The 250,638-nt window shown below is 38.1% G+C and overlaps 1 protein-coding gene across 11 annotated transcripts; it reads left to right on the forward strand.

The window, feature by feature from the left end:
- The first annotated feature begins 16,083 nt into the window (after positions 1 to 16,083).
- Lclat1 (lysocardiolipin acyltransferase 1) lies at positions 16,084 to 198,241 on the forward strand. Of its 11 annotated transcripts, none has more exons than XM_058578444.1 (10): positions 16,084 to 16,241; positions 38,466 to 38,632; positions 59,048 to 59,104; positions 66,941 to 67,035; positions 86,694 to 86,776; positions 103,016 to 103,184; positions 114,525 to 114,723; positions 128,948 to 129,094; positions 134,472 to 134,588; positions 196,777 to 198,241. In XM_058578444.1, exons 6-10 carry the CDS (start codon positions 103,020 to 103,022, stop codon positions 197,277 to 197,279), a joined length of 1,131 nt encoding a protein of 376 aa, XP_058434427.1. In that variant the 5' UTR covers positions 16,084 to 16,241; positions 38,466 to 38,632; positions 59,048 to 59,104; positions 66,941 to 67,035; positions 86,694 to 86,776; positions 103,016 to 103,019; the 3' UTR covers positions 197,280 to 198,241. The 11 variants fall into 11 exon arrangements, with proteins under 11 accessions (XP_058434427.1, XP_046297526.1, XP_046297531.1 ...); XM_046441571.2 differs by lacking the exons at positions 16,084 to 16,241; positions 86,694 to 86,776 and adding exons at positions 19,352 to 19,413; positions 19,533 to 19,661; XM_046441570.2 differs by lacking the exon at positions 86,694 to 86,776.
- The last annotated feature ends 52,397 nt before the right edge of the window (positions 198,242 to 250,638 follow it).

Below are 250,638 nucleotides of genomic sequence, written 5' to 3' on the forward strand. Positions count from 1 at the left end.
GGAAAGCCCAACATAAAAAAAAAGACCAACAAAACAAATGGAATTAAAATGTCTCAGAAGAAAAAGAGTTCAAAGAACAGAGAGGGAAAACTCTGAAAAGAGATAGGAAGACATTATATCTTTAAAACAAGAACAGTATGTAATTTATGAGAACACCCACAGAACAAGAAACATCTCTTAGAAATTCAAACCAGGTAGAAAAAACTTAATAAAAATCTGGAAAATAAAGTTAATAAAATCTTCCAGAAAATTGAAAAAGAATGGATAAGAAAACAATGAAATGTGATAGGAAAAAAAATTAGAGCCTAGTAGGTTCAATACCTATTAACAAGAATTTTAGTAAATAGGTTGATCATATTTAGTAAACAAGAACACAGAACACCCACTTAAATTTGAATTTCAGAATTTTGGATAAAAAAATTAAAAATTATTTAAATGTGCCCCAAATATTACATAGAACATATTCACACCAAAAAATATTGCAAGGATCTTGGCCATAATAAAAATTATTTTATGATTATCTGAAATTGAAACATTACTGGACTTCCTGTATTTTATTTGGCAATCCTACCAGTAAAAGAAAAGCAAGTAAATTAAAAGGAAAAAGGTTATTAACCAAATAATTCAAAAATTTCCCAGAACTGAAGAATATAAATGCCGGATTTAAAAGGTCCCATTGAGTATACAGAAAAACGAATTTTAAAGAATTCCCAGGATGGTATTGGAATTCTCAACAGCAACTGAGGAAATTAGAATATAACTGGTAAATTTTATAAAATTTGGTGAGAAAAATAAAGACATATTCAGAAAAGTATGGGGCAGATTAGCAGTTCCCTTTGGTGGGAAAAATCAAATGACTAATGCTTATCATTATGGACCTTTTGGTTCTATTAAGCAACGTATAGGTATTCTTTGCTTTCTGTAAATAGTGGAAAAGAACATTCTAATGGTTTTTATTTTCTGTTCTGGGGTTCGAATGCAGATATCATATAATTAGAAAGGTTATTTAAAATAACCTGGGGTGGCCTTCTGGTGAATGAGTCATATAGATATATCAGGAACAGGGGAGCCCAACTTAGAGGCTCTGCCATCATGGTAGTGAGAAGGATGAATGGAGACCACATCTGCATGCAGTTTCTCCTTGAATGACCTGCAAGCCCCACCTCTCTCAGTCTGAATTTTGTTACCCTCCCTGCAAGTCCCCACTCCCCCTCTCCAGTGGCCATCGCAATCCTCCATTCTGAGACTTAGCATCAACAGGAATCCCTGTTGGCCCTGGATGTTGATATTTGGGCACTTGCCCAAGAAGCACTGCAAGACAATCCTCAAGGCAGAGCTGCGGGGCTACCTGGGATGCTGTTAGCCAGATATGATACTGCCACAACTATACTAACTTTATTTTCTCTGCAAGCATGCATTACATACCTATGACCTTACTCTTTTCGAGGAAGGCAAATGTCTGTACTCTGATTTGTGGACCGCAATTCTGGAAGCAGGTAATGTTCGTAGCATTTTGCCAGTTACCCCATAGTCTCTGTTAATCAAATTCTTCCCTTCCTTTGAATTTCTACATTCCTTTCTTGCCTGTGCTGTTGACATTGGCTGTGGCAGTGGAATTTTCCAGTTTCATAGAAACTGTAGCTGTTTTAAGGGTATGGCTGCTTCATAAACTCTTTGTTTCTGTTACAGCCTGAGCCCTGGAGCTCTTGATGAAACAAACATTTTATAAAATGTAGGGTTTGTTTCTGAGCAGACACCACTGGTCAAAGGACAGATTCCCACTGCACCAGTGAGCTGGAAAAGTCCTTCACATTGCTAATTGATTTAGTCTGTTGTAATTTATATTGCTCAATTTGTAAAAACAGTAAGGAATTAATGGCAGCCGAAGTGGACACATGGAGTGGAGATAAATAATAGTGCAAATAATAGTACAAGATGACCATTTAAGGCAGTGAGACATGGGTTAAGTGAAAAAGCAGGTTACAAATCACTAAGTAGAGTTTGACCTGTTTTTCTAAAGATGTGTGTGTGTGTGTGTGTGTGTGTGTGTTACTAGGAACATTAAACGGTGATTTTCTTAAGAGTGAGGGATTTTTGAACGATTTGTACTTCATTTTTTGCTTGCCTGGCTTTTCCAAATTTTTTCAAACATGTGCTGTTTTGTAATAATAAGAAAAACAAGTTATTTAAAAACATAAATAAAAACAGCAAGATGCTGGGCAAACACCATATGTTTTGTCTGAATTCCACATATCCCTTCATGAAGGGCCAAGGACTGGTCTGGCTAGTGGGGGAGGGTTGTATTTCTGGGGATGGAGTGGGGAGCATCTCACAGGTGGCCATAGGGTACATACAGGCTGAGGAGCCAGGAGATACACTTCCTGTGTTAGAAACTATATCAAAGTCATCAGATGGGCGGCCCAGAGAGTTGCCAAACAAAAAAGACAGAGGCACATCAGAAAGCTTTTGGAACCAGAAATCCAGTGCATAATCCCACTGAGCACCTACTTTGGGCCAGCACTGTGCTGAAAAGCAGGCAGATGGGAGCAATGGCAACCAGGAGGGGCCCTGGTAGCAGCTGCTATTCAAGGCTTTCTGGCAGAGCAGGGGATGCTGCTTGGTCTGCATGACTTCAGGATCCCAGCTTTAATCCATTGGAGCTGCTCTAACAGGATACTAGAGACCATGCAGCCTCTAAACAATAAACTTCTTGCTCACAGTCTTGGAGCCTGGGGAGCACATAATCAAAGTACTGGCATAGTCAGCGTACGGTGAGGGCTTTCTTCCTGGCTCATAGATGGTGGCTTCTGCTGTGACTTCCCAGGATGGAAGGGAGTAGGGATCTCTTTTATAAAGGCTTAATATCATTCATGAGGTCTCTACCCTCATGATCTAATTACCTCCTCCCAAACCCCACCTCCAAACACTATCACATTGGAGACTATGTTTCAACTTGTGAATTTTGAGGAGACATAAATTCTCACTCTATGGCTATCTCCAAGAAGAGTAGTCTTGCTGGGCTAAAACTAGAACAGGAACAAAACAACTGCAGTGGGGAGTCTGCCTCCCCCCAGGTCTCTTCATCTAGTCTCCATGCATCAGTTCTGCATCAGTGCATATTTTTCCAGGTTTTCTAGCAAAACCAGTTGGCTCAGATGACTGTTACGTTTTATTTTTAACAATTTCTTAAAATTACAGAATATGCAAATATGCAAAGCATTTTATTCTTTTCTTTTTTCTTTTTAGAACCCAGTGCCTTACCCATGCTAAGCAAGCAGCTAATCACTGAATTATATCCCCAGCCCTACTAAGTAAAGTATTTTACCATGCACTATGTTCACAATAATTTGGAGAGTAGGATAAAGCAAGTAATATTATCCCCCATTCACAGGAGAGTACATTGAGGCTTAGAGAAAACAATTGCTAGTATTTACATAGTAATTGGGCTAGGACTAGGAATATGGTTTTCTGATCTTTTATCCAATAATCTTTCTATCATACTATCTCATATTTATTTGTTCTTTCCTTCATTTTTATTCCTCTAATATTTGACATCCAGGGGATTCAAGAAATCAGGTGTGCGCCCTTGTAATTACACATTAGAATCTGGCCTAGATCAATGATTCTCAATTTTGAATGCACTTAAAATTGCCTGGGGAACTTTTAAAAAATACCATTGCCCAGACCCCATCCCAAACCAATACAATCATGAACTCTGCTGTTTTGAAAGTTCCCTGGGTGATTCTAATGTGTAGCTAAAGTTTAAAATCATAGTTCTAGAGAGTAAACACAAAGCATGACTATTGTAACTCTCCTTTGGGAAGCAGCAGAAGCTGCAAATATCCGGGAATTGACTGAATCTAGCAGGACTGCTGTGATCTTGAACTCCCTGCTTTCCTAGGGGTAGAATTGAGTTGAGTGTCATGGATGATGACTTTGTAATAGGAAGATCCAGTATATCTATCTGGGCAGCAGCCAGAGGCCTTGATCCATGCTGTGATCTCATGCTGTAAAGAAGAACTTGCTCTATGTATAAGTGCTTGGCTTAGCTCTCCACTGTCATTACCATATTCTGAGTTTTTATTATGCAAATAGCAAGATATGGGTAGAAAAGAAGAGAACTAGATGGAGCTCAAAGAGGATATAGGATCCAAGTGCATGTTGTAACTAGCTAGGAAATTAAATCTCAGAGAGGGGAAATGACTTGAAACAATTAGAGAACAATGCAAAACAGGACATGATTCAGTGCCAAAATATGGCTACAGGCCACAACTGCCTACTCTCTTAGTATTTTTGAAGACTAATATTTCTTCATGGATCATAGTGTCCAAGCACTTTGCAGGTTGATTGACATTCATATTTTCATTTCCCCTGAGGCAGTTTAACTGGAGCAAATTCATAAGCCCAATTAGATAGAGATGGACAAGGAAAGGGGTGAAAGGAAGAGACGGCAGCTTCCATCTGCTAAGCATCTAAACACTTCCAATAGCTAGTACCTCGTAATAGCTCTCTTTGCAGAAACTATTTGTTCATTTTTCAGATGAGAAAACTGAGGCTTGAGGAAGTGAAAGAAATTTGCATTGATCATAGAGCTGGTAAGTGGAATTGCAACTCCATCACATCTGGCTCTGTCTATTTTACTTACCATTTATAAAACCATGATTGTAAATCATAAATCCACTTTATATGGGTAGCTTGCCTGCAGGTCTATGAGCTGGAGAGTTTCATGGGGGTGCAAACAGAGGATTGAGACATCTGCTATTTTTTCTTTTCTTTCTCATCATACCCTAGAGTTATTTATTCCTATATCCCTAACCGAATTGATGTGACCTATGTAAGCTGCATATGATCATCTGGCATGCATGGCCTTGGACAGACCCATAGGTCAAGAAATAGGGAATGAATCCAAGGTGAATTCAACAAATTGAATCAGAAACCTAGGGCAGCCCCAATGAGCATAGGACAGTCATGGTATATAAGATCCCGTGGAGAATTCCAAGGGGAAACTGGAAACAAGGACCTTTTCCCCAGACATTTTCAACTGATCCAGGAATAGAAGATACTGCCATCTAAATGCATGAACAAACAAATAACAAATGATAGAAACACATAAATGACTTCTTTTTCTTCTTCTCTTTCTCCTGATACTGGGGATTGAAACTTAGGGTCATTTTTACCACTGAGATACATCCCCAGACCTTTTTAAATTTTATTTTGAGACAGGGTCTCACTACATTGCCCAGACCGGCCTTGAGCTTGTGATCTTCCTGCCTTAGCCTTGCCATTAGCTGGGATTATGGGTAAGTGCCACTGTATCTGGTGATATTTTCTTCTTTTGAGTAAACCCTTCCAATAGCTAGTACCTCGTAATAGCTCTCTTTGCAGAAACTATTTGTTCATTTTTCAGTTTCTTTTTTTTTTAGAGAGAGAGAGAGAGAGAGAGAGAGAGAGAGAGAGAGAGAGAGAGAGAACTTTTTAGTGTTTATTTTTTAGTTTTCCGCGGACACAACATCTTTGTTTGTACGTGGTGGTGAGGATTGAACCTGGGCCGCACGCATGACAGGCAAGCGCACTACCGCTTGAGCCACATCCCCAGCCCATTTTTCAGTTTCTTGATCAGTTGGGAGTGCCATTCTGTTTTGTTTTACCACCATGGGTCCAAACATGGCACTTCAGTCCACAGGGCTTTGTGACCTTGGGTACAACAATCATTGTCCATCTCCTAGTTTGTAACTCTGGGGCAGCTCCCACATGCTTACCTCCTCTTATTTGTTCTTAGGAATCACCTCTCATCACTAGGCAACAAAATGAACCAAGCTAGATTTCTGAAAATAACACATTTATCTCTGATGCTGTATGTTGCTCTGTACTTTAGAGCAAGGGACCTTTAGATCAGAGAATCCCTGAAAGCAAAGTCTTTTGATTACTTTGTTGATTCCACTTGGTATTTTTCTCAGATACAACCCCCCCTTTTTCTTCCTGTCCCTCTCCTTCTCCGTCTCCCTCTCCCTTTCTCTCAGAAAGCAGTGATTCTCAGTTTTTGTAAGACAGAATAAGCTCTGGGAGTCTCAGAAATGCTGATGCGTCACCAGTCCTCAGAATGGAAAAGGAAGGAAATTACCATTTATTCAGTATGTACCATGTACTCAAAGCACTAAGAGGAAAGTATTAGCTTGATTTTACAGAAGAGAGGCTAAAGGGCAGGACACTCCATCCCAGGAACAGACTTCAATATCAGAAGACAGGCCTGAGTACACATCTTGGCTATACCACTACCTAGTTCTATGACTTGACTGAAGTTTCTGGGCTTCAGGATTCTTCCCTGCAACCCCCTATAGTTTTTTTTTTTTTTTTTTTTTTTAACAATTTTATGGAGGTATAGTGGACATACAACACACTGTACATATTTGTAGTGTACAATTTAAGTTTTGACAATGTTAAAATATGAAATCCATGAAGCCCTCATCCAATCACAATAGTCACAACACCCCAAATTTTATTCTGCTCCTTTTAGGTCTCTCTGTCTACTCCTGCTACCCTTGTCCCCAGTAAACCCTGAACTGCCTTCTGTCTGGGAGTGGCAGGTAAACACAACGCGCCCCCACCCAATGTCCATGTCCTTCATCTTCCCTGCTTGTCAATATGTTATAGAGCAAAAGTGACCTTTTGGATGAGATTTTCCTGGATTATTTTGGGCACCACTAGAGAGGGGAAAGGGGGAGGCAGTAGGATCAGAGTTGGACAAGAGCTGTAATGATGGAGGTGAGGGTTGGAGTTTTCAGTGTGAAATCTGAAGTGTAACTGCTGACTTTGAAGATGTAGGCAGGAGCCACAAGGAACTTAGGTGACATAGAGAAGCTGGAAAATGAGGAAAAGGAATTTTCCCTGGACCCTCTAAAAGGAATGCAGCCCTGCAGTCATCTTGATTGGCCCTCAAAAATATCCAGGTCCTAATTTCTACAACTTATGAATGTTGCCTTAAGTCACAAAAAGACTTTTGCAATCACAATTAAATTAAGAATTTTGAGATGAGAAGATTATCCTGAATTGTCCAGTGAGGCTTGATTTAATCACAAGTATCCTTATAAGGGGGAAGCAGAGGGACATTTGAAGGGGGTGTGACATTAAAAGCAGAGATTGCAGAGATGTACATTAAGGATAGAGGAACAAAACAAATTATGGAGAGAACCACTAGGAACTGAAAAAGGGAAGGAAATGAATTCTCAGAACATCCAGAAGGGACCAGAGCAGCCCCCATCATGCTGTCAGCCCAATAAAACTGATTTGGGGCTTCTGATCTCAGGAGCTGTAAGATGATGATGAATCAATGTAGTTAGAATTCACTAATTTATGGTAAATTTGTTACAGTAGCAAAAGGAAACTAATACATTGAGCCTCAATTTTATAGCTGTAAAATGAAGATAAGATATTATTTCTGGGGCTATAATTAAATTAGTTTGTAGCAGATGCAGTTCTTTTCCTATGATCCCCCTTATTTCCTTCTCAGTCCTGCATGGAGGTGATCTTTAGCATAACTTAACTTACACTTCTGGAGGTGGCCCATGTTACCAGGGAAATATTTGTTTTCTAGATGGTCTGGTGGGAAGATGACTGATATGACTTTATTCTATGGAAGGAGGGTAAGATACAGCCAACTGTAGGCCAGGACCTTGGTAGAGAACTCACACAGTAGAAACCAGCCATGGAAAGCAGATTATGGAGAAGGGTCTTGTTTTAAATTCTTATTCAGGCATGCTAAGGCCAACAGATCAGAAAACAGCTGCCTTGGGAGAGTAGTTTGTTATTCACAGTTGCCAAGAGGGAAGAGGCCAGCATGATGTATGGGACCCACAGGAGGAAACACCAAGGTTGGTCTAGAGGCCGAAGCAGCAGAAGGAAAAAATGGGCAAAAATGTTTACTGTGGTTTCCCCTGGGAAAGAATGGGCAAGACAGAGCAAACAGGTTTAGGATTGCCTAGTTTGGGTAATTCCTGAAGATTCTGAGGTGTAGAGCCTCTTCTGAATTGTCTGCTTCTTGGCCCTGGGTGGTTTGGGCAAGAAATTTTTGGCCTGATTGTTTAAGACCCAGATTGGGAGTGGGGTCTGGATCAACTGATTTGCTTATGAAAGGCACACTCCTGGGAGAGTTGCTTGCTATCTCTAGGATTTAATTAACCCTACCCTTCCTCAGTCAGCCAAACCCCAGAGGCCAGAGCATCAAGAATCCAGAACATAAGAAAGGATTTCTAGATGGCCAGGTTTCTAGATGGCCATCCTAGACAGATCACAAGGTCATCAGAGATGATTCAATGAGGGTTGCAAATACATGTTGAAGAGACTGGAATAGGGCTTTAAAAGTCATTACTATTTAGAGAAACAACAAGGCAAAGGTAACAGACATTTCCAGTGGGAGACAGCATAAGGAATTCACAGAGAGCAAAAATTGGGTTGATACCCTTGGCATTGGATGGGACAGACACTGTTGGATGACTACTCAATTGTTATTCCCACCCACCCCCCTTTTCTGCTATCTCCCACTAGAGTCTAGAAAGGCAGATGCTTGTTTGCCCACACTCTTTCAGATAAAGGCAGAACAGAAGGATAGAAAGACATGTCATTCTTGAGTTACAGAACCAATTCTGAGACTGAAAAACCAGCCTCTACCTCAGAGCAAAGCCTGTCCAAGGAAGGGGGCGTGACCCTTGTCCTTGGAAAGACCCACAGAGCACCCTAAGGCACATAGCCACCCTGCTGAGTTGTTTATCTACAAATAACTGGAGAGGTGTCCCTGATTCAGTCAGGCTAGGTGGGGATCCATAACAACCCCCTAGAAGCCACCAATCAGCATGAGACAGGGAAAATACCTGGGATGCCAGATGACCCTCCCAGTAGTTTATGGTGGTTGATTACGTGTTGGGAAACCGAGTAGTTCAGCTCGTACTCCCCTCGTGGTTTAAACCAATCAGTTCAAATGAATCCCCCTTACCCAACTTCTTCCAGCCAGTGAATGTGCTAATCAATGTTAAACAGTTGTTGTTTGATTTTTCCCAATTTGCTAAGAGATGCTATGATGTATGTGAAGTCCCTGCCTTCCCAAAAGAGTGTATAAAACTGCTCTCAGTGTCATCAGTTGCTGTGTGTACGCAGAGGAGGGAGCTAGCTCGCAATAAACACCTCTTTGCTGCTTACATGGATCTTGGTCTCTGGTGGTCTTTTGGGGGTCCCGAATTCCAGCATAACAAGACTGCCTATTTGTATACTTTGAGTTAAGTAACTATAACTGTCCTTGTAGTTTAAGCCAATGTTAGTAGAGTTTGACGTTATTTGTCTTTTGAGGCATTCCTTATTGATACAGAGGTTTGCACGGAGCGACAGTAGGAGAAATGTTTATGTGTGTCTGTCTGGCTGAGTGGCTTGTCACCAGGGTTCTAAATTTACTTTCTGGCATTTTTTTATCTTTTAAGCCTAAGTGAAATTTTGGTTCATCAATATATCAATCAAGAAACAAACAGTACCTTTGTCACGGAAAGAATAATCGAAAATAATTGAAGGGAACTTTGAAAGGTACAATCAGTTTGATCCCCAGTAACACAAAAAGAAGACAGGGTTGGGGGACAGGGAGCAGGAAGATACAGACAGCTACAGTCAGATTTAAAGGAAATTAATGGAGAATGCTGAAGCACCCTCAGGCCTTGCCTGAGGGACAAGGGGGAATGGGTTCCAGAATTCAGTGAAAGCAGAGCAGTAGATAAGGGGCTACCTTATCAGGTAGAGTATAAAGCCACTGTCACCCTGCAGTCCGGTAGGGAGAGAGCCCTGCAAATGATCACCTTGACCTCTGTCCCCTCTCACCCTGCAGATTCCTGCCAGTGCCTCCCCATGGCTGAGCCCTGCCACAGATACAGGACCTGGGTGAGTCAGCATAAAGCAAGGAGTGGAAGCGGGTGGTAGAGCAAAGAGATTACAATCAAAATTAGATTCCACCACTGATTGTGTTAGCATAAATTTGTCACTTCTTCCAAGACATTCATCCTGTCCCTGAGACTCCTGAACTACCAGAGGCAAGGCTTACTTCTCAGGAAATCAAAAACCTGTGATTTCAAAGCCCAGTTTGAATCCCAAATCTCACTGAGAATTAATTAACCACTGATATAGTTAATGCTACATCTTAGTCACAGAGACTAACCGAGGAACTGGGGGCTAGGAGAAATGGGTAGTTCTAGGCCTCAGGTTAAGCATCTGTGGCCTCTGTCACCATGGGGCTGCTATTCTTCCACTCATTAGAACCAGAAAGAGTGGTTTCAATTTTGTTAGCAGCAGCTTTCCTGGCTCTTCTCCAAGGTTCTTTATTGAGCAAATATCTTACCTTATTACTATCACATTTTGAAGCAAAGGAAGCAATTACGTGGGCATATAGTGTACCCGAATAACAACAAAAGTACAAGAACCAGGATTTGGGTTTTCCTGCTTGTTGCAGAGTCTCCTTGAGCCTTGCAGAGAGTGTCCTGTTATTAAATCAATGGCCCATTAGGTTGAGCAGTTCATTGGTTGTGATATTCTGTTGTAGGAGTCAGGAAGTATTCAGAAACTGGAAGGAAATTATCCTCTAGGCAGTACAGTAGATTAATATCATCTCTTAAGCTTATAGGTACATAAAAGGGGCTTTTAATTTTTCTTCCTCAAAATGAAGAAGGTAATGCATACACCTGGCCAAAATTCCAGGAGTATGAAATGGAATATAGCCATGTGCCAATTTACTGGTATCTAATACATCCACCCAGAAGCTACCATGGCAATGGTCTCTGTTGAAGTCTTTTCAGAGGTTCTGGGCGCATGCAATCACATGTGGATTCTTTCAAAGAGCTTAGCATCCACTATCCCAGCACCATCCTTTGGCTGCCGAATGAGCTTTGGCTGCTAAATGGCTCACAGATATCCCTTTTTTTCTGGAGGATTCTGCTCAACCAAGTGTGGGTTGCCTCACTCAACTGTTGTGCACACCCCCTACCCCCCAGGTAGCCTATAGTTGATATCTGATGGATGCTGAAATGTGATAGAAGAAAATCAACCCCCTGCCTCAAGGTTGAGCCACCCTGTGGGGTAATTCGTGTTCCAGTGCTCCAGTGCTCCAAAGCTCCTCATGGAGTTGGGTTGAAGTCTCCAGCTGAGATCATCGCCACACTTAACTTTTCTCACTCACCCCCACATTCTGCTTTTTTCACTGCCCCTTCCTTTCTCTTGAGAGCACTGTTTAAAAAAACAATCATCACACAAGGATGCCAGCTTCAGTCTCCATTTTTGGAAACCCCATCTTCCATCCCTCAGGAAGTTGGTCCTGTGAAGCAGACTGTAAGGATGGTGGGATTCTGAAGATGGATCACTGGGTGGCAGGATGGCAGAACCCACCCCATTGCTAGTTACTGGAGCATTGCTAGTCACTGCTAGGCTATGGCACATAACCTTTGTCAAACCAGGGAATGCTGCAAGTGAAAGTGAGACAGGTGGGTTCTTGTGGAGAGACTAAATGAAGATAAGTAGATGGAGATTCAGATTAATAAGCATGAACAGCCATGCCTGTCCTTTTATTAGATGAACAACACCTTCAGCATATGCTTGTACCAGATCAACTGGAACAAAAACACAATTAATTTAAATGTCACCAGATTCCAAGACTTATACCCACATGTGATTTATGACTAGACTATTCGACCAAAGAGAAACATTCTAAACCCCAGATATAGAATGATTGTCATGGGACTTGATTTAAAAAGAAGTTTGCCTGAGAACCTGCACATTTTTCCCCTGGAAAAATCATATATATGATTAGAAATTTCAACCCTGAGCATATCACTGTCTTCTTCTCTCTGAGAAGTGAGGGACACCCATACACTACTTTTGGGTGTATAAACCTTGCTGTCCTTAAATAAATCTTTGCTTGTGCCTTGCCTCTGACACATCCTGAAATTCTCAAGAACCCACCCTGGCTGAGTGGGTTCTCCTCTGGATTTCCTTCTAGAAACAAAATGGGGTGCCCTCGCTGGTATAGTCTTTGGTGACTGAGAGGTTTGGAGAAATTGCCTGCTGTAAGGTCTGTGGAGATAAGTGGCTATTGCTAAGTAAGCAACACAGGAGGGTCCAAAGGGCTCTTGAGCAGCATTTAAAGAGAGTCTCTGTTAAGGTCTGTAAACAAGTCTGGATGGCGCCTGGCATTTTGCCAGAGGGAGTGGTTTGTGAAGAGGGAGTGGTTTGTGAAGTAACACCAGTGAGCCATTAAGTGTGGAGATTCCTTATTGGTTGACTGCTGTATAGAGTTTATGTTAATTAGATAAGCTGTGTGGAATGTATAAATACCTCTGTTGTACTACAATAAACGGCTCCTACTCCTGCTGTATCAATGTACACAAGTTGTTCGTCACTCCCCGGTTATTTTGCTGCAGCCGGACTGCGGCAAGTCTCATCACTTGCAGTCAGCTGACAACTAGGAAAAGGTCTTAGCTAGAAGAGAGGCAGAATTTCAGAGCAGGCTGACTATTGATGTCAAAGTTAAGACCTTGACAGGGAAGGAGGAGAATCTTGAGACAGGTTGGGCTATCAGGATAGACTTGAGAACCTTGAACCCTCAGATCCAAGAGGGCCTCTCTGTTGGAAGACAGAGAGCACCCTTACATGGAAAGTACATAGGGGCCTATTGTGAGCCAAATCTCATCTCTACCTAACTGGGAGATTTCTGTGACTATTAAGGGAGCAAAAGTATTGTCAGCCAGAGACACTACAGGACCTTGCTTACAGCTGAGGGGTGATGCCTGGGTGTGCATCCTGAGGGTGCTGGATTAAGGAGGAGCTGAATATAAAGAGGTTTAGGGAAATTTAACCAGTCAGAGGCACACTTCCATGGCATAGTACTTAATACATGACGAGAGCTCTGAGAGCCAATTCTAACATGCTTCTGGGATGGTTCTGAGAAGCTGGGCAGAACAAATGGCCACATATATAGAGATGTCAAACTCTCCTGATAGAATGTGGATGTAGGGATTAAAAAAATTAGAGAAGTAAGCATGCTAATATATTAACTAAGCATGCTAACCAAATAAGACTAGAAGATGTTCTTGTATGCTACTCAGAAGGGCTCTGATAGACATCACTGTTTCTCAGATGCAAATAAAGTCTCTGCCAAGGAACCAGCACCCTTGAGAAGCTTGTTGGTGTTTGTCCTCTGTAGGCCAGAACTGAGGGTAGAAGATGCTCTTATAGAACAGGAACCCTTGGTAGATGCAGGGATGACAGGATCCCAGAATATTAGAGATAACTGTGAGACCAACAGGCAACCTAATTACCATAATGGATAGCAATGTCAAAGTGGCAGCCAGAGGGCCTGACCTGACCTTATGGGAATGACTGATAGAATGTGGTATTTCTAGGGACAAGATATATGGGCAGATAGAAAGGGTTTTGCTTAATATATAATCTAAAGAGGTCAAGGAATGAGTAGCAGGCTGAGGTCAGACATCACTTCAATGGAAAATCATAATCCATTATCCAATTTTAAAACCTGAGCCTGTTCTCAGATGGACAATACACAGACTGAAGGAGAAACTGGTATCCATGAGAAAGATCCCAGAATATCATAGCAAGTACACACAAATTTCTTCAGTCCTTCTCCTAAGCAATTTATGGTTATTTCTTTGGAAAATCATAAGAAAGAGCAATATCCTGATCTTTTGAGAGATGTTGGATATATAAGGTGATGGGGTTATTCAGGGGTCCTAAGAAGCATCCTACTTCCTCCCCATTTCTTAAACTGTTCCTTCCCCTATTCCCAATTAGAGTATGGTGATATTGGATTCAGACAATAAATGGAATCTTCACCCAGGTCTGTCTCAGTGGATCTACAGGGTCTTGTTATCAACCTACTGGTCATTTCTCCAGTTCCTGAATGTATAATTGGAATGGAATACTTAGCTGTTGACAGAACCCTTATATTAGTCCTTAACTTGTAGAGTAAGAGCTATTTTATTAGAAAAGGCCAAGTGGAAGTCCCTATAACCACCTTCCTTTCTCACCAGCTCCTAATTAAGACAGTAAACAAAAACAATATCACATGCAGGGGAAACTAATATTCACCTGGGACACACAACATTCTACTTTTATAGCCTTGCTGCAGGGCTATGTTCTTTTTCCTGTTTTCTGTCATAATATATTCTGAAGATACCTGGACCATCTGCCATCACATTGTTCTACCATATTGAAATCTCATGCTGGTCAGATTTGATGAACAAAAAATGCAAGTACTCTGGGTGCCCTGATGAGACATATTTCAGACGGTAGGTACACCTCACAAAATTTAAGAGTTTGCTACATGGATGACATGTTTTAACTAACAATTATTGTTTTTAAAAAACTGAAACAAATTTAGACTTAGGAGAGACACAGAAGGATTCCAGAGATTTTTTTTTGGTGTACATTTTATCCCTGTTAACATTTTGTATAAGCATAGAATACACATCAAAACAAAATCATCTTGGTATAATGCTATTATCTAAAGTACAAGACCTTATTTGGGTGGTAAAGTGGACAGTAGTCTAGGGCATGTCAGGACATTTTCTACAAAAATATCAAGTTACTGCACCTTATACCTCTAACCACTAAGAACGAAGCATAATACTTGGGAGATGTCTTCAGGTTTAAGAGTAAGCATATTTTGAGCTTGGCAATACTGTTCCTACTCACTTAGCTGTTGATATGCCCAGTGGCTAGTTTCGAGTAGGTCTCAGATCAAGAAAGAGCTCAGTAGCACTGCCTCTTCAGCCATGTTGTTTGCCACACCTCGCCTAGCACATCTCACCAGCTCAGAGGTATCTGCAGTAGAGGAGAGGCTAAGTGGAAGATCTGGCAAGTGCTAGGAAGGGCCATAAAACAAGAACAAACAAAAACAAACAAACAGAAGAGTCCAAGTGCAGCCCTCTAATGTTCTGCAGCAAGACTGTGCCAAATTAAATTAAAAAAAAAAGAAGAAGAAGAAATCAAAACAAAGAAAACCAAAACAAAACCTTAAAGATCTTTTATTCCAGCAATCTTATTTCAAAGGTAAAAATGAGGCCCAATGTCCTAAAAGCGTTGGCTTTTGTAGTGGTGTTTCTTCTTCTTTTTTTTATTTTCTAACACAATTTTATCATATATTAAATATTTAAATGTTTTGAACAAAATTAGGAAAGATATGAAGCTGAATTAGGAAACACAGGAAACCTAGATTCACAGGGTGTTTGGGGGGAATATTAGCTACACTGAAGCTATGTACCCCCAAACTGGATGTTTATTACTATTACACTAGTGAATTCTGAGAGGGAAGGGACCTTGTACTTTTAAAAATATTCACTGTTCTCTGTGCCTTGTTGAATAAACTAATAAAACGTATAAACATACATGAATGGCTGGCGAATGGCTGCGTGTGTGTAACGTATGTGGCCATGTTTATTTTTAAGTTTTTAATTCAGGAAGCCTGTGCAGTGGAGGCACAAAAGAGGTTTACCCAGTCCCTACCATTCAGGAGCTGAGTGCAGTAGGTGTGGGGACACACATAACACAGTAGAAAGGGATAAAGACCTTTTAAGAGTGGTGTGCTGTAAGCCGAGGGTCCTCTGAGGAGGGAAAGTGGAGCTAGGGATGGGCAAATGTGCATGTCAGCAAGAGTCTTGCACCATCAAGAACATGGATTCTGAAACTTGGTTCATCTACTGATTTACCTTTTGACTTCAGGGAAAAAAAAAGATACAGCTTGTAATTTAATCTGCCAGATGTGTTTTCCATTCTGCAACTCCCGGGTTTGGAGGAGCCATTAGGTTCCCTTGGGCAGAGACCTCCGCTGAATTTCCAATTTGGTTTCTCGCCTCTGCACCCAAGGTTCTCTGGACCCCCTTGGCGCAGCAGGTCAGAGCAGGAAATACGTGAGGCCACTTTAAAGGAACCCCCAGGGACACACGCCCAGGGTGCTCCCCGGCCGCGGGGCAGGGGCGGGGCGCCGGAGACCCGGGCTTCCCACGCAGCCGGGGACGCCGTTGCGTCAGGGCTCCCGCAGCCAATCAGGATGGATCCTGGCAGGACGCATTACTAGGGCGACGGCCGGGTACCTCCTCGCTTCGGGATGAATTAGCGGCGGGTTCTGCCCCGAGGTTTGACCCCTCAGGAATCTCCGGGCTGTCCACGTGCCCCCTGCGGCGTGGCACGGCATTCCCTGCCCGTCACAGGTGGGCGGCCTGAATTGCCGGGGGTGGGGGATAGGATGCGGGTAAAATGGCGGCTACCCGGGGATCTCCGAGTTGCGGGAGGGGGAGGCGCAACCACGGCTCCTCCTCGCAAGCTGCGGGCCTACCCCGGGCTGCGGCCCAGGTGATGGTCACTCCCCCGGGAATTGGGGTTCCAGCTTGCGGGGAGGTTTCACCCTCTCAGGTTTGAGGAGACGCGGGCGAGCGTTTCGCAGAAGGTGGTGGAGGCCTTGGCAGCCGAGGGGCCGCGCGAGTCAGGGCGGCGAGGGCGAGGTGGCCGTGGGGCGGGCAGGGTTGGGTGCCCTGTTGGTACTCTGGACAGAGCGTGGGACCTTCCCGCCCAGACCTTGGGGATTCTGGGAGCTGCACTGTCCTGACCACACCCCGAGCATGCCCCTGTTAAAATCTCCTGAGCCAAAATGTCGCAAGTGGCAGCCACGTGCCAGACTTGAGCGGGAGCTGTCGAGGGCAGGGGCTGCAGCTGTTTTGCATAAAGAGGTGTGAGTCGTAGCTGCCAGCTTGGCAGTGCCGCGAAGGTAAAGGTAGGCTTTGCTGGAGGCTGATGCCAAAGCCTGATCTTTACGAGGCTTCTTCGCATTTAACTGCCTGTTTGAAGAGACAGAAAGATAAGGCTCTTACTTGTAGTTGTAGAGCCATTCTGCTTTGTGGTGGGTCCCTGGGTTTGGGGTGCGTTTCCTTGCAGCATTGCATCTGCCTTTGAAGTTCATACAGGCACTGAATTGCTTTATATGGGTAAGATTGGGGAGTGAATTTCAGTTTAAACTCAAAGTACTTAAGTATTGTTTAAAATATTGCTAAGATGAAACATTATTCATATTCCTCACTTATTTGGGCAAAGAAATGTGTCATGAAGTATAACTAGTTGGGTTTTAAAAACTGTTTTGATCAAAGTCCTTTATGAAAAATTGTATATTTTCGAGTTAGTGAAAGAAAATTGCTTTTTTTTTTTTTTCCCAATTTTTATGTTGTACTTTGATGTGACAGATAGACAGATTAAGCATAATTTTTTTTAAGTGATTTTTCGTGTTTGGTGACAGGTTTGATTTTTGTGGAGTTCATTGTTCTGTAATTGAGGAAGCACGTAGCACTTTGTGTGAGTCAGGCACTGTGAAAGTGAGGCTGTTTCTGCCTTTCAACTTGAGCCAATTGTGGGAATCATCTATCCCTACAGGTCTGAAAGCAGTTGCTGCTGACCACCAGAAGGAAATAATGGGGAAATCTCCCAAAGACTCTTCCAAATGGATCTTTGGAGATTTGGTCAGTTTGTTTTGGGGTTGAAATTATGTGTGATTATGTTCAAACTATGCCTTGAAGTATTTTAGGGCAATTTTGTAACTACTCTGTTGGATGCCCTATCTCTGAAATGGAGATAGCATTTTTTGCCTAGATAATTTCATTGTGTTGTTGTGAAGGAGGAAAAAGAGAGTGTATGTAAAAGGATTTTTAAAAAAGTTAAAAAGTACAGTGCTTAGGGTTGATATTTATTATTATGCACTTACTGGCCATGCACTGTGTCGAGGGCCTTATTACATGCTCTCAGCTAGCAGCATTATGAAGTTATCATCTTTGTTTTACAGACAAGAAAAGTGAGACACATTGAAATTCAGTAATTTTGTACCAAAGTGTATAACTACTATTGTCATTATGTTTAAGCTTATGTTTGTAAACTGTATGCCTGTTGTCTGTTTATATACAGATTTATGTGTTAAAGGGAAATATGTGAACAGATTTGTACTGTAATTGATTTCAAGGGAATCATTGTTTGTGATCTTTTAGTTGTTAAATAATAACTGATTCATTCTGTTGGTATCTAGTAGTGATCTGTGATGACTACAGTTACTTACTTTGCTTAAGTGGTATATTCATCCTACTTTTGATGTTATTAGTTTAAAAGGTAGTTTAAAACAAAGAGTTGTGACTATTTCTACTAGGAAACACATGTCAATAATTAATATTTGAATTTTGATGAAATTCTTTGAAAGAGCTAGACATGATGGCTTGCACTTATTATCCTGGCTACTCTGGAGGGTAAGGCAGGAGGATCACAGGTTCTAGGCCTGTCTGGGTAACTTGACAACAAAGTCTGAAAATAAAATAAAAAGGACTGGGGTTGTAACTAAATGGTAGAGCATTTGCCTAGCATGCATGAGGCCCTAGGTTCAATTCCTAGTACTGGAAAAAGAAAATTCTTTGAAAGAAAAACTTGCTGGGTACTTTTAAAAATTGTTTTAGGATGGTTCATTGTTAATTTTTCTAATCTTTATAGGAAAAAAAATCACAAATAAAAGTGACTTAGGGCCATTCATTCTTTCTTTGAACCTTTCTATCGTAATCTTGCCAAGACTTTGGGATTTAAAGATTAATTCCTGATCTTATTTTGAAGAGTTCAAGGAGAAACCGAAGTCCAGAAATTTGAAGACTAGTGAATGAGATGAACAAATAAATGATTAACTAATACATTGTGCTGAAAACTCAAATATAGCTGTGGTGGGTACACATAAAAGGGAACGGTTGCTTCTGCTGGGATGGACCTGGCCAAGAGAGGAAGGGAACTGACTGGAGGATACAGAAGAAAGGGCTCTGGTAGTTGGAGGAAGCAATGTGAAGCCAGCATGAATGAGAGGTCCTATGAGGGTCACATGACAGTGTTGTAGGTATTGCTGGGAGAGAAGCTAGGTTGGAATTCTCAGCTAAGAGAAACTTTAAGAGACTTTATCCTGTGTGCAGTAAGGACTGAAGAAGGATTTTATTAGATGAGTGCCATGATCAAAATTATATTTTTGAGAGGTGATTTATGACAGGATGAAAGACAGAATGTAAGAAAGAGACCAGTTAAGGCCAATTTCATACTCCAGATGAGTTGATGAGGGAGTGAACCAGGTCATCAGCTGTGGCAGAGCAGAGTTCAAATTCCATGTGTTTTGAAAGCAGAATGTAAAATGGATTAGGTGGGAAGAGGCCCAGGGTGGAGGAGGCGGAACACCTGCTGGGTCAGTAGAGGCAAGAGTAAAGTAAGTTTGTTTTGTAACTATATGGTTGGAAATTGGAAATTTGTTTTTCATTAATTTAAGGAAAAGGATGCAGCAGGGCTTCTTCATGATTGGGTTCAAAGGGAAAGGAAGAATTATTTAAGGTATGTTTGGGGAAAAAAGCTGTAATAATGGGCTTTAGAATTTTAAAATTTACATTAGGTTCTTAATATTTGTACAGAAGTGATTTTAATATGGAAGTAATCACTGATGAATTCTCTAGTTTATAAAGTGGATCACCCAACATTTATAATGATAGTTATCCAGCACCTAACAACATAATATGAATGCACTGCAAATCGACAGCAAGATGAAAACACAAGCCTTTCAAAGATGCAGTATTTCATGAATTGTGAGTATGGTGGAGAACTTCTTAAACCATAAGCGTAAATCAAGGAATAAGTGAGTAGAGTAGATAGACATTTTTGAAAGGACTCAGAAAGCAGTGACTGTAAAAATGAATGATAAATTTGTCTTGACATTTCATTAAAACTGATAACTTCCCTCCATCTAAAAATTTCTGTTAAGAGAATGAAGAACAAAATATAGACTGGAAGAAGAAATTTGCAATTCATATATCTGACCAAGGCCTTATACTCAGAATATGTATGTTTATTTATTGGTAAAATCAGTAAGAAAAAGTATTTAATTAGAAAATGAAACTTGAAGGGTACTTTCTATATGGCCAGCATGCATATAAAAAGATACTCAACATTATTAGTCAACAGGGAAATATAAATTAAACAATAATAAGATATTCATATGCCTTCCAGATTAGCTAAAATTAAAAGATGGTCAGTGCTAATGTTGGCATGGATGTAGATTGACTGGATCACATAGATAGTGTTGGTTGGAGTGTAAAATGGTACAGTCACTTTGAAAATCTGTAGCTGTGTCCACTCTTACCCATAATCCAGTCATTCTATTTCTAGGTATATCCAGGAGAAATATATGCATGTGTTTAGAAAAAGTGCATGAAAGAATGTTCATATGTCTTTATTCAGAATAACCCCAAATTGGATACAATCTGAATGCTCATCAGCAGAATGGATTAATAAATTGTGATATAAAAGGAATCATTAAAAAGCAATCAAAAGAGAATAAACTACAAAAACACACATCAACATGGTGAGATCTCATAGTCTAAGGCAGACATAAGATTGCATAGTGCATGATTCCGTTAAATGAAGTTCAGAAACAACAACTACTTCCTGATGATGTAAGTCAGAATAATGGTTACTTCAGGGTAGTGGAGAATGACTGGGAAGGGGCAGGAGGAAATCTTCTAGGACATTGGAAAATATTCTGTGTCTTGGAATAGGCATATGATTGTAAAATTTTTTTTTTTTTTAAAGAGAGAGCACTCGCGAGAAAGAGAGAGAGAGAGAATTTTATTAATTATTCTTTAGTTTTCGGCAGACACAGCATCTTTATTTGTATGTGGTGCTGAGGATCGAACCCAGGCCGCACACATGCCAGGCGAGCGCGCTACCACTTGAGCCACATCCCCAGCCCCAATTGTAAAAATTTAAGTTATACATTCTACTATTTGTGTACCTTACCATAAATACATTGTACTTTAATAGTAATAATCATAATAATCATAATAAAGAGATGTAAGTAAGAATATGGCAGTGCTAGATGCTAGACTAGTTTACTTGATGAGGAAAACCAGCAGGGATAATGTTGAGAGATATGCTTTAAATTCTTTTAAAAGTAGTTTGAGAAGATCTAGGAGAGAAAATTATGAAATATAAATTTTTTTTGTTCTGAAATGACTTTTATATAATTGTCTTTCAAAAAGCAAATGTGAAATCAAAGCTGTCATATCATGCTGTTATATAGATTTGTTACAAAGTTATGCTCCAAGCCCTCCATCAATTTATTTATTCCTTGTCATAGGAACTATTACATAATTGCAAGTATAACCTAAATTTTATCAATATAATACATGGTACATTATGAAAAGTTGATTTTTTTTGTTTCCTTTTTTTTTGAGAAATTCTCATTAACTCTTTTTTTGTCACTCTGATGGTCCTTATTTAAGAGGAATTGCTGCGTGGCCTTTTCCCCTGCTCTGCTGATTGTCCTTAGATAACAAGGACAGGCTGTACTTCCTTTGGCTGCAAGGTTTTGAATGCCATAATGGAGCTAAGAAGAGCCTTTGGTGAGACCCTGTACTGTTGAGGGTAAGATAATAACCCAAAAGGCCTTCACTCAGACCTCTCCCTAGAGAGGCAACAGGCCTCTGGGGTCTTATGGTGGTAACAGGGAGGCAAATGAAAAGGATATCTGAGGGTGACCTCCAGTGAAAGCTAACAGTAGATGATTTACCATTCTATCCACAGTCTTTCACAGTTGAGTTTTCTGAAAGCTTGTTTACTTCCTCAGAGGAGTAGATCACTGTTCTAGGGATGCAGATGAAGGGAATGCTTACATTTCCCTTAGTTTTCCATCTCAAGAATTCACATACATGTTATGTTTGTACAAAGGAACGGTAAATTCCCTTGGGAGAACTCATGAATAGCATTTTGGTGAGCTGGTATCTGGTAGTGCTGTTACAAAGAACAGAAATGCTGGATGAAAGATGGGAATGAGAGAATGATGGAAGAGAAAGGAGTGGTAGCAGTAGTCCTTAGGGCTGGGTGGAGTGAAAGGGTTGTTTCTAACTCTGCTGGAGGAAACTTGTCTTGGGAAAGGCATCTTTGGATATGGCTCTTTCTGCTGTTCTGTAAATAATATAATTACTTTCTTGTAATGATTTCGTTCTTATATTCTGTGGCTTTTAAATAAAAATTTACCTTTGTGGGGTTGGGGAGAAAATGATGAAAACTAGTAGCTTGAGTACCAAAATGTTTCTTTACTTGAACATTTTTGGATACCTACCATAAGCTTGGTAATGGGAACAGAGTTGGGTAAGATCTAGGTAGTAATGATAACCTCTTTTATAATAGGTAGTAGCTAACATGATGGGCATGGTGGTGAATTCCAGTAATCCTGGCTACTTGGGAGGTTGAGGTAGGAGGATTGTAAATTCAAGGCCAGCCTGGGCAACTTAACAAGAATATATTAGTCAGGGTTCTCTAGAGGAACAGAACTAACAGAATATATTCATATTCTTTAGTTTTCTCAGTCATGTAAGCCAATCTAAAATATCACATTTTTAATATTTATATGGTGATACATTAGGTTGGCTTACATCACTGAACTCTTGATAATCTGCAGGCCACCTGCAGGCTGGAGAGTTGAAGGAATAGGTAGCTATTCCAAGTTGGAGCCTCAGAATAAGAGGAATCAATGATGTATCCCCAGAGGCCTGGAAACTTCCTGGAGAGTTGCTGGTTAGAGACCACTTTGGAAGAATGAAGGAACTAGAACTGATATCTTCAAGCGATCCTAGCAGAAGTCAAAGCATCAGCTCAAGAATTGAGTTTGGGTCTACTTCCTTGTTCTTCTAACTTTTTGTTCCATTTGGGCCTCAACCTATTGGACTGTGCTGCCCATACTTAGGGTGGATCTCTCCCTCAGTTTGCTGTTTCACATGCCAGTCATTCTTAGAAACACCCTCATTGACACACCCTGCAGCCTCCTAATTTCAGGAATATCTTAATCCAATCAAGATGACAGTTCAGATGAGTCCTTACAGATAACTTGTCTCAAAGTAAAACAGAAAAAGGGCCAAGGATGTAGCTTAATGGTAGAGTGGCCTGGGTTCAGTCCCCAGTATTTGGGGCAAAGGGATAATAGCTAATATTTACCAAATGCTTATTATTTATCAGATTCCATTGTAAGTGCTTTAACACCTTCTATCCTTATAACTTCCATTTTGAGATAAATACTAGTATTATCCTCATTTTTCCTTTTTGAAGAATCTGAGACCCAAAGAGATTAAATGACATAAATTCAAACCTAAATGTTCTAGTTTCAGAGGCTGTGCTCTTAACTGATATGCTTTCATGCTTGTTTTAAAGCAATATAAATTTAAAATATACTGTACTTAAGGATTCTTTGAATAAGAGTGTATCTTTTGAATTTTTGAATATTCTTGCTGGACATTAACTTTGTGGTTGATTTGCTGATTCTGTCAATGACGTGGTAGGAGTTTTTTGTTGTTTTAAGAAGAAAACTTAAAAATTTTTTTTTTTTTTAGTTGTAGATGGACATGATACCTTTATTCATTATTTATTTATTTATTTATTAATTATGAGGTGCTGAGGCTCAAACCCAGTGCCTCACATGTGCTAGGCAGGTGCTCTACCACTGAGCTAGAACCCCAGTCCCATGTGGTAATTTTAAATGAGACATCCTTTTTTGCTGTTTCCCCTTTCATGTGTTGTCATATGTGTTTTTACACTTTTTTTTTTAATACTCTTGCATTCTCCATTATGTCACTGTGGAATTCAGTAAAAATATATTACCAGGTTTATAAGAAGAAACATAATGATATTTTATGATGTATTCCTCAGACTGGAGAGCGTGAATTACTGGTATAATATACTTGTAACTACAACAATAGTTAATATAATGTAACTACAGATTTAAGTTAAATTTAAACTTAAGTTGTATTTTATTTTTAATTTTTATTTATTTTTAATATATATAATTTTATTTATTTGTTCTAATAAATGTTAGTGTGTTTGTTATATATGACAACAGAATGCTCTTCGATTCATCATACACAAATGGAGCACAAGTTTTGACCTCTCTGGTTGTACCCAAAGTAGGGTCACACCATTCATGCAGTCATACATGTACCTAGGGTAATGATGTCCGTCTCCTTTCACCACCTTACCTACCCCCATGTCCCTCCCTCCTCTTTGCCGTATCCAAACTTCCTTCACTCATACCATGCCCCGCACATCCCATTAAGGATTAGCATCCACTTATCAGAGAAAACTTTTGGCCTCTGGGTTTTTGGTATTGGCTTACTCAGCATTATATTCTCCAACTCCATCCATTTACATGCAAATGCCATAATTTTATTGTCTTTTATTGCTGAGTAATATTCCATTGTGTGTATATTTACCACAGTTTCTTTATCCATTCATTTATTTATTGATAGGCATCTAGGTTGATTACACAGTTTGGCTAATGTGAATTATGCTGCTATGAACATTGATGTGGCTACATCACTATAGTATGCTGTTTTTGAGTCCTTTGGGTATAGACCGAGGAGTGGGATAGCTGGGTCAAATGGTGGTTCCATTCCAAGTTTTCTAAGGAATCTCCATACTGCTTTCCAGATTGGCTGCACCAATTTGCAGTTCCACCAGCAGTGTATGAGTGTGCTTTTCCCCCACATCCTTGCCAACACTTATTGTTGTTTGTATTCTTGATAACTGCTATTCTGACTGGAGTGAGATGAAATCTTAGAGTAGTTTTGATTTATACTTCTTTAATTGCTAGGGTTGTTGAACATTTTTTCATATATTTGTTAATCGATTGTATATCATCTTCTGAGAAGTGTCTGTTCAGCTCCTTAGCCCCTTTATTGATTGGTTTGTTTGTTTTTTTTGGTGTTAAGTTTTTTGAGTTCTTTATATGTCCGTGAGATTAGTGCTGTATCTGATGTGTGTTCTGTGGCAAAAATTTGCTCCCCAAATGTAAGCTCTCTCTTCACCTTATTGATTGTTCCTTTTGCTGAGAAGAAGCTTTTTTTAGTTTGAATCGATCCCATTTATTGATTCTTGATTTTATTTCTTGTGTTATAGTATGAGTTTTGTTAAGGAAGTCAGACCCTAAGCCAACATGGTAAAGATTTGGGCCTACTTTTTCTTCTTTTAGGCGCAGGGTCTCTGGTCTAATTCGTAGGTCCTTGATCCACTTTGAGTTGAGTTTTGTGCATGGTGAGAGGAGTTTAGCTTCATTTTGTATCATATGGATTTCCATATTTCCCAGCACCATTTGTTGAAGAGGCTATCTTTTCTCCAATGTGTGTTTTTGGCACCTTTGTCTCATATGAGATAACTTTATGTGGGTTTGTGTCTATTCTGTATCATTGGTCTATGTGTCTGTTTTGGTGCCAATACTATGCCATTTTTGTTACTATAGCTTTGTAGTATAGTTTAAGGTCTGGTATAGTGATGCCACCTGCTTCACTCTTCTTGCTAAGGATTGCTTGGCTATTCTGGGTCTCTTATTTTTTTCAAATAAATTTCATGATTGTTTTTTATATATCAATAAGGAATGATGTTGGGATTTTAATTGGAATTGCATTGAATCTGATAAGCACTTTGGGTTGTGTGGCCATTTTGACAATATTAATCCTGCCTGTCTCAGAAGAGGGGAGATCTTTCCATCTTCTAAGGTCTTCTTCAGTTTTTTTTTTTTTTAGTATTCTGTAGTTTTCATTGTAGGGGTCTTTTACCTGTTTTGTTAAATTGATTCTGAAATATTTTATTTTTTTTCGAGACTATTGTGAATGGGATAGTTTTCCTAATTTCTCTTTTAGAGGATTCATCACTTGATGTATAGAAATGCATTTGATTTATGGATATTCATCTTATATCCTGCTACTTTGCTGAATTCATTTTTTAATTCTAGAAGTTTTCTCGTGGAATTTTTTTGGATTCTCTAAGTATAGAATCATGTCTTCAGCAAATAGTGGTAGTTTAGGTTCTTTTCCTATTCATATCCCTTTAATTTCTTTCATCTAATTGCTTTGGCTGGACTTTCAGGGACTATGCTGAATAGAAGTGGCGGAAGAAGGCATCCCTGGCTTGTTCCAGTTTTTAGAGGGAATGTTTCCAGTTTTTCTCCATTTAGAATGATGTTGGCCTTGGGTTTAGCATAGATATCTTTTATAATGTTGAGGTGTGTTCCTACTATCCCTTGTTTTTCTGGTGTTTTGAACATAAAAGGTGTATTTTGTCAAATGCTTTCTGTGCATCAATTGATATAATCATATGATTCTTATCTTTAGGTCTTTTGATGTGATGAATTACATTTATTGATTTCTGTATGTTGAACCATCCTTGCATCCCTGGGATGAACACCACTTGATCATGTTTCACTATTTTTTAACTATGTTTTTGTATGCAACTTGCTAGAGTTTTATTGAGAATTTTTCCATCTATGTTCATCAGGGATATTGGTCTGAAATTTTTTTTCCTTGATTTGTATCTGTCTGGTTTTAGTATCAGGATGATACTAGCCTCATAGAATAAGTTTGGAAGGTTTTCCTCCTTTTCTATTTCATGGAATAATTTGAGGAGTATTGGTATTAATTATTCTTTGCAGGTCTTGTATATCTGGGCTGAGAATTCGTCTGGTCCTGAGCTTTTCTTAGTTGGTAGGCTTTTGATGGCATCCTCTATTTCCTTGTTGAAATTGATCTGTTTCAATTGCATATGTCCTCTTGGTTCAGTTTGGGTAGATCAGTTGCCTTTAGAAATTTATTGGTGTCTTCAAGGCTATTTTACTGGAGTATAAATTTTCAAAATAGTTTCTAATTGTCTTCTGTATTTCAGTAGTGTCTGTTGTGATATTTCCTTTCTCATCATGAATTTTAGTAATTTGAGTTTTCTTTCTCCCTCTTTTTATTAGGGTAGCTGAGGGTTTGTCAGTTTTATTTATTTTTTCAAAGAACTAGCTTTTTGTTTTGTCAATGTTTTGAATTCTTTTGATTCAATCTTATTGATTTCAGCCCTGATTTAATTATTTCCTGTCTTCTACTATTGGTGTTGGTTTGTTCTTACTTTCCTTGGGCTTTTTGATGTAATGTTAAGTCATTTATTTGTTGACTTTTTCTTCTTTTAATGAGTTTAATGCAATAAACTTTCCTCTTAGCACTGCCTTCATAGTATCCCAGAGATTTTGATACATAGTATCAGAGTTTTCATTTACCTCTAAGAATTTTTTTTATCTCCTCCCTGATGAGTAGCATATTATTTAGTTTCCAGGTATTGGAGTAGCTTTTATTTTTTGTTTTATCATTCATATCTAATTTCATTTGATTATGGTCAGATAGAATGCAGGGTAATATCTCTGTTTTTTTGTATTTGCTAAGACTTGCTTTGTGACATAACGTGGTCTTTTTTGGAGAAGGATCCATATGCTGCTGAGAAAAAAATGTATTTGCTTGTTGATGGGTGGAATATTCTATGTACATCTGTTAAGTCTAAATAATTGTTTTATTGAGTTCTGTAGTTTGTTTAGTTTTTGTTTGGAAGATCTATTCAGTGGTGAGAGAGGTATGCTGAAGTCACCCAGTATTATTGTGTTGTGGTCTATTTGATTATTGCAGTTGAGAAGGGTTGGTTTGATATACATAGATGCTTCATTGTTTGGGGCATAGATATTTATATCTTGTTGAGGTATGATTCCCTTGAGTAGTATGAAATGTCCTTCTTTATCCCTTTTCACTAACTTTGGTTTGAAGTCTCTTTATCTGATATGAGGATGGAAACCCCTGCTGGTTTATGGGATCCATGTGAGTGATAAGTTTTTTTCCCATCCTTTCACCTTCAGTCTGTGGATGTTTTTCCTGTGAGATGAGTCTCTTGAAGGATGCGTATTGTTGGGTCTTTTTTTTTTTTAAATCCAATCTGGCAGTCTATGTTTTTTAATTGATGAGTTTAGGCCATTATTGAAATATGTTTTGCATTCCCAGTAATTCTGGTTTATTTTTGGTTTTTAACTTGACTTGATTGGCTTTTCCTTTAGTGTAGTTCCCTCCTTTTGCAGATCTTCATTATTCTTTTTCATTTCCTCCTTATGGAATATTTGCTAAGAATGTTCTGTAGTGCAGGCTTTCTTGCTGTAAATTCTTTAACTTTTGTTTTATCTTGGAAGGTTTTTTATTTCGTCATTAACTCTGAAGTTTAATTTTGCTGGATATAAGATTCTTGATTGGCATCCATTTTCTTTTAGCTCTTGGTATATGTTGTTCCAGGATCTCCTTTCCTTAAGGGACTGGGTTGAAAAATCTGCTGATATCTGAATTGGTCTCCCCTATACATAATCTGATTCTTCTCTCTTGTGGCCTTTAAAATTTTATACTTATTCTGTATGCTAGTCATTTTCATTATAATGTGCCTTGGTGTAGATCTGTTGTAATTTTGTACATTTGTAAGCTTCTTGTATTTGATTTTCCAATTCATTCTTTATGTTTGGGAAATTTTCTGATATTATTTCATTGAAGAGATTGTGCATTCCTTTGATTTGAAACTCTGTTCCTTCCTCTATCCCAATAAATCTTAGATTTGGTCTTTTGATGTTATCCCATAATTCTTGGATGTTCTATTCATGGTTTCTTACCATTTTCACTGTGTGGTCAACTTTATTTTTAAGATTGTATATTTTGTCTTCGTTGTCTGAGGTTCTGTCTTCCAAGTAATTTAGTCTGTTGGTGATGCTTTCTATTTTTTTTGTTTTTAATTTGGTTTATTGTTTCCTTCATTTCAAGGATTTCTATTTGGATTATTTTTCAAAATCTCTATCCCTTTCTTGAATTAATCTTTGCTGCCTGTATTTGCTGTCTTATGTCTTTGTTGGAGTGGTCAGTTTTTGCCTGTATTTGCTCTCTTAGCTCATTCTTTAATCCCCAGATCATTTTAATTATGTACATTCTGAACACCTTCTCTGTTATTTCATCTACTGAGCTGTCAATGGATTCTATTATTAAAGTATCTTGGTTTGTTTGGGGCATTTTCCTCTGTTATATTTTCATGTTGTCTATGTGCCTTCCTGTCTTGCAGGGTGGATCTGAGGTATTGTAGTTTTTACCCTATAATGTTGTAGTGACCCTGCAGGTTACGAATACCTCACCTTTAAGGGGGACATCAATGTTTATAGCACCCAGTGCAACTAATACGCAGCCATAAATCAATTAGCTTCTATTTAGATACTGACAGTTTTGCCATTACAAGACGAGTACGATTATCTTCTACCATATAGCCAGTAGGTTTGCATAAGGGTTTACAATTTCTAGTGGTGGTCGGAGAGAGAAGGGGTGGGGTAGGATGTGATGTTGATGAGGTAGGATGTGAGAATATAGAGGTATTAGATTATAGGATAAGTGAAAGGGGAATCAAAAGAAGTTGGTTGTTAGTAGGAGAAGATAAAAGAAAAAAAAAGAGGCAACCTCATGCAAGGCTCCCTGTCCCCTTCACAACGGGATTGTGACTGTCAGCACATCTAGTAGGGATACCTCTGGTGCAAATGGGCCCACAGGGACCTTGGTGATGGTCTTCCAGGCCCTGGTTGTTGCCCGTAGATGGAAGCGGCCACAGCCCTAGTTGGTGGTGGCAGTAGCATCAAGACTGTAGGTAGCTTGCTGTTGGGCTTCCTGGTCTCAGTCAGTGTCCCAAGATGGAGTCTGCCCCAACTAAAGGTGGTGGAGGTGGCAGTGGAGGTGTTCCAAGATGGAGGTAACTGCTTTCAGAGATGTGGCTGGAAAGATGGGCTGTTTGATGGCGTTGGGTGGCCTATTCAGTGATGGCATACTGTGGTGTGTGGTGCTCCAGTGGGCAGCTGCCTCTGGCCCTGTCCGTTGTCCCATGGTGGAGATTACACGTGACAAGGGCTGTGGCTATGGCTGCAGTGTCCCAAGATGGAGGTGGTTTGGGTGTAGCCACAGGTTGGTGGATAGGGACCCACAGTGTGGTGTTCCTGTCCTTCCAGGTGCCGTGTTCTTCTCTGTGCAGGCGCTGTGGTTCCTGGCTCCCAAGGAGGTGGGGCGCAGCGGTTCCTGTCCAGCCTCTGGTCAGAGGTGGTGGGCTTAAGTTGTATTTTAAATGTGGTTGTTCATTAAAACTGATTGATTAAAGTAAAGGAAGAATTATGTTTGCTTTGTTTTGTAAGAATGAGTGTGAAGAAAAGGAGAATTGAAATAATCTAGAGTAGTCCAGGCAGTGCCAGAATGACCTCATTTTGTTAAATTTATGGTAGGCATGAAACCAGTTTAATTGAGCTTCTCTTTCCTTCAGAGAAGAAATATATTAGAAGTCAGAGTTAATCAAGTTGACTCTTATTTTTTGCTACAGTGATAACTAGTTCTTGTCTGTTGAGTGGCTGATCTTCAGAGAACTGAGTTTACATTAGGTATAAGTATTCCCAAAGAAATATATATATATATATATATATATATATATATATATATATATATATATTATAATCTAGAATTTTTTAGCTGTTAAAAAATTTGAGCTGTTGTATTCTTATTTTAAATTAATGACTCCAAAATTGTGTCTGATTTTCTCAATTGTACTGTAGACTCCTCAGGGGCCTTTTCCATACATACTTATTTACTTTTCCCAGCATTTCTAGGAGATGGGTAGATATTTATATTAGTTTCCTATGGCTGCTATAATAAATTACCACAAACCTAGTGGCTTAAAACAACAGAAATTTATTTAGTCAGAGTTCTGGAGATAAGAAATTTTGAAATTAGTATCAATCAACTGAGATTGAAGTATAGGAGGGCCTTGCCTCCTCCAGAGGCTCTAGGGGAGAATCACTCCTGACCTCTTCTAAGCTCTGGTGACAACTGGCATTCCTTGGTTTATGGCTGCATCAATGCAGCCTCTGCCTCTATGGTGGCATTCCCTTTCTCCCCTCTGTCTGCAGTCAAGTCTCCCTTTGCCTTCCTCTTAAAAGGATATACTTTATGTGAATTGTATTTAGGGCCCACCCTGATAATTTCAAAATAATCCCCCATTGCAAAAATAGTTATTACTTATATACAAGTTTCTCCCCCCATACATAAGTAACATTTATGTTTTTCAGGGATTGGGGTGTGGATATATTTTGAGTTATTCAGCCTATCACTGAATTGGGTATTAATTTGTGCTTTACAGATAAAGAAACTTGATAATTTCCTAAAATCACAGTGTTTGAAAATCTCACCTCTTCTGTTTTTCCTTGTCCTCCTATACCCTTTCCTTCTCCCCTCCTCCTCTCTCTTTTCCCCTTTTCTCTTCCTCCTACCCATCTCCTTTTAGAAAATAGTAATAAATCAGATCTTGGTGCAGTGGCCTTAGCCTATAGTCCCAGCGCTTGGGAGGCTGAGGCAGGAAGATAGTTTAGCACCATGAGTTGGAGACCAACCTTGGCATAGCAAGACCCCATCTCAAATAAAAAATAAAATAAAATAAAAGAAGAAGAAGAAAAAAAAGAAATAGTAATGTTCTGTTTACCTGGATTTGTCAAACTATAGAGTTTAGGGATTTTCTCTCTCTCTCCACCCCCCCTCCTTTTCTAAGACTTATTTTGAGATCATTGTAGAGTCCCATGCAGTTGTAAGAAATAGTACAAAGATATGCCATGACCCCTTTGCCCAGTTTTTCTCAGTGGTAATTACAACCAGGACACTGACATTGATACAGCTAAGATACAGAAGAAGTTTGTCACAGAATTTTTTATTGTGCCCTTTTTTTAGTTACAACCTTCTTTTCCCTGACCTGGTAAACATGAATCTATAATTGTAGATTAAAATAGTCTAATCTACATTTTTGTCATTAGAAGAATGTTATATAAATGGAGTTATACAGCATACAATTCTTGGGAATTGGTGTTTTTCACTTAACATAATTTCCTGGAATTAAAGTTATTACATGAATCAATAGTTTGTTCTTTTTTTTCGTCCTTAGTATTCCTCAGTATCCTTAATATTCCTTCATATGGAAATACCCATTGAAGGACATCTGAATTATTTCTAGTGTTTGGCTGTTAGGAATAAATATGCTGTGAACATTTGGGTACAGGTCTTTGTGTGACTGTGTACTACTTCTCTGAGGTAAATATCCAGGTGTGCAACTGTTGAACCATGTGGTGTTTGCATAAAGACTCATGGATATATTTCTGAAATCTCATTTCTATTCCATTGATGCATCTATCCTTATGACAATACCAACTATCTTTTTTATTTTAAATTTTTTTTTTTTTTTTAGTTGTAGGTGGACATAATACCTTTATTTTATTTATTTATATGTGGTGCTGAGGATCCAACTGAGGGCCTCAAACATGCTAGGCGACTGCTCTACCGCTGAGCCACAACTCCAGCCCAATACCAACTATCTTGATTGCCATTGTTTGGTAGGAAGTTTTGAAAACAGAAAGTACCTGTCCTACTTTGTTCTTCATTTTCAACATTATCTTGTATATTCTGAGTTCTTGCAAATCCACAGAAATTTTAGAATCAGTTTGTCAATTTCTATAAGGCAGCCATTTGGAGATCTGTCATTGATTTTAGTATATTCATTGAGTTATATAATTATCAAAATCAATTTTAAAACATTTTTATTATCCCGCAAACCCTCACATTCATTAGATTGTGATTCTTAGTCCTCCCTCCTCCAGACTCTCCTTTGCCCTAGGCAACCCCAGTCTGCTCCAACTCTCTGTGTGTACCTATTCTGACATTTCTTCTAAGTGGAATCATATAATATGTGGTGTCTTCTCCACTGTGTCTTTTACTTAGCATGGTGTTTTCAGGGTTGTTCTATGTGGTATCATGTGTAACAGTACTTAATTCTTTTTTGTGACCAAATAATTTATTATATAGATAGGGCACATTTTATTTATTGGGAGGCTGAGGCAGGAAGATGGTTTGGCACTATGAGTTGATGGACATTTGAGTTGTTTCCACTTATTGGCTGTTAAGGATAATGCTTCCATTGGGCTGGGATTCTGGCTCAGCGGTAGAGCGCTTGCCTAGCACAGGCGGTACCTGGGTTCGATTCTCAGCACCACATTAAAAAAAAAGGCATTGTGTTGTGTCCATCTACAAAAAAGATTCTCTCTCTCTCTTTCTCTGTCTCTAAAAAAAAAAAAATTATAAAAAAAAGAATAATGCTTCCATGAACATTCATGTATAAGTTTTATATAATTGTAAGTTTTCATTCTTGTGTATATATCTAGGAGTGGGTTGTTGGGTCATTGGGTAACTATGTTTAACCTTTTGAGGAACTACCAGAGTGTTCTCCAGAGTGGCTGTAAAATTTTACTATCCTAGCAGCATTGCCTAAAGGTTCTCCCCAAACACTTGTTATTGTCTGTCTTTTTGATCAGAGCCATTCTGGAGAAGTTATATCATCCTGGTGGATGTATGGTGATACCTCTTTGTGGTTTTGATTTGCCTGATGGTAAATTATGTCAAGCATGTTTTCATGTGCTTGTTTACATTTTTACCTTTTCTTTGTAGATATGTTATTCAAATTCCTTACCCATTTTTAATTGGATTATTTGCCTTTTTATTATTGAGTTATAGGAGTTCTCCATATACAGTGTTCTAGATATAAGTCCATTACCATAGATAGGATTTGCAAAATTTTTCTCCCACTCTAGGTTTTTTTTTCCATGTGAAATAAAGTTGATTTTTTTTAGTGTTTATCTTGTACCTGTAACCTTGCTGAACTAACTTAGTTCCAGGAGATTTTCAGGGTAAATTTCTTTAGTATGTCTGTGTGAACCATCATGTCATCTGCAGACAGGGACCCTTCATTTATGTATGACTTACTTCTTTTTCTTGCCTTCTTGCATTGGCTAGAACTTCTAATACTATGTTGAATTAGAGTGGTAAGAATGAACTTGTTTACCTTATTCCTGGTAGTGTGTGTGTGGGTGCATTATGCATTTGGTCTTTTATCACTGAGTGTAATAATGTTTGCTGTAGGTTGTAAATGCTCATTATCTACTTGAGAAAGTTCCTCGTTATTTCAGTATTTTCTGAGAGTTGTTCTCATGAGTAAGTAATGACTTTTTAAAAATCATTTTTTCTGTGTCAACTGGTATAATTATGTGATTTTTTTTCCCTTGGGTGGATTAGATTGATGTTTGAATGAACCAGCTTTGCATCCCTGATTAAATTCAGTTTTTAATATACTGTTGAATTCTTTTAATACTTCGTTGAGTATTTTTGTGTCTATCTTCAGGTAATGGTCTGTAGATATTTTTCTTTTGCATAGTCTTTTTCTGGTTTTTGTATCAGGATAATACAAACTTCATAAAATGGATAGAGGAGTGCTTCCAATTCAGCTTTTGTTTCCTAAGAGAGATTACGTAGAGTTGGCTTTAATTCTTCTTTAAACATTTGATAAAATTCTCTGATGAAGTGATCTGGGCCAGATTTTTTTTTTGAAACTTTTAAATTATAAGTTCAGTTTCCTTAATAGTTAATGGCTATTCAAATTATCTATTTAATTTTGGGTAATTTGTGTTATGTTGTGCTTTTGAGGAGTTGGTCCACTAACAAAAAGCAGGACTTCTTGGTGGTAGGGGTGGGATTTTCAGCTCCTCTTCAGGCCTCCACTGATTCAACCTTGTCTCATTACTGTCCTGTACGTGGCCTTTGCTGACACCACTGGGAGGGGATGACCTTGTTACCCCTGGGCAGGGGTGAAAGCTTAGGCCTCCTCTGAACCACTCCAGTGGGATGGATAGAAATACAGACCCTGCAGGTGGTTTCCACAGTCACTTTATGGCAGGGGCAGGGATTGGAGAAAATTGGAAGCTAAGTTAGGGCACCTTATAGCCTGGCGTGTGTGGCCACAGATTTTTCTTTAACTTTTTTCTTGGACTGGAATTCAGTTTATTACTTGAAAGTTTTCTGTCTTGCTGTGTTGCTCTTTTCTTAGTCCTTTGACTTAAGAGAACCAAAGTGGTCTTTTGTCTTCCCCCATTTACCTTTCTGCATTCCTTGCTTCTTCAGCTCTTTGTGGTATATGATGTAAAAAGAAAACCAGGGAACCCACTGAAGTGTTGTTCCATGGGTCCCAAGTCCCTGGCTGGTCTGCCTTCTCTCTCCTTCAGTCTTCTCATGTTTGTTTTATGTGTGATTGCCGCCACTCTTTTCCATTGTAGTTACCTAGAGCAGTAGGAAAAGGTCCATCTGCTTGATCTTGTTGAAAGTGGAAATTGCCTTTTTATTGAAGAAACCATAGGGTAGAAGTTGAGACGCTTAATTGATTAGAAAGACACCAAGTTGTTTTGGGTTGTTTATTTTAAAATAACAATTTAACTGTTTCATTCTTCAGACAGCAGTTCTGTTTCTCAAATCATTGTTCATTAAAATCAAACCCTCTTTAGTTTTTGATCTCTTAAGAGGCTTGACCATCCTGTGACCTAATTTATTTCTGCATGTAGATATAAATTCACAATAAATTAAATTTCTGGCTTAGTATGTGTTTGTGAAAGATGAGTTTTATGGAGAGACGTAACTATTTTTTTTCTAGTGCTTGTCAGAGATCTTTTTTGTTTTGTTTTGTTTTGGAGTACTGGGAATCAAACTCAGGACCTCAAAATTTTTGTGCTCTACCGCTGATCTATGAGTACCTCAGCCTCTTGTCAGCCTCTTGAAGCTGTGGATCTTTATCTAAAAGAAGAGAAAAGACATTATGCAGAGTGTTTAAGATCTGTATAAGGAAAACTTGAGAAAGTCTGAAATGAACCAAAAGGATTCCTAAGTACCTCCAGCAGAAACCTAAGTGCTACTTAGAACTGTTTTCCTGGTTCTCAGATTCTCTGGGATCTGTAGCTTTCATTGCTTTGGATTTATTTCACAGTTTTTTAAGTTGTAAAATATGGATGGCAATGTAAATTGTTCTTGTCCTTAGATGTGCAAAGGAATCTCATTGGTTAGAAGTACAGTTGGTTTCTTTTCCTCTTATTTGGAAGAAGCCAGTTTTGTATGTTTTAAGCTAATTTATTTCAGTATTCTCCACTGGCTATGTATGCGTTTGCTCTTCTGATTCTTTTTTGAACCAGTTGGAAAATCTTATTTGTTCCCCAGTTACTTAATAAATTAATTGAAGCCATTTATTTTTATGTTTGTATGAGAAACACATTATTTTGTTTGTTTTAGTTATCCTTTAACAGCTTGAACTCTGAATATGGTCTGACTGGGCTTGAATCGCAGCTGTGTCACTTACTAGTCTTGTAGTGGGAGCCAGAAATTTTATTTTTTTTTAACTTAAGTGTATTTACTCACTATAAAAAGGGATTACAGTTCTATTTTCTTTCCATATTTTTGCAAGGATTAAAATAGATTTTGAAAGTAACATACTTCTTACAGAACCTCATACATCCTAAGAACTTTTAAAAAATTGTTATGAAAAGGATGTGGGCAACTACTTTTACCTTCCTGAAACTTAGCTTCTTAATCTTAATAGAGAGAGGGGGGGAGAGAGAGAGAGAGAGTGTTTGTGTGTGTATGAGGTTTTCACTTGTTTGTAGTTCATAAGGTTTATTGACAGTAATCGGAAAGAATGAAGTAATTGACAATAGTTGCCTTAGGAGGGGAGGGCATTTTTATTATGTAGTAACCTTGCTACTCCGAGAAAAGACAGTGTTGGGTTTGAAGTGGTAAACAGTTGGAACAGCAGTCTAGTAATTCAGTTCAGTAAATATGAATGAGAAGACCCTGCTCTCCTGGCTTTGCACTGGGAAGAAGCATGAGGCTGGAAATGTGGCTTAAGAGAATTACTACTATCTTTTGGCTTTAAAAGTATGAAGAGAGGGTCTTAAAAGATGGAAGGCTTTAGAACTGCTGAGTACTTGGATAGATTTGGCATGCTCCTCAGGGAGTAGGAATCAGAAAGGGCTGAATTTTGTTCAACCTAGGAATAACTTCTTGAGAAATTCAAGGGCAGTTTTGGGTGAGCAGGGACTTGGGGTGCCTAAAAAAGAGGGAGGAATTGGAAAGGTAACTCAAAGATGCCTTGAATTGTCCTTTCCCTCTGACCCTCACTAATTAAAGATATTTTACTTGGAGTGTTTGAGGGGGAAGGAGAGGGTAATGGTGTGTAGGAGTGGAATAGAACTGGTGAATTGGGGGCTGAGGATGTAGCTCAGTGGTAGAGTGCTTGACTAGCATGTGCAAGGCCCTTGGTTCAATCTCCAACACTATTGAAAAAAAAAAGTGTTGAATTGGTTGTGTTAGAAGAGGAAATTCTTAGAGCATGAGGAAGTTAGCAGTGATCCAAGGGAAGAGGTTTGCCTGCTGTGAATCTATGTGAATGGGGGTGGTTCAAGCTAAGGGATTAACTACTACAATGCTAGAATTTTGAAAATAAGCCTTAATGTAAAATCTACTCTGTAAATCCTAAGGAGTTCACCAAAGATACATACCTTTCAGAAACATGCATATTGATACAAAGAAATTAGTACTACTGTAGGTAAAACCAACAGTCTGTCCACTAAAATTGTTAAGTTTTATGCAGAATAAAATGATCCTTATAATTTGGTGTTACAATCAGGATGTAGGAAGTGGGGAGAGTGTCTTTTATGCCTGTGTCTTTCTTTAGAAAATTCTTTGGATCCCTCTTGTCATCTTTGAAACTTAAAGAACCCTGTGTTCAGCTAGACTTAGGCATCTCTGATGTAAAAGGATTTGTTCATCCATTACAGATGTTAGCCAGAAAAAGGACCAGGTCCTGGGATAAGTTCCAGTAATTGCCAGTAGCAGGGCTAGATAGCAGTTGGAAATATGTCCAACTAGAACAAAGAACTTTTTTTAATAAAGAAAAATTGGAGAAGGACAGCATAAATTGTTTACATTGAAACTACCTTGGCTATAGATAAAGAGGAGTGTGATTATGCAAGATGGTGAAGCTTTAGGATAGGAGGGTAGTCCATAGGAGAAGGACTTCTGGATAGGTTAGGGATGACAGTCATTGAGTTTGTATGTAATGTGATTAAGTTAAGGTTCTAACATATGAAATGAAAATATTAAATAGCCTTTTTCTCTTCCTGTCTCCATCCTCCAGCCTTCATAATTAAATTTAGGGCATCTCAGAATTTTTCTTTTATCTCCTTTATGAGTTAAGAAGAGTGTAGGGAAGGAAACTTCCCTTATCCATTTCTTCTCTGGTTGGAGTCTAGGTTCAGATTTTGCCTTACTGTTCTTCTTTCTAGGGGTGTTGCTGGCACAGAGAAGCACTTCAATGAGTTAGCCAAAAATATTTTGGTTCCCTCCCTGGAGCCTATAAAGGTGGGACACATATTGAACTCTCACTTCACTTTTCTGGCATTCCCATCCTGAACGCTAGGGACCAGCATTGTACCCTATCTTCCTGGGTTACCGGTTCATTGGTTCAGTCTATAGTACTTGAGTGTTTCAGTTCTATGGATCCATTTATAACCCACATACCATGAACCATCTGACTGGCTTAGTGCACTGACTATGCTTTCTGTTTTCTCCCATTTATTATGTTTATAGCTTCTGAAAAACCAAGTTGGGAGTCCCAGAAGCTGGCAACAAAAGGATGAAATTATTTGCACATTTCAGAGAAAAATAAGCTATGATGCTTCTGAACCTATGAACTCTTAGCAAGGCAGATTCTACCTTCCAAACATTTTCTAAAAGCAGGACTGTAAAAGCTTGGGGTAAGTCTGACATGGTTTCCATACTTGAAGTTTTTATTTTGCTTCATGTATCTGGACGCAAAGCTTTTTGAATTGACCATAGCTGATCCTGTTTATGTTGTATTCTATGCTTGCTCCATATCCATAACCTTTTCATTGAAAAGTAAATATTTATCTGTTAGATGTATGGTAAGTTCCTATTAATAGAAAATAAAATAGCATATTTCTATCCTACAACAAAACCCAGCATTTCTGTTTGGCCCTTGATCATGTGATTCCTTTTGAGTCTTTAAGAATTAGATACCATTGGGCATGGTGGTACGCACCTATAATCCCAGTAATTTGGGAGGCGAAGGCAGGAGGATCACAAGTTCAAGGTTAGCCTCAGCAACTTAGTCCCTAAGCACCTTAGAACTTGTCTTAAAATAAAGACTAAGACTGCTGGGGATGTGGCTCAGTGGTTAGGTACTCCTGGGTTCAATCTCTGGTACCAGAGAGAGAGAGAGAGAGAGAAATCAATTTGTTTAAAATTCAAAATATTAAATGGAAAATGTTCTCAGTTCAGCCCTTACATTTTCTGCTGCATGTATTTACGTGCTTTTATTGGATTGTTACAGGGCATGTACCAACTTAAGTGATACCATTAGGTGGTATCCTCCTCTTTAGAGTTTTTTGGAGGAGGAGATGGGGATCTAATCTATATGGAGACTTATTCTGATCCTGTCCTCTCACATCTCCAGGCTCATCATTCCATCTGCCCAATATCCATCTGAAATTGCTGACTGTCAACCTTCAGCCTCAATGTGGCTAAAACTAAATTCATTGTTAATTTCATATTCAGTGTCCTGCCAGGGTATGATTGTTTCTATTTAGTTGTCCAGGCTGAACCTTCATAGATAATTTTGACGCCTGTCCCCCAGCCTAGTTTTCTGTTGCTGTTGCTTCTGCAGTGTTTTACCCCCTTATCTTCGTACTCACATTATTTCAGTAATCTGCTAGTTGGTTTCTAAAATAATAGCTTCCATTTATTGTGTATGTGATTATCATAAAGAATATATCTGATCTTTGACCCTGGTCCCCAATAGTGAGTTTCAGAAACCCTTGGAATTTTCCGAGTACATTATTAGTCTATTTTAACCACACATGCATTTATGCTAATGAGGTGATTCTGAGCGGGCTTTTAAAGATAGTTTTCATGGACAGAGTGTCCATATCAGAAAGATCAAATTAGAGCTTTCAACCCTACTTCCTAATCTCTGAGGAGGGTGGAGGGACTGGATCTTGAGTCCTGTCATGTGGCCAGTGATGATACCAATCATGTTTAAGTTATGAAACCCAACATAAACAGCCTGCAACAGTGGTGAACTTATTAATCTGCTAGGCAGTTGATACCTGGAACATGGAAGTTTTTGTCCCTCCTCCTCTCCCATACACCTTTGCCCCAATGGTTGTTGCTAAGTTGTATCCTTTATAATAAAACTGTGTCTAAGTATAGTGCTTTTACTGGTTTCTATCAGTTAATATAGCAAATTATTGAACCCGAAGAAAGATTTTTGGGAAACCTGAATTGCAGCCAAGGCAGACATAAGTATAGAGAGTGTGGAAACATCTGAATTAAGGGCAGTTTTGATAGGGACCTTGCTCTTTAACTTGTGGAATTTGATGCTATTTCTAGGTGAGTATCAGAATTAAAAATTGAATTGTAGGACACCTAGTTGGTATTGAGAATTGGTGTCAGAGTGCAATGTGTTTACTCTCTTCCAGGCATTGTAGATAGTGCTGCATTCGTTATTTCACATAATACCACAGTGAAGTAAGGTCTGGTTTTACCAATCTTAATGTATAGTTAGGGAAAATTGGCCCAGGATTACAGAACTAGGAAGTGTTGCAGAACTCTTTGTATTCTGATGTTGAAGCCCTTTTCTTAACCCTTTATGCTGAGCCAGCTACCTTTTTTGCTGTAGATGTTACTACCCTTCTCTAATCTGGCAATTGTAGCCTACCTACTTTTTCTAAATTAAACTTTTATTTCACCCCTTTTGTGCTTAGGAATTTTCAGTTTTTCTCTCTCATTGTAGAATAAAACTCAAACTACTTAGATCACATTCAAGGCCCACCAAAGTCCTGTAGGCCTAAACTAGTCTTTTGGATAATTTTCATATGAGAAATTATATCCCATCTGATTCAAATGTATGATATGCATTTGAATAACTGCTCTAGTCTTTTGGATAATTTTCTTTATTTGTATTTCCAGGAAATTATGGTGGAGATGAACATGTGTGTTCCAATTCCTTGTAAAGTATCAGAATATAGGAAAAGAATGTCACTATACAAATAGAATATGCAAATAAAGTGAGTAATTCAGTTATTTAAATGTCTATAGAGTTCAAAAGAGGAACATCTTCATGTAGCAGATTTCAGGTATATTTGAGGTTGGCCTTCAAAGAAATGGTAGTGTCACCTAAGAAGAGATGTTAATGGAAGAGGATTCGAGGAGTTCCTGGAGAAGGGGAATCTCCACTTAGGACAAATGTGCCCCTTGGCATATGTGATGGGACAGAATTTTAGCATGCACTAGTAGAGGCAGAGATTTATTTAGGAAAGCAAGGAATACACATTCAAGGGGGATTGTGTGCCATCTCACTTGGAGTTTTCAGGCTCTTTTGAGGAAACTTGATGAAGGATGGTCATGGAGAAGTATATGAAAATGTTATTGTTTTCAGAAACCTCAGGTTGACATGATCTCCAGTATCTGATCAGTAGATAATATTGGAAAGTTCTTTAAATTATAGCTTTCTTAAAAATGTCATATCTCTCTTGATCTATTTATTGGTGGGCTAATTAACAGTGCAGAGGTAATTTTTATAAATGGTGCATTTAGGGTAATACTTAAGAATTACAGATTTCCCAGAAATTTGGCAGTGACATACCTGGGAAAGAGACTGGCTTGGGGTATGACAGGCCTGGAGAAGTATGCAGAACTTAAAGTTATATTTCTCTGTCCTTCTTTTGTGTCTTATTTCTACCTATCTCTTTATTTCTTCTATTTTATCTCTAGGATTTTGAGAATTGTAGTCAGGGGGAGAATCCTTATGGTCAGGAAGAGCATGAATGAAAAGGAATGGAGAGGATTATTCGCCATGTACTCAAAAGGTAGTGTCCATGGCACTGAATATCAGGAAGGACTCTTTCCTGGAGCTAGGGTCTAGTCTACTCCCTCCCTCCAGACGGTTTTAAAAAGCTGTTACATATGGTTTTCACTTATTGAATTTATGCTAACTCTTCGTTTGAAATGAACGAACAGCTATTTTCAGGCCAATGTAGGTGGTCACGTTGGTTAATTCACATTTTACTTAAAAGTAAGCTGCAAATATGATTGATTCATGTTTTTATGTATTGCATAAGCTGACCAAAGAAAATTTTAAATTGTAAAAGTTCAAAAATAATTTTAGTTTTTTTTTTTCTGCTGCATTCATGGGAGATTTTATTTTATTTATTTTTATTTTTAATTTAAAATTTTTTAAATTTGTTTTAATTAGTTACACATGACAGTACAATGATCTTGACATCATACATTTGAATCAGATGGGATATAATTTCTCATTTTTCTGAGTATACAGGTTGCATATCATATTGGTCATGCAGTCACATATATACACACAGTAATAATAATGTCTGTTTCATTCTACTGTCCTTCCTATCTCTTCATTCCCTTCCTTCCCCTCTCCTTCCATCACTTCTTTCTATCTAATCTAAGGTAACACTGTTCTTTTTTTTTCTTTTTAAAACTCACATCTTACATGTATTTTATATATATAAATGTATTTTGTATAGCGATGAGGGTCTCTTTCCACCATCCATGCAAAAATTTTAAATTATAAAAGTTCAAAAATATTTTTAGTTTTTTTTTAAAGTCTTCCTGTACATGAACTCATATCATTGTTCTGTATCCATTTTCTTGGCATTTTGTAGGGTTAGAGTCTCTTCTTGACTCTCAAAAGTAAAATAATTTGTTGGTCTTTTGGGCCTATGTTTTTTTTTAAAATAACAAAAACCTTTTTTTTTAAAATATTGATTTGATATATAGCAACATTTGTATGTTTTAGAAAAGAAATATCTAAAAACAGATCAACAATCACAGTACTCAGAGATAATTGATATCCTTTATTTATATATAATTTTAAATTACATAGACAATTTTATAATCTACTTCTTTCACTTACTATTTATTATGTTAGGATTTTCCATTATAATAAGATGGCTTTTGAAAACTTGGTTTCTGTTAATACATAAACATAGAGAACTTTTGATATTTTCTTCTGTAAGCAAAACCAGAATCATTTACTTACTAATTGTAATTTGTTTTTTTTTTTTCACTTCATGTATCATGGGTAGCTTTCTAAATGATAGCTTATATACTTCACTTTTCAATTGAACATAAAATATTTCTTTATGTTATAGCATAGTTTAGCAATTTCTCTATTGTTGGACATTTGTACTATTTCTGATTTTATATACAAATAGTGTTTCAATGAGCTTTTAAATTTTTTATTTTTGGGCTGGGGATGTGGCTCAAGCGGTAGCGTGCTCTCCTGGCATGCGTGCGGCCTGGGTTCGATCCTCAGCACCACATACAAACAAAGATATTGTGTCCGCCGAAAACTAAAAAATAAATATTAAAAAATTCTCTCTCTCTCTCTCTCTCTAAAAAAAAAAAATTTATTTTTTATTTTTTTATTAATTTTTTAAAATTTATATATGACAGCAGAATGCATTACAATTTATTACACATAAAGAGCACAGTTTTTCATATCTCTGTATATAAAGCATATTCACACGAATTCATGTCTCATACATGTACTTTGGATAATCACATTCCACCATCATTTCTAACACCATGCTCCCTCCCTTCCCCTCCCATCTCTCTGCAAAACAAACAAAATAGAGTTTGTCTATTACCCCCATGCTCTCCCTCCTTACTCCACTATGAATCATCCTCCTTACATCAAAGAAAACATTCGGCATTTGATTTTTTAGGATTGGCTAACTTCACTTAGCATTATATTCTCCAACTCCATCCATTTTCCTGTAAATGCCATGATTTTATTCTCTTTTTTTGCTGAGTAATATTCCATTGTGTATATATGCCACTTTTTTTTAATCCTTTCATCCACTGAAGAACATCTAGGTTGGTTCCACAGTTTAGCTATTGTGAATTGTGCTGTTATAAACATTGATGTGGCTGTGTCCCTGTAGTAAATGCTGTTTTTAAGTCCTTTGAGTATAGCCCGAGGAGAGGGATAGCTGGATCAAATGTTGGTTCCATTCCTGGTTTTCCAAGGAATCCCCATACTGCTTTCCAGATTAGCTGCACCAATTTGCAGTTCCACCAGCAATGTATGAGCGTTGCCAACATCCTTGCCAACACTTATTGTTGTTTGTATTCATAATAGCTGCCATTCTGACTGGAGTGAGATGAAATCTGAAGAGTAGTTTTACTTGCCATGTTGCAGATGGAACCCCGGGGCTTTTTACATGTGCTAGGCAAGTGCTCTACCACTGTGCTATATCCCCAGACTTTGTTTTTACACATTTAATTTATACACATATTTTTCTTAATTTTATGAGTGCTTCTGTAGAATAAAATATTAAAATGACTTATTGAATTATGAATAAAAATATATATGCATTTTAAAATTTACCAGCTTTGCCAATTTCCCTTCTGAAAGACCTCTGTACGTTCATGCTCTTACTAACAATATGCTTGAGTTCTCGTTTCTCTATATTCTCACTTTTTCTAGATACTATCATGGTCAGATACAGAAAAGTAGTAGTTGAAAATATATTGCCTTTATTTTTTTTTGTGTGTGTGTGTACTTTTACATATGTGACTGTTGTAATACTTTGCCAAATTTTCCTATTATTATATTTTATTCTAACTTAGTGTTTTCATATATTACATGTGACTCTAATTCATCTGAAATTTATTTTGATTTCATAGAGTGAAAACTGCTTGATTCTGGAGAAGATTCAAGGGCTTGTGGGCCTTGAAATTATCTGGAAAAATTTAGAGGATAAAAATAAAATTTTCTGCTTGAGGAAAATAATTTGATTCTAATTTCTTTAGAAACATAGTTTAGTATTACTTAACTCTATAAAGTATGTTGATGGTAAGAAATCTTGCCAACAACAACAACAAAAAACCACTCCTTACTACTATTAAAGAGAGAAAAAACTCTTGAATATGATTATCGTCTGTATACCTGTGGATAGTTCAGGAGAAACTTCAAAATTTGAGCCCAATTTCACTCCTTTTATTTACTAAAACAGACAAATCTCTTGTAAATTCTTGAGAGAAAATTGATTTACATAGCATGAGATTTATTTCACAGGGATTTGTTTAGAGTGCCCAGGGAAGAATGCTTATTAACATGATTATCATAAAATCTGGAGACTGAAATTGTCTAGTTCTTGACCAAAATGTTTGGCCTATTTGGCTTTTAAGGAGACACCCAGTGTTGCTGGAAAATAGCCCTACAGAAGAGCTCCAAGTTCTATTCTTTAGAACCTGTGAAATGTTACCTTACATAATAAAAAAGAATCGGAAGTGGAGAGTTTCTTCTGGATTGTGTGAGTGGTCCCCTGAAATCAGTTATATAACTCCTTAAAGGGGAAGACAGGGAGATTGTACACAAACAGAGGAGGAAGCAAGTATGACCATGAAGCAGATGTTGAATTGATATTGTCACACATTAAAGAATTTTGGCAACTGGAAGAGGCAAGAGACACATTTGTCCCTGGAACATTTTGAAGTAGTATAGCCTCTCCTGACACTTTGATTTAGGTCCAGTAATACGGATTTCAGACTTCTAGCTTCTAACACTGTCAAGACAAGCCACCAAGAAATTTGTTATTATAGCCATAGGGTACACCCTAAGGGGAAGTGAAGATTAGCTGACTCCCCTTTATTTACCCTTATATCGGTTATCATTAATAACACTTGACTCTTAGCTACTCTTTTTGGCTACTCTTCGGTTTGATCTATTGATCATCACTTACTAGCTCTCATGCTGAATAACAGTTTAAACATGATGTTAAAATAAATTTAAAATAAAAATGAGAAGTTAATATCAATAGTATTTGTAAAGTTGGTGAAGAAATATTTTGACTATTTTTTTAAAACCTGAAAAGTTAATAATTTAGAATCACTTATATTCTTTGAGATTAATTTTTCTTTTTAAATTTTGTTTTTGCCATGCAGGGGAATAAACTCAGGGCCTCATGCATGCTAGGCAAGTGCTATACCACTGAGCTACATCCCCAGCTGAGATTTACTTTTGAATTGAAGATAATAAAGTCTGTTTATTTCTTTTGGTAATGAAGGTGTGTGATAGAATTTTTTAAAAAAGTCAATGCAAAGGATTTTAAATATATAGCATATTGTTAAAGCTTTCTCCATGCTTTATAAATTTTACATTTTTTCAACAGTATTAGATGATAATGAATGGTATGTTAACTATCTGTTACTACAATAAAATGTCTTAGATAATCAACTTAAAAAGTGGAAAGGTTTATTTTAGTTTGCAAATTTGGAAGTTTTAGTCTATGACTGATTGACCTCAATACTTTTGGTGTGTGGCAGGACAGCACATCATGGGAAATGCTTCATCTTACACCTGGGGCAAAGGAACAAGTCAGGATCCCTGCAGTCCACTTTGGTGACACATTCCCAGTGACCTAAAATCTCCCACTAGGCCTTACTTCTTCAACTTTCCCTCACCTTTCAACAGTGTCAACTTTAGGACCAAGCTTTTAGCACATGAGCTTTTGGGGGACGTTCTAGATTTAAAATATAGCAAAATGGTACAATTGAAAAATTTTGAATTTTTTATTGTTATATAACTTCTTGTATTTTTAATGAAGCAATCATGTATATACCCCTGTAGTTATTTAGAAAAGTTGTATTTTTGCAGTTTGCTGGCAAATTTATTAATTTTATTGTCTTTTTAAAAATATAAATCATGATGAGTCTGCTCTCCCAATTCTACATTTTCTATTTGAGAATTAATTTGTTAGAATTTTTAGGACTTTGTGAATTTCTACAAAGAACCAAACTCGGGATTCATTCAAGATGGTAGATTAGAGGAAGGCTGTTTTTGCAGTTTCTCTGTGCCTCAGGATTCAGTCTTTGGGAGTTCTGCTTCTCAGTGACGTGGGTGAGAAAGGGAATTCATTGAAATTCAGCACCAGACAGCCAGAATCTCTTAGAGTCTCATAATCAGGTGTGTTGAACAAAGAACAAAAAAGAGTACATTGGAGTCCAGCCGGTGTGACAGTGGCTGCAGCACTTTTATCACAGAGGAGAGGGATAATACAGAGAGAAACAATGAATAAATTTGGCATGGGATAACCTGTAGGTCAGAAAGCAGCTTGAAGTTAGCTGATACAGAGACTGCACAGTGAAGTGGTGTTGGAAAAGTGCTCTGTTTCTCAGCTGGCAAGCAGAGAGCTGAGGCAGGAGCCATGTTGGGGAGGCCATGCTACAGCTTGCTGCTGTGGGACCGGGGAGATTGAAGCAAACATTGTCATGCTATTCCAGCAAGTACCTACCATGTACCCTATGGTATACCTAGCAGAATCTGAATGAAACAGGAAGGAAGAAGATTGTAATCAGGGGGATTCAAGTCAGGAATATGGAGAGGAGTTTAACTTGCTTTCCCTTTGAGTCATGTGACCAGCTGGAGAGTATCGGGAGCTAGCAGCTGAGTATTAAAACACTTAGGACTAAGCTTGGGAAGCAGAGTGTGTGAGACCTGGAAGATTTGTTCCCCTGCTCAATCAGTGGGATTCTTATAAGTCTCTTGAGATCTAGACTCCCAGTAGAAATCAGCATCTATACCTGGCCTTAGGGGTGTGTTGATACCACCCAACAAGTTCTCTAAGGCCTGATTAGACCTTAACCCCAACCACTGGAACTTCCCTTATGGAACTCTGCAGTAGTCCCTCCCTGGGAATGCATGGATCTGGTCTGTCTGTATAAAACTTCAATTGATAGTACTTACCATCCTGTCCTACCTTACACTGGTGAGAAGGAAAACTGAGAGCTATTTTAACCAGATTTAGTTTTAGGCTACTATAGCTATAGCTGAGTGAGCAACAAAAAAGGGGAAAGTGATTAACAAATAACAAACTTCTTCCCACCTGCTGACAGCCTTAGTGGTACATAGCCTGGGAAAAAATGGAAAGAAAGACAGTTGGGTATTGGCAGTGACCATCATCCTTGTTGACAGTTTTGATTACCTCAGTGGTGATTATTCTTTCATTTTTCATTAAGAATCAGGTTTTTTCCTGTGTGTGTGTGTGTTTGTGTGTGTGTATTCTTGCTGTGCTGACTGGTTTGTGTATATGTATATATACATACTTGTTTTGTTTTACTCTCACTTTTAGCATTTTTTGATTATAGTTATTTTTCCTTGTCTTTTGAGGTTGGGGTTGTTTTTATTTGTTTTGCTTTGGTTTTGTTTGTTTCTCTTTCCCTCCTTTCTTCTGTTAACAGCCATAATTTATTGTTTTCTCTTTTTTTCCCTTTTTTTTTCTACTTTTGGTCCACTTGTTTTATAGTCTTCACTTGCTGTCTCTTTTCTGTACCCTCTGTTCACATTTTGAACATTCTAAATTGTCTTTTACTGTTCTGTCACATTTTCTTTTCTCTTAATGAACTGTATTTTTACCATCTTGTAGAACTATTTGGTTCATATAACTCCTGCCCCACTGTTCATGTTGTTGGCAATTATTAGTATTGTGGGTGACATAATTAACACCTGCTGTTTGTTTAATGCCAGATCTAGGTCATAGCTATTTATTGTTTTGCTTTTGGCAATTGCTGACCCCACAGTTCCTATTTGTGTGATAATTAGTGTTGTAGATATCATAGGAGGCACTGGGTATTTATTTTAATGTTGTATGTTTTTTGCTTCAGTTGTGCTATTTCCTCCATTTCTGTGAGGTGCTGGGAATCTACAGGGACGCTGCATGTTCACAGAGTGGAGACACTGCACTGAACTAAACCCAGAAAAGTGACAGTTCATTTTGGTCCACATATAAATTAACCACACTCAAACCTTAGCAATACTTTAATATTAAAAACAGAAGAGAAAAAAAAAAACCCAAACTAATGAACAAGCACCACTTGTAGACATCCATCCCTTCAGCAAAAACAGAGAGAATTAACAGAAAGCCTGTGAATAACACACCTACAAGGGGTTTCAATCTAGATTACTTTAATGACACTTTGGTAAGAGAAGGTTGTGCCCTAAAAAGGCCTACACAGAAGAGTGGAAGAGAAATCCATCCCAGCAGATGCATAAAAACCCAACCCAGGAATACAAGAAATATGAAAAGATAAGGTAACACTAGGCCTTCCAAAGTTTGTAATTAGCCATCAACCTATTCCAAAGATATTGCAGTGAATGAAATATCAGATAAAGAATTCAAAAGAATGATTATAAAAATGATCAAGGAATTCCAAGAGAACATGGAAAAACAATTGAATGAATTAATGAGGTCAGTATAAGATGAGAATGAGAAGATCAATAAGGAGATAGAGATATTGAAAATGAACCAAACAGATATTTTGGAAATGAAAGACACAGTACATCAAATAAAATGTTCAGTTGCAAGTCTCTTTAATAGAGCAGACCATGCTAAAGGCAGATCTCAGAGCTGGAAGACAAGAGGGCTAGCCTTGAACATTCAGACAGTATGAAAGAAAAGAAAATAACCATGATGAACTCTGAGATAACATTAAAATAACAAATTTAAAAATTACTGGATTTGAAGAGGGTTATGAGACACAGGCTAATGGCATGTCTAACATCTTTAGGGAAATAATAACAGAAAAGTTTTCAGATCTTGAGAATGATATGAGCATTGAGGTTCAGGATACATTCAGAACCCCAAATAGGATCAAGAGAAGCTCTCTACAAACATATTATAATTAAAATGCCTAATATACAGAACAAGGATAGGCTTATAAAAGCCTCCCGAGAAAAACATCAGCTCACATTTAGAAGCAAACCAATCAGAATGACTTGTAATTTCTTAGCACAAACTCTAAAATCCAGGTGGACTTAGAATGTTGTGTTCCAGGCTCTGAAAGAAAATAACTATCAACCAAGTTTGCCATATACAGCAAAGCTAGCCTTCAAAATTGGATAAGAAATAAAACCTTCCAAGATAAAGCAGAAATGAAATAAATTCAGGCCTACTAAGCCAATACTAATGCTTAAATACTTAACACAGAAGAAATAAAAAACAAACCCCAGAGCTCACAAATGGACAAATCCTATTTGAAAGGTAGCTAAACTGAAGAGAAACAGTACCTAGTTAAACATTAGAAATAAATCAAAACGGCAGGGATTAATAAACATCTCTCTGTAATAATGTTGAATGTAACTGGTCTCAAATCTCCAATTAAAAGCCATTGATTGGCTGAATGGATTAAAAACAAGAACCCAACCATATGTTGTTTGCAGGAGGCTCACTTTACAGGCAAAGACAGATACTGGCTGAAAGTGAAAGGATGAAATTGATGTACCATGCAAATGGAGCCTGACAACAGCAATAGTAGCTACTCTCATATTTGATAAAACAGACTTCAAGCCAAAATTGATCAGAAGAGATAAAGAACGTTGTTTCAAATGGGTAAAGGGAAAAACACAACAAGAAGATATGATACTAAATGTTTATACTCTAATAACATAAAGAAGACACTACTCAAAGCCTCAGATAGACCCTCAGTACAATAATACTGGGTGATTTCAACATACCTCTCTTGCCACATGGAGATTGAACAGTACACTTTTGAATGATTTGAATGGTAAATGGGTGGTAGAAGAAATCAGGGGAGAAATTGAAAAATTCTTAGAATCAAAGAAGAATAGTGATACAATGTATCAGAAACCTCTGAGACACTTTGAAGGCTGTTCTAATAGGAAAGTTTATAGTTATGAGTGACTACATAAGAAAAAAACAAACAGCCCAATGATGCATCTCAAGACCCTTAAAAAACAAGAATAACCCAATTCCAAAACCAGTAGAATGAATGAAATAATTAAAATCAGAGCTGAAATCAGAGAAATTGAGAATTTAAAAATGCAGAAGATCAGTGAAATGAAGAATTGAGTCTTTGAAAAGATAAGCAAGATTGATATAAGCCCTTAGATAAATTAACCAGGAAATTAAGAAATAAGACCCAAATTAATAAAATCAGAGATGAAAAATCAGACTTTGTAGACATCCAGAGGATCAATAGGAACTATTAAAAAATTTATACTGCAATATACTGGAAAACCTAGAAGAAATGGGTACATTTCTTGACAACATTTGTTCTGCCCAAATTGAATCAAGAGGATGTAGAGAACCTAAAGAGACCACTAATTAGCAATGAGATAGAAACAGTAATAAAAACAAACAAACAAACAAACAAAACTTCCAACCAAGAAAAGCCCAGGACCAGAGGAATTCTCACCAGAATTCTACCTGATATTTAAAGAGGAACCAGTGCCTGTGCTCTTCAAATTATCCCATGAAATAAAAGGCAATGGAACACTTTTAATTTTATTCTAAGAAGCCCATATCACCCTCAGATAAAATCAGATAAGGACATATCAGAGAAAGAAAACTGTATGTCAGCAGCTCTGATGAGATTAAATGCAAAAACCCCTTAATAAAATAGTAGCAAATCATAGTCATATTAAGACTTTTAAGATTTTAAGTTTTTTCATCTGTTTATTTCTGTGTTGATTCGAGGTTAGTGTTTATAAGCATTGACAAGTTTTTCTGGCTTACATTGAATGAAAGGATCATGGTTACTAGCTAGTAGCATTAGCAATTGCTTAGAAAAATAGAAACTTTAGGAAGTGTCCCCTAGAGTCAGAATGCACATTGTTCTTGCACTTGGTAAACTGTCCCATTACTTGATTTTTTTGGTGATATTTTAATGACATTTAAATAGGTTTTATGCAAAGTATCTCTGATAGGCTATGTCTTAGAATTTTTCTTTCTTCCATTTTTCTATTTCTTTTTTTTTTCTTTTTGGGAGGAAGATGAGATTACCTTTAATATTCATTTTAGGGATTTTCAGTTTTCCTAAATATTTATTTATTTGTTTATTCATGATGCTGAGAATCAAACATAGGGCCTCACATATGCTATTCAGTACTCTGTCACTTGGGCTATATCCCCAACCCCTCCTAAATATTTTTAGAAAAAAAGCCTTGAGTTCTATGAGAAAAATTTCCCTTATTTTACATCTTCCTAGTCTTCCTTATGCCCAAATTTGTAATGAAATCTTTGTGCCATATTTAGCAAGTACAAGAAATAAGACTTTTATTTAAAGTCATAGAGATAAGGAAAAGATTAGGTATGTATTATTGTTTTGTTTGGAATTATTTTTGTATTTAAAAAATCATAAGTATGCCTTTCTCCATCCTCTCTGGCATTAAAAAAAAATTGAATGATTTATTGCCTTAGAACATAGTTGATATTTGTGTACAGTATATTCATTCATGACCTCACTTGTCAGTGCAAATCAGGTTTCCATCTTGGAAAATAATTTTATTGAACTGGGTATTTTTGATTATTCATTATGTATATATGTAGATAGTTATATATGGCTTGTAGACAGATATGCTATATATATCTTTAGTAGGAGAGATGTCCTTATATCTATATGCGTTTGCATATATATTTATATATGTTTCACGAGATAGTTCTGAACAAGGAGGGCAGGTTGTGTACCACTTGTAAGTGAAAGGAATTTAAGTCAATTATGATTTTTCTTTTAGGTTAGTCTTTGGGATAAAGAATTCAGATAGAAGACATCTTGATGGGTTTAGATATCATGTAGTTCTTCTGTTTTGGGTCATCAGCATCCAGAACATCCTCTTTGACTCTGTTATCAACACATTTCTTGATCACTTTACTTCAATTTATTCATATTTATGCTCTTATTACTTTATGAAACTAGACAAAGATTTTTGTGTTGGGTGGAGTAAAAATGTACCTATTTTTGTGGATGGATAGGTGAACACTGAAAGAATAGGAAAATTTAAGAACTTTACCAAACTTATGTTTTTGTCTTCTGAAGTGATTGTGCTATTGGATTGTTTTCCTCAGTTGGTTTAACTGTTAAAGAGAATCTTAAATGTACAGTGAAGATGTGGGCAGTGAATTCATTGTATTCACCATTATCTGCAATTTGAAAATCAACTTTGCAGGTTTTGAAATGATTTCTTCACTTCATTCATTCCTCAGGTCTTAATTCACACCAACCAAGGGATTGGTTTGGGTTTTTTTGCTCCTCAAAAGCCAAAGGCCTGTTTATTAATTTACATTGGAAGATGGATGGACCTTTCCAGTTCAATTCACATTCACTCTTCGGAGAATCGTTTTGTGTTTGTGTCCAGTTACCAAACTGTCTTACAAATAGAAAGTTCTCTAGTGTGTTAAATATAACAACTTAGGCAGTTATCAGCGTATGTTAAAGATTTATTTTACTCAATCAGGGAATTAGACAAATGGTATAACTAGGTCAGAGAAAAAGTAAGATAACCCACGAATTTATGGGGAGTGAAAGAATGTTGAAATGGATTGCGCACGGAGACCAAACTATTTTGGGGGAAGGAAGAGTGGGGAGAGGCTGGGAAGTCAATTCAGTCTTCTACCTTACAGGTTAGAATGTGTTACCTGCAATGCTGGGAGTTAAATATCTCTTGAAGAATGGAATCTGATAAAGTAGATGAGTAGACTATAAATGGTGCCTGGTTTTCTGTCATATTTTTCTCTGTTACTGTGAATTGCAATGAGTGGAAGTTAGAGGTTATTTGAGTACAGTTCTACTGATCTGTCTTGAAACCTGATGAACTTTTGTAGTTGTACCATTACCTTCTTTATGAGTGAACATTTTTAAATAATTTAAGTAATTGATTACACATAGCTCCAGGTTTGGATTTTCCTTGCTAGTCTTATAGAAACTGATAATTTTTTCTTTGTAACGGTGTCTGTTTTTTGTTTTGTTTTTGCTAGCTGGTGTTGGCTTGGAATCTGGTTGCAAGGAATCTTGCTTTGTATGTTTTTCTTTTACAGAAATGTTAAAATTGCATAACATTATTGGGAAGCTATGTGGTGGGTTTGGAAAGAACCCAAATTTTATGATAATTTGTATTACTTACCTGTACACCAGGTCACTTAAGTAGAGTATTGGTATTTTATGACCTAACTTGTTGGAATCTTCATTTTAATTCTTCCCAAACATTTTAATATATGTTAAATTGAATAATTTTAAGTTAACATACATTTTATACAACTAGGCACAATATTTCTAAGTTAGAAAAAATGTTGAATTATTCTTTCCTTTTAATATTTATTTCTGATGATTGCTCCTGATACATGATGCCATCTAGTGAATTTAGCCTTTCAGAAGCACTTTTTAAGAGGCAGTAATTGTCTTCAAAAAGAATATTTTAGTAATTTAGAATCATTCTTTGTTGAGATGGCAATTTTTTTGGCCATGGGCATGTTTAAGCAAAGATTTGATAATCCCCGATGAGTCTTATTGTTGAATTAAGTGAAACTGTTCCAGATGACTACTAAAATCTCTTTTTGCTTCAAGATTCTAGATCCCATATAGATCATTAGTCCTCAGCCAATAAATATTGAGCATTTACCTGGTATTCAGCACTGTCCTAGGAGTTGTGAAGGTTTAAGAGGTAGTGTAAATCATGGATGTGTCGTCAAGTAACCTATGCATCGGTGTGGAGAAAATAGTCACTAATCTTTATTGAACACTTACTCTGTTCCTGAAGCTGCCTTGTTATGTTAACTCTTGTAGTAATTCTTAAGTAGGTATTTTTTTTTTTAAGTCCTGTTTTATTAGTGCAGAATTGAGACCCAGAGAGGTTAAATGCTTTTGCTTACATTTACACAGTAAATGGTAGAACCAGAATCAACTTATGTAAAATAATCAAGGGTGGGTATTATAGATTGGATCTGGAGTACCCACCAAAGGCTCATGTTGAAGGTTTGGTCTCCAGCTGGTAGCACTGTTGGGAGATGGTGAGTTATTTAGGAGGTGGGAACTATTTGGAGGAAGTAGGTCACTGGGGGTGGGAGCATGTCCTTGGAAGATATAACTTGCCCCTGGTCTCTTTTCCATATCTTCCCTGTCATGATGTTCTGCCTCATCACAGGTCTAAAAGCAATGGAGTTAGTTGACCATGGACTGAAACCAAAATAAATCTTTTTTTAAAAAAAATTTTATTTGTTTTAATTAGTTAATACATGACAGTAGAATGCATTTATGCACTTTGATATATCATACATAGATGGGATATAATTTCTCATTTTTCTGAGTGTACATGTTACAGAATCATATTGGTCATGTAGTCACATATGTATATACAGTAATAATGTCTGTTTCATCATTCCTATCCCCACATACCCTCCTCTTCCCTCCCCTCCCATCACTTCCCTCTAGCTTATCTAAGGTAACACTGTTCTTCCCTAGTGCCCTCACCTTATTGTGAATTAGCATCTGCATATTAGAGAAAGCATTTGGCCTTTGTTTTGTAGGATTGGCTTATTTCGTTTATCATGATATTCTTCAACTCCAACCATTTACTGGCAAATGCCATAATTTCACTCTTCTTTAAAGCTGGGTAATATTCCATTGAATATATATACCACATTTTCTTTATCCATTCATTTATTGAAGGACACCTAAGTAGGTTCCATAGTGTAACTATTGTGAATTGAGTTGCTATAAACATTGATGTGGCTGCTTCACTATAGTATGCTGATTTTAAGTCTTTGGGTATAAACCAGGGAGTGGGATAGCTGGGTCAAATGGTGGTTCCATTCCCAATTTTCTGAGGAATCTCCATACTGCTTTCCAGAGTGGTTGTACCAATCTGCAGTCCCACCAGCAATATATGAGTTTATCTTTTCACCACATCCTCACCAACATTTATTGTTGCCTGTATTCTTGATTATTGCCATTCTAACAGGAATGAGATGAAATCTTAGTAGTTTTGATGTGCATTTCGCTAATTGCTAGAGATGTTGAACACTTTTTCGTATATTTGTTGATCAGTTGTATTTCTTCTTTTGTGAAGTGTCTGTTCAATTTCTTAGCCCATTTATTGATGGGGTTATTTATTTTTTTTTGTTAAGTTTTTTGAGTTCTTTATATATCTTAGAGATTAATGCTTTATTGGAGGTGCATGTGGCAAAGATTTCCTTCCAGTCTGTAGGCTCTTTCCTCACATTATTATTTCTTTTGCTGAGAAGAAGCTTTTTAATTTTAATCCATCCCATTTATTGCTTCTTGATTTTACTTCTTGCACTTTAGGAGTCTTGTTAAGGAAGTCAGATCCTAGGCCGACATGGTGAAGATTTGGGCCTATTTTTTCTTCTATTAGGTGCAGGATCTCTGTTCTAGTGCCTAAGTCTTCCATCCACTGAGTTGATTTTTGAGCAGGGTGAGAGATAGAGGTTTAATTTCATTTTACTACATGTGGATTTCCAGTTTTGCCAACACCTTTTGTTGAATAGGCTATCTTTTCTCCAGTGAATGTTTTTGGCATCCTTGTCTAGTATGAGATAACTGTATTTATGTGGTCTCTGTCCTCTATTCTGTACCATTGGTCTACAAGTCTATTTTGGTGCCAGTACCATGCCATTTTTATTGTCATAGCTCTGTTAAAGTAGTTTATGTTTATGTCAGGTATTTTGTCAGAGCCACTGAAACCTGAGTAACATAGTAGGTAAAGCATTTGTATTGTTTACAAGTTGATAGCTCTTTGGTGGTTTAGTTATCTGTCAAGTTAGTGCAAATAACTTTTGTATATATTGTTTTAATATTGCTACACTTAATTTTGGGGTTTCTTGTAAATGAGAAGTAGTGGTTTAATAATTTATATCTAAATATTGCAGTTCATTTTAATTCTCAGCCTGTACTTTTTAAGAATTACTTAACAAGGGCTGGGGATATGGCTCAAGTGGTAGCGCGCTTGCCTGGCATGCGTGGGTGCTGGGTTTGATCCTCAGCACCACAAAAAAATACAATAAAGATGTTGTGTCCACCGAAAACTAAAACATAAATATTAAAAAATTCTCTCTCAAAAAAAATTACTTAACAAAAGGACGATCTTACTTTCTTACATTACTTCGTTTAAAATATGCATTCTATGAGATCTAGAGGAACAATGGGTCATTCCTCTGCCCAAGAATTCTTTGAAGGCATTTGTGACTACACTCCCTCCACATCCCCCCCCCCCCATTTGACCCTGTGTACCTTTTGGTGAAAACAGAGCAACTTTTAAACATTTGTTGTGATTTTATGATTATTCTCCCTCTCTTTGTTTTTCTTATTTCTGTATCTTCTCTCCCAGATGTCAAGGGATTATTTAATGGACAGGAATTAAGGAATAAGTTGTTGTCAGAAATCTTTGGTCAGGATCTGGGAACATAAAGTGAAGTGTTTAGAAAGGATTAAAACAAAACAAAACAAAAAAAACATAAACCAGTCAAAGAAGCATTTGAAAGAAAAGAGAAAAGACAGGGAGATATGAAGGTGCCTTCTATAGTTTGTGAGAATTAATACAAGATTATGGTGTTAGGAGATAGTTTTGTAAACACAATTCCAAGGTAGGTTTTTATTTATAGTGGTTAAAAACTATGGTATTAGCACTATTTTCAGGTACATTTGAGGAAAGCTGGCCTTTGTAGCCTGATTACTATGTGTCATTTAGTTTCTATGAGAAAATGCATCCTGAATTCCAAACAGTTGGCTTAAATTACAAAGTTTTGGAATATTACCTGCTCATGTTGTTTCTGTATTTTGATAGAATACCAACTCTGGCATTCTAGTTTTTAATCTGGGAATCAGTTTTATTTGACTATAAATTAGGCAAGTATTCATAGAATCATATTATAAAAAAATATTTCTAAGCATCAGAGTCTCACTGAATAGTACAAGTTAGGGGAAATTTGATTTATTTTAAAAGTTTTTAATTAAGTAACTTTGGTAGCCAAAAACCAAATTGTACCCAAAGGCTCAATGATATCATTATTATTTGGCATAGTATTTGTAATTTGACTTAATATTTGATTTTATATTATGCAAGAATTTTTAAAACCTTTATGTTAAGACTCAGACTTTCTGAGACTTGTTTTATATAATAAAGAAGAAATCGGGAGTTCTTGAGATCTAGGTGGATTGTTCAGTTGCTGAATTTCTTTAAGTCATTTTTCCCTTTCTGGTCCTACGTTTCTCCCTTTGAAAATCAAGAATGTTCATAATGGCATTATTGTTATAGAGTATAATAAAATTCATTTAGATAAGATTCGAAACAGGTTAAGACCGATGGTGGTCATAGAAGTCAGAATTGTGATTTCCATGGGGGATAGTCATGATTGGAAAGGGCACTCTTGAAGGAGGCTCCCATGTTGTAGGTAGTGCTCTAACTTGATCTGGGTATATTTACTTTGTAAAAATTCATCAAGCTACATATCTAGGATTTGTATATTTCACTGTGTAATTCAGTTTCAAAAACACTAAAAGTGTGCACCAAACACACAAAAATAAAAGAAATAAAAAAAGACTGACTGGTTTGGAAACCAGAACTAAGTGTGAACCTCAGCAATACCACTAAAAATCTGTGGTTTTAAGCAACTCCTCCACCTCTGAACCTTAGCGATGGTATCTGTAAAATAGAAGTAAAATGAGTTGAGGTAAAAATTTAAAAGCACATTGGAAGCTATAGAAAATACTCTTTGAATGTTAGATGACATTATTTTTGTTATACTTTTATATTTGTTGTATTGTTTACTCTCACATAGAAAAGACACCATGTAAATTTAGAAGTAGTAAAGGGTCTGATAAATGAAAGACATTTTAAACAACCACATTTGTTTATGTATGCTTTCAAATTCTTTTTTTTTAATCTGACCATTCCTCCCCTTTTTACAGTAAGCCTTTCAACAAGTAGAAATAGAGCTTTTTCCAAGTGTTCTGAGTCTTATGCTAAGGATGTGATAGCAAAGAATATCAGTAAAGCTATTGTGAAAAAAATAAAGGAAAATTTCAATGAAAGTAGTATTGAAAGAGCTTTTCACAGTGGATTTGTTAGACCATTAGGAGGCAGGACTTAGGCAAGTCTCCAACTGCTGCCTAGAATGTGAATTTTAGTTGCCTGTAGAATAACTTCAAAGTTACATTGTACCCCAAGGCTCAAAATTCATATCAAGAGGTTATTATTTGTGGACTTTTCCATTCTGTCTATTCATTTATCATCTTTTATTGGTCATATAGCCCCTGTTCCTTCTTAACATTCAATATCCTGTGTAAACTCCCACTTTTCCTTCCTTCCTCAGAATACCAATTTGGAGCTGTCTGAACCTGTCTCCTGGATTGCAATTCCAAAACTCCAGGTAAAGTCTTTTTTACTTTTGCCCTTTCTGAGTTTGGATTGATTGATACCCTTACAATCATAGAACTGCAGATCTATAATTCTAGAGGGGGTAATAGGTAGAAAACAAAAGCCAGACAAATGAATAAAACAGCTGCAAGGTATAATAAAACTGTAAACAAAGAAGTCAGGATTGAGGCCAGGAGTAACTAATGAGGGGAATTTCCTGTAAGTAGTGGTCAGCCTTAGTAAAGTCTTCTTTAGGCAGTTGGCATTAAGCTGATGCCTGAAAAGGAGCAAATTTCTGAGAAGACCTTTTCAGGTATCCTTGACAATTTGCATACATCCTTGAGGGAGCACGTGACCTGCTGGAGAACAGGTGCAAGGTAGACTGTGCACTTGGACAAGAGGTGGGCAACAACTCATGCAAGATCTGGAGATTTTGGTGGGAATATGAGTTTTTCCCTGGGTACAGGGAAAAGCCTTTGAAGACTTCTGAACTATGAAATGATAGAATCAGATTGACATTTTAAGATTCTTTCTCCATAATGTGGGGAAAGAACTGAGAGTGTGGTTTGGCCAAGAATGAAAGAGAGGAAATCAGAAGTAGTACAGGCAAAAGATGATTGTTTTGACAAAGTTGGTGACATTGGGTAACATTGGACTTAGGATCTATATTGGCAATATAGTTGACAAGCCCCTTGCAGATTTTCTTGAGTTTTGGGAATGAGGGAAGGGGAAGAATGAAAGTTGACTCTAGGTTTCTTGGTAGAGCATCTAGGTGAATGTTGCTATCATATCCTGAGATGGAGAAAAAATGGCGACAATGGAACCTGGAGGGGGGAATAATCAAGGACATTTATCGTGGATGTGTTAGGTTTGATATAACTATTATTCATTCATTACTGAAGTGTTCAGGAAGCAGATGAATCTGTCAAGTCTGGAGGTCAGAGAACAATATTGTGTTGGCTGTCATTGGAAGGATCCTTGAGAAGATAGCATAGAGGAAGGAAGGAGAAGGAAAGTGATAGAAGACCACCAAAGTCTGAGTGGTAGGAAGCCTCAGCATTTTGAGGTCCTTTGGAGGAAGAAGAGCCAACCACGTGAACCAGAAGAAGAGGGGAGAAACCTGGAGAGAGTGTGTCATAATATTTCAAGAGAGGCTATCCTTTCAAAGAGAAAGTGGCCACGTGTGTACAATACTGCCAAGTGGTAGAGTAAGATGAGGACAGAGCAGTGGCCACTGGACATGGCAACATGAAAATGGATTTTTTATGACAGTGTTTTAAGTGGAATGGCAGAAACAAAAATTGGACTGTAGTGAAGACGAAATGGGAATTGAGGAAGTAGAGACTGTAGTTGCAATGTGTTTCTCAGGGCAGTCATTTTAGATAGATAACTTTGCTATATTGACTTATGTGAGGAATCTAAAACCCATTCAGTAAGCCTAGTGGTTTCCATTATCCATAAATGGCTGTAGGAAGTTGCATTGACCTTTGACTCCTGATAATTTTTCTTTGGTTAGAGTCTGTTAACTTAAGAGCTTTCGAATTTATAGCTGGCTTCTATTTTAGAGTAAAGTTGAATGTTCAACCTATATTAACTTTTAGAGTTAGTAATATAATGAATTAAAACCTGGAGTATTTACCTTTCCAGGAAAGTAATTATAAGCCTTGAAAATTATGCACAGACTGTTTCATCTTGAAACACTCAGAAATTCATTTTGGTTTTTTTGTAATTACAGTGTTTCAGTACAACATCTAAATAGGGATCACATTTGGCAGTTATGTACATGTTCTTGTTCTAAACTAAGCACTGTTTCTGTGGTTTAGATTTTTCCTTTATAAATAGAATTTTAATCAGTGTAGGTTAGACTTTTTTCCAAGCATATTATAATTCACACTGGCTACAACTTAATCCTAAAATGTGTATAATAAATCTAATAATATTTTATAAGCATTTTTGCCATTAAATGAAAGCAAACAGGAATTATTTGAATTTACTCTGAAAAACTGTTCTAGTTTAATGTGTTTCCATAACTGTGGAAAGGATGTATTGCTATTTAAAAATAAATTAATCCATAGCTTGCTTGATCCCATCCCTGGGAATGATTTTACTTTTATTTAGAAGTCACATATTTTGGAGTCACATGGTGTTAAATACCATGGCAGTTCATTCACATATCCTTTTAAATATACTGTGTAAAATTACTGGAAAAGTACTGCTTGTAGGATCGTCTTTCTAGGTGTTTACGTCTGCCAGTTCAGCTCACTGAACTGAGCAACACATAAACCTTTTCAAAATTCAAGGACAAGCGGTTTGGGTTGCAGGAAGTTATTTAGGACTGTGATTAAGAAGTACCCGCTCTAGAGTGAGACACATGTAAGGTTAAGTCTCAGCTTTTCAGTTTCTCAGGTCATCAAAAACAAGGAAAGTCTTAAAACTCATAGCTAAGAGAACCCTAAAGGGAGACATGATGATGTAAATATAATGTGGTATTCTGATGGGCCCTGCCACAGAAGGGCCTTAGAGGGAAATGAAGGAAATGTAAGTAAAACACAGAGTTTAGTTAATAAAAATGTATTAATATTGTTCATAATGGTAGTTGCGACAAACATACTAATGTTGAAATGTTAATAAAAGTGAAGCTGGTTATGTGTTTTATGGGAATTCTGTATTATCACATTTGTTTTGGAAATCTAAAACTGTTTCAAAACAAAAACATTTTTTAAGAAAAAGAATGTGAAACAGGAGATGTTTTATTATCATCTTTGGAAAATGTAACCTGCCACATTTTGTGACTCTGGTTATTTAATCTTACTGGATCTCAGTTTGTCTTTAAAATTGGGATATAGCATACCTACCTCCAAAGGGCTGCTGTGAGGATTTAATGAGGTAATGCAAGCTAAAGTGCTTTAGTAAAGTGTCTGGCATAGTAAATGCTCAATAAATTCTATCAAACAGTGATAGTGATAGCTTTTTTTCAGGCAGCTTTGTATCACTATAATGAAAAACCCAAGATAGGCTACTTATAAAGGAAAGGGAAGCTTGTTTTGATTCATGGTTCTAAGATTGGGTGGTCCCATTTGTTTGGACCTCTGGTGATGCTAGAATATCCTGGTGGGATACGGTGGAACAAAATACTTAACATCTTGAGCCAAGAACAGTTTGAGACCAAGAACCTGGGATCCCATGATCTTCTTTCAAGGGCACGGCCTCAGTGACCTAAGGATCTCCCACAAGGCCACCCTTAACCTCTTAAAGGTCTAGAGTACCTCCTAGTGCTGTCACCTTGGGAACTAAGCTTTTACTTATACACCTTTGGAGGACAGTCATTTAAATCATAGTGCAGCATTAGTTTTTAAAAGAAGATTGCATATCTGTGTATATCCTAGAGATTAATGCTGTATTTGAGGTGCAGGTGGTAAAGATTATCTCCTCATTCTGTAGGTTCTCTTTTCACATTCTTGATTGTTTCCATTGCTGTGAAGAAGTTTGATACCGTCCTTTTTATTGATTCTTGATTTTACTTCTTGCCATCTAATCAATAAATGGGCAAAGGAACCAAATAGGCACTTCATAGAAAAAGAAATATGAATGGTCCACAAATATGTGAAAAAATATTCAACATCTCTAGCAGAGAAATGCAAGTTAAAACTACACTGATATTTCATCTCACTCCAGTCAGAACAGCAATTATCAAGAATACAGGTAACAATAAGTGTTGGCGAGAATGTGGGGAAAAGGACACACTCTTACATTGCTGTTGGGACTGCAAATTGCTGCAACCACTCTGGAAAGCAGTATGGAGTTTCCTCAGAAAACTTGGAATAGAATCACCATTTGACCCAGTTATCCCACTCCTCAGCATATACCCAGAGGATTTAAAACAGTACCCTACAATGACACAGCCACATTAATGTTTATAGCAGCTCAATTCACAATAGCTAAGCTATGGAACCAACCTAGAATGGATTTAAAAAAATGAAAGGTATGTTATATATACATAATAGAATATTACTCAACCATAAAGAAGAAGGAAATTATGGCATTTGCCAGTAAATGAATGGAATTGGAGACTATCATGCTAAGTGAAATAAGCCAATCCCAAAGAACCAAAGACCAAAATGTACTCTGTGATATGTGGATGCTAACACACAATAAGGAGCGGAGGTGGGGGGAGTGGGGAGAATAGAAGTTCATTGTATTAGACAAAGGGGGGTGAAGGGAAGGAATGGGGGATGGGAATAGGAAAGGCAGTAGAATGAATCAGACATAATTTCCTATGTTAAAATACGAATACATGACCAGTGAACCTCCATATCATGTACAACCACAAGAAGGGGATCCTAATTAGGGTATTGTATTCCATATATATATAATGTCAAAATACACTGTATTGTCATGTATATCTAAAAAGAACAAATAAAGACTGCATAAGAAAAGCCAAAATAAAACCCCCATCTCCATACATATTGATTGTGCCATTAACCAGCATTATTCTAATATAATTTTAAGAAAATAGCACTAGAAAAGCATTATAAGAACTGTTGTCTAGAATAAAATCCCTAATTCAGTTCTGATTTTTAAGTTTAGGAGAAAGCTAAAGTTTGGTTGTCCATTCTGTAAGTCTTAGCCATTAAATTTTAATACGAATAGAACTGGTATGATAAAAGTGCATAACTATGTGCACATTTTTAGGAGAATATAGTATTTAGTATCATATTGGCCAGACATTCTTTTAAAAAAGTAATTTCATTTTCAAATAACTGAATTGAACTATTTATCAAATATGATTTCATTTTTCCAAATGTGTGGTTAATTTTCAGTGCCCTGAAATTCTTTATTTGTAGAAATAACTTTTCAAATATTTTATTGTGGTAGTGGTGTGTGTGTGTGTGTATGTGTATGTATGTAATTTTTAAAAAACAATAACTCTAACTTAAGCAAAAAGTTTAGAACCTGAGTAATTAAATTATCCAGATATTAGCAGATTGCTATGTGGTAGTAGTGGTATTTGATAATAATTCCACTTAGCTTCAGTCTGATCTTTCACCAATGAATACTTGAAGTTGTTCCATGGAAAGCATTATGATAAGAGATATATACTACTATTGGAAACCATTAACTGTAGAAATTATCAGCAGATGTTTTCCATGCATGGTTGGCTTCATTTGGTTTGGTCTCCCATAGCTGAATAATTCTAAACTGACTGGAAAGATGTATGGCTAACATTTACACAATTGTTTGGAACTTATTGAAGCAATACACTACAGAAATGAAGTTTGAGCTGTTTTAATTTTTCTGACAGCTTTCTTTCTCTCCACTGGTAAGGAGGTGTGCTGTGCAATGCCATCTTTTTCAAAAGTTTTTGCCATTATTGGTTCATAGGGAGAAAGATGGAAGAATTGATTTTCTTATAGAGCTATGTTTTAACTAGAGCAAGGAATTAGCTTTCTGACTTTAATAAACTCATATTTCCCTTGACCAATGAATACTTCCTGTTCAGTTTTTTTAGTGTTCAAATTTAACACTTCTATATTGCAAATAAAATTCTTATTTTTAATCTCATCTTTTTGGAAGATGACATTGAATTTCTCTAGTAAAAATCTTTTCTTCATTGCTTTTTAAATCGCAGTTAGACTTTTCCCCCTCCAACCAATAGCAAGTAATTAGAAAAATAGAGTATTGTGCCATTTTTAGGTTACAGTATTTTAGAAAAGGAACTTTTGAATTACTGCCAGAGCAGATTGTTTTTAAGCTTGTTAACTGCCTCCTTAAACTCCCCTTTTTGGTTTTGTTATATATGCTACATGTTTTTTTTTTTTTTTTTAATATATACTGTGAAGATTTCTTATATCTTACTACCTCGGATTTTTTTTTTTTTTAATATTTATTATTTTAGTTTTTGGCGGACACAACATCTTTGTTTGTATGTGGTGCTGAGGATCGAACCCGGGCCGCACGCATGCCAGGCGAGCGCGCTACCGCTTGAGCCACATTCCCAGCCCCTATGTTACATGTTTATATAAGGGCTTGATTTTAGATTCATTTAATTTCTTTAGTTTTTTAAGCATATATATATTGAATATAGTTTATATGCACGGGCTAGTAAGCCTTCTTGTCCACTCTTCAAGGTATTTTGTTTGTTTGTTTTTGGTGCAGGGGATTGAACCCAGGGGGCACTTAACCACTTAGTCACATTCCCAGCCCTTTTAATATTTTATTTAGAGACAGGGTCTCACTATGTTGTTGAGGCTGGCTTTGAAATTGCTTTCCTCCTACCTCAGCCTCCCGAGCCACTGGGATTACAGGCACGTGCCATCGTGCCTGGCCTCAAGCAACTTTTGTTATATTTAAATCCTTATGATTATTTAGGAATGTCTTTTCTAATTTCTAAAGCAATGCAGCCTTGTTACAAAATATTAAGGCATTAAAAACACATAATAAATTTGAGAGTAAAAATAAATTCCTATTGCCTATGGGATAAATACTGAATTCATTAGTATTCAGGAAAGGACATTATCTTAGAAAAAATGGCTAACAGCCTTAACTGACACATTTAAAAATATTTTTTATGATGTTACATGTAAATAATAGAAGAATTGGATTATAAATACATAATATAATAATTTAGCATTATTAACAAGTTAAAACTTGTATTTATTTTTCTCATTTCATTGTGGACTAGTAAAAATTTTGATACAAGTTGGGAAATGATCTTCAGCTTAGTATTTGGAAACCATTGACCTAACCAACTTTATCTTCTCTTAGTATTTCCCAAAATGTAGCCAGACTTAACAACAGTATTCCATAAAAGTGAGACGTCACTTTTATGGAATACTGTTGTTAAGTTTTGACTTATTTTAATCATATGTTGAAGGTCAGAGGGTGGAGAGTTGTCCTGTGAACCTATGCCATCCTCACCACCCTATGAATATCAACATATGCAAAAAGTAAAGTAGTGTGTTAGCCATTATCTTAGTTACGCTTACTTGAGTTAACATAGTTTCTTCTAGCAGGTAGTTTACTATTCTCCTTTTTTAGATTATCATTTTTTAACAATTATATGATATGACATAGTATTTGCTATTCACTTTTTAAAAAACTAAAATGGCAGAAATAAAAGACGGTATGCATGTAGCTTGCCTTTCTCACATAGACAGTGGGCCTTTGAATGATGGAACAAAACTAAAACACTGTGGAGATAGAAGGAATGAAAAATTGGAAACAAATCTTTAAAGCATAGATGTCTGCAGTGGTTCAAACTTGGTTAACTTCATTTGTTTTAATTTTTCTGATTTGGCTTTCTTATATAAAGATGAAAAGTTATAGAAACTTCATAATTTAAAAGGTAAATTGAAGATAGTGTCCTTTGTAATAGTGAAGCCATCTTTTTCTCTCCTTCCTCCTTTCTCCTTTCCACAGATACTAAGCTTTTACAAGAGTGATGTGATTGGCCTGAGGGGGTGGGGGGGGAGTGGTATAGTATTGAATAAAACAGACAAAAAGCTTTGCCTCTTAGGAGTTTATAGAAAATAAATAAAGCATTTGGAATGTTGAATGTGATCACTGTCTGGAGAAATAAGGTGGGGTGATGGGTGGAAGGGCAACAGGCCATGTGGTTGGTGCTTGAAGTGTGTGATACAGGTTGGTGTTACCATTTTTACATCACAATCAGGGAATGCTTTTAACATTTTTTATTTTTATATATTTTTTTGTGATACTTTGGATTGGAGCATAGGGGTGTTCTGCCACTGAGCTACATCCCTAACCATTTTTTAAAAATTTTATATTTTAAGACAGTCTCTCCCCAGTTATCCATGCTGTTCTCAAACTCATAATTCTTCTGCCTTAGCCTCCTGAGTAACTGGGATTACAGGAGTATACCACCGCACCTGGCCAGGGAAGACCTTTCTGAGAAAGTGACTTTTGGGCCAAGACCTAAACCAGGTGAGTAAAAAACCTTGTGGCTGCCTAGAGAAAGAACTTCTGAGGTAGAGTGACTACAAGCATTCCCACACTAAGGTGAAGGATGCGAGTGCTCTAAATCGACTTTGGGATGTTTGTACTACTCTGAATGTAACAAAAATCATACCATTGAATTAGACACTTTAAATGAATAGGTTTTATGGTCTTTGAATCATATATCAGTAAACCTGTTTAAAAGAAAACCATCAAGGCTTTAGAGGTCTTCAGCATCACCTTCATGGAAAACACTTTTTTCTTATTGCTCTCATTAGAATTGTAGTACTACAGAATTGTAGTACTACAGAAAAATCACATAAATTATGTCCCAGTTAGGCCTGGAGATTGTGAAACGCATTAGTCATTATGAATATTAGTAAATGTATATCAGAGTACTTGGTAAATTTTTATATTCTCCACTGTTAAAATCTGGTCAAGTATGTGTAGTCTGTAGCTTGCTGCTAAACTAACCCTGGATTCTTATCCATTTGTAACTTGGGGGAAAAGATAATGTTGGCTTCATGCTCAGTAATGATTAATTTGGGACTGAGATTTTGCTGACTCTGCAGCATATCCCTCACTAACATGCAGTTGCCTGATAGCATTGACCTTGGAATTATGCTTGCTTTCTGTTTTCTTTTTTAATGATTATATTCAAAACAACTTGGCTGTTTTAAGATATCTCTATGGATCCTGCCTTTTCAGATTCTGACTCCTAGATATTATCTTTTTTTCCTTTGGTAGTAGTGATTTTTAGCATCCCTTAAGTCTTTTGTATCTAGATCCCGCCCACTTTGGCTATGTGAGTTTAGATTCCTTTATCTAGATACCAAGAATTTTAGAGCTAGAAAGGGTCTTAGGGTCCAGAGTTATGTAGCATTCAGTGCAAGGATTATATTAGGTTCTCAGCAATCTTGAATTCTGTCTTCTATCTTCTTCTAGTACCATTACCGTTTTTTCCTTAAGGAATTAACAAATGAAGCTCATTAAAGGCAATTTCTCCTTGACCCTAAGCAATTCTTTAGAACCTGTTACTCTGTTTAAGATTATTGACACTAAATTTATATTGTATTGAGTAAAAATCAAATTGGTTTTTCTCCATCTGTAATCAAATTTGTCACTGGACCAGTCTTGTACTGATGGTATGTTATCAAATGATCTCACCCTACTGTGGAGTCCAGAACACTTAGACTATAAATTTAGTTCTATCTCTGCTACTACCTTACTCTGTGACTTTGGCAAGTGTCTTAATCTGGTTAAAAACAGATTTTTTCATTATTTTATTCTTGTTTGTCTGTCTGTCTGTCTGTCTATCTATCTATCTATCTATGGTATGAACTCAGACCACTGAGCCACATCCCAGGCCAATTTTTTTTTTTGTATTTTCTAATTAGAGACAGGGTCTCACTGAGTTGCTTAGTGCCCATGCTTTTTACTGAGGCTGGCTTTGAACTCGAGATCCCCCTGTCTCAGCCTCCCCAGCTGCTGAGATTACAGGAGTGCACCACCACTCCTGATTAGATTTTTATTTTAGAGGTGGTTCTGGTAGCCATTTTCTCCCTTTTGCAGAGAATACAACTCCCATGGTCTGAGTAAAACAAAAGCAAATTTAGTTTTATCTTCTTTATCTTCCTAGACCTAATGAGGAAGAAAGGGACAAATTTCCATTTCAAGTAGAAGTAGTGCTGTTTCACAACTTCTTAACACATAGACAAGATGCAGTGGCTTCAGCCTGGCCTGAAGAGAGCCAGTCAGAACTCGGGCTGCTTGTACACAAACAATCCACATTGTTTTTGAAAACATATTGCAAAAAGCTGGATGTAATCTTACATATAAAATGAAGTATTTGTGTCTAAATCCAAACAGATGCATCTTAATATAGCTGTATCAGTCTGCTTTTAATAACTAATAATCACCAATATTTATAAAATATGTGTACAAGGCACCAATTGCTGTTCCAAATGCTTTATATATATCAACTCATCAGACTTCACAACACCCCCTTGATTTGTAGGTAATGCTATTATCACTCCTATTTTTCCAACTGAAAAGGAAACAGTTTGGAAGCTTCAGTTATTAAGTGGTTGAACTGGGATTCAGTCCTGAACAGTCTGACCACAGGCTCAGCTAATGTCGGGGCTGTCTTGATGTTGAAGACGAATAAATTTCATCATAGGAGGGCCTTGGATTCAAAACAGAGAGTCTCCCAGAACCCCTACTGATGATAAGTTTAGGTTACCTCTCTGGGGTTCTTTATGAAATAAAGAGCTTCAAGAAACTAGGCCCTAAAAGTACTTTCTGTTGGAGAAATCTAAGATTTTAAAATCATAAATTATAATGAACTTATTCTTGATACTTCTTGTGAACAAAAGTATTTTAACACAGTATGAAGATTTTATAGGTTTAAACATGTAGTTTAAACAGTAAGCATTTATGATGTGGCTAGTACAAATTGAGATATGTTGTAAGTGTAAAATATACACCAAATTTTGAAAACTTAATATGAAAACAGTGTAATCCTGTTAATTATTATTTTTATCATTTTACATTTTGAAATTATAATATTTTACATATATTGGGTTAAGTATATTCTTTATTCTTTTTAAATGTGGCTATTAGATTTGAAATCATGTTATATTTCCCCTAGATAGTACTGTTGTAGAGAGTCCTAAATGAGAGAGAGAAGGCGTGGTTCTTATGGGCAAGGAACTAATCTAATAAAATAGGAAACATAGTGTATATCTAATAAAGCTAAGTATATCTGTAAACATAGTACCTCCTATTTGACTATGGATGAAGTATATATTTGATTAATTAATTGAAAACAATAACTTTATTTGTGCTGTGTGCAGTAATATAGTTATTCAGTATTTACCATATGTGAAACATTCTTTTAAGCCCTTTACATATGTTAGTTTTCTTAATACTAATAATAACCTTTAAGGTAAATGCTGTTATTACTGATGGAGCCATAGTGAGGTTAAGTTACTTGCTTTTAACGTAATATAGTTAGTAATGGAGTTAGTTCAAGACTATTTAGTTTGGCTGTAGAGCCTGTGCTGCTAACCACTGTGTTGTATTGCTTCGTTAAACTAGGTGATCTCATGATTTTATCTATTTTTTAAATCTTAATGATTATGCACAGTAGTAGTGTGTGCATGGATAACCTATTGGACTTTTGTTGTTTTAGCTTAGGAGATGGCCTTAGTACTAGCTTATATTTATATTTATAGATGTATTCTTCATTTTCTCAGTGTGAATACTTTTTGTTTATGGTGAGTGCTTATTGGTTAGGCCATCTATGCCTCAATTTCAGCTTGTTAATTGCATTGTGGTGGTATTCAGCAAATTTTGAATGTTGTAGAAGGTATGCCTAGACTTTCAGGGAGAAATGTATATGGCCAAATATTAACAAATAAACTTTTTGTAATTTAAATGAGAGGTAGCAAAAGGAAATAGAGGAATGTGCCATTGGATTTTCTGTGCCTATAAACTATCATTTAGGCTTTAATTTTTAAAAAATGGGGGTGGGGAGGTTGGGACTAATGCTGTGCCTGGATTGAGCATGTATTTGATATTTATATTATATATATATATCATATTCATATGTTTAAGTATCATCTTAAAGTAATTTGTAACATAAAACTTAAATACATATGTTTATATATGTATATATATGTATATATATGTGTGTGTGTATATATATATTTTGTGTGTGTGTGTGTATATATATATATATATATATATAAGTATGTTGTAAGTGTAAAATGCACACCAAAATTTAAAAACAATGTTACCTTGTTAATTATTTTCATCTATGGGCATGTGTAAAAATATATATAAATGTGTATACACACACACATATTTTTATTTATTTTCTGGCTATCCATTAGGTGTGAAATGCTGTGGTTGATACAGTAGATGACACAGGTTCTTGTCCTAAAAAAAATAAGACACAGGAAAAAACAGTGGGTTAGATATCAACTCAATACAATAACGATGAATGGAAAATAAGTCTTACAGGAGTTCCAGGGAAAGAAGGAAACTGATCTGAACTAGTACTGTGGGAAGGGTTACAGTAGAGGCTGAGAATCAAGCTGGTCTTGTAGGGTGCCTTGACTTTCCTTAGGTGGAGTGGAGTGGAGTGGGTATATGAGCAAATGCTTAGACAGGAGGAGATATCAGTTGAACTTGGACACAGGAAGACTTCAGTTGTTAGGAAGCTGAGTAGGTGGGAAATTCCACCTACTCAAGACCCTGAAACACCTTGAGTTCTAGGAGTAGGAATTTGGATTCCTTAAGAAATTTAAAGTTACAGAGAGATACCGGTATCAGAAAATCTGTTTTTTCCCCCCCTCTGTTTTCACACTACAACTCTCAACAGAAGACTTCTGTGACCCCAAAAGGTATGGGAATTTCTCTCCACCAGCAAGCAAGCAAGCAAGCAATCTGGTAGCAGGCACCAACTGGATGTCTTCTAATCTACAGTTGTAACACTCTGTATCTGGAGATAGCATCAGATCCTACAGGTTGAGGACTCAGTCTTTAAGATTTAATGTAAACCCAACAGCATCAGATCCCACAGGTTGAGGGCTCAGTCTTTAGGACTTAATGTAAACCCAACACCCCCACTTCAAATGCCAGGTGCAAGCTCTGAGTTGTTTTACCTGTGCTTATGACCAAGCATCTACAAATTGGGATTCCCACAACTCTCTCCTTGGATTCAGTTAACTTGTTTTATTATAATGGGTATCAAAAAGGATACAGATGCAGAGGTGTATAGGGTGAGGTATGTGGAAGTTCTATGGAGTTTTCATGCTCTCTTAGGATGTACCATCCTTCAGGAACCTCCAGTTATTCAGGTGTCCAGAAGCTCTTTGAACCCTGTCTTTTGGAATTTTTGTGCAGACTTAGTTTCATAGACATGATTATTAATAGTCTGGATAGGGAAACCCAGCAAGTCTTAATTCAGATTCATGTCTTCTTGCTGCAGTGTTCTTTCTTCCTTTGAAAATAGGAGGCTCCTATGACCTACTGTGGAGAATGGTAGGTCAGAGAATTTCTTTATGGCCAGTTCCAAGGCAGTAGGTTGGGGCACAATTAGACTTCTGAGACTTGATTTGAGGAAGAGAGATACTAGTTTCTATGGCTTGCATTCAGGAGGGAGTTAGTTATGAGCCAGGAACCATGGGTAAAACCTAAAAAATATATACCATAATATCACAGATACTTTACCCTTGAATTACTGCTTATTAGGTGAACATCACTAATAAGTTATGTTATTGGCTTAAAATCCTAGATGTTTTCAGTTCTTGGTAGTATGAAATACTGAAGAGCTTACTTTCTTCATTGCTGGTTAAGTCTAGTTCATGAAACTGGTTTGCTAGCATTATCTTAGACTTCCTGGTTAGAAGCATTTTATATCACCTACCTAATACTTGATACTGGTCTGTTTGTAGAAATGAAAAATCAGTGTTTTTGCATTGACTTTGTTAATTTCATTTAAAATTTTAACATGTTGTGAATTTATATATTTTTATTTTCTGGGCACACAATAACTCTCTCTTATTTTAAATGTCTGGCTTTCTTGGTTTCACTACTTTATTCCAGCACCAGTGGGCTACTTGTTTAACTTGCTGAACTCTGTGTTTTTTTCTTTGTAAAATTGGAAAGATACCTTCTTTCTGGGCATGGTAAATTGCTTAATGAAATAAGACAGTTTAAAAAGAACACAGTAATATCTAGCGTATTATGGAGATCAATACTTAGTGAATTTTCTGTTTACTTACTGAGTGGAGACTTAATAAATTACTTAATGTAGACTTTCATGTTGTGGCTCTTATAAACAAATCTGGAATGTAGTAACTTTCATAGATTTTTCCAACTTTGTTATAGTAACTTTTTTTTTTAATATTAATATACCAACATAGCCTATTAATATATTTAAAAAGATAATTTACAACGTTTCATTGGAATCTGTATTAAAAACTGAAGTAGCAAAGGACATGATGTTCTCCCAAGGTCATTTTATTTTATGAATTGAAAGTATACTCTCTCTCATTGAATGAAAATAAAGTCCGGGAGAAATATTCTTTTTCAGACATGTTTAAATCATGCTATTCAGGAATGCAGCTGACTTGTCTTTTGGTGTATACCTGTGAATGTGCGGATATGTATGGATTTTTGTAACCCATAGTCACCATATGGAACAGTTCCTTCACTCCAGAAAATTCCCTTGCGCTGTCCTTTTATAGATGCATCTTCTTCCTGTTCCTCAGCAACCACTGGTCTGTTTTCCATTTCTTCCTTCATAGACTGGATTAATGGGGACTGTCAAATCAGATGAATATCTTAAAGTATTTGTCAAATAAGATAAAATATGGGAAATATCAGTAGGATAATGTTGGAAGTGCTTAGCATTTAGAGGAAACAGGTAGTTAAAAAACAGTTTCATATATAATATTATGTTGGTAGGTAAATCTTCGCTGGATTCTTTTGGCAGGTGAATCTTAGTTGGTCTCTTTTAGAGTCAAGTTTACATAATCTTTGACAATTCTATTTTCCCCTAACTCAGGTTTTTAGGCTACTTTTTAAAGACTTTGTTCCACATGGTTCTGATCTCTGGAAATCCTTATTACTTAATGTTTTAAAAACCTCATGTTCCTCATAAGTGGACATCTATCTTGAAGGATTTTGTGAAAATTAAATTTTTTGATATACACTCATGTATATATGTGTTAGTCTTTATAAATACATACTCACACATATATACACACACACATCAAATATGTATCTTTAGGGACCTGGCCTACAGTAAGCATTTAATCAATTTTTAAAAAGTATTATAAATAATATTGTCTGTAGTAATTTTTGGAATGGCTTGGTAAAGGAATATCATGTCCTCTTGATATCTGGAACCCTATTCCACACTTCTCCATGAGAAGGTTGATCCTCAGCATCACCTTTCTGTTTTAATAGTTTTTGATAATTTCTTTTGGAAATATGTCATCGATTTCTGTTTTGAGGTAGAGAGGCCTACACTAAATCTAGTTCATTTTATCTTGGTGTTTATTTCATATTATGACCATTTCATAAATGTCATTTTGGGATTTGATGATTGGGGGTGACTCTTTGCCGACTCCAGGGCTTCCTTTTGAACTTAAAAGCCCTTACTGTAAGATTGGTTTTCTTTTTGATATTTTGATCCTTTTCTTAAAAATAAACCACACAATGTTCTGATATATAGCATCTGAAACAGTAGAATATAATTGCTTTTCTACAAATTTAATTATTTAATCAAGTGCAGAAACAGATTTTTAATTTTTTCTTCTTGCCCACAAATTCTCATGTAGACCGTCTTTAGCAGTATTCTTTGTCTCAATATTAGTGTTCAGAATATTCATAGAATTAGTTAAAAAAATTGGAAGGAAGCTTTGAAATCATCTATTCTGTTCTTAATTCTGTGTAACCCAAAGTCCCCCTTTTATAATAAATATTTCCAATGTTCTCCTGAAGAATCCTGAAATGAAATTCCTAATTAATGAAATTTTTTGCCCCATAATTAAAATGAGTCAATATTTTCTAACTTAGTGTAGACTTTCTAACTGAAATATGGAGAAATAAAAGGAAAATAATTAAAAAATACAATGCAGGGTATGATTATGCTAAAAGGAAAAAAGATGAAGAAGAAAAAGCCATAATATGTTTCCAGTGGGTATGCTGTCCCTTTGAGAGCCGCTGATTTAGACCAAACCTTTTCATTTCTTTGGTAAAGAAAGTTAAGGTGGCTGTGAAAGGGTAGAGGAGGCATATGGAATGGCTTGGGATTCTGTTCTTGGCATCACACACCCATGGTTATTGGCAGAGCTTGAATCCTAGAGAACTACTCTGAGCAGTCAGTAGGCATAAAACTTTTGTGTCATGGTTTTTCTAAAATTTATATGAAAACGATTTTCTTTTAAAAGAGGCAGTTATACCTTGTCTCTAGCTGTAGATTAGATGTTGGGGCCACTCTGATGAATATGAGGGCCAAGGGAAGTCTTCAAGGTGGTACCAGCACCTGTGCCCTCATCCTGACTGCCCTGGCACACAGACTCTCAGTTCATGCAGTTTCTTAGGGTCTTTTTTAGGGTAGTGGTGGTTGATGGATGTGCAGAGACTTGTGTGGTAACCCTGGAGGATGTCCTGTACCTTCACATGTTAACTCTGGAACTCTTACTTTCTGGCTTTGTGACCTTGTGTGCAGACTCATTTTTTCACTGTAAAGTTCCCATCTTTCTGTGATATTTTTACCTTTAGGTTGCTGCAAGAGTCAAAGGAGAGTGATTTATACATTGTATGTAATGTGTGATATGCAAATACAGTGGACTAGGGTTAACTAAAAAACCTAGTATCCTCCCTCTACAGGGCTATAGAGAGAATATGTTCTTATTGTAACACTCTGCAGTTGGTATATTATAATAAAAACTCTAATCTGGATCTTATTTCAATTCCTTGGACCTAACAAAGACCTGCCCACCTCAGGGACAGGAGATATCACACATACTGTCCTCTGTCCAGTTCTCATCTCTCCCTGCTCAGCCCTGAGGAATCACTCAAATAAAAGCCAAATCAAAAACAAAACTTTTCATTTTTTTTCTCTAAAACTGGCAATTAAATCCAGGCATGCTTTACTACTCTGAGTTTAATTTCACTTTGTTACATGCAAATTTCCAATTTTCCCAGCACCATTTGTTGAATAGGCTGTCCTTTCTCCAGTGAATGGTTTTGGCCCTTTTTTAGTATCAGATAACTGTATTTATGTGGGTTTGTCTTCCTGTCTTCTATTCTATACCATTGGTCTACATGTCTGTTTTGATGGCATTACTATGCCATTTTTGTTACTATGGCTCTGTATATGTTTTAAGGTCTGGTATTGTGATGCCTCCTGCTTCACTCTTCTTGCTAAGAATTGTTTTGTCTATTCTGGGTTTCTTATTTTTCCAAATGAATTTATGATTGCTTTTTTCTAGTTCTATGAAGAATGTCATTTTGGACTTTAATAGGAATTGTATTAATGTATCTGTATAATGCTTTTTGGTTGTATGGTATTTTGACAATATTAATTCTGTCTGTCCAAGAGCATGGGAGGTCTTTCCATCTTCTAAGGTCTTCATCAAAAATTTTCTTTAGTGGTCTGTAGTTTTCATTGTAGAGGTGTTTCACCTCTTTTGTTAGATTGATTCCCCAATATTTTTTTTTCTTCTGAGGGTATTGTGAATGGACTAGTTTTCCTAATTTCTCTTTCAGTTGATTCATCACTGATATATAGGAATGGAATTGATTTATGGTGGTTAATTTTATATCCTGCTATTTTGCTGAATTCATTGATGAGTTCTTGGGTCTTCTAAATATTGAATCATGTCATTGGTAAATAGAGATAGTTTGAGTTCTTCTTTTCCTATTTGAATCCCTTTAATTTTTTTATTCTAATTGTTCTTGCTAGAGTTTCCAGGACTGTGTTGAGTAGAAATGGTGAAAAATGGCATCCCTGTCTTGTTCCAGTTTTTCTCCATTTAGAATCATGTTGGCCTGGGGTTTAGCATATACAGTTTTTACAATGTTGAGGTATGTTCCTACTGACCCTAGTTTTTTTTGTGTGTTTTGAGCATAAATGGATGCTAAGACAGTGTTAAGAGGAAAGGTCATTCCATTGAGTTCATTCCTTAAAAGAATAGTAAGTCAATAAATAAATAACCCAACATTACATCTCAAAATCCTGGAAATAGAAGAATAAATCAACACCAAAAGCAGTAGAAGACAGGAAATAATTTAAAATCAAAGTTGAAATTGAAACAAAAGAATCCAAGAAATTGAGAACAAAAAAAGTTAATAAAATTGATAAATCCCTTAGCCAAACTAATGAAGAGAGGGAGAAAACTTTGAAGTACTAAAATTCGAATTAAAAAAGGAAATATCACAATGAATACTGCTGAAATATAGACAGTAATTAAAAACAATTTTGAATAAAATAGAAAATCTAGTCAAATACGAAGTCTTCTTTTTTTTAGTTTTATTGATTTTACTTTTTTAAATACACGACAGTGGAATGCATACAATTCTTACTACACATATAGAATACAATTTTTCATATCTTCATATATAGAATATGTTCACGCCAATTCATGCCTTTATACATGTACTTTGTTTTTTGTTTTTTTTTTGTACTTTGTTTTTTTTACATTACAATTCTTATTATACATATATACCATATTTTTTCATATCTCAGTTTATATAAAGTATGTTGACACCCACTTCAAGTCTTCATACATGTACTTTGGATAATGATGTCCATGTAGACATTCACAAATTTTGAAAGACATATGACCTACCCAAATTGAATCAGAAAATTTAAACAGATCAGTTTCAAGTAATTTGAAATTGAAGATGCCATCAAAAGCCTCCAAGAAAGAACAGCCCAGGACCAGGCATATTCTCATCAGAGTTCTATCAGACCTTCACAGAATTATCACCAATCCTCCTCAAGTTATTCCATGAAATAGAAAAGGAGGGAACCCTTCCAAACTCTTTCTATGAAGCTAGTATCACCTTTATACCAAAACCAAACAAAGACATATCAAGGAAAGAAAATTTCAGACCAATATCCCTGATGAACATAGATGCAAAAATTCTTAACCTAGATACTAGCAAATTGCATACAAAAACATTAAAAAGATAGTGCACAACGATAAAGTGGGATTCATACCAGGAATGCAAGATTGATTCAACATACTGGAAATTAATAAACGCAATTTATTACATCAGTAGACTTAAAGGCAAGAATCACATGATTATCTCAATAGATGCAGAAAAAGCCTTTGTGACCAACTTTAAATGGAGATTCTATAAGTAAACAAACTATCAAGAGATTGTCTTAATAAAAAGGAAAGGAAAAGAAACTATTAGCAGGGAATCCAGGATCTCTATTAACTCATCTAGAATGCCAAGACTTTGTCTGGGCTGCTAGTTTTAAATGATGTTAACACCCCCTAATGAGGAGAGGTCGGGCAGATATGAGGAGTAAGGTCTAGTGTAAAGGGGCAGTTCTGAATTAAATCTGATGTTTTTATTTGTTTTATGAGTCTTCATGGTGGAATTATTGAAGAAAGGATTCCATGGCCCAAAAGATTTTCAAACCACTATCTCTAATGCCTCTTTGAACTATGAATTTCTATGATAGATGATTTTATAGGCAGTGTGCTTTTTAAATTGAATTTTCAGAGATGTCTCTCATAATATTTTAATGGTTACATCCTACTATTCTGAAAACTGCCTTCTTTGCTTCATCAAATAACATACTTAGGTTCGTAGATCTTATAAAGAATTTTAAAAAAATCTTATGAATATCAGCTGCCTTTTTATTAAGGCATCATGAGCTTTTGTTACCAAACGAATTATTTTTATTGACATTCATGTTAATTTCTCCATTTATGTTTTTATTTTTTAATGGTAAGAACATGCTACATGAAATATTTTAAAATACATGAAGAGAGTTCTAGGGTCAGTCTCCATCTGTTATTTATTTTGATTTTTGCTAGTCTGTGGAAAAAATGGATCACAGAAGTAATGTTTTAATAGCAAAGCAGATGTTTCAGATATTAACCCTGTTATTTGAACAAAATACACTTTTGTACAAGAAGTGAAACCCAATCACAATCTTTCAGAATAAGCCAGAAAAAAAGTGTTTTGAATTAAAAATTGTTTGATTTCCTTTATGAGGTATTAAATAATAATTATGAAATCTCAGATAAAACACAATGTAATAATGTATTCTGTAATTATTTTAAGTAACAGATCACTTATTTCTACCTTTTCTTCATTATGTTTTGGGTTTTTAACTTTATAACTTATAGTTATTATCTAGAATGGTGACTGTATATTATTTGTCTTTGGTTCTACCTCATTAAGTTGATACTTATTAATTATTAAGTTGATAAATCGGTTTCATGAATAAAAATTACACAGTAGTTTCATGAGAGTTTTAAAAATGACTCCAGAAGACTATTTTAGGCTGATGTTGAATTGTTTTTCTAAAGCAATAGTTTCTGTATCTCCCACCCCTGTCCTGCACTGAGCTACATCCCCAGCACACCCCTCTTCATTTAATTCTGAGACAGGGTCTCACTAAGTTAAGTTGACTTAAATTTAGGCTCCAGTGGTCTTAAATTTAGGCTCTCTCCTGTCTCAGCCTTCTGAGTAGCTGGGATTAGAGGTGTGTGCTGTCATGCCTGGTAGAAACAGTATATTAACTCTTGAGTTATAGACCCCTCTGATAAAAGGCCTTCTTTTTTCAGGAAAGTAGATGTACATAACTTAACATTACAGTTAATTCTAGGGGACCAAACCCTCAAATACATCTATGGGTTATCTACCTTGTGCCATGTTAAGAATAGATTTTAATAATGATCATCATTGCCGCAGTCTGGCTGGGCACAATTCAGGAGCCACTTGTCAAAAGAAAGGAACTTTATTTTTAGAACACACACACCACTCCACACAGCTCCTCAGAACACACACACCACTCCACACAGCTCCTCAGAAAAACCCTCAGAGCCTAACTGCCACCACCGGCTTCCCACAAGCCTCTCAACCTCCCCCATTCCTCCTGCTCTTGAGGCCAATTGGCTGGGTCGCGTGGGCAGAGCCAAAAAAAGTCCCCCAATGAGCAGCTCCATGGTCTGAAAGGGCGGGGAAACAGCCCAATGAGCATCACCGCAGAGGAGCCAATCAGTTGGCAGCTAGAAGTTTGCTGGGGCCGTTGTGAGCCAATCATCAGCTGGCAGCTGGAGGTTTGCTGGCAGCTGGAGGTTTGCTGGCAGCTGGAAGTTTGATGGGGCCCCTTCGGCTATGGCTCTCAACACATGGTATTTCACCGTAATTAATAACCCCATGCCCAGTCCCTTCCCCTCCAATCCCTCTGCCCTATCTAGAGTTCGTCTATTCCTCCCATGCTCCTGCTCCCTATCCCACTATGAATCAGCCTCCTTATATCAAAGAAAACATTCTGCATTTGGTTTTTTTGGGATTGGCTAACTTCACTTAGCATTATCTTCTCTAACTCCCTCCATATACCTGCAAATTCCATGATTTTTTTCTCTTTTATTGCTGCATATATGCCACTTTTTTTTTTTATCCATTCATCTATTGATGGGCATCTAGGTTGGTTCCACAGTTTAGCTATTGTGAGTTGTGTTGAGAGCCACAGCCGAAGGGGCCCCAGCAAACTTCCAGCTGCCAGCAAACTTCCAGCTGCCGGCTGATGATTGGCTCCTCGGCCCCAGCAACATCTAGCTGATTGGCTCCTCTGCGGAAACACACAAACAGACCCCCGACTCCAGACAATTACTGGGTCAGGACCTTTCCATTGTCCTGTTAGAATATCCTTCCAAAGTACCTTGGGCTTATGTACATTTTTTGGACACATATGCCTTTCCGCAGCACTAAGTCCTGAGGAATCCAAATTTAAAAAGTTTAGAGTAAAAAGGGTTATTTTAAGTTTATCTTTGGGGAATATATACCCCTTCCCAATTCCTTCTTTTTGCTTTAATAAGTACATTTTAATAGTTTGATGAGCTCTTTCAACTATGCCTTGTCCCTGTGGATTGTATGGGATTCCTGTTATATGAGTAATGCCAAATGATGAGCAAAATTGTTTAAAAGAGGTAGAAGTATAACCAGGGGCATTATCTGTTTTTAACTGTTTTGGAACACCCACAGTGGCAAAATTTTGTAAGCAATGAGCTATAACATCTTTAGTTTTTTCTCCGGCATGAAGGGAGCCCATCAAAAATCCAGAAGAAGTATCAACTGTAACATGCAAATATTTTAATTTTCCAAATTCTGGCAAGTGTGTGACGTCCATCTGCCAAATATGGTTAGGTATCAATCCTCTAGGATTGACTCCAAGATTAACTTGTGGTAAAAAGGTCACACAATTTTGACATTGTTTTATTATTTGTCTAGCTTGTTTCTTAGTTATTTTAAAACGCTTTTGTAAAGTATTAGCATTGACATGGAACTTTTTATGAAAATTTATAGCTTCTTCTAGTGTAGAGAAAATATGTATGTCATGTGTAGTCTTATCTGCTAAATCATTACCCAAACTAAGGGCTCCAGGCAATCCTGTATGTGCCCTGATATGTCCTATAAAGAATGGATCTTTTCTGTCCCAGATTAGACTTTGTATAGTGGAAAGCAAAGAGAAAACAGTAGAAGAAGGGGAAATCCTACCAGCATCTTCAAGAGATACTATAGCATTAACTACATACTGACTATCAGAAAATAAATCAAATACAGAATCTTTAAACATCACAAAAGCTTGTAAAACTGCATTAAGCTCTACCTTTTGAGCTGATTGTTTGGGTACTAAAAATGTAAAAGTTTGATCAGGGGTAATACTGCTGCTGTACCATTATTTGACCCATCAGTGAATATATTTGGAGCATTCATGATAGGTGTTTTTCTTGTCATTTTTGGAAAAATTACAGGATGCGATGACCAAAAAGACAATAAAGGATTAGATGCTAAGTGGTTATCAAATGAAACATTAGATTTGCACATGATTATTGCCCAAGTATTTAACTCATTAGCTAACTCATCAATTTGATTCATAGTATATGGAGTAATAATTTTATTGGGAGAAATTCCAAACACTCCCTTTGCTGCTTTTATTCCTTTGAGTATTAATTGTCCTACAGCCTCAGGATACCTAGTAAGAATAGTGTTAGGAGAATAAGATAAATGTATCCATAATAATGGACCTTCTTGCCAAAATACTCCTGTAGGAATATTTTTTGTTGGTAGTACAATAAATAATAAAGGCAAACTTATATCAATTCTATCCAAATGCATATTTTCCATATATGTTTCAATGATTTTTAATGCCTTTCTTGCTTCAGGCGTTAACATTCGGGGTGAATTTGGATCTGATGGACCTTTTAGGATATCAAATAAAGGTCCCAACTCTCCTGTTGGTATACCTAAATAAGGCCTTATCCAATTTATGTCTCCTAATAACTTTTGAAAGTCATTAAGTGATTTGAGTTGATCTACTCGTATTTGAATTTTTGGTGGACGGACCATGGTTGAGGATAATAGAACTCCTAAATAATTAATTGGAAAATTTAATTGTACTTTATCTATTGCTATCTCTAGATTATAATTTTTTAATAAGTTTGTAAGTGTGGCATAACATTCTAGCAATGTGTTTTTATCTTTGTGTGCTAATAATACATCATCCATATAGTGAAATATTTGTAGTTCAGGATTTTGATTTCTAAGTGGCTGGATTACTTTGTTAACATAAATTTGACACATAGTTGGGCTGTTAGCCATCCCTTGAGGGAGTACTTTCCATTCATATCTCTGATCAGGACCTTCATGATTCAGTGCAGGGATAGTAAATGCAAAACGTGGACTATCCTCAGGATGAATTGGAATTGAAAAAAAACAATCTTTAATATCTATAACTAAAACATACCAGGTTTTTGGCAAAGCAGACAACTGAGGAATCCCTGATTGAGCAGGTCCCATAATAACCATCTCATTATTAATGGCTCTTAAATCTTGCAATAATCTCCATTTACCAGATTTCTTTTTGATGACAAAAATGGGAGTATTATGGGGAGATACAGAAGGTTGTATATGTCCTTCTGCTAATTGTTGTTTGACCAGGTCATGGGCTGCTTGTATCTTTTCTTTAGTCAGGGGCCACTGAGGAACCCATACTGGTCTTTCTGATTTCCAAGTAATTTTTATTGTCTCAGTGGCCCTTTCTGAAAATCCAACCCATGTCTGTCTGTTCCTTGATCTATTTGTATTGGTGCTGCTATACCTTGTTCTTGTTTTTCTAATCTTTTTCCTTTCCTAAAACCTTGTCTAGTCATAATAGTGGGTGCATTTTGGTTGATGTTATTTGTTAATGTCAAACCTAATTGATCTAGGACATCTCGTCCCCATAAATTTACAGGAAGATGATCCAATACATATGGCTGTATAGTTCCTTCACATCCTTCAGGATCCTTCCAATCTAATACCATTGCACTTCTATGGGGATTAGTTGCCACTCCTAGGCCTCTAAGCGTTTGAGTGGCTTGTTGTAATGGCCAATGTTTTGGCCATTCTTGACGAGAGATGATGCTAAGGTCTGCACCTGTATCCAGTAGCCCATTAAATTCATGTCCTTGAATATTTAGTTTTAGCATGGGGCGAGAATCTAAATTTAAAGAAAGCATACCCCAATCTACACCTATGGAGCCTAATCCCTTGGAACCTCTTTCTACAGTATGACTGGAAAATTTATCATGTAGGCTGGGTATTATTAGTAACTGTGCTATTCTATCTCCTGGTGAAATTACTGATATACCCTTTGGAGAACTGGCTATAATTTTTATTTCACCTTCATAATCGGGATCAATTACCCCAGGACTTATCATAAGTCCTTTTAGAGTAGAAGAGCTGCGTCCCAATAATAAGCCTACTGTTCCTTTGGGAAGAGGTCCTTTCACCCCTGTGGGAATGATTTGAACTCCCATCTCTGGAGTTAGTACTGCTCTGGCGGAGGCACAGATGTCCAACCCTGCGCTCCCTCTGGTTTGTCTGATGAGGGATCTGATGGACAATGGGTACTGGGCACTACCCTGATGGGGTTGCTGGGTTCCTCCAGTGCTCCGTATATTTGTGGTTTTGGGCCCCGGAGCATTGGGCCCCCCTGTCCATTTTTTTGCAATGGAGCCCGATGCCTTTCTCCACGATATCGTGGATAAACACCTGGTCCTTGTTCGTTTTTTGATAATGGAGTACCCTCTATGGTGGTTTGAGAACGGCATTCATTAGCCCAATGTCTCCCTCTACGACATCGTGGGCAAATACCTGGTATTCTACTCCTTTGATACCTAGTTTTGTTAAACCCTCCTCCAATGGGGCAATTCCTTTTAAAATGTCCTGTTTGTTCACAATTGTAGCATGTTCTTGGCCTGGCATCTAAAGCCTGTTTTACTGCAGCTGCCACAATTTGCCCTTGTTCATTAATGTCTCTGGCATCTAAAGCCTGTTTTACTGCAGCTGCCACGACTTGCTCTTGTTCATTAATGTCTCTACATAATTTAATATATGTGTTTAAATCTTCATGTTTCCATGGTCTAATGATATCTCTGCACCAACGATTCGCTTGCTCATAAGCCAGGTGTTTTAGTAATGGCATTGCTTGTTCTGTATTCCCAAAACTCTGGTAGCTGTTTGAATAAGCCTATCTACAAATTCAGCATAAGGTTCATTAGCTCCTTGTATTACCTTAGATAATTGACCTTGTAAACCTCCATGTCCTTGTAAAGTCTTCCATGCCTTAATTGCATCTGCAGCAATTTGTGCGTATACGCCAGGATCATATGCAATTTGTTGCTGCTGATCCTCATAAGGTCCCTTTCCTAACAACATATCTAGATTTCTCTGAGGATAACCAGCTGCTGCATTTCGCCTAGCCGTCTCCTTGCAAAATTCCTCATTGGCAACCTTCCATAACAGGTATTGTCCTCCATTTAGCACAGCTTTACACATATTAGCCCAATCTGCTGGCATCATGTTCAAGTTGTTAATGGATTCGACCATGCTTACAGTGAAGGGTGCTTGAGGACCATAGGTTGTTACAGCCTCTTTTAGCTGCTTCACTGTTTTGAAATTTAAAACTTGGTAAAATCGCTGCCCTCCTGCCTCAAATACAGGGCATCTTAATATTTGAGATCTTGTCTCAGGATCCCAACTATCAACTGCGGGGGTTGGGGACCTCCCAGCATATGGAGGTGGCCTTGTTAGTTGGACACTTACGTCCTCTGGTGATAGAAAGGTGTTAGTAGCAGTCTCCTGTTGTAACTTTCCCCCTGATGGCTTTTTCTGTTTTACACTTTCTTTCTCTGTCTGACTAGCTTGAGAGGCCTTCTCTTTTACTTGAATCTTTTCCTCTGTCTGACTAACTTGAGAGACCTTCTCTTTTACTTGAATCAATATGTCTATGTCTTCTTCTTCCTCTACCATTGTCTGAACTGAAGGCTTTGGACTAAGCAAACAAGATATGAACGTCCACAATGGCAATGTGCCAACTGGCAGAGTCCCTGGGCTTTTCTTTTCTATTCTTTTTAAATCTTCACCATGATGGTTCCATTGTGATATATTTAACAACTCCTCCTTAAAAAGCCATGGGCTACATTTTTGTATTGTGTCAACGTATGCCCTGATTGTTCTTGATTTTACTGAGATGCCTCCTTCCTCTAACAATTTACTTAACACTCTTTCAGTTTGTTTTTTACTAATTTCTGATCCCGTATTTCTACTATAATACAACCCAATAAGATAACGCCTAACAAAACTGAAACAGAGTGAAACAAAATTGGAACAACACAAAATCATTATAATAGCCTCCTGAAATGTCCATCCGTCCTTTCTCCCTATCTGTTCCTCAGATGTGAGCGGTTTTTCTTCCATCTTACACATCTCCAGGGACAGGCAACTTAAAACAAAAGTGAAACAAAATAACAAAAGAGGAATCTTAAAATGGCTACCCATCCTCTCGCCCTGCCCTCAGGGGTGAGCAGTTCACTTACCCTCAGTCGCTCCCTGTGCGAGCCACCAAATGCCGCAGTCTGGCTGGGCACAATCAGGAGCCACTTGTCAAAAGAAACTAACTTTATTTTTAGAACCACACACGCCAAACAAAACAGCCTCTCAGGAAAAACCCTCAGAGCCTCAACTGCCACCACCGGCTTTCCACAAGCCTCTCTCTCCCACACCAGCTTCTCCCCACCTCCCACAATCCTCCTGCTCTTGAGGCCGATTGGCTGGGTCACGTGGGCGGAGCCAAAAAAGTCCCCCAATGAGCATCTCCGTGGTCTGAAAGGGCAGGGAAACAGCCCAATGAGCATCACCGCAGAGGAGCCAATCAGCTAGATGTTGCTGGGGCCGAGGAGCCAATCATCAGCCAGCAGCTGGAAGTTTGCTGGCAGCTGGAAGTTTGATGGGGCCCCTTCGGCTGTGGCTCTCAACAGAGTTGTGCTGCTATAAACATTGATGTGGCTGTGTCCCAGAAGTATGCTGTTTTTAAGTCTTTTGGGTACAGACTGAGGAGAGGGATAGCTGGGTCAAATGGTGGTTTCATTCCCAATTTTCCAAGAAATCTCCATACTGCTTTCTGTATTGGCTGCACCAATTTGCAGTCCCACCAGCAGTGTATGAGTGTACCTTTTTCCCCACATCCTCACCAACACTTATTGTTGTGTATATGCATAATGCTGCCATTCTATCTGGAATGAGATGAAATCTTAGGGTGGTTTTGATTTACATTTCTCTAATTGCTAGTGATGATGAACATTTTATTCATGTATTTGTTGGGTCCTTGGCCCATTTATTGATAGGGTTGTTTGTTTTTTTGGTGTTTAGCTTTTTGAGTTCTTTATATATCCTTGAGATTAGTGTTCTATCTGTGTGAGGGGTAAAGATTTACTCCTGAGATGTAGGCTCTCTATTCACCTCACAGATTGTTTCTTTTGCTGAGAAGAAACTTTTTAGTTTGAGTCCATCCCATTTATTGATTCTTAATTTTAATTCTTGTGCCACAGGAGAATTATTAAAGGAAGTTGGGGCCTAATCCCACATGATGGAGATTAGGGGAATGTGATGATCATTATTATCCAAAGTACAGGTATGAAGATACTAATTGGTATGAATATACTTTGTATACAACCAGAGATATGAAAAATTGTACTCTATATGTGAATTAAGATTTGTAATGCATTCTGCTGTCATATATAAATAAAACACAATAGATTTGAAGAAACCGATTTAAGTATTTTCTTCATTTTGCTTATATCTATTAAAAGAATAAGTACTGTGAACGATAATTGTCTTTGTTTTACTTGATAAAATGTTGGTATGTTCATTCAGTTTATATTAATCTGTAACAAAAAAGTGTTTCATTAACTGTAATAACATACCTATGGATCTTAGAAATAATGTGGGAAGTTTGTGTTGTTTTGAAGATTTATAATATGAAATATTTTAATTTCATGAAGGAAAGCATTCTGCTGCTAGACTAGCCTCATCACTTGTTAGATGCTCCCTGGAAACAGTGATGTTTTATATATTCCAGTCAAATGCCAGTAATTTTATTTTGGAAAAAAAAAGATTGATATTTGAATATCAATCCTTATTTATGAAAAACATTGGGTCAGTGTCCTTAATATTATATAATTCAAATTTTATACTTCTCATTAGTGATTAAACCTACTCTTAATAATATACGTTAGTGATGGGCTCTATCTACCCTCTTAATATAAGAAATACTGGCTTCTAACATTTCCTATTAAAATAAATATTGTTGGGATTTTGTTGTTATATAAAAAAAAGTACTCTTTTCATACAATTTGAAAAATAAAGGGAAGGTAGAGGGGGGAAAAAGTCAACCATAGTCACTACACAGGGACAGCTATTGGTAATCTCAATGAATGTCTAACTAGCCTTTTATTTCTTAGGTGATTTCCTTCTATTTAGTTTCTGGCTCTCCTTCGTTCTCTGGCTTTCCTTGCATATTTTCTTATTCTCAATTTCTGAGGTGGTAGTTATTGCTGTAATTCTCTTTCCTTCAGCATTCATGACTTCTGGGTAAAATCAGTTATTCATGTGTTAGTAACCTTCTGGCTAATGAATTTTTTGTTTTAATATATAATTTATACAGTTTGTACAGTTGTAAAGTATATAGGTCACTGGGTTTTAGACTATTCACAGAATTGTTCAGCTATCACTACTGCCTAATTTTAGAAAAATTTTTAAACCCTCTCAACAAAACTTTGTGCTCATTGGTAGTGGTGTCTCATTCCCCGCATGCCCCTTCCCCCAGCCTTAGGGAACCACTGATCTGCTATTGTTTTCTGTTTCTTAGCCTGTCCTGTTCTGGACATTTCATATGAATAAAATCCTATAATATGTGAACATTTTTGACTGACTTCTTTTCACTTATCATTGTTTTTTCAAAATCCATCGATGTTGTAGCATGTATCAGTACTTCATTCCTTTTCTTGTTCTGTAATATCTATGGGTAGCTATACAACTTTTGTTTATCTATTTAATAAATGAAACATATTTGGGTTTTTCCACATTTTGACTATTATTAATAGTGCTGCTATGAGCATTCATTTACATACTTTTATGTGAACATGTTTTTATTTCATTTGGGTATATTCTATCTAGGATTTTAGTAACATTTTGAGGACTGTAATCCTTGGAAAAGGAAGGTAGTCACTTAAATAACATCTAGGAGGTATTAACTGTTATCCCTAATCTGCCTTCCTGAAATGGTTTCATATGGTACTGTTCTTAGGTTAAGTGTATTTGGTTTTAACTGTAATGTCTTATAGGGAAATGTTCTTTAGTAACAGGAAATTATTGAAATGTAGTGTTCTTGCTATTTATGCAGAAAAATATTGGTGACATTTCATTAAAAAATCTTGCTATTTATAATTCATATTGTTTGAAATAATTTGGAGATTGATAAAACCTAATAAAGACCCTTGGACTTTGGAAAAACTTACTGACTAACCAGTCACCTTACAGTGGGTAGCTTAAAAAATACTGTCATGAGGTCTGCTTCTTCATGCCTTCTGTCTTAGCTGAACTGAGCACTTTCCTTCCTCTAGGCACAGGCCTTGTTTGTGTCTTAATTCCTTCTCAGTGGCTTAGCCTTCTGGGATTCTTAGAGGTCACAGGAGATGCTGTAGCAATTGGCTATGCCAGTGTGAACACAAACTAGGTCGCTCAACCTTTTCTTTCCTCAGTTTCTTCACTGATGGACTGAGAGAATTACATGTTGAGACCAAAAAATGTTTAAAATGTACTGATTTTATTCTAGCTCTAAACTTCTAAGATTTCACAAACTATCACATTTTCTAATTTTTTCATGAATTTGGCCTATAGTGTGTGCTTTCCTGTCTTTCTTCCTTTCTCCCTTACTGCCACCTTTAAGTTTGTTCTTCTCTTCCTCACCTAGATGTGCCATAGGAGGGCACAGACACCCTGTATTGTTTTGTCTGGTATCTTGCCTAAAGATGGTTATTATTTGATGGTTCAAGTATGAGTTTTTAATGATTGGGAAACAAGGATGTAATAAGAAATGCCCATTCTATCTTGTGCAACTTCTTAAACAACTGTTGTCTGCTAGTTTTATTTATCCATAAAAGACCTTTATTTATATATTCATGGGGCAATATTTTGTATGGATGGATTTAGTTTCAGGATACTCCTTGATTGCTTTGACAGCCTTTATGTCTACATCAATCACTTAGTTATTTAATTATACATTTGACTGGCTAGCTTCATGTCTCATGAAGGGAAAAACAAACCAGTTTCAACTTCAAGTGAATGGAGATAAATGCTTTTAGGTAAATTGGGTTTTGAGTGACTTTTGTTAGACCCAGGATCATTGGAGTGTCAGTATAGTTTTAATGATAAAATGAAGAGAGACTCTATCATTCCTGTTTCCGTTAATGTCGTTAGTGGTTTTTACTTTGTAAAAATTCGAGCTTGGAGTATGGTGAACAATCATTTGGCTAAGAGGTACAAGTTATTTCTATCTTAATGTAGTGTAGCAAAAATTTTATTATTTTTGCTTTGACTACAGGATCATGGAAACATAGGGATTACTGAAAATGACTTATTTTGGCTGTGCTTATACTTTTCCCTGTAACTTCTTTTCTTTTTACTGTAAAAGTAAAAAAAAAAAAAAATAGAAAAAAATATTTTAATTGGGGGGAAGGTTCTATTCCCTTGAACCACCATCCCCAATTATATCCTGCCCTGTCCCATAGAGGTGACCATACTTACTGCAGGCAGTGATCCTTGTAGACAGATTTCTGGACATTTATATTTGTTTTTAGAGACAGAGTCTCATTTTGTTGCCTAGGCCATCTTAGAACTCCAGTGTTCAAGGGATCCTCCTCCTCAGCCCCCCCAAGTAGCTGGGACTATAGGTGTGTACTACCATGCTCATCTATGTCTGTTTATTTATATTAACCACACAGTTTCAAGAGTTTGGGGGAGCATGGTTCCTTCCTTCCAAAAGTGGTATCATATTCTTTTTCTGTGAGCAATACTTGTAGAGCTTCCATTTTAGAAAATACATGTTGATCCCATCCTGCCCAGCTGCTACGTAGTGTTCCTTAGTGTTGGATTCACCACAGTTTACTTAATTATTCCCCTATAGCATTGATGGTTCTAATTTTTCTGTTGGACAGTGCTATAATGAAACATTTTTTCATGTGTAGTTGAGTATTTCTCTGGGCTAGATACAAAGAAAGAATTTGTGATGGTAGGTATATTCAAAATTATAAAAGCTTCTTATATTAGTTTGCCCTCTGAAGTGGCTAAATCACTTTATACTCCTTCCAGCTGTGAAAGCAAGGACATCAACAATTCCCAGAACATCAAAGGCAGAATAAGCCACTTTTGCCAGTCTTCTGAGATTGGGGAGGTGATTTGTTGTTTTAATTTACATTGGCTTAAAATGTTTTTCTTTTTAGGTTTATTGACCATTTATATTTTCTTTTTGTAAGTTACATATACTTAATTGGATTATTTATAAAATATTTAACTGCCAGGTGAGGTGACACATAACTATAATCCTAGCTACTCTGGAAGCCAATGCAGGAAGTTTATAAGTTCAAAGCTAGCTTGGAAAACTTAGTGAGACCCTGTCTCAAAATAAAAGGAAAAGATCGGGGATATAGTTCAGTGGTTGAATTCCCATGGGTTCAATTCCCAGGACCATAAAAACAAACAAACCCCAAACATTTATGTGTGTGTATGTATATATGTATATATATATGACTATTTTTATAAATATCATTAAATATATGTACATACATAATGACTTTTTGATTATTTTTGAAATATACATGTAAGTACACAAATTACAAGTGTACAATTCAAAGAATTTTCATAAAGTGAATACCCTCAGTGTAACCAACAGCAGATCAAGAAACAGGGCATTACTAAAATCTTAGAAGGCTCCTTGTGCCTAGTTTCTATACCTGCTCCATAACTCCCCAGGATAACATTATTTGTGCTTCTAACATTATGAAGATATTTATCTGATTTTGGATCCTTCCTTCCTTCCTTCCTTCCTTCCTTCCTTCTTTCTTTCTTTCTTTCTTTCGAGAATTTTAATATTTATTTTTTAGTTTTTTCAGCACATACAACATCTTTGTTTGTATGTGGTGCTGAGGATCAAACCCGGTCCGCACGCATGCCAGGCGAGCGCGCTACGGCTTGAGCCACATCCCCAGCCCTGTTTTGAAACTTTAGATAAATAGAATTATACAGTACATACTTTCTCCTTTCTATGTACTAACTTTTGAATACATTTTAAGTAAAAGAATTACATCAGAGTTTAGAGAACAATAAATATTTATATAGATATAATATTTGTGTATACCATGAATGTAGATAAATCTCACATAGTTGTATATGATTTCTTCTCTCGCCAAATATCAATAAATAGATAATAAGAGATACACAATGTAATTTTGACATAACTTGAGCCACCATTATCTAGATCAGACCTCTCAGTGGCCTTCCTCCCAGGGAGTTAAAGGCTTGTTGACTAAAATCCATTAATAGGCAAAAGTCCTTTGCTTCATTTTGGGTACATGTAACTGAAGTTTGGCCCCATTCTGCTCTTAATTGTCCTGTTATGTTTTACGAGACTTTGTAAATTGTGATTTGATTTCTTCTCAGACCTCTCTAAAATGCATGCTATTCTCGTACCTTATTTTTGTACTTGGGAAAATAGTATTTTCTTGGGCTGCTTTAGGAAGAAAGTAATGATATAGCATTTGTCCCTTTCCTGTTATATTGTCTCTGAATTTTTTCCAAACAGGAAAAGATGCCATAATAAATTATATTAGCCTTTCATCTTCCTCTGCCCACCTTATGAATGCTTTTTTTTAAAAAAAGAGAGAATTTTTTAATATTTATTTTTTAGTTTTTTTTTCAGTGGACACAACATCTTTATTTTATTTTTTATGTGGTGCTGAGGATCGAACCCAGCACCCCGCACATGCCAGGCGAGCGCGCTACCGCTTGAGCCACATCCCTAGCCCAATGCTTAATTGATACAGAAAAGTGTTTTAAGTTCTTTTTTACTATTTTTTTTACTTGTTTTTTCTAATGTTTTTCTCATAAAAGGAGTAACTTTTTTTGTCTTCAGAATATTTTTGACATAAAAATTTTTGGAAGGTACTGGTAATTGAACACAGGTGTGCTTTACCACTGAGCTACATTGCTAGTCCATTTATCTATCTATCTATCTTAAAATTTTGAGACAGGGGTTTTACTAAGTGGCTGAAAATGCCCTTGAACTTGAGCTTCTCCAGCTTCCAAACTCCAGAGTCACTGGAATTACGGGCCACCATGCTGAGCTTAACATACATTTTTAAATAAAAATTTCTAGTGTTTTTCCAATATCATACTTTAATAGAGGCTTGATTTTTTAAAATTAATAATTAAAGATAAATAAGATAATAATGGTGACATTCTATATAATTTATTTTAAATTAATAGTTTGGTTCCTAAAGGAATTTAAAGAGACCTATAATAAAAGGCATATGTGATAATAAAAGATTGTAAGAGGAAAAAGAGATAATAACCTTACTCTTTGTTTCTAGAATCAAAAGTTAAATTTAGCTATGAGCCTTTTGTCCTTAGAGACTTGAGAGGAAAACAAATATTGTTCTCACTGGAGGGACAAAGAAACATACCATTTCATCCGGCAAGACAGATGTGTTTCTGTTACCAAGTTCTGGAAAAAATTATACAGATCCTTGTGGGATGTATAGACAGGCTTCTATAAGCTCTTAAATAGCAGTTATAAAGAAAATATAGATGTGTTCATCAGAATGGCGTTGTGCAAATTAGCATACATATGTGGATTGGAAAGAAATTAATCAGCTCATAAATATCTCACTTATGTTTGTGAAAAAACTAAATGTGATTTGTCTGTGTGTTAAGCTTACAAGAAAAGTAGCACATAAAGAGCATCTGTCTTCAACTATTTAAATGAACACAGATTATAGGAAAATCTCCATAATCAGGCCATGAATGTTTTAACTGTTAAAAACATTTTAATTTTTATTGCTAAGAGATCATTTTGCAATAATGACTGTTATTATACATGCATATATGTAGTAATTGACATTAGTATTCACAATTTTTATTTTATATATTTGATTTTGTCATTAAAATCAAGATAAGCATGTTGCTTATTTATTTTAGAGTCATCTTCGAAAAACTAAAAACTTGTCCAATGTATTTTTTTTAATAGGCTCCTAAGGATTGCTTTTGGTAATAGAGTACTTGATTAGAGATTGTAACAAATAAATAATCTTATCATAGTTTAATTGATGTTCTTAAAATTTTTATAATTAAAATGTTTTTAGTCACAAAATACATGTTTATTCTTAAAAGTAGAGTAATGTATAGAAGAACTTGAATGAAAAAAGTGAGAGCTCTGATCCTTATTTTTGCCAAGGGTAGTGAAAACTAAAAACATTCTTTGTTCTTATTAAAGTAACATATAATTAGAAGAGAGTATGGTATATTGTGTGTGTGCAAATTGGCTATTGGTAGTCTAAGAATCATTGTTGTTGAACACACATGTAACCACCATCCTTAAGAAATAGAACACTGCCAGTACCTTACAGGCTCGCTTTATGCCCCTATGACAATTAACCTTTTATGCTAATCATTACATTGTTTTCCTTTTAAAATTTTATCACCCAAGCCAGGTGTGGTGGTGTACACCTGTAATCCCCGTGATTCCAGAAGCTGAGGCAGGAGGATCACAAATTTAAGGCCAACCTCAGCAATTTAGCAAGATCCTTAGCAACTTAGTGAATCCCTGCCTCAACTCAAAATAAAAAATTGGGAAAAAAGAAAGGTGGCGGGGGCGAAGATGTAGACATAAGCATACTCTGACAGCTTGACACTGCCACCATTAGTGGAAGGCCCCCAGAGGTGCAGAGTCTCAGGGTGATCATCTGCCTTCACTATTCAAAGTAGACTGGATCCTCTGCTTGGGGAAGGTAGTGTGCAAGTTCATGCGAGAGTGAGTCCTGGAAAACAGGCCTCACTACAGTCAGGACTCTGCAGGTATTGGCTGTCCAGGAAGAGTAGGCTTTTTGCTTCTGAATTTACCATGCCCTCCATCTATCCCTCAGGGGTAGGTCAAGGCAGAGTACTTATGACAGATAAAATGAGTATCATCAGCTCCTCTGGAAGTCCAACAGTTAAAGGCAGTTTAATTTTTGGTTCATTGCCTGTCAGCTATTTTTACCTCTAGCAGTTTCATGGAAGATAAAAAAGTTGCCCCTGTTGTCTGCATAGTACTGTGCCTTGAGTGTGTCTACTCTCATCCATTGTCCCACTTTCAGTAGGCTTGTTAATGTGGAATACCATTTTCTCCAGTTCTGGGGGATTTCCTTCTCTCCAGTTTCTCACTACTCTCTTTTTAGACCTGGTATTATTGGTGAAGGGGAGCTCCTATCTTGGCCTCATAAATTCTTTCTACTTTCTGCTTGACATTTTATAGGGTAGTTTCTCAGCTTTATTTTCTAGCACTTACAAAGTTTTAACATTTTGGTAAACATTTTTGCCTATTTTAAACTTCCAGTTGCTCTTTTGTTTCTGAATATTTCCTTTCTTTGTTTTATTTACTTTTCTCATAAGAAAGGCTATTCTTGTTTCCTGGATGGAGTATTTCTTCCTAAAAATGTTAAAGATAGTTTTCTTTGAAGCTTTTTTTTTTTTTTTTTTTTTTTGTCACTGAGTAGTTTGTTTCTTTTAAGTCTCCCATTTTCTGTTTATCTTATTTATTTAAGTGTTTCCTCAGATGCCTTTTTATCTGCTCCTGATAAAATATGGGTGCCTTAACAAGCCAACCAGAAACTTGGATATAGGGGAGACTTATGGATTTTGGCCTCTCTGTGGAGTGATTTAAGTAGACTGTTTATTAGAGAATCTCCCAGTGTTTTTATATTTTCATCTTTCCTCATAGTCTGGTCAGATCCCCCAGATAAGTGTGTTCATTTTCTGCCTAGAGCTGAGTGTTCAGTACAGGTAGCCACTATCCATGTGTGGCTATTTCAGTTTAAGTAAAATTAATTTAGAACTTCAGTTCCTCATTTGTACTAAGCACATTTTGAATTACTTAACAGCTACATGTAAATAGTGGTTAGTATCATGGACAACAGAGCTATTGAACATTTCTTTTATTGCAGAAAATTCTATTGGTGCTAACTAGGACTAAAATATTCTCCTTACCAGGCATCTGAAGTGTCTGCATTCAGGATTCAGTATGGTTATGGTCACTTACTCCCTCTGAGAGTCTGTAGTAATGCCTTCAAGTGTGCAAGACACCCCTTCTACCTTCTGTAGGGAATAAACTTCCAGGTTTATTCTGGGGTCAGGGAAAGAAAGGGATCTAGGAATCCATGTGCTTCTCAGTTTTCACCTCATCCCTCTCATTTTGTTAAACCCACATCCCCATTTGTGTTCAGATGTACCTGATGCTGCCAGCTTGTGTTTTCAGCTTTTTCTTCTGTGGTCTTACATATGCCTTTTCAGGTCTACCAAGTGGTCAACACTTGGCTTCCTGCTTTCCAGCTTTTAAAACATTCCTATTGTCTTTTTTTTTTTTTTTTTTTTGGCAGTACTGAACCCAGGGGTTCATTACCACTGATTTACATTCTCTTTTTTATTTTATTTTTGAAATAGTGTCACTAAGTTGCTGAGGCTGACCTTGGATTTGCAATCATCCAGCCTCATCCTCCTGAGTTGCTGGGATTAAAGGCATGTGTCAGTGTGCCTGTTTATCTTATTTACATTCACTTTATATGTATTTCTTGTCAAGAAATACATTTAAGCAAAAATATCTAAAAATAAACTGTAATGTAACATTATAACCCAGCTATACCCTCTTCAATGTGCATGTATATAAAAATAGTAATGATATTATAGGTAGTGTTTTGTTACCTTATTTTGGTTAACTCTGTATTTGGTTAACTCTGTTCCTGTTTGCCCTCTGGATCTGCTATTTGTCCCAGGAATCTGACCAGTGGCAGCGCTGGTCTCTGATTTTCAGTTGGACAGATCCAAAGGGGAGCCCTTGAAGGAGATAAAAAGATAGAAGGAGATTGAAGAAAGGATTTTATTTCTAGGCATCCTCTTTATAGAGTAATCTTGGGTTTATATATCCCCCTATTAAAATCAAACTTTTAAAAAAAATTTACCTAGAAACACAGGTACTCACATATACAAATATACAAATGTATACATTTTTTAAAGACCTTGGGTTAATAAGGCAAAAATAAGATCATGTATCCATATTAGTTTCTGATTGGTTTTATTTATTTATTGAATAACATATCAGAGACATTCTTCCATACCAGACCATAGGAGTTACCTTATTCTTGTGAATGATTGGGTATTCCATAATATAAAAGTACCATAAAAAAGAACAATCAATTTTCCTTATTGGTAGGCTTTTTTATTTCTCACTGTTCAGTATTACAAATTATACTTCAGTGAATAACCACGTCTTTTATGCACTTCTGTGAGTGTTTCTGCATGGTAGAGATCTTGAAACATAATTGTTAATTAAATTTGTCATTTGTGTTTTGACAAATTCTACCTCATAACTTATCTAAAAGCTGGCACTAAGGTACAATTTTAATAACAGACTAGAAAAAGACCTTTGTACTATAGCCTTGGTAATGTTAAATGTTATAAGTATTTTTATTTTTTGTAATCAAATAGCAGGAAAATTGTACCTCATTTTAATTTTATGTATCACTGATTACTGGTGAGCATATCATACAAAAGATGATTTAGGGTGTTTTAGGAGAAAATTTGTTGAATCTAACCTGAGTTTATATTTATATTAATATTTAATAATCACAACTATATTAAATGTACAATAATCTATTTAACTATACTTATATTTAAGTTATATACACATATAATTGAGCAAAGTTAATTTTAATTTTCCTACAAGAAATGTAACTTGCATAATGTGTTTGGTTTTGTGGGTACTTTATTGAGCCCTCATTTCAAATGAACTTTCAGTCACTTAAACAATATTTTAAATTCATCATATACTTTTTACTCATTATTTTCTGTTGGACCTTTAAATCTGTTACTGTTCCTAGTTCTGACCTTTCTCCCCCACATTTTCTGGGAATGTTCTTTATTTGACGGATCATTATAAATAGCATTGAGGACTTGGAGTTAAGAGGACCAAATACCCCATAACCACCATTGATATAATCAATACTTAGGTTTGAGGCTTTTGTTTGGATTAAAGGAGAATTTTAGAACATACTTGACTTTAAGAAATATAGCAGGGTCCTTTTGAAACCACAAATTTATAAGCCTACTATAGCACTTTACTTTCCCCAAGGAATGGTGGCCAAGTAGATAGAATACAATAAAGGCCCCTTAAGATTAGAATGCTGGACAGTTGGCCAGAGTCATTACTACTAAAATGATTTTTTTTTGACATGGGCCTTGCAATATTCATAATTCAGCTTTGAATTTCAGCAAAATTACAGATTTCTTCCATGTCGTGGACCTTTTGGTTATTCATAAATAGTTGAATGTGTAAATGCCAAGATCCATCTATAAAATGCAAGGGAAATATTAGGTGCCCAAAAGGTAACCGATACTCAGAATTTTTGTTTCTGTTTCTGTTGGTAACATTAGTAGAGGCCTTAGAATTTTTTCCCGGTATCCCTCTTTACTTTACAGATGAGGTGTCCAGGTTTAGTAGTGTGGTCCTGATCATCTTGCATTTGAATGTTAGAGCTTCTGTTGAGGTCTGGGTATGTCCTGGCTCACAGACCTCTTTGATACCAAAATCTCTCAGTCCAGCATTTTTGTCAACAGATCATTCTGTGTCTGTTTCAAAGTCCAGAGAAGACTTTTAAAACTAATCTGTATACCAGTCCATGCTTATGTACATGATGTCACTTTTAACAGCTTATCTTAAAACATGAGGCATATGCCTTAGTTTTTTCCTTACCTCTACTAACATACTAAATGTGTTATTCTTGGCAATACTGAACAGGTTGTGTACAACTTTATCCCAAAGGCCCATGCCCCAGTGGTTTCTTGTAGCTCATGAATGTGTTCCATATACCTCTAGACCTCAATAATATCTAATGAGCAGTTCCGTATGTAAGCTTACTGTTTCATTTCTGTGATCCTACCTTTTTTGTTTGTTTTTGTCTTTATACTGTGGAATATTTTTTCTATTCCCCCTCCTCTCTCTCATCCTCCAAGGGTGTAGGCCTTCTTGAATCCCTTCCCTTTCCCTTAACCCCAGTTGCATAACTTGTTCTGCCTCTATTACAACATATATCATATTAAATTGCTTTCGTTCATTTGTGCACTTAGTTTCCCTAGCACACTGAGAGTAAAACTAGTTGTTAACACTTGACTTGTTACATGAATAAAGTAAGGAGTCTATGAAGTAAAATATGGCTCCTACCTGAGCAGAGACGTCTACGTATCCTAGTGGATTCTATTAGGCTCTGCCAGGGAGTATCCTCCCATACTGTCGTACTCCAATTATAACATATGCAACTGAGTAAGAAGCCTAAGTGGGCCATGTCTTGATTCATATGCTGTTTTTGCCTTTTATCTGGTGTGGCAACTGTTTGAACTACAGATGGTTTGATACCATGGGCAATCAGATTCACATTGTGAGTTAGTGGAATAGGCTGAAGCAGGAGGATTGCAAATTTGAGGCCAGCCTCATCAACGCAGTGAGACCCTGTTTCAAAATAAAAAATAATAATAATAAAAAGGGACTGGTACAGTACTTCTAGGTTCAGTCCCCATTACCCCTCCCCAAAAGGTATTATGAATTCGTGAGGTAAGTGAACGTTGCGTTAACTCTCTAAAGGAAAAGTGGTTATTTGGAGAAAGGTTGTTGGCTTTAACTTGAAGTAGGCATAGTTTTTCAACATGTTTCCTTTGTATCTGTTTTTGGCAGTAAAATGCATATGTCATTCTAAAACTGTGTTTATTTTTTTCCAGGGGTTTTTCAAAAAAGAGTATATCAGTTTTATACAAAGAATGAGTAGAAAATGATGTTAAATGGCATTGTTGCAATTATTTTTCAGTGGTATGGCCTTTATCTTTTATTTTAAAAGGGTTTAAAAGATCACACATTGTATTACTAGTTATTTAGCCATACTTTTCATCATCAGAAACTGAAAACCCCATTTCTACTGCTCCTCCCTTAAGTTTTTGTATGTTGTATGTTATATTCTAGGGAGACATTATGCTTCCATACCAAATTCCTGTGAGTTTCTAAAATTCAGAATAATTTTTGCATAGGAAATAAAATTTGGGAGAATTTTAACATCTTTATCATGTTATTTTTTTAAATGTGAGTTTAATTACAAAAGCAATATATTCTTGAGAAAGAAACAGTGTAGCTGATTGAGTGGGGTCTTCTCACATCAAATTACTTGGAGTCAGATTCCAGTCTTGCCATTTACTAGCTGTGTGACTCTGAGCAAGTTACTTAACATCTTTGTGTCTTGGTGTCCTTATATATATTGTGACTGTTAAATCTATGAATATCAAATATATAAACTAGTGCCAGAATATTTTGAAAGCTAGATATATTTTAGAGTATTGTAATTGAAGTAATCCAGAAGTATAGAATTCCTCAGTCATAAGAGCATAAAGTTCTACATAATTATTTATAGCAGCATTAGTCATAATTTACTTTAAAATGTATAGATGGATTGGGAGTGTAACTTAGTGGCAGACAATGTACTTAGCATGCACGAGGCCCCCAGTTCAACCCCAGCACCAAAACAAAAAGTACTTTGTTGAATTTTCCACCAGTATCTAGTCTTATAACCACTGCTGCAATCAGGAAACCCAGCAGCTTCCTTAATTCCCCAGACTCCCCTTGTGTTGTCCCTTAATAGTCAAACTGTCTTTCCAACCCTAACCTTTACCAACCACTGATCTATTTCCCTCCCCTGTGGGTTTCTTTGTCCAGATTGTCCAGTAAAAGAATTATTTTTTGAATCTGGCTGCTTTTACTCAGTACATTGCATTTGAGATTAACTTAAAATGCTGCCTGTATGGGAATTTTATCTTTACTGCTGAGTAATATTTCATTATATGGATTTCCTAGTTTGTTTATTCACTTACCTCTGGCTGATGGTTGGGTTATTTCCAGTTTCTGGCAATTATGACTAATGCTTCTATAAATAATTATGTAGAACTTTCTGCAAATAATTTTTAATTTTTCCTGGTTATTCAGTAGTGGATTTTCTGGCTTTTGTGGTAAATACAGATTCAACATTTAAAAAAACTGCCAAACTGTTTTCCAGGATAACTATACCATTTCATATTCCCACCAGCAATGTATGTGAATTCTGGTTGCTTCACATCCCTGACAGCATTTGGCATTTTCAATTGTTTTTGTTTTTTTAAAATTTCAGCTATTCCAAATATTTGCAGCTAATTCTTAACCCAGTTAACCCATCAACCCTTGAGACTTGGAAGAAGATACAGAAAAGAGCTAGATTAAATGCAGAGCCAGGGAGTAGCTCATAAGCCGGGGTGGGAGCTCAAGCATTAGATTTGTGAACGCTGTGGCAATATTTCTCGTATTCATTGTTCCATCCCCAAGTTACTAGCACAGTGCCTGGCGCACAGTATGGATCTCTGTATGTTTACTGATCTTTGAAAATGAACAAATAATTGAAATCTTGGGAAAGAAATAGGAGAAGGATAGAGAAATAATTTTAGATTAGATTTGGTTTGAATAATCCCAGTATATTCATATGACACATCCCTTTACATCTTTTAAACCTACATTTAAATACATGCTTATGGTGGTTGCAGTGGTGAACACCTGTAATCCCAGTGGCTCAGGAAGCTGAGGCAGGAGGATCCAGAGAGTTCAAAGCCAGCCTTAGCAAAAGCAAGGTGCTAAGCAACTCGGTGAGACCTTGTCTCTAAATAAAATACAAAATAAGACTGGGGATGTGGCTCAGTGGTTGAGTGTCCCTGAGTTCAAGTCCCAGTAACCCCCCCCCCCAAAAAAAAAAAAATACATGCTGAAAGATTAACATGGATCTCGGAATTTTGGCTTCTTAGGAGGTAGCATGATGTAATGGAAGAAGCAGTAGGCAGAAAAGATTGGTTGTTATTAACTGTGTGGATTTAGGAAAGCCATATTTTCTTGGGCTGCAGCTTTATCATTATACAATGAAAAGATTTCAGTAGATAGCTAAACTCCTTTGATTTTTATTTTTTTTTTTTAATCACATCAAATCAAATTGGTAAGTGAGGAAGACTCAGACCAGAGCCTTTCTTTGATACAGAAACAGTCTTGTATGGACACAGTGTGAAGTGTTGCTGCAGGGAGGGGAGGAGCCAGTGTTAGACAGAAAGCTTGCTGTTGGCTGATTGGCAGGAAAAAACCAGCAGATAGAAAAAGATAGGGATTTTTCAAATAATAGAAGTATTGCAGGAATATGATTATGGTTGTTGTTAGGGGAAGACAGGTGTTGAAAATACTAAATTTAAAAGTTTTTGTTTTTTCTTTCCCATACAAAGGGATTAAGTTAAATTGAAGATTGGGGAGGAGCTGTTTATGGTTTCTCTTAGTGCCAGGAAAAGGACCTGAGACTCAGAAAACATGAAGTGTAGGATGTACTAGAACATAGACCCTTCAAGCCCTGGGTGAGCTGGAGTTGTTCGGCCCCATTTCCCAGCAATCTTTTTCTTCACCATTACTCCCTCACCTCACTTCTGAAAAGTTCAGATATGAAGGTTATAAAAGCAATTCTTAGTAGATATTTATTCTGTTTGTACTTTGAAGGATTTTGTATACACACTGTCAGGTATTGGTAGAGATTTAAAAATACGCTTGGAACCCAGATAAACTTGATTCTCTCTTGGTAACGGGTATTTGACCTGTTTTGTTATTTGACATTTTTAAAAAGCACCATGACATTTGAAATTTTATTTGTTTCCTGCTGTGATTCTTTTTAAAAATTTCAGGGGTCTTGATACCTTTTTAAACACATGAATTTTGAGGCCATTGTTGTTTCCATAACTCTAATATTTCTGACACTTTTGTTATCCTTTAGCAAAAAATATTTTTGCTCTAATGTAGTTTAGATTATGAAATCAAAAGTGTTTGATTTTTCATTTTAAATAGTGTTTCTAACCATTTGTTTTATAATATCCACATTATGTTCTAGTTATGAGGATCCCTTAAAGTAATCCTTTGGTAAATAGTTTATTGAAGAATCTTGACTTCTCCTTACTCCTGCAGCTCATAAAGATCCAGTTTAATACCTAGTGTCCAAAGGTGTTATTTTATAATCTAATGTAAGAAAGATAATTCCTAGATTAAAAAAAATTAAAAAATTATTGCTTTTAGGTTTCCTGACCTTAGGAAGCTATTCTGCACTTCTTTGTTCAGTATTTCTACTTCTGGGTAACCAAAAACTCTGGAATATTTTAAGATTTTGTGTTAGATAATATCCCAGAGAAGAAAGCATACCACTTTACACCCAGTACTAATCGATAAAAAAGGCTCCTTAACTAGACAATTTTGTTCTGGAAATCAGGCATATACTATTAAGTGTATCAATTCCTAATGTACTTGTGGTTGTTAGACATGTAGAATGTATTGGAGGGTCACCTCTATGAAATTCAGGCTCTTATATCCTTTATCAGAACCTCTCAATAGCCCTGTAATTAAAAATTATTATATGCATCATGCTGATATAGAATTTGAGTAGTTAAATGTATAGTAACAAAATGTCTTTTTTTTTTTAATGTTTTTCAGAATCATGGTGTCATGGAAAGGGATTTACTTTATACTTCTTCTGTTTTGGGGAAGTTTTTTTGGAAGCATTTTCATGCTGGGTCCCTTTTTACCCTTGATGTTTGTAAACCCATCCTGGTATCGCTGGATCAGCAACCGCCTTGTGGCCACCTGGCTCACGCTACCTGTGGTAAGTTACTCCACAGAAAGAGGCTATCCACTTAGACCAGTGGGGCCAACCCATTGATTTAATTTTCATTAGAGTCAGCATTGAATTGTAGAAGAAGCATAGTCCTTCATATTATATGAGAAGTGCTAAACTTTAAAAAAGGGAAAATATAAAAACTGGAGCGAATAAAATTAATTCATGTCCTTAAAATAAAACACCTAATTAAGAACCATATTAAAAATTAAGAGCTTTTTTCCATATTCTTTATTAATTTAATATTTTATTTTCCATCTTTGAAGTGTATTTTACATATAATAGAATGCACAAGTCTTAAAAAGTATGGATGGAGAATTTCTATGCTTATTTTGCGTGCTACTTTGTACTCTATAAAATGACAAAAATTAAGATTCGTATACCACACTTTTTCTCGAAAACTTGTGATATTGATCTGATTGATTCACTTCTTCCCAGTAATAGCAGAATTAGGAACACAAAATTTAGGAGTAAGGTGATTTCTTATCTATCATACTGGGTTAACAGCATTTGTAAGGTCACTGTGCATACAAATGGGCAGTAGAGTCTCAGAACACACAGGTATTCTGAGTACGGTCACACACACTGCTGTGAGCACAGCTCCCTCTGATCCAGAGCTGATGACTTTCTGTGGGATTTCAGTTCACACTTTTGCTTCTCTGGGACTGGGAAATAGCTTCAGTCCTTTCTGTTACTTCTAATTAGCAGAACCTTTTCTCCAAATTGAGGGAGGTATGGGTTGCTGCCTTTCCCTTTAATATTCAGAGTGTTCTGTTCCTTGTTTTTCCTGAGCAACAGCTGGAACTTAATGTTGCTGAGTTAATTGATCTGTCATGGTAGAAAGGCGATGGGTATAACACCTGGAAAAGAAAACAAGAAGGGGAATGATCTTTTTTACTTTTTTTTCTTTTAATTTAGTTGCCTATTTCCCCCCAGGATGCAGGCAGACTGTCTGCCCATGTGATGTTTGTAGAAAGGAAAGTTATACTAATGATATAGACCCCTCAGGTGGAGGTTGATTGGGAAATATTTCCAGAAACAGCGGTTGGTATGATTTCCTACCTTGATGGAGTAAGTAAAAAAGTTTCCTGTAAATTGAATGTTAATAAATCATTTACAGTGTACTCTTCATGTTTTAAAGATTAATCCTGTGGTGAATAATGTTATAAAGTACACTCATCCCTTGTTACAAGTTATTTATCTTTTTATTCATATATTTAAAATATATATATATAAATTTTTATTTACATATGTTTTATGAATTGTGATTCTGCTAAACTATAAGCAGCCCTGTCCCTCCTTCCTCTTCCCTCTTTTCCTGTTTTCTATACTTAAATTTGTCCTACAGGCACAAAGATAGGAATGCTAATATGCTGGTAGATAATAAATAACCATAGTATGGTTGTATATTTAACTCAAATATAAAGAAAAGTATTAGAGGGTTTTGTTAAAAGGAAAAAAAAAAGTAAAAATCCAGGGGTGATTATGATAACAGCTGTTGACATGCCAGGTGCTTAAAGAGGATGGCCTTGTTTCAGGTGCTACCGTTACCCCCATTTTACAGAAAAGGAATTAGGAACTTTGAGGAATTAAGTTATTTGCCCAAGGTCACGTGTATAAGCAAATTATTTAAGTAGAGCTGGGATTAAATCCAGTTTTCTAATTTTAGGGCTTTATGTGATAGAAAATCTTCAAGAACCTGTAAGAATCACATGGAGCCTTAGCAATCTGTAGTTTTAAAGGAGTTCATGGTGCCTCATGAAGGTTTCCAGAAGAAGAAAGTTTTAAGTTCTTTCAAGCTAGGGAATACCTGATTTGAGGAAAAAAATATCTGAGAAACTGATAAACTAGTAAATTAGTGTAAGTAATTGAGTGGTTCACTTATAATGGAAGAGAGAAATTTGCAAGAAATAGTCACAGAAAAATTTCTCTTGCTAAAGAAGCCAAAGACAGGTTGCTTAATTACCTGGAACATGGTACATATTAATAGTATTTGTTAGATGAATGGATAAACATAAAGTTTCAAGTTGGTATGAAAATTTATGCTGATTTCATTATATGAGCTGTGCAGTGTTTAGTCTTTCTGTTTTTGAAAGTGTGTAAATTATTTTCTTTTCACCCTTATGTCTCATTGGATTACTGGCTAACTGATTTTCTTTGTAGAAAGAATTTTGATAATGAATTTACTATCCTTAGTAGATGTTGGCCTAATCAGATCTTCTCTTTCTTGTTTCATAAATTTTGGTGAGACAAGTAGGAAATTGTTCATTTTAGTTAGTTCCTTTTAATATCTGTAGGTTGTATAGTTATATCCCCTTATTTATTTCAGGTATTGGTAATTCCTTCTGTTTACTTAGTCATACTTACAGAAATTTGTCAGAAGTTAATTTCTCAAAGAACCAACTTTGGCTTTATTTTTCTGTTGTTTTTTTGTGTTATTTCATTGATTTCCTTTCTTTAGTTTAACTTGCTTTTTAATTTATTTTTAGCTTATTAAAATGGAAGATTAATATAATTGTTTTTCTTTTCTAGTGTCAGCATTAAAGATATATATTTTCTCTCTAAGCAGTGTATCAGCTGCATCTCACAGATTTCCATGCTGTATTTTCTTTATTGTTTGGTCTTCCTTGCATCCTTTCTTCCTTGCCAGCTTTCTTGCCTGCTTGCTTTCATGCTAAGGACCAAACCCAGGACATTATACATTTGAGGCAGTCATTCTACCACTGAGCCACATCTGCAGCCCCTAAGATATTTCCTAATTACATTTGTAATTTTTTCTTTTGTTAGCATAGGTAGATAGCTATAAATGAGCAAGGTTGGGAGAAGAAAAGGTGAAATGGAACCAATGTTACGTTGTAAGGAGGCAAACCATTTAAGGACATAAATCCACCCTCCCTCGTGTGGGTGGGCTGTGGAAAAAATTCATCCTGGGAATGTGGGTGGCTTACCCAGAACCAGCAAAGGGTACTCCCAGTCCCCTCCTCACATTCCAGAAGAGGGTCCACCACCTTCCTGTGTAAATTAACAGGGACATATCATGTCTCCAATGCTGTGCATGTGTTCATGAGCTGCTCTAAGGATCATTTAGCTGCTATGTGAGCTTCCTCTAGTAGTGCCAGGCCAAAAAGGGCAGAATGACCTGAATGATTAAACAGGTCTTCAGTTTCCATGGGTGCATGTATGTGCCCTTTCACAAGAGGGCAGCAGTTGTACAGGCAAGGCTCCAAAAGGTGTGGCTACTTGCCCTAGCAGAGTTTTCAATTTTGAAAGCAGTACACATTCAGTAGAAACCTACAGCAAATTTTGAATTTTGATCTTTTGCTGAGATAGTGATATAAAGTATGATACTCTTGGTGATTCTAGGCAGCAGCAGTGAACCATGGTTTGCAGTTAGCTATGTGATACCAAGAGTAAACAAACTGATACTCTGTAGTGAATTGTGCCTCTAAGCTGTGAGAGTCAGTAGTTTTGGTGAATTAAGTGCATTTTCAACGTATGATGGGTTTATGAGGACATGGCCCTCTGATAAATCAGGTATTGTCTGTATATTTTTGCTTCCTTTATATAATGTCATTTTTCTCTGGCCACTTTTAACAAATCTTTTTCTTTTTGGTTTTCAGCAATTTAATCGTGATGTGTCCACCTGTAATTTTACTTAAATTGCTGTATATGTTTCATTGGTCTTAGATTTCTCTATGTTGTTGGTTGGTTGTCTTACTCTAAATCGAGAAATTTTGGATCATTATTTCTTCACATATTTTTCTACTCCATGTCTTCTCTGTCCTCCCCTTCTTGGGTGATAATTACATGTTTGTTAGATTGTTTATATTGTCACACATGTCACCAAGACTCATGTTTTCCCTTTTCTTTTCTTCACATCTATCTAGTTTTCAGTGAGTCTTTATTTATTTATATGTAGTGCTGCGAATCAAACCCAGTGCCTTATACATGCTAGGCAAGTGCTCTACTATGACTGGGCTATGACTCCAGTGCCTCATATCTATTTTTTATATTTAATCTATTGATCTGGTTTCAAGTTCAGTGATTCTTCTGTCACCTCAAGTTGGTTGTTTTGTTCATCTACTAGATTTTTATTTAAAATACTATGCTTTTAAGTTTTGGAATTTATATTGGGTCCTTTATTGGTTCTGTTACTTTCTTGAGATTCCTCACCTAATTATTCATTTTGACCATATTTTCCTCTAATCACCTGGATGATACGTGTAGTGCCTTTACTCTGTCAGGGCTGGAAGCAGAAGCCATCCTCCTTATTTTTGCAGAATTCCCCCCCCCCCCCTTCTTAATAGAATGATCTTTTGTGTTTTAACTTTTGTGGATTGCAAAAGTAGTTGGTGGGATTTCTGAATATTCATCCACTGTTTTTTTTTTTTTAAGAGAGAAAGAGAGAGAGAATTTTTTAATATTTATTTTTCAGTTTTTCGGCAGACACATCTTTGTTGGTATGTGGTGCTGAGGATCGAACCCGGGACGCACGCATGCCAGGCGAGCGAGATACCGCTTGAGCCACATCCCCAGCCCCCACTGTTTCTTAAGTAGATTTAAATTCTGGCTTTCATTTAACTGAAAGACCTTCTTCTTCTTCTTCTTCTTCTTCTTCTTCTTCTTCTTCTTCTTCTTCTTCTTCTTCTTCTTTCTTCTTTCTTCTTCTTCTTCCTCCTCCCTCCTCCCTCCTCCCTTCTTCCTTCTTCCTTCTTCTTCTTCCTCTCTTAAGACTTTTATCTTTATTAGAAACAAAAGTTGACTTTCCAGGACATGAATTTTAAGTTGCATTTAAAAATCTACTTTAAGGACATGAAGTCTAGTCTTTTATTCCAGCTCTCAAATATACCATTTGATTATAAGATACTCATTTTATTCTATTACTTTAGCTTATTTCAACTCCTTGACCTGAAGATGGATTTCAAAGCAAGTGCATGACACCAGTGGTTTGTCCTATTGATATTTTCTATTTTGATTTTATGGATTGGATGATATTAAGGCCACTTTGGCAATGAATGACTAGAGAGCATCATGACTCTTCTTACAACCCACACCAATTGCCATGGAACTGAGGCCCTTCTAGATCATGTTTTTCCATATTATATTTATTATTAAGTAAAATAAGCACATTAATAATTATCTTTATAGTTATTATAAAACCAGAGACATGTCATATTGGATAATTTGATTCTTCATTTACTTAACTTTTTAGTTTTTGTTTCAAAATCTATAAAATAAGAAATTGGAATAGATTATCTCGGAGATCTATTCCCCATTAGTGCTATATAGACAATTCTAAAGCATTTAGAGGCAGTCCTGTATTACTACTATACTTCATTTTTCTAATGTCATCAGTTTTACACAGTATATAATCATTTGATTATGAATAGCATTTTTTTTTGTCCCAATCTTTTTGTAAAAATTTTGAGAGTTTTGAGAAATTTTTGTAGTTACCACATTCTACCACATGGTAGAATTGATTACAATTATAATGCTTTGGAGTGTCCTATCAGTCTGACTTTTTAAGGGAACATGTATTTGCTAGCATCTTCTAATCATTTGAACTTGACTTTTATCACCTTTTATTTCATACTTTTACAAGGTGCTAAAGGAGTTTTTTTTTCTGAGTTTCTATTTCATTTCTTTAAAAAGGGATATTAATACTGTCTACCTCAGAGTTTTTTGTGATGACTGAGATAGTAAATATGTAGCCTTTTAAATATAATGCCTGGCATCTGATAAGTATACAGTAAATATTTGCTACTCTGTTATGTTTTAGAGATTAACCTAAACCTCTGTTTCAAAGAATATTTAATATAATAGATTATTAAAAAAAAAGTTGGATTATATTCATGGGTAACTCCAGGTCAGAAGAGTCTGCTCCCTGACATTGTCCAAGGATTCAGATTCTTTCTTTCTTGGTATTTCACCTATTCTGGCCTTCAGCCTGATATGATTTCTCTTCTACATGTTCGAGCTTAGGTCACTGCCACTTCTTTGCCCCACTCTGTAGGAAGTAGGGAATGGAAGAACCCAAGAGCCAGCTACCATCCTTCTAGACGAGTGAATAACATACCTTTTACATAGCAAGTTGTACATATCTCCTTTGATTAACTGCATTAGTGAGAGCAGCTAAAAGCTTTACTACAATCTGGGAGATGTCTTTTTTCCTGGACAGTGCTATACATAATTAAAACATTTAAATGCTGGTTTTTTTTAATAGAAAAAAATTACTGGACAAATTTTATGATAGCTGCTTCTCCTATTACTTTTTATAGCATTATTATCAGAGCAGAATTGCATCATATGTGCATATAACTATAGTTAAATGCACTAAGATGGTTAAAGGAAAAGCAAACAAGAAGAGAGGGAACATTCCCTATTTCAAGGGAGATGACATGGGACATATGAGTAGTTGTCGGCTGACTATTATTCTTATGTTTAAAGATAGATTTGTTATTATGAAGAAGATGATGATGATGTATTGGGGATTGAACTCAAGGTCACTGCCATTGAGCTATATCCGTGGTTGCCTTTATTTTTTAACTTTGAGATCTTCCTCCCTCAGTCCCCCAAGTTTCTGGAATTATAGGAATGATCCACCATGCCCAGCTAAAGGTAGACATATTTATAGCAGCCTGCAAATCATCACTTCATCTGATGCTCAGCTGGAGAAATAGTAGACTGGTTCAACTGGGAAGATAATAGCTGAGCTGGACTGAACTATATAGTATGCTGAGTTCTTATGAGGCACCTTTCTAAAGAGATTTTTGATGATATATTGAGCTATTCCTGACTTTTATCAGCTGAGTTGAGAACTTAACACATAGGTAGCATTCACTATCACTATACTATTACACTGGTACTTATTTTGCTGGGCGCGGTGGTACATGCCTCTAATCCCAGTGAGTACGGACCCTGAGTCAGGGGAATCACAGTTTGAGGCCAGCCTCAGCAATTTAGCGAGGCCTGACACAATTAAGACCCTGTCTCAAAATAAAAAATAAAAAGGGCTGGGGATATGACTCAGTGGTAAAGTGACCGTGGGTTCAATCCCTAGTACTAGGGGGAAACATTGGTATGTATTTGAAAAACTTACATTACCCAACTTTTTACTTGACTAGTCATGGCATATCAGGCAGAGAGAATCTTTTAGTTAAGAAATTTATGGAAGTCAAATCCCTTAGAGCTATGGTACAGACTAATTGATGTCCCAGTTTAAAATTAGTGAACATCTCTTGAAAAAATGGAGAAAACCTGACAACTGTGTCTTTTATCACCTTTCATTTCCTACTTTTACAAGGTGCTAAAGGAGTTTTTATTTTAAGCACATTTTTTAACTCAGAATGAATTTAACCTAAAATCTAGTTTTTTTCTCCCACACAGGTATATTTTCTTAAAACAATTCCAAACATTTAAAAATAATTTTCCATTAAAAATAAAATAAATGTACTTATTGCTTCACAGAAAAAATTCCAAAATGATCTTCTCTTTCGTAAGCTTCCATTATATGTTAAAATAATTTTGTTGGTAAGATTTTTCCTTTCTGTTTCTAAGGAACACATTTTCTGTATTAAATGAGGTATAACAATAAAACCCTCTAGAGTCTTAGAGTTAGATGATTTAGAGGTCATCTAGTATAACCTACCTTTGTCTATTAGAGTCCCCTCTAGGTCAGTCTACATAGTGAATATTCAGTCTTTCTTTGAACATTTCTATAATGGAGAATACATGTCTTTGCTTATTTCATTTTTGAACAATTCTACTTAACATACTCAATATTATGAGGGTCAAATTCTGCTTGTTCCCAGAGAATTTTTTACTTCTGAAAATTCTGTGTCTTAACAACAGTTTGATTGTTAGGTTATTATGAGGACTATGAAAATCACTTGGGGTTCATTCAGTTTCTTTACCATAAATCATGAATAAGGAATTTAGAGGTCATTTCCTAATTTTCTGCAGGGCACAGGTCTCTTCACAGCCTGCTGATAGAATTCCACTGCTAGAAAGAACAAATGTTCAATAAAAACAGGTTGTTGAATATGATTTATGTCTACACTGTTAAGAAAGTGGCTACTTCACATTTGGGATTCCAAGACCTTAAATAGCTAGGGATTCAGCTAGCTGGGCCTTAGCTGAGTCTGAAAAGTCAAAGCAGACTTGGAGAGAAGAAGTGTAGCCCTGTGGAATGGTTCTTATCTCAACTAAAGATCCATTGGAATGATAAATGACAGCAAGGATCATAATGGCAAAACGTATTCTTTTGATTATGAGAGGTACTTGCATCTTTGTGTTTACATACATTTGGAGGTAGTAAGTAGTGCTACATAAAAGGTCCTCAGAAATTGCTTCTATATATGTAATGCTAGGAGAAGTCTTGCAATCAATTAGGCAAAAGTTATGAGACTTGTTATTCCTAAGAAATAAAACATAAAAATTTGAAAGATTGATACTAGTTTCTTACTGCTGAAATTGTTTTCTTCTTCCTCATTAGAAATAAAACAACCACGAGAAAGTTTGAGGTTACTGTTTTCTTTTCCAGTCTTTTAATCTGGATTGTTTGAATTCTGGAGTTCTTTACAAACATTACAACTTTAATTCTGTGTAGTATATTTGTTTTCTGCTTTTGCAGGAGCTGTAAATAATACTGACTAGATATGTCTTGTCTAGTAATAAAAATGATTAATGTGAGCTTGAGAGCCAAGCTTCATAAAAGGCTATATATAACTTTCAGTCATATTCTGATAGAGTGCTGTGTGTCGAGTAAGAGAATGCCATATGAGACACTCCTGTATAAATAAATAGTCTTGGGTTTTTTATTTTGACATTTTTCATAATGAAAGGAAGATTGTTTGGGATTCATGAGAGGCTTATGTTAGAAATTGTGCATAAGGGGTTAGAGTTGAATTTGGGGTGTATAGGCTTAAGATATTTAGTTCTTTTCAATAGTGCAACACAGAATTTATACTTCCTCTTTCTATTAATTAAGTAAAGTACCTTTTGCATTTCAGTTCTTTGGAAAGACTGAAAAGTATATCAAATTTGGGAAGTAGAGTAGAATTAGGCCAAATTAACCTTGCATAGTGACTTCACACAAAACAGTGTGGGCCAAGACCTGCAGTTCAGTGATGTGCTATAGAAGTTGATGGCCCTTTGCACTCACAAGTAGAAAAAAAAAATTTCTTGCTGTGGGCTCAAGCCTGGTGGACCCTGCCACGTTCTTCTCCATCATGAAGTCTTCCATATAGTGACTTAACTTCCTGGAGACTTTCTGGAGTAAAGGTGATAATTATTTGAGCCATTATAGATACTAGGAGTTTGATGAAAATAGCAGGCATTCAAATAGCAAGGTACCTGTGTACATGCTCACATATCTTTGTACGCAACTTCAAGAAGGTTGTGTGTGTATTGACCTGTTGGAGGCTGCCCTTCTAGGAAATGATAGGTGCCAATTTAAATATCTGTGCCCCAGAGTGAATCTCAGCCCTGGGAAAGTATCTTAACCAGGCTCCTGTAGGATATCCAGAGTTAGGTTTAAACCAAATGACCTTGTTTTCCTCTGTCATGATGTTGACATTCTGACTCTTAGAACCATAGGGATGTAAAACATTTCTAACTTCTTATTTTTTTAAGCTAATATTATTTTTACCCCCCCCCCACCCTTGATCCTGTTCCTTCTCTTTTGGAGTCTTATTTTGTTGTATCACAAAGTATTTTTTATTGTGGAATATTACAAACATCCTGGAAAGTTAATAAAACACAATTGCACATGTTAATGTTAAATAATTTTAATTGTAACTATAAACCAGGTCAAGTATTAGAGAACGTTGCCTTCCTACCAGCAGGTTACCTGGGCTCCTAGTTAAAATGCCCTTCTTTTTGGGTAGAAATAGCCACTAAAATGACTTTTGAAATAGTTGTTTCCTTATTGTTCTTTGTAATTTTTATTGTCTGTATTTCCCTCTAAAATATCCTACTTTTTAAGGAAGTCTTATATATAGATATTTATTATATATGATTTTTTTGTTTGTTTTGCTTCCTTCAACATATTTGTGTCTTCCAGGTTTATTGTCTTTCTTTTTTTTTCTTTCTAGGCAAGGTCTCTACCCCTGAACGGCATTCCTAGCCTGGTTTTATTTTGTTTAATTTTAATGAGACAGAGTTTTGCTAAGTTACCCAGGCTGGCCTGAACTTATGATTTTTCTGCCTCTGCCTCACAAGTAGCTAGGATTACAGGTGATCACCAATGCATCCATCTTCATTTATTTTTGTTATTAAATTGTTTTCCATTGCTTAACTATACCATAGTTTGCTTACTTGGTGTACTTTAAAAAGGTCATTGTGATATTTGCCTATGTGAACTTTTGATTTTACCTTTAATCTGCTTTGGAAAAACTTTCTCAGATTTCTAACATTATTTACATTTGTAACATATAAATAATTCGAAATTTTAATAAGAGATTGAGCTGGACATGGTGGCACACATCAGTACTCCTAGCTACCGGGGAGGCTAGGGTGGCAGGATCACTTGAGCCCAGGATTTAGAGATGAACCTAGACAACATAGTGAGACCCCATCTCAAAAAAGCGAAAAAAAAAAGATTAAAATCAATAATAATTTTCCTTATTATCTGTTATTTACTTGAAATAACTCATCTGTAATATGCTTTTATTTTAAATATTTCATATGTATTTTATTTATGACCATTTAAAAAGTGAATTGAACAATTTTAGCAAATATTTGAATGTCTACTGTATGCCAGGAACTATTGCAGGTACTAGGGCTATAGCATTTTTTAGACATAATTACTTTATTCTTTATGTATTGTGAAAATTAAACAGATGTATTTCTGATTAAGAAAAGGTCATTGTGCAGAAAAGTATAAAATGAAAAGTTTAATTTTCTGTTTCTTCAGCTCTGTATCCAGTGTTAAGATTTGTTGACTGTCCTTCCTAGGAAGAAATATGTAATAATTTTATATATCCTTAAGAAATTACACAATGGAATCTGTTATTTTTTGGATTCTTTTTTTTTTTTTTTAGCTTAATCTATGTCTTGAAGATTTCAAGGACAGTTACCTTTTTTAAAAAAAAACTAGGAAACTGCTAGAAATTTAAATGCGTAGCACTTAGAAATAGGACTTTATATTTTCATTCTTCTAAATTTAAACCCTACCCTCAGTTCTGTCTCCATCTATTTATTATAGAATAAAAAATCATGGAAAACACTTTAATAAGAAATCATAAGATATATTGGACATGATAAAACTTATCTATGGAAAAATTACAATTTTAAATTGGTATACATATCAGTATTTGTTTTTTTTAGGCATTGTTGGAGACCATGTTTGGTGTAAAAGTGGTTATAACAGGTGATGCATTTGTACCTGGAGAAAGAAGTGTTATTATCATGAACCACCGGACGAGAATGGACTGGATGTTCCTGTGGAATTGTTTGATTAGATACAGCTACCTCCGATTGGAGAAAATTTGTCTCAAAGCCAGTCTCAAAAGTGTTCCTGGATTTGGTAGGTTATTCACACATTATTTTAAGTGGTACACTCATTGTACATGTGTATACTCACTGTAAATCTATAACTTAGTAAGATAAACTCACTATTAAAGCCATTTGTGTTTTTTTGCTCACCAGGACAAAAATAACCCCAGTTTCCCTTTTCCCTAATAGAGTTGTTATGCCAGGTGACTCTATTCACTTTTTGAAATATCTTATTCTTTTTTTACTTCAGTTGTTTGGGTTTATTTGCAATATTTTATTTATCCATTTATTTATTATTTTTAGTTATACATGATAGTGGAGTACATTTTGGTATAATTAAGTAAGCATGGAATGTATCTTATTCTAGTTAGGACCCCATTCTTGTGGATGTACATGATAGTAGGATTCACTGATGTTTTCATACATGTACATAGGAAAATGATGTCTCATTCATTCTGCTTTCCTTTTCCTCTCTCCACTCCCTACCCTTCATTCTCCATTGGCTAATCTATAGAACTTCTGTTCTTCTCCTCCCCAACCCCCTTATTGTGGGTTAGCATCCACTTATTAGAGAAAACATTCGAACTTTGGCTTTGGGGGACTGCTTTAATTGCGCTTAGCATGATTGTCTCTAGATCCATCCATTTATTGCAGTTGTCATAGTCATTCGTATTTATGCTGAGCAATACTCCATTGTGTATATATACCACATTTTCTTTATCCATTCATCTGTTGAAGGGTACCTAGGTTGGCTCCAAAGCTTAGCTATTGTGAATTGATCTGCTATAAATGTTGACGTGGCTGTCACTACAGTACACTGATTTTAAATCCTTTGGATATATAGTGAGGAGTGAGATAACTGGGTCAAATGGTTCCATTCCTAGTTTTTTGAGGAAACTCCATATTGCTTTCCAGAGTGATCTCACCAATTTGCAGTCCCACCTGCAATGTATGAGCATACCTTTTCTCCACATCCTCGCAAACATTTATTGTTATTTGTATTCTTGAAAATTGCCGTTTTGACTGGAATGAGATGAAATCTCAGTGTATTTTTAATTTGTATTTCTCTAATTGCTAGAGGCGTTAAACAATTTTCATATATTTTTGACTATTTGTATTTCTTTTTCTGTAAAGCACTTGTTCAGTTCCTTTGCCCATTTATTGATTGGGTTTGAAATATTTTACTCTGAAAGAGGAAATAAACTATTTTCAAGGGAGTGAATGTAGTTTTTGAGGACCAACATTTGGAAGGATATAAATAATAGTTGGGTATCTTTTTACTGTGTGTCATGCTTATGACTTAGGCCAGAAACTGGTCTATGCTGATAAGATATTTGAAATCAACTGATTCATGTACATTCATCTAATAAATATTAATTGAATAATTAATATCTATTGGTTCCAAGCATTATTGTAGGTGCTGGTATTTTCTGAATTGTCCTAGTCCCTAATTCATAGTTTTTTATTTTGTTTCTTTCTTTTTGGTCTTCTTATTGTGTTTGTATATTATAACATTCAGGCTCCTAGAGATGTTTACTTTAAATGGGTAGGAATATAATATGTTTCTTGTGCATTGCAGAAATAGGAATATTTTAGCATTGTATTGCCCCCTTTCTTAATGTGAAGTTGGGGTAGGAAACAGACTATAAACATATCACTCAAAGCAGTTATTGACACATGGGTATATGAAGTGTTCACTATACAGCCTCATCTATTATATGTATATTTCTGTGTTTTCCTTGTGTAATATTTCTTACTTGAACTATTCACCCTTTAAACCATCTGTCTATCAGTATTTTGAAATGACGTATAATTGCCAACGTCAAAGGGGAGGCATTGACCTCAGGATAAACCAGTAAGAGGGTTTGTGATTGATGTAATAAGTGTATTTGTGTTTTAATTGCCTTCATGCTTGTAATTTAGTGTTTCTCTTTGCCATTTTTCCAAGATAATAATCTCAGGGTAAGCAGGTTTCTTACTTGGCAATTGGCTTCTCTTTGTATAATAGCAATCCTAGAGAACCAGTAGAAAGCTGTAAGACTTTTTATGACCTAGCCTTAGAATTCACAGAGTGTCACATTGATAGCCCTCAAAGAGTCTAGAGAGGGAGTGTAGTCATCACCTTTTGATGGAAAATGTATATCAAGAATCTCAGTATTTTAAAAACTGGCATATTTCTGAAAAGACAGATCAAGAAAGAAAAGAGGAGGCACATATTGCCAGCAACTAGAACGATGATGTCTTATGTACCACTCTTAATTCTACATGAAATATAGTAGCAGGATATTAAGAATAACATCATGCCAGTATGTATGAAGTTACCAAATCAGACAGAAAAACACAACTATCAAAATCTGAGAGTATTGACTATAAATGAAAAAGTTTTTACAGTTGTGTGTCCAACAAAAAGAGACTACGTAAAAAGTCTTTTTATAAAAGTTTTTTTGGCAATTCATGGCAGCTACTTGATTTTCTTCACTTTCAAAACCAGTCATCAAGTCACCAAGCAGGAGAAATAAACCATATACTACTCATCTATTTCACATATCTGGGAGTCAGAGAAAAATAAGTTTAAAATAGGAAAAATAAGTTCCTAATTGTTGTAAGTAGAGAAATAAATCCCACAAGATTTCCTTCCATCCTCCCACTATGGGTACTAAGGGTGAAGAGAGAAGGCTTAAGAGTAGAGAGGCATGAACTACTCAGAAACATAAGCTAGTCATCTCTAGAAAGAGAGAGCCTAATACTAAATACCAAAATACTAAACACAAGTCCGACAAAGAAGTTCACAGCACAAAATAAAGGAAAATAATTTGAAAGACAGTGGGACCTAAAGTGGCAGCCTCCAAGACACATTGCTTCTGAGGGACAATCAGATTTGTTGAAGAAGAGGCAGCTCCCCTTAAAAGAAGGGCAGTGGAGGAAAACAAGGAGTGAAATAAATTAAGGATCCTGCAAGATGTAAGAGAACCAAGGAGTAACTTCCCCTTCACTTCTCCACTGCAAAAGTAAACCCACAAAAGAAGCAATAAACAAAAGACTTTCGTATCCATATATGAAACTTCTAAATAGAGAACAGAACTGGAAAAAAAATAATACTGCAGCACAGTACTCTCCGCTGAATTAAATATTATTAAGCATGCATTTGAGATTAGGGATAAAAACACTTTGAGAAACGCAAAGAATAGTAATGGGATGAGAAACAAGATATATAATGAGAGTTGAGTTGAAAAAATAGAACAAAAAGAAAATCATATTAGAAATGAAGAGTAAAATTTTATGAGGTACCCAAGAAGAGGTAGAATAAAATAAAATTTAATACTTTATTGCTGGAAAGCAAGAAAAAGAGAGAATAAATTTATCAGGGAGAAGTAATTGAAATGGAAGATGGTTAAAGATCTAATATATGTCAGGTTGAGCATTCCTAATCTGAAATTTGAAATTCTTCAAAGTCTAAAACTTTTTTGGTACTAGGGTTTGAACCCAGGGGCACTTAACCACTGAGCCACATCCCAGTCCTTTTTATTTTTTATTTTGAGACAGGATCTCACTAAATTACTGAGCCTGACTTTGAACTTGTGGTCTTCCTGCCTCAGCCTCCCTAGCCACTAGAATTGTAGATATGTACCACCATGCCCAACCAAAGTCTAAAACTCTTTGAGCTTCAACACACCACAAGGAGAAAATTCCATCCCTGATCTCTTGTGATGGGTCACTGTCAGATATACGAAATTATTTTAAAATAGTGCCTAAAATTACTGTCAGGCTATGTGTATAAGATATATATGAAATAAAAAGAATTGCATGCTTCCAGCATTATAGTAGGAGAAGCTTCAGAGACTGCTCTCTAGTGAAATTCTGTTATATCAGTCATTCTCTAGAAATTGTCTGAAATATAAATAGCAAATGTAGACACATGTCTTTGGAAAATTTACTAAGATTTGTTAGGAGCAATGAGATTCCATGGCATTTAAATAAGACCTCACTCCCAGCTCAAGCAGGCGGAGTTGCCACTCCGGACTGGTACAGCTGAGATCACAGGGCTGTCTCTGGCTTTTGCTCCCACAAATCCTCACTACCTTCTCTTGAAAACTTTGTATTTATATTATACAGGGTCTGGGCTGTTTGGGTTCTAAGAAAGCAAATTAGACTAGAGGTCATTTGGTAAAATGAAATTATAAAATCTGCGTATGAAAGATCAGTGAATTTTGGATGGAAATAACATGATCTCATTATCATAAAATGTCAAAGGTTCAAAAGTTTCATCAACATTTAACAGTATATTTAAAATCCATATTCTCAGATAAGTATCAATTTGATTCAAATTTAAATATAGAAAATTTATCTCCTATTCTAAAATTAGCTTTATCAAACATGTTTAGGCAGAGTCTGGGAACCATTAAATGTTCTCTTTCAGTTTCATATATGCTATTTTAATAGGCTTGTCTAGTCTACATTTAATTTATTTAGGATCATATATTATAAAACCACATAAACAAACAAACAAAAAACCTGTAGATTCCCATGGGGTCATGCTAAAGTGAACTATCCACTAGAAGTTTTAAAACTTCTTCTCTTTATGAATGAATAGTTTATACTCCTTTGTCTTGGTCTATCTCAGAGTTTAGAAAATGAGGCAATGCAAAGGAAGAAAAGTGAAGAAGAGTCTAATAATTTATTACATGGGACTCTGCCAAATACTATGCCAGGAACTTTAGGTGCCTTATCTTATTGAAAAATCACAACTGCATGTTATAGCATAGTATCATTGTTAAAGAAAATGCAATTGGAGAAAATTGAATAACTTGCCTGTTGCACATACTATAGGATGGAAATAATTTTGAAATCAGGTGTGTCTGGTTCCAGAATCAAAGACATGGGAAAGATTTAATTTTAAATAGTATGCTTAACTTTAAAAGTTTTAATTTGTGTGTATTGCACATAATAGGTACATAGTACATAGTATAAAGTGAATTTCTTGGTAATCCCTACCTTGTAGTCACTCCGTTTCCTTCTCCAAAGCAGTTGTTTACCAGTTGTTTTCAGAGATACTCCACACATATGTAAGCAGATTCTTTTGCTATACCCAACTTTGTTTTTTTTTTTTAAATGAACGAAACAAAATATATACATTGGTATTCACCTTTTATTTATTTTAATATTTAGTAATATATCTTGGAGATTATTCTATGTCAGTACATCTCTAATTGACTTGTCTTTAAATGGCTGCTTAAAGTTTCTTTGAGATACACAGTGTTTTAACTTGTACTCATTATAAGACTTTTATTATGCTCTCACCAACATAGTGCTGTGAAATCCATGGTCTTATCCAAGTTATACTTTATATCCAAGTTATACTTGGATAGAAAAGGTATTTCAATGTGGATTTATACTGATTTATTTTATTATAAGTGAGGTTGGTTGGACATTTTTCTTTGGGAATCTTGGTCTTTATTCTGTTGGATTATACAAGTTCTGAGTAAAAATAATAGCTTTTTGTCTCTGGCATGTTGCAAATAATCTTTTTCTACCTGTTGTCCATTTTCTTTGTTTAGGGTAGTCATTTTTATTATTGCAAACTTTTCCTCCTTCAAGATTAGAGAAAAATTCTTCATTTCCTGTTTAAGCATTTCATTCTTAACTTTCCCATTTGCCTACTTAGTTTTCCCATATGAGTTATAAAGTCCTTAGAGTATCTTACACATTGTGAGTTCTTAACTATTTGTAGACTTGATAGGATTTCATGAAAATGGAAACTATTAATGAGAACAGATGTTGGATTAGAGAAAAAAGGATTTTAGAACCTCTAAACCAAGCAAACACAAATTAAATGAAGAAAGACATAAGTGTAGGCAGCAAACAAAATTTGCATGATGCAAATGAGAGTTAAGGAGAAAATTGAATAACTTGCCTGAAGAAAAAAAATGTTGAAGAAAAGGAAAACTGGGTGCATTTTAGTGGTTGGCTGTATCCTGCTTGAGGCTGTGTGAGACTTAGGCCATTGACAATTTGGTGTGATTTTATCCTGCTTCACACTCTAAGAGACCTTGCCTACTGACAGTTTGATTTTAGTGAGTACTTAAGATTGTTATTCATAATTGTTTTTCAAGTACATGTTTGTTTGCCAAATGTCTAGAATATAGTTATTTGGTCTAATTAGTTAATTTACAAATGGAAATAATATTACATCTGTAGTGCCAGGCTGGAGAATAGGTAAATAAGTGAAAAAATTTGAAAAATAATAAGAAATTTAAAAGTTCTTCTCCTTAGGAATCAAAATAACAGATTTACATAATAAGCAAGGAAAGAAATCATTGTATTTAGATTCTAGGTCAAATTATAAGGAATTTTTGATAAATTACTATTTAGACTTTGTTAAGATTTATAAAATTAGAAAAAAATGTCCTGTAGACGTAGAGGTAGATCTGGCTTCCTTAATGATTTTGTGAACCTTGCAGCTTTAACTAGAGTTCAGCTTCTGAGGGTGTTGAATAAGGCTGTTTAGATGGTTGGGGAAGCTCAGATTTTGCATATGAATGCTTTGGGGATTTTTCTTTATCAGAACAACTAGCAACAAAGCAGTCCATGAGTGACAAGTTCTCCAAGATCTATGCTAAATTAAGAACAAGAGCCCTGGGCAACCCCCAAACCTATTCTGAGCAAGCACCCTGTTAAGGGAGGAGCAGGCAACTCAGCCTGAAAAAACTGTTGGTTGGGATTCTGAGGGGGGAGAGGGTAGCTCAGTGCAGCAAATGTTTCTTGGGAGGAAGAAGCCCGATTCATTGTCATCTGCTTGACCATGTAGCTTGTATTCCCTTTGTACCTATTCCTTTCTATGGCTTTCAACTTCAGCCATTTTGACCTTTTCCTGGCCAGATATCCTCTTGGGCCCAAACAATCATTGTATCATAGTCTTCTAGAACACAGACTTGCTTCCTGCTGTGTAATTGCTAACATTAACATTAGATATTTTGCTGTAGCTTAACCTTCCTTAGCCTACTTCCACCTTGGTGGTGGGTTTTAGGTGGTATCCTAGTGCCTTTTAATTTAAGTTTAAATTTTGTATCTTTCTTCCTGGAATCTGTTTGGCCTCTCCAATGACCTGACATTTCTGTTAAAAGTTTGATATTAATTGTCTCTTGTAGAAGAAATTAATAAAGTGTCTGTGTGTGTGATTTAAAAAAAAAGAAGAAAAAAGAAAAATGTCCTGTAGAGGGCCTAGGGTTGTAGCTCAGTGGTAGAGTGCTTGCCTAGCATGTGTGAGGCATGGGTTCTATTCTCAGCACCATGTATAAATAAAATATAGTAAAGGTTCATCAAAACTAAAAAAATATTTTTTAAAAATTGTCCTGTTGCTAATGGAGTGCAAATAGATTGTTGTTTCCAGCTAACTTTATGGCCACTTAATAATAACTCGTGAAATCAAGTATTAAACTTAAAAGTGTCATTAAAGTCCATTTTTTTGGTGATTTTGTACCAAGAAATGAGTGTGCTTTTTGTGCCCATTCAACTCTTGGCTTCTTGGTTTCTCTGGATCATTAATTAATCACACTTGAGTGGCAGAACAGTCGAAGGCTTTTAGAAAGCATAAAAATAAGAGTAAATATACAGAGATAAAAACTGAAGATTTAAAAACTGAATAAGTCATGTACTAAACTAAACATTTTACTGATCTGACCTCATGATTTCAAATTAAATTCTGGGATTCTAAAGCTGAATATAATGTTGAAATCTAGGAATATCATAGATTGTAATGTATCTAGATGGTTCTGAATGAAACCAGAGAGAAGTCTGCAGAAATAGCTTGGCCATTCTGATGAATGAGTGCTTTTTATCCACTCTCACTTTTTAGGATGTGCAAAGGCTACGAGTGGAACAGGAGTTCCTGTGGTGGTCTGCTTTCACAGAGTAATCAAAACTGGGTAGGAGGCAGTTCATAAATTCACCATCCCAAAATATAACCTATCTGCCAAAATGGTAAATGATTTTTTTTTGGTCAAAATTACTTTAAAAAATGACAAGAATTTATTTTAAGTGCCTTTGGTAATTTTATATGCATTTTTCTTTGTAAAGATGATGAATAAGAACAACTCAGTTAAAATCTGTTGTATATCTGATCAACACATTGTAGAAACATGAGTACAATGCATAGTGCTATTAAACCTGACAGTGCTGCAGGGCAGGGGTTGTATGTGGATAGGAAAGCAATGATTTAAGTGTTCATATTTTCAGTTTTATCTAAATTTCATGAATTCATTTACAAATGTTAGTAAAGTACACTCATGTATTGCTTAATGATGAGAATATGTTCTGATAAATGTGCCATTAGCTGATTTTGTTGGTGTGTAAACATGGCACAAAATTATACAAACTAAGATGGCTACAAAGTCACTAGGCAATATGATTTATAAAACCCAACATTATATATGTGGTGTATTGTTGACCCAAACATTACTATATGAGACACAACTGTATAAATTTATGTTAAGATGTCATTGCTCACATATAGTTTTAAGAATAACTAAACTTACGAAAGTCATCTTGATTTTACTATTATATATTAAACACAAAGGATGGATGTTTTTCTGTTTAAGATGTTTATAATGCCAAATTTTATCCCCTTTAAAAAGAAAAACACTCCCTTTCCCACCTAGCTTCTTCCTATTTGAAGTGGACTTTCACTAAAATTGCAACAAAGCCATGACTGTCTTTGACTTCATCTAGTTTGGTGGACACTCCTTTTAGTTTAACAAAATTTCCTGCTATTCCCCTGCCTTATAACTCAGAAGAATAAGATGAATATGTTTGTAAATTGGAAAAGACTTGCCACAAGACTCAGTACCAGGAACACTTCACTGTTGCAAGCTTCATCACCTGGAGAAGATACATGTGCCTCCTCACCCAAAGTAACTCGGCCCTCCTGGAAGCACTTACTGCCAGTATACTAGAAGCTCCATCTGTGACTCTTCCAGTTGAAGATTCCTGGCTACTTATTCTATACGATAGTAAAAACTTAAGTTGTTACTTTCACAGCAAACTTTCTGTTGGCCTTCCCTTCTTTAGTGAATTGATGAATTATGACTTCTGTTGTATCTAAGTCACAGAGTTTCATGGCCAGCCGTCTTCTCTGTGTTGTTCCATTTATTTTTAAACAACTAAAGACCAAAGATGATGTTTGACTCATTTCAACAACAAACCTTTCTGGTGTGCACATCCTATCACAGAGGATGAAGGTACTAATACTGGCTATCCTAGCCTCTTGTTAGCAGGGATGATTGTTTGAGCCAGTCTCATCAAAGGGACAGAGGGAGGCTTTTGGGAGGCTCTGGGAAAGATCTTCCTCCTCAATAAGAGAGAAGAGTTTGATGGGATTGTGCTGTCCTGTTCTGCATTTATATTATTATGAGAGCTGTGATACTTGGAGCTTCTGTAACCTGTGGATCTGGAAGAGAGGGCCTCAGAAGGGTGGCAGGTAAAAAATGAGGTACTGAGTACTGAATCAACACTGGGGCCAGACTTTGTATGTGAGAAATTTAAACCCAGATTATTTAAATCTAGACTTTTAGGTTGCTGTTCTGTTATTTATAGCCACAAGCATTCTGTGTCACTTGCTTTCCCTTGTTTCACCAAATTGTGAAGAAAAATACTCATTGACTGGTTGACTCATGGAATGAATTTTATTAAATGCTTATCATGAATCAAGATTTTTATGAAAACTATCAAGTGAAGTATAATAGACAGAGCTTATTAGATACATTCTAGTTCTGTTGCCTAGAAGATGTACACACATCTTTGCTTATATTTGGACACATAACAGATCATTTCATTTTAGAATTTGTACTGGTAATTGAAAAATAAGTTTTTGTAATTGTTAATTTTTTTAGTTTCATTTGCCAGAGTTGTTTGGCTGAGATGGGTTTTGATCTTTGAGAGTAGGGTTGTAGCAAGAAGATTCATGAAAAGAAAGGTTAAATTCAGTTAATTTAGTAACTTATGTGCCAGATGGTATACTAGGATTCTTTCTAGGATCACACTGAGAATTAACTAATTTAGGGAGATGGTGTTGAGATCTTAGTAACTGAATTGAAGCTTTTGCTTTGAATATGTTAGCTTTTGAACACAGTATAAGCCCTGAGCTACATGGAAATTGACATTTTCCTTGATGGGAGAAATAACTCTAGGCTTTAAGGTTATCCATTCAGTCATTGCTGAAGTTAATACAATTGGCTACCTAAATTGACTATCCTGTTGATATGTGTCATTGTTAACATCCCAGTGAGATACACATTCCTCCAGGCTGCAAGGCATCCCAAGAATGAGCTAGGAGGCCTATAGGACTTTTATTGTCCTCAGTTCTGCTGAAAATTAAGGAATTCTTTTCCTTGAATTAGTAGTTACATTCTGAAATTTTCTAAAAGATATGCTTTTGTAACAGGGTAATTTTAGGAGAAAGCAGTAAAATAATTTGGTATGAACTTTAGAGTTTTTATACCTGCTTTGTATTTAATGGAAATGCACAAATAAAATGAGTCTTATCAGTTCTGGAGTCAGAATTCTATTTTGGGTTCTGTTGGGCTAAATGGAACCAGGCATTGGCAAGCCTGGTTCCTTTCTGTAGGCCCTGGTAGGGTCTGTTTTCTTGCCTCTTCTAGCTTCCATAGCCCTTGGGATCCTTGGTTTTTTAGCCCCTTCCACCATTTTCAAAGACAACAAGAGTTGGTTGAGTCCTTGTCACACATTCTGTCACTCAAATATTGAGTCTTCTTGGGTCTCTCTCTTCCACTTTAAAAAAGAAAATATATTTATTTATTTATGGTGGTACTGGGAATTGAACCCAGGGTCTCACCTATACTAGTCAAGCACTCTACCACTCAGCTACATACCTGGCCCTTTTTAAAATTTTTTACTTTTGAGAGAGGATCTCACTAAGTTGCCCAGGCTGGCCTCAAACTTGTGATCCTCTTGCCTCAGATCCTGAGTATCTATGTTTACTGGTATGTACCACCATACACTGGCTCTCTTCCACTTTTAAGTACCCTTGTGATTACTTTGAGTCACTAGAATAATCTAGGATAATCTCCCTATCCTAAATTCAGTTGATTGACAACCTCAATTCCTTTTTGCCATGTAATCTAATATTCACAGTTCAAGGAATTAGGGTATGGACATCTTGAGGAGGCATAGTTATTTCTGCCTAACACATGATAGTTGCTACAGGGATGTCTCTAATCATAGGTCCTTTTGGTGTTGATAATCTTTCTTTGTGGAGTGTAGTGAAATTTGCAGTGTTTTCATCCATTTTTCTCCATTTTGTGGTTTTTAAAATTTGAAATTATGTTTAGAATTAAGTTTGCTTTGAATAGTATTTAATTGCTTTATCATATTTTGATTTCTATCTTGTATTATCAGCACAGGCACATTTGAGACCTAATAATACAGGTATACTACAATAGGATTATTATAGGACAAGGTCATAAAGTTAATTGTTCACTTTTACTCAATGTTTTTAAGAGCCAGACCTTTATGGAAATTATTCATTTTAGAAGAAGTATATAGAGAGCCTTACCTAATTTGTAATGTGAGTTAAGGGACAATACAGCTTCTCTAACTTTGTCTAAATAGCATATGATAACCTGATAGAAATTGCAGATTTGAGAACTTTACTCATTAATTAATTTCTGGGTTTGTTTGTATAACTGCTTTTGGTTACATATTAGTACACACTCAGTAAATGAAGTGTTTTCTCATGATCTTTGTGATATAATATTTTCACATAAAATTTGCATCTGTTCATAGTACTTTTAATTCTCATTTATTACAGGCAGTATTTCCTTGATCATACCCCTATCCATTCAGAATTGAAAATACTTTTGAAGGGAATAACTATCTCTTCCACAGGACTTTTTGCCTCCTGTGTCATATTCATAATCCCACAATAGATAATAGCCCATACCATACATTATGAATATGTAAACAGTGGTGATAAATTAGCACCTATCTTTGAGATTTAGTATTTAGAGCACTAGGAGAGTAGTGATGTTTTTGTGATTCCCTTAACTGTTTTAGGGAGAAAAAAAGGTGAATAGACTTACTTTTTATTGAGAAAGAATGAATAAGTAATACACATTCAAGTAAATAGATCTTTGTAGCCAACTTTAAAGTCTGGTAAAAGGGAATAAGTCAAATAAATTTTGGTTCTAAAATTATGGACTAGGTTTGGACAATGGAAAATGCTCAGGGGTTACTCACATCTGCTGTGGGAATGCAGTGCTGATACTATAAATGGGATTTCAGAAAGATGGTGGCCATAGAGCTATGCCAGTATCCACAGATTCTCTTTATAAATTTGCCAGGTGCCCAACCCTTGCCTGGAGAAATTCAGCATAAAGACAGTATGTCCTACAGTGAGAAAAGTATTAAAAAGACAAGTTATATAGCCGAATTCTAAATTTTATAACTTGCATTGTCATTAATTAGCTCATAAAAGTATGAAATAAACATCATAAATTTTGAGGATCTCAACAGGTTAAAAAATTTGAGTATCTGTTGCTTTAAACATGGATAAAATATGCACTCGTGACAGTGAAAGGGGAGGGAAAAAACTTACAAGATGTTCCTGTGACTTTTATGGAAAAAAAAGGAGAGAAAAACATTTAAGCTAAAGGAAGTAAAAAAAGATTCAAAAACATCAGTGATATGTAAATGAACATAAGAAAGCACAGGCTCCATGGGGAAGAATCTCAACTCTTCAGAGGAGAGATTCAAGAGGTTGAATTTAGCCATTTTATATCTATGCTGGAATTCCAGGACCATACAGAATATGAGAAAAGTGTTACAGCAAAACCTCAGGGATACTGCTACCATTCTCTTTCCCTAAGGGGGACTTTTTCTTACATGAAAGGGAGAACTGCATTCCACCTGTCAGCTCAGCATAGGACATCCTTCATAAATATGAAAACAGAACCAAATTGGTAGACATTTGAGATGAATAAAAGGTTTTAAAGAGAATGAGTTTTGTACTAAAAAAAAATGAAAAAGTCTAATTTCTGAGTAATAAAAGATTTTCTAAGAATAATTTAAATTGTGTGTAATTAATATCTTTAGAGGAATCTAGGTATATATTGCACAGAGACTGTTTAGTATATAGTCTATAATTATTTAAAACTTTAGCTGTGGGGCCAGACAGCCTGTGTTTGAAACCTGGTTTTACCACTAACTAGTTGTTTGGGTCTCATTGTGCCTCAGTTTCCTCACCCAAAATAGGGATAATAATTTACCTAATTTACAAACTAATTTTGAAAATTAATACATAGAATAGCACCAGGCACACAGTAAACATTACTTTTATTATAATCACGTGAACTCAGAAAAATTGGCTAATATGAAAAAGAAATAATTGTAAATCTTGAGAATAAGAAATATGATTGTTGAAATGAACTCAATTCCCTGTGGTCCTAGGTGAAATTTCTGACAGAAAGAACATTGGGTTGACCTAGGTAATTATTGTGTGTGGCCCAAGTTTTCCATGTGGGCTATTACCCAGATTATAGATAGGTCACCTTGAGCCTGGCATCTCCCATAGTAGTTCCAGTCTCCATGGCAAGGGAGAGCTAGGTGGTCATCTGAAATAAGGCTGATCTAGGGCTGCCTTTTCATCAGCAAGGCTCATTTGCCCTGGAGAAAGGCAGTGTGACCACAGTATATGCTCCAGCCAACATGTTCCTAGTCATTGCACAATTCCCCTTTTCTTTTAAATAAAGTGACTACCATTGAAAATAGCAATTGCATTTAGAGATTGAGTAATACAAGAAAGTAAATATTCAAGAGAATACAATAAATGACCTGACAACAGTTCTTTTTTTACTGCTTTGTAAACCTTATAACACATTCTTTTATCTTTTGTAGATAGCTTGGTTAAAATGTCTGTTTTGTTAGGATTCTTAAAACCTTGGATGAGTTAGTGATAAATATCAGGGAAATTTATTGCCTTGATATTTTAATAGCTAGTTTGGGCTTGAAAAGAGATTTTTGAGAATTTTGCAAATTCCAAGATAACCTTTAAACCCTCTTAAAAATATATTCTGGTTTATCTTTTATTATGTAACCCAAAATTAGTGCTGAATTTATGGCATATCAGGGTTGGTTATTATGATAGTAAATAATTTATACTAAAATTAAAAACTTGAAAAGTTATACATAATAATATGTAGATATTGGTAATGAAACTGCGCAAATGTTCGTTAAATTTATTCCAGGTTGGGCCATGCAGGCTGCTGCCTATATCTTTATTCATAGGAAGTGGAAGGATGATAAGAACCATTTTGAAGACATGATTGATTATTTTTGTGATATCCATGAACCACTTCAGCTCCTCATATTCCCAGAAGGGACTGATCTCACAGGTAAGACAGCCTGGGTTTATATCACAGAATTTTAAAGCATCTAGTTAAAACTTCTTATTCCTTGGATGAAGTAACTGAATACCAACAAGATTACTAGATCACCCCCAAGGTCATTCATGTAATCAATAGGATGTCAGGCCCAAGACACTATTTAATTTATAGGACCCAGGATTCCAGCCCATGGAATTTATTATAGGCAAGCCCAAGTGATTGTTGTTATTCACAACTGCTATCCTAGAACTTTACATTTTAGCCCCAGAATATTTTAATATTTCAACCCTTTATCTTTATGTAAGCCAGTTTTTAATCATATTTTTGGTGAAGTTTGTCCCGCCTTCTGTTCTATATATTCTCTTGTCTGCTTTCAAGGTATTTATTTATCCTTTAAACTCTTTTTGCTTTCAGTGTCTTCCTTACAGAAAAGAATCTGATAGTAACTAATTTCAATTATTGTTGATTTAAGTTAACTTAATTACCTTTCTTTTGATATTTAAACCTTATTCCTCTTATAGGCAGGAAAGACATTATCTCTTCCTTAAAAACAAAACAAAACAAAAAAAACAAACAAAAAACAGCCATCATTGAGGTATAGAGGGAAAACAGGAGGACATGTTTAGAACTTTCTATCATCCCAGATATCAAAAATATTAAAAACAAAATATTGTATACTCTGGCCATGCACAATGGTGCACACCTGTAATCCCAGTGGCTCAGGAGCTGAAACAAGAGAATCACAAGTTCAGATCCAACCTCAGCAACTTAGTGAGACCCTAAGCAAATTATCAAGGCCCTAAGCAATTTAGCAAGACCCTGTCTCAAAATTAAATAAATAGGCTGGAGATATAGCTCAGTGGTAAAGCACCCCTGGGTTCAATCCCCAGTACCAAAAAACAAAACAAAACTTTACAGTCTATCATAGTTACTAACTTAGTGTTTTCTACCACACTTATTTAAACCCCAGGTCATTTTTACAGATCAAACCTTCTTTTGCAGTCCAGAATGTAAGATGGATAAAAGTGGAACTATCCTGGTTGAATACTGGGAGGAATGATGCAAACAGGGCATAGCTTCCATAGGAAGCAATTCTAGAGAATCCTTGGACTTGAAAGAGCAGAATTTAACTTTAATACCTTAAAGGTATCTTTCAGGAAAGATACAGCAGCACATTTAAAGGATCCAGTGGATGAATGTGTGCCGCATGAGGAAAAACAGACAAAAGCAGAGTAGATGGAAGTCTAAAAATCACAAATAGTATGGAAAGGAAAAACATGTACTAAACAAAGAAGGGCAACCCTTAGAGCTTAAAAAAGAGAACAAGTCAAGTAAATATTAATTTAAAACATGGACATAATTTATGGAACAAATTACCCAAAAAGAGTTCATAATAAAAAATAAAATTTATAGAAACATTTAAGTAAGTGAGGATTGACTGAGCCACAACTGAGGTTGATAAGGAGAACTAAGGTATTTTGGGGAAACAGTTACCAAAGATAGCAACAAAGAGATCTTTGACTTATCTATTACAGATGGAGCTGAGCTAAATGAACCATGGAAATACTTATTACTTGGGCAGTCTCTAAAATACATGCTTATTGTGTAACACCTGTTTGATTTTATGGTTAAAATTTTAAAATCAGGATCAAAGGGGATAATATGAAGGCTAATATTGGCTACCTGTTGTTTAAGCTTGAAAATAGATCCATTGTAGGTTTCAAGTTAATTGATTTCCAGTGCCAAACTACCTTTAGAAATTAAACTGGAAAGATAGCCAATTTAAATTTTATAAGACTTAGAATGTATAAAGCCTAACCTTGGATATTGAAATGTCAGTTTCGTTTGATGGAGTATAGAAAACAATTGACTGAATTGCATCCTGATTTATTTTTGTGAATGACAAAATGTACACTAAAGAATGTCAATTTTGGAACTTTATAATAACAATAAAAATAATATAATAATGATAAATAAACGCTAATGGGAAAAAGTTCATATGTTGCTGCTCCTCTGGTACATTAGTGTTAACATGTTCCGTATATTAGTGTTAACATATTCCATATATTAGACCTTTAGAATCTATAAAATATATTCAAAATGTTTTTCATTTTATATTTTTTCTCAGGTTTCTTTTATAGGTGATGAACTTTACATCTAGTCGCAGGCGTTTGGAGTCCAGTGTGTTTCCTATTTCCTATTTTTAAAAAGTTTTTTATTTTAGTTGTAGATGGACACAGTATCTTTATTTTGTTATTTTTATGTGGTGCTGAGGATTGATTGCTGTGCCTCATGCATGCAAGGCAAGAGCTTTACCACTGAGCCACAACCCCAGCTCCTAAGTTAAAATGGCATTTACATCTTAAGGCCAAATTACAAAAGCCAGACTGTTTGCCCTAATGAAATAAAAAGTGGGGTCTGGTGCTTTGTTTTGTTTTGTTGCAGAATTATATGAGTTAGAAAAAAATGATTTGAAAAGGGCTAAGAAAATATTTTCAATTTGGAAAATTGAAAAAAAGTGTTTTTGGTTACCAGTTAACTTTCAATTTGAATTTTTAATGATAAAGCGAACATTTTATAGTTTTCTTTAAATTTTGAATTCAGTTTGCTTGTACATTTCCAAATTAGTGCATTTAAATATGACCTTGCACACATTCTATCTCCATGTATTATTGTTTAACTTTTTTCTAATACTATGTATTAGAAATACATAATATATGTTAGTTTTGGAAAGTTCAGAAACATAGAAGGATTCACAAAAATTCTTATAATTTCACAGCTCATACATAGTAAACACTATTCTAATTTGGTCCATTTCTTTTGGGTCATTTGGTTACAGATACACACATACATAGGTGTCAATGTGTATATGTATATACATACATATATAATCTTAAACAAAATTGAAAAACTAAGATCATACTTCGTTCTTTTTTCCTTCATGTTATATTGTAATATTCACATCATTATATATTCTTTGATAAAGGTTGAGTAGTTTTATATTATATTGACATATTGGTATTCGCCAGAGAAATAGAAACAGTATACCAATAGGGAGAAAGAGATTAAGGTTTATTTTAAGGAAGTGGCTTTTGCATTGATGAAGGCTTGGCCCATCCTCAGGTTGGAGCCCCAGGGAAGAGTTTCAGATTGAATCCAAAGGCTGCCTGGAGGCAGAAGTCCTTCTTCCTTGTGGAGAAGGGGAGGGCACACTATCTTTTCCTGTTAAGGCTTTCAGTTAATTTAGATGAGACCTTCCCACATGGTAGAAGATAGTCTGCTTTACTCAGTCTACAGATTTAGATATTAATGTATCTTAAAAAAAAATATAATAAGTACTTTCACGTATACATCTGGAATAATGTTTGACCAAGTACCTGGGTACAGTGGCTTAGTCAAGTTGACACATAAAATTAAACATCACAATTGGAATATTGTACTTTAGAGTTCCAGTTCCCTAATTTGGAAAGGAAAGCTTCCAGACTTTAACAGTTACAATGTTATATACAATTTAACACCCTTGTATATAAAACATTTTCATTTAATAGATATATATGTTTCTGGATCTTTATGTACAAAACAGAGTTCCTTCTTTCATGAAGTTAATATGAGGGAAGAGATAAGTAAGTTACAAAAAGTAGGTCTGGTTGTCATAGGTGCTGTTCAGAAAAATAAGGCCAGATAAGGAGAGAACAACAGAAGAAGGCAGGATGCCATTGGATATAAGGTATTTAGGGCAGGCATCTCTACTCTTTCTGTGTAGGGACTAAATTTGAAAACCATGCATCTGTATGGTAGGTGGGAAAGGGGAAGAAAAGCTGCATAGACCTGAGGTGGGGACATGCCTGGCTGATTTGAGGAGAGAGTGGCCTGCAGTCCTGTGGGTGGAAGGAGTGCTGTAGTGGAGGAGTTTCAGGGAGTGAGTTGATAGGAGGTTGTGGTCAGAAAGTAGGATGTTAGTGTAATTACTAATAAGAACAGAGTCTGGGGATGGGTAGGTAAAGTAGGGTCAAGAGGAAAATCTGCATCTAATCTCTCTCTCTCTCTGTTTCTACTTTCCCGTGCTGTGACTGTACATTTTAGAACTATTTGTACTTGTATGCACATGTATATGAGAATTCAGTTTTGTCTTCAGAATCCCCAGTTTTTGACAAATTGGAAGAGCAAACTAACAAGTAGTTACTGTTCATATTTATGTTGTCTCTGGGATTCCTGATTCCATATAAGGTCTGCCAGCTACTTGCAACAGAAATACTGTTTGTAGCCCCATGCCCACAGCATTCAAAAACTAATGTAAACAGCTTTTTACTTTACATATTTAGGACCTTTCCTTTTTATTTGCTTAAAATATGTGGGTATTGGATTCCATTTTTTTTTATTGTACCATGATGTAATATCTCCTATAAGAGTATTCTTTGAATATTTTAGTGTTATAGAATGCATCTGTGGTTTCTGGAGGTTTGGAGGGCTTAGTAAATTTACTCCTAGGAAAAGTTGTATTTATGTAAATGCGAAATTTGTAGAGTGTAGCTGAGGATTGCTGATTGCTGAGGATTGCTGATCTGCTGTCATCAGAAGGTATTTTGTGATTGCTCCCAAAAGTCGAGGCCAAATTTCTGAATACTTTACTTTTACCAAATGTATTTGCTGAATAATGGGTTTGGTTCTTCTTGGAACTTGCAAGTTACCTCATGGAATGGAAAAAGAAGGTTTCACCAACAATTGGAACATACACTCTACTCTGTTAACTGTATTCAGCCAAACCATCTTCAGATGTTTGTACATGATGTGCTAATCATGTGCCCATTCTGTTACGGAGTGGTTTTGGTTAGTAATATTAGCCTGTCCTTTGCCTGAGCAAGGCAGATATTTTACTTTGCATTGAAGGCCTAAATTATTGGGTTAAAAAAAATGTTAATCTGATATATATGATTGCTAGTTGTTTCTTTTAGATAGCTAGATCCTTATATTTTGTTAGTTTTTAAGTCTTATTAGCATTTTTTTTAATTTTAGTACTTGTTTTAATTACATAAGGATTATTTTATTAAAGTTTTCATTTATTAGTATTTTATTTCAGTTTTCATTGCATATTGGCTTTTATGAAGTCTTCTAAAGCATTTAAAAGATTTGAATATAGATTTCAGGAAACTTTCATGTAAAAAATCTATTGATACCGTGTTATAAAAAGTTTTTAAAAATCCATTAAATTAGTCAAGAATCTTTGTAATGGCCTATCTAAAATGTTTGTATCTTCTTGGTATTCTGTATTCAGTTATTACAGAATAATACTTGCCATTTTTATTAAGGAAATTCTGCACTTCTTTCCTTACCTCACTATTTGTTACCCTTTATTTGATGGTTTCTAATGGTCCGTTGTTTTGTTTAGAAAACAGCAAAGCTCGAAGTAATGATTTTGCTGAAAAAAATGGACTTCAGAAATATGAATATGTCTTACATCCCAGAACTACCGGCTTTACTTTTGTGGTAGAGCGTCTAAGAGAAGGTAAGCACTCATCTCTTTTTTTTTTCAATAAAGTGGCAAAATTGCTAAACTTTATATGCTTTACATTGTATAATGTTGACATCTGTGACACATAGTCAGCTTCACCTGGTAATTGCTACACTGCCTGTGCCTAATATGGAAAGTCTTTAATTATTATATAAGTAAAATTACAAAGTTCTTACTTCTTTCCCTTTGTTCCTTTAGTGTCTAATGTGCTTTAAGATACGAACTATAACCTGTTCAGTTGAAGCTTTTCAACAACTAAGCACTCATGATTTTAAAGAAATTTACACATACTGCCAGTCCAAAATCACATGGAAATGGTACATCAAGAGTGTTGTCCCTGTTAATTTGGCTTGTTTTTAAATTGTGTGTTTACACACATGTGGCATGGACATGTGAGCTTGGTATCACATTATCTGTGAATAGTGAGCCCATCAACCCATTGAAGGTCATGAAGGATATAATTCATCATCCCTGTGGAATAGGCAAAATGGTACCCAGACCCTACTCTGGTGATACTTCTTTCCTTCCTTTCTCTCTCTCTTTTCCCTCTTTTCCTGTGTGGTATCATTTACTGTAGAGTCTAATTTGGACTCATTCTTTTTGGTCACCAGTATTTTTTTTTTTTTTTTTTTTTTTTTAAAAAAGGTAATTCTGACATCATATAACACATTCATCTACTAGATGGCTCTGTTAACAATGTTTGACTTTGGAACACATCTTTTTGCTAAAAAAGATCTTCCTAAATGTAGGCAGGATATATTAATAATAATGAGAAATTATTTTATAGTGGATAAGAATATATTCATAAAGCCCTTTGTTCTGAAACCTTGGAAATGTTTTAAAAGCAAACTGATTCATAACTTTGCTACACACTTAGGAAATGTGTATTGCTTAGTCATTACTCAAAGCACTAACTAATAACCACAATTAGTAATTTTTCCTGTCAGAACTAGTTCTAATCCTCACCCTTACCCACCCAGCATATATTAGTAGAGAGAGAGAGAGAGAGAGATACAGATGATCCCTTTTGCTTCAGCAAGAAAACAAGATGGCAATTTAGATGACTCCATTTATTTCAGCTAGAAATGCAAAAATAAATATTGATTATTGTTAAAATAGTAATTGTAGCTAACGTTATTTTAGCATTTAATAAATACCAGGCATTATGGTAGGTGTTTTTTACATCTAAATTCAATTAATTCTCATAACAACCCTACATTATAGTTGTCACTTGTAATACAAAACCAAAGCAGAAATTGAGGTGAAGAATCTCATCAAAGTTATTAGAATATAGGTCCTAACTGAGTAACACTTATACTTTCTATTATAACTTATTGGTTCTTGTATTTATAGTGTTTTTAGTTAATCAGATCTCCAAATCATAAAGCACCTTTTTAACAATAGTGAGCTAGATGATTTTCTTCAAGAAACAATTAAAAGAAAGAAAAAAAAAATAGGCCAGATCATGAAGGGATGGTGGTCGTAAGGTAGGTGGTTATGATGTTGTCTGAAATAGAGGAGGAGCAGGTACATACTAAGGAGGCATGATTTAGGACATTGTGGATAGCTCTGATGTCTAGAGGTGTGGTAGGGGTTTCAGGTGAACAGAGACAATAAGTTTCATCAAGGATCAGAGGTGAAGAGGATTTTAGATCTCATCTACTCTAGAGTACTAGAAAGGAAATCTTTTAGAAAAGAAATCTAAGAACCAGAAGGCAAGTGCAGCATAGTTTTTAGGTCTTTAGGCTTGTGAGATCTGTTTTTAACTACAAACTACATGAAAAAGAAGCTTTCTTTAAAACCATTATAATCAATCTTCCAGTGATATCCTGGAGACTACATAGTAAATTACCATAAAGTAACATCTTTACTGTTCACACTTGTAACTGAACTCAGGGCTGCTGCCATCTATTGAGCAGTTGTTAGCATAGATGGCTAAATGAGAAGTTCAGAACATTAAGAAGTTAAGTATAGCAGAAAGTATTGAATAAGAGGTAATGTGAAACAAGAAAAGTTAGTTTCTGTAGAGAAACTAACCAAGATAGAGAATACTTGGAAAGCATACTTATCTTAAATATAGCACCAGTTAGGTAAAATCACACAAATATGTTGTTTCGATAATAATAATTGCAGCAAGTTTACCTTTTGTACCTTTATTTCCACCATTTGTGTACTTGCTTTATAGTCCCTTATGTGTAGGACCTTCTGTGGAAGGTCCTACACATAAGGGACTCAGTCAATATTATTTGTATGTAATAATTTAAAAATTTTATCTGAAAAGTAAGACAATATAATATCCTAGCATGCTCTTTGCAGAGCATTTTGTATATACTGATAGGCATCTGTTATGGATGATTTATTTCACGTGTACCTAATCACAGAGTCTTTCAGTATGTGATCGTGTAATTTTTTTCTCACTGCTGGAATAAACCAAACTCAAAAGTAAGATGCTGACTTAGAGGAAAGGGTTCATCTGAAGAAGATTTTTTTTTTTTTTCTGCCTGTATAACAAATTTATAATGTAGTTGTCATAACACCAAAAATTATTTACATTTGTCATCATCTCTGATGCTTTATCATGTTTAACAATAATATCTTAAATATTTTATTTCAAATAAGTAATCATTTGGCCCACTCATTATTTGATTTTGTTGTACATTTTGTAAGCCAATTACTGAGTTGTAATCATGCAATAATTACTTTCACCATTGGGCGGCACAAGTGTGTGCATTTGAAACAACTTGAAATTAGGCTAGAGTAGCTATGAAATGGGGATAAAACACTTGCCATTTGTTTCATAGTATGTCTTATTTGAGATAACTTTGTCTTTAAGATATTACAGCATTCATGGGTAGAAAAGAATTATATTATTTTTAGATGCCCCCATGTATATCACATGGTTTAGTTAAATGCTATATTTTGTGTATAGTACATAGATATTATGCCAAATAATTATAAGAGTATTTACTAAAGAGAGATTGTGTACTACTGAAATGTTCAGGTAAGGCTTCTGAAAGATGCTGAACTTCCCTTGGACATTAGAGAGTACATGTGATTTGGACAGGCCGAGAAAACAAGGATGGCTAAGAAAGAGTACAAGAAAGGGCACAGAGTCAGGACCTGTATGGACCTGAGCAGTCACCTAGGAAGAAAATCAACCCAGTAGAGCTAAAGACCACTTGTAAAGCAAGAGACAATATTTAAGAAGGTTGTTTGGAGTCATTAATATAAAAAAATTTAATACCCCAAACAGTCACAATTTTAGTTTGTGTGTCTCCAGATGAAGTCATTTTGTTCTACACTTGTTCTCATTTGCACTGAGAAAACTGGAAGCAAAAGCAGTAGACCAGTCATAGATAGCCAGTGTTCATCAGCATTGTCATATCATTTTAACTTCTTGGACTTTTTGCTTAGTTCACAGCTATCTGCTGACAATCCAGTCTGTTCGTTGTCTGTAGTGACTTTGTCTAGGAGGCCAGCCGAGGCCATCACTGTGTGGCTCACATTCCATTTGTTTCAATCTGTGAGCCTGTCTCAGGACTGTAAGTCAGTTACCCTTCCTAATAGCCAGCCTGTGGTAGAGGGCAAGGAAGAAAGGCAGACTGACAAACTACTAAAATATGGGGTGCCTTGTATACCATGTACTCTGACCTTTTCATGTGGCTTTTTATTGCTGGAAACCATTTATGAAATACAAGAAGAATTTTCCCTTATATTTAAAAAAAATGTTATTGTACAATAGACCTTTGACATTTGCTAGAATATTTTTCTGAGACCTTTTCCAGTTCCTGAAATTTGCAAATATCTTTGTAGATTAGCAGTTGACTTTCTTTTGAGGTCATTGTACAAGGAACAAAACTTCTGTCTATTGATGGTGATAAATAAAGTACAACAAAATACTGACTAGTGGGTAAGTACATAGGTCACCCAAGTGACTTGGAGATACATACATGAAGCAGAAATTATTCAAATTTGCCTCAGCAGAATTATATATGACCATATGTTAGAAATCTTTGGGGTCTCTCCATGTCATGTCTTCAGGTGCCATAATTTATGAGTGGCAATTCTTTTGTTTTCTCTTTTCATTTTATCCTCCCCCACCTCTAGTAGCAAAAAATCTGAGCTGTTCATTTAGGACAGATCTTGTCATTGTGTTTAATGAAAAGAAGCATGACCACCTTTAAAAAAAAAAAAAAAAACACACCATCTAACCTTTATCAAGTACCTACCATGTGCTAAGGATTGAATCGTACCCATGTTCTTTTTACCTTGCCCATGCAGTAGAATCAACCATGGAGGCTTGCAAAAATATCCAGGCTCAGACCTGCTGAATCATCCTGAGTGTTGCATCCTAAGCTCATAACTACTCTCTGCTTACCAGCCACTCTCATCCATATCACTTAATTCTCCCAACCAAGCCAGGCAGTAGCTTGCCCTATGCTACACCTGATCAAACTAGCTCCCTTTAGCAGCTTGCCCTGGGCCTTACAGCTACTGAATAAGGGTACCATAAATTAAAGTCAGGTCTGTTTGATGCTAAGGCCCATATTCTTTGCACTATAATTAATAAGTTTATAGTTTTTCTGTTCCAAATATTACAAAAACATCTTCTTTGTAGGTTTTTCCCTCCTTTTCCAAAATTTCTCTGTGATCTCCTTGGCTGTATGTGAGTTTTGTTTAAGTGGAAAAATACATAAAGGATTTCCTTTATTGTACCTTTTAGTTTTTTTGATTCCTACATTTACCAATTACTTATCCATTTCCCTCATCCTTAGAGAACACTTGGAAAACACACTTATCTTCAAATATAATATCAATTATGCAAATAGGTTGTTTCTATAATAGCAATTGTGGAATGTTTAAGTACTCTGACTTTTCTTGTTCTTGACTTGCTTTATATTTCTACTAGAGTATAAACAACAACAAAAATGACAACATTGTGTTTCAAGTTGTGGTTTCCCTTTTTTATTTTCTTTTAGTTATTAAGTCTCAAAACTAGATTTGTGATTTGATTTTCTGAACACTGACTCACTTTCTGTGAAAAAGAGATAGTATTATTTTTATTATAAAAACTTTTTTTAAAAAAGGCAAATTATTCAATTATAAAGAAGAAAATAAAGACATGATTTTAACCAGTTACTTATCAGAAATATTGTGCCCATTCTTTTACACAGTCTTCCTGTTTTTTTCATATGTAGCAAAATTAGAGTCAAATCATATATCTTGTTTCATAAAGTTTTTTTTTTTAACTTAGTACATTGTGAACATTTTCTCCGTCTTCACTTAATTTTTTCAGTATATTTACGTATGTGTGGTACTCTATCACATTACTGTTTAACTAGGCTCTGTTGTTCAAAATTAAAATTAAAATTCCAATTGTCTACTCTTATAAATAATACCAAAGTATGCAAAAATCTGAATGTTTTCTTAGGATGAATTTCCAAGTAAAGTTACTGAGTTAAAAAATATTTATTTTCTCACTTTGAGTTGGGCATGGTGGCACATAGTGTCCAACTCGGGAGGCTGATGCAAGAGTATGGCAAGTTTGAGGCTAACTCAACTTAGGGAACACTCTGTTGCAAAATAAAAAAATACCAAAAGGACTAGGGCTGTAGCTCAGTGGTGAATGCCCCTGGGTTTAATCCTCAGTACCACCAACCAGAAAAAGTAAAAAAATATATATATATTATTTTTATTTTATTATTTTTTTCAACCTCCAAATTCTATCATGATTGCCTTAGAGCCATCTCTTGTAGACATCCCACTTTCCTATACTCCCTTCCTGGCCCCAAGCCTTCCTGTCTAATTGGTCTCTGGTTTCTTCTTTACTAATCCATTTTAGACACTGATAATAGCCAACCTTCATAAAATACCATTCCAGTGTAATCATGTATACATTTGTTTAGAAATTGTTCTTTGAGAATTGTAGGGTTTAGAAAACATAATTGTAATGCTGTGTCCTAAGAAATGAAAGTAGAAAGTATTTTGAGGACATGAAAAAAGAGAGCCTATCTTTACCTGAAGAGGTGACACTTAAAAGGTGGCATATGAGCTGAAACTTTAAGAATAGGGAGGCACTTATAAGAACATGAAAAAAGTGATTAAGACAAATGCACAAACTATGATGAGAACAGGAAGGAACTCCAATAACTTAGAGATCAGGACACTGAAGCGGTAAAGGCCTGGACTGTTTGAAACCTGAACAACCTTATGACAAACAGAGACATTCAATGAAGAAATGGATAAAAAGAACCTGCAAAGGAATCTGAGACCAGAGAAGTAGGAGAAAGTATGAAGAGCCAAAGGGAAGAGCATTTATCAAGAAGAATCAACAATGCCAAATGCTGCTAAGAGGGTAAAGAAAATAAAAGAGAAAAAGTGTTCATTAGATTTAGAAATAAAATATTTGCCCTTAAAGATCTAGGTGAGATGGCCTTTGCTGTTCTTTTGGAAGGTGAAGTAAAATGTAGTAACACAGTTATTAATAAAGGTCTACTGTGCTGAGTCCTATTAGAGAGGAAAAGGGAAACTGGGAATGAACTTTTAGAAGATCCTTATATTTGGAGGGCAAAGCACCGCAGGTTTTAATCTGGACAGACATAACCTGAGGCAAATGTAAAAAGCATAAGGCACAGTCAGAAATGGTCAGTTAATTCAAATAGATTGGTTCACACTGCATGAAAGAGCATTCTGAGTGGTAAAATTTAAATATCTTAAGATATCATATCTTATTTAATTTTTATATCTGAGTCCCTAATGTGGTGACAAGATTGTCATAGGCACTTACTAAACTTACAATTTTTTGTGCAAATTTTCATGGAAGATCATTTCAGTGTATCTCAAACATACATGTAATTAGCAGTGTCCCTACCCACTTCATTCCAGAAATCAGATATTTGGCAGATGTTAATTTCTGTGCAGCTTCTTGATTGCAACAGAAGTGAGATTTATGGCAGTACCAGAGGACCACCTGAGGCAGATGCATACAGTCACTGCTATCTTAAGATACTCCTCTTTTTTAACTACTGAGAGATAAAAAAGGGTGACTTGTTTTTCCTTTTTAGATTTTGTATACTATTAGAAGAAAAATACATAAACATTTATAATTTAATAAGGTCTTGGCATTTGATCATATAGAAACAAATATATAAATGTGGTTCTTAATGACCATTTCCATGGTTTAGTATTTCTACCCAGTGAGTTTCAGATTTTGAGATGATACTCTGTACCACTTTACTTCAGCATGAGAAAAATTCTGTCCTGGGGGTCTTGTACTATTTTTCTAATGCCAGCCAGCTGTAATAAATGCCCACCATTGTAAAAAATATGCCTGGATTACAATGACTGAATGTCTTATGGCACTATTAATAAAAAACTTCCCAAAATATTATGTTCTTTATTAGATGATTATTTTTATAGATGAGGGAAAATTACCCACTTACTGAATTTTACTCATTAAAGTTTGTCCTATACCTAAATATTGGTGTTCTGTTTTAATGTTTACATTATTTTCTTAAAGTAGCACCCTGAAAAATGCCGATAACTGTGACATTTACAAAATATATTTATTTTAATGTTCAGAATTATGGAAGAAGCTTCTGTAAGTAAAATTTCTAGAATTGCCTTTGAGTGATGACTTTTGCAGACTGTTCTCTGACCATAAAGAATATTGTTACATACACTCAAATGTTCTCTCAGTTTCCCTCTGAAGGCAAAATTGAGAAATAAGAAACAGTAGCAGAGGATTCCAGTGGCTAGGCTGTCACAGTGGTGGCAACTAACTGTGTGGCAGATGCATACTAAGTATTTGTCTTTGGAAAATTGTTTGAAACAAAATACATAAGAGGGTTTCAGCTGAGTACACAAAATGTATGTAACAATATAATTTAGCTTCCTGTTAATATGAAAGTCGAATTCTCAGTAAAGGTGAGATTTTGGCCTGACTCTAAATCCTGTGGACTCTTGAATCCAGAAATTCATCTTAACAGGAGCATATGCCTGCCTTTTGGTTTTGTATAGTGTATAATTTCATTATGAACCTGTCATATTTCTTTTTTGGGTTTGTCCAAAAAAGATTTACCTTCTTTCTCCTTTATTCTGGACATGTTTTACTATTTATAAAGATTGCATCTTTTCTCTTTGCACTTTTTAGATTTTTCTTCTTCCTTATTCAAAATATTCTTCATTTTTTTCTAGTTATTTTGAGTACTGCAAAGTAATATTAAAACAATACTAAATCTTGCTGTTGTGTGTGTATGTGTGCATGTGTATATATAAACCAAGTTCATCACATTCACTTTTAAAAAAATAAATTCTGATCAAAAAAACAGTCCTACAAAGGTGGGTGCAGTGGTACATGCCTGTAATCCCAGTGGTTCAGGAGCCTGAGGCAGTAGGATCTCAAGTTCAAAGCCAGCCTTTGCTGTTGAATGAGAGAAGCCCTAACCATCTCAAGGAGACCCTCTCTCTAAATAAAATACGAAAAGGGCTGTTGATTTGGCTCAGCGGTTGAGTGCCCCTGGGTTCAGTCTCCAGTACCAAAAAACAAAGTAAAACAAAAAGCCCCAAAACAGCCCCACAAAAACATGAAAGTAAATACAGAAATTGCTTACTTATTAATTTTGAAAATTATCTGCTTATAACATTATTTTCTCTCTTCAATTCTGATTAGATTATTTTTATATGTTATACAAGATTATTTTACTTATATATTACTATAAGATGTAATAAGGGGTGTGTGTGTGTGTGTGTGTGTGTGTGTGTGTGTAGGTCACATAGCTTCCAACGCCTACTATCTGACTGAGAAAGCACTCAAACTGGCTTTGTCATAGAATCTGAGCTGAGTACACTGCTCTTGGTGCAATTATCAAAAACTGGCTCTTCCATGTTACATATAATGTGAAGTGTTGAAAGAATATAAGTGTCCGATTCATCTGCCTTCACCTAATGAAGTGTGGGAGAGGAATGCCACACACAGGATTCCATCTGACCATGTGCAGTCAATTCCATGGATTCTCTAGTTTGGTAACTACTGACTCTGAGAATCTGTCAGAAAGTGCATATACACAAAATACAGAATGTATTGTGCTCTATTTTGCAACAATTAATAACTTAATCAAAAAATTTATTGTGGTTCACTCATCTCTTTAAATAGGGAATAGTTATTGAGAGGGAATTTAAAAATAATAAAACCACTAATACATAATTGCTTCTCAATCTTTGTTTTAGAAAGTATTTTTCCCAGTTAGTCTCATTTGATTTTTACAAAAAACTTAACAAACAGTATTCTACAGTGTGTTGGTTCCTCTTCATTATAATATTTTATCTGAAGACGATGACTTTCTTAAATCTCTTGACAGCAAGCTACATATTTGTATTGTTCCCTTGTCTTTGACCATAACCGTTGTCTTTGTTGTTCATGTTACATGCTTGACTGTGATGGCTAAATTACTTTTCTGTAACATCTCTGAGTATAATTGAGAAATATCTATATGTGATTTTTTACTATTTATTACTCACTATGTTTAACATTTTAAAATAACCTACAGAACATGAATGTTTATGGACTTTTGAAAAACTAGCCTTTGGTAGTATAAGGATGCCATACTACCAATTATTTACAACTATTTTGGTATTAAATGAGAGAAATTTGTGTGGAGAGTTCTTTGTTTTTGTCTATAGTATCCAGTTTCTTCAAAGTGAACTTCACTTCAAAAACTCCCTATTCTTTGGGTTAATTTTGCGTTAAAAGTAGTCAGAAAGTAGTTTGGGGTTCCTTGTATAAACTGGCAGAACATTTAAGACTCTCGTACCAAAGTTTAAAAATCTTACATTTGTAGTTTATTTATGACTTACATCTTTCCTTTTTCCCTCATAGAATTTTAAATAGCCTTTTGGCAGAAGATAAAATAAGTGAAATGTGGACCAAAGTGCCAACACCAGGGAATAAGTATGTGTACATAGGGCTTGAAGGGAAGGCGTGTTATTATTGAAGCTAAGGAAAGCTGCTTTAGTCAAACATAAACCTTAGAACTGACCTTCTTAGAAGTCAAGGCACAGGGGCCTTCCTGTATTTTCTTCATTGCATTCATTTCTTGGTGATTTACAATGACACTGAGCTCTTTTTCTAGGCAGTTATCTTTTCTCTTGGGGAGCAGAATTGTTAACCAGCATTCTCAAAGCTGGACAATAGAGCTTTCCTATTTTTGTGAACTGTTCTTAGATGACATTGTTAAAGAAGATCTACCAACTTGACTACATATACTTCCACTCAGAAGAACTTCATATTATTCTTGGTGTGAGTATATGGAAATAACTTAGAATCTTTATTTCATAGTGCTTGAGAAGGAATTGAACATTCTTTTCTGGGTCATAAGCTCATAAGCTGTACTTGTTTTCATCCAGAACAATGTTTTAACAAACACAATAGGTTCATAATATTAAATCCAAAGGAGATTTCCAAATAGTTTAACAGTTAATTTTGCTTACAGAAATTAATAACCTTTCTGATCAGTAAAAGACATCTTTACTGTGCTGTTTCAATTTAATTTCTTTAGTAATTCAGGTAGACTACATCCACTCCAGTGTCATTAAATCATCCTTAATAAAGGTTCATATTATAATATTTCAGAAATGGATATTGGTAAGAACTGAAGTAATTAGGAAATACTGGGACTTCTGTTTAGACTGAGTTGGTAAATAGTTTAGGCAAAGGGATATGTAAAAAGCTTATCCTGCATAGTATCTTTAAAATTGAATTAAAGTATATATATTTAGGACTGGGGATGTAGAGGTAGAGTACTTGTGTAGCATTCAGGAGACCTTGGATTCAATCCCCACTACTGCAAAAAATATTTTAAAAATATATCCATTTAAATATTCTAAAGAAAATGTCTATTGTAAATAATTACAATCTAAATCTTAGGTAAGATCTGTCTTATAGTTAATATCTTGTGATCAATGCATGCTGGTGACAGCAGCAGAATTAAAATTTGTGATGAACACATCCCTGTGAACACATTTGGAAAGTCTGTGATCCAGTGCCACAGGAACAACACACAAGTACCGAGCAGAGAAAGGCCATGATAGCTAGCAGAGTGGGGAGTCCAGGGAACTGGGTTTTGAATTCGGTCCTGAGGAATGGTAGAATTTGAATTGGTAAAGAAATCGAAAGAATACAGTTAGGGTTAGAGTTAGGGTTAGTTATCTCACTATGGAGACTGGCTTGGTTGGAGCCCGGCATTCATTTTTATTAAGCAATGAGAGCTAAGTTAGAAAGTTAATCTTAGTTGTTCAGAAAGTCTCAACTCTAACAAATTGGAAAACAAAAAGGGATCAGAAATTGTGGGAGTTGTGAAGGTGGTACTTAGGGCTTTATTCATTCTCAAAGACTGGTGAGTAAATTGTTCCCTTCTCAGTATTTTAAAAGAGTTTATTATTTTCCTAAGGAGTTTACTACTTATCCTCAGATAAAATAAGATCTCTTGGCTTTGTCATCATTATAGTTATCCCAAAATAGTATCTTATTTTGAGATTTCTGCATTAATTATGTTCTGTTTAAAGGGAGACTCAGTAAAAGTAATTACACTTCATGTATTTTACATCTCTTTGAACCACAAGTGAGGTATTTACAGACTGTATGATGGCATATGGTAGGAATAGAATATGATTCATCCAAATTACAAAGATGTTTCCTAGGAAAGAATCATCGAAGAAATGTCTTATTTATATCTTTACAAATGATTTTGAGACTTTAAAAAAAAAAAGCTTTCCTTCTCTCTATATGGCTGTAGTGTTCATAATATTATATCTACAAGCATTTATTTGATATGAATCAACCCTTTTCAGCAGTAGTTGACCTCTTTGTAAGATTGAATACTCACAGATTTTAATGCATCTACATTAAATCTATGTGGATATACATTTTCTATCATATCAACAATTCTTCTGGAATTTAGGAACCAATAACATCTATGGACATAATATCTGGGGAGAATCCATTGGGTACAGCAACTACCATACTTTTGGTGACCTTAGAGAATAATTTCATAGGAATAAAAATGACAGAATCCAGATTTGAAGTGGAATGAAGATTGATGTAGGTGGAGATAGTTTAGATGGTTCCTACAAGGAGTTTACTGATAAAGATGTGTGCTAATAGTCAACAGGAGGGGAAACCACATCAAGGATGAACAGAGGAATGTAGTATTTTTTAAAGGATAAGACGATTTAATAGAGGAAAAGCTGAAGGTGAAAGGTTTAGTGGTGGGTCTATTTTCAAGAAATTAGGAATATATAAGAACGGAAATAAAATTAAGAGGATTCCTTATTTTTCTAAGGCAGAAGGCTAGGTTAAGCCTGAATAGATTTTTTAGTTCATAGATATTTTTGGTTTATATGGCAAGAAAGAAAGGGATGCTTTGCTGGAAAGCTCTGATTTCTCTTTCATATTGGAGGTTAATCCGATAATGATGGAGAGGTAGGTAGGTAGGTGATAGAGGTGATTCATAAGAGTTTGGAATAGTTGTATAAAACGAGAAAAGGAAGCTGACCCAAATCAAGCAGAAACACTGCCAAACTCTAATCTCAGGCTCCAGACCCAGTCTGAATTCTACCTTTCTTATAGGGGTGATGTCACTTTGCTCACACTGGCTTACCCGCAGAACTCCTCTTCTGTCAGCCATCAGATTTCCCTCTCATAAGATCAGCTCTTGATTGCTTTAGCTAGGAGTTCTGTCAGTCCCCTTCTAGTTTTCTACAACAGTTGAACCATTCTTAAGTCACATTTTTTACAAATCTAACATCTTCTTTACTAGATTTTAAGTCACTTTGAGGCAAGAATAAATATGGGTCTATCTGTTGCTTCTCCTGCCCCATTTCCTCTCTCTCCTCACCTACTCATCCACACCAAGTTTCAGGCCTTCCTAGAACAGTGGTATTAAGTTGTTCAATAAATACTGAATGAAAAAAAATGATAGTAAATGATCCAAACTCCTTACAACTAAGTTATATAAGAAACCAAATTATAGGAAAGTAAAGTTGGTCAGAATTCTTTACCAGGCTAATAACCTATAGGTATTAACTTGGAGAATATTATCTTATACAGATATATAACTTCCTTTTCACAATAGAGTAAAATATATTTGTAGGTGATTATTTTAAGTTGGTGGCTCAAGATATTGAGTATTTAACTTATTTCTCTTAACCATTAGGAGCCCATTCCAAGACAGTCTCTTTTATAACCAACTTTGCTTATTATACAGCTTTTCCCTTGGTCTTTTCTAATAGTTAGGATACTAATGCCACAATGTACCATAAACCCGAAGATTCCTTTTTAAAATTTCTTCCTGTTAAGCTTTCTTTAAAATTTCTTTTAGTTTATTTCTTGCTCGGTGACTCATTGTACTGTGTTGAAGGAACTTTGTGTACTAACTTCAGCATCTTGTGCAGTTGGCCTTACAAGGTTTGGCTAGGAGAGGAAAACTTAGGAAGAAAATATCAAAGAGGGAGCAATTACAGAAAATAGGGATGCTAGATTTGCAAAGTATGATGGAGAATGCCTGACAGTTCTTCATTTTATGCAGCCCGTGTCCATCGGCAAGTAGCTTGTAACATTTCCACAACTTGAAGCAGACGGCTGTTCTCCTAAAGGTCATTCTCTTTTGTGACTTCAGAATTTTTAGTAATTTAGATCTTTGTATTCTGCACACTATTTTTTTTCCCTGTGAATCAGTTTATTTTACTTCATACTCAATTAGCTCTTTGATGTTTTTTATTGAAAGTTGTGGCCCATACAAATTTGAAATAAGCTTAATTATCAAGAGATGTAACTAGATATTTATTGGTTATTAATTAGAAAGATGTTGTAGTTCATTGTCAAAATAAAACTTGGTATTTAGATCTTATTACAGAAGTTTGTTTATCTAAATATCTACATTTATTTGAGGAGCTAAACCAGAAGTTTCTCAGGGGCTTTTAGTGCTCCTTTTGGATATAAAGATACAGCTAGCGGTTACAATTCAAATTTCATTTCTGTGAACTTCAATATGATAGGTTTCTTTGTTTCATTGACATGCCATCTAAATACAGCCTTCTGCATTACCACAGTACCAGTGTTATTCTGAGTGCCATTTTTCTATCCCAAGCCCCAAATCACATACTCAGGTGTTTTTCTTCATTTCACTAATGCTAATACTGTATCCAGATTTTCCCACCTCACCCCCAGTGCACTTTCTGGCAAAATGTTGTTATAATATTGGGGAATGGTGGTTAGAGCAGATAAAACTCTCAACTTCCAGGTCTTTCTGATGAAATAATCTAGAGTAGGCCAGTGTATTATCAAATGAAGTGAATAAAACATGGAGAAAAGCAGAAATGTGAAAGGCCAAGTTGCCATCATTTCTGTGATTGTCTCTGCTAACACTGATAAATAGTTACCCAGTGGATTTTTCAGGTTCCTAAGTATTAGTCTATATATCATGTTTTATTTGGATAACCACTCAGAATTTTAGCTTTGTTTTGATTTGTTGTTTGTTTTATTTTGTGCTGAAATTATTGAGTAGAAATGTTTGGAATATGCAAGAAGATGAGAAAAGATGGCCATCTTTTCTAGGAAGCTTGTTCTGATTCTGTCAGTTAGAAATTCCTGTAGCAGTTCTTGTTCTTCTGCAGAGACACTCTAGTTTGTGTTGCAGTTGCATGTATGAACATCTATTCTATACACTCTGAAGCCTATTGGCTACCCTGCTTGTGTTTCCTTTTTTCTTTGTCCTCAATACATGTAACTAAAATAGCCTTGTTGTTCCCCATTCTTGTTCATAACTGTTCTGCCTAGCTGATTCCCTTTCCTTTTCCTTTTCCTTCTCTTTCCCTTGGATTGAATCTGGAGGGGCTTACCCACTCAAACACATCCCCAGCCCTTTTTAAAATATTTTACTTAAGAGTTGGTCTCACTGAGTTGCTGAGGCTGGCTTTGAATTCAAAATCCTCCTGCCTCAGCCTCCTTAGTTGTTGGGATTATAGGTACCATGCCCAGCCCATTCACATTTAGAATGGCTTTAATATTAAGGGGAGTTTCTTGTAGATTTAGTGAATCCATTTCAAAATATGATATGTAGATATGGTAGATACAGATGTCAGACTCTTAAAGAAGGTTAAAGAATATTACTGCATTGTATAATGCACAGCTTAATGGCATGTGATCATACCTGACAGTATCCTGGAAGGTTCCCTGGCTTTCTTGCTATAATCTTTTGTAGCTTATTGTCTATGCATAATTGTACTGATTTTCATAGTAGCTGTACAAATCTTCAGTTCCACCAGTAGTGGAAAAGTCTTCCTTTTTCTCCACACTCTCTCCAGTGTTCTTTATTCTTTGTATTCTCGATTGTTGCCATTCTAACTGGAATGAGATGAAATCTCAGTGTAGTTTTGGTTTACATTTCCCTAACTACCAAAGATGTTGAATATTTTTTCATGTATTTATTGACTGTTATTTGTACTTCTATAGAAAAGTGTCTGTTTCATTCATTTGCCATTGTACCATTGAGTTGTTTTTTGATGTTATGTTTTTTTAGTTTCCTATATGTACTGGATATTAGTCTTCTGCCAGAGGACTATCTAGCAAAGATTTTCTTTTATTCTGTAGGCTCTCTCTTTACATTAATTGTTTCCTTTGCTGTGTAGAAGTTTTTTGTTTTGATGTCATCCCATTTATAACTTATTTCCTGAGCTTTCAGAGTCCAATTGAGAAAGTCATTGCCTGTGCCTATGTGGTGGAGTGTTGACCCTACATTTTCTTCTAGGAGTTGCATAGTTTCTGGTCTAATTCCTATGTCTTTGCTTCCATTTTGAGTTGATTTTTAATGTAGAATGAGAGATAAGGATATAGTTTCATTCTTATACATATGAGTACCCAGTTTTCCCAGCACGATTTGTTAATTAAGCTATGTCTTCTCCACTGTATGTTTTTGGCACTTTGGTAAATGATCCGGTGACCGTAGATGCATGGGTTTGTCTCTATCTTCTATTCTATACCATTAGTCTGTGTGTTTGTCTTTATGCCAGTACATTGCAATTTCTGTTACTACCTCTCTGTAGTATAATTTGAACTCAGGCATTGTGACCTCCAGCATTGTTTTTTTTTGGTTTAGAATTGTTTTGGCTATTCTGGTTTTTCATTCATCCAAATGAACTTTAGGACTCTCTTTTCCAGTTCTATAGTAAACCTTTTTTTTTTTTTAAGAATAACTCTTCCTTTAGATAAAAATAATTGGAGTTCATTAGAAGTATAACAATTTGGTTTTTATCCATGATCAATAATTAAAAGATAGTTGTCCAGTCTTTATGTTGTTTTGGCTGTTCCAAATACTCTAGCCTTCTAGTCTAAAGAGACAGGCAAAATTATCTTACTACTACCAAAACATCATGTCTTACCGTAGCCTAACTGAACCTCAGTCTTCTCTTCAGGTGTTCACCAATAATTTACAAGTATTACTGTCTCATGGGCTCTGGCCTTCTGGTGGAAGTTTGCCAATCCCTGAGGATCAAGTCCAAGTTCCTCATGGTAAGCAATCATTCAGCTTTCAGTTAGAATCTTCTCCCTCTCTAGGACTCAGGCCTTCTCCTCCAAGGAAAGTACCTTATACCCCCCCGCCTCTTTTTTTTTTTTTTTTTTTAATACCAGTTTATACTCCTGTGTCAGGGCCTTCAAACATTCTCTTCTGAGGCTTGTTCCATACATCTAATAGGAGTGAGGAGAGTAGATAAGAATTCAGATTGCAGTATTCTTAGAGCTGTTGGGAGGCAGGACTTCAGGATTCTTGAGACCTGAGGTTCTCTGCTTACTTAGCCATCTCTTTTCTCTCTATCTCACTTTTGTCCAGCAATAGCAAGTTAATAAAGGACCCATTGAAATCCAGTGAAGTAAAACTGCAGAAGTTTTCAGAAGTTTTTTTTTTTTTTTTTTTTTAATATTTCCAATAAGAACTGCTATAAACTTGATAGAATTTTGGTAAACAATATATTTTATAAATGCTGCAAATTGGTCATTTGGCTAACTCTTCAGCAGTTCAGATATTAAGCCAGTTAGATTCATTTTGGACTTCCTCTGCCATAGCTCTTTCATGGCAGTGGGCTTCAGTAATACTTTTAAAAATATGATGTCTTTTCAGTTGAAATACTGTTGCACATTTATTTTATTGAGAACAAAATATCATCTCTAGGGATTTGGTATGTGTAACACAATCAAAGCAGTTTCTCTGGTATGCATTGTAAGTGCCCTGAATCAGATGTGGATGCTGAACTTGGTTTTATTTACATTCAGCTGCAGGAATTGACTATGGGGTTACAAACAGAGTGTGTTCCTTTAAGCCAGCAGAATGACTGAAGGGGGCCATGTTGATGAAAAACGGGACAGTGCATTGTGGTCATTGTCTAAAGGAACACTTATCTACTGGGGATTTAAATTAGACAGACAGCTGATTAAGATGTTGTCTTCTGCTCATCTCATTCTAAACTGCAACTTGATGAGGTGTGTGTTCTTTAAACCCTAGTATTATTGGAGTGGTTTGAATTTCTGTAGTACACTGGGTGTCTCCTTTTAAAACAAAGAAATGTGTGTATAAACAGATAGCTTTTATTTGTGATTGTGTCTATTTTGTCTTCATTATTCAAAGCATATTACCATACCCCACTATGAGGGATGAACCTTTACCCAGGAATTTTGTGATTCCCTTTCAGTCTGCTATTGCTCTTAAAGCTTTTGTGTCCCATTTAAAGTCATTGACAAACATTTAATAACAGGCAGGATTCTTTTTTGCCATTCATCTCATGGTTGAAAAGCATCCCTTGTAACAAAACCCAGTATCTAAGAGGTGATTCAAATTGTTTTTGTCTTCTGTATTTCACTTATGTTGTCCTTTATGGGATGCTTTTGTTTTGAAAGAAAGGTGATGTCTAAGACCCTTCATGCACAAAGCAAGTTCAGGGACATGTGCCTTAGTTGTAGTGTTTCTGGTACATTACATAATCATTCTACTCTTAGACTTGATCTAGAGATTTTTGGAACCTGCTGTGTCTATAGAGTTCTGGAACCCTTTGCATAAGACTTTATCCAAATAAACTAGCAATTCCAGAACATTTGTGGGTGAAGAAGATGTGGCTTGAAATATCACTTAAAATATTTTTTTGCTGGCCATTTACTTTGAACTTTAATCATTGACCTTAAAATACTTTTAACTAGAGGTTTTAATAGTTTTCTTTCTAGACTTGAAACAGGGTAGTTGCTTTGTTGTTTCTTAGAACAACTTATAGGTGGCAAGGAAATCGTTTGATTTCTAGGAGGTGACAAATGAATTAGAAAGAATAAAAGATTTTATATTCCCTACCAACAGGCAGTAAGCCTATTTATTACTTAATTTTATTTGAAAGTAAGCCTGACATATATTCTGGGAGTAATGAGGCAAGGCTTTATATGGAGGAGGGAATGAATAAGCACATTACATATTTACTTGGGAATGGAAACTTGACATTAGAATAGATCATCTTATGTTTCACTGCTTGAAACTCAGAAGTTGTTTCAGGAACTAAATATCTACTAGCAGGTAGTGACATGGAAATATATTAAATATACATAGAAAACTTGGATACTTGAGCATGCATGCGGAAGAGTCAGATCAGTTTCATTTTACACGGATAAAACAAGATTCAAAGGTGTCAAATGTCATATTAAAACAAGAAAAACAGTAAGCACTAAAAAACAGGAAGTGAGTGCCCAACCAAGGCTGATATGCCTTCTTGTATAAATATCACCAATGAAACACACTATGTTTGTAACATCAAAATTGCTAGATGTTTTTAATGTTCTACACATGATCTTAGCCAAAAGGCCGAGAAGCGATTTTTTTAATGTTCTAAAAAATGTCCTTTCTTTTCAGTTCTTCAACATAGAAGTAAAATATGATAACTGAGATCATTTGCTTTACATTTGACCTTCAGTTGATAAATGAATGCTACTTTCACAGTTTAGGGCATTGTGAAAACAGTTCATATAACTGAACTTGGAAGTGTAAATGTTACAGCTTTTGAAGAAAAAAATATTGTTACTTTTCAAACTAGAGTGTGATGATCACCTTGCTAAACTGTACCTATCATATCTATAAAATGAAGACACCTGCCTCACAGGATTTTTGTCAGGAACAAATGACACCTGTGTGAAGAGCTTAGCTCAGTACTGGGCCATGTCATAGTCATTACTAAATACATCATAATTTTTACTAATTATCTGTTCTAATACAGCTTTCAACTGCTGAGCTTTGAGTTTAGTTTTGACCTTACAAAGTAGAATCTATGTTGTACCCTTTAAGGCAAACAAATTAAAGAGGGCTTTTGGAGCTATTTTTATGACATTAAATAAAATTGTATATTTCCGTAATTTTTAAACTGTAGGTTATCTTTGTCTGTAAGTGTTAAAAACTGTTTTATATTCATATGTTATATTTGGAATGTTACAGAAACTGATAAAGGACATAATCAATCCTATCCAAAGTTTTTTCAAGCACCTGCTGTGTAAAGCCTTGAAAATACAAAAGTTGATGAACCTATCTTACCTAGTAACATAGAGCCCACAGGCTACTAGGACAGACAGACATGAGCAATTAATAACACACCACACTATTTCGACTTTCTTTGCCTTGAATACCTGTGCACTTGGAAACTGGACCTGGCTGCTGCTCTTCTTAGAAAGTTCCTTGCATCGATCCCCCTCCACCATAGTTTTTCATTTCTTCCTTTGAATGTCCCTGTATCCTCTATAGTTTTTACATCATTGTCCTTATCACCCAGTGCTATATTTATTTATATACTTGTGTTTCCTACAAGACTGCTAATGACATGAGAGTTATTGTTTATCTTTGTGATCCCTGCTCCTAACACAGGTCTTAGTACCTACTAAGCAGTCCACAAATATGAATAAATAGATACTATGTACTTTTGTTCCCTCCAGTCTCTTTCCTGTATTCCAACATTTCCTTTAGTATGACAGTAATGGAGCATCAAAGAAATGAACTCAAACTTGGATGTAGAAAGAAATATTAAAAATCAATTTGATAAGGAAGCATTATTTCTCTTTCCTAACTTGATAGTTAGATTCATGTATTGTAAAGCGCTGTTAATATAACTTTCTCAACTTGAAATGAACTTTGTTGTTTTTAGAATTGGACTGAAATGTATCATTATTTCATTTATGAAGAAGGAGCTTGCTTAGTAAAGTAACTGTGATTTAATTGCTGGAATATTATTTAATCTATTATATACATCAGAGTAGCATCAGTTTAAATATATTCAGTTAATACATTGCTTGCAAAAAATAATAAAAGTCACCTATTTATGAAAAGGTTCAATAGGATCTATTATTTACCAACCTGCTGCTAGCACTTTGCTTTAACAAACTGACCTTGAAACAACATAAAATGCCTTCTTGAAAAAGTGTGGTTGCAAAATAGTTCTTCTATCCCAATTAACCCAGGTGAAGAGCTCTTCAATTCCCTATGCCACTGTTAAGTGCTGTACAATTATCGTAGTTAGGACTTTCAAAATTTAAAATCCAACCCAGTTTTTTTTTTGTGATATTAGTGCACTCTGACCTAGGAATCATGGGTTCTATAGAGCTCTTCAAAACCAATATTCAATATTTATAATAAAGCATTGACTAATGATTAATTTTCTCTGTAAGGATTCTCATAAATGTATCTCTTAAGGCTGGTATTTTTTAAAAGTGTTCTCAATAGTTGAAAATCCAGTTTTTGTGAGATTCGACTAAATAATGAGATAGTTTGAGTATCATTAGGGAAAAAAGGCTTACTATTTATGCTGAGTTTTGTTTCATTGTTGCTTGATTTGGCCTTTCTATCATTCTATATAGCAGAATCAAATATTTTAGTATGACATTCTACATTTCTCATAAGTTTTGTCTGGTAGACCTATTTGTTATTTGAAAACAAAAGCATATTTTACCATTTATATACAAATGGAGTTGGTTTTATATAAGAAAGTTGGACAAGATAAAACAATTCATAGAGGTGAAATATATTTTGTATATTTTCATTAGTATTATATTTAATTGCATATCAGTTTACCTGCCTGTCCATCATCTCTTTATCTACCTTTATCTACCTTTATCTACCTTTCTGACTACTTAAATTCTTTTAGGTCATGTGAGTTAACAAACAGTAGATCCCCAGTGCTACTTCCAGTTTTCTAAATAGACAAAATAAGACAAAATGAACTTAATCAAACATAAAAACTCTTTTTTTTGATTGCTTTGTTATTATTTTTTTAATTTTATTTTTTTATTCTAATTTGTTATATATGAGAGCAGAATGCATTACAATTCATATTACACATATAGAGCACAATTTTTCATATGTCTGGTTGTATCCAAAGTCTGTTCACACCATTCGTGTCTTCATACATGTACTTAGGGTAATGATGTCCATCTCGTTCCACCATCTTTTTTACATCCTTGCCCCCTTCCCTTCCCCTTTGGCCTATCTAGAGTTCGCCTAATCTTCCCATGCTCCCCCTCCCAACCCTACTATGAATCAGCCTCCTTATATCAGAGAAAACATTTGCATCTGTTTTTTTGCAATTGGCTAACTTCACTTAGCATTATATTCTCTAACTCCATCTATTTACCTGCAAATGTCATGATGGTATTCTATTTTATTGCTGAGTAATATTCCATTGTGTATATATACCACATTTTCTTTATTCATTCTTCTACTGACAGGCATCTAGGTTGGTTCCAAATGGTAATTTGTAACAGCAGCCCAAATGGACTAAGGTGCTGACAAAATGGCTATTGTGAATTGTGCTGCTATAAACATGGTTGTGGCAGTGTCCCTGTATATGCTGTTTTTAAGTCTTTGGGGTATAGACTGAGGAGTGGGATAGCTGGGTCAAATGGTGGTTCCATTCCAAGTTTTCCAAGGAATCTCCATACTGCTTTCCATTATTGGCTGCACCATTTTGCAGTCCCATAATAACCCAATCAATAAATGGGCCAAGGAACTGAACAGACACTTCTCAGAAGGTAATATACAATCAATCAACAAATATATGAAAAAATGTTTAACATCTCTAACTATTAAAGAAATGCAAACCAAAACTACTCTAAGATTTCATCTCACTCCAGTCAGAATGCCAGCTATTAAGAATACAAACCACAAAAAGTGTTGGCCCGGATGTGGGGGAAAAGGCACACTCATAAAAACTCTCAATAGAATACTAACACTACTAAAAGAATACTTACTGAAACAAATGAAAGATGATTGCTTTTACTTTGTTTTTCAAAGAAAGTCACACTTTGAGAAAAAAATTTGTTCATTTAACTGTCAGCAGAATGAATTAATTAGAACCTGACTTTACTTTTTAAAACTATCCCTAGCCAGCTAATCAAGAATTTGAACATATTACTTAAATCTTAATGTTTATCTGCAAACTCCATATGAAATTTTTGAAAAATATGACTGCTGTCATCTGTTTGTGGTTCCCTTCCAGAACATGAATTGATAACCTAATTCCCAGTGTGATGATAGGTTTAGGAGGTGGGGCTTGTGAATAATGATCAGGATTTGAAGGCAGAGCCCTTATTAGTGTGATTAGTGCCCTTATAATAGAGGTTCCAGAGAGAGCCTCCAGTCTTCTGCCATGTGAACAGGAAGAGGGTCCTCACCAGAACCCAACATGCTGGCATCCTGACCTCAAACTTCCAGCCTCCAAAAACTGAGAAATTGAGAAATAAATTTGTATTGTTTATAAGTCACCAAGTCAATGGTAATTTGTTACAGCAGCCCAAATGGACTAAGATACTGACAAAATGGCTTATTCTTAAATTTTATGTGGCATTGATCCAAGCATCTGTTCAGTTGGGGAATTAGAAAATTTTACGAGAAGCAAATTTCAAGGAAATGTAATTCATTCCTCTTACCTAATATAGTATTTGCGTTGGGCTTTTAATCAGTGGATTAGGCGGTGATACACATATTCAGATCTCTGTAGTTAAATTGTGCTGGCTTTCTCCACTTTCTCTTGCCTGAGGCATAAGCAGTGCCACTAGGAAATCCCTGCCACACTTGGCTTTCTATGTGTCACTGTGATTTTTTCACAGTGCAGAAAACATTTGTTGTGACATTGTTTTAGAAGATCATGTCCTAACAGGTTTCATCAGAACCTTTAAAATTCTAGTTCTAGAATTTTTGTCATTTCATTACTTCTCAATTAATTTTACCGTACCCATACATTTTCAAAAAAACAATACATAAGAAATATAAATTTAAAGTTTTTATAGTTTCACAATTTTGTTTATAGAGCCTCAAAACTTAGAGATGTGATTTGGGCCTGTTTTATTTTCATTATAACTATGTTGCTATTTGACTTTTAAATTTATTTTATTTGTTTATTTATTTTTGTTTATTTTTTTGAGCTGCTGGGGTATTTGTATGTTATTCTAATAACAAAGAGAAAAATAAGTTTTGTAAATTTTTTATGCTAGAATGTTTTCTCTGTACTCAAAGAGTCCTATATATTCATTCATTTTTTTTCAACATTTTGCTATGAAAAATTTCAAACATACAGCAAAATTTAAAGTTTACAGTGAACACCCTCCCACTCACCACCTGGAATCTGCCCTAAGCATTTTACTCCTGACTTTTATCACATATCTGTTTCTTTAAGATAATTGATAAGTTGAATGTGACCCCTAATTAGAGCTTTTATTGTGATAATGCCTTTATTGACTTATTTTCTTTATTTGTATCAAGGTATATTGCTGTTTCATTTAGCCTTATTTGATTAAGATTTCTTTAATATAACTTGCACATGTGAATAAACACACATTTCCAGAACCAAAGTTCTAGGGCATTTACACCAAAATGGACAGTTACTACTCTTGAATTAACCATTACATGGAAAGGTGTTTTATTTCTCAGCACAGGGTATAAAATTGTGATCTTCATTTTCTTGCTGCTTTTCTCTCAGGAATTCCATGTTAATTGAAATGAAACACTGAATAATTAATACTTCTCTAGGCAAAGCAATGAAGCAGATTTTATTGAATGTTTCTGAAAGTGTCTACAGAATTTATGCCAAATTAGAAAATTGTTATACAGTCCTTAAGTAAATATTTCAATCAAGCATAAAAAAAATTGTAAAATATTTTTCCCCCATAAATTCCTGATTCTAAAGGCTGTCCCCTCCAATTGGGCTGGTTTTCTGATATGTTCTTTAAAGATTAATTTTAATCGGAGCCTTTTTGTGAATAAGTTACTGAGTATGTATCCTTTGTCCCCTGAAACTTAAAGGGAGTCTGTTTTCACTGTGTTGTCTGGTACACACCCATTTTTTTTTTTTTTATCCTGGAACTCTGTTCCCTTATCTCTTTCTTTCTAGAGACTACTCCATGATGTTATTACGGTGTACAGCAGCCCTCCTGACCATTTTCCTCGTCTGGTTTTCCATTTCTTTTCTTCCTCTTAGGCCTTTCCTTTTCTTGATTTTTTAAGTAGACCCATAAGTTTCCTTCTCTTAGGCTTTAGTCATTTGTTCAGATCACTGTCTTGAGTATAGTTATCTTCCAAGCTCTAAACTTGAGCTACAAAGATGTTTCCACCTTATCTCCATTCTCCTTAAGCTTGGATTCTCAGTGCCTCCTGGACACATTATGTACATTCCCAGCTGGAACATTTGCCCTGGCTTGCAATGCTATTCTCACTCATTCTTTCCTATTTTATCCTTAACCAGTATCCTTCAAAGTCTGGCCACTTTGAGCTTTTGCTGAACTTAATGGGTACATTTAAAAATAATATGTTAGAAGAGTTTATTTATATCATGGTGATATTTATACCATGGGTTTCAAATAATAGGTCTGCATAATTTTCCAATAGAGAGCCTGAATTTTGGGATACTAAGTTTGAATATGGTATATTATCATTTTTCAACTATTTTTGCTACATGCCAAGAGCTGTTGTAATATTTCTGGGCAATTTTTCAACACTAAGTTGCTCTGTCAGTGAACATAATTATTGAAGTGGTAAAACAACCAAAGCAGAACGCTAACTTTCCTTCAGTGTATTATTTGTTTTGGTTAAGGACCAATAACACCAAGATTGTGGGTTTAATCCCATGTGGGCCAGTTAACTTCCCCAAAACAAATATATTTAGTGTTCACATGAATATGACTAGTTTAGCACAGACTCCTTTATCACAGTTAGCAATGCAAGCCTCAGATCTCAAGGTTAACAGATGTAGGAAATAATACATGTACATCAAAGCATTGAAGTTATTTGGCAAGGTTTTGTGTTTGTTTTTTTTTTTAAATATAGTTCCAGAGACATAACAACAAATTGATATAAATATGTATATAAGTTCATTATAAATAGTATAACGGACAGGCCTATTATATAAATGTAAAATGGTTGTTACACCATGTAAGTTTCAAAATTGAGAAAAAAAGGAATAGAGCAAAGTCTAAAATAAGTCAGATTTGGGACCAACCTCCAGTTGAATATAAGTAAGGTGGGGAAGGGCAGTTGAGAAACTCCACTTGCTAGTAGAAGACTTGGATGGTTGATTTTCCCCAAGTTTTTTTCTCAAAGGGACTTTAGGTGGTGGGCTATAGCAGTTAGATTTAATCAAATAAACTAAAATGGAATACCTGTGGGGCTCTCAACAGTGGCAAATTATGGGCAGATAAGTGTGGATTGTGTTTTTTGGATTTTTTGTTTGTTTGTTTTTGTACCAGGGATTGAACCCAGAGGTCGTTAACCCCTGAGCCACATCGCCAGCATTTTTTTTTTTATTTTATTTTGAGACAGAGCCTCATTAAGTTGCTTAGGGACTTGCTAAATTGCTGAGGCTAGCTTTGAACTCTCAATCCTCCTGCCTTAGCCTCCTGAACCGCTAGGATTCCAGGCATGCGCCACCATGCCTACCTCAGATAAGTGTTTGAGAAAGCTTATGTTTCTATCTAACTATGCAGCAGAGTAGATTGCTGAGCTTTTAAAACCACAGGTACATTTTACTATTGTGCGCCTTACCTAGATCTTACCAGCAACTTGGAAAATGCATGTTCCTCAGAAGTTAACAGTTCATTTCCTTCTGCATTTGTCTGCCAGTTCCAAAGTATTTCAACTTAGCTAAAGAGAATCTTGAAAAATTCTTTCATGAAGACTGTCTTGGTAAACTGGCTAAGAGGTGAGGTGCTTTTCAGAGGGGCCATCCACCACCTACCCTTTCAGTCATTGACTGAGGTCCTGCTGTTCATTGGCCATCTTAGATTTCTACCTGGACGCACCAGCCTTAGGAATGGCATCTGTAGATGCTGTCCTTGTCCAAAACTGTGTCATTTCTTTTAAGAGCTTTTCACAAACTGATTAGTCAATTGTTTCTCTCTAATGTCTTTATTTTATTTTATTATCCCCCTTTCTATATATGTTGTACATTCAGAATCAGCTTTTATTTTTGTTCTGTGAAATAAAGGAGTGATGCTGGTGGTGGAAAGCTTAAGCGTCATGCTTAACTACTTGGGCAGTTCTTTGACAGCACATTGATCCTTTAGTGGTGCTTTTGCACTCATGCTATTTCAGTATGAAATCAACCCTGGTTTCTCATCTCTTGTTTTTAAATTAAGTATATAAAAGTTTAGAGAAAGATAAGATTAGGAATGGGATTGTAGAGCTTTCTTTGTACCAGTAAAACCTAATAATTTACAGCATGAACTTTAGAATTGAAAGAATTGAGCTAGAATCCTAATTCCATGGCATGTGCTGTGTGACTTGGAGCAGTTATTTAACAGTTCATTGGTAAGTACTAACAGTAAAACTTCACCTAGCATGCTTATTGTGCTGCTTCAATGAAATAAATACACATATGAAACTTAGCATTGATATATTACGCAAAATAATGAGAACCTTATATAAGAAACAGTACTTGGCACAGTAGAAAAATCTCAGGAAGTTGTTTTCTGCATGTTGAAGCCTTTTACACAGGGAATAACTTACCAAAGAAATTGTAAAAGAAATGATCAGAAAATTAAAAAGAAAACAACAAAAAAGTTGAGTTTCCAGATAGAGGCACAATACAATTAAAGAGAAAGTTCTAACTTTAAAACTACTGTTAAACTTCAAAATACCAGCAACAAAACAAAGACCCTTAAAACTCCTACAGGGGAGAAATAATTAACACTCAAAAGATAAAAAATTAGAATAGCATCATGTTGTCCAAGACAATGCTGTAGAAAGAGTAGAGCAAGCCCTTCAATTTTTTTTTTTTTTTTTTTTTTTAAGAAAAGTGGGCTTTAACTAAGAATTGTAAACTTGCTCAAATTCTCAAACAAGTTTTTGGACAGAATAAGCATTTTTCACCTTTTCAAGAACAAATCAAATTTATCTCCCTTACACCTTTCTCAGGTAGCTACTAAAGGATGTATTCTAACAAGAAATAAACAAACAAAAAAAGATAAATGATTGAGGAAACAAGGAAAACAGCACAGGAAGATAATCTCCAGAATGGCTGTGGTGAGGAAGACTCAGGATAACAGACATGCAGCCAGCCTGGTGCATCATAGTTCAGCTCACAGTCTTGGGCTGAGTAGGCTTTCAAGGAGATGTCCAAGGTGAAACTGATAGATTAGCTGATGTGTTTGAATAAATGGAAAGGAAATTCTTACTTCTAAGCAGAGAGTTTGAGGATGAACAAGTGGCAGTTCTCTAGAAAATTTCGCAAAGAGAAAAATGAGGTAATTACTAACTCCAGGGAAAATGATTAGTAGGAGAAGAAAGAAAGGTAATGCTACTACTCAGTTTCACTGTGAACAAACACCAAATGTTGACCTTAGCAAGAATTAAGTTGTAATTATTTGGGGGCCACAAAGGATGATTCTTTGCTCCTTCCTAGGGACATAGAAGCACATGTGCCTAGTTACTCACCCACTGCTTCTGGCCATAGAGTAGAAGTGATGTTTGTTATTTCTGGACTTCCACAGTGTAACCACTCAAATCCCTCTCCGTGCTTGAGCAACTTGGAAGGGACAAGGGCAGATGGGAGTACATTCGGTAGTCTGGAAATCTTTTCTGTGCTCTTTAGAACTGTAACTTAGGAAAAAAGAGAAGATTTGACAGTTTTCTTTGAATTGGGCTGGCAAACTTTTTCAATAGTTTAGTAAAGACTACAGGCTATGCAAGCCGTATGAGCATTATTTAACTATGTTGTCTTGCAAATGGATGAGTAGGTCAGTGTCTCAATAAAATTTTTGCTTGTGGAAAGAGGAACTTGAATTTCAGTATCACAAAATTATTGTTTTTATTTTTTTCAGTCACTTAAGAAATATGAAAACCATTCTTAGTTCACAAGCTCTACAAACACAGGTGGAATTGGCCCATGGGCTATATTTAGCTGACACTGCATTGCATGTTTGATTTACTGTTATGCACAGAAATTAGTATCACACTATTTGCTTTCAGAGGAAAAAATTTTGAAGACTAGGCGTCCCAGGGGGACAGATTTCAGCCTCCAATTTTCTAGGTAATGAGAGCATTTCTACAAATCAGAGCTACCAGCAATGAAAAAGACACCTCTAGGCATCTAGTGGGAGGTTGCACCAAATGACCTAAAAGTTCCCTTTTAATTCTTAAATTCCATGAACCTGTAACAATTAAGAGAAATCATTCTGATAAAGCCATTTTAATGTTTCCCAAAATGCAGTGACTTCCCATGGGTTTTAGTGTAGTGCTTCAGGGGAAAGTCAGAGCAAAAGTATGAATGTGTATTGTCTTGCATATTTTAAATGAAGCATTTACAGTGCCAAGGTTTGCAAAGACTCCTTTCTAGCTTAACCATGTTTGCACACAGCAGTATTTTCTAATTCAAATTCAACCATAATCTCCAAACAGCCCTAGTTTAGACTAGCTGAAGGTATAAACTTCGTTTTCATCTCATTAGGCCACCTGGAAGCTGCAATCAGTGAGTAATCTTGTTGCAGTAGTCTGTCTGCTTCATTAAAATGTTAATTTCACAGCTCTAATTCCCTTTGTAAAATGTATCACTGCAAGACACTATATGCAGATTTATTCTAAAGCAGACCAATTTGCCTGTTGTATTTTTACTCTCCAAATTTTTCACCCCATATTGATATTCTTAGGAATTGGTTTAATGTTTTAAAAGTTCAAATATCTAATATTTCAAAGTTCAAATATCTATTTAGACATGTTAGGCAACTTTAGCCTAGCAAAATTAATTTAAAAGTTCTCAACACTGTGTGCCTCATCAGTGACATAATTCCCATGTCCAAGAGTGAAATTTACATCCCTTCTCCCTGCAGCTGTGAAGCAGCAGCACCTGTAAAGAAGAAGGTGCAGTCATCAGTTAGTGAAGTGTATGTTGGCTAGAGGAATGAAGAAGCAAAATCTCTTATGTCATGTGAGGGCCTCTAAATTGCCTTTGTATGTTGATCAGTAACTTAAATACCAGGTTTGCATTTTTACTCTCCAAAATCTTGAGTTCTGACTGTTTTTCCCCCAAAGAAAGTTTAATCAAGAGGCAACCAAGAAGCGATTGCTCTTCTTTTAGAAACAAAGGTTGTCCCAGTTTGTGCTCCCAAGGGGATCAAAATGGTTGACTCCAGAAAACCCGGATAAAAACGTTCTAGCATGCCTGAATACTTGGGCTTTACTTTTAACGCATTTGCCAGTATCTTTCCATATGCTGATGTTCTTTTTAACTGTTTTCTCATTTTATGCCTCCTTGACTGGCTTCCTTTATTTTTCTAGTCTCCTATGTAAAAATTATGCCCCAAAGTTCCACCCTCTGCTTCTGGCTCTTCTCCTCTCCCTTTGTCTCTTCCTTAGGGCATACTACCATACTATGACATGTTTGCTGGGAATTCTCAGAGGCATGCTTCTGACTAGACTGTCTCCTGAGGTCTGACCTCTGTTTTCAATAAGTGAGTTGGATGAGTGATATTTTAGGTTTTGTCTGTCATTTCAAACAGAATATGTGTAATACCAAACTCCACACTTCCTCACAGGCTTCTCCATTTCTCTTCAATAGTGCCACCACTCTTACAGTATTTTCAAGTTAGAGGTGTTCTGGAAGTGGTTCACAAAGATTAAATGTAGAAAATATAATAGTTAATCTCATTTTTATGAATGCCAAAATCTCATTCTAGGCAAATTTGGTTTTTCTCTGCCCAAGGATTTCCACAGGAATCTATTCCCATTAATAGTGACCCAGTGTAATCACAAGTAGCCCTCAGTCAGGTACCCTCAATTTCTACCACAGCCACCATTGATGTTGCTTTTCCTTTGGCATGGGGGATGGGGATTAATTTGGTCAAGAATTTCTAAATTATTTGAAATTACTAAAATGAATATAATTCCAGAAGACCCTAAAATTATTCCATGCTCATGATGACAGATGGGCCAGATTACTTCCTCGGGACTGTTAGCTGCTTGTTGGCTATAAATGGCCTGCAAAAAAAAGAGTTTAACACATATCATCCCACTCTGTTTCCTGATTATGTGGATGCTGTAGCTCTTTCCTCAGGTATGTGACTGAGAATTAAGTACAACTGGACTTCTATTCCCAATACAAAAAGAAAGGAAATATGTAATTGTCTGGCTAATTTAATACCATTACTACTGATTGTCCCAGGTGACTGGGACATAAGTCATGAATACCAAGATTAGAGTCACTGTTTTAAGACATATTTTTCTTATTGATACTTCTAAGGTCAAGATATCTTCATCAAGCCATTTAGGACAGGTATCTACTCACTCATTCAGCAGATACTTAGTGAATGTCTATAGTAAGCCAGCATTGAACTAAGTGCTGTATGGCATACAAAAGTATTATAATTCTCAGATGTCACTCTTGAGGTACCTTACAATCCAGTAAAATGAATGAACTGGTGAGTTTTAAAAAGCAATTTAACAAATGAGATTAAAAGCTTTCTAATTCTATGTGATTCAATGATGAATTCCAAAGGCCTCTAAGAACTATTGGCAGTTTCAAATATTAGTTTTAATTTAGTTGTATTCTTAGAGGTCTGGAGCTGGTTCTCTGACTTCTTTTCAACCATTCTAAACACTAAGAGGATCAAAAATGACCTCTTTGTAGGGACTCCTGGAGCAGAAGACACTTTGTATGAAACTGGCTTTGACCTTGAAGTATAAATCAGGATCATCCCCACCCCAATAAGCATCTAAATCACCTATGGCACTGTAGTACATGAAACAAATAGCTTAGAATGACTGAGCTGTTTTTTCTAGGTACACCAAAATTGAAGTGTAGCCTTTGTTTTAAATGCAGTCTAGTGTTTCAATGTGAGTCTTGTTGAATGTAGTTTTGTTATAAAGTTGTTTTTTCTAATTGCCTCAGTGTGGGATGTATCCTCCCACCACACACACACCCATACCCATGGTTAAGAAAGTCAAAGACTGCAACTGTAGAGATGTGAAGAGAGTCAAGTCAAAAAAGACTTGAAGTCATGCTGGTACTCTAGCTGAGCCCACTGTAAATGAACTATAGAGTGTTTCTCTTTCTGTATAGAGAAAGGAGATGTTGCCCCAAGAATAACTGATAGATTTTCACGAGAATGGTGGGTAAACAGAACACCATGCACTATAGAAAGAGATAAGTGGATCACAAGTTTATATGTCATCCTGCTCACTTACAATAAGCCATTAGTGTTCTCACTCAGGCTGAGTATAACAGATATTTAACTAAAAGTAAGTTTATTTATATTAAGTGGCAAATTTAATCCAAGCAATGTCTTTTCACTGGAATGAAAGATAACCTAATACCCCTAGGAATTTGATCAATAATATCATTTCTCACTTATTACAGATCAGTGAAGAAATCATTTAAAAATTCATATCCCATAATTCTTTCAAGTAGAATTAAATAATAATCATACCTAAAAGAGTCATAGAAAACTTTTCTAATTCGGAACCACAAGGTAATGCCCAGTCCTTTTTCATTGAATTCATTCTCATTTAGAATAGCATGTTTCTTCTGCTGTGGGTAAATGTTGATTAATTGAATTTGTAATATATTTCAGAAATGGAAAGAATTCCACTTAGATTTGCAGTATAATAAAATCAATAAGAATTATAATGCATTATAGCAAATTAGAATAAAAAATTAAAAATGTTTTTTAAAAATCTAGATACTTAAGTTATCTAAAACTTTTTTGCTGCCAAACCTAACATTTTGAGAGAATTTTCTTAAAAGATAATGTGAAGACCAATTGTATATTTCTAGGGTTTTAACTTTTAAAAGTTGTATTTATTGAAAACACCAAAACACAATTTTAGGGCCTTCATTTCAGTTCTTTTTTGTTGTGAAAAGAGCCAACAAAGGCAGGAGACAGGAAGCCTAGTTTCTAAATTTAGTCTTTTTATTCAGCTAACACAAAATTTCATCAAAAAGATCATTTAATCTGTCTCACCACCAGTTCAAATTAAAAATTAGAAATTCTGAACTTTGTTCCTTTATTAAATTCTTGACCCCAACCCCAGTCATTTATAATCAGATGGGTTTAGGTCAAAACTGACACCTTTTCACTGACAACTATAGCTTGTGGACAAATTATTCAAGCTGAGTCTTGAGTCTTAAGACTGGCTTCATAGCACTACTGTGAATATTGTATAAAAGAATACAAGAAGGTGCCCAACATACTCTTTGGCTTTACTGTGTTTCTTCTTTTTTCTTAGTCTTTATAATACAGAGGAATCATTCCTCTAACAGGTATTTGTATAAGTAATAAGTTCAAAGAACGCACAGATGAGAAACCGTGCAGCCTGCTCTTTAGGAGTATATAGTCTAATCCAAGAAATAGTTTGATAATAAACTAGAAAAATGGTAAATGCCATAAGGAAGTCCACATAAAATAACTGGAATTTATAGAAAGATGCCACTAGGTATCATATCATCAAACCTTAGAGTCTAGGTGACTTTGGGATAAAATAATAGGTTCATATGTGAGAAACAAGGGGAGCTGAGGTCACAGCACAGGCACTCCTGTGTTAAAAATAGTTGATGGCTGTCATTTGACCTACAACCCAAAACTAAAGCAAAGCACATAAAAACCAAAGAGTTCTAAATAACCTCCTGCTCAGAATTTGTAGTACTCCAGCTCAGTTTTACTGGCCAAGACAAACCATCCTCTCCTCCCACTTTATCCCATGATATGTATTTAAATTACAGTGTTCTTTGTCAGTGGGTAGTTGACATTTAAATCCTACTTCAAAAACTTTTAACTATTCTTCTTGCCTCCAAAATATGCTATTAGGAGATAGGGAATCTAATTTAAAGATTAAAGATTAGGATGGGGTGGAGGGAGGCTATTATTTAAAAGGACATGATGTATATCTGGTGTCCATTAATTATTGACAGATACTTTTAATTACTTAACAAAGACCTCAGATTCAGAGGATTGAGTTAATCATGCTCCTTAGTTGCAGGACATTATCATTGCCCTAGGACAAGGTTTCTCTCCCTCTTTTTTTTTTTAATTGTTTTTTCCTTATTCTGTTTTTTCCCTCTACTTTATTTCTTCTTCCTTCCATAGGTAATCATTCTGATATATTTAATATGTATCTTTTTGCTTCTTTGTGTTCCTATAAAAGTTTTGTTTTGCCTTATATTTATATTTTTAAAATTTATACAAGTAAAATTGTTACATCACATTATGTTTCTTGCTTTTTCAGTTAGCATTTTGCTTTTAAGATACATTAGCCAGACGTGGAGGTGCACACCTATAATCCCAGCTGCTCAGGAGGCTGAGGCAGGAGAATCATGAGTTCAAAGCCAGCCTCAGCAATGGCAAGGTGCTGGGCAACTCATTGAGACCCTATCTCTAAGTAAAATATAAAAATAGGGCTTGGGGTGTGGCTCAGTGGTTGAGTGCCCCTAAAGTCAATTCCTAGTACCAAAAAAAAAAAAAAAAAAAAAAAGATAATATTTGTGTTATCATGCAAACAACTAATCCCTGGCTTCTAACTGCTGTGATGTGTCCCTTTCATGTCCCATTATTTGCGTTCCTAAAGAGAGACATCTAGGAAGCCTCAGGTACCACCATCACAAAAGCATTATAGTACATATCCTTATCAGTGCCTTTTTATTTGCCTATATGAGAAATTTTTTTAGGACACTGCCCAGGAGTGTATTACTGGGTGATAAGATGGGGTTATCTTTATTCAACTAACTCAATATTGTACTACAGAATGACAGTTTCCCTCTAAAGTCACAGTCTGATACCAGTACCCTCTCACTTACTCGTAGAAATTCTTGCCAATTTCTACTCCTTGCCAGTTGAATAATTTGTTGTTTTAATTTTCTTTTGTCTGATTACAAAGGATTTTCATGTTCCTGTTATTTTCTGAGTTTCCTCTGAGAGAGAGAGAGAAAGAGAGAGCACGCGCAGGTACGAGCGCCCCCTAGGTAAAATGAAATGCCCCCAGTGGCCCTCCTCCTTCAGCCACTCCCCACCTACCTAAGTTACCACCTGATTAAGTTATAGCTCTCATAATCTAATGATTTCACTTCTGAATATCCCTGAATTAACACAAGAGGTTTTAGGAGACAACTCCTATCCAAACCACAACACTATGTGACTGCTGATTTGCATTAAGTGGTTCTTATGTTAGAGATACTAATTAATCCCTTATTCAGTTTTAGACTTTATAAATATGTTGTTTTATTACATATTAATTGAACAGAAATTCTTAATCATTTTAATAACTTTTTGCCTTAGAACTTATGCTTTTGAAGTTTTTAAGTTCTTTTTTTAAAGAAAGCCTTCCCTGATACTTGGTTTCTACTTTCTTTTAATTATATAAATATATTTTTTTATTAATCTGAAGTTTTTTCCGTTGATTGGTGAATATTTGATTTTATTTTTCTCCCAACACTGTGTACTAAACAATCTGTTATTCTTCATTGATGTGTTATTAAATTCTGTATGTCTGTGGGGCTGGCTTTGAACTCTTTTCTGTCTTTATTCTTTCTTTGGGGGGCCGTGCGCCAGGGATTCAACTCAGGGGCACTCAACACTGAGCCAGATCCCCAGCCCTATTTTGTATGTTATTGAGAGACAGGGTCTCACTGCGTTGCTTAGTGCCTCACTGTTGCTGAGGCTGGCTTTGAACTTGGGATCCTCCTGTTTCAGCCTCTGGAGCCTCTGGGATTACAGGCCTGGGCCACTGCACCCAGCTTCTTTTCTTTAAGAGACACCTGTTGTTTGTTTTTCCATAACCATTTGATACTTTAGCATGTATTTCCCATATTGAAGGCCCAGTTTCTTCTAAATCTCAAGGAATTAGTTATGCCATAATTATGCCAGAATCGTCTTCATGCTTGCAGGAATGTTGAGGCATCCCTGCTCACAAAAATCTTGTCCTCCTCTGAACTCGAAGTGCTCATATTCTTTTACACTCACTTCTCTTAAATTTTTGTGTTAACTTTTATTCATTTCCTTTGCTCTTATTTAATTTTTCACATGTTTATGTCTTGTATTTCAACTATATTATAAACTTGCAACAGGAAAGGATTGCTTCCACATCTGAATCTCCCACAGTAGCTGTATTTAGCCTAGGACCCGCAGTTGTCATCATAACCATGATTTAGGCAGCTAATATTAAGTTCTCATCAGTACTTTTGATAAGATAAATGCATGCCTTCTTGGAATAATTTTAAGCATGTAAGGGCAGCCAGGAGTACAGAAAATATACAGTTTGAATAGCCATACCTTCTGCAGCAAGACTTTTTCTGATCATTAGACTTTTTATTACATTAGACTTTCTCCACATTTTTTTAAAAGATTTAATTTACCAATTCTGTTTTCTTCCCTTTATTTTTAATAATTGCTTTTATTTAGGTTTCCTTAATGAACTGTGTGAAAAGCATTGTGCTAAATCAATCATATGGAGGGCAAAGCAATATATTATAATTAAGATTTCATTATCAGTTAATTAGGCATTCCATTATTGAATTGGTGCCTCTGGCTTCTCCTGATCTCTGACTAATCCTGAAACAAATTCTCTTCTCTTCTTGTGGACAAATATTAGCCTGTAATAATTAGAGTATTCATCTAAGCTAAGGCTTTTCATTAAATCTTTTTTTTTTTAATTTTTTATTGTTGGCTGTTCAAAACATTACATAGTTCTTGATATATCATATTTCACACTTTGATTCAAGTGGGTTATGAACTCCCATTTTTACCCCATATACAGTTTGCAGAATCACATCAGTTACACATCCATTGATTTACATATTGCCATACTAGTGTCTGTTGTGTTCTGCTGCCTTTCCTATCCTCTACTATCCCCCCTCCCCTCCCCTCTTCTCTCTCTGCCCCCTCTGCTGACATTCATTTGTCCCCCTTGTATTATTTTTCCCTTTCCCCTCACTTCCTCTTGTATGTACTTTTGTATAACTCTGAGGGTCTCCTTCCATTTCCAGGCAATTTCCCTTCTCTCTCCCTTTCCCTCCCACCTCTCATACCTGTTTAATGTTAATCTTCTTCTCCTGCTCTTCGACCCTACTCTGTTCTTAGTTACTCTCCTTATATCAAAGAAGACATTTGGCATTTGTTTTTTAGGGATTGGCTAGCTTCACTTAGCATAATCTGCTCTAATGCCATCCATTTCCCTGTAAATTCTATGATTTTGTCATTTTTTAATGCAGAGTAATACTCCATTGTGTATAAATGCCACATTTTTTTTATCCATTCATCCATTGAAGGGCATCTAGGTTGGTTCCACAGTCTTGCTATTGTGCATTGTGCTGCTATGAACATCGATGTAGCAGTGTCCCTGTAGCATGCTCTTTTTAGGTCTTTAGGGAATAGACCGAGAAGGGGAATAGCTGGGTCAAATGGTGGCTCCATTCCCAGCTTTCCAAGAAATCTCCATACTGCTTTCCAAATTGGCTGCACCAATTTGCAGTCCCACCAGCAATGTACAAGTGTACCCTTTTCCCCACATCCTCGCCAGCACTTGTTGTTGTTTGACTTCATAATGGCTGCCAATCTAACTGGAGTGAGATGGTATCTTAGGGTGGTTTTGATTTGCATTTCTCTGACTGCTAGAGATGGTGAGCATTTTTTCATGTACTTGTTGATTGATTGTATGTCCTCCTCTGAGAAATGTCTGTTCAGGTCCTTGGCCCATTTGTTGATTGGGTTGTTTGTTCTCTTATTGTCTAATTTTTTGAGTTCTTTGTATACTCTGGATATTAGGGCTCTATCTGAAGTGTGAGGAGTAAAGATTTGTTCCCAGGATGTAGGCTCTCTATTTACCTCTCTTATTGTTTCTTTTGCTGAGAAAAAACTTTTTAGTTTGAGTAAGTCCCATTTGTTGATTCTAGTTATTAACTTTTGTGCTTTGGGTGTCCTATTGAGGAATTTGGAGCCCGACCCCACAGTATGTAGATCGTAGCCAACTTTTTCTTCTATCAGACGGCGTGTCTCTGATTTGATATCAAGCTCCTTGATCCATTTTGAATTCACTTTTGTGCATGGCGAGAGAAAGGGATTCAGTTTCATTTTGTTGCATATGTATTTCCAGTTTTCCCAGCACCATTTGTTGAAGATGCTATCCTTCCTCCATTGCGTGCTTTTAGCCCCTTTATCAAATATAAGGTAGTTGTAGTTTTGTGGATTGGTTTCTGTGTCCTCTATTCTGTACCATTGGTCCACCCGCCTGTTTTGGTACCAGTACCATGCTGTTTTTGTTACTATTGCTCTGTAGTATAGTTTGAAGTCTGGTATCGCTATACCGCCTGATTCACACTTCCTGCTTAGCATTGTTTTTGCTATTCTGGGTCGTTTATTATTCCATATGAATTTCATGATTGCTTTCTCTATTTCTACAAGAAATGCCGTTGGGATTTTGATTGGCATTGCATTAAACCTATAGAGAACTTTTGGTAATATCGCCATTTTGATGATGTTAGTTCTGCCTATCCATGAACAGGGTATATTTTTCCATCTTCTAAGATCTTCTTCTATTTCTCTCTTTAGGGTTCTGTAGTTTTCATTGTATAAGTCTTTCACCTCTTTTGTTAGGTTGATTCCCAAGTATTTTATTTTTTTTTTTGAAGATATTGTGAGTGGAGTGGTTGTCCTCATTTCCATTTCAGAGGATTTGTCGCTGATGTACAGGAATGCCTTTGATTTATGCGTGTTGATTTTATATCCTGCCACTTTGCTGAATTCACTTATTAGCTCTAATAGTTTCTTTGTAGACACTTTTGGGTCTGCTAGGTATAGAATCATGTCATCTGCAAATAGTGATAATTTAAGTTCTTCTTTTCCTATTTTGATGCCTTTAATTTCTTTCGTCTGTCTAATTGCTCAGGCCAGTGTTTCGAGAACTATGTTGAACAGAAGTGGTGAGAGAGGGCATCCCTGTCTTGTTCCAGATTTTAGAGGGAATGCCTTCAATTTTTCTCCATTCAGAATGATGCTAGCCTGAGGCTTAGCATAGATTGCTTTTACAATATTGAGGTATGTTCCTGTTATCCCTAGTTTTTCTAGAGTTTTGAACATAAAGGGATGCTGTACTTTGTCGAATGCTTTTTCCGCATCTATCGAGATGATCATATGGTTCTTATTTTTAAGTCTATTGATGTGGTGAATTACATTTATTGATTTCCGTATATTGAACCAGCCTTGCATCCCAGGGATGAATCCTACTTGATCATGTTGCACAATTTTTTTGATATGTTTTTGTATCCGAGTGGCCAGTATTTTATTGAGGATTTTTGCATCTAGGTTCATTAGAGATATTGGTCTGTAGTTTTCTTTCTTTGAAGTGTCTTTGTCTGGTTTTGGTATCAGGGTGATGTTGGCCTCGTAGAATGAATTTGGAAGTTCTCCCTCTTTTTCTATTTCCTGAAGTAGCTTGAAAAGTATTGGTATTAGTTCCTCTTTAAAGGTTTTGTAAAACTCTGCTGTATACCCATCCGGTCCTGGGCTTTTCTTAGTTGGTAGTCTTTTGATGGTTTCTTCTATTTCCTCAATTGATATTGGTATGTTTAGGTTGTCTATATCCTCCTGACTCAATCTGGGCAGATCATATGACTTAAGAAATTTATCTATGCCTTCACTATCTTCTAATTTATTGGAGTATAAGGATTCAAAATAATTTTTGATTATCTTCTGTATATCTGAAGTGTCTGTTGTGATATTGCCTTTTTCATCCCGTATGCTACTAATTTGAGTTCTCTCTCTTCTTCTCTTCGCTAGCATGGCTAAGGATCTGTCGATTTTGTTTATTTTTTCAAAGAACCAACTTTTAGTTTTGTCAATTTTTTCAATTGTTTCTTTTGTTTCGATTTCATTAATTTCAGCTCTGATTTTAATTATTTCTTGCCTTCTACTTCTGTTGCTGTTGTTTTGCTCTTCTTTTTCTAGGATTTTGAGATGAAGTATGAGATCATTTATTTGTTGGTTTTTTCTTTTTTTAAGGAATGAACTCCAAGCAATGAATTTTCCTCTTAGAACTGCTTTCAATGTGTCCCATAGATTCCGATATGTTGTGTCTGTGTTTTCATTAATCTCTAAGAATTTTTTAATTTCCTCCTTGATGTCTTCTATAACCCATTGATCATTCAGTAACCTATTGTTCATTCTCCAAGTGATGTATTCTTTTTCCTTCCTTCTTTTATCGTTGATTTTCAGTTCCATTCCATTATGATCAGATAGGATGCATGGTATTATCTCTACTCCTTTATATTGTCTAAGAGTTTCCCTGTGACATAATATATGATCTATTTTTGAGAAGGATCCATGTGCTGCTGAGAAAAAAGTGTAACTGCTTGATGTTGGGTGGTATATTCTATATATGTCAATTAAGTCTAGGTTATTAATTGTGTTATTGAGTTCTATAGTTTCCTCATTCAACTTTTGTTTGGAATATCTGTCCAGTGGCGAGAGAGGTGTGTTGAAGTCTCCCATGATTATTGTATGGTGGTCTATTAGACTCTTGAACTTGAGAAGAGTTTGTTTGATGAACATAGCTGCACCATTGTTTGGGGCATATATATTTATGATTATTATGTCTTGTTGGTGTATGGTTCCCTTAAGCAGTATGTAGTGTCCCTCTTTATCCCTTTTGATTAACTTTGGCTTGAAATCTATTTTATTTGATATGAGTATGGACACTCCTGCTTGTTTCCGAAGTCCATATGAGTGATATGATTTTTCCCAACCTTTCACCTTCAGCCTATGTATGTCTTTTCCTATCAAATGCGTCTCCTGTAGGCAGCATATTGTTGGGTCTTGTTTTGTGATCCATTCTACTAGCCTGTGTCTCTTGATTGGTGAGTTTAAGCCATTAACATTTAGGGTTATTATTGAGATATGGGTTGTTCTTCCAGCCATATTTGTTTATTTATGTTACTAAACATGGTTTGTTTTCCTCTTTGATTATTTCCCCCCCTTTACTGTCCTACCTCCCACTGTTGGTTTTCATTGTTATTTTCCATTTCCTCTTCCTGTAATGTTTTGCCAAGGATGTTTTGAAGAGATGGTTTTCTAGCTGCGAATTCTTTAAACTTTTGTTTATCGTGGAAGGTTTGAATTTCATCTTCCATCCTGAAGCTTAATTTCGCTGGAAACACAATTCTTGGTTGGAACCCATTTTCTTTCAGTGTTTGAAGTATGTTATTCCAGGATCTTCTAGCTTTCAGAGTCTGTGTTGAAAGATCAGCTGTTATCCTGATTGGCTTACCCCTAAATGTGATCTGCTTCCTTTCTCTTGTAGCTTTTAAAATTCTCTCCTTATTCTGTATGTTGGGCATCTTCATTATAATGTGTCTAGGTGTGGGTCTCTTATGATTTTGCACATTCGGCGTCCTGTAGGCTTCTAGGATTTGGGATTGTGTCTCATTCTTCAAGTCTGGGAAGTTTTCTCGTATTATTTCATTGAATAGATTGCTCATTCCTTTGGTTTGAAACTCTGTCCCTTCCTGTATCCCAATGACTCTTAAATTTGGTCTCTTGATGTTATCCCATATTTCTTGGATGTTCTTCTCATGGTTTCTTAACAGTCTTGCTGAGCTGTCTATGTTCTTTTCAAGTTGAAATACTTTATCTTCATTGTCTGATGTTCTATCTTCTAAGTGTTCTACTCTGCTGGTAGTATTCTCAATTGAGTTTTTAAGTTGGTTTATTGCTTCCTGCATTTCTAGGATTTCTGTTTGTTTGTTTTTTATAACCTCTATCTCCCTGTATAGTTGATCTTTTGCTTCTTGGATTTGTTTATGTAATTCATTGTTGAAGTGATCTTTCATTGTCTGATTTTGCTGTCTGATGTCTTCCTTGAGACTCCAGATCATCTGAAGCATGTATATCCTGAATTCTTTATCTGACATTCCATCTGCTGCAGCTATTACCTCTTCTAACGTTGAGTTGACCTGCATTGCTTGTGGTCCTTTCTTTCCTTGTCTCTTCATACTGTTCGCGTTCCTTTCTACTTGGTGAAACTGTTGTGCTATTGAATTTTCCCCCTATATATTTATATTGGTCTTGTATAGTTGCAAAGTCTCCCTCGCAGGCGCGGGCGGCGGCTCTGCCCGTCCTCCAATCGGGGCAATGTGCCTACCACGCCGGCAGGCCGCTCGGCGTGCTCTGCCGGTCGGTAGCAGGTCCGCCTACCTTGCAGGCGCGGGGGGTGGGGGGCGGCTCTACCCTTCCTCAGGCCACTGGGCCTGTTCTGTCTGGTGGTTGCAGGTCTGGCCTGTTCTGATGGTGGTCACAGTTCCGTCTACCTTGCAGGCGCGGGGGGAGGGGGCGGCTCTGCCTCTCAGCAGGCCGCTGCTCCTCTTCTGCCGGTGGGTCGCAGGCCCGCCTACCTTGCAGGAGTGATTGGAAGCTCTGCCCCTCCGCTGGCCACTGGGCCTTTTCTGTCGGTGGTCACAGTTCCGCCTACCTAGCGGGCGCGGGGGGTGGGGGGCGGCTCTGCCCCTCAGCAGGCCGCTGGGCCTGCTCTGTGGGTGGTCACAGTTCCGTCTACCTTGCCGGCGCAGGGGAGGGGGCGGCTCTGCCTCTCAGCATGCCGCTGCTCCTCTTCTGCCGGTGGGTCGCAGGCCCGCCTATCTTGCAGGAGTGATTGGAAGCTCTGCCCCTCCGCGGGCCACTGGGCCTTTTCTGTTGGTGGTCACGGTTCCGCCTACCTGACAGGCGTGGGGGGTGGGGGGCAGCTCTGCCTCTCAGCAGGCCGCTGCTCCTCTTCTTCCAGTGGGTCGCCTCATTAAATCTCTTTCTGATTAAGATAACTTTCCAAATACAGGCTGATTTAATTTAATATGATTTATCCACTTATGTATCAAATTTTGTTAGAAATTATTTTAACACCACAGGATTGGGAATATTAGGATCATTTTTATATTCACGGGTCTCTCTGCTATTTAAGACCTTGTAGTTTGTGTAGTCATACAAGCCTAGGTCTGTATCACTCTGCTAATTGAAAAGTATCACAAGTACTGAAACAGGCTGGCATTGAAAACAACACACTGATTCTGATGTATATTAAAATGCTGGAGCCTAGAGTTAGTAGGTTCTTGTGTTTCTTGGGTTTGGGAATCAATTTTCATTCCAGCTAGTTGGTTCAACACATATAATGTGCCTTTTCTATTACTACAAGTTCATTGTTATTTGGAACAGGCAAATCATAAACATTCTGAATTAAGGGTCCCGTGGACATGGATATAACTTGGTGCAGAATTTTTAGTTTTGTTTTAACTACTTAAGACTTAAGCATTGTTGCTTCCCCATCCTTTCTATCCTTCCGCTTTTATTTTTCAATGCTGAGCATTAATAGATAATAAATATTGAGTTTAATTGGTTAGTATCTTTTTACTTTTATCTCAATCATCTTTCCCCCAGCATGCTTGCCTTACTTTTTAAAGTCTGGTCTCTTCACCTGCTCTTACACTTAGGCTTTTTTCTTCTGACCATTTTGTGCAGTTTTCTTATTTTTGTTCTTCATCCTTTTAGTTCTTCCTTCTTACCATTATAAGTCTCTGAGAAAGTTTGCATTACTGTCTGTGTGTGAATAGGGTGAAAGCTATATGAATTAATCACATAAAGCCAAAGCATATACTCTAATTTACTATAGCCATAAATCCTGAAAATACCATCCTTTTATGTGATTTCAAGAAAGAAAGCCCATTGTGAAGGAAACAAATGATTTGTCCTAATTATAAGTTAGCTATGGTTTTAGGAAATACCAGGGAGGAGCAAGTGTGAGAGAGAGAGAGTGTGTGTATGTGTGGGAGAAGGTAGAGAGCACACCCCTCAGCCCAGGGTGAGTTAGAGGACCATGGGAGGGAAAGATGCACTCCAGCTCCAGCACTTTCTGAGGCCCCATTTCTAGCTGAACCCCTTAGCGGTCCCAAGAGCTACTGGCTTTTCCCTCTCTCCAGAGCTTTCCTCTGCCTTGTGAGTGCTATTCTGTTTGAAGACCGTAGTATGGTAGAGACCGTGCTTGTGGGATACAGACCTAGAGAATGAAGGTGCCCTGGAGTCACGTCTGGAAGCGCAGACCAAGTCAGCCCAAGTTTCTTCACATTCACTAGGTCCCTAGCTCTCTGCCTGTGGTGTCCTGTAGATAATCCTGATGTTCTAAGTTATCCCATGACCTGCTATTTACACCATACACATGTGACCTTGACTTTGCAGTATATCATCTGAAACTTTCTCATCTCAGGTGGCCTGACAGCTTGTGAGAATACCAGCACTTTAGCAGTAATATAGCAGTGATTGCTCAGACAGGGAGTGGCAGAACTGCAGAGTGTTTGAGGCTTATCAAGGAGTGTCTGATGCTCACAGGCAGCAGAAGCACACTTTCCTGGCCGCCTTCTCTGCTATGGTCTGGAGGATCATTAATCATAATTGTTCTTCAACCACAGCCTCTCATTGTGTACCTTTCTACTGCTGGCTGTTAGTTAGAAGAGGCTCTGTTCTTAGGCTCTCTCCCAAGCTCAGTTTCCCCTTTACTGCTTATTCAGTTTATTCAATAAATTTATTTACTGAGCTCATTGAAGAAGCACTATGAATATACTAGTGAATAAAATAGACAAAAACGTCTACCTTTTTGTGCTTACTTTCTTAGTAGAAATAAAAGAAGATAATGCTGTAAGACTGGAAGACATCAACCAGGGAATGAGACTGGATGGAGAAGAATAAGATCCAAGCCCACAGGCTCTCCAATATTTAGAGATCAGGAAACCAAGCAGTCTACAAAGACACTTTAGAGTGGCCTGAAGAGAGTCACATGGCCAGGAAGTCAAGAGGGGAGAGAGTCCTTGGATTACCTTCATGTAACCAAACGAAGGTCACCAATGAGAACAGCTTGCATGGGGTGGTGAGGGCTTAAACTTAATTGGCAGAGGTCCAAGAGCGTAATGGGAGAGGATTGAAAATGGTGAGTAGAAGTATAGCTGTATCAGGAGCACCAAAGAGGGTGATTGATGGAAGGAGATGTGAGTCCAGAGGGAATGACAGAAGACATAACGTGTTGCTGGGCAAGTCAGGAAGGATTGATCAAAGGGGAATTGGGGGAGTAGTATCATTGAATCAATGAGGGGAGCAGAGAGAGCACATGAGTGGAGAGTTTGGCCTAAGTAGGAGTGTGGGCTGATCATCCATATAAAGAAAAGGCAGAATCTATGAACTGACATAGTAGCAAAGGGTGAGATAGGGTGGTAAGAGCTTGTGGAAATTTCTTATGATTTACTTTCTCAGAAAAATAATGTGAAGTTGGGGTGTAATGAGGAAGTATAGCAGGTTTGAGAGAAAAACAAAGGCATGAAATACTGAAATCTAGGCTGATGGGCACAGAAGGAAGTAAGTGAATAGGTAGGATCTCTGTGTGATACTAAAGACCTGCTTTTGGCTAAGGACTTTTGGACAGGACCTTACTGAAGACACCCACTAGCTTCCATTTCCAGATTGAAGAAAAAGAAATTAAATACTTTTACCAAAATGTGTGCCTGTTCAATTAAGCTCAAATGAGTTTCTGGGGAAGGAGAACAGCAAACCAGAACACCTTCAGCAGTCAGAAGGATTAGATGAATGTGTGAAATGAAAGGCACAGACATCCAAGTTCAGTTTGACTTATTTGCCTTATAGATCTATAGTAAAGAATTTATTTGGGAAAAGTAAATTCTGTGCTACAAAAAAGGGGGGGGGGATTAAATGAGATTACTTTTTGGTTATGTCTTATGACTAGTTGAACAGTTTAGAATTTTTAAAATCGGCACACATCAGAGTACAAATCAGTGCATCAATAAGCTTATATAAAGGGCTAAGCTGACCCTTCCCTGGTTTGGAATGGGGAGATACAAGACAGAGAGGAGTGGTCACCACCCAGCCCAGCCTCTTCGGTACCACTGTGCAGAAATTAGTAGAAGCTGCACATAGATATCTTTGGCATAAGCTGTCACACACACCCATGTACACAGCTGATAAGCAGTGTTAAGCAGTGTTGCTGTTGAGTTGCTGTGGCCTGTGAAAAGATTGTTGTGTTTGGAGTGGTGCTGGAGGGAATATTTGACAAGGAAGGTTGCAGTGCATATGTTTAACCAGTTCCCAAACGTGCTATGAGTTTCTGCATCACCATATTAATTAAAAGCAAAAAAAAAAAAAATAGTGCCATCCAATTCTGAACTACTGATCAGATTAAATGGCCCATTGTTCTTGTAATATTTGCTCTGAATTTATAGAAGGTTTTGAAGTGTACCAGGGTGTGTGTGGGGGGGGGTGTGTGTGTGTGTGTGTGTGTGACTTGTTTGATAAGCACAGAGCCCTGCTTCTAATAATAAATCAGAGATATTGGCTTCTAAAATATCAATTTCAAGGCACATGTCTCTTACTTTTCTTGTTGTTTTTATTCTTTGTAAATTTTTAAAAATATTTTTAGTTGTAGGTGGACACAATACCTTTATTTTATTTGTTTGCTTGTTTGTTTGTTTGTTTATATGTGGTGCTGAGGATTGAACCCAGTGCCTCACATGTGCTAGACAAGCACTCTACCACTGAACCACAACTTAGCCCCATATTCTTTGTCAAATTTAACTGAATTACTGGCAACTTTCAGAAAGTATGTTGATTGAACCTTTTTCCTCTCTAGAAAGCAGTGTTTATGGTAAATTATTATTTGTGATCCTGAAAGAAATTAGGATGGTTAAAATTTTTAAATGTCAGGTTGCTCTTAGTTAAATTTTTAAATGTCAGGTTGTCCCTTAATTAGGAAATTGTATTATGCATTAGCCAGGAAAGGGAAAAAATATTATAAAATTGTAATGCAATGCCTATGGTTAAGTTAATGCCTACTTCAGTGAATTGGAAAATGTTCTATTTCCTATAAAATGCTAATACCAAAAAATCGTTTAAAATAGTACATATGTATAAATTTTGATTTTCTTTCAAACTTTAAAAATTTTGTTTTCTAACATGTTGGTTTGATGAGAATCCAAGCAGCTTTTTCATAAAATTCTATTTAGACTATTGCACATATTAGAAATTTGTGATATTGAGTCATTTTAAATGTTTTTTAGGACATATATTTGAGAAGCTGTTATAAAAACAAAAGCTTCTGGAGGTAGAATTTACTTGATGTAAAATGTAGTCATTTTAAGAGTACAATTAGATCTGTTTTAATAAATGTTTAGTCACATGACTAGCACCATAGTCAAAATATAGAACATTTCCATCACTTCCAAAAGTTCTCTCATATGCCCCTCTGCAGTTTAGCTCCTATGAACCCTGGTCACCACTGATCTGCTTTCTGACTTGCCTTTCTAGGTTTTTATATAAATTGAATTATATAGTAAGTAGGTCTTCTTTCACTTGTTTAATGTTTATAAGTACCATCCATTTTGCTATATGTATCAGTAGTTTATTCCTTTTCATTACTGAATGGAATTCTGTGATATGGAATATACCATATTTGTTTATCTACTTGTGGACTAATTGACATTTAGGTTATTTCTGGTTTTAGAATGCTGCATACAAAATTGGTCCAAACACTTGCATACAAGAATCTATGTGGGCATATATTTTCTTGGGTACATACCTAGGTGAGCACTTGCTGGGTCACTGCCAAACCTTGGTTTTTCGAAGTGGCTGTACTCTGACATTGCAATTAGGAATGTTTGAGAGATCCAGTTGTTCACCATCCTCCCTGCCATGGGTTCTAGCCATTCTAATTAATAGGAATGTGTTTTTTATTTATATTTCCCTAGTAATAACTAAAGATGTTAATTTAAATATATATTCCTGGGCTTATTTGCCTTTCATATAATTCTTTGGTTGTTTGTTAATTTCAGTCTTTTTCTGTTTTAGAAAATGGTTTGTCTTATGATTGAGTGACTAGAGTTCTTTGTATATCTTACATACAAGTCATTTAAAATATATACTGTTTACAAGTCCTCTTTTCCCTATCTTTTTTTTTAATTGTTTTTTAGTTGTAGATGGACACAAAACCTTTATTTATTTAGCTTTATGTAGTGCTAAAGATCGAACCCAGGACCCCTACATGCTAGGTGAGCACTCTGTCACTGAGCCACAACCCCAGCCCGTGACTTGCCCTTTCATTTCCTTAATACTGTATTACGAAGAGTAATGGGGGTGTGGGGGCTTTAAGGGGACTAGGAATATTCCACCCAGGAACTTGGGTTAATTTGTTAAATATATCCTCCTACATAATCCTTGGTTGAACATCTTTGCCCAAGTGCTTCTAAGAATAGCAGAAGAGTTAAGAACCATTGGTTTTTGATCACACATTAACCTTATATCTTTACATATTACTTGTAAATACTAGAAAATAAAAAGTCCAGTGTAACCTCAGCTGAATGGATACTGGTGCCTAAAAGGTGGTAATGTAAATGTACTTATGTGGCTCACGCTCAGGCCACAGCTCTCTCTGTCTAGCATTCAGCCCCCACACCCCCACCCCCAGCATTAGTCAGTAAACCTCTATCAGGTATCTGTAGTCTTTTCTCACTTTCATGTCTTCTCCTGTCCCCTTGTTGTTGCCCCATCAATCAAGGTTTCTACAAATATGAAACTTTACTAAGTATTCTGGTACCAACAAAAAAGGTACTTAACTCAAGCTTTTTTCTTTTTTTGTTCCATTTCTAGTATTTAAAGGAACTAAGATTGAGACACTGGGCTGAATTAGAGGTCAGGGAGGCCACACTCCTCAAACTTGCCTGGATATATACTTCTGTCATCAATAAGCTGGGTATGCCAAGTGCAGTAAGAAATTATTTTCAGTGCTAAACTTAAGAAGACACTAGGATCTTTAGGCAAAATTGCTACATCAGCAAAGCTTATTTTTGCCTTTTTCTTGCTTAATTGTTTTCTTACCAATCCCAGTAATTTTGTGTTCTCTTGCTGTTCCACAGTTATCAAAATCATATCTAGCACATCTCTCTCCCATACCCCGAAGAAGAAATAAACCCTCCTTGATACCCTGATTAGATCTCCCACTATATGAACACAGCCTATGGCAGCTAGTAACTTGAGTAATTGACTGTCATGGGAATTAGAGCATCAAATTGTTTTCTCCTTAAATAAATTTTAAAATAATTTGAGTAGGTAACATCCATTGATCATTTACTAAAGATGATCTCAATTCATCCAGAGGTTATGTATGTTTTCTTTTTTCTTTTAAACCCTTATTTTACTTTTTTTTTTTTTAATGTAGTGCTAAGGCTCAAACTCAGCACCTTGCACATGCTAGGCCAGCAGTCTACTGCTGAGCTACAACCCCAGCCCCAGTTATGTATGTTTTCAACGCCATGCATTAGCAAAGAGTAAAATTAGGTGAAGAACCCACCTGATTCTAAAGCCCAGCTTTTAAACATACTTCCCCAAGGCATACTCTGCATCGAACCATCCCAATAACTCCGTATTTTTCCTGGAGAGACCCTTCCAACTCCCTATATCAGTTCATAATCTCACTCCCTATATCAGATCATAATCTCCTGGTGTACTTGTTAAAATTCCTTGATTCTGGCCAAATAAACTAAATAAGAATCTTTGGGAATGAAGCCCAGAACTTCTTATTTTCAACCAGTTTCCCATGTGATTCCTGAATTGCCTGGAGTTAAGAACCACTGCCTCTCTTCCTCAACTAAGGAACTAATCTCTACAGTGTGACAGCTTCACATTTTTCATAGGTACCTGCCATTCACCTGTTCAGACTTAGAAAATAAATAAGTCTCCATTTTGTACATATATAGCTATGACTCATCATTAGGTGATCCTGCTCTTTTTTCTGAAAGTACCGTTTTAGTAAAACTTTCGGAGAGATTTCCTTCCCCAAATCAAGACTATCAAAAAGGCAATCCTTAACATTCATCATTTTCGGATGTATGCTACATTAGTTTTATAGGCTGCCATTAAAAAATGCTGTGCTGACTTAAATAGGAAATTTATTTTCTTACACTTCTGGAGTTCAAAAGTGTGGCATCAAGGAGTAATAGGGCCATACCCGCCCCACCCCACCAAGTTTATCGGGGAAAATTTTTCCCTGTCTTTTGCAGCTGCTGGTGCTCCTAGGATTCTTCAGCTGGTTTCTGCGTACTCCCTTTCCCTCTACCTTCACATGGCCACCTTCTCTCTGTATTGCCTTTTCTTTCTCTTCAAGGTCATCCTAATTGGGGTTAGAGCATACCATATCCAGTATGATCTCATCTCCATTCTTATCTTTATCTCATCTGCAAAGATTTTGTCTCCAAATAAGTTCACCTTCAGAAGTTCTAGTGGTCATAAATTTTGTGAGGACACAATTCAACACAATAAAAATACTTATTTTCCTCCCAAGTGTATTGTTTTTATCCAGCTTAAATTTCAGGATAGGTAGCTACTCATCCAGATATTGACTGTCCATGTGTTTCTGATGGAATTTAAACAGGAAGCTCAGTTAGTATGCCAGTGACTGTTTTATGCTGCTATGGACTGAATGTTGGATGCCCCTAAAATGTCATATATTAAAGCCTAAATCACCCATGTGGTGGTATTAGGACGAGGAGCCTTTGGAGCTAATTAATTCATGAAAGTGGAGCCCTCATGAATGACATTGGTGCTCTTATAAGCAAAGACATGCGGGTGGGGAGGGAGAGAAGATTGCTCTTGGGTTTCTGTCATGTGAAGATACAATGAGAACATGGCCATCTGTACACCAGACACTGGATCTGCTGGCACATTGATAGTGGACTTTCTAGCTACCAGAACTTTAAGAAATAAATGTGAGTTAAAATGTTTAAGTCATTGTTATGATTTCCATCTGGAATGTCCCCCAAAAGTTAATGTATTGAAAGCATGGTCCCCAATACATAAAGTTGAAAGGTGGGATTTTCAGGCAATGAAGACTACATGAGGGCTTTGACCATTGACAGCTGGGAGGCGGGGCCTGGGGGGCGGGTTCCTGGAAGAGTTTAACTTCTCTAGCCCCTTTCTTTCTCTCTTTCTGTCTCTGTCTTTCTCTCTCTCTGACTCTGCTTCCTTGCTGCTATAAGCTGAGCAGGAGACCAGGCACTTCTGTCATGATGTTTTGCCTCACATCAGCCCCAGAACAATGGAACCAGTCGACCACAGATTGAAACCTCTTAAAACATAAGCCAAAATAAATTTCACAGCAAAACAAAATAGTTACAAAGATACTGTTCACAGTAACAAAGAACTGACTAACACAGTCCCCCAGCTATGGTAATTTCTTATAGCAGCTCAAACCAGCTTAAGACACTTGCCAATTCAGAGGACTAAGCCCCTATATTGAAGTACTTTTCCCCATCTCCTTGTCTCCTAGTGAATATTTGCTCCCCACCCCAAAAATTCTGTTCTGCCCTCTAATATTCAAATTACTTAACAGAGTAATCCCCCAACCCTGATTCTACCCCTTCTGCTCAAATATAGCAGAATTATCTAGTAAATTGGCTAGATTACCAGCCCTCACCTCTGCTTTCTGATGTAACTCAATAGTGTACTAGAAAATAAATTTGTCCTTATGCTTCAAACTCCCACACCTCTCCATAAGAATTTTCTTTGAGAAGTTGGTCAGCTAGGAATTTCTAGTTGTTAAAGTTTGGAAAATATTTAGAAGAGTCCTTTCTTGTCTAATACAGGAATAAAAGACCCAGAAAGTATGTTGTTACGTAAAGTGTTCCCTCCTCTGAGGAGTCATTAGACCCCTCAGAATGGGGCAGGGCTAGGTGGGGTGGGAGAGTTTTTCTGCCTTGAAGAGCATAGGGTAAGCTATAGCTATTCAAACCAGGAATTGTAAGTCTGTGAATAGTAACTACATACCTGTCTCATATTTTGATAGTTTAAAAAGACTTAAGAGTATTTGGGTTGGATTTTATTTGGGTATAATGTTAGCATCTGTCTTTCAAATAAGAAAGGGAGGGAAGGAGGAAAAGAAGAAAAAGGCAGGAGAAGCTAACATTTTATCTACAAGTATCAAATGGTGCATGGTGGTGTAATTAGTAGGACTGCTCTGTTCTTTGAAATTTATCTTTTTGAACTTCATAAAACCCATTTTCTTTTTCATTTTTGTTCTCTCTGTCTTTTTTTTCCTTTAACTTCGAAAGACACCCCATAAGCTGTGTGAAGAATATAGCCTACTGTTCTTTTACCATCTTGGAAGAACCAGAGACTTTTGTCCTACAGTTGAGCTATACATAACTGGATTCTTTATCTTCCTTGTAGAAAAGAAATACGAGTTCCATCAGATTATCTCTTATCACAGTAGTGGCAGCCTTTGCACAATGAAGAACTGGATATACAAGAGGCCTACCTTTGATAATTCACTGTTTGAAGGTTGAAATAGTCCCTGTATTGATCCATATTCTTTACCACCACCACTTCCTTTTGTTTTATAGAGTCCTATATTGTAAAGTACAAGGAAAGGAGGAATGAATTCTGACTGTTTCTCTTAAGGAGTACAAAGTACATGAACTCCACTGCTGGTAGAATATTTAATTTAGTCATTTGAGGGAGGATAGTGTGAACAGATAGTTGTAGAGGAAAACCATGGGAAACAAAGTCTTCAAAATAGGCACAATCCTGTCCAGACATGTGTCTTGTGCATTCCTTCCATTGACCAGAGGGTCTTTGTGGTTAAAAGCATCTTGTTTAGGAAGATCCTCAATCCTCATGCTTGAAACCAAGCATACCAAATGGGAATTCTGATTTCTGAGAGATAGAAAACAAGGTAACTTAATTCCTGGGTCATTTGAGGAGTCGTGCAAGCCTAACAGAGTTTGGCAGCTGCCTTGACACCTAGTGTGGTTCCCAGTGCAGAAACCAAGGCCAAGGAAAGGACAAAACTCACCTGGGACGAGGACATTCACTGTCTTGATGCTAAAGGCAACAACCAGTTTGCCCCACCTCAGTAAATACTCCATCCTTAACCAAATTTACTCTTCCTGTCCAAAGAGGAAAGAATGAAATTCAGAGAACTCTCTCTGTTCATATGAAAATTCACATCCACTATAAAGATGGTAGGGTAGTAACGTTGGACTTTGGTTTGGGGCATATTTTCATACATTTAAACTATACTATTACTACCATGTATTTTCTAGATTTAAAAGTTTGTAATTTAGACATGGTGCAGTAGCTTAGATGGCCACCACAAAGTGGATGATAGGGCCTACCTTCTGATTTTGTAGACTAGTCAACTAAGTATTGCCCAGGAGTGGATAACACATAGAAAGAAATTTGCTTACACTCCTATAAAACTATAGCAAAACTCTGTTAATCAGAATATGTGCATGATGTACTTAAAAGATAAAAAATGATGTAGTGAAGAGCAAAAGAAACTTGAAATTAAAAAGTCTTCATTGTACAGAATTGATTACTGAATGTAGTAGACTGCCTTTATCAACTGGCTGACAGGTACCTTCTTTTGTTTTTTTCTATCCCTCCAAGGGAAGCATTATTTCCATTTAGCAGATGGGGAGCCAGAGGCCCAGGGAGATTAACTTGCAGAAGATCACTGTCCTTGGGTATAAAACCAAGTCAGTCTGACTCTGTAACTCCTGGTCTTCATATATAGCTGTGAGAAAGTAGAATAACCTCATAGAAGGCTTCAAGAGTCAGAACTGACTGCTAGTTGACATCTTGAGGAAGTGACTTAATTTCTCTGTGACTCCATTTCTTCTGCCTTAAGAAGCTGATATTTCTGATGTTCTTATGGTATTTAACTGTGACTATGTGCCCTGATAAGCTCCACAAAGGCAGAGTCTTTTGTTCACCAGTGTACCCCAAATGTTTATAGCCGTGTCTGGCACATACATTCTCTATAGCATGTATTATCTATAGATATGCGTTGAATGAATAATGCCTGCATTATCATACATAGTGGGCACTCAGTAGAGAAATGTTCAAGTGCATCATTAGTCATCTTCAATCCTAACATCAGAGCATAAAGACTATAATAACATTCTCTCTCTGGTTTCATTTGTAAGACCAGAAGATTGGTAGATTATGTACGTACTGATCCTTCTAATCTTTTAATCTGTTATTGATTCATGTCCAGGGGTTTTGGCATCTAAACAAATTTGTTGAGTCCAACAGTGAGGTAGAGTATACTTTATTACTGTTCTCATTTTCACATTGAACTTTGTTTTCTCTCAATATCATTTTAGCACATCCTTTCTTGTAAAGAATGGTAACGATGATGAAAACAAAGCAAGCATATGAATTTTTGAAAGAACAGGCTATAAAGGTCCATATCATCAATAATATAATGTACAGATGGACAAGATGAAGTTGCATTCATTCTTATTAGGTTCTGGGAATTAGAATATTTTGGAAGTTGTCTCCTTGGCCCTTTCCCTTCATAGCACATTATGGTGTTTGTTTATTGCACCCATTTTTGCTTTGTAATTTATGTATGAAAATCCCTGGAATTGAGGAAAGATATTGCAATGAGCATAGCTGCTAGGTTGACCTGCCTCTGTAATTAGCGTTTGTGTGCTTTGTCCCTGTTGCACAACAGAAACAGTGTAGTTTGCGTATCCACTGAAAACAATGTACATTTCTACTGAAAATAGACTAAATTTAATACTTGACATAATTTTTATACGAACACAAATACTTAGAAGCAAATCTGTGGTGTTATATGTAGCATATTTGCACATGCATCATCTGCTATGGTTTGTGTATATGCAACATACAAATCTGTGCAAATCTGCCATATGTCGGTCCACATTCTCATTATCCTTTCAACTCCTATATTTATGGTCGATTTCTTTTTCTGTCTGCCATTTTCCTATTTATGCTCTTATTCTTTAATCAGATTCATAGGATGTAAGTGTTTCGCTATTATTAAATTATTAACTTACCATTTGTTTATTCCATCACTATTTTTTAGTTTTATTAATTACTGCTTCTGTATCTTTAGTAATCATCTCTTACTATTTCCTTTGGCACATTTTTTTTCAGGGTGAAGTTTTTCCTCTTTAATATAAAGCATGTAAAGTCATAAATTTTTCCTTTGAGTATGACCTTTACTGTATCTCTTGGCTTCTCTTTTTTATTCCTTTTTGGTTAATTTTCCTTTCAGTTTAATCTCTTATCCAAGGGTTAGCTAAAAGTTTTTAAAGGGGATATTTTTATCATTATTTTTGTTTTTATAGAATTTTGATGTGAGAATTTGGATTATAAAATCTCAACTTTTACAAAATGTAATTAAATATGCTTGCTATCAGGTAATCAGCTTTTTTTTAATAAATAGAGATATGACATCTTGTAAAATATTTTGGGTAAACATATGGGTCCATATAAATCTGTTATCTCAAATGTATTAATACTCCCTCAATTCCTATATTGATTTATGGAAAAATACTGAAGCCTACATTATGTAAAATTCAAAAGATTTTCATGCTGTCAGGTAACAGTAAGATGTAAAGACCACTTAAAGGAAATAGAAATCCTACTTCACAATAGAATGCCATTTCTGTTTTAAATTGGAGTTGATGTTTAATTCCTACTGCTGATAGACCACTGTATCAGTCAGGACACTTAACACCGGAAAACCTGTGTCCAACCAGACTGAAGGTAAGGAAATCAAGTGCTGCCTACACAACTAGAAGTTCAGCAGTAGGGTGCTGGGTTAGATTTTGGTACTCAACCATCTCAGCAAGCACCAGGTCACCTCTACCTCTCCATTCTGACCTCAGTGGTTTCAGCTTCATTCTGTGAATGTTGTTCTTGTGGCTTTTTCTTGTAAGGTAATTTTTCCAGAAGCCCCAGGAAGCCCACCCCTATCCCTTTACATTTCATTGTGCTGAATTGAACCTCTTCCTGAATCAGTAAAGGGAATGGCATTGCCATATGAAGTAAGGCCTGTTCCCAAAAGGTTTTGCTTTTGCTTCTTGGAAGAGGAGTGGACTGGATGACAGAGTAAACCATAGCAAGCCCTCGACAGACATGGTATCTCTCCCTAAGGAGCTGAAGTGCTGTGCTGCTATTATTTATAAGGTGTCCTTGAAGTACCAAGATGTTGTCTGGTCCCTGAGAGCTCATTGTTTTATAAAATACTTGCTGCAAAGCTTAGTGTAGTAGCAGAATTATTTTTACTTGTATTTTTAATGCATTTTGTGTATAAAAATATTCTATTCAAATTTCAGGTTGAAGAGTCTTGAAATTAACTCTGACTGAGCCTAGATTTCATATAGTTTTAAATTTTCAAAATTATCAGTGAAAAAAGGGCATGGCAGATGAATACTGTTGATAATTGGACACTTAGAGTTGTGTTATGTTTAGAAGAATTCCAAGGACTGTGATTTAAATTTGACATTGTTTATTTTCAAACTCTGGTCTCAGTAAGTGCATGCTTTTGCCCACATCCTGTGTTTAATGATCTCTGAAGGTACCTGTGTTGTCAAATTGTGAAGCATATCAAATGCTCTTATTCTATCAGTGACCCTGGAGCACAGGGATCACCAGCTTCTATTCTAAATGCTACAGGAGGTTTTAAAGTCTAAGCTTATCTTAAAATGTCTAAGGAATTAGGTAGTAGGCTTTGGAATATATACCAGAAGATAAATTAAGGTTAATCCCTAGTGCCAGGGTCAGTCCTGTAAACAGCTTTACTTCTATACTTTGACCAATTGTCAGAAAGAAAAAAAAAAATGTATGCATGCAATAGAGTTGGTATTTCTCCCAAAGGATAAGGGAATGTAGAGAAAGAAGGTAAGGGTACCAACTAACCCTAATGATTCACTCCAGGTGCAAAAGGTGGATATCCATCCAGAGGAGTGTGACAGTACAGCAAAAAGAAGAATCTGTGCACACATGTTCTGGGTGCCTGCTCTTCTCTAAGCACTTTACAGAACTTACCAGTTGTTCTTTACAAGCCCACAAAGTGAGGGTAGGTCTGGGGTCTGCATTTAGATAGGCTTACAGTGAACATGAAAGGTCACAGAGCTGACAAGAGTAGGACAGGGATCTGCCAACTCCACCCCTTATCCCATAAGTATTCAGCTTATGCTGAAGGAAAAATCGATCCTATTTCAAGTAGGAAACGATAGTATATTCTCGAAGAAAAGGGTACTGTTTGAGCCTTAATACCAATTGATTTTAAGTGGTTCCCGCACACCCTTTCATTTTGAGGCTGAAAGGTGTCTCATTTGTTGGTATTTTTAGTCTAAATCTGTCGGAATCATTCCATTCCAGACTGTTCTGCCAAGTGTAGTGACTAGTACCGATTAGTCGTGCTTTGTTATTAGCCACATACAATTGCATGTCAGTGACAGAGTGGCACAGCACATAATTGCTTAGTTACTAGATCCAACTTCTGTCTTCCTGGAGTAAATTTTTTTTTTTTTTAATCTGAAAAGCAATGTACAAAATCAGCAGCCCTTGGCGTTTTATTTTAACACAAATGCATGTTGGGTGGCAAGCTGCTTTATCTAAAAATTACAATATATGTATTTAAATTTATGGACCTAGAACTGGTTAATAGGAAATAGACTTACATTTTAAATTTTTTAGAAGCAGATGTTAAAGTGAAATCTAAATTATGTTTTTGTATATGCTACATGTATTTGATTATGAAATGAGGAAAGAAAAGTAAATTTTAAGTTGTTACCAGTTCTGTTAAAGATCACTGGGTTAAAAAAAATATTTCCATTTGTATTATTCTGTCATTGAGCTGAATACTTGGAACTGATGCTTTAGCAGGCAAATCAAGATTTCTTCATTCTAGAATGCATTTAGAGTCTTCAAAAGTCTCTTATGTGTCTTTTACTTTAAATATGGACATGTGTGGGAATTTGCTCACTGCCACTCCAGTGAGCTTTTCATATCTGGTAGGGATCTTCTAACAGTCATGGGCTCAACTTGATGATGGAGACACTCCCTTCTGGATATTAGTAAAAGTCAGTCATAGCTTTAAACTTCCATTGGTTACTTAAACATGAGTAAGGTATTCAAACTTCCCTCGATCTCATTCTGGGATTGAAATTAAGATTTGCAATATAAAGCAAGAGCTTTGTTTTTCCAGGGATGAAAAGAAACAACCATGGTTCCAAGTGAGTGTGGCTATTCTAATTGAATGCTGGCTTAAAAAATAATAGTGATATATGAAACTTGCCAGTAGATACAGCATCCGAAATAGAACAGGTCCATTTCCTAAGCCCCGTGCTGGTAGATATCAAGAGCATCTAGACACATCATTTTTATTGTCCGACAAGCAGTAGGATATTTTAAATGGCTGTTATTGATGGCAGCCATCTTAATTTGCATATTTTAAGTCTAATGTTTTTTCCTTCCAAAAGATATAAAAGCAGTATAAATCCTTTGTAAGTGTAGGAATTTATTTTCTTAATACATAATATATTAGCCCTATTATAAACTAATCAACTAAACAGACACATCTCAACTTTTGACATTCAGTTTCATTACTGTTACTTAGATATGCCATCCTTTACCTGTTCCCTTTAGGAGGAAACTCGCTTGTGTGGTGGGACTGGCTCTGCTGGGCTAGGGGCCAGGGGCCACAAAGTATGGTTACAGAGGATGATATGGAGTACATTCTCCTGCCTGCAGAGGATTGGGCCCTAACCTTCAGTGCCCAGTAGCTGTGGCTTTGTGCTGTCTGAAGTTTAATAATTATAAATAATTCCTTCCATGAGTAAAAGCCTTTCTCCGTTTCCTTCTCTTTTTCTTGGAAGTTAACACATTTCTAAGTTTCTATGATGCTTAAGGGAGGCTTAAGCTACAGCACAGCACAGGAAAATGAGTGTTAAGGTACAGCTGCTTTCTCCCCACCCAGCTTCCCCCTTCACTTTGTTGGCTTTTGTGTGGCTGACGTTATAATGTCGTGCACTTTGCTTATCATATAAGTATTTTAATTATGTTGAGTTACAGTGTAACTCCAAATTTCTAAATTTTAAAAGAAACTTTTGGAATATTGCCCTTTTATAAGGTGAATGCCCTGTATCAAGTTCTTGTAATTCCTTCAGAACCAAGAATTCATAGAACCCAAATTGGGGGGGGGGGGCGGGGGAAACCTGTGGAGCAAGACAGTCTCATTAACTGACTGCTTCTATAGTTGCTAACACCAAGAGCTTGCTGCATGCCGACTACTGTGTAAGGGGTTCACTCTACACTGGCCCTCAAATTGTCTTAGTAATCCAGTGTAGAAAGCATAATGATCTCTCATATTTTCAGATAAAAAGTTAGTAGATCAGATACACATTTTTGAAGCCTTGTTAGTGCTGGAGACACAGAGGACATGGCTCTTGCTTTAAGACCACAGTGACAAGTGAGTGTGGAGTAAGCTTGTTAGCTCATGTGCTGTCTCACAGAGGGCAAGGCCACCCTAGGCCTTATCACTTGAAGAAAGCTCTTAGAACTTTTCGCATTTGAGCTGGATATTGCAAGAAGTTAAGATCATATATTTCAGGGGGGAAAGCAGTATGTTTGAAGCAGAGGGATTTCTTTTCTTTTTTTCCCCTGCCTTCAGTTTTACAAAACAGTCCTTTGAACATTTAGCCTGAGTGGAAAGGTTAAATCAGGAGATTCATAATTGGTATCTTTGGGGCCCAGGAAAACAGTGATGTAGACAATGATACAGAGAGAGGGGACTTGAATGTAGCTTTTCCCTTAGACACCAGGCAGGCCACAGTGGATACAGCCCAGCCTGTTAGCCTGATGGTCCAGTGATAGCAATGGCTGGCCTTCACCAAGTGTTAACTGTGCACCAGATCCTGCCATGCATGCTTACATACATTATTTCATCTAACCCTCACAACCACCCAGTGAGGTGTTTTCTAGATGAAAGAACTAAGTAAGCCACAGAGATTAGGTGACTCAGTCAAGAGGCCCCAGACCTCCGTACTGTTCACTGAGCATTCCTCACTAAGGATAGTCCCTGTTGGTGGTATTCTCAGGATCTGAAAACTTGCTACTTGTGAACATTATAACCCCATAGACATGCAAGGGACAACACCCCACACACACCATGTAGGTTTTCAAGAGGAAAGAAGAGAATATGGAGCTGTTTAGTTTTTACTAAAACTAGCAAGAAACTTGCCTTACCATTTTGATACCAGTTTTTAGTTGTACATGACTCTATTTTATCCTTAAGCATTAAGAACTGTCTGTAGGAGATAGACTGGGACATATAAACTATTTTAAGAGTAGATTGAAACCTATTCCAATTCTAAGATTAAATGTGAGAGTGGTGTAGAGTGACTGAGTGGAAGATAGAAGGGACTACATGGGAAAAGCAGACCAGCTAAGGCTGAGCAACAGTGTTGATCTTGACCAGTGTCCCTGATGGAGGAGAAGGGTCTGGCAGATGGTGGAAGCTGAAATACTAGTTGCAGGAAAGTTTTAAAGGTAAATAAAATGTGAATATAACTCTGAATGTGGCCAATTGGTATGACAAGTGACTTTTTTTTCAGTTTTTTTTTAGTTGTTGTTGTTGTTATCATAGAAAGTATAATCGTGATTAAGGCTAAATAGACCAAAGATTGCTTGATTTTTCAATGTAGGTGAATTAACAGTTACCATTCCAGGGGATATATCATGCTCAGAGCATCAGAAGAAGAGCAGGTCTGCTTTTTCTAGATGTTTGTCAGACAATCCACCATAACAGGTAAGTTCCCAGAGTAGCACAGTGGGCCTGTGGGCAAACCAGCCTTTTCTCAAATGGTGAATACATTTCCTTTTGACAGCCCTGTTACAAAGCTTTACCTTGTGGCTTCCAGCCTCTGGCCCACTCCTCTGCATCTGGCCTGGTCTTTCTTTAGATACAGTACTGCTAAAGCTTTCTCTATGAGCCTCCATCTGTACCCCTTAGACCCCGTGTCAACAGCGTGCAGCTTTCCTAAGGGACTGCCCCTCCAGTTCTGAATCTAAGCCTTGTTGATGGAGACATTTTCATTTTTTATAACCCAGCTCTTATTAAGTGATGATTATTTTATAATGCTGTTAGGAAACCAGATTGAAACCAGGTCCTAAAGTATTCACAACATAATGGGGACTGACAAACATTTATAGAAGACTTGAAGAACCGTTTTTAAAAAGCGAGTCCAACCCAGTGGGTTTAATATGGAATGAAGTGAGGGGGTTACTTCATTTCTTGTTATTATTGCCATTGAGGGTAAATTTAAATAGAGTGAAATTACACAACTTAAATGTCCAGTTTGGTGATCCTGACAAATGTAAGCACCGTGTAATCCCCAGAGTCCTTGTCACCCCTAAAACTTCCTTATGCTCCTTCCAGGCACTTCCTATAGGCAACTGCTATTCTGATTTCTGTCCCCACAAGTTGGTATTGTTTGTACTCTCTGGTATGGTAAGGAATCCAAGTCTCATCAAAGGTCTCCAGCTGACAACAGAATAAGGAGGACAGCAATTTTCAGAGACTTTGCACCAACATGCCCTGTATCCTTGGGCAAAACACTTAATCTTTTCTGAGCCTCTAGTACAGCGTATTATTAAATGTCCTTGTGGCCCCTTTAGATCCAACCCTGCTCCGACACTTCTAGTCTCAAGCCCCACCGTCTGCACAGTACCCTGAAACAAAAACAAGTGTGTTCACTCCTCCCTGCTTCCCCTCCTTATCCAGCCACATGGAGTTCCAGCTGTATCATATCAGTTGTTCCTTGTAATGTTTTTGGATGTGTCTCTTCTTTGGTCACTGTCTCCTCTTCATTCTGGCCTTCTGAATTGTTAACAGCTGTCAAAGTACTATCTTTACTCTCTTGCCCCTGGTCTCTCCATACAGTGTTGTCATTGCCCCCAAAACAATTCTTCTCTGTTTAGAACCTTCCAAGACCCTCCACCTTTCAAGATGCTTCTCCACCACCTGGAGTGTTCAAATTCTAAAGTATGATAACCCGAGGGCTTGCGCCACCTGCCTCCAGCCCACTTTCAGTGCCCTGTTTCCTACCGTGCTCTCTGACCCTGCTCTGCCTTCCAGGTCCCCCTTCTTCCCAATGGGGTTGGTCAAGGCTTAATGCAGCCATCTCCCTTTGTATTTTGAGGACATCTTGAGGGAGATGAGGCTGCTGTTCACATTTTCTCATCTCCAGCATCTGCAAGTTAAATTGCTAAGGAAGATGGAATCTCTGGTCAGGGTCTTACTTGGAGTTCAACTTGATGTATTTTTAAAACTTAAAAAATCACATAGAAGTTTTCATATATTTCTGACCACTTATTCAAGTCTGATTCTGAACTTTTCTTTGCAGTAGCTTTCATGGTAAAGGTGAGAAAATTTGTATTTATGTGGAGAGGATATTAAGGGGTACTGAAATAGTGAATCCTATGGGTAAAGGGACTAATCTGTACTCTTCAATTCCCATCTCAAATCCTACCTGATGTGCTTGTCCATTTAATGCTAGAATGGCAGATTACCATTTCTGGGAATGAAGATAATTTATAAAGGTCTTTGTGATAATTAGCAAACAGGGGAGAAAAAGGCTAAAAATAACTATTAAATATTGAATCAAGTATTATATTTATAGCCCCTGTTGTTCACCATGGTTCACTCTGTCCTGGTTTTCCAGTGTTTCGTTTCTTCATTGTGAGTCAGCATTATACACCAATTGATCACTGCTAAAACAAAGATATTTTTATCTTTTCCAAACCTAGGTAAGAACCTCGATGCTGTCCATGACATTACTGTGGCATATCCCCACAACATTCCTCAAACAGAGAAGCACCTCCTCCATGGCAACTTCCCCAAGGAAATCCACTTCCATGTCCATCGACATCCAGTAGACACCCTCCCCATGTCCAGGGAGGACCTGCAGCTCTGGTGCCACAAGCGGTGGGAGGAGAAGGAAGAGAGGCTGCGTTCCTTCTACCAGGGGGAGAAGACTTTCAGTTCGACTGAACAGCATGTAATTCCACCTTGCAAGTCTGAGCTCAGGGTCCTTGTGGTCAAGTTGCTCTCTATACTGTACTGGACCCTTTTCAGCCCTGCAATGTGCCTGCTCATATATTTGTACAGCCCTGTTCGGTGGTATTTTATAGTCACCATTGTAATCTTTGTGCTGCAAGAGAGAATATTTGGCGGACTAGAAATCATTGAACTTGCATGTTACCGTCTTTTTCACAAGCAGGCACATTTACACTTAAAGAAAAATGAATAAGATGGTCAGGCTCACAATGTAAAAACCTAAAGGGATATTTTGGAAATGTTCTAAGCCTTTGTAAACTGAGATGCATTTTGCATGATTGTCAGATATTTCTTACTATCATCATTATTTGTTAAAAGATATTTTGCACTTAATTTTGTGGGGAAAATATTGCTACAATTTTTTTTAATCTCTGAATGTAATCTTGATGCTGCGAATGTAGCAGGGATCGATTGCTGTGACATAACTTGGGCCATAATTTTATTAAACAATCATCAGGCTATTGATAGACAAGGTATATACAAGTTCTCTGAAAGCCCCAATCTTCTAACCCAACAGACTCACCAGACCAGAAGCAGGTGTGGAACTCATGAGTAGTGTGGCCTGACAGGCACTGGTACTTGACTGCCCAGCTCACCCCCGGAGGTGAGCACTCTTCCTCCATGCAGCCACACACGTGGTGCCCGGGCTTGCTCCCTGGGCCCCATCTGCATCCTTTGTATGCCAATCAAACCCATCCCATCCCATCCTCCCTTAAGATTAGAAAACATACCTCCCTTATCCTCAAACTGATCAACATAGGAATCTTCTCATTCCACATAGTATCTTGGGCTAACCAAGCGATCAAAAGACCACCTGTGCCCTTTCCTCACATGGAAAAATCACACCTGCACATGACTCAGGGAGCAACCACAGACTCTCCACTTGGAAACCTTAGTTTGAATTTTAAAAGCTAGGAATTAGCTCCAGTTCTTCACTCATCCTCAATCTTGCATGCTCAGTGCTGGTTTCCTTACAACTTGGCAGGTGTAGCTTTTTCTGTTAAAAGGGGTAGGCATGCAGCCACATGCTGTCTTAGAGGCATGCTGAGAGGAACATCCTGTTATTGTAGACAGAAACTTTCTTGTGAAATATTTTTTAAAACCTACCAAAAAAGGGAGGTTATTGTTTTCTAGGAGTGCATGGGTATCTAGTTTCTGCCATTAAAACAACCACAAAAATACAGACATGGCAGTAATGGTTTATCCTAAATTATTCAAGCCTGGTAGCTTTGATAGATTTTACACAAGGATAACACAAATGAATCCTTTTCAATGATAGCAGGGAAACCTCTCTCTTTTTAGTCCCAGGCTTTCTCTTTCAATAGTAATATTTAAACCCACTTTTGATCAACTGTTCGTCTAAATACTTCTGTCACTTGGAGTCAGAAGAAAATCTAGTGAACCAAAAGCACTGTCTCCTTCTGAGGCAAAAGGAGCATGTCATCATAGGTTCCATCCCATTGGAGCTCTGCCCTCCTGTTTTTTTTTTTTTTTTTGGCCAGGTAATAGGGATAATGGTCGAGCTGCAAAAATATGAGCCTATTAAAAGTCTTTAGCTGTTGGCCAGTCTGTGAGCTCTACTGCTCAGTGAGCCAGCTTCCAGAGCTACTTATTGCTTTATGTACTCTTGGGGCATGAATGCCTTCTCTTTAGTGACATCTCATTTTTGCTTGACAGTGACTTCTACCCAGCAGTTCAGTCATCCATTGCCATGAAAGGTAAGCACATCATGAGCTCAACTTACTGAACAGATTCTATGAGAAAGCACTGGTTGGGGCAGAACACTGTGGACATGTTGTATTTATTGAGACAGTATTAACTAGTGCCCACTGAAACCACCAACCCACACTTAACTGTTTCTTCAAAGCTGCAATTGACATATTCCAGCCCAGCCATTTACCTTTGTGGGGTTTAAGGGGTTTTTTAAAAACAAAAAACAACTTTTTTTCCTTTCCTTAATGAGAGAAGTCTCTTAAGTTTCTCCAAGAATTCTTTGGGTCATATTTAAATACAGAAATAGTTTAATAATCAGGATTGCATTTGTCCTGGGGTAAAAATGATAAGCTGTGTTATCTACCCCAGGTGAAAACATAGCCCCCTCACCTGCCTTTCCTGCACATTTATTGGTCAAGTTACAACTACCATGTAAATGTGTTTAAGATAAAATACAAAATTGATTTTACCTGCTCATAATTCATAATTACAAAGCACTAAAATCTGTAAAATCCACACTGTACTTGCTTTAAGATTTAGAAATAACTCCAAAAAATGAGTCTTCTATTTTATGACAGGAAGGTCTTTTTTCATTGTAATAATTCATGTTGATCTACACATTGTTAACTATGTTTAAAGCCTGAGTCTTTTTTAATTTAAAAAAATTAAAGAACTATAGTCAATGATACAAACAGTTCTGGTCTATGTGGTCAGTAAAACTCAAGCCTGAGTCCCCGTCTTCAACAGAGGCACAAGGTCATTAGGGTCTGTGGGTGGAACTTATCTGCTGGCAGCCTTGTGTCATGGAGAGAGCACAGGCCCATCTAGAGCCCACCCCAATGTCATCGAAGGCCCATTGCTTGGGCTTGGCAGAGCTCAAGGCTGCTTAACCCTCCTGAGCCTCAGTTTTCTTAGCTGGAAAGTGGAGATGATAATACTCAGCTCAGGGTCATGTTCAAGGAGATAAAATAATAGATGTAGAGCAGATAAGAGAGGACATGAGAAGAAAGGAAACCGAAAATCTATAAAAGGGGCAGGACATCCTCACTCCCTGGGACACTAGCTCTGGACACTCTCCTCTCTGGAGGAGTCTCCCTGCCCCACTGTGTGTGTGTGTGAGTGTGTGTGTGTGTGTGTGTGCTCTAGCCTTTAAAGAAAACTTTTTCTCTTGCCTCAGCGTTTCTAGGGTGTTCAGTCTTCGTCACCACGGGAACAGGACCCAATCCTGATTTTCAAGACCGGGTTTAGTCAGTACCTTCTAAACTAGAAAAGTTAGGGCCCTAGTGATAAACACTTATCTGGGGTCTGGGGGAAGAGTTGAAGTGAAAAAGCATCACAAACGGCGTTGCTGGACAGGGTGGAAGTGGACTTACTGATCTAAGACCCTGAAAAGGAAAGAGGGAGGGAAAGTCAAAGGGGATCATCCACAGTAAAACTGTCACTTGGTCAATGAGGTCCAAGCTCTGCAGGCTCCTTTTATTCCGGATCCCCAAGTTGTTTGACAATCATCCTTTGGTGTCACTCCAGACAAAGGACCAGGCTGGGGTTACAGTTCTTTAAATTTATGGTCCTGGTTCAACTGATTTTCAGCCCCAGATGCTGAAAAGAGACAAAGAAGAGGCAAACAGCAAGAAGGTGGAGAGGGATGGCTGAGGATGACCATGACACCTTGGGCTCATACAGTGACCTTAGTGCCATCCGATACTCCCAGAATCTCAGACCCACACAATGATACATGGGACCACACCTCATGTCACCCTGCTTTTCTGAGGGTGATGCAGAAAAGCACTAATGTCCCTTCGGTGTGAATGTCCCATGAGGTTAAACATTACTACTGAGTCATTGTACAAAAGAATGCAATAGGTCACACAATCGGGCAACAAAGATCTATAGCATTCTTAGCTTGAAACAAGGCCGGGTAGAATACAGCCCTACTCTAACCAGCAGCTGTGTTCAGGACACAGGAGGCTTCTCTTCCGGTAGAGCTTGATTAGCAGTGCTGAGACACTTATTAAGCAAAGGGAATATGGATGCTGTTGGAACCTCGTAGCTGCTCCTCATTAGATGCATGGCCTTGGTTCAAAGCAATGCCTGATCTGCTGAACCACCCCCCAAAACTCTGACAGGAGGCGAGGGGAGAACTGGAAGGAGAGTTGAATTTGCATGAACCTCCAAGGACTTAGGAAACTCATGGCAAAGAGTCTTCAAAGCAATCATTAAATCCACTAATGCCAGGATTAAGAGTCCCTTCACCACGCCCAACAAGTCAGCCCCTCAATTTCTGGAGGAGGGGTACTCAGAAGATGAGGAACTCACCATGGGTAGGAGGGGAAGCAGGAAGACAGTTGAAGACATTCCCAACCATCAGGAACTTGGGCAAATTCTTACTTCACATTAAGGATCTTGACCTTGAACAGAGGGGTATTAGAACAATCCAGACAGATACCCAACCCCTCTACAGAAACAGCATGACTGTTAATGAGGTCACAGAGGCTTTAGCTATAGAGACCAGATGGAAAACCGCCTTCCTCTTGGGGCAGAAGGAGTGGGACCTACCAGTCTCCCAAGAGCCTGGCAGAGTGGGACTCCCAAAGCTGTCCTACAGGATGTGAGTCCTTGATTAGCCCATGACAGGGTTGTGATTCCACGTCAGCAAAGAGACTGCCTCTTGGCCCCAAATCCCACAGGGAGACTTATGTGGCCAAAGTGGGCCTTTCTAGTGGACTCAAACCCTGCCCCTCCACCTTTCGCCACCTCCCCTCCCCCGGCACTCTGCTCACCCACACACTGCCTCCCAGGGTCTCCACACTCTGTCTGCCACTCTCAGGGTGCCCTGACCCATGCTGCCTAGTGCTCCCTCCCTTCCTGAGTAGCTTTCTCAGGACCACAGCACTCCATGACTCTATGCATTTTCTCTCCCTAGAGGATTACAAGGACCTTCCCAGGGGACTCCTGACAGGCACTTTGGTCTCCCGCAGAGCTTACTACCTGTACCCTACAGAGCTCTGCATGTAACTGGAGCTTAACAATAGCTTGTTGAAGGACAGATTGGAACAAAAACTTGGAATGAGAGCATTTCCTAGCAGGTGGGTCTGTCTCCTCCGGAAGCCTCCTTGGCCTATTTATGCTCCTACCAATAATGAATGGTGAATTGATTGCTGACATTTATAGCGCTGCCCAGGGGCCCACCAAGCCTTTTCTCTTGCTCCTTCTCATCTAAATGTTCTCCACATAGGGTGAAAGGGGACCCTGCAGGGGTGCTGACTAGGTGGGATGGTTCTGTGTTTTTCTAGAAGCTCATGTCCAAATGGCCAAAGCCCACATGATATGCACCATCCAGAACCCGACTTCTGCACCTGGCAGTAGGGACGGAGAGACCAGCCTCATGCAAAGAAAAAAGACAAAGCCACCTCATCTTCAAAGATTCCCTGGTTCCCCACAGGGAGACTGAAAAGCTCAGCTTTAAACTTGAGGGGACCTTTCAGGCCACATCTGGAGTCCATTTCACATCCAGCTCACACCTCCAGGAAAAGCAGCCCGTGTTTTATTGCTCTTTGCATTGTCCCTTGGCTGGGCTGGCTGTGTTGCTGCCCCCACTCCTCAGGGTCAGAGTGAGAAGCAGACACATCGACTCTCATGAGCCCTCATGCTCTCCCTGGCCTTCTGCACCTGATCCCTGTTGGGCCACGAACACAACCGTTTCCACAGCAAATAATCATAAACAGCTGAAAAGGACCAGGACTTCAGGTGCAGACATAGGGGCAGGGAGTAGCTGCAAACACTTTGGCAGGGCATGCTTCCAGACAGATGTCTTTCGCCATAAACCTGGGGGACTGCAGAGCAAGAAGTGGGCCAGGTTGCTAATGACAGCCTGTGAAGTGCATTAGGCCCAAGCTCAGGCAGTGACTCAGAACTTCCTCCTGGTGCTCACCTCCACTCAAGGCAAATGGGGTTGGGGCTGGGGGCCAGAGGCCCCGGGAAGTTGGGTGTGCAACCTGGGGAGCTAGAACGAGAGAGGTTGCCCTAGATATGGACACCCCAAGTTCCCAAACCCACACTGTACTGTGTATCAGTCCACTCTCCAATTCTTTTCTTCCCCGCAAACATCACATTTATGATTGAATCAACCTACTGGGGCAGAGCCCAGAAACAGACAGAAAAACCTTATTTCCAATAAAACATGTCCAACTGTCCTGACAGTGGTGATGTTTTCAGCTTGGAATTGGAGGATGGTTGTGATCTTTGTGCAACCCTAATGGGCGTGTGGCCCTGAGAACAATGCCTTAGAGATGCAGCTCAGATTTTCTCCAGTGTCTTCTCTTGGAGCTGGATGGGTTTGATGACCAGTTTCCACAACATGCATTGCAGAGCAAGAGGGTTTTGCTTTTGTTTCCTGGCCACGAAGCCAGGATGCTGAAAGTCTCTTGAGAAGACCTGGGAAGAACCGAGTCACCCTTACACCCCCGCATGGTGGAGAGAGCCTTAATTCTAATTAGCACACTCCTGCAGTGTCTCTGGGCACCTGCTACGTGCAGGCTATGTGACCAGAAAACAGCATCCATACTCTCTGTCTTCAGCTATGTGAAGATGTGGGCAGACACGTGGCTCAGAATGAGCAGGTTGCACTGCATCTTGCACTAGGGGTACAGCGTGCAGAGGAGGCACAAAAGTGGGAAGGGACAGAAATCAGACTGGGGCAAAGGGACAGCTCCTTGGAGGAGGGGACAGGAGGAGGTGTTTGCATCTGGCCAGAATATACTAGTGAGAATACAGCGCAGTACAGGGAATGGTAGCAGCAAGGAAGGGCACGGAGAGTGACAGGCATGGCAGGCCCTGGGAATGGCAGAGAACAAATGTCCTGGAGTTTGGCGTGGCTGTGGCCACGAGCAGGGAAGACAGCTATCTTGGATCTTGGGTTCTTGGATCTCGTAGCCATCTGGCAGGCCGGCAGTTTGAGGTCTTCATTCCCATAGAGCTGCACTAGGCTGAGGCTGGGTGGTGGCTGCCCTTAGACAAGACAATTATTCTTCAGTCTTCCCTATTCCTCACCACTCCCTATTGTGGCCTGTCATTAGCTGCCTCCCTTCGCCCTGGGGTGCTCCCCTTCTGTCATCTCCCTGCCCTCTGTGGTCTTTGAGCTTGTGGAGAATTGCTACCAGGAAAGTATCTCAAGAGCTAAGAAGTCTACGGGCTGGAGTCGGGGAGGCCAGTGAGGGGTTCCTGAAAGAATCCTTGCACAGGGAAGGGTATGTAGAAGGCAGAAGGTGGAGCTCTGAGGGGGTGATCAGGTCACGAAAGAGGGGCCCTTTTGAAAAGGATTAGCGCCCTCATACAGGAGATGCACAGAAGAGCTCCTTACTTCTTCTGCCATGTGAGGACACATGTCTATGAAGAGACTGTATATGAAGCACAAAGAAGGTCCTAGCAGGCTGGGGCCGTGGCTCAGTGGCAGAGCGCTTGCCTAGCATGTGTGAGGCGCTGAGTTTGATCCTTAGCACCACATAAAAATAAATAAAATAAAAGCGTTATGCCCATTTACAGCTACAGTTTTTTGTTTTTTTGTTTTTTTTTTAAAGATGCTCCTTGCAGACACTGAATCTGTCCTGCTCTGGAACTTCCCAGCTCCGAGAACTGTGAGCAATGACTGTGTCTTTTAAGCCACCCTGTCTGGTACTTTGTTACAGCAGTCTGAACTGACTAGGATACCTCTGTCAGCACATCCTTCACCTGAAAAGATGTGACCTGAGAGGCTGGAGCAATACCTCCCCCTTCTCACACACACAGGGGTGGTGGGTGCAGGCCAGACCCCGCCGGGCTGCCTGTCCCTGCCTGAGTCACATGGAATAATTTTGTCTCTTGTTGGGGGGGGAGCGGGTGGGGTGGGTGGAACTGAGTCATGTGAGCCTCTTCAACAGCCTCTTCAACAGGGGGAGGACAGTGAGTCACAGCTCCAGCTCTTAATCGGAAGCAGATTAGAAACTGGCAGGGAAGGTATCCATGGCCAGGTCTAGGGTAGCTTGCTGGCAGCTGTCACTTAAACAGTGACAGATATGGCTGTCATCGTGTGAGGCTCCACAGTTAAGGTACACGTATCTCCCCACAGGATCTCAGCTTTTAGTGACATCTTACGTGGCTATTTGATGACCATCTGCATCTGTTCAGGATGCTTGGATACAGGGGCTGGACTTGGTTTAGCTCATCATACCTTTAGCGTTGAGTCCATTTAAAATAGCCACATATGAATGGCTCTGCTTGGGGTTAGGATGTAATATAATGTACAGGTGTGTGTGTGCGTGATCTATTTATATACATAGATAAGCTATTTCACGTATGGATGACTTTCGAAGAATAAGCACATACAGGACCCTAATCAAAGCCTTGCTTCTTGAGGACCAGCTGGGGAGAGGAATCAGAAATCATAGGAAAATTTATTTTCACTTCATGTCTGTCTCTGATTCTGTTTTTACAATGAGCAAAACTCCCTTCCACTGAATAACACGTAGTCAGCATATTTTGCATCCATCTGTATGGCCTGGATTTTGCACCCCCCTGGGTCCACTCTTTGTTGGGTGGACTCACCCTTGGGCTTGGGGACATCATTGTGACCCATCTTTTGGGTGTCATATCAGGTGTTGAGGAGACAGGACCTGCATTATAGACAGCTGGGATCGAACGCTGGAGCAGGGGAAATGGCAGAGGTTAGTGCCGGCTAGGGCTCCAGGCTGGTAGAAGATGCTATCAAGGCTGAGTGAAGGGTAAGGTCAGAGCTGAGCAGAGCCAGGGAGCTGTGGGGTGAGGTCTACTCTGTGCTCGATCATCTGGTGGGCAGGCTGGGACCTCTATAAAGAGGAGGGATCCTGTCAGTCTGGGTCCTTGGCAGCAATGATGAACGATTGAGCTCATTGGCTCCACAAATCCAGAAGCTCCTTTCCTGCCCATCTCCCTTCTGCAGACTCCAGGAAGAACTTAAACCTCCCAGTCTTTGGCTAAGGAGGCTGCACACAGGAGCCAATGGGCATGTTAAGGTTTTGACTTGGGTTTACAAGACTGGCTACAGTCTTAGCTCTACCAGTTACTCATGCAATTTCTCTAAGCCCTGTTAAGCTGAATTTGACTTGAAGTTGCTTCTGTACTTTGAGCTCTGACCTAGCCAACTGCAACCTAACTTAGTTGCAAACAAGCTGCAAACTAATTTAAGTGTGCATTTGTTCGAGTAACAAATATCTGAGTCTCAATCACAACAGCTGAGCTGCAACCAATCACAGGCGGCCAATGGCCTGCACCTCAGGTCTCTCTTGCCCAGATAGATAGACTGTTTATTGCTCTCACTCAGAAGGAGGCTTATGTTAGGAGCAGGTGGGGTTCGTGGTTTCTCTGATCTGGTCTTGGGCTCTACGCACTTGGCCTTCATTAGCCTTGCTTATCCCTTTTGTAGTGTCTGTAGCTCACATCAAACCTACAGGGCATCATGGGCAGGGAGAGCTTCCTGACTCACCTTTCCTCCAGCCCCAGTGCTATTAGACCTCTGTATGGTATCAGTGTGACTCCTGAACTGAGCGGGTTCTCGCCAGCTCCCAGTAGGAGGCAGGGAGCAGGGTTTCCCCACCTCCCCTGCTGCCAAATGGTTTTTGCTTCTAACTTCATCCAGGGGCAGTGCCTTGTGCCTGAACCTTTAGTTTCCTGTCCTTCTGATGTCTTAAGATGTTTTTCTTATAAAAGACAAGGGTCTGGTGAGTGGGATTTTGTGCCTGCTCTTCAGTGGTAGGGGGTAACCCAAATTCAAGCCCATGGCCATCTGCCTTTTCCCAGGTTTTCTTAAAAAGAAAGAAAGAAAGAAAGAAAGAAATTGTTGGTCCTTGCAGCTCAGGAGGCTGAGGCAGTAGGATTGTGAGTTCCAAACCAGCCTCAGCAACTTAAAGAGACCCTGTATCAATATAAAATTTTTTAAAAGCCATGGGGATATGGCTAAGTCGTTCTGCACCTCTGGGTTCAATTCCTGGTACAAAAACAAAACGAACAAAGAAGGTGGGGGGTGGGGCGGCACGGGGGAAGGGGCATCTGTTGGAAGGTCATGGTTAAGAACTTGTGAGTGACTGCTTCAAGATTTAATAATAGAAACTATTGAAAATTAAATAGAGAATAAGGTTTCTATTTTGCAATGGCACTAGAACAATGAAATAGGCATATTAAACTGTACACTTTAAATTTGTGTGTATGTCAATTGTCTCAATAAAGCTTTGAAAAAATGAAATATAATGAAAAAAAAGTATATCCAGAAAACAACATGTCTTGGCTAGAGAATAATTTGAATGCATCAATCATCTAACTAAATGTAAATGGACCAAACTTGACAGTTCAAATGAAAGTCATTGGATTGTTTGAAAGAACAAAATTCTGTTATATTTAATAAAAAAAAAAATAAGGACTTCAAAAAGACATATAAAAATAAGAACTCTATAGAGGTAATAGGATTTTTAAAAGATTGGACAATTTTAAGTGAATTGAATTTTAGATAAGGTAGATAATATGACAGAAAATACAAATAGACTATTTCTCAAGGAGAAATATAAAATTTGAATATACTTTTAAATAAATTAAATAATAACCTAATAAAAGTAAGAAAAATTTCTCATCAGATAGCTAAATAGAGTATTCATGCCCTCACCTCCTCCATTTGAAACCTGACTAAATTTATCCTTGTAGAATACAAACTGTTCTTGAGATGAGAAGCAGATAAAGTGAGTTTCTTGACTCATCTAGTGAAGCTGTCAAAACTTGTCATGAAAACAAGAAGAGAGCCAGACAAGGTGGCGCACACATATAATCCATCCCAGTGACTTGGGAGTCTGAGGTAGGAGGATCACAAGTTTGAGGTCAGCCTCAGCAACTTAGTGAATCCCTAAGCAATTTAGCAAGATCCTGTCTCAAAATTTTAAAAAATAAAGGCTGGAGATGTGGTAAGTGGTTAAGTGCCTCCGGGTTCAATCTCCAATACCAAAAAAGAAAAAAAAAGAGAGAGAATATTGAATATTGATAAAGAAGTTCATTAATGTGTAAAAAGGAATACTTCATGAACAAGTTTAGCCCAGGATTGTAACATGAGTTAATATTAGAGAGTTAATATAATTCACTGCACAAACAGATGAAAAACCTATGTTGTTATTTCAATAGATGCAGAAAAAACATTTGCTATGATTCCAGATCAATTTATAATAAAAATTATGGACTGCCAGGGAGAGGGAAACTTCCTTAACTCAACATGGTATCCATGCCTAACCCTAGCCAGCTTCATAATTAATGATGACACAGAAGAAGGATTTCTGTTGTGATTGGAGGTGAGACGAGAACAGCCAGTCCTGGCTAAGGCAGTGAGATGAGTAAGTAAATCAAAGAGTAAGGAGTGGAAAGGAAGAAACAAAGTTCTCACTTTTATAGATGATGCAACTCTGCAATAAAATCTGAGAACAGAAATTATTAGACACATTAGGGTGTTGTCTTAATTAAAAATATGAATAACACACAATATTTATGTATTTTTAAAATTCACCAGCAACATTGAATAGAAAAGATACTTTTTAAAAGAGCCCAAACCTTACCTAAGAAGTGCATTACTTGGGTAAAAATTCAGCCAGTGCAACATAACCAAAGTTTATTTTTTCGTTCATGTGCTCCTTCAAAGCCATTCAAGTTGTTGGTGATAGAGAGACTCTGGCTCTTCTCCTCCCACCCCTGCTCCGTGGAGTCCTCTGCACCCATCTGGTTGGCAGGGGAGGGGCCCAACAGGAGGCCCCACTTGCTTCTCTGTTCCTGTCCCCTCAGGACCACACATCCCATGGCAACCACCTCACACTCTGGAAGAGGGTCATAGACCATGCTGGACAACTGTCCGTTTTTCTCTTATGAATGGCATAGAAAATAGAAATACTTTTTAACTTGGAAATAAATCTAACAAAAGTTGTGAGAGAAGGAGAATGGGAGGGGGAGGGGGAAAGGGAAGGGAGAGGCGGGGACCATGGGCTGGAATTGATTTCCATACGTGTGTGGGTTTGTCTGGATGAACCCAATGATAACTATAAAACTCTAATAATGATTTAAAAATGCAAATAAAGTTGTGTAAGATGTGTATGTGTTCATGCATGAGTGTATATTCATATATAATGAAAAATTATTGAGCTGGGTTCAGTGGTGCAACAACCTCTTGGGAGGCTGAAAGAGGAGAATGGCAAGTTCAAGGCCAGCCTGGGCAAGTTCATGGGACCCTGTCTCAAAATTAAAAAGAATGTAAACTAAAAAGATGTAGTTTAGTGGTAGAGCATCCCTAGGTTCAAGACCCAATAAAGGAAAGAAAGAAAGGAAGAAAAGAAGGAAGGAAGGAAGGAAGGAAGGAAGGAAGGAAGGAAGGAAGGAAGAAAGAAAGGAAGGGAGGGAGGGAGGGAGGGAGGGAGGGAGGGAGGCACTAAAGAAGACATGAGAAACAGATGGACCATGCTTATGGGTGGGAGAAGCTGACATCCTAACAATACTAATTATCTGCTCATTCGTCTATATTTCCAATGAAATCCTAATAAAATTCCCACTGCTTTACATGAACCTGAAAGCCAATGGTGGAATCTAATTGGATGAACAACAGACTGAAAATTGCCACAAAGCTTGGAAGAGGGTTGGGTGAGGTATTCTGACTAGATGTCAAGACTTACGAAGGTACTGTCATTGCAGAATGTGGGATTGGCACCAGATTAGATCAATGGTCAAGTGAAAACTTGATATATTTCAGAAATGCCATTACAACCTCAGTGTCAAAGGACAGAAATATTTGGTTATCTGAATGGAGAAAAAAACATAAAGTTTATTTCCTGCCACACTAAAAAAATAATTTCCAAATGGATTAAAATTCAAATGTGAAAAACAGAACTTAAAACTGTGTTATCTATTTCTATTGAAATTGAGTCAGGAAAATTTTTAAAATAAGACCCAGAAAGAGCTGGGTATAGATTTCAGGGGTAGAGCGCTTGTCTAGCATGGGTGAGGCCCTAGCTTAGGTCCCCAGAACTACAAGGGAAAACAAAGAAAGAAAAAACCCCAAAAACAAAACAAAAAAGAAAAACCAAGAAGGCACAGAAAACACAGACTTTAGAGAAAGACTAAAAATATTAACTACATTGAAATTGAACACTTGTTTTTTTTTTTTTTTGCTCAAAACACACCAAAATCAAAGCAAGACACAAGCCACATATTTTATTTACAGTTCATAAAACTGAGAAGTTAATGTGCAGAATATACCAAGGGTTTTCACAAATAACTAAGAAAAAATAACCCCCCAAGTGAACAAAAATTATGAATAGAAAGAACCCAAATTGCAAGCATGACCTCTTTGTGCTCAGATGGCTACAGATTAAGACCCTAATGAGTTACTCTCTTGCATCATCAGATTAGCAAAAATGTGAAATTCTTATAAAACCAAGTGGAGAGGTAAAGGAAAGATGGCTTTAAAAAAAGTGGTGGAAGCATAAATTGATACCAATTTTTTACAATATTTTATCAAGTTGGAGCCGTACATATTCTCTGACCCACAAATTCCACTTGAAAGTATTTATCCCAGAGAAACTTTATTCATGGGCACCACGGGACATGGACAAGAATGTTCCCAGCAGTATTATAGGGAAAACATGGAAACAACCTACAGGTTCATTGCCAGGAAAATGGATACATTGTCATATTCATTTACAGCAGTGAAAATCTATGGGCTACCCCTCCTCAGCATGAAGGAGTCTTAAAACCACTATCCCGAGTGCAAGAAGCAAGCGGCAGAGGAGAGTTTAAAATATGAAACTTACTCGTTTATGTTTTCCCTAGTTGTACCCGCACCCCTATCGGGCTACAAATAGGTCTGGCAAAACTTTCTCTGCAAAGACCAGATGGTCCATATTGAGACCACATGCAGTGGTCTCCTTTTCTTTCTCCTTCTCCCTGACTCCCTCACCCTCTCCTTTTCTTCTTCTCCCCCTTCCCTTTAAAATGTAAAAAACCTTCTTGGGTTTCTCTCAATGACACCTGGGCAAGATGCCATCACTTTCTATACCCTTTGGCTCCCTCCTCCTCCCCCTCCCCCTCCCCCTCCCCTTCCCCCTCCCCCTCCCCCTCCCCTTCCCCCTCCCCCCCCTCCTCCTCCTTCTTCTTCTTCCTCTCTCTCTCTCTCTCTCTCTCTCTCTCTGTACTGGGGATTGAACCCAGGGGTACTCTACCACTGAGCTATATCCCCAGTCCTTTTAAATCTTTTTTTTTTTAAATTGTTGCTTTTTGTATTGGGGATTGAACCCAGTGACACTTTACCACTAAGCCACATCCTCAGCCCTTTTTAATTTTTATTTTGAGAGAGCATCTCACTAAATTGCTGATAACTTGCCATCCACCTGTCTCAGCCTCCTGAGTCACTGGGATTCCAGGCGTGTGCCACAGCGCACTTTTTTTTTTTTTATTTTGAGACAGGGTCTTACTAAGTTGCTCAAGCTGGCCACTAACTTGCCATCCTCCTGCCTCCCCAGACCTCAAATTGCAGGGACTACAGGAGTGTGTCACCATATCTAACTCCTGCTCCCTTTTCTTACTGAAGCAGTCTCATCTCAGTATTTAAAATTTAATTCTGTTATTTGAAAACTTCCTGCTGCAGCTGAATTCAGCGCTGGGCTCCCTCTGCGGTGCAGGTGGCCTGTCCACGGCCAGGCTGGTTGGAAATGCTGGAGGGATCTGCTCCAGAACCCTCTGTTTTGCTCCCTGTCTTTGAACTTCCTTTACCATATCCTTCTAGATTCCAATCCCCCAGCCCTAAGACTTGTTCCCTAGCCCCACTGGTCAAGGTCCCTACGAAGACAAATAAGTAATGGCCATTCATCGGCTTCTCCCTGGGGGTGATGAAGGAAGGGGTGGCCCTGGCTTCATTCTGGGTTTGGATGGTTCTGGCCAGTGCTGGTACTACTGATGACGTGGTAGTCTGCATAGATGGCACAGGAGGTTTCCTGGAGCTTGTGGAGAGCTCCCCACTGTCCACTTTGTAGCTGAGTCCCAACCCTCCAAAGGGCAGCTGTGCTGCCCTCAGCCCTAACATCAGTGCACACCCACAAATTCACCTCTGAGTTGGGAGTTCCAAAGTTTGTCCCAGTTGCCTCTGTGGTGCATGCCCACACTGACCTCAGTGACCCTCTACATAGACCCGGGGACCTTCCATGGTGCTCACGTGGACTCTGGGGGCTAGAGCACCTTCACAGGTTGGACCCCATCTTACCCCCAGAAACACTCCATCCATAACTACTGCTTGAACCCTGATGGCAAAGGCCACATCACCAGGACTTTACCTTGAAAATCTCTAAACAGAGGCAGGCACTGGTCTCAAGGTCCCGATAACCTTCAGTGTCAACTGAGTTTGCCATGCACCATCTTCTTTCCCACGTGGGTGAGAACCACATCAGATAAGTGTTTCTGGGGCTACTCTTCCCACGTGGCTGCCGCAGCAGCTCCAGGCCTGGTTTGGGGTCTGTGGCTCAGTGGACAACCAGCTCAGCCTGGGAACAAGTCACTGGCTTTCCTGTTTCAGACACTCCAGAAACAAGGGAGTCTCTGTCCCCTCACCAGGATGTAGGTAGGTAGCCTTCACCCCTAGCCAGGAGGCCTGCTTCCCCTTCCTCCCCTGGCCTCTTCCGGCAGAGCTAGTGGAAGGCAGGCAGAGTGCTGGGCACTGGGGGAGTCCTCTCCCTGAGTTTGTGAGTGGGTTTTAGAACTCAGAATTGTGGGGTCCTTGGTGCTTCAGTTTTGGTACCCCGCTAGACGGCGCGCAGTACCCATCCCCCTCTTTTCCTCATTCCAGTGTCTCTCTCATACACCCTTGACTCTGATGACAGTTCCTTTACTCATGGCCACCAGGTTTTGTTTTTCTCTGGCACAGCCCAGCTTACTCATTCTTCCCGAAGCTTTTCTCGGCTCTGCCTGGAGAATGGCAATGATGTGACATCTCCATGGAAACAGATGTTGATCCCACAGTTGCTTAGTGATGTGCTGCAGGATGAGGTAAGCTGTGCTCTGGTTTCCTGGGGGGGCTTGGCATCCTTTGATGTGTCTGTACTACTGGGCTGGGATGAGTAGGATGTTTCTTCCCTGCCTCCACCCTTTTTATGTAAAAGTAAAAGAAAAGAAGAAGAAGAAGAAGAAGAAGAGGAGGAGGAGGAGGAGGAGGAGGAGGAGGAGGAGGAGGAAGAACTGAAAATGAAAATTAACCTTCTTTGTGAGGAATGACATCATTGAGACAGCAAAGCATTGGGAGTCAGAGGACTGGGTTTACAGCGAGAGTAGATGAAGAAGGTGAGGTATTCTTCTGGAGGCTCATGGACTGGGGGCACGTTGGAGACTGTCCAGAGGGGGAGTGCTGGACAAAGATGATTGCTCAGTGCATTTCTGCCCCAACAAGAGTTGCTCAACCAATAGTCCCCTTGGGACAAGCACTTGTAAGAACTCACTCCAGGAGACCGTCTAGGTACGGAAACTTCAAGAGGCAGAGCCTAATGGGAGGTCATTGAGACTCTGCTCTCTGGTCCCAGTTGGGTACCTCCACCCAAACCCATGTCATTTAGAGGGCCTGGGGCAAGAGTATAGACAGAGGCTGCACACCATAACCATGAATACTTAAACTATAAATCAAATCAACAGATTGCTAAGGAAAATAGATTCTATCCTCAGACCTTGCTAATTGTGTTAGGCAGAATAATGTCCCCCTTCAAATATAGCCACATCCTAATACCCAAAATATGTAAATGTATTATATCCAGTTGAGGTTGTGGACAGCGTTAAGGTTGCTAAGGGACACCTTTAAGAGGGGCCTAAAGGGAATGCTGGTCTCTTAGAGTGAGTTCTCAGAAGAGCCAGTTGTTAGGAAATCCTGAGCCCAACCTTAGAGTTGCTTTCTGGCTCCTCTTGGGTGACATGATCTCTATCTCTCTCTCACACACACACTGCTGTCACCCACCATGAGGGCCTCACCAGAGTCTGGCGCCCTCAGATCTCCAGAACTGTGAGCTAAATAGAGCTCTCTCCTTGATGAAGTCAGCCCGCCTTGCATATTTCATTGTACTATTGAAAAATGGACTAACGCAGGTCCTTTCAAGTGGAAGGTGGAGACAGAAGAGAAGGTCCCAGTGACATGACTGGGAGAAAGAATCAACCTGCCATGGTTGACTTTGGAGATGGAAGGGACCACGAGAGGAGGAACACAGGTGGCCACCCAGCAGGTGGAAGAGGCAAGAAAGGGAACTGTCCAGGAGCTAAGCAGCCCTGCCTCCTCCAGGAAGCCCTGCACCCTTGCTCAGCACTTTCTGGCCATAGCACTTTAACACGGCCACTTTCTTCTCAGTGTATAATGACACATTAAGTGTCTTTTTAGTATACACTCTTCTATGCATTGACTATTTCGTGACTCCCGTCCCTACATAGGAGCAGCACAGTGCTAGGCACATTATAGACCCCACCAAATCACTGCAGGTCTTTTGGTTATCAGTTAGTGATTTCAGAGGCAAGGAGAGCTGAGTACATAGCCAAGTCAAAACCTAGAGTGACTTGTAACCCCAGGCGTCCCTTCTCTGCTAAGTGCAATGACCGGTTTGGCTTCATGTCTTTTTGTCTTCCTAGACTGCCTCCCTGGGACCTCGTGAGCACCTGCATCTGAGCTCGTCCCTGATGCAGTCTCTAGAAGACCCTATGGTCAGGGGGGATTTAAATCCCAGTGACTCAGGGGGTTGGCCCTTGAGGGAACCTGGCTGGGGTCTTTCTCTGGGCTTGCTCTCAGGTCTGTGAACAGCAGACTTTATTCTGCTGGTCTGCTTGCTTCCAGCTGGTGGCCTAGGGGCCATGTGGACCCTCTGGGCCTTGACAGCTGGCGCTACCTGGGCCCTGGAGTCCTGTATGATTCATGTCTTCTGTTCTCAAGACACTTATCGATATGCCTGCATTTGGCCAAGATGTGTGTCACCACACTTCACAATGGATGCCGTTTTCAAACTTGTGTTTCTTGCCTTGCTAGATATTTTATCTGAGTTAAAAACAGAGACTTAGCTAAAGCCGAGGACTTGTTTCTTTTCTAACCCTTTCTTCCTGCTGATTCTCAGGAAGTTCTCAGCCTCCCCTTGAATCGTGGCTGTTGATCCAGTTCACTGGGATCTCAAGTCGACGCGAGTCATGAAGCCCCACATTTTCTTTAGGAAAACTGTGTCCCTGAGTGCCCGTTCCATGGTGAACCTGCCCTAATGAGGTGCTGGTAAACTGTGGATCTGTTTTCTCCAGGACCATCTTCTCTGGCCTCCCATGTTCACTGAGCTTAGAGGAAAGACCACAATTTTTGTCCCAGTGAAAAGAACCCTTCAGTCGCTCCTGGGGGTCCATTTAGTCACAGTCTTACTGTCTATTAGCTCCTGAACTCTCCACTCTGCTCCTAAAGTTCTAAACTGTGGTGAAATGGTTCATGCAGTGGGCAAAAGGAGGTGACGGAGTGAGTGGCAGCTACAACCTTTAGGGGGTGGCAAGTGTCTGCCAACTGAGAGACTCAGACATCCCCACAGAGTGACGGGGAAGGGGCAATCTCTATTTTCAAGTTGGTCAGGATGTCTAATGATGAATGTCACTTGTTTGATACTTTCATAATATTCTTGGGGGACAGACCATGCTTCATCTGGCGATCAATAAGGTGGCAATAACCAGTGGGGCCATTCAGCTGAATGAAGGTACAGGCCCCAAGAGGACTAGCTTTGAATCATCCACTCTGCTGATAATGGTGCCATTGATAACATTCACTCCACTCTACAAGCCTCCTAGAGCAGCTTGAGTGTTTGTCCCCTGGCCATGTGGCATCTGGCTACATGCATATCTGATGTCTTCCATATATTCTCCATCTTGTCACATTGTACAGAGCAGTTTGTTGTGTGTGTCTGCCTGAGGGGCTGCTTTGGTCATAGATTATAAATAATTTCTTTCCACGATTGCAAGACTTTCCCTTTTCTTTAGGAGTCAATTTTCTGTTTTTCATGTGGTTTGCTTTTGTGGGAGAATGTTCTTGAGTATGAGTAACTTATTTTGGTTCCTCAAGGCTGCTTTGGTTTGCCCAGATGGTCTTCCTTTTAACTACTTGCCATATTTTAATGATCCCTTATTCTTAGAGAATTTTTCCAAGTGATATGTTTGAGTTGAGGGTTTAGGCCAAAGAACAGCTTTTAACAGCTAGTTCCTGCCCATGTGCTAGTGTTTCATTTCTGGGGCCAACTGGGGGGAATCTACAGTTAGCTGAGGTCATCAGAGCACAGCTTCTCCAAGTGAGGTCTGGGAAACACTTGTATCCATTCTCAGCATGCTTCCTAAAGTGCAGTCTTGCAGACATACCGGGACGTGGGCAGGAGAGGAGGCCCTGGAATCTGCAATCTCCACAAGTGCAGTGTGATGTTTGTATGCTGCAGAGAGTAAGAACGACCACTCAGGAGGAGGAGCAAGAGGATCCCTCTCCCATATCCTCCAAGGCTGCTTTCTCCATATGTCTCAGCCTACAGGCTCACACTATGAGGACATAGGGTTCTTCTCACCTGACCTCGTGGCCAGATGTGGCTGTAAGTAAGTTTTATGTCATGCAGAATCTGATCACCTTTCTGAAGGTGGGCTACTCTGTCATAGTTGGACTCCATGGAAATGGATCTGGCTCCAGTGCCTAGGTTTGGGCTGAGTGGGCAAAAAGGGGGTACTTGCTATATGGGTGCTTCCCCAATATTCCATACACCAGTAACATAAGAAATGATGACATTTGAATTCCATAGTAGGAACACCAGATGGGGGCTTCTCAAGGCTGAAAAATCCTGGTCCATAGGCTCCAGCCTCCCCAAACCTGGGCTGGCTACTACCCTGAGGACCAAGGTGATAGGACTCAGGTGGTACCTGTATGTAGCCCGTGGGTTTGGAAGTCCTGGGTTAGATGAGGGTTGCTACAGCCCAGACCAGAAACAGGGTGATCTGTAGGAATAGAGGAGGGGATGAAGCAGCAGGTACTGAGGGGGGATTTTAGAACTTAATTGATTTGTTATGGGAAATAGAAGGGAAGCACCCCATGGCTCTGGGATCTGGGCCAGCTGGGAGGAGAGTCCCCTGCCAAAAAAAAAAAAAAAAAAAAAATGGCAGAGCCTTTCTTTGGGCTGTGGGAGATTTTCATTGCCCTCTCACCCCACTCCTCCATGTCCTGATCAAAACACATCCATTCTGCTGGTTATCTGTCCTAAGGGCTGAGCCTAAAGGCCTGAGGCTACAGAAGTTGGAGAGCTAAGACCCACCAGGTGTCTAGGTAGGTGACTACTTTGAGCCCCCCATGACCATGCCAGGGAGGACGTCATCATTCCCTATTTTATTTCTTAGTTGAAATCTAACATACAAGCTACATACCTTATTCCACATGTGGCTCACCAGGGACCTGAGGCAGGGAGTTTATCTTTGGTAGTTTTATCCCTAACTCAATGTTTTGTGTTTTTGCGGTCTCCACCAAAGCTGCCCTCTCAGCACATGGCCAGGTTGCTGGGTCATCACAGCCTGGGCTGTGGGCAGGTCAGGCTTCTTACTTGCTGTTTACTGAGATCTCAGGGTTCTGAGATCTTGTGGTTGCACCCAAGCCTTCCAGCCAGTAGGTGGCAGAGCAGAGAACTCCAATATCAATGATTAAGGGTCCCTGACTCTGTTCTGATAGAACCAGTCACCAAATTCTTCAGCGCCCCATAACTAGTATTCCCTGAACCATTTGTTGGTCCTTAAAGGCAATAGGAGGGCCAAGATTCTGGGCAGGGCAGACCCAAGAGACAACTTTGGTTTAAACACAGGAACTTTGTGCTTAAACAATTTTGTAGGATCTCTTTTAAAAATTATTGCAAATTACTTTTACAAATTTTGCAGAAAGGATAGGACTGCAGATTATTACTGTCAGTATCACAGTAAACCTGCCCCTGTATAAATACACTAAGGACATTGAGGGCAAGCCAGACCTTGGGTCACTATTCCCTTCTGCTTGTGTCTTGCCTGGCACGGGTGAGAAACTACGGCACCTTCTCAAGTAAAGACAGCAGTCTTCCCAAGGCCCTTGAGGCCCTTTAGAAATGTCAAGTTAATTATTAGGTGATTAGATATAGCTACAGTGTGTGCCATCTGGGTGAGCCATGCTGCTGCTACCAAAACACTCGGAGAATCGCCAAATGACAAGTTTGAAAAGGAGGGGAAGAAAACAAGGATTTCAGTGGGGTTACCTCCCAGGGGAAGATGCAGAGGTCATGTGTGGAGGGAGGAGGCTGCTCCTGGCACAAACCTGTTTCCCAGAGAAAGGACTCAGACCGTGGCAGCTTTGGAGTCATGCTGAACCCTTCCCATGAATTTTTAAAATTTAATCTTCAAAACAACTTTTTTTTTTAAGGTGGAGAAGATTATTATTCCTAATTAACAGAAAAAAACAGAGGCTAGATGCCACACTGCCAGTAAGCGGTAGAGTCAGATGTGACGCTAGAGCTCTCTGACTTATGATTTTAGCTCCTGAGCTGCTGGTGAAGAGCTCTCTGGGTGAGAAAGCCCTCTCTGTCCTGGACGAATACGTGGAATCCTCACTATGGGGTCATAAAGGACACCCCCCCACATGCCCACTCCAGATCTGCTCATAGTCAGGACTAAGGCCTTGCCGTCCCGGGCTCTGAGCATCTTGGACTTCCCCTGGGCCAAGGCAGTATGGGAAGTCACTCCACCAACATGTTGGTCCTTGAGGAGGTTGTATGAGGTCTATGATTTGCAAATGTTCTAAGGAAACCTAGGAAGTTCATGGAGCTTCCCAGAAGGAAGCTGGGTGGGACAGCATCTTACTGGGAGGGCTGGGTAGAGATGTAGGCAGCTCCAAAGACCCCCCTACCCCCAAATACAACTAGAGCAGCTTCACCTTTATATCATGTGGAGATAAACCAATAACTTTTGGAGGGGGTAATGGGGACTGTACTCAGGGTCACTCGACTACTGAGCCACATCCCCAGCCCTATTTTGTATTTTACTTAGAGACAGGGTCTCACTGAGTTACCCAGCACCTCACTTTTGCTGATGCTGGCTTTGAACTCACAATCCTACTGCCTCAGCCTCCCAAGCCGCTGGGATTACAGGAGTGCGTGATGGCACCCAGCCCAATAACTTTTTTGTTTGAACAAAGGAACTTGTACCTGCAAATGTTTTCAGGCCTACCTAGGTCCTTCCAGCCCTGCCCCACCACACTGGCTGGTTGGGAGGAGTGTTCAAGATCACACAGGTAAAGCAAGCAGGTCCTTCTTTAAGATAAAACTTGTGAGTGTCTCCTCAAGGAATATTTTCGAATGCATAAAGCAGAGTGTATAGAAGTATAAAGGAAACTTCCAATTACATTGAAACACAGCTATCAAAGTATCTTGTAAAGTATCTTGTAAAACTTCAAATTTGTGGTATCGAATCTCAGGTGCTTGTTAACCAGGAAGCAAGATCTAGTGACAGGTCTAGCAGCCACCATAACAATCCTGCAGTAGTGATAGACCAGATGTAAGTGACCTGTTATGGGTGTGCTGTGCTGTGAAAAATACCTTTAATTTCTACTGGTGACAAATCACAGGTGCTGCCAGTGTGTCTGAGGTTGGTTGCCTGAATTTATAAGAGCAGGAAGTACTAAATTTCAGTGGAAGGCAGGTAAAGATAAGGATGTAAACATTTTCCCTTCCAAGTTCACAGAGCCCTTAAATTCTATCCACAGGTCACACAGTCCCACATGTAAAGCCATTAGCATAGAACGTGCTGGCTGCTAGAATTATTATTGCTCATGATCTTGGTTGACATTTTCTTCTGGAGCAGCAGCCTGGTGGCCTGACTCCTTAATTCTTATTCTCTGCTCTAAGTCCTGGTGATCAGAGAGGTTGAATGTGTCTCCACATCTTTTCTCACTGAATTTTCACCAAAATGTCTCTATCCTGGAGCCTGTCCTTCTACCAGCAAAAGCAACTCTACAGCTTTTCCATCCCAGACCCAGGGAAGTCCACCCATTGCCCCAAGATCAGAGTGTGCACTCCTGGTCCTGCCTGTCCTCAATGCATGCTGCAAGTTAAAAAGCCTCCAAGAGAGACTGCACAAATTAAAAAGCTTCTTCTCAGCAAAGGAAACAATCAATAACATGAGGAAAGAGCCTACAGATTGGGAGAAAATCTTTACCACATGCACCTCCAATAAAGCATTAATCTCGGGGATGTATAAAGAACTCAAAAAACTTAACAACAACAACAACAATAAAAAAATAATAAAACCAAATAACTCAATCACTAAATGGGCTAAGGAACTGAAAAGACACTTCACAGAAGAAGAAATACAATTGATCACTAAATATATGAAAAAGTGTTCAACATCTCTAACAATTAGGGAAATGAAAATCAAAACTACTCTAAGATTTCATCTCACTCCTGTCGGAATGGAAATCATCAAGAATACAGGCAACAATAAATGTTGGCGAGGATGTTGGGGAAAAGGTACATTCCTACATTGCTGGTGGGACTGCAAATTCGTGCAACCACTACGGAAAGCAGTATGGAGATTTCTTAGAAAACTTGGAATGGAACCACCATTTGATTCAGCTTTCCAACTCCGTGGTTTATTCCCAAAGGACTTAAAATCAACATACTACAGTAATTCAATCACGTCAATGTTTATAGCTATTCAATTCACAATAGCTAAACTATGGAACCAACCTAGATGTCCTTCAATAGATGAATAGAAAAAGAAAATGTGATATATGTACTTAAAGGAATATTACTTAGCTTAAAGAAGAGTGAAATTATGGCATTTGCCAGTAAATGGATGGAGCGGAAGAATATCATGCTAAGCAAAATAAGCCAATCTCAAAAAAAAACCAAAGGCCGAATGTTTTCTCTAATATGCGGATGTTAATGCACAATATGGCGGGGGGCACTAAAGAAGACTAGCGTTACCTTAGATTAGTTAGAGGGAAGTGATGGGAAGGGAGGAGAGGGGATGTGAGGATAGGAAATGTAGTAGAAGGAAACAGAGATTATTACTGTATGTATATATGTGACTGCATGACCAATATGACTCTGCAACACATACACTCAGAAAAATGAGAAATTATATCCCATCTATGTGTGATACATCAAAGTGCATAAATGCATTCTACTGTCTTGAATAACTAATTAGAAAAATAAAAATATCAATAAAGAGAGAGAGAGAGAGAGACTGCAGAGGCCCGCCAGGTGGCCTCCCTGTCAAAATAACAGAAGGTTGCTGTGACAAAGGCACAGGATGAGGTGGCCAGTGGGGCTTCAGAGAGCTTATTTGGGGACAAGCAGCTTATTTTTTCTCTCCCTCCTATGTTGGTTTTCAGATTCATTCACAAGCACCACAGAGGCTAGGAGAGGGGCAGTGCTTCCGGCCACCTGCGGTGGAGGGGTTGGGGGAGAAGGAGGCTCCATGGGCCTCCCCTACTTCTCAGGAAACAGCAGTCCGTGGCAGTTCCTCAGGAACCCCTCACTGGTGCCCGATCACCTCTCAAGTGCCGACTGTTTGGTGAGCTCCTGGCTCAGGCTGGAAGATATGCAGGGCCTGGATGAGCCCAGATGGACCAAGAATGTCCAGGTGGAGGGGACTTCAGAGGAGAAGCAGCTAACTGTCTTCTTGCCTAAAGAAGGAGCCCAAAGCCAAGAGTTATGGTCTAGATATGAGGTGTCCCCCAAAAGCTCATGTGAGAGACAATGCGAGAAGGTATAGATGTGAAATGGTTGTTTATGAGAGTTTTAACCTAATCAGTGCATGAATCCCCAGATAGTGATTAACTGGGTGGCCACTGCAGGTGGGCAGGGTGTGGCTGGAGTAGGTGGGTCACTGGGGCATGCCTTGGGGTATGTATTTTGTCCTTGGTGAGAGACCTCTCTCTCTGTCTCTCTTTCCCCCTCTGCTTCCTGGTGGTCATGTCCAGAGCTGCTTGCCTCCACCACGCTCTTCTGCCATGCTCTACCTCTCCTTGGGCCCAGAGCAATGGAATTGGCCCCCTGTGGACTGAGGCCTCTGAAACAGTAAGAGACAAACTTTTCCTCCTCTAAAATTGTTCTTGTCATGTCTTTTTGTCACATCAGGGACAGAGCTGACTAAAATACCATGTTCCTGTGGATAGTGTGGAACCAACACCAGCCCCCCTTGTCTTCTCTATCTGGTCAGATGGGCTCCTTTGTCCCTGTCAACCCCACCCCTAACAGCTCAGCCAAACCCCCCAGCCAGTGTGGTGGCTCCCGCTCTGGCCTGGTGTCTCTCAACAAGCAGACATGGTCGCCCTGCCTGAGCCTCTCCCTACTGCAACTTCCCCTGCCCATACACAGTGACAAGTCTTCCTGACCCTTCCTGTGGGAACTTTCACCCTGATACCATCCCTGCCTCATCCCAGCTGCTGCTTCATCCCTGCCACCCAGTGACATCACCCTCCTGAGCCCGGGCAGTGAAGCAGGCACAGCTTCTCGGGGACTTGGATCTCAGGCTGCCCCGATCCCTGGCAGAGGGCCTCACCTCTCTCTCCAGGGGGGCTTGATGGTTGATTTGGGTCTCTGCCAAAGGCGACCTGGGAGAGCAGCTCCCACGCTGGGAATATGGATGGAATGATTTTTGTTCCGCTTTTGCAACAAAAATAACTTGTAATTTATGTCCCTGCACATACTGTGCCATGTTTCTACCCAGAATCCCCCTCTCCTGCCTAGAAGCCTGAAGATTTGCAAACAGCCCATCTTGGCATTTGGGAGGTCAGTCGTCTGTCATCAGTAGGTGCTTTGTTTCCGCAGGGATTCTTTGAGTCCCATTTAGAGCCAGGCCCAGAGCTGGGCCTTGGTGACCCCAGATGAACTCAACACAGAAGGGGGAAAGGGCAGGAACCACCTTTCCATGGCTCCATTTCACCTCTGCCAGGTATGGTGCTGTGCATTTAGCAACATCAGAGCTGTGGCTAAAGCAATCAGTCCCATTTCATAAATGAGGACATTGAGACATGGTGGGCAGGATAGTGTCACCCCCAAAAGAAGGGATCCACATCCCCTTCTCCAGCACCTGTGGACTGTTTTCATGACAAAGGATAGCTCAGAGGTGATCACATTAGGATCTTGAGATGGGGACACTCCCCTGGATCAGCTAGGTGGGCCCTGTGGAATCAAGGTCCTTAAAAGAGAGTGGCCAGAGATGGGAGTCAGGGAGATGCATCCACAGAAGCTGTTGTTGAAGTCATGTGGGGCCACAGGCCCAGGAATGTGGGCAGCTTCCAGAAGTTGGAAAAGGCAAGGAAATAGATTCTCCCTTGTGGCCTGGAGCATAGCCCTACCGACTCCTCAATTTTGCCCTAGTGAGACTGGCTTGGGTGACAGACCTCAGAACTGTAAAATAATAAAGTTGTTATAAGTCATTGTTTGTTGCAATTTATTTCAGCACCAACAGGAAACTAATAAATGAGGCCTGAATCTCCCCAAGATCACAGGGCTGACAGGGAAAGAGTTTGAAACAAGGACTATCTGACTCCAAAAGATATAGACTGAAGGTTTGTGTTCCCATAAAATTCAGATGCCCAAACCCTAACTCTCAGTTGGCTGTATCTGGAGATGGGGCCTCTAGGGGAGTAATTCAGGTTACATGAGCCCCTAAGGGTGGGGCCCTGATCCTTTTGAGAAGAGGCACCAAAGAACTTTCTTTCTGTTTCTCGACCATGTGAAGACACAGCAAGAAGGCCGCTAACTGTGAGCCAGGAAAAGGACCTGGCTGGAAACTGACGAGGCCAGGCCCTGATCTTGGACCTCCAGCCTCCAGAACAGTAAGAAGTCAATTCCCGTTGATTAAGCCACCTAGTTTATGGTATTTTGCTGTGTCAATTTGCACAGATGAATACAGATGTTAAGAAGCTGTTCAACAGAGCTCAGCACCCACAGCAAAAGATGACATTGCCTGGCCAGGTAAGACAAGTGTTTTAGCCCTGCAGCCAAGTGGGAGGTACAGGGGCTGAACCTCCCCTTGAAGCCCTGGAAGATTGCTCTACCTGGGTCTGGAGCTGAGAAGCTCACAGCTGTGAAAAGTCCGCATCTGTTCCCTCCTGGAGGGTGTATGACTGTCTGTCTGGCAGCTATTGGTTCCCACAGAGATTAGGGCCCAAGAGCTGCCTTCCTGTGACTACAGCTGACTGAGGCTTCTTTTGGCAGGCAGGGCCAGGCTGGGGCCCCAGTAGGACTTCTTAGCCTTGCTGGGGGAGCTGGGGAGGTGGGAGGTAGCAGGGCATTTGGAAAAGACAAAGTCCAGTTCTGCCATAAGATCCTGGATGAGTCACTGAATCACCCCTGTCCTCAGTCTCTCCATCCATAAAATGGCCTGACAATACCTTTGGGCTGTGGCAGGGCCAACTGAGTATTGGTCTAGGCAGAGCTGAGTTGGTGCATAGCCCTAAGACCACGTGCCTCCCCACTGTTAATGGCTGGAGTCCATTCCGCTGGCAGGTGCCTGTGCTGCACTGTAGGTTAACCCTTGGAATTGAGTCATCTGATCTCAGCTCATTTACCTGCTTCCAGCCAGCACACCAGGTAAGTGCACATCTGTGGGGAAGCCCCTTGTTCTGAGCCTGCACTGCTCCATCCCAGGAGGGACGGCCTCTGCAGCTCTTCTCTGTGGGGCAGACATCTGTAACCCAGACCCTCTGGCCACAGCCCTGTCTGGGGAGCGCCCTTGGCCCTGCTCCTCTCCCCTCTCTGGAGGCCCAGGGAGAGGCCATAGGCCTCCTCCTTTTTCCACTTCCTCCTGACCATCTCTGGGAGTGGGGCATCGGGGCTTCCGAGCAAGGGGAGGGTGCCAGCACCAGCAGCTTCTTCAAGGGGCCCTTCCTGGATTTGTTTTGAAAGTATCCTCCAGTGACACATTTACTCCTGACGCTGTTATTTATCTGAGAGGCAGGACATTTTTGAACAGATGTAATTTCTGGCTCTTTCCCACCAAGGGAAAAAAACATCATTTTTATTCATTTCTTCCTGCCTCTTCTTTGGTCTCTCACACTATTCTTCTGTGTAAACACAACCACAGGGACACATAAAGATGGGCACTTGCTTCCAAATCTACTCTCCCATGACTCTCTATGGTTCATTCACCCCTATCTAGCATGATGGATAGAAAGAAAGAAAGAAAGGAAGGAAGGAAGATAGGAAGAATAAATATAGATAGATGGTAGATGACAGATGATAGATGGAGAGATAGACGATACACAAGCAGATAGGAGGAATGGAGGGTAAAAGAATCACAGAGGAAGCTGTGGGATTGGGCATTTAATTTTTGCTTCCAATTCACTGAGCTCGCACTCACTGTGAAGGAGTTTGGAAGATGAATCTTGAGATACATCTGCCAGGCCTGGGGCCAGGGGAATCAGATTAGAATGAGAAATTTCCTTTTTGGCTCCAGTAACGTTTCAGAGAGAAGAGGTGATTCCTTTGCAGGTGACCCAAAGCTGGGATCTGGGGTAAGGGAAATCCAAAACAAGATTTAGGATGGATGGATACGGCAAGCTTGAGAAACACAGTAGGACCAACCGAGACAAGGATGAACACCTTTGATTCTGCCTTGAAATTATGTAACCAACCACCAACCCCTCAAGGGTGACAGGCACTTTAACTGTAGACTGGACATCAGAACTGTCAGAGCTGCACAAGTCCCAAGGAGGTGAATCAGGGAAGGAAACACTTTGCTTGGCTTCTTTGGCTGAATCATGGAACGATTCAAGGTTCTGATATCCAAGAATTGGAGGGAGAGAGAAAAATAGAGGGAGGAATGTATGTTCCTAATGAAGGGCCTAGACTTGAGACCCTGTGTTATAGTTTGCATGTGAAATTTTCCCCCAAAGTTCTTGCGTTGAAGCCTAGGTCCCCCATGCAGCCATGTCTGGAGTGGGGCTTTGGGGAAGTGATTGGGCCATGACGACTGTGATCTCATCAGGGATTGCTCCATCGGATGGATTAATAATCTGAATGACCTCTGGGCGGAGGGGAAACTGTGAAAAATACATGGGCCTTGAAATCTAAGAGACAGATTGAAATCATGGTTATGCTCCCTATGTACTGTGATGGCCATAGAAAGTTCTGGAACATAAGTGAATGGGTCTACCACCTGCCCCCCCAACCCAGTTTCATGGGAAATAAAGTATAATTTACATATGGATATTTCACACTTTTTAGTGTATACAAGATTTGAGGAATAAATACAGTTGGGTGACCATTGCCACAATCAAGGTGCAGACGTGGACCCAGGACTCCAAAATTTTCCTGTGTCCTTTGCATGTATCCCCTAAACCCAGCCCCCAAATGGCGGGTAAATGGAGTCATTCTGGTTTTCCCCTTCGAGTCTGGCTTCTGTCACTTAGTGTGCTGCTGTTGAGTTGCATCCATGTTGCAGTGTCAATGGTGAGCTTGTCTTTCATGAACACAGCACTCTTTGTTGATTCCACAGGTGAGGGACACTTGGGCTGTTTCCAGTTTGGGGTGATTATGAATAAAATCACTGTCAAAATTACGTTGAATCACCTTTGTATTTTTGTAAAAACTTCAGTTTACTGTGTAAGTGTAAATTTATTCTGAACTCTATTCTGATACACACACACACACACATGTAAATAATTATATATATATATTTTTCTCCAAAACCACCCACCTTATTACTATAGTTTTTTTTAACCTTATTACCGTATTCTGCTGTTGTTGGGTGGAATATTGAATAAATGTCAGTTAGGTCCAGTTCTTATACAAGTCTTCAAATCTAGTAAGTCTTGAAATCAGGTGATATGGATTCTCCTTCTCCTTCTTCTCCTTCTCCTTCTCCTTCTCCTTCTCCTTGTTCTCCTTCTTCTTCTTTCAGCAGAGGATTGGCCCAGACACACTTAACTGCTGAGCCACATCCCCTGCCTGTTTTTTAAAAATTTTGAGACAGGGTCTTGCTAAGTTGCTTAGGTCCTTGTTAAGTTTCTGAGGCTGTCTTTGAACCTGAGATCCTCCTGCCTCAGCATCCTGTGCTGCTGAGATTATTGGTATGTGCCACCACACCTGGATGGGTTCCTTCACCTTTTTTTTTTAAGGATTCTTTTGGCTGTCATGATCCTTTACTTTTCCACATAAATTTTGCATCACCTCGTCAATTTTTATAAAAACGTATAGTTTTATTGGAATTGAATCAAGCCAACAGATCAATCTTGGGTGAATTGATATCTAAACATTGGGTCTTCCAACTCTCCATTTATTTGATATCTTCCATTAGTATTTGGTAATTTTCACCATATCAGTATTTTTCAAGCATTTGATCTTTTCCAGTCTGGCTTGGGTGTTTATTGATTTTATTCATTTTTTTTAAAGAACCAGTTTTTCATCTCATTGATTTTTTTTTCTATTGTGTTTCTATCCCCATTTCCATTGTTTTCTTCTCTTTCCTTTATTATTTCCTTCCTTGAGAATGCCTTGAGTTTAATTTGATTTTCTACTCTAGTTTCCTAAGGTAAAAGATCAGTCATTTATTTTACACCTTTCTTCTTCTTTTCTAATAGAAATATTTAATGCTATTCACCCCCTCTAAGCACCAACATGAATGCATCCCATAAAGCTTCATACGCTGTGTTTTATTTTCATTCAGTTTAGATTATTTTTCAATTTCCTGTTACTTCCTCTTTAACCCATGGATTATTTAGAAGTGTTGTTTTAAATTTGCCAAATATTTGGGGATTTTCCAGCTACCTTTCTGGTTTTGATTTCTAGTTCAATTTTGCTGTGGTCAGAGAACATACTTTCTATTAAATTCCTTTAAGCCTGTGAGTTTTTAAATAGCCACGAATGGGGTCTATTTTAGTGGATTTTCCATGTGCTCTTTAAAAGAATGAGTGTCCTGCTGTTGTTGGGTGGAATGTTCTATAAACAACAATTAGGTGAAGTTAGACTTCAGTTCTTCAATGTCCTTAGAGATTTTCTGCATCCTTCTCTGCGTGGGCCCACTGCAGCTGCTTGGCACAGTGTGGGGTTTTCTATGTCTTCTTTCCGTTCTATCATTTTGGCTTCACATATTTTGAAGCCCCCGTTTGGGGTGGACCCATGTTTAGATTATAGTGTTTTTTGGTGAATCACCTTGTTGTTGCTGTACCTTGCCCTCCTCTGTCACTGGCAGTTTCTTGATCTAAGTTTATTTTGCCTGATATTAATGTGGTCACTTCAATATAATTTTCTGCATGATACATCTTTCCCCATTATTTTAGTTTTATCCTATCTATGCCTTTATATTAAGATATATAATATAAGTTTTTAAAAATATCCAATCTGACCATTGCATCTTTAAACTGGCATGTGTGTTAGTGTGCTAGGTCTGCCATGACAAATTACCACAGGCCGGGTGGCTTAGACAACAGTAATTCATTTTCTTGCTGCTCTAGAGGCTAGAAGTCCAAGGTCAAGGTATCATCAGGTATTTTTTTTTCCTGAGGCCTCTCTCCTTGGGTGAGAGGGGCTTTCAGGTGGCTGCCTCCACGATGGGTCCTCAATGGCCTTTTTTACTGTATATGTGCATCCTTGATGTCTTTCTCTGTCTTTTCTTAAAAAGACACCTGCCACACTGGATTAGGGCCCTATGTTTATAGCATCATTTAAATTTAATTACCTCCTTAAAGGACCTATCTCTAAATAGTGTCATTCTAAGGTACTGGGTATTAGGGATTCAACATGTGAATTTTGGAATGTCACAATTCAGTTTGTACAATGTATTTAGGAAATTTATATTTTATATAATTACTGATATGTTTGGATTCAAATCAATAAAATTGCTAACCTTTTTTCTATTTATTCCATTTCCTTATTTTTTTCCAGAATGAGTATTTCTTATTATTCTATTTTATCTCCACGAATGAGTTATTATTTTTATTTCATTTTAAATTTATCTTAGCAGTTGCCCTAATGTTTAGAATGTAAATATAAAGTTAATCTCAGTCTTCACTCAAAAACTATCTTACTGCTTCATTTGTCCTGTAAAGACCTTTTAACAACATATTCCTAACTTTCCCTCTTATCCTTTGTGCCAATGTTGTTTGTATTTCCCTTTTATTTGTGCTCTGATCACATAAGACATTGCTACTGTTTCAATCAATAGTTTTTACAGCAATTTAAAATTTACCTTCATGTACTCCATTCCGTGTTCTTTATTTCTTTTTGCAGATCCCAATTTCTGTTTATTATTATATTCTTTCTTCTGAAGACCTTTTATCATTTCTTGGAGGGCCAGTCTGCTGGCTATAGATTGTCTGTTTTTATTTTTTCTGAAAACATTTTTTATTTGCCTTTATGTTGAAAGAGAGTAGAATTCTGGTGAAGAGTCTCCCACGTTCCTTTCAGCACTTTAAAGACATCATTCCATCATCTCCTGGCTTACATAGTTGTTGAAAATAAGTCTGCTGTACATTGCAGTTTTTATTTTATTTATTTTTTCCTGGCCTCCTTCAAACTTTTCTTTTTGTTCTTGGACTTTGGCTGCTTAAATAGGACATGTTTAAGTTTCCTCCTCCTCCCCTTCTCATTCCTTGCTATCTTGATTTTCTTCTAAGCTACTTGCAGTTCTTAGATCAATGAATTTGTGTTCTGGTGTCTGTTATTATTATATTTAAATTCTAGCCAATATAGTTTTGAATACTGCTCCTGGCTTGTTCTAACGTTTCACCTTCAGGGATTTCAGTTTCATCTATGTTAGACTGTTTAACATTTCCCTGTATTTTAATTTGTCCTGTTTTTCACTTTGTGTTTTGGTTTGAGCCATTTCTTCTTGTCTTCATGTTCACTGTTTCTTTTTCTCAGCTGTCAAGTCTACTGGTGAATCTTTCAATGGCACTCTCCATTTCGTTTTTGCTTTTCATTTCTACTTTTTTTTCCTCTATTTCTTGCCAAAATTAGCTTCTAGATCATACATATTGTCTACCTTTTTATTAAAACTTTTAACCTATTAGTCATGCCAATCCCCCCAAAACAAAGGTTGAACATTCTCTCTGATATGTGTGTGGATGCTAACACATAATAAGGGTGAGGTAGGGAAGAATAGAAGTTCATTGGATTAGACAAAGGAGAATAAAAGGAAGGGAGGTGGTGTGGGAAAAGGAAAGATAGTAGAATAAATCATACGTAACTTTCCTATGTTCATATATGAATACATGCCCAGTGAAACTCCACATCATAAATAACTGCAAGAATGGGATCCTAATTAGAATAAGTTATACTCCATGTATGTATAATATGCCATGTATAGTCTACTGTCATGTATATCTAAAAAGAACAAATAAAAAACATATTAGTTATAGTTATTTTAAATCCCTTGTCTGACAATTTCAGTAAGTGTATAATGTTTAAATATAGTTCCATTGATGACCTTGACTTTTGATAGTGTGTTGCTTTTTCTTGCTTCTTTGGGTGTTTTATACTTTTGTTATTGTTGAAAGGTAGAAGTATTATGTAGTACAGTAGAGATATAGGTAAATGGTATTTATGGTTGGAAATGGCCATGCCTTGTCTTTTATTGGGTCTTCATTATGGAGGATTGAACAATCTAGTCAGGAGTTGAGCTGCATTTGAGGTTTGTTGCTATATTACAAGATAAATTTAAAGCACCATAGGCTTTAAATTTATCTTGTGTTTGGGGTGGTAGCTGACTTGCCAGAAGAGTTTTCTTAATATTGTTGCACTTGAAACTTTAGGAATTCTGGTCATGCCTATATCTTCAAGAAAATTACTCTTCATGCTTTTGTTTTTTGTGTTGTTCCTTGTTAATCAACACACTTTAGCTGGACACTGGGACTGGGGAAGAAATGAGGGACATTCTCACTGGTCTACTTCAGCTTCCATGTTAAGCACCACTGGTCCCCGTGTCTTAGGGTGGGGTATTTCAGTGATTCTGTCCTTCCCTTGTCTGTAGGAGGCTCTTCCGGTCTATTTGGACTTTTGCTCCTTACACAGGGGAAGAGAGTTTTTACTTTTCTTTTATTGCAGCTGCAATGAGTCTTAGTCTATGTCTTAAGGACAACAGAGTTTTCTGCCTCTCTCCCAGTGTCCCCCCACCCCAACCAAAGGGATTTAGAGAAGTGTCTTTGTCAAATTCTTAGCTTTTCCTATACCAGTGTTCCTGTCTCCCAAACCGAAACTAGGAGAGAGGTTTGTGTGGGGGCCCTCAGCCTCTTTCTGTTATTTCTGTGAGCATTCAGTGTGGTCCATGGAGAAAAGACTGTAAATGGGAGTGGATTTTCCTTATGTGTGTAGCCCCCACAGGGTTATATAATCATGCAGGCCCCACATGTGGCTCTTAGCAATTTCTTAAATAGGCTGATTCTTTCCATTGTGTGTAGAGTCCAACACGTAAGCAGGTACCCAGGTTCTGTCTCTCCTCAGAGGAGCCTTCTTTTTTTCCCTTTTTAGATTTTGAGTTAGCTTATTGCTTGTAACCTCAGTTCTCTGATGAGTTCAAGAAAAATGTCATTTTGAAGGTAATTTGACTTTTTAAAGAGCGGGAGCAATACTCGGTGGTTTTTCTATATCCTAAGCAGGAGCCAGAAATCCTAGAACCTTTTGAGTTTAAAAGTCTAGAAATTTACTTTTTTGAGCAATATTAGGCAATCATTAAAAATAGAACTTACAATTTAATTTTTTGAATCATTTAAGAGAACAAATCACTATGTATCATTAAAGTAGGAAACTAATATATCTCTTAGTTTTTTTAAGATTCAACCTTCATTTTATTTATTTATTTATTTAATGTGGTGCTGAGGATTGAACCCAGGGCCTCACCAGTGCAAGCCAAGCACTTTACCGCTGAGCTAAAACCCCAGTCCCATGCATCTTAATTTTTTATTTCATGCTACAACTCTTTTTATTGTTTGTTGTTATACACTTTTAAATTTTTAAATTTAAGTTTTGAATAGGTTGACTCAAAATTCAAACATGTGAACAGTGAGGAGTCTTTCTTCCATCCCTACTACCCTACCGCCTGGTTATCTACATAGGAAGCCAGTGTTCTTAGTTTCTTGTTAGCCTTTTCAGAATATTTTATGCAACTTCAACAAAATATCTCTATATTCTTTCCTCACTTATTTTTTAACATAAATGGTAGTATGGTTTGTACTATTGCTTTAAAAAAAATGGGGATTGAACCAAGGCTTCTCAAATGCTCAAATGCTCAAAAGCACTCTACCACTGACTATCGTCGTCTTTCCTGATTTTTTAAAAAAATATTTATTTTTTAAGTGTAGATGGACACAACACAATGCCTTTATTTTTATGTGGTGCTGAGGATCAAATCCCGGTCCCGCACGTGCTAGGTGAGTGCTCTACCACTGAGCCACAATCCCAGCCCCATTATTATTATTTTTTTAAACAGGGTCTTCTCAGGATGGTTTCAAAATTGCAATCTTCCTGCCTCAGCCTCCCAAGAAACTGGGATTACAAGCATGTGCCACCATGCCCAGATTGTCCCTTCCCTCGCTTCTTTAACTAAGTAATATATGTTTTGAAGATCTTTCCTGATCAATATTAGAAACTTACAATCAATGGTGGTTGCGTAGTCCATTGTGTAGGCATATATTCATTTAACCACATGCCATTTACTTAACCACTTCCCATGACGGGCATTTCCATTGGTTTGCTTCCTTTGGCATTGTTTACCACCAGAGCTCTATGTCATTTCCCTCACATGCAGAGATTATCTGAAGCACAAGTTCCTGATCATGGAACTCCTGGACCTAAGGGTATGTACATTTGTATTATACCCACTGCCAAATTTCCCTCTGCAGATACTGCACCAGTTTAGATTCTCCCCTAAAATGCATAAAAGTTTGTCTGTTTCTTATATCTTTGCCAAAACAGAATGTTCTCCAACTTTTGGATCTTTGCCAATCTGATAGAAGGAAAAATAGTATCTCAGTGCAGTTTTAATTTGCATTTATCTTAGTAGGAGTTAAGCTGAATGTCCTTACATTGGGCAAAGAGACATTTTTATTTCCCTGACGCTAGTGCTCAGACGGGCCTTAGAGTGTCGGTGGGGTGTGGAATGGAGACCAGCCCAGGATTAGGTGTTCTCAATCCCTCTGTCTCTTCCAGATTCAGAACAGAAGTTCTGTTTTTACTGTTTTGTATGTATTAGGGCTCCTGCATGATGTTTGATTGTAATCAAAATGTTTCTTTTACATTTAAAAATCTATAAAATTATTGATCAAATGCAAGGCGGTTTTGAATCACTTTGATGGCTAATTAGGAATAAAGACCCCTGCTGAATTCGGTGCTCCTAAGATGTCAGTCTCCATAGAAGAAATCCAGTGAATAGAATGGGAAGGAGTTCTGGGCTGAGAGGAGAAAGGTTTCAGTAACTCATTAAGATACTTTTCTGAAAAGTTTGAAGCCTGGCCTTTGGCATCCAACAAGAGCTGTGGGAAGGTCCCCTCGGGTAGCATCTCCAATGTGTGGTAGACCTGGCCTCCTGCATGTGGCCAGGTAGGATGGACTCATGTTTTTCTGTAGGAAGACTGCTTCTGGCTAACTAGGGGCATGTTTCTGGACTTTGAGTTAAGCAGGGCATGACCCCAGAGAAGGCCTGGGACTGTCTATCCCAAAGAGGGTGAGTTTGGTTTTGTTTTTGGTGTAGCTTAGACACACAGAACAGAGACAGGAGTCTGTGACTGGGCCAACATCTGGGAAAGATGAGGGAACAGCTGCAGAACCCGAGGAGAGATGGAGAGCTCAGGGGCAGGAGGTCAGGGTCCAGCATAAATCTCAGAGAGCAATTGAACTCCCTGGCACAGGGGTTTTGAGCCAACTTGATCTAACCCTTAGGGGCAGTGGGAACTCCTTGATGTGTGAGTTACAAAATCACACTCTAACTATGCCTCAAAGATGGAAGAATTCTCTGTAGTTGCTGGAGCTGCTGGCCCAGTCCCTGCTTCTCTCCTTCCAGCTGCCTGAGAACTGCCTGGGGCCCTCCTCTCTGTTCTGCTGAGGCTGGGGGAGCCTGTTCCTGCCTGGGATGCAGGATGGCACCTCCCCAGAGCTGCCTCCTGGGCCCTGTTCTCACGTGTCTCTCAAGAGGCTGGGCCCACACCAGAGGCAGCTGCACCTTGAGTCTCAGCTGTCTTCAGTGCCTGTCACAGCTCCCTGGCCAGAACTGTCCGTATGCAGGGAGCGCCCAGACCCTGCCCAGCTCACCGAGGGCTGGCCCTGCCCAGGAGCTTCCCCACCACTGTGTCTCCCAGCCTTGAGGAGCTGCGGTCCCTCAGGGGTCCACACCTTCAGAGGTAAGAGGGAGGTGGGCCACAGTGGTTCTTGGGGCCAGGTGGCGGGTGTTGTTCGTGGCTGACTCGCTCTCAAGCTTGTTACACAGCGGTGCCGAGTTAAGCTCAGCAAGTCTCTTACCCCAGAGCGTCCCTTCCGGGAAAGATGATGGTGACCCCATTTCAGAGGAAAGGCAGCTGAAGCCCTAACCTCAAGCATCCCTCTGAGAGCCAGTGTGTGGAGGGGACGAGGGCTTAGCCAGTGGCCAGTGTGCCCTGTCCAGAGACCACAAGGCATGGACTGGAGGCTTCTCCCTGGCTTGCTTTAAAGCAAGACTCACAGGAGGAAGGAAAGAAGACAGAGGAGGACATATTGGCACCACAGGTCTGTCCCTGTGATGGCCCCAGAAGTTTCCCAGGAACATTTAGGGTGAGATGACTCAAGGCCACCAAGCTGCAAATGTAATTGCGGAAGGAATTGTCAAAGGGGAGGATTAGCAGAGGATCTGGAGGAAGTTTCCCACAAATCCCTTTGTCTCTTGGCCAGGATTACCTGGGGATTGGAAGAAGTCCTGCTGGGTGAGGCAGAGGGACAAGGTGACATGGGGCACTTGCCTTCCAGGCAGTGCCATGGCCTTGGCTGATGGGCTGCTCCCAGGAGCCTGGGCTCTAGGGCTCCTCCCCTCCGTCCTTGGGTCTCATTTCCTCACCAGCCAGGGGAGGGTGCTGGAACCTGCCAGGAGACCCCAGCACGGTGGCAAGTGCCTGGCTGGCAGCCTGGAAGCCTCAGTTTGATTCTCCGTCTCCTCAGCAGTTCCCCCACCGGGGTGCACCTCCCTGGGACCCTCCCTCAGCAGGTCCACAGACCCAAAGTCAGGTTTGTGTTACATGCTGCTCACTCTCTCAGCACAGCAAGAGTCCAGGGAATAGCCACGTGGGTTTTGCCACCCAAGGACCCTGCCAGCTTGCCCATTCATAAGGTGGCAGCCTGAGAAGGCTCTGGTTCCACAGCCCCATGCTGCCACCTGGAGGTCACAGGGAAGGGAGCGAATACCACTAAGACCAGGATGAGAATAGACAGGAGGAGTTCTTACCTGGGCACTGGCCCAGCGCTTGACCTGGCTTATTTCACTTGAGGAGGAGATTCCTAGTAGCTCATTAAATAAAGCAGTACTGCTATTCATGTGGACAGAGACATTGCTTGCGTCATTTTGCTTAATCTTTACCATCTCTATTAGGTAGAGATTTATTGTCTCCACTAAATAGATAAAGCCTAACACGGTTCAGAGATGCTGAGTAACTTCCCAAGTCACACAGAAAGTAAATAATGAAACTAAATTGGAACCAAAGCTCTGCTTGCTCTTCCACATCATGCGCCTCCCCCAGGGAAGTTCTGGTGCTCTTGCAGGGTCTGGACCAGGGCAGCACCTGGCAGGGGGAACACGTGTGGTAGTGCAGAGAGACTGAAGGGAAATGAAAAGCAATGCCCAGCAAGAATCTACATTTGTCTCAGCATCACGCTGACTTTCTTCTGCAAAGAGACTTCAGGCTTACCTGCAGTGAGCCACACCAAGGACAGGAGCCCAGCTCTGCTGTCATGGAAGGTATCAATCACTTCCTGAACACAGAGTCTACAGAAATGCAGATTCAAAAGACAAGCTGAGGGGGAAGTGCACTCAGTGTGGGAACCAGGATTAAGGGACCACTGACACTTTCATCTTCCTGCTGTGTATTTTGTATTTCTTGACTTGCACTTGAACTGCATTGTTTAAAAAACAATACCACAGCAGGAAGGGTCCTCAGAGATTGCCTGGCTCCTGGTCAGCACTTGGCCAAGCCTTCAGTGATGGGAGGCAGGAGGAGGTGGGTCTGGGGGAACTGAGGCACAGGGCTTAGAGATGCTTCCAAAGTCACTCAGAATTAGACCTGAAACTCAGGTCTCCAGACACCTGGCTGTTGTTCTCTGTGGGCTCTGCTGAGTGGTACCCAGAATGGCGCAGGGTCCAGCCAGGGAGGGAAGGCTTTGTGCCGGATGAAGTCACCAGGGACCAAGCAGGACTTCTGAGCAGGGGAGTGGCCCAGGCAGATTGGTGCTTTTGCCCGATAGCCAGGTCCTTTCTGTTTCTTCTGTTAGCTCTGGTACTCCACTCAGCCAGGGCCGCATTTGACCCAGGCTGGTGCTGGATTCTTGTTCCTGTCCCCACCTGTGGGAGATGAAGTGTGATGCAGGTGAGCATCACCCATTGCTGTCAGGACCTCCTGGCTCTTAACAGGGTGACATACCCTCATTTATCTACCATGGGCCCCATGGGGTGCCAAAGACTGTGCTTGACCCTTTGAGAACATTTTCTCATTTAATTCTCACAACAACCTTAAGAGGCGGTAGCTCCCCCCACACCCACCCACTTCAAAACAGACTATTTTTCAGAGTAGTTTTAGGTTCACAGCAAATATGAGCAGGAAGTGCAGGGTTCCTATGGACTCCCCAGTCTCCCCTGCCCTAGCATCCTCCACCAGAGAGGCCCCTTTGACATAATCAATGAAACAACATTGACACCTCATTTTCTCCCAAAGTCCATAGTTACATGGTGGTTCACTCTGGGTGTTAGACACTTTACAGGATTTGACACATTTTAGTGCACATTTATCAGAGGTGATCAGCAAGGCCCAGAGGGTTATGCCAAGTTCACAAAGCAGGGAGTGGAGGGACCTGCCACATGGCTTCCTACTGAGGACCCACCTTGAGGCTGGCACAAGTTAGCCACTGCAGTTGGCCTAAGCTGGGCAGAGCTGCCACCTTGGAGGGACCCACAGCAGGGCACAGATGTTCCTTTTGCACTGCATTCCCACAGCCTCAGTGAGGCTGACACTCACAGAGCTTTCTCCAGCACTGATTGGCAGCATGACACAGAAGCGTTTATAGGATTGAACAGGCTGGCACTTGAGACATTCCTAGAGTAATGCAGGAAAATCCATCAGACTTTGTGACACGGGTGGATGACAATTTCTGTTGGAATGGGTCACTGGACCTTATGAATGCACCATCTGGGCGGACCCCCTCATGCTATCTCCAGGTGTCTGGGAAGGCCTGGGTTTGGGATCAGCATCTCCACCTCATCCTTGGGACACTTCTGGGCTCTCCTGGCCAAGCTCTGGCCTCCTGGGCTGTGACACACCAGCTCTCCCTGGCCTGCCAGGTCCCAGGGCAACAAATGCTCTGCCCCTTTCAGGACTGGCCTGGCTCCCCCTGGGTAGATAGCCAGGCCCAAAAGCTGGGTTTCTGTCTCACAGCCACATGGGCCAGTGAAAAGAGACCGGCTCTGGAGTGTATCCACACGACCTTGGCCAAGACCCTCAGTGTCCTTCTCTGATGTTTGTGGTATTAACCCTTGAAGAGGGCTCAAGGTTGGAGAATAAAGCATACTTCCTGTCACAGGATAGGTGCTCAGAAGCTAGAAGCCCTGATTCCTGAGCCAGGTGTGGTGGTCCCTGGCATGCTCTAGCTCTGAAATACCTCCTGCCCAGAAATCATGCCAGACAAAATGTCAGGAGGTGGTGGGGCCCAGTTCTCCAATTTCCCAGTCTGACAAACAGAAATCAATTTTGTGTCTGTTAGAGCCATTACGACTTCATCAACCACACAGCAAATCCATGTGCCCTATTTGATTTTCCTTTTAGGAACCAGCTATCAATACTGACCTTTCCATGGGTGCTGGCCGTGGCGAGTTTGTTAGCCAGGCCTCTTCCCCTCCCATCCATGGCCAGGCAGCCCCTCACTGCCCACACTCAGCCCAGAGGAGGTGCTCTGACTCCTCCTGGACTATACTGAAGACTTCTGGAGAGTTTATTAAATGCGGGTTCCAGGTCCCCTTCCCCAACTCCAAATCTACCAGATGGGTATCTCCAGAAGTGGGTCCAGGACATGCTTTTCACCAAGTCTCCAGTGACTCTGGTTTGGGAGTCACTGCTCTAGAGCAGCACAGGACATCGGCCTCACGGTCTGTCTCCCCAAGGAGGACAGTCCACGAAGGGAGCTGGGAAAGATTAGGTGACTTAACGGTAAAGAAAGGGGTTAAAGAGAGGAGAAAATATCTTGTTGTCTTTAATCCTTCAAGATTGAAGGAATCTTACTGCCCTTATTCCTTTAGAGAGAGGGAGACACTGTTGGTTTGGTGCAGAAACACACAGGCCAGAGTCACTTTAAACTCCTGCTCAGCCACTTACTAGTCGCACACTCTTCTCAGGTAGCTTCTCTTAGCTTTTAGTATCTCCCCAATTTTCAAATGGGAATGCTAATATCAAGTTCAAAGAATTATGGATGAAAGCATGCAAAACTCATAACACAGGATCTGGCATAGAGTAGGTGTGCCTGTTATCAATTTATTGCCTCTCAGTTCCACATCTGTCCTTCTCTGCCCTACTTTGTAAAAAACTGGGTTTGGAGCTTATAAACATTTCTCCTTGGACAACTGGTGCAATGCTCGGATTCGTCAGGAGAGGGAGCTAGAGAGACACTGCAAGTCCTAGCAGAGGAAGAGCTCCTCCCCCTGGCTCCAGGGTGCCTTTTCCTGCCTTTACTGTGATTGCCAGCAGTACCTGGTAGGTCTGGGGAGGGGATGGGCGCTCTCTTCAGTTTCCAGCACCCAGTAGGGGGCCTCTTGGGGTCCAGCTCCAATCCACTGGAGTCCTGTAAGCTGTGTTCCTGTTCCACAGTCTGTAGCTACACTCTGCAACCAGTTCTGCCTCTTGTCCAGGTTCTCTGCGGCTTCTCTGGGTAATCTCCCTTGTCCCTAGGGGTGGCAGCCGGCACTGCTTTGGCTATCCTGTATTCTGCAGAGGACTCTTTTGTCTTTTTTTTTAGAAGTTAACTGTCTTACTAATTTTTAACTTTTTACATTCTTATTCAAGTGTGATCTTTGTCTCGTGGCTGGACTCAAATATTAGTAGATGTTTGAAAATGGTGGTGCACTTGCTCTCACTTCCAAAAAAGTAGGATTACATAATGATTTAATGGTGGGGTAAAATTACTACAAACTGCCAGTAGCTATGGAAACACCTGAATTGGCATCCCCAAGCCGTGCAAAGGACTTGCTTCTTCAGGGGGTTCCTGAGTGTTACCACGGTACACTTGGTGGTGGCCTAGAGGAAGACCAGGAAGGGTAAGGGTGAGGAAGTCACCGGCCTCATCCAGCATCTCTGTGGTTGGCTGGTTGAATGGCACCAAAATCTTCCAGAGAAATCATGCAGGACTGAAAGATTATACTTTGAGAAAGACTAATAAACTCGGGCCAAAAATTGCTGATGAGGAACATGATCAAGAAGCAGGGAGCCCTTGTTCTCCTATTATTCTAGGAGAAGAATAATATGGGGCTCAGAAAAGACGCACCAAGCTCAGCTACCTTTGCCTCAGTTCAATTGGGGTGGGTCCATGCCCAGGGGGAGGTTCTGAAGCCTCACCTCAAAGTCCATCCTCCACCCTTTGCCATTTATGGGGTATAAATGAAGCATTAAAGTATGCTTAAAAGAACCCATCTGCATTGTTCTTTAGTGCTACATGAACCATGTGGACTCCAGCAATCTGCTACCCAGGTGACAAAGCCAAGTATGCTGCTCCCTGCCCTCCACAGAATGTTAGGGCCACCAACCTTATCCTGGTGGGCTTGTTACTTTTCCCACCTCAACAGCTGGCAGCTGGGATGCAGGCCTTGGCTCCAAACGTCTGCAATCGGTGGCTTAGCTGTGTAGTCCTGCCTCACAGCTGCATGGAGGTGGGTGTGGGACAGACATATGTGCATGATTGCATGAGTGGAATCCAGTTCCTGTGCTCAGTTCTGGGCTGCTCCTTCCTATCTGGGAGGGACCTGACTATAGATTATAAGCTTGGCAGGGGATCAGATAACAAGGAAGTTGAAAGGGAAGGATTTAAGTCAGGTCAAAACCCCCAATCGAAGAAACTGATTAAGATCAGACAAAGAAGTACTTGCAAGAGTAGGTCTGCCTTACTCAAACTGTGGGTTATTGTTGCCAATTTAACATAGCAAGTGCTGGGCTTCTGGGTATAGACCTGCTAAGCCCTTGGATTGGGCAGTGGTTAGTGGAAGTGGTCACTAGGTGTCACTGTCTCACCATGATCTACCTAGGGCAGTGCCAATGCTGGCTAAGGGTCAACTCCAGGTAGGTGGAGGAAGTTTTTAATTCCATTGTGGTGAACATCCCAGGCAGAGCAGCATTTCCCAGGTTGAGGAAAGTGAGGATCGTTTGACTTAACTGGCCCAGACAGTGTAGGCCTCAGACAGAGCTGCACTTACTACATTATATAAGTTTTTTTGTTTTTGGCAATTGATTTTTGCTGCCCTCAGTGATGATTACCAAGTAGAATCTGTTTAGACCTGGCTCACTAGGTTTGTGACATGGAGGGGACCTTTGAGTCCAGACCCTTAATTTTTGGAGAAGGAGGTCCAGAAGGCCATTTCCTCAAAGACACACAACTGGGGTGGAGAAGGAACCAGGACCTGACCTTCCTTAGGCCAGGAATCCTTGCCCAGGGCTCTGTCTGCTCCGCCTTGGGCTTCACATTATGTATGCTTAGTCATTCGTGCTCTTAACATTGATGGAGCACTTACTGTATGCTGTTTTTGTTTCCTTGTAGCTGAACAGAATTGGAAACCCTTAGAGATCTACGATGACATGGCATATCAGGGACAACATCATGGTGAGAGAGGATCATAGCTAGGGACATTTTCGTCCTCTTGGTCTAGAGTGCTTGCCAAGGTCAAAATGGCAAAAGTGAGATAAGGTTAGACAACGATGACAAGGCCAATCCATGGGCATGGCAGCTCAGATGGGGCATGCTTGGGCTAGGCTGACTGAGGATCCTCCTTTTACTGCCCACACTGGACACTTGGGTGAACAGGAACCTGTGGAAAGCTGATGATTGGATGCTGCAACAACTGTGAGCACCAGGGGGCAGTGTTCCATCCCATTCTGCTTGGCCAAAGGCGATTCTGGGAGCACTGCAGAAAAGTCTTTTTAGGGAATAGAGGGGTGTTTGGAATAATATTCTAAGTATAGAAAAGAGACACATATGTCAGTCTGGGCTTGAAATTCACCTCTCAAAGTTAGTCATCTTATTGTCTGTCTGTCCCTTTTTTTAATTTCTGCATCTATATAGATGACACTGCTGCAAAATTGGAGAAGCATTTGTGCGTCCAACAGCTTTACACACGGCCTTTCTTCTGTAGTCCAGAGTGTTTCAGAGCTTTAGAAGCCCTCTGGGGGAATTTGGTGGTCTCACAGAATGATCTAGCCTCTGGATGAAGAAGCCCCAGTCAGTGCCCCCTCAAGCCTGTCTACCTTCCTTTCTTTTGTCTACCAGGTGGCAAAAATCAGGCTCAATTACCCATTCTGTACTCATCTTCTCAGATGCAGCCAATACCTGCTTTGCACAGCCCCAGGCCACTGCTGCTCTCATTATTGACCATTCTGCTGGGATATTAAGCACTTTGGGCTTGGCCAGTGGACGGTTAATCAACAACCTTGTCAGAGTGATGGATTCTTCTAGGATTATTGCTTAATTAGCTTGTTTAGAGGAGAAAAAATCAGCCAGGATACTGGTTCTCTGGGACCCAGAAGGAAGGGGAGAAGTGAGCAGAGGGTAGTATGAGGGGATCTTGAAGTTCTCCCAGGTGGCAGACCTTGGCTGGGGTGGGGGTAGGTGCCTCTGATGGGGCCTCGTGCTGGAATTAACTGTGTATTTCTAGCTACCCTGGTTGCTGCGGCCCTGAGAATTGTCAAATTCAGTGGAGACCAAGAGCAGTGATTCGTGAAAGGTCACTCAGGACCACCATCAACCTGGGGAGCTTCACAAATACAGATTCCCAGGCCTGCTTCCTGGATCAGAATCTCTGAAGATTTTGTAACCAGTTATTTCAGGTGATTCTGGAGCCTGATATTGTAGGAGAGTGCTAGTATCAGAGGTTTGAGAGTGGAAGAGCTAACTGTGATCAGAACTGGGTAAGTCTGCATTTCCACTGGGCATGGATTGCACACCACAGGGCTTTATCCCCAGTACTCCCACCAGCACCCACCGATGTCAGTCTTCTTCTTCCCTCTCAATCCTTGCTTTCTGTCTTGCCCTCTGTCTCTCCCATCCTTGTCTACATTGCTCCCTGCCATGCCTCCTCTGTCTCCCTCTTATCTGGGTAGATTCCACCTTCCTTCCAGCTCTTTCCATCTGGGTCTTTCCTTCTCCCTCTCCACTTTTCTTTTTTCCTCTGTGCTGGCTATTTATTGTCTCTTGTCACTGGACTTGGTGACAAGAAACAATATACTTTTATATCCCCTTCTACCTTCTCTCCTATCTTGAAGGGTCTGGAAGCCTGAGAACTAAGCTTGCCAGGAGAATTCCAGATCCTCTTGTGTTGTATGTAATGCCAGATTCGAGGGACCCCAATAGACCTCCAGGAGCCGAATCCGATGCAATCACACAAGAGTTTTTATTGCAAGCTCGAGCCTGGGCTCACAACTGTTTCCGATGCAGAGGTCCCGAAGAATGAGTCCCGGTCCTTTGTTCAGTGAGATTTTATAGGTTTGGGGGGATACTCTCTGTGTCACAACATCACACAGCAAATCATTTCACACCGCGGGAAAATCAAACAACAACTCTTAACATTGATTAGCACATTCATTGGCAGGAACAAGTTGGGTAGGGGTGATTGGTTAGTACAAGAGGGGGATTCCTTTGAACTGATTGCTTTAATCCGTGAGGGGAGTACGTGCTAAATTACATGGTTTCCCAACATGTTATCAATCACCCAGACTACTGGGGGGTCATCTGGCATCCCAGGTATTTTCCCTGTCTCATGCTGATTGGTGGTTGCTAGGGGGTTGCTATGGGTCCTCACCTAGCCTGACTGAGTCAGGGACACCTGGCACCGCAGATCTCTCCTGTTATTTGCAGACAAACAACTCAACAGGGTGGGTATGTGCCTAGGAGTGCTCTGTGGGTTTTTCCAAGGACAAGGGTCACACCCCCTCCCTCTGAACAGGCCTTGAGGTAGAAGCTGTTTTCAAAAATGGAATCACATGAGTTTCTCAGTGTGGCATTTGGAAGATGAAAAGATAGAATCCTTATGATCCTGCCTCCCATAGGGTGGGCAGACATGTGGGCTCCAGCAGAACTGGTTTTTTTGCAGGGTACAGGTAGCTGGACCATTACTTGCAGTCCCCTGTATTATCTAGCTTGGATGGTAGTGGCACAATCTTCTTAATAGTCTGAAAGCTAATGATGAACCTAGCAGTTGGTAGTAACCCTTCTGGCCTTTGCTTCTCCATCAACCAAGAGCTTGCAAACATTTCATTCCCTGTATTAAATTCCTTTCTTCTTGAAATACTTTGAATGGTTCCTAGTTTCTTGACTAGACCCTGCCTGATAAACTCTGTGTTCTACCTCCCATTATCTTCTTGTATTCCATATTCTCTCCCTCTTTCTTATTCCCACCCATGTTCCTAATCGATTATTAGATGGAACTAAAAGTTTTAAATGCTTACTTTTGGATAAGTTATATTGTCTTGGTTCTTAATTGAAAAACATAGGAAAGTTGAACACAGTTGGAAACTGCCCCAGTACACTTAGTTGCCTCAATCTGAAGCCTTCCATGGATTCTCTCTTCATAGAGAGGTTAGGAGGAGGGAAGAGTTGGAGCACATTTGTGAAAAGCCCCTGTGATTTCCAACTGTGAATCCTGCCTGTATCTCCTTTGGGTCTGGAGGTGCTGAGAACAAAGTGGGAACAAAGGGGCCCATTTCTGATCTAGGGAGAAGCAAAGCTGAAGTCAGTCAGCCCTCTTCCATAACTACTGGGTATGCACATGGAGCTGCTTTCTGGGACTCAGCTCCCCCAATGTGTGTCTTTGTGTGTATGTGTGTGTGTGTTTGTGTGTGTGTGCATGCATGTGTGCACACAGGTGCATGCCGACCTCATGGGTAACCATCAGCTCCTGGGAAATGGGCTGGTTCTTTCCTCCTCCACCCAGGGTCACCCTAAGGCCCAGTTGCTTCAAAGGGTACAGTCACTGAGTCAGGAACTTGAATTTCCATCTTGTATCTGCCATTTCTAATGATGTGGTCACTTCCTTATGGGGTGTCAGGGCTCTCATCTGTGAAGTGGGCAAGGACAGCCCTGCATCCTACTTTTTCCCCCCTGGGTGGCTGTAGCTGCAGAAGCTCTGGGGAGTCCAAGCAACAGGTGAGGTTTGCTTCCCAGGCCTCGCTATTTGCTTCTGGAGGGCTGCCTGCCGATTTGATTCCTCTCTCCAGTGTGCTGCTTGACCACCTCCTCATCTTAAGGGGCAAAGAAATCTGCTCCAGAATCTATAGGTAAGAATCTGGCAAGACCAGGGGTATCTGAGGTCCTCTACCTGTTATGCCCACCTTGCTTTAGCTCCTTTCTTTACCTTGGCTAAAGGATGTGAGGAGTCCTTGGAAGGTGCAGCCTGGGGACAGGCTGACTGGTGTGTCCTGTGCTGGGCCTAAGGACCAAGGTACTTCTTTTCCCTGGAAGACTGGAATAAAGCTCCGGATTCCCTCAGCCATGGCCCCGGGAGCCTCTCTGACCCCTCTGGAGCCCTAAGCCCTAGCAAGTCTCTGATAGTCAGCTTTTCAGCCATTTGGCCAGCAACTTCTGTCCTTACATCCCATTAGGAGAAAATTACATCCTGGATCCTGAACAAAGTCCTGTGAAGGAGGAAACTGCCCCACATCTATGGACACCAATCCAGCAAATGCAGAGGGGCATAGAAAGAGGACTGTATAATTGGCCTGTCCTTTCTTATCTCCCAGGACCCAAGCAGGCCTAGAAGGGGTTTGGGGTGACATGTGGTTAGGGCAGAAAAGTGTGCAGGGGTGCTGGACTTTCTACATGGATATCCAAGGAAAGGTCATCTCCAAGTCCCCCAGGAAATGGCTCATTCATTTTTCTGGTCTTTTCTTGTAGGAAAGCCTGTAATGACCCAGTGGTCTGAGGTTTTTTGCCTGAAGAAGAACTTGTGTAACAGAGCATTCTGGTTGCCCAGGGTGTAGGACCTTCAGACTTTAGCCCTGTCTCATTCCAAATTCCATGCTCTTAACCATGACCATCTGTCCTAGCTCACCAAGCTGGGACCAGGATGCAAAATGCATTGATGTGTTCTGACCTTCTGTAGGTGAGCTGGCCATGTTTGTTACTTGTACACAGGAAGCATTCACTTCCAAACTATGACCCTGACCCTGTTCCTGGCAGTGAGTGTGCATGATGGAGCAGTCATTCCCACCCCACCCCACCTCTGATGGTGTCTGGTTAGAGACCCATGCTCAGGAGGTTTTCCACCTTCTTGTACTTTTGACACACTCATTTGGAAGGATTCCTCACTAGGAAGATGCTTCCAGAGAAAAGCTTTCAAGCTGCAGATTCTCCTGAGATTCTCCTGAGATCTGGCCTGGCTGTTCTCTGAATTTCTTCTATTCTTTTGTGGGCCACGATCTTTTGGGGATTACCTAAGAATTACTTCATGGATGAGGAGTGAGGTACTTTCCTCATTGGCTGGATCATATCTTTCCCAAGTGTATTTTTGAAACAGAAATAAGATTCTTCTTTTAGCCCAGTGAGAGAACTGTATGGAACATGGGTTTTATTTTGCTCTTTAGCTGTGAGACTCAGTGCACAGTGCGATTATTCAACACCACCAGGTGGACCACTCCCAGGTACCCACAGCACCCTCACAGTGGGAAAACTGGATTACTCTGGCTCTTCCAAGAAATGGATCCTACTAGTGGGAGGGGACCAAGAGGCAGTTTCTGCCTTCCTTTCTCACAGTGGGACACATCCTGTTTCATTCTCCACGGAGTCCAGGCTGATGGTTCAAAGTGATGGAATGAACTTCCAAGTGACCCTGGGCTTACCAGGACCTGATTCAACCAAAAACCAGCCCAGGCTCCTGGAAGGTGACTCCCCAGATGGGACAGGTTTAGATGTCTTACCACCATGGGGACATAGCCCCTTGGAATGAGCCAGGTTCTTGAGTGACCACTAGGAGCTTGTCCTAGAGAAAGACATGGATTCTTACTGGTAGAAGACCCTGGGAAAGTAAAAAAAAATTTTCCTTCCTTGCAGTGACCACAGAGGCCAGGCCTATAGGTGCTGGTCTGGACCCTCTGACAGCAGGAGGAGCACAGGTATCATGGGCTGCAGGGCTGATGAGCTCCATCGCACCAGGTGCCCCCAATGGATGGGAAAATCCCCGAGTTCTCAAAATCCCTTACAGAGCACTCTCCACCTGCTTTGCCCTGCCTGTAGCTTAAGTCCAAGCCATGGTCCACCTGGCCTACAGCAGCCTGCACAGAGTCTCGGACAGATGTTCCTCCCACCTGTGGGTAAATTGGAAAGGCTGCGGCGGGGACAGCTATAACAAGAGCCCTCTGTTCAGGCTGAGCTCCTGTCTGCTGGCTGTGGACTTTGGCCAAGGAGTGGCTTTTCTCCAGAGCATGTGGCTTAGAGTAAAGTGCCATTCTTGCATAGATATTTCTTCTGAGCCTATAACTGACCAACTTCCCTACCCATAGGGTAAAAAGGCCTCAGCTCTTCTTCCCTGTCTCCCTCTTCTTCCTCTTGAGTCCGAAACTCTCGTCCCTCATCCTATTTGCTAGTCTGCTTGCTTTGTAATAAAAATTTATTTCAATGCCCATAATTTGAAAATTCAAATAGCACTCCAGGTCATGAAGGGAAACCACTGATTTCCTGTCCCATTCCTACTCTAGATTCCTCTCCCCAAACTCTTTTCTTTGTTCCTTCCCTCTGTATTTCTAAATACCACCCTCACACAGTTATTCCATGATTTGTCAATTTTAAATGCCTATTGACTTCTTTTGATGAAAGATGGGGCTGGGGAGCTCCTAACTCACTTCCATGTCTGAATCTTCTCTTCCTCCATTCTTCTAATATATTTATTTCACTTTTTGTTCAATCAATATTCAATTTTTATTTTATTACAGTTATGTATGTACTGTTCACTGCTGAGTGAAGAAATACTCTTGGATCACATTTCCTTTCTTCTGTGACTCTTTGTTCTTCCAGGAGATAATAATTATCTCATTTTTTTATGTAGTGTGTCATTATTCTAATAATTCTTCCAAGGCTCTCCAGCAGAATTTCAAAACCCCGCTGACCACTCTTCATCCCATGATTAAGCAACCTGATGAACTACTGGTTCAGTTGTTCCCCAAGTGCACACTCCTCCTGCCCTTGGCACTCTCTGCTTTCTTGCTCAGGTCTGGCATGTGACTTTCCTGCCTCTCTCTACTGTTGGATCCCCCATTTTCTGGATTCCAACTCTTCCTAATGCCCCAGGAGTGCTCCTGTGATTTTTGTACTTGGGTCCATTTCTCTTCAAAGGCAGTTCCAGAAGCCTGAACATTCTGGCCTTGTAGGTGCCCAGTAACCAACAGGTTCTAGACTTGACAGTGGCATCTGGAGTTTTCACATCGCCAGAGGCAAATCCAGACTCCTCTCAACAAAACCTGCTTAGGAGAGTGACCCCAACCTCTGGCAGTCTCATGTGCTCCATGATGCCATTCTTGAGCTCAAAGTCTAGCTGGTATCTAAAAAGGAATTTCTTTGGTCTGAAGGATGGGAGAGATGGATTTATTGGAATGGAAGCAGGCCCACTCTGAAGAAGACTGTGGATGGTAATCAGCAGGGTCAAGGCCACAGCTGTCCATTTTCTACTTTCATACACATTAGGAGGAATGGGGGCCCTTTCCTCTAGATACTGCTTCTGGGCAGTGGGAAATTTTTACAAACACTAATTTTGTTAGAATAAGGCACTTTACTGCCATATTGACAACAGATCAACATGGATGTAAATGACATTCGCTAGACAAACCTCAGTAGGATGTGATTTGCAATGCATTAAGCCTCTAGACTCTGAAATCAATTAAGATAAGCATAGCCTCAAATGTCCAAGGGGTACATACCAATGTACAATTAGCATTTTTAAAATTATGAACTTGATATTTTCAAACCTAAGTATTACCTGAAATGTGGCAATGGAGGCTCATACTTTGTTCAGAAGAAATACATATTATGGGAAGGGAGGAAGAGTTCAGCCTGGTTGGTATTAATTCAGGGGAGAACAGATGGGTTGAAGATGAGACAGGAAGAGAGCAAAGCAAGTATCCTTGCAATGGCAATATAACCCAACTTGCCCTGTAAATCTTAGGGTGTGTGAAAGACTTCTTGTACATAGTTTGTAGAAAATAACCCAGCCACAAAGACTGGTGATGGGGTTCCAAATAACCCCCATCTCTGGGAAGAGCTCATTTAGTAAATATTACCAAGCCTTGGTTTATTCCTCTGATGCTTTTTTTTTTTCCACATAGGACCAAATAAGCAGAGAGATAGAATTCTTTTTTGGACCAAATGCTCATCAACAGTGAAAATCTCTTTGCCATCCTGGGAGTGATGGAAATCCTGGAAGAAAGTAGCTTTGGCATGGAGGTAGCAAAGCAGAGGAATGTTGTGCAGAGTTCAAAGGTGGCCTGGGCACAGGAAGGCAGATTTCAAATGATGAGGGATAAATAGGTCAGATAGTAGCTTTCATAAGAGAATGTGGATCATGTTGTATTGGAGGTAATAACAAGATGATATAAACTATGTGCTCCCCAGGACCCCTATGGGGAAGAAAATAGAGAAATGGCTGAAATAGCAGGAAACTTGGGTGTAAGGTAATATTTACAAATGTCAGGGTGAGAACAAGATAAAGGAAGACAAACGTGATCAAATGATTTCTTGAGTCATTTGGGAAATGGTTCCTGAGTGATTTCCCTGCTTCTTGCTAAGGAGAGGGCCACAAAACAAGACACCTAGGTTCACAATCCAGCAGGGAACACAGAGATCAAGCAGGTAATTAAAAGTGTATTAACTCAGCCAGCTACAAACACAAGGGGACTTCCTCAACCTGACAAATGGCATCGATAAAAACCCTGAATGAATGATAGCTATTAAAACCCCAAGTTAACCTCATGCTGAGTGATGAAATCCTGAGTGTCTTCTGTCAAGATCAGGAGCAGAGGATGCCTGCTTTTTCTACTTCTACTTGGCATTATACTAGAAAGTATAGCCAGGACAATTAAGCAAGAAAAAGAAATAAAAGTCATACAAAAATGGAAAGGAAAAAAATAAAATTACCTCCAACTTGCATATGACATGATTTTGTACACGTAAAATCTTAAAGAATCCCATAAAAAAAACTATTAGAACCGACAAACGAGTTTAGTAAGGTTAAAGAATATAAAATCAGTACACAAAAATCAAATTTATTTCTATGCACCAGCAATAAACAATATGAAAATGAAATTAAGAAAATAGTTCTACTTGCAGTAGCATCAAAAAGAATACAATGCTTAGGAATAAATTTAACAAAAGTGTAGGATTTCTGCACTGAAAATGGTGAAATATTTTTAAGAGACATTAAAGATTTTTTAAAAATGGAGACATATCTCATATTCATATTCATGGATCAACAATTATATGTGAAGATGACAATATTTCCCAAATTAATCTATATGTTTAAAGTGATCCCTATAAAAATCTCAGCTGCCTCTTCTTCCCATCTCTTTTTTGCAGAAATGGACAAGCTCGTCCTAAAATCTATTAGTAAATGCAAGGCACTGAAAATAGCCAAAATAAACCTGAGGACTCACCTTTCCTTATTTCAAACTTATTGCAAAAACTATAGTAATCAACACAGTGTGGCAGCAGCATAAGGCTAGACCTCTCAGACACTGGAATAGAATTGGAAGTCTAGAAATAAATCTTTACACGATGATAAGCTAGTTTTGAAAAGGATGCCAAGACAATAAAATGGAGGAAGAATAGTCTGTTGAACAAGTGGCACTGGGAGAACTGGATATCCACATGCAAAAGAATGAAGATAGACTCCTACTTCACACACTAAAAAAAAAAAAAAATACTTCAATATAGTTCAAAGACCTAAATGATAAGACCTAACCTGTAAAACTTTTGGAAGAAAAACAGAAGCAGATTATTTTAATTTTTTTCTTTTAGTTGTAGATGGACAACTAAAAGATGTGGTGCTGAGGATGAAACCCAGTGCTCCACATGCATTAGGCAAGCACTTTATCACTGAGCTATAGACCAGCCCAAAAGCAAATATTTATGATAAGATTCTTTGTGTAAAATCATTAGGTAATGATTCCTTACATATATCATCAATGGTATAAAAGAGAAAAGAAAAAAAATAAGTCAGATTTATTGCAAATGATATTATCAAAAAATTGAAAAGACAATGTAATGGCTAATTTGAATTGTCATCTTGATTGGATTAAGATATGTGGATGATTAAGAGGCTTCTGGGTGTGTCAGTGAGGGTACATCTAAGAATTATTGGCATGTGGACAGCCATGGAGACTCTCTCTAAGAATGGGC

This window comes from Marmota monax, unplaced genomic scaffold (assembly GCF_021218885.2).
Source record: "Marmota monax isolate L192 unplaced genomic scaffold, Marmota_monax_Labrador192_F-V1.1 WCK01_AAM20220418_F8-fsc00010, whole genome shotgun sequence".
NCBI classification, from domain to species: Eukaryota; Metazoa; Chordata; class Mammalia; order Rodentia; family Sciuridae; genus Marmota; species Marmota monax.

What these genes read in the sequence shown, in the direction of transcription:
- Lclat1 (XM_058578444.1), top strand. Translation starts at nt 103,020, where the DNA reads ATGGTGTCATGGAAAGGGATTTACTTTATACTTCTTCTGTTTTGGGGA. An exon ending in CCTGGCTCACGCTACCTGTG is followed by an intron (nt 103,185 to 114,524) that starts GTAAGTTACTCC and finishes TGTTTTTTTTAG; the next exon opens with GCATTGTTGGAGACCATGTT. An exon ending in CAAAAGTGTTCCTGGATTTG is followed by an intron (nt 114,724 to 128,947) that starts GTAGGTTATTCA and finishes AATTTATTCCAG; the next exon opens with GTTGGGCCATGCAGGCTGCT.